Source organism: Dermacentor silvarum, chromosome 2, assembly GCF_013339745.2.
Source record: "Dermacentor silvarum isolate Dsil-2018 chromosome 2, BIME_Dsil_1.4, whole genome shotgun sequence".
NCBI classification, from domain to species: domain Eukaryota; kingdom Metazoa; phylum Arthropoda; class Arachnida; order Ixodida; family Ixodidae; genus Dermacentor; species Dermacentor silvarum.
Window position 1 is genome coordinate 245,594,343 of NC_051155.1, and position 237,270 is coordinate 245,831,612.

Here is a 237,270-nt window from a genome sequence, read left to right on the forward strand (position 1 = left end):
CCCGTTGAAAACCATGTTGGTTTGAAAATAGAATTTTGTTGTCGACCATATATTCCATAATTTGAGATGACAGAATATGTTCTAACAGCTTGCAAGTGACAGATGTCAAGGATATCGGACGATAATTTGTCATTTCATTCTTATCACCCGTTTTAAATATCGGCACCACGTGAGCAAGTTTCCATTCATCAGGGATTTGAGTCGTATCTAACGATTGTTGGAAAATAAGCGCAAGTGTAAGTGCCGAGTAATGCTTAGTAAGTTTTAGTAATTTTGTGCTAATACCATCGGGACCAGGACTCGAGTATGATGGCAAACGTTCTATAGCTTTTTCAACTCCATTCGATGTTATAGTTATACGAGGCATTGGAGAGGCATCACAATCAGGTGAACTATTATTTCTCATCCCTTCAATATTAAGGGGCTTTTCTTTCACAAAAACGCTGCAAAAATATGAATTAAAGGCATGCGACAAATCAGTTGCACTCAAGGGAGAACCATCCGATAAACATAGCTGAGGCAATTCCTTCGAAGGCTCAGGGGATATCACCTTCCAAAATTTCTTTGGGTTGTTTTTCAGGAAGTTTGGCATGTCCGTATCAAAGAACTTGTCTTTGGCATCCTTAATTTTCTGCTTGCAAGTATTCGCCATGTTAAAGTATCCAATCCAATCGTTTTCTGCTTTGGTGCGGTTTGCTTTTGCGTACAGACGTTTTTTCTTATTCAGGCAGCGTTTTACATCTCTGGTAAACCACTGTTTTTCTTTACTCTCGGTGATCACCCTTTTTGGAACGTATATTTCCTGCAGCCTTTTCACATGATTTCGAAACAATGCCCAATTTTCATGAACTGAATGATCTTCATATGTCAACAAAAACTCTGAATAGAACTTCTCCATTTCGTTTTCTACCTTATCAAGATCAGCTTTAGAAAAGTTGTGTATTTCCTTAGTATGGGACTGTTGTTTATTTATTTTCGTTTTAATCAGACAGTGAATAACTCTGTGGTCACTTATCTGTTCCAGGACGTTTGCAGTCGCTTGATCGGGATGCGTAGTGATCAATAAATCAAGGATCACGTCACCACGTGTTGGCGTATAGATCAATTGCGTCATTTCAAAGAATGATAACATGTCAATGAAATCGGTGCACTCCCGGTTTTTACCAGTATTACTTGGCGGTAGAGATAACCAATTGATCCCAGGGTAATTAAAATCTCCAGCCAATATAACCTGCGCATTAAATTTGCTTTGAACATAAGCAATGACATCGGTGAGCTCTTCAACAAAGTTTTCATGATAATTAGGGGGCCTGTAACAAGCATCTATTACAAGCGTTACATGCTGTAGATAGCACACGACCCATGAAGTTTCAAGAGGGCTATCAATAAAAACAGGCTTAGATCCAATGTGTTTTTTTACAGCGATCAGTACACCACCTCCCTTCCCGCAGAGTCTATCTTTGCGGAACACGGAAAACCTGTTAGATATAAGAAGTTCACCGGTATCAATGTCTGGAGTTAGCCACGTTTCTGTGCCGATAATGATATCAGCAGAACACGTATGAACAAAATCATCCAGATGGTCTTGCTTGTGTATAATACTGCGGAAATTGGCATAGATTATCGAGCAGTTTGGCGCCTGCGTAACTATTTCCGGACGAGTAAGTTGTCAGGGTGTTCGCTTTTCTGGAGGTATCGTGAAGACACTGTCAGTGACATCATCATATCGGTAACGCCTGTTGCCTAGAACAAGCGTATCGAAATTCATCCTCATTTTCTCGTTTGGGCCACGTTTCTCGCGCGCGTAGTCACGAAGCTTCTTTCAGGCTAACTGAACGCGCGGCGAAAAGTCTTCTTCAATCCAGACCAAGCTTGACTAAGTTTTTTAGTCTGAATGCATTGTCAAGGACTTGACTTTTTGTTTTATAACTAAGGAATTTAACAATGAGAGGACGACGGTTGTATCCTTCTCGACGGTGGCCAACACGATGAGCCCGCTCTATGTCACTGATTTCGACGCCCAGATGGTTCTTACAAAAATCAACAATTAATGACTCCGATACCTGGTAACTTTCTTTTTCTTTCTCAGGCAGGCCTTTGAATATCAAGTTCTTGCGGCGCATCCTATTATTCATGTCATCAACAAGTTGGACCAAATTTGCTTGAGTACCATTTTTACTCGAAAAAGTCGAAAGTTCATTTTTAATGGATCTGACAGATTCTGTGACATCAGGTATAGCAGTCGTGTTACTTCCAAATTCCCCAAGCGCTGTTTCCACCTTCGTAAGCCTTTTCTTGATGTCAGTGATACCAGTGTGTATGTCTTTAATCTTGGCAGACATTTCTTTCTGGAATTTATCTCGAGCTAAGTTAGCCTCCTTCAAAGCGTCAAGAACCTGGTCCACCTTATTGGGTCCTGGGTTCGTTTCCACGTCACCAGCACACACTACAAGTTGAGCGAGACAAAACAGCGCAACAACAATTCTACCGCGAGTACAGCACATAGACCCACCTGTACGTAAGTGGCACCCCCAGAGACGACAGCGATTTCGAGTCTATGCGGCAGGCAGTTTCTGTATGGGAGGCTGTGGCTTGGCATCGTGCCTGTCACCTTCGCTAGGCTTTATTCGCGAGTACGACCCGTTTTGTGGGCCTCGCTTTTTTTTTTTTTTTTTTTTTTTTTTTTTTGTGCGACGTGCTGCTGCATCGGGCGCAGTGCAACTCCGGCACTCCAGTGTTTCGTAGCCGTTGCGGCTGCGAAGTGTGATGGCGTGCTCAAAGCCTCGTCAGTACTAGACTATCAATACTTCCAAGTGTGTTTGAAATCGTGCACCTCGACAAAATCCCCCCCCCCCCCCCCCCCGCTCGCGAGTTTACGAATTTGAAAGTCTTGAGGCTGGCACGTAAGCTATACGTACAGCCTCCCGCATTTTTAGCTATATCGTGCGAGAACACTAGAATATGGTCGTCCTCAAGGGAACATCGCATTAGATGACTTTTGCGTCTCGTCACTTAAAGGAGCTAAATATGCGGGAGGCTGTACATTACGCTCTTAAGTTTTGTTGCAGTTGGCCTTCACTAAGTACAGTAGTCTGGCGTCATTTGTGCTGGAATATCCGAACGTTTGGCAGCCATGAGACAACTTTGCTTCTTTTTACAGTTTTATTCTCATGAACTCAGTTGCGCTGTCCACCGCGGAAAGGTCCCAGAGGCGTCGTCTGCAGGCCAGAGATGCCAGCCATGTCCTGCAAAGACAAAAACAGCACTGCATAAGTAGGCCTACATTTCTTTGGGGTGAGGGAAGCAAACTGCTTTGCCAATTATGGCAGTGTGAGAACATTGAAGGCACACAATATCAAAATGTTCAACTGACCCTGGTGGGTCACGAGAAAGTGAATTGTCAAACTGAAAAGTACTTATGTTCGGGCATGGCTGCCTTTTTGAGTCCGCATGAATTACCATTACCAGATGTCAAAGATTTAAAGGGACACTAAAAAATATATATATATTAAGTAGAGCTAGGTTGCAAGAAAAGAGCTTTTGTAAGTGAGAAAATGGGAAATCAGTTTCCCCATCTCTCATGTGATGTCAACATTGGCTATTTTAATTATTCGACTACATGTTAGAGGTGAAAAGTAAGTCACACAAAATGTGACAATAAGAGAGATATGCAGTAAAGCACAGCATCAAGTTCTAGTTTCGGACGGCCGTATTCGTATATTAAGCTTGGTGAACAGTAACAATTCCATTCCACAGCGTGCAGTGCTCTGCCACGAAAGCTGTAGTTAGTTGTCAGCAGCAAAGTGTTGCATACCTTTTAAAATGCACTAACTCTGATGCCTGCCGATTCACAGAAAGCAGCTAAGAGAGAGGTCACGTGGGAATTGCATTAACTCGTCCATTTTGGAGCGGGCAATTCAAATTGAGAAGCAGCAGCTGGAGCTTCGGTGGCAATTTTCTACACTACCAACGTTATCTAACTCTCATAGTATTTTCCTTTAGCCCTCAAAGAAGCCATTAATGGCTAGCTGGTTTTGGGTCATGGTGAACGTCTTTCCACCATGACTTCAAAGTTGAAACCCAGAAAAACATTTCTGCATGTCATAAAGTTTCACAACTCTCGTTATAAGATAGAGCAATAAGGTTGGTCGTATTCGATTTCCTGACTGATGCAGAAGTCACTGATGCAATTGTTTAGAGAAAGCCAAAAAACTCGCATAATTTTGCAGAAAGTTGAGCAAAAGCTTGTATAAAATCAAAATTCAATCAAACAAAATGGGAGCTCACATTTGAAATTTCACACAAATACCATTCCATATATGGCAGGCTCTCGGACTACTATTCCTTTCTGTATCTGCTAAAAGACTCCTTGGCTCCACAAACTCCACATTATAATGAATCCCTGTGTAACAAATACCTGTTCAATTAAATTTACAACAAAGTGTGCGAAAGGCACATTTCGTAGTGCAAGCCTGGATACTGCTACCTCCCAAATGAAGAAAAATTTATACTTGAGAGCCTCTCTTGCAAGTCCTGGTGCTAATAATAAAACGTTAAAAATCAAATAAAATGCAAACATCCACTGCCTCATAACACCTTCCAAAATGGTGTTGGCAACAGCCGACTGCCAGAGCCATCACAAGACGGTGACCCATAGTTAATGACAATGCCCCACTTTCATCACAAAAGCTCATTCAAGAGACGCATTTTAAATGCTAAGCTAGAAGCAACAGTGTTTACAATATTACCAAGACATTTCCACTTCATCATCTCACAATGAAGATGCCGCCACAAGGTATGTGCTCATTCCAGCAACACCTTAGGTAATGGACGCCGTTCCATTTGTTGGAGTGCATGCTGATGACGACGTGATGGTTCACGACTACAGAATGCAAAAGTCTCATCACATCACTGCTTGCCAACAAGTGCGAGCAAGCCGAAATTGGGCTTCTTGAATTAAATATTTTCTGTGCCACTAAAACACACGTTTCTTTATATATTTCAAGTCTATGAAGTAACACGACAACTAAATTTTCTCACAAGCCTGATCAACGATATTCAGTCCCTGCACTTCGTTACAGGTTAATCACCCTTGCTTTGCAATCTTCTAGCCTCCTCATTAGCTCAGGCGGTACAGCCTGAGCTAATTTTCCAGTCCCTTTCCAAGGTACTGCCCTGGAAAGGGCTGGTACCGGGTAAGATTCCCAAACCCAACCAGGACAAACTCCTCTTCAAATGTGTGAAGCTTTCTGAAATACTGAAAAAGTTTTCTTTGTGGCTTATGGCTACTCTGAGTAGGGTGGGGATTTTTAATCTGCCATGAAACTTACTTCATCTAGTGGATTTTTATAGAATTGATTTATGTAGTGTCCAAGGTGAGTGCCAAGCGACAACTCAAGTAGTTTCAACCAAGACATCATTCGGGGCACTTTCTATAATGGTAGTGGCATTATAGAATGTCTGTCACTATGCCACTTAAAAAAAGTTTTGTTCTCAATAAGAGTGGCCCATTCTGAAGCACTTGAAATATCAGTTGGGCTTTTATGTGTGCCTTGTTTCCTTAACACAATTTCTTGGGCATTGTCATTATTCAAACCTCAATATACCAAAGTTGTACTTGCCGCGAAAAATTTCGTTATATCGAGAATTTTGTTATAATGAGGTTTTGTTAATTCAATAGAACTGAGATGGGAAAATATAGTTTGTTACATCGCAAATTTCGATAAATCGAGGTTCATTATATCAAGGTTTGACTGTATTGGCTTTATACACTGTCCTTTATCAAGCTCTGCAAGTGCTGCTTGTGTTTCAATCTCCCATCGACGAACTTTCCTGAAGGTGTGATTTAGTCTGCAGTGGCAAACTTTTCAAGCAAACCTCACATTCCCAGTAAAGTGCCACTTCATGTGGCCCACCTAATAGTACTATTCCATTTATTGAGCTTTGAAAGGTGGACATGTTAAAATATTACCTTCATCTAAAGGTCATGCCATGTTACGTACTTAGTCGGTACAGGCTTCTTCAAAGTAAACCCATGCACTCACCAATGCCTTCATCATCTCCATGGTGTCACCATCCACCTCAATGACGTCTTGCTCCAGGGCAGAAATCTGCGTAAAATGAGAAGAGTATTATTGCTTACAAAGGCGTCTTGTGTAACAGATTTCACAGGCAATTGATTAATAGGAGTCACGGTCCTAAAGCAACACAGGAGTTTTGAGACACACTGTAGTCCTGGTAATTTTTCTTTTTTTTTTTAATGTGGACTGATAGCACAATAAATGACCATTCTTGCGTTGCAACAACGCTTTAATCAAAATGTGGCCACCGTGGCATGGCAGCCAGAGTGCTTGGAACATACTAGCCCATTTTTTTTAGAGTGCCGCACTGCAGCTCAAGGCGCTGAGAGGCATTTTCGCCATCACCCCGGAAGTGCAAATGCTTTCATTAGTGTCAGTTGCTGGTGCATTGTGCGTCTGCTATGTTTACAACAGAAGCAATGCTAAACATTTAGCTTGGGTGGACTTTCTCTGCCTGAAATTTCGTACGGGTTCTGCATTGTTGCATTCCCAAGTTGAACTGCAGTAGGAACCAGTCAAAAGCATACCAATGGTGTTGGCAATCCCAAGGTTTGTTCATTACAAATGAAAAAGCACTTCTATCTACGGCCCTACTAGTAGACTGGCCTTGACGCTAATTCGTGAAGTCTTACTGCCAATAATTTCAGACTTTGTTTGCCATAAAGAAAAACCACAAACAGTGGCAAGGAGCAGATCCACTCGGTCAATGATTAGATGGCAGCAGTTTCTCCATTTCTACAGTAGAAGCTCAGCAAGCACTGATGCAATACTAGGTTAGCCCCTGCATTCAGAAATGAGGCCCAACTTGAAGCCCATGATTGACCTAGGCCAAAACAACACCTGTCATGAACACGTCAAAATCAAGTAAAGCATGAGCTTCAAGTTAAAGCGCATTTGTGAATATGGGGGTAAAAATCTGTTCCAGCTTTTAAAAATCTGTTGCATTGCTACTGGGCTGCCAGGATAAATATGCAAGATTGTGTGTAGTGCAGTAATATTTAGACACTACAAGTGAGCTTTCTTCAGGCACAATGCATTGTCAATAATTACAGGAATCTTGTCAGACATTATAGCTACTAGTAACTGAAGCACTTCACCAAACCTTCAGTGCTGATACAGAGCCTGCATCTGCCAGCCTATAAAAGGCAGGTTAATCATGCTGTACATATAGAAACTGAGGCAGATTGAACGCTTTCATTCAGCCAGGTGACAGAGCCCACGAAGATGATGATGATGATATACAGATGAAAGTGAAATAATGCACTTAAAATATTGGCATCTGTTTGAAACAAGCATTCCTCACAGTCTATGGGGCTTTTGTGAACAATGTAAACCAGCTGCTGGGGTAGCAGATAATCCTGCTTAGAACATGTTTAAAAATGTGCGTGTTTCTTTTCAATGTGCTGACACCAGTTCCAGCTTCCGAGAATGTACAAACATGTTAATCAATTTGCAACACTTCATAGCCATAGCTATGATCCGCTCTCAGGCATGCTAATATCAAAAAAGACTGCACTAACAGAAGTCCACAGAGAGCACATAATTATGCAGTACCACATAATACATCAATATGGCAAGTTTTGACGACTGCCACAATGCAGTAATAACATTATAGTGTGGTGTACAAATAAATCACATGCACTTATCCTACAAGTAACACGCTCTGCTTCTATGGGCTTACGATGTGTCAACTTCTGCAAAACAGTGGAAGGTACAGACAGGATGCCATATTACAGAAAAGTTCACAGGGTGCACAAGACAGGCTGAAGTTAACTCGAAGCAAGCGGAATAAGGTACCACTTCTCACTGCACTGGCAGTACTCCACTCGTGTGCAACTTTGCTGAAATTAGCACAACCTATCCTTGGCAGTTCCACAACAGTTAAATGGACTGGAGACATATAGGCGCATCCACTTCGTACTTAGCATAGGCGAGTAGGAAAAGAGCTCTTTGGCATGCGAACAGTTGACTTAAGTAGTCGATTCCACATACAAGCAAAGCATGTTGACTTGCAGGGTAGCCATGGTGAAGAACGGTTTAAACAAACGCAACGAAGCAATAGACGTAACATACCTCGGGCACATAGTTGTCCCTCCGCTCCCTCTCTTCTTCCTGAAGCTTGATGGAGATGCCGCGCACAGGCCCACGCTGAATGCGCTTCATCAGGTGAGTCACAAACCTGTAGTGAGACCGGTATTACTGTTGCGAACGTTTACATGCACTGAATTTAGACGAGAAAGAAGCGCGCGCAGAAGCGAAACATAGATCTAACCATTATGATCATCTGAGGAAACCTGCAAAAAACAACCTTACCTATTAAAACTTACGGCAGACAAAACTGCTCAAGATCATCTGGGCGTCAGTATTTACGTCGCAACGATTCGTCGCCACCACTACCGAGACCGTGCACTACTGACACCGATATAACAGCAGTACCTCTTGCATTGTTCCCAGTACAAACACTGCCGAGTGCAAGTCCAAGCACAGCCGTTTCAACCGATCACAGTGTACTAGAGCATCAAGAGGAAATCACTTACCCAGCAATCTTGTTTTTTAACTTTTTGCTGGGAATCTGGGCGATCTCCTCGCAGATCCGCTTGTTGGTGTGGAAGTCGAGGGTGAGCTTTGTATAGTATTTCTCGATGATGAGGCGCGATGCCTTTTTCACGGTCTTCGTCCTAACGCGACCCTGTAAAGAAAGTCATTTGCGAGTCAATACAGGCTTGCAATACAACGGTGCAGGCAAAAACCAAACTGCTAGAGCGTCTGCCAAAGGCTCACCATGCTTTCAAAAATAAGCTAGCAATACCGAACGTGTTTCAAAACCAACAGCTTCGATGACTCAATATGTATGTCTAGAAGCTATTCGATCGTGTTAGCGCTATTTTCGCCTTTTGAACATTTAGATTAAACAGGATTACAACGAAGTGATCATGCAATACGAACCATTTTGCGAGGCTCCGAGGGAGGAAAGGCCCAACGTTGCTTGCAGCTTTAGCTTCTTTCGCCGACAACGGCCGTAGCCAGGAAACCAAGCCGACCAAGCCATCTGATGACCACTGACGGCAAAAAAAAAATTTATACTTAATTTGTTCTAATGAAAATTATATACCAGTAAAGTTACAAATTACTGAATTTTGCTGCTAATTTACAGCTGTTTTGTGACAATTATATATTATTTGTAATTTTGGCGCAAGCCGATGCGCCGCCATACGGCTACATTCAAGCTCAGTTGCCAGTTTCAAAATGGTGGCAATGTTTTCGTCGGGATTTGGGAGCGCGACAACAAGCTCGAACATTTTGTTTACCTACGGTTTGTGCGCAGAGTGAAACGAAATTTTGCTGAGCTACTCTGATTTGGACAGCGCGGACCATCTGCCGGTGTACTGAAGCTGCAGACAGAGCCAAGTGCCCACCGCTCTTAACGTACGATGTTCGAGTAGCGCTGGGGCCTCGCAGCCCCGCGATTGCGCTTAGGCTTAGCAGACGCTAAGTGGTCCGTGCACGGCTCACTTGAAAACATCGTCGCAGCAGCCCACGAACGAGACGACAACGAAGAAGCGAAAAGTTTCTGGCACGAAGTGTCAGCCACCGACCGTCGCGCCTTCGTTGGGACGGCTGTGCTCGCAACAGTGGCGTACTTCCCGCTTCCGAGGTGCGACTTGCTCAGAACATTGGTTCCCACCGTGAATCTGCCGAGTGTTGTGATGCCTTGATACCGTTCCTCTCCGCGGCTACGAGAACTGAAGATCAGTAGATTACAGCAAGCATCATGTCGATAAATGAGTCGAACCTTGTGAAGAAGTTGACCTCTGTGACCAACACGCAGGACAGTGTGCAGACACTTTCGCTATGGATCATCCATCACCGAGCGCATCACAGAAAGATTGTGGACATCTGGACGAAAGTTCTGAAGAAATGTAAGTTTTTGGATATTTCCGCATCATTTTGCATGTCTATTTGGTGTTATAGAAAGAGCGCTCGTTGATCATTTTTCGCGGGGCCAATATCTACTGGCCGGTGTTTCTCGGCGAACGGATGTGCATTGCAGTTTTAAGCCGAATTAAATTAAGGCGTATTTAAATGCGAGACTCTTCAAAGATAAAGATTGTTATTTTTTATTTGGGGTGGGTGGCTGTGTTGGAAGCTGTGCAAAGGCTTTGTAGAACCGGCGCAGAATCTATTGCACGCCGGTGGTTGTAAATGCTGACTGATCGTCGCTGCATCTTCGGCAAAACGGGATTGGGTTGCATGAACAGCTGGATGTCTGCAGCGAAGAAGGGCGGAGAATGAGTGGCCGTCTCCACTGACTAATTCGTTGTGAATACCAGCGCAGTTTATTTCCAGCAATTCATTGCACTGCCACGAAATATTTTATGCCATATTTGAACCTTCCTTGCGTTAGCATCGGTGTGAGCTTAGCGTAGCGACTGTACGTATTTTGTTCCGTTTTGCATAGTCTGCGCGTTATGTTACTTGCTCATGCCCCTACGATAAAGGTGTCGTGACTTAGTCTAGTATCACACGCAGCATCGGACTTTAGTGATACTATGGCATCGTCTGATCGGTGGTCCTATTGCAGCAGTGCAGCTTAGTTAGTACATTAAAATTGTAGAATAAAGATATGCGTAGTTCCCTCAGAGATTAGGTGCTGTGGTTTGCAGTTGGTAGAGCACCCTACCGGTGGGCCGTTGTGAGCTGCTGGTCGGCTTCCATGGGGCTAAGCACGGTGGCAAACAATGCGCCACGTGTCTTTCTCAACGAAACGCGGATTACCTTCCACGAAGACTTGCCACTCGTGGTATCGGCGTCGTGCTCGGCCACGCTGCCGTTTGGTTAGTACAGCAGCAGCGGCGAGCGATCGTTAAATTCCCGTAGCATGGTTCTGCGGGCGAGCTGGCACGCTCAACCGTTTGCTCAACTCTAATGTGTTGCGCCAGCGCACTGTAGCCATCGAGAAACATACTTACTTTGTAACAGCATGAGCATCATCTCGCTTTTGCCAATAAACTCCTGCTGAATACAGCATGTCTTGAGAGTCACAGCCTGATCTTACGCTCCGACTAACTGTAGCTAGCTGCATAGGAGAACGGTGTCGTGACTTGAGAACGCCGCTAAAACGGGACTGAGGGCAGCGTGCACCTACTTGATCTTAACTCCAAGAACGGCATAGCGCTATTTCTGAGCGGGTAGGTAAGGATTCACGGTGCTGAAAGGGCAGGGCGTGCAAACACGGGACACAAGCAGAACGAAGAGGGCAAGGTTTCCCTGTAAGCCTGAAAACGTGATTGTTGCAGTGGTGGCGGATGGCCGACAGATGCTGCAATTTCGAACGGTCATCGTTGTGGAGTGGCAAAGGATAAGCAACGAAGCATGATACTACGACTCAACTGGACAGTGTTACATCTCATTTCCATCGACCAGCTCTGTGCGACGGCTTTGGCGAAGGCCCTGTGCCTGTTGCGTGATAACATGCGAAACCACTCGGCGCCGTTCATTCGACGCTCTGGTTATGCGGTAGTGTTGGCGTGACCTACGAGTGTTGGAAAAGGACGCACCTGTCCGGACAGCTCATTGAAACAGTGAAACTGAAAATGCGAGTGATACACCGCTACTGAGCCAGCAACTTGGCACGTAGCTTTCTCTTTTTATATAGGGTTGTAGTGACCTGGAAGTGCCGCCCTTTAGCGCTTCGCCTTTCTTTTGCCAGAAGCGAATCGGAGCTTTTTTAGTAGCCTTCTTAATTCGCTGTCGGCTGCGTGTCATTCTAACAAAAAACAGCGCGCTGGTTTGGCCAGCATTGTAAGTTTTGCCTCGTGTACTCTCGGAGAGGACTTGTCACGAATGCCTCTCATGTGGAACTCCCAATTCCGAGGTAACACAAACGCCTCTGGAGTAAAGTTTCGAGCACCCAGTCTGCCACGGACAATTTACGGCTTTTTGTAGTCCCCGGCTGCACAAACGTGAATCGTAGTTCTCCGGCTCTCACTTGTAAGGGGGAGCAGCGTCTCTGTAGAACTCTGCAGAAGATGGCCGCCTTTTGGCGGAGCTGATAGCGTGCCCTACTGTCGACACACTCGCTCGGGACTACGTTGGATATTTACGCAAGGCGATCGTTTCTAGTGGCATCGAACGGTGCGGTGTAGCCAGGAAGTGTGAATCCCAATGCCCCGTGCGAGGATCAACCGTAGTGCTACTGAATTTTTTTTTTTTTAATGTCGCAGTTTCACCCTAAAGGCGAAGCATCAATTGCGATAGCACATTAGTAGAGAGCTATATGGAGTAAGGATAGTAGTTTTATCATCTGTGTTAACTTGGACATGCAGCAGCACCAGCAACGCGCAGAACTGTTGCCGGTGCCTCTGGGGGCGGCTCAAAGTTTTTGACGAGATCAGAATGGGACACTCGTCGAGCAGCGTTGGAAATCTTACCCACGTTTTCGCCTCGCAACGTGTTTATATAAATACGCATTTGGTGCCGCAGCTAAACGTCGCCTACCCTCCCTCCCTCCCGTCCCCCCACGGCCTTTCGCGCGACGGGAGAAATCGCGTTTGTGATTGTAGAGGAGGAAAGAGACGCTTAATTCTGCAGCCCTTCAGGGAGCACGGCGCAGAACGCGCGTTTGCTCTCCGACGTGCGTTCGCTCCCCGTGAAAGCGCAGTGTCCCTCGCGCCCTTTCACTCGTACATACAGCGTCCGGAGCGCGACGACTGACGCCGACGGCAGAAATCCGCTTTGGAGTGTCCATATAATTGCTATCGCAATAAAATTTAACGACTCTGGCATTAGGCGCGCTTTGCATGGAGTGTCCATATAATTGCAATCGCAATAATAACGTATTATTGCTAGAGTTTGAGATCCATACCCGCCCGCTACAAAGGGAATAGCACCATATCATCGTCGTAATCACGACGTTGAAGCAAGCATGTCATTGCATGCTCTTCAACACGTTTGCAGCTTTAGAGTGTATGTATGGTCCTCCAGGTCAGCTAAAAGGTTGTTCGGGGGCTGTGCTTTTTCAATTTATCCATCCTTATCGCCATTGGCTCGCGTGAAGCCGCGCCCTCGCTAATTAAGGAAGCCATTGTAGCGCAAGTAAAACAAATACCACGAGCGCTACACGCACAACTGATTTATTAGTCTCCTAGAAAACCACGAGAAAACGTACAAAATAATGTAGCGCCCTAGGTGTCGGGTCTTCTGTTTCTTTGTGTTTGTTCTAGTTGATCTACAATAGCTTCCTCTAATATCGGGATCTACCAGTCGACGGGACAGTCTATCAGAAACCAACAGAACAGGAGGAAGTGACTGTTGTAACGAAATGCGTATACCTTCCAAGTCTCCCGAATTTTGCGTAAAGTTTACGAATTATAGTTCGTTTTATGATCTTACGAATGTTAAGTTATACGAAAACCATATTCTCTTCGCGAAAGCGGTTTTGCACGCTGGTCCCCGAACCTTCCAATGGAAGTCGTCTGATGGGCAAAAGAAGCAAAAGGAATACTGTCTGCGAGCAAGTCAGTACAGACAAGTTCTTAAAGCTGTATAAAAGCGATGTGTTTCTTGTCACTATTTGCTGTGCCATATCTCACCATCGTTCTTGCCTCGACGTGCGTCGCACATCGGCTTCGTGGCATTGCAGCGTCGACGTCTCAGTGTGCATCCGCCTGATTTGGCGTTTGCATTTCGTCATAGCTTGTGAATGGTCTACTGCATTAACACTATAGTGTTCCTGAGGTTACACGTTGCATAGGACGAAAATAAACACAGTTGTGCACACCATTTGCTTGTGGACCATTTAATTAACCACTTCACTAACGCGTCGATTGCTTTACACACATTCTACCATGTATGTGCGTTCGATCTGCATGTTTCCTTTTAACTTATTTTAGGGGTGTGCAAATATTTGAAATTGTCAAATAATTGTTTCTGTTCGAATATAAGGAATAGCAACACTCGTTGGAGTCATGCCGACGCTGGCTAGAACTGCTCGTTTTAGCGTGTCCGGTAAAACGGCAAGCGTGGGTGGTTTGCCGGATGCGCGAGGGCGTGAGCTGTCTAGGGTGCCTCGATGCCCAGCGCCGCCGTTCAGGGTGGAGACAACCCCGCTGGCGCCGCCATATTGAATCACATGAGCTCAGACTCAGCTACGCTTGCGTTCATAATGTTACTCGCGGCGCACTTCCAAGTGCTTTGCCTTGATGGGGATTTTTTTATCGGTATCGTATCTGCACGTCTTTATAACCAATAGCCGTTAACTCGTCGAAGGTCCAAGACGTAAATGTATGGCGCTGGGAACATGCCCCAAGTTGCCTAATTCAATCACATTTAATATGCCGTGTGTATGTTTGAAATACGCACTATCTTTTTTTGCGCTTCGATGCTTGGTATATAAGGTTTGCGACCCCCTGTGTGTGTGGAAGTTTTTCTTTTTCGTTGTTGTATTTTGGTTTACACGTCACGCCTCCTTTGGTTACACGTCACGCGGTTAGTTTCCCGTGCGTTGCGCGTGCTCTTCGCGTTCATTGCAATTATTTGACGATATCTACGCGCAATTTTGCTTTTCTTTTTTGCCCACAAAACTGTGTGATGACAGGATTAAGCTGGTGTAAAAATAACTGCGATGTGAAAATAAGGTTTAGTTAGTGCTGTAGAGAAAAATGTAACGTAACTTGTCTGTGTCAATCTTGCGTAGTACACACAAGAAACCAAACGATGCAAAAAATACATTTACTTAGTAATGTCTAGTACAGTCAATCATGAAAGAGATATGTACATGAAAAATTATATGTACTGTGTAGCGCCTGAAGGTTATGTTGAAAGACGAGATAAAAAAAAAATTCGCAAGGTAGGCTCGACACACACAATTCGGGTTAGGGAGAGTTTTTTTTTTAATTTATTCATTACATGGGGGGGGGGGGGTTCAAATGAGTACATCAACCTTATTACACACAATATAAATCGAAAACAAGAAAACGCAACTGCGGGTAATATTAATCAAGATATCCAACCAGAATACATCAGCTACCATCGAATACGTTGCATCAGTCAAACACATCGGTGGCGAGTACAGAACATTTTATAAATAACCATTAGAACATCTGATAACTACATTGAAAATATAAACAACACTGCATACATATCGCGTACAAAAACCGTAAATAAAACTAGGACAGTCAAATACAGATTAGCAATGTTTTTCACTTCGAAAATATATAGTCCATGATGATGTAGGGCTGTTGACTTAAACAGACGGCGCCCATCCTGTCGATTTCCCTCGTACTGCATGGTCCTCTTCAAAGTGTTTCTAAGTACAAGTAAAACAACAAAAGTGATTATTGATATGAAAAGTTGTCTTGCAAATACAGAGAACCCATTACAGTGCTTAAAAATAAAATTTCGCAAAAGTAATGCTGTATTACCTCGCTTCACACGTTTCGAAGAAATGCGCAGGCTACAACAGACACCATGCCAGAAAGCGCCGAAACATTTTGGTCCCATGATGCCCCTTAACTGCTACTACACCTGGGCATACCGTGCACAGGCATTTAAAGACCGTCACAGTACCACCCACGACGATCGGGAATGAGCACGAATGACCATCGGCTTACGAGCACCACGCTTCAAATATATTCGTCTAAAAAATCAGCTATATAACGTTACAACCTCAGATCCGCAAGATATCTGCTGAGAAATCAGAGAAAATCACAATGCTTCGCTTGCCACGTACACAACAGCCGCTCTCCCCAGAAGAAGCACTGCGTTCTTTAGTTCCAAATAACCAGTAGCGAAAAAAGAAACTGAGGGGAAAAAAAAGAAACAAGAGACACACGATGTGTGCTTCCCGTGAAAAAGTAAAATAGGTGGATTACATGACGGTTTGTAGCTAATGTAAGGCTATTTCGCGGCGAAGCATTTTCGCCAGTCCTTAAAATAAGGGTACTACTCGCATAGACTGCGCCGATCAAAATGGCAAAAGCCTATGCGACGCGCGCTCGCAAACCATAGGCTACTCAGACAGCATCGGTTCAGTGCTTAGTTCGTGAGCGAACGTAGGTACGTGAGCGAGGATCAGAGAATACTTTCTTATTTAAATGAAAAACACGGTGCGATAGTCTAAACTTTCTTGACACTTACCTCGCAAATGTAGGATCTATCCGTTGCCTTCGAGTGATACCGCTTTACTTGTGCTTCCCATCTCTTCCTTCGCTCTGGGTCCCGGGGGAAGCGTAAACAACGAAGCCCTTTATGCGTCGATCCGGTGCACTTGGGAACACAACAGTCCGTCATGTCGACTCGATGCACTTGACAAGCTTGTCATTCATGCGGCTGAACACTGTCCAGCAAGTAGAAGCGTCAGCGAAGCATCCGCGAGCACTGTCTCGAACTAAGCACCGGCACCAAGCACTCGCAACCGCTCGCTGTGACTCAAGATGGCGTCGCAGCGAGAAAGCGGCGGCACGGGGGCAATCAAACGATGGCACCATCCTGAACGGCGGCGCTGGCATCGAGGCACCCTAGAGCTGTCGGAGTGGTGATGCCACCTGGTGGCGCAAAGCTCAACCAGACAAACACAGCGCCTAATATATTGAACTTTGCTGCTGGTGCAAATTTGCGACAGCGGCGTTCACGATTGCGCCTTCGCCGAACATTTGTACCAGCCGTGAAGTAGAATATATACTCAGTTACTGCTATAATAGCTGTGTCTGGTTGAGCTGTGCGCCACCAGGTGGCGTCACCGCGCAGGTTTACGTAATCTTTTAAAAGATATCTATAAAAGTAACAAGGTGCTTATAAAATGGGAAAACAAGGTATCCTGAGCCTATAGAGATACAGCAGGGGCTTAGGCATGGGTGCCCTCTGTCACCTTTGTTGTTCATGCTGTATTTACAAGGATTAGAGAAAAAATGAGAGAAGCGGACTTGGCTTCAACCTTTCCTTTTTCAAGCAAGGAGAATGGATTAAATAGTCATTACCAGGACTGATGTACGCGGATGACATTGTACTTATGGCTGACAGCAAGGAAGACTTGCAGGGATTAATGGACACCTGTGGTAAAGATCGAGATAGCTTAGGTTTGAAGTTTAGTAAAGAAAAATCGGGGGGGGGGGGGGGCAGTCATGACTTTTAACGATAATCAGGGCAGTGAGAATAGGATACAGGAGATAACACTGGAGGTAGTGGATAAGTACAAATATATTGGAGTGTGGATAAACAATAGGGCTGAGTACCTAACGGAACATGAAAAATATGTAACGACGAAAGGTAGCAGGAATGAAGCTGTGATGAAAAATAGGGCACTGTGGAATTACAATATGTGTACGAAGTGGTGAGAGAGTTTTGGAAAGGGGTGATGGTCCCTAGTTTGACTTTCGGTAATGCGGTCCTGTGCATGAGATCAGAGGTTCGAGCAAGGTTGGAAGTTAAGCAGCGAGGGATAGGTAGGCTTGCCTTGGGAGCACACGGAAATACACCAAATCAGGGGGTACAGGGTGACATGGGATGGACGTCATTCGAGGGCAGGGAAGCCAGCAGCAAGATAGAATTTGAGGAGCGATTGAGAGAAATGGCAGAAAAGCGGTGGGCAAGGAGAGTTTTCAGTTATTTGTGCATGAGGAATGTTGACACAAAATGAAGGAAGCTGACCAGAAAATTGTCAATCAAGTATTTGGACTGCAGGAGGGGTGCAAACCAGGAAACAGCGGTTTAAAAAAGGTTAAAGAAACAGAGAGGGGTCTGGAAAACAGCGATGCAGACGAAATCAGCACTGGGAACATACAGAACTTTTAAGCAAGAAATTGTCAAAGACAATATCTATGATAATTCTGGGGGAAGCTCTTTGTTGTTTGAAGCCAGGACGGGAGTATTGCGTACTAAGATGTACCGAGTCAAGTACCAAGGTATAGACACGTTGTGCGGTGCGTGTGGAGAGGTAGAGGAAACGGCTGAACACCTCATACTTTTCTGTAAAGGGCTTAACCCTACAGTGCAAAGCAACGGGGCTGATTTTTTCAAAGCATTGGGGTTTAGGGACAGTGGAGGCAAAATAGACTTTAAGCGGGTAGAAATAACCAAACGGAGGTTATCTGATTGGTGGCTAAAATCAAGGCAGGGGTGAAATTCCACCCTTCACAAAGTACAAAATATGTTTATAGTCACGGCTAGGTGGTGTGTGCCACCGCCCGATTTAAATAGTTCAGCCTCATCCATCCATCCAACGCCCCCGCTCATCCGGAATACCGGACACGCTAAACCTCTATATATGCTTCAGGAGAGCCGCGATTACGCGGAAGCTCCAGTTCCTGAGCGAACGCACAAGGTGGATAACTTTTGATAAATAATTTCCAGTCATCCAATAAAAATGTGTCGATTTAGACAAAGCAATTCACTCTTTGACTATTCGCACCCTGTTCGCATCCAATACGGACGTCGTCGATGGTCGTTCCGTGCATGTCCTTCTGCTGACGCTGCTGGGGCAGGCATGAATGAAAGCACGTACGGGCGCGCCGCTGACATAATTCATCGCGGCTGCCGCCTAGGTTGAAAGTGCATTCACTGAGACTGCGGGTAATGCGGCTGTACACAAAGCTAACGTGAATAGCTGGCCCAGCTTTTAGGCTGTCTTGTCCGCAGAAAAATATCGGAAACAGCTGTCCTTAAAACGGCCTCGCACCTCAGAGCGCGGATAACTCGTCAGATGCTCTCTTTCCGCCTCTGCCGACACCGCTGCTGACAAGGTTGATTCGTTTATATTGATTTATAGTCAGTTTGGAAGCTGTTGTCAAAATTGTGTTCCGCAAAGTCGCTTGCGCCATCTTCGTAGGACTGTCCTTAGCCCCGCTCCCTCCCACTCGCATTAGATTTTTAAGTTACGAGCGCTTCTCATCGTCTGGCGGAGCCATTTAGCGTAGGCACGCCTTTGCTCTGGTGTTGTCGGTTCCCGTTCCATAAGGTTCGTGTAGAACGCGAATGCAACGCTATCGATACATTGCTGTGGAGGCTTTAGGCGCAGGACCACCCGTGCCTGGTGATTGGCTGGTATCGCGCTGCGGCTCATCGCCATGCACCGGTCCCGTTTAATTTTTCTATCGTGGTGCACAGCCCGCGAGCGTTGGCGAGGCGGCGGCAGAATAGTGTTTTAAAATGACACTAAATAGAAAAATATTTCGGGCTGTATTAGTAATTTAAAAGCCACCGTTGACGTGGGAAGATGCTTGGTACGCGAGAAATGAAAGACGCGTGGCGACGCCGCCGTAAAGTTCACGCACCAGCTCGCCGCCGTGACCTCGTGGATTTTGATGGCGTCTGGCTGGGTTTAGCTTAATTCGTATCAGTAAGGATGGACTACATTCTGTTCTAAAATATCCAAATAATGAACTTAGCATGTTTCAAAAGTTTCTGCATAGCCTTAACGGCCCAGATACGAAACAAATACTTTGACATCTGTGACGTCACGCTGGCCTACCAGCGCTGAGATTTCAGCAGTTAAATTATAAAAATGAAACTGTGACATTCATTTTCTCTTCTAATAATCAATCCATTATGGCGAAATTACCGAAGATAAAGTTTTCTAATAATACTTTGTCAGTCTAAACTGATTTAGTGTTTCTCTTTAGTGTGTCTTTTAAGGGGCTTTTAGTTTATCGGTAAAGGGGGACTACGTAGCATTGTAAAGGAACTAGAGGCGCAGCCTAGCAAGTCTTTAGAACATTTCCTGTGCAAAAACGGCCCGAATACGAGAAAACGCTTTCAGATCGGTGACTTCACACTAATGAACGGATGCTGACAAGTTTGAGCACGAAATTCAAAGTATGGAACTTTGGCGTTCCATTTTCTCCAGTTGTAGACCTTCTTTCTGCAAAATATATGAAAAATGAAATTTGAAAGACTGCGTGTCTAAACTTCTTACGATTCACTTCGTTGTTATCAAATCACCAATGACTTTACCAGCTGGCTCGCACTTCTGCCATTCTCAAGTATGGTTCTAAGCGAGATATGTACTAACCGGTGCTTTGTAGGACAATGGAGGTCGAAGGACTTGTTTCACCAAAATAGGTTTTAGAGAGGGGGAAGAAACTGTAGCGGAGACAAAAATAAACGACAACCGAAAGTCTCGAAAGCGACAGCCGAAGTTTCGGTCCCAGCACCGAACACGTGATTCAATTTCGCTCTCTTTTTTTCCAAGTGTGAGCTGTCCGGCAAGACAGTAGCACCCAACCACTAGCCACGGTCAGAGAAGTCCCGGAGGGTTCGTAAAGAAGCTTTAATGAAGTGTCGGGCTAAGTAATTGGCTCACGACGTATAACTTGCATCGCATGACAACGGGACAGACATATGTCTGTGTGGGTCTCACTTTGCCCCGTTGATCGTGCACTGCAAGTTACCGCGGTTGATCGCGAAGCGCCACTCGGCGCTCATTCACGTGGAAGCGTACGGATAGGCGCGATAGACGAAGCCAGTCATGTAATTATATATATCGAACAGCAAAGGAATGAAAAGAACCAGCTTTAAAAGAAGCTGATCTTTAGGTTAATCAAAATGTTTTATTCCATGGCCTGAGAATAGATGCAGCAGAAAAGGTCCATTCACCGCCCCGTTTTTGTGGTGGGGCTCTTTACTCCACAGAGCACATCGTATAGATTTTCCTACGTTGAGTTTAATACCTCAAAATTCATATTTAGACCGGATAAGCTTAACGCAACACCCATAGTAGCGATTTCATACGCTGGAGCCAAGTTTTAGTTGCGAATAGTTCAGAAAATCAATTAATAATTAATTACTACACCAGTTAATCTTACTCAAGTAACATCTTATAGTTTGTTGGCACGAACTTGCGCTCGATGGCGCAAAATATACGTGGGCACGTGTTATAATTATCCTTGATGTGCAATGGCGTTTGGGCTAGTCAAAATCCACTCATTCATCGCGCGATGCGAAATTCAAGGCCACTGCGGAACCTTAATTTAAACGTGGCAACAATCCTTTGCTGGCGCCTCGCTTATGACCCTCCGTGGGGAGCAAAAAGCCAAAAACGTAGGTCGAGCAATTAGACTGCGCATTGCCGTGGGAGCTGAGATAAGATTTCGTGGCTGGCAGCGGTGTTACCGGGTGCTGCGAGATAGCGCCGTCTAACAGCGGCTAAGCAGTTGCCGAGGTTTACACCGGGCTCACCGCGCACTAGTCGGCGCGCTTGGAACCTGGTTGAAGGTACGGAAAGCTGAGCTAGTTGAAACTTCTACGTCTAGCTGAGACATCTCCAGCGGACAAATAAACACTAGAAGAAAAGTGAAAAAAATCCGCCGCGGTATCCTGTACCGTGCATTGGGTACACGTTAAAGAAACCCTAGTGGTCGAAATTAATTCGGAGTCTAACACTACCAACGTTACTAGACGTTGAACACTACGGCGTGCTTCATAATCAGATCGCTATTTTGGCTCGTAAAACCCCAGCATGTATCATTTAACAGCGAAAGGTCGACAGGGCAGAAAGCACGCCAGCATCCTTACTTTTTATGTCTCTCCCCCCCCCCCCCCCTTTTTTTTTTTTTTTTCCTAAGAGCTGAAAAGGTCTCGGATCTTGGAACGTGGCTTCTGTAAGCGCGGTTAAGGTGGTCACGTGAGCGCTGCCTGAAAAAGAAAATGTTTCTCGCAATTTTATCATAGTTTTCTTCCGTACGCATTATACGTCGACATGAGGGTCGTCGGTTGCTAGCCTTCTTTAGCGAGATAGCGTTATCTTGCGAGAACAGAGGAGCCATTAGTACTTTTTAATGCGGCATGTAAAGCACGTTGTTATGTATTTTCACATTTCGGTGCCTTTCGCGTGCATAAGCGAAGCTTCAGGGAAGCGGGTAAGTTAACGCTAATCAGCTAAGTGCAATGCTTACAATTGCGTTTATATTCATCCTGTGGAACGTGTAATCTGCCACGTATCGCATCGGTCACAACTTTCTCCTTATGCAATGTTTATGCGCCAAACCGTTCACAAGCTATGCCGAAATGCAAGCGCCAAATGTGGCGGATGCACAGCGTAAGTACGGCGTGTGCAGAGAAAAGTACGATGTATATGTAAATACATTTAAGCATTTTGTACACCTTTGTGTCCACGTACCCATTATGGGGGATTGACCAATAATGGTCACATACCCCGATCGTATAGCCGAAATGTAAGGAATTTAAGAAAAATTAATGAAACAGTTGGAACATCGTGCGATATTCTATGAAGAGGTCTGTGTGCGTTAGATACAGTTATATGAGTGGACATAATATGGTAAGGTTTCATGTCAGGATATATAGTTTGATTACGCACAACAGAGATGAGCTGACTGGCACTACTTTCTCGGGCAACATTCAGTGCTATATAAGTCGCACATACGACGAGAAACGGCGCCGACTGAACAGGTTTGAAAAAAAAAAAAAAAGCAAATGATCACCGGTCGTCAGTGCTGTGCCCATTTGTTTACCAAACAAATCGGCATGTTTAATAACCAACATGCCCGAGCCTGCTCACGTATACCGCGGATGTCATGTAGTCCGCGGTTTAGTGCTATGGACGAAGCAAGCAGTGGATGAGCGATGAACTTCGACGTCGTTCCCCCCGCGCGTGAGTTGTATGAGTCGCGCAAAAGTCAGCCTATAATATCGAGTCTGGCTGTATACCTTTTGCATGCCAGCTGTAATATAGCGTACGAGTGTCTGTAGAAGCGCGTTAAAAAAAGTCTGTTTTATGCGCCTTGCAAGTACACTGTGTTTGTATTGTGTGCGTGTGCGTGTGCGTGTGTGTGTGTGTGTGTGTGTGTGTGTGTGTGTGTGTGTGTGTGTGTGTGTGTGTGTGTGTGTGTGTGTGTGTTTTGTAATGCAGCTGCGTCCTTCCGTCACAAGCTTTTTTTTTCTCTCTCTCTCTCTCTCTGACCAAGTGTTGATTGTGTGTGCTACATCACGTAAAGATGTTTGTTCCTTTCCTAATGTATACCGTATACGTGGCGTTAGGTGATTCGTTCTCTGTTTCGTGCGCTTTGAAACGGGTGCGAGGAGGTGATAGACGTCCGGGACAGAATATAGTCAGAACTTTGCGCCTGACGTGCCGCAGGTCCAGCTGTGACGTCGTTTGTGGCACCTGCTCAGGTGCTGTCGACCGTATACTCGCTTGCGGCATAGGGCGAGCACCTGTGCTGTTGGCTACGGGATTCATAGCTTTCATTTGTCGTGGTTCACGTGGCCCTTGATTTGCTTTATTTTTAATGCTTTTTCCAGAAAATTTGCTTCTAAGCCTGTTGATGCAATTTGAAAACGTTTCGCTTCGAGAGGAGCACGCTGGGAAACTCGCTGTACCGAAACTTGTGATGACAGAGTAACCTTAGTTTCTTACAAAAGCTCTTGGTGGAAAGGGGGGGGGGGGGGGGCATTGTGCTTTCAGTTTTGACAACATGAAGTTCCCTTAGGGTCATAAATTTTATTGCGATATCAATTATATGGACATTCCTGGGGCATTTCCTTTGTCGTCGTCGTCTCCGTAATGTTCCGTATAAAGTCGCTTTAAGTCGATTTTGCCCTATCGCGCTACGCCGCCTTCTCATGGTGAAGACTTTGAAGAAGTTAGTTTCGGAGCTGACAAATGTAAGCCAGCTGCCCAATTCAGCGCCAGGTCCCGATGGCATTACTACGCAAATAAATACTTTAATAAATCGCCTCAGGCATTGCTTACCGTGGTAAATCATTGTATAAAAAATTCGTGGATTCCTCCGGAATGGAGTTGCAAAAGTAATCCCATTATTAAAAAAAAAGCAAGGAGCTGGCTACGTCTTAGATAACATTAGACGAATATTTCCTACATCGAACCTAGTAAAACTCATCGAAATAATCTTACACGACCGCATAGATAATTGGTCGATAGAGAACATGATTTTGAGCTTGTGCCAAATTGGCTTCAGACGTGAGTGCTCGATTTGGTGTGCCCATGTCGACCTAGAAAGTCGAATTCAACTAGCTCGATGTCAGAAAAAAAATGCTACCTTAGTCACTTTGGATACCGGTAAAGCGTATCACAGTGTAGAGCATGTAGGCCTAATAAACGCGCTTCAGAATGCGGGTCGGCCAAATTATTTTGTCGCGTGGGTTTATGAATTTTTAAACTACAGGGAATGTCTACACCAATGATCAGTCCTATCGCCATTGCTGTTTAATGTTTTACTGTGCATTGTTCCTTTGCAACAGGATGTGCGCGTGCATGTATACGCCGATGACATCGTATTTTTTACTGCATCGGTAAATGTACATGCATTGTACCAAACGCTACAGTCCTATATGAGTAGCGTTGAATGGTGGCTTGATGGCATTAATCTCTGTCTTAATATCAGAAGAAGCGCCATTCTAATTTTAGCTCAGCGCGTTCCTGTGCAAATTTCCATTCTTTATCGACAAGAGAGTATCCCGCAGGTGAATTCACTTAAATATTTGGGTGTCATACACCGAAAAGCTTAATTGGAGTCCGCATATAGAACACATTACCTCAAAGGGAGCATGCGCAGTAGGAATGCTGCGTATTCAGCAATCGATCAGGATTGCGTCGGCAAGCTCTCATTATGATCTATTGCATGTATGTTTGCCCGATAATAGAGCTCGGCTGCGTTTTGTTTTCATGTGGAGCTGCATACAAAATTCGGCCTCTGCATGGTTTCAAAATTCAGCCACAACGCTCCGCCTTCAAAATTTCACCCTGGCGCGCAGTTCAAATTTCATTTTGGATGTTAACGTAGACGCCACGACTTCATATTTGGGTGCCTACGGCGCGCTAAACGTTCGCCAAACGCGGTTGTCCTCCGTGAAGCGCACTCCGCTTAGTCAGTGGACTCGTAGCGGCACCTCGCGGCGGCCGCGGTGTAGCTGACTGCACCCGCGTATAGGAATGTGCTTTATTACGAAATAAAGCACCCAGAAAAGAGCGAGGATCATGGCTTCTGTTGAAACGGTAGTATTTGAGATAGAGGTGGGCGTGAACCACCCCTAGGGCTTGCTGAAATAACATAGTCCGCGGGTAGCATACGCTGCTGTGAATATATGTAAGTTATGCTGTCTTAGCGGTGCATGGAGCTCGCGAACGGAGTCACCTTTCTCTCAAGTGCTGTCGTTTCAACAGAAGCCATGATCCTCGCTTTTTTCTGGGTGCTTTATTTCGTAATAAAGCACATTCCTATACGCGAGTAATATTGGTCGTGCGGTCGGCCATATCGCGGCCGCCACAATCCACTAGCTAAGCGCACTGCGGCTCGCTGTGGACAACCGTGTTTGGCGTACGTTTAGCGCGTCGTAGGCACCAAAATAGGAAGTCATGGCGTCTACGTTAACATCGAAAATGAAATCTGAATTGCGCGCCGCGGTGACATTGAGAAGGCAGAGCGTTGTGGCCACCTCCACTCCACTCCGCCTTAACCTTCGCAGTGCAAGCCATTGACGAAGGAACTCCCGGGAGCACAGCGAGGCCCTGTTTAATCCGCCTTTTTCATTTTCCTGTGCTGCCCTCTGTTGCGCGCCGCTGGAAACGTTTTGGTAGGGTGCTGGGGCTTTCGCCGGTTGATTTGTGAACCTGCGCCCGTGTTAAGTGCTCATCGGTTGTGCGTTTCGTGGATCGCAAATAATTATAATGGCTTCTAGGGGGCAGCATGTCGTTCCTGGAAGCCATGTAGCACTCACCAACTATATATATGTAGGGTGAGCAGGCCTGAGTGAGCTGTTTTGTTTACAGTGCGGCCGATAAAGGCACGCTGAGTTCCCTCTGCCGTAGCGGCTGCTTTGGAGTTTGTTGGCGCTAACTCCTACACTTGCACCTCACTTTTTTGTAATTCTTTTTACACATTCTTTAGACGTTTCGCATAAATAAGATGTTTTCGAGTGCGCAGCCTTCTGCGTCGGATTTAGCAAAGCGATGCACTTGTTTAGATCGGCATCTACAGCCACAGATCGTTGTTAGCGTCAAAAAATGGAGGTAAGGTGCATATATGAAAAAGGCGCTGATATGAAACAATGTCGAAACGTAGAATAAAACACATATCTGCTCATATGAGCCGCGTTGTTCCATCGTGAGACGAGTCAGTATGAGCGGCTGAGCCACTTAAACAATGGCGGCTGTGATCCAGTTACAATTATTGGGCTGTTAATTTATTACTGATTCTCGCTTTTCTTTAACTTCGCGATAGTTTGCGCGTGTCATAAAGCACTATTACAGTAAACCGTGCTCGCATAAGCGCTTATTTAAAGGCCGTGTTGTTCTGCAAAAACGCGGATGCCATCGCTGACACCGTTGGTATATAACTGAGCGAAGCGGCTGTTAATGCTGCTGTACCGAATGCACCGTCTCTTGTTTCGGGTTTGACGCAGAGATAAAGAGTACATCTCAGGAATTAAGAAATGTGTCAGCATGACAACACGTAAAGACCCGCCCATCTACGTTGCGAATGCGACCGGCAGCTATATACGGGAACGGTGACGTACAGGTGTTGGCACAGGCGTTGGGCACAGCGCTGTGTCCCCGCTTGCAGCTTATTGTGTACGCGGCGATCGAAGCGAAGAGTTGTTTATTTCAAATCGCTAAGGCCATAACAGAACTATAAAAGCAGTTTCCGTCGTGCTAACTTGCTTACTTTTCACTTCAGGTCCGCCGGCATGCGGGTGCACGAACTCGACGGCGCCAGGCCTAACCTTCGCTGAACAGGATCAACATTGGCTCAAACTTATGTGCACGGATTAAGAGGGTCGAATCTTGTACATTTCAACTTCGTAGGCATGTCTGGACTGACTTTGAGCGCGATTATTTATATATACTAACGAAGCCGTTGCGGCTATCGCGTTAGCGGTTCGACGGCCGATCGCGCGCGCGGTTCGGTCGAACGATGGTCGGCACGCTGATTTTATCGGTGCCGTCGACAAGAAAGCCCGTCGCAGTACGACAACTCGCGCTCGTCGGTTACGTCTTGTAGGCCTGGTATGATAAAATGGTCTCAGCGACACAGTGCTGAATGGTCGGCCAATCGTAGGCGTGCGCGTCTTGTCGGTCTCGTATCGACCGAGTGTTACCGCGCCTTGAACGAGTACGTGAAGTCGGGCACACGCTGCCACTACTAGCAAGCGAGGACCGACGCTGCAAGAAGTCTTCGTCAGCAACGTGTTTTTAAGTGTCTCCAAGTGTGACGCAGGGGTTTATCGATAAATTTACTATTACAGCCATCAATGCAAGGCGGCAACTACGTCACGTTCCCTGTGCAGTATGGACGAAGCTCTCACCGCTTTCTGTTAAAAGTGGAGTTGCAGTCTTACGCTACGCATGTTTTCGGTACCGCACCGACGTCGAGCTACCAGTGAAGTTTCAACGAGGTACACAAAACGAGTTTGCACTTGCAGTAGCGCGCGTGCGAGCGCATTTTTTTTCTTTTTTTTTTTTTCGGGGGACGTTTCACCCAGACGGGGCCGCACGGCCGCGCGCGCGACCCTTCCAAAACGTTTCGCGACTAATCCGCCAGGGCAGGGCGCATGCGCCGTAGCGCCGTGAAAAAGGCGGATTGCTAATAACTCCGCTTCTGCTGAGCGCATTAAAGCACGAGTACTTCTTTCGGCAAAGTATTTCTGAAGTAGCCTATTTTCACTTCAGATGTCTTTATCCACTTCGATAAAAAGTGGTTCAGGGCCCCTTTAAATGAATATGCAGATGCACTCGCAGTAGCATCCCGTGATGGTCCTGTAATCCCCATTTTACATACGTCAGCTTTCACCACTGCGGTGCGATTCAGAAATTATAGTACTACAAATAACTTCGTTATATCATCGTTGTCAACATCGAATTTCCTTCATCTCAGTTTTCCTTGGAACAACAAATTGTGGTCCACTAGGAAAATTGAAGTAATGATTACGAGACTCCGGTGCCGAGTCCCCCCATTGAACTTTTACCACAGGTCGGGTCTGGCTATATCACCTTCGTGTCCTTTATGCAATTAGAGTGAATCTCTGCAACATTTATTTTTGAGATGTCGCCAGTTCATTATTTAAAGGGAAAGATTTTTAGAAGAACCCTTCCGAAACCTTGGCTTGAATCTGACTCTTCCGGTAAATCTTCAGGGATACCGTACTGGGTTACAGCCACATGAACGTTTGTGAAGCCCTCGGCAAATTTCTTAACGAGACAAAAAGAATTGCATGCTGAAATTGTTCGTTTTACTTCATATGCTCGAATAATTTTTACTGTAATAGATATTTGATAATACATATCTGTAACAGTAGGTATTTTAATTAATATTTACAAGATACTTATCTAATTTCACCTTCCTTTAAAAATAAAAGGGGAAAAGAAAATTTATAACAGTTTTTTTTTTTTTTTTTCACCGCCCGATTCATGGCCGATCACAGTATTCTAGTACACTGTACTGATCACCCAGAGTAGGTTGCGCCATTTCGCTAAGGAACAAGTCCAAGATTGCTGTAGGAGCGAGGGAGCGCCGAGAAGGATGGCGGCTTTGTGCGGCGGCCTCTTGTGCGCTCAGGTACCCTATTCTAGTACACTGTAGCTCAGGGAAGGGAGGGGGTAGGAGGCAATGTCGCGGCGGTGCGGGTACAAAGGCTACGCTCGTCGAGCCCTGGTGGCTTCTCCCGCGCCGACTTCGCGTAGAAGAGTGTTGGTCGAAGCGGGAGGCATCCCGAAGGGCTCGCCGCTGCCGCCGCTCTTCGTCGCGCCAGTGGTGTCACAGCGAGTGTTAGCGGTCATCGAGTGAGATCTGCTCATGTTTGTCCGTGCCGGCGTGGCACCATGCAACGTAGTTAGTGAGCGAATGTTCACTGAAATTTATACGACCGATGAAACTACGAGCGTTGCTTCGTGTTGTCTAAGACTTTGCTATCGCAATCAGTGCTTCGCTTTTCGTGCGAGACTGTGACGTTTTTGTTGATTCGACTCAATTTATTTTATTCCCGAGTTTAATTCGTGACAAGGCGCTTCTGGAGACGGCCTTACTTACTTTTATACTACCCAGCGCCGCCAACACTAATAATAGTTTTGCATAGTAAAACAGACTTGCAGTTCGTCTGATACTCGTCCTCAACACGTCGCTTTTCACGAAAGCATCGTTGCACGTACGGGGGGTGTTTTCAGCGATCCACTTGACATGCTAGAGTGGAGGGTCTTTGCATCCAGGATTAGCTTATTGCGCTCTGTTGCTGCTGTCTCTGCGTGGATTACTAGCGCTGAAAATCCCTTTCCGAAAGCATTGCCAGCGGCCGATCAAAAATACAAACACGACAAAGACGAAATCGATTTGAATGCGCACTGGACACGTAGGTTTGGGACATTGACCATTCCTGGCAAGGGCACACGGCGCGGGTAACGCATACTGCGTCAATATATTAAGGTGTGCGGGATCCGAGAGAAAAAAAAAAAAAAAGACTGCATAATTCCGCAACCTGAACACGCATTGCGTTCTGGCTGATCATATTTAAAGAAATTGCATATACTGCAATGCCGCCACTTGGGTTAGATTGATCAGCTGAGGCGGACATCACGTGTCTTGAAAAAGCCGGACATCCACTTAGCTGAGAAACCTTTTTGATGTTTTATGGCACGTGTGTAGCAAATACTCTTTGCACGAGGCACGCCCACCTGGTATAGGAGTCTCGGGAGTATCCGTTGCGGAAATTGTGGGGGAATGCATTGGCCTTCCAGTTTTTTTTTTTTTTCTTTTCTTTTTTTTTTTTTTTTTTTTCCTGAGAATCCTCACTTGCGCACTGCACGACAAAAGTTTGCGGAACTGGAGTGTGCCCGTTTTGAAGATCAACATCGAGAACGGTGCTGGTCTCAGGATTATCTCTAAATAATAGACCCGCCTCGAGGACTAGCTGACCTAGTCTAATTCCGCAACTTTGAGTAAGCGACTTATAGTAATTGACTAAATGTTTACTAGTGTAATTTGCTAATTAGCGACGTTGGAACTTATGTTTTGCTGTGGACGTAATAACCGCGTTTGCAAGTAGTTCGGGCGAAGTAGCGGAATTACGTCAGCCATACCACGGGAAAGCTTTAGAAAAAAATTGAAAGTTTGTACATTATATATATTCAAAATAGTGCAGTTGAGATAATAGAGTTGTGGCGATATACACTGTCGCCACCACTGCTGCATAGTTCTAACTCCGGCGAGGCACACCTTCCATGCCTGCGCACCGCACCGACCTCGATAGCAGCGACCGATAAATAACTTCCGGGCTTCTGCTCGCCGTATATGCATGTATTGTTGCGGGTCGGAGATTTATCCCGCCGCTGCTACCAGTTTGTTGCGGGTCGGAGATTTGCATTTATCCCGCCGCTGCTGCCAGGTGTGGAGACTCGGGTAGCGTATAGGCCGGTGATCCTTCAGCCAAAGGGATGAGTACGTCCGGGAGTAAGAGCGAGAGAAAAAAAGGTTTATTCTACATATTTACAGTGGCTCCAAAATGGAAGCCCACTCCATGGGAGAGCACTTTAAAAGTCTCAGGACACACCAATGCACGCAAGGTGTCTCCTTATAAAACATCGGTCTTCCCTAGTTTACCCGACTAGGGAATCAGATGACCTTGATGCGGCCAATCAGACGGGCCGTCTTGTTCGCTGAACTCCGCCTCTAATGTTGTACCTTCGAAGCAAGGACGAGGAAATCCGGAAACAGGGGGTTGACACTTCTTCCACAAAAGTCGGTGACTTGTTTCTTGCCCTCCGACGGTCATCTTGCCAGGGTCGGGAGAATGGCGTTCGCACTAATCCCCGCGTCTAACAAGGGGTGGCATCGTGGGAAGCACCCAAAGAGTGGGCACTGCCGAGTTGAGGCCCTTGTTTGCCCGTCTCGTCGGTGTCTGGCACTGTCGCCGTCTGGGCGACGCTCATGAAAGGGCCTGCCTCGATGGGAAACAATCAAAGAATGCGCCCGGCCGATTCGGGACGCAACAGTATACCCCAGGCGGGACCTCTGGACCAGACTTGACGCGTGGTTCGCGGATCGGTGAGCCGTAGCTGCAGCTTTCCTTAGACAATGTTGTAATGCGTTTAGCGCTTGCTATTTAACAAATGAATAAACCGGTATGTGTTGGGACCCGTCATTCGTAATCCCACAGAGTAAATGTTATTTTTCGGCAAGAAATCGTTCGCAGCCGTGAATACTGCGATTATCATCACCCACGCTTGTTAACTATTATTTAGGGGTCTGCGAATAATATAAATTTCTAATAGCCCTTGCTGTTCGGTTTATATTCGATTCGAGATTTTACTGTTCAATATTGTCGAATAGCAACGTTCTGATCTCGTGGAATCGGATGGAGGCAAGACTGTCACGAATAACTCCGCTGCAGACAAGCCACGGATCTTTCGCAGAGGCACCAGATCCTGAGCAGCTAACCCGTTTTAAGGCGAAAGCCGTAGGTGGCTATGTTGGCGGTGACTTTGCAGTGACCTTGGCGAAACCGCCGTGACGAAAAAGGGCCGACGCCGCAAAGAGTATGAACTCCTCTAAAAATACTCGGATTGCCGTCTGATTTCTCAGGGAGGTTCCTGTAAACAAAGTAAATCAGTGGCTTTGAAAAGAAAATTTGGTAAATGTCGGTCTGGGTGGGAATCAAACCTGGGCCTCCGCGGTGCGAGACGAGCACGCTTCCCTAAAGCTACGGCGGCTCCATGGTTGTGGTTTACCAAAGGTGTGCCTAGTGCGTGCCATCACGTGGACGCAGAGATGCGTTCGTGCCACTGCTTGCGCGTTCGTCGTCTTCTTCCTCAGCTGGCTGGCTTTCGCCTTCATGTTTTACAAACGTGTAACACTTGCTTACTTTTTTAGGCAACCCGTATGCAAATTTCTCATCTTGATTTAGGCCACGGATTAAAAAAAAACGCTGGCTCTCCTGTAACCGAGAGTAGATGTAAGCATGAAATGGCTACCGGCAAAGCATATTGGTGCCTCGACGCAGGCCTGAAAGCTTAGCGAGCTGAAATGAGCCTGTTTTGAACTGAACCTCTTTGCAAGTCCCGTCTCGGCCAAACAACCATCTCTCGAAAAAGGCGGCGCAAAACCGGGGCCGCGGAACTCACGGACAGCTGGCGTTGAAAAGAGCACAGGCAACCCTGTCTCAGTGCCGAAAGATGACAATCAAGTGTATGGTGCACTGTATCTGCCTTTTGAACTTCGCTATATTGCAAATGACAAACTTCGCGTACAATAAGCTGCAGCTTGAGTGATATTGTAAACAAGCCTTACGAAGAAATCGGAAGCAAATTTTTAAATGCGAAGCATTTCTTGGCGAACATTTGCTACTTTGACAGTATCTATCTATCTAGCCGCCTACGTCTTTGTGCTATCATGGTCGTTTCGTTAACTCAGTATGTACCAAAATTGGCATACTATGACAAGAGTGTATGATGAACATAAATGATATGTCGTGACATAAATGTCATGATATGCGTGTCATGTAGGTCATGACAATGACCCAGCGAGAAAGATTAACACACAAAAGCCACTGAAATGGGTTCTGACGTGGGTACTGAGTGAACGAAACACTAAAGGATGCTGGTAGAAGTCATAGTCATGACCATGACGGAGTAAAAATGACAATGACTCAGCCAGAAAAGGTTTGCACTCAAAAACCACTGGATTGGGTTCGGACGTTGGCACTAAGTGAAGGAAACATTAAAGGATGATGGTAGAAGTCATACTCATGACCATAACTCAGCAAAAATGAGAGTGACTCAGCGAAAAAAGATTAGCACTCAAAGCTAATGGAATGGGTTCGGATGTGGTACTAAGTGAAGGAAAAGGCTACAGGTTGATGGCCGGCGCCATAGTCATGAGCATGACTAAGGCATTCGCCTTAAAGTTTTATCTTAGGTGTCCCTAAAGGGACTCCTGATTACTCATGACATGCGTGTCATGTAGGTCATGAAAGAGCTGCCTACGTCTTGGTGCTCTCATGGTCGTTTCGTTAACTTGGTAGGCTCCCCGCACACTGCTTCGCATAACATCGATTCCGACAGGGCGTGGGATCTGCCGGCTTTTTCTTTCTTTTTTCTTTTTTTTTTTTTTTTTTTTGTAACTTGTTTGGGCAGTAACTAGCGTATGTAATGCGGTGCTGTAAAGGGGGGTTGGGGGCCAGAGACCGCATTTTCTTAAGTTCTGATTGGTTGCCCGGATAATATCGTTTTTCTCTCTCGACGATGCCCGGATGTTCTCGCAGGTTCTCGTTTCGTTCTCGCGGCCATTCTCGTCTTGAGGGTCGCCGACAACGGGAGCTAAACGACTCGCCTGATAAGGCGTTCGACGAAGTGTGCAGCGCGAGCGTGATTTCGTGACGAGGATCATAGGTGGCGCTGGATTTAATTGCCCTCATCTGGAGCGGTGTCGGCGGTGGCCAGCGGCAGCTTGTCTCGTGGTGAGGATAAGTCGGTTGTACTCGATCAACAGCTTGCAGATGAAACTGTGCGCGCGCCTGCCGCTGTGATACTCCCGGCGCTCTATGCGCTTAAAACCCCTCTATCTTTTGAAAAATAGAGGAGCCTTATATGGGGGGGGGGGGGCGCTTGTTCGCTGCCGCATCGCACATATGTCATCCGCCGCCATTAGAGCGCGCAGAACTACGAAAAACTCAGCAGAACACGTTGCCGGAAAACAATCTTGATCGCCTTTCCTTACAGCTCCTTCGTGAACGTAAGAAAGGCTCTACGATTACGCACTAGAATTTTACTAGTAAATGGTGCAAGGTTACTGGCAGTTTGTTCATCAGCTGCGATTGAAATTGGTTCTAGAAATTGAAAAACACGAAGCCTGTTTTCTCACAAAGGAGAATACCACCATCTTACTCTACTACCATCTGTCTTACTCCGTGCACGGAACTAAATACTTACCTAAAATCCAGAAAGAGAAGTTTTATTGCGCATTTGATGTCATGAGTCGCTATAACGCATCGTGTATGACTGTTTTCTTGTGACGGCAGCGTCGGTTCACCTCCAAAGGAGCATCCAAGCACTTCATTTTGATTTCAATGTATCGGCTTGCCACTGTCCGGTACCTTTTACGGCTAATGCTACTTCTCTACTCATATGGCAGGCTTTTTAAATGCGTAAGCATTTCTATGCCTACCCAACGAGAAAACTGTCCCGCACGTAAGACGAATTGCTATAAATAAATGAATGTAAAAACAATAATTTCGAAAGGAAAAAACGATGGTGGTGGTGAGTGGTGGTGACCCCACGCTCAGAAGCCGAGTGTCTTACCCACTGGGCTGAACACCCACGCTTGCAGAAGCTGAATATACCTGACTCATATGAATAAGTTGTACCGACGGTAGATAACAAATGTCAAAGGTGCTAGAGCAGTTTCTATAAAGGCTTTGCTAAAAGATTTGGTGATGGTGGAATAAAAGCCATCTCTAGAACCACATATGGAGCCGACTTGGAGCATTGTGGACATCAGGAAAATTCCGATTTTGCGAAAATGTAATGCCAAACACGCCACACCCCCTTGCGTTTCGGTGATCGCGGAATGCGCCTTTCGACGCGGCGTTCCTTCACCTGCCGAAATTCCACCGATCTCTGAGGACTCACGCGCTTCACGTCGCGCACGGAGGTCATCGTCATCAGCCTATATTTGTCCACTGCAGGGCGAAGGCCTCTCCCTGCGAACTCCCATTACCTCTGTCTTGCGCTAGCTGATTCCAACTTGGGCCTGCAGATTTCCTAGCTTCATCACCCCACCTAGTTTTCTGCTGTCAACGGCTGCACTTCTCTTGGCACCCATTCTGTAACTCTAATGGTCCACCGGTTATCTACCCTACGCATTATATGGCCTGCCCAGCTTCATTTCTTTCTCTTAATGTCAGCTATCCCCATTTTCTCTCTTATCCACACCGCTCTCTTCCTTTCTCTTAAACGTTAGGCCTAACATTTTTCGTTCCATCACTCTTTGTGCGGTCCTTAACTTGTTCTAGAGCTTCTTTGTTAACCGCCAAATTTCTTCCCCAAACGTTAGCACCACATATAACACCACAACACAGATATATAAGCAATCAATGAGTTGATAAGGAGTTATAAGAGGTTTTACCAGTCTCATCACGGTTGATAATGGTTAGACGCGGATGGATAAGGGGCTAAAGAACGATAGAGGTTTATACTGGTAGGAACAATTCTGATATGGTCAATAAGCACTGATTAGGGTCGCATCATGTCCGATAAAGTTGATAAGGACACACAAAGGTTGATAAGGATCGGATTAATTGCGATAAGGTTGATACCGACTGATAATGGTTGATGAAGGTTGGAACTAATCCGATAAAGTTGATAACAACCCATAATGATTGGTAAGGGTTTATGCCGGTCGGATAAAGTTTCATAACATCAATAGTGACACCGGGCTGCGTGGAGATGAGCAAGTGCCGCAATGCTTACGCATACTTAGACAACTCCCAGAAGAGTTTCTGCGTGAATTTTAACTTTTCACTCCCCTGCACGGCCCCTGCTATCATTTCTTTCTTAATTGTTCGCATTTCGTCCGTTTGTCGATAGCATCCGTGGTCGCGTATTTTCCAGTCTTTTCCGCCGCGATAACATCGCGTTTGACGGGGCGACACCGCGGCAGCAAAGCTCGGTGTGCCTGGCTCATTTTAACGCGATAGCGTTAAGGGCCCCGTGTCGCAGAAAATGCGGCGTTGGCGTCGGCGTGGATGTCGGCGTCCGTGGCGGCGAAAATCATCCCCAACCACCCCGACCGTGCTGGCCTTGCGTGTGGCGCAAGGTGTTAGTGAAGGAGAAAATCATCCCGAACCACCCCGACTGCGCAGGCCCTCCGCACGGCGCAAGGTTAGTTAGTGAACAAAAATTGAATTTATCACAGTGAAATCCGTCAGAAAAATGGTAAAGTACGACTTAACCACAACCTACAGACATGGTGGCGTCGGATTGTAATTTGAATGTACGAGAAAACATAATTTTGTTACGAGGAAACTCAAACACAAACGTCTTTTGCAGCATTTCTACCATACCAACAGCGACGCGCTCGGATAGGTTAGTTGCGAAATTCATATCCAGATGGCGCTCGCATCCTCGGCAGGTCAAATTGGGACTTCGCATGGCTAATGCGTTTTGGACACTCGCGCGCGTCGGGGCAATGGCAAGCAATTAATAAAATAAAAAAAGTGATAGGGCCTTCACATTTTAATATAAGACGACTTGTATTGCCCCTGGAAAAACGTCCTCCCAGCAATGTATTTCTGTTTAAAAGTGAAGCCGACGATAAGGGGATAGTTGTAAGCTTGGTCTTTGTAAGCTGGCTTGCCCGCGTTCTGTGTTGCAGTGAAGCCTACTGAAAGAAAAATGTGATGCGAACGGGGCCCGATAACGCTATCCCGTTCCACTCTTAAAGGTGAAGCTTAAAGGGATACGGACACAAAATCTGAAAATTTTACGAAAATGCTGAAAATGAATCCTCAGTGTGTGATTACACCGAAAAGAAGTAGACACTTAGCTAATTTTTGAGCCCGATGGCTTTATTTTTGGCGTTTTTGTGAATGCGCGCCTCGCCGCCCGACCCGCGGGAGTTGGAAGGCGTGGCGTCACGACACCCTCGTTGGATAGCCAGATGGCCGGCCGCGGTCATTCGAAGCGCGCCGACGCCGCCATCGCGAGCATGGATTCGAGTTCTGGTACCTCTACCAGCGATGAGTACACGTCTGAAGACGAGGACCATTCCAACTTGGCAAGAGATATTACCGCTTAACAGTTACGAGCCTTCCGCGCGGAAGTCAAGCGACGAAGAAGAGCAGGCGGCCGTGGAAGTGCCGGTCAGGTTTTCGCGAACCGTAGCGCGAAGATTTCGCTCTGCTCCAGACACTTGTGCAAGAATTATTTGTCATTTCCTCTGTAAACTTGCTTTGTCAAGAGCGCATGCAGCCAAAGCAGCTGCGGGGTACTTCAGCACTGCGTGGATGACTGAATAATAGTTTATGCCGTCGGCGTGAGCAACTGCTGTGAGGTATCAGTACCTCCGGGACTCTCACGTCTACTTCGCCAGCCGCCCGACTCAAGGCAGCACCTGTCTGGCGTTCTACCCAGTTTTCCCCGCTTTTAACCTGTGGAGAAGCAGAGCTGTGTGTGTGTCTGCCCTGCTGCCATGTAGGACTGATCTCGTGAGTCGCGCTTGCACTCACTAGCCTTGTATTATTTTACTATGCTTTGCGAACATTTTAAAGATATTACTGCCTTTGTGCCCAGCCTCGGGCATCACGTCCCAGCTTCGTCCTCACCTTTGCTCAAGAAGGCTGCAAGTGAATGAAAACAGTACCGACATCTTTTCGCCTACTCTTTTGAAACGCGCCACTGATCATTTCTGCCTTGTGTTTTCGTGAGAAGACCGATGGCACAGCGTCAGGCTTTAGGCGTTGCCTTTTGAGCGGCATGCCGAGGCTTTTCAGCACAGCCGGGCTGGTCACATAATCATCGTCGACAAAGTGGTCCGCACAAATGAAGTCATTTTTTAGAGGTCTCCAGGCTGGGCGTGATGGCTGACAGGCAGGTATCCAAAGTTTACGCACCTTCTCGTCTCTGGGAAACGTGTGCGACGGCGTGTCACAACCGACGATGCGGTTATAGCAGCAATGTCTGTGCATTTCCTTCCATTGCGACCAACGCGTCAATACCAAGCGATGACCGCGAGAAGGCGCATGTAAGACGCACCACCTGTGTGGAGCGCTGACAGGGATAATGTTTCAGACGGACCACGTGCGAAGATCGCCAAAAGGGGTTAAACAAACGCAGCTAGAGACCGACACCTCCGGAAACACTGCGACGACTGTGGGCGACCTTGGCCGCGCGCGCGCGGGTGGGTGTTATGACGTCAAATTTCAGCTTCTGCCGGCGGCCACTTGGAGGCAAGGTGCAACAGAAAACCCCAAAAAGAAAAGATGTTTCTCGTTCTTTTTTTCATAGCAGCTTGTTGTATTCGTCATTTTCAACAGTTCAACTTGTCCGATGCAAAAAACCACCTGCCAACTTTTGTGTCCATATCCCTTAAAGCGTCCTCCATTTTTTTGTTGCTGCTTATGAGGCTTTTGACGTGAGAAATTTGTGACTTAACCGCAAGGCGGCGTGATATTTTACTACCCACACCCAGGGAAAAGTGAAAAGGAAAAGCGTGCCTCGAAAATTAAAGGAAAAGAGAGAGTGCAAGCGGAGGCAGAGAGCACGGCAGAACGTTTGACGCATTTTATCACATATGCACTTCTTGCCCGCAGCAAATTTATTGCAAGATAGGCGAGCTGGCGCTCCTGTCTATCTTACTCCGGGATTTAGGCAAAGCAGTTCAGTATATAACACGTGTCACCATGCTTGCGTCCCTTTAAAACTGTGTGTGTGCTGCAGTAACACACTTTTCTCCTTCGATGCACACACACACTGCGTGCCTCTGGTGGCGAGCTGTTTCTTTGTTTTATTACTTGCACTGTCATGGTGCGGCACACAACTGAAAGCAGTTGCTTTTCATTGAGACGCTCCTTAGTCGACCGGACGTCCGGAGAATGGCGCTCCATGCATGTATCAAATAATGTAACAAGTCTCTTCTAACAACGGACTCCACACAAACTTCAATTTCACTTCATTTGTTTAGGAATCAGAAATTTTTTTAAAGCGAAAGCTTTACTAACCTAGTCGAGCCGAGTTTTGCCGTCGCAAGCAATTTGACCTTCATTTGACCGCAGCTGCGCCGTAGCCTTGGCAACACATCACGTGGTTCGCCGCGCCTCACTCCGCCGCCACCAGCCTGGCGTATTCGCTCTGCGCAGCTGGCTTGCCACCTGACCACCTGACTCGCCACGCGCCTGGCTAAGAGGTGCGCCGCGCTCGCCTAGTCAGTGCTAGCTTGACCATGGATGCAAGCGACGCCGGGCCGTCTTTTCTGAGCGTTGCGTGGGAGCGGGAGGCTTTGAGCCGTCATCAGCAAGTGGCGTCTGACCCCCCCCCGCGGATATTGCCCGGCGAGCTGATTCACTGGAGCGCGCGAAGCTAGCGTCAGAGACTGAAGAAGAGAACGGCTTGCAAAACGCTTGGATTTGTTGGCTTGTAATTTATACCTGGCTTATCAATGAGCGTATATCTAAGTACAATAATTACACCTAAATCAAATGTTAACCAAGTGAAACCAAGACTTAACCAGGCTAAACCATGCTTGGGCGCGAACTTTGAACTTGCATTGTTACGAGCGGCCGGAAGTGTGTGCTGCCGACGCGCGTCAAAACAAAGCCTACGAAACTTCTGTAGCAGCTTTAGTGAAGCAGACGCGCTCCTGTGTTTTTCCGTGGCACGTTGAAGACGACAACGAAGACCCGCGCCGTGATTGCTTGAGTGTATCTATTGCTGGCCGACACTCACACTCACAGACACAAAACACAACTTTCAACCTTACACACCATGCTCCAAAGTCAGCCTTTCTCGCGAACAAAATGTGCTGCGAGATAGACACCGGTGGAAAAATCTTATCTCACTTTTCAGAGACCGAGAGCAGCAACGAAAGCTTCAGGAGCGCGGTTGCTATGGCAACGTTGACGTTTGGGGTACCCGTCCCAGTGCTCCTTTGCGAAAAACAGCACGTGACTTCCGCCACACCTTCTCCAATACGTCTGTGCTGGCCAGGGGCCTCTCCTGGGTTTCCTTCCTCCATGTACGCTAAGCTAAGCCACAGCCATTTTTTTTTTTCCCGACATTCCTTTAGAATTGTGAAGTATTCTTTCAGGGTGCTTTTGTCGTTTATCTGGCAGAAGAGAGTTGATTAATAAGGGAGGGGGGGAAGCAAGGACCAAAGTGTCTCTTCTTGGATTTCGCCCGCAACACCGCGGCACCGCTGCGTCAGTTACGTCAAGAATTTCAAGCTTGTCATGTTTGTGGTATTTCCTTGCAGCAAAAGTTATCAAAACTCGCTACATTGAGCCTTCGGTTCCTTTAGATTGCAATGCAATTCTTGTTTATCGACAAAACTTTAATTACTCCGGAGCAGACGTCAAAATTCATGACGTCACAGGTAGTCGCAGTTAAGTCTTCGTTTCTTTTTTTTTTTTTTTTTTCGTCTTTCGTCTTTTTTGGCTTACTGACCATACGCTTGCGGCAAGATTGATGTTGTTGCTTTTCCTAAAGTGTCATCAATATACCTTGTCAAATGTCATGTGATGGCACTTTAAAAACTGGTCTTTGAAAATAATATGCACGGGGGTAGTTAGCGCTGGTTCTGTGTGTGTATTTCTTCTGTCTTCGTCCTGTCGCGCTGTTTATGTGCTATAATTTACGAACCTGCCCTGTAAACCAATTTACACCCTTAAGGGTGCAAACCAGTTTACAGTGTGGATTAACTTGTATTCGTTATCTAGCACGCTTTTAAAGCATCAATGGAATTGGAGCGCACAAGTTAGAATTATGGAAGCTGGTGATTTCGAAGGCCCATCGACATGAATGAACCAATAAATAAATGATTGAATGAATCAATTAATTCCACTCGTTACGTGCACATTACCTAAGAGGGCGTCAGATAAGAACTGAAGAAGAATTTGACCACCCGACTCCGTGGTCAAAATTAATCCGGAGTCCCCCACTACCGACGTGCCTCATAATCAGAAGTAGTTTTGGCACGTAAAACCCCAGAATTTAACCGCGGCAAGTGCTTTAACTACATTAACGGACTGGCAACTGATTTCGTGGACTCAGCGGCGCCACACCCTCCCTCTTTTCACATATGTTTTCACCAAGGCCAGATTGCGCGCTTTCATTGGATTATACCATACACTGGCTGTTTGTCCTGCAGTCTAGGCCGATGCATTTTCCAGTTGATTGCGCTGTCAATTAATTGTACAAATGAACCTTGAATATGCAATCAAAGCAAGTGAGATGGGCTCAGCTGTGACAACGGCAGGCGACACATGGTACGATTCTGCGTATATGTTTCGACACCAGCATCTTTGCTACTTGTCGCGCGTTGTATACGGCGTCCGCGTTGTACTGCATGCGTATAGTGAGTGAAAGGGGGCTGAAAGCGTGTTCTGCGTTTCTTGCATTTCACCACGGCTGACGTTGCTGATGTCCCCGAGAAAACCGCCAGCGCCAGGAAAATGTTATCAGCATCGATGAAATGCCACGTACTACATGTACTACGCATTCGTCCCCTCGCGTCATTCATTTACCACTCGGAGACAAACTGCCCGATACGGGAGCAGCCACGCGATTCTGCATGTTAAAAAAGTCATAGGTTATCTTTCCATGCGAAGCGGAATAAGCCAGTCGCCTGCAGTGGCGAATCGCAGGTTGGCCGACATGCCAAACGTGCGAAATGGAACTCTGACGGAATTCACTTGCTGAACGGCGAAGTTAGGTTAAAGGATGAAGCAAACCGTGGACGTGCTGTCAAGGAGACTGTTGTCGGTCCGCAAGCAAGGTCGTCTCGGTTTTGTGCTAGAAATGCTTCTCAACTTGTGCATCGCGAAGAAGGAACTGCAATGTATAGCCACTAAATTTCGACACAAGTAAGCGAAAAAATAAGTTATAATAGAGTGCAAAAAAAGAAACAAGCCCAGCCTGGGCAGCAGATAATGCTGTGCGCGTGACCTTTTGCTGTCGCCTTGAAACGCCGTTAGCGTTTACAAAGTGTGCGTCGTGACATTTATGTTTAGAAAATTAAACAAATGAACTCACCATTACACTATATGGATTGGATTGCGCAGCAAAGTCCATTACTTGAATGCTATATAGACGGGCCGACAGTACCGCAACAGCAGCAAGCAGACTCGCAGCGTCCTACAATGGCGGTGTGATTCTTCCTATTGCAATGATTTATATGTTGTTAAGCAGATTGTGTGACTACATGCAGAGATCTTCTGTCGCCTTTAACATTGCTGGTTGTTGGTCGTTCACTGAATTATGTTGACAGTGTTTGGGACATTGACAAAGGTTGCACACAATCTATAGTCATTGAAATTCTGCACTTTTGCTGCCTCTGGCTCCTAAGAATTGGCATGATTGCTACCCAATGAGAAACTTCGCTACTCATCTCGTGTCCTTGCAGTAGCACATATCGAAGCTTGGTCAGATTGGGTCTTCTGCTCATGCTTTTGCTCCAGGCAAGCCGCACTCATTGAGGGAGGAAATACCAAGGTTGTTTTGTTTTTCTCTATGCATCTCTTCTTTCTTCTGTTTTTTTTTTTTTCCTTTTTTTTTTCTTTTCTTCAATGTCGGGCTCGGGGACACGTGCAAGAATCACTCAATCAAGTGTGGGGGACAGAAGAATCAGGAACTTCCTCATACGCGGTCTCGCTGCTCCATCAATCCTTCATATGTGGCTCCTTCATATGTGGCTTCCTCACTCAGCACTCCAGATATGCAACAACTCCAAGACCTCTTGAAGTGCACTCACCAGTTCATACTTCCTGCACTCCATGTCCAATCTCACCACTTCTACCAAAATGTTATGGGGTACCACCCCAACTTAAGCATAAATCTACAAACAGTCACCATATTCTGGGTTCTCACTTCATCCTCCTGTACCCCTACCTGTTCATACATGCATCTTTCTCTATAAGTTACTGTTTTCAATTGTATTTGTACCAATGTAAGCCACCAGTGCAGTGAATGTTAGTAATAGTGAAAGACTGCTTGAAGTTCTCCTAGCTGTACTTTTGCACATTCCTCACCCAAAGAGGTTGTACAGGCAGCTGAGGAGGGCACAGGAAAAGACACTTGTCAACAACTAGTCTTGTGACAACTGCGTGTTATGAGAAGTGAGGCTCAGAATGAGGACCTGCCAAGGCTGCATTTCTTGTTGAGGGATGATTTGCAGTTGGGGGGGTGAGACTGGATCAGCATGCACATATGTTCAAGCTTTATTTTGGGTGAGGTTAGCATCATTTTTCGGTCTTCTCGAATGAGTGAGCACGATCATAGAAAATTTTGTATGGGAGGCATGTGCCTTGAGCTTTTGATTCTTCTCTGGCTCATCAGTGCCAGTGCATTGCTACAGGGTGACACATCTGATTTTAAGGTGTACTTCTTGCGGTCAATTAATTACTCTGCTAGTTGTGTTAAACTGCATTGGGAAGATGAAGAGGCCACATTCTGCTACTGGTTAAACATACCCCAGTTACCCTATTTTACTTCCTTCCTTGACTTCTTGTGGTGGCTGCTGATGGTCATGTGCAATAAGTGAAGGCTCCGTTAAGATGAAGCTGCAATAACAGATTGCTTAGCATAGTTAATAATAATTTGTTTTATTGCATGTTTTTGAATGAAAGTGAGATAACAAAATAATAAAAAAGATGTTACTTTGCGAATTTTTTTTAAAGTAAAGAATCCTTAAGAGGAAGCTTTAGCTCGGGCCCAATTCTATGCCACCTATTCAAATACATGTAAAACGCAGAAGTGCTTTTCTGGGATAACAAACCATAGATCTATTTTAATGAAATTTGTTGCATTTCATAGAGAAAGAGAAATTCTAGTGACTGTAGGAAGCGGAATTTTTATTTAGGGGCTGAATGTTTTATAAAAATTTCCTAAAATTATTAAGCTTGAAAAAAATAAAAGCATGAAGTTTACAAATTAGTAGCTCTGCACCAAAGGAGATATCACAGTTCTTTAAACTACATCAGTTAGAGCATCTGAAGTGAACAAACTTGGTACTATATTAATTTACAGCTTACGTGGATTTCTTACAATGTTTACAAGAGTTGTGCAAAAGTCGTATTCACAGATTAATAATATATTTCACCTAACTTCATTCAAACTATCACACAGTGCCCCCCTCCCATTCAGTTTCTTTTTCGCATGCTATCCACCCCCAAACATTTAGCATACATTTCACGAGAACTGAAAAGCCACCATTGAATACAATATTTATTATCTGTTAAATACTCACTTATCACACATCTACATTGTAACGTGCTAGGTTGTTCTACAATGTGTAGTTTATCCTCAGACTATTTTTAAATGACTTGAACCATGCTCCAGGTATTATAATACAAGCTGGTGCAAAAAAAGACGATACCAATTGCTTATTTTTTTTGTACAGTATAATCCACAAGATGTTGATTGTCACGCGGTCATAAATGTGTAAGTTTCTTTTAAAAGATCTCCTTAGCACAAGCAAGAACACCCAAAAAGTGGGAACACCAAGGAATGGAAAACAATTTTCACAAAAATCATGTGTTGTACTTTTCAAGGCAGCGGGCATTAAAAACTCGGCATGCCAACAGACATTGGTAATCTGGGGCGCGATCTTGTACGCGTTCCAAAATGGAACGGAGGCGTTCCGTTCCATCGAGCCGCACACGATTGGTCAATTTGAACGTCGCGGTTGAAATTGGCCAATCGTGTGCGGCTCGATGGAACGGAACGCCTCCGTTCCATTTTGGAACGCGTACAAGATCGCGTCCCTGATTAAAGGTTCTATAGCGTTTACACATCCTGCCTTCCGCTATTTAAAGGCCTGCATTCTTTTGACCACTGCTGTACAATCAAAGCATAGCTGGTAGACAGTCAAATGCCCTGCTCAGCAAAAGGTAAAATCTGCCACGGAAGGTACTCATAGCATGTGGAACTAATGACTGGGCACTCAATTTGCACCCCCCCCCCCCCTCTCCTCCACCCCACTGCCCCCTGCTTGCTCCAAAAAGGCCAAAGGGATCAGGGAAGGGGGGAGGAGAGGCATGGTCCTTCCCCTCTGTGCACCGCATAGATGCAAGTGACTTCCCCCTCTCTCTCTTTTTTTCATTTCTGCGATACAAAGTGGCTAATGTGGGCTAAATACACAGTTGGGACTGACACAAGTAAATATGTGTGTTTCTTTCACTTTGTTCATAAACATGCTATGATAGAGGTTTCTAATATTTTTATGCACATTCTCAATTTGCAGTGCTGTGCATAATTTGGGGAGTTCAGTGAATTGTAGATGCACTTGTATACATGCTCACAGGCTTACTAATTTAAACGCTTATTTTCTTGTTCATATGTGTTTTTTTTTATTATTTTATGGTGCAATTGTACTGCATAGCCTTTATTTACTTAGCTTAGACATCTTGCAGAAATTGGTGTAATGCGGTTGGAAACACCTCACATAAGCGTGCTCGCACTTTTGTATTACCTTGCTAGCTTTGCAGTTTCTGTGTTTGTTGCCTTGATTTCTTTTGCTGGGCAACACCTGCAGTCACACTCGATATAGTGATGTGTAGTTGGATGTTCCGAGGACGTGTACTGTAAAGTGTAATTTTATAATTGAATTTAGTGCCCAATTTTGTATGGCACAAAGAAGTCTTATTCAATGTGCTTATGACTCAGAAAAGTATTGGTGTCATTTAAAGCTAACTACTGGATTTATGTGCAGCTAAACCTGTTCATCGGCTGACCATGCTGTACTTGGCCAACGACGTGCTTCAAAATGGCAAGCGGAAAGGAGTCCAGCAGTTTGTTGAATCTTTTGGTGATGTCCTTCCGGAGCAAACACCCCTGTTTCGGGACGAACGCATTGCCAAGCAGGTGGACAGGGTGTTCAGCATTTGGGCTGAGCGCTCTGTCTTTTCTTCAGACTTCATAAAAGGCCTCAAGGAAATGTTACGTAAGTTGAAGAGACCTTTACTTTTGAGAGCTGCAAGTATAAATGAGAGATAAGTAATAAAATAGCCAAAGTATGTCTGTGAAGGATGAATGAATCGAGGGCTTATTTCCAGTACTTAGTATGTACCACTTCGTGATGTTTCCCTTGAGCTGTTATGTTACTGCATATTAGTTGCAGCAGCTTTTCTGTCTAGCCTCACAAGGCTAACTGGCCCTTGTGCCATAAAAACCCAATTAATCAATCAACCAATCAATCAGTCTATCAAAGGCTTTTTAGCATTGGCGTATATTCAGTATCCAAGGTGGGTATCAGCTTCTTTCATTTAGCCTGTTTGCATGATACTCAGCTACATCCAGTGGGGGTATTCTGTAAATGTCCACCTAGTGGGCATGTCCATTTGGGCTGTAGTTCTGATTGGCTGGGCTGGGATATGCGTCAGAAAGAGACAGGCAGCCCCAGCCAGTCAGCACTTCAAGGCCAGTGTAATGTAAAACTATTTCTATCTGTTTTTATTCCAGATCCGCCATTACAAACTCCATGATAGGTCAGAATGGTTCGAGTCCAGCCAATATGGGCGGGCGCCACGCCTAAATGGACAGAGCCTGAGCCATTTTGACCTATCACAGAGGGCTAATGGGCAGTTTGAAATAAAAACATATTGGAATAGTTTTATGTTATGCCAACCCAGGAGCAGACGAAATGGCCATGTCCACTAGGTTAAGCACTGCAGAAATGAGCAGTTTGTCATGTCTGCGTACTGTACAATATAACTTCATATGAGAATGTCCCTTTTCCCAAAGAATTTTTGGCCATAGGCCAGTGGTGGACAGCATTGCATTGTGTTAGCTTGCAGTGAATATTTCCAGCAATTTCCTCTGGCGGTGGATAAGGCTGAGGCACCCATTATGCAATGATGGACATTTTTGCTTCTTTACAGATGAATCAAAGCACTCAGGCTCCCACCACCGCTCTGGTTCAAAACGCGAGTTATCTACTGATGGTGAGCACAGCTTTCAGCATGTCAGTGGAATAAAATTGTGTCGCTCTCACAATTTCATGCACTTGTCAAATACAAATTTTAATAATAATGGAACATCTGGTGTACACAGTGCAGAGACATTTAGGTTTTTTTGCAATGATGGTATGGTCTCAGCTAATGCAAGAGCCTTTTAAAATGTATGCCTGATTTTGTATTTCTCTCAAGACATTCTCAAGACTCCTTCGCTGTCAAGACTTTACAGGTATGAGTGTAAGCGAAAACTTCAACAAGGCTGAAGGAGTCCTGGCATGAACTTTATTGGTGCTGTTATTATTGTTGTTTTTTAAATGTCTGTCTACTAATTCAGTATCAATGCCACAAATGATGAAGAATCTGGTGTTTTTGGTGCAAGGGCCAAGTATGGCCAAAGAGCGCCCGGCCTCAAAGTCTGTTCAGTGCAAAACCATTACAAGTAATTGTTTCTGCCTTTATTTGCAATGCAATGTTTGGTGTCTGCTCTTACTGCCAGGAAATCCACTAATGTGGATCCGCTAATTGAGATTTTGCATTGTAGACCCGACATTCCTGCTGACACAGCTTGGGAGGCACTTGCATACGAGAGCCATGTTTGTGCATGCAGTTGTGCATGCAGCATGGTGCATGGTTTTTCATCTTCTACATGTCGGTGTGACCAGTGGTACAGAAACATGCAAAGCTTTAGGGTACCATGTGTTATATCCTTGTCAGATCATAGGCAAATTTAGTATATCACTTCGAGCAAGTGCTGTGTTGAATATTCGTGGCCTTTCTTTCTGAGGGCTATGTCTTGAAACTTACGGTACGTTCTACTGGTTCCTGTCATGCTCCAACTCGGTTTGCAGCGATGCAGAGCAATCTCAAGATTGGAGCCAGAGAAAGCCTCCTCTAGCCGAACGGGCTAACTGCTTCCAGAGCGATTGGAGTAATCACGTGATCAAGTTTCTGATAGATCTCGATCGCGCTCCCAGCTCGAACGTGAGAGCACCTCTGAACACTGTGCAGGGACCAGGCAAATGTAAACTGCATTGTGAGGGTGCCCTAGAGCACTCAAAAGCAACCAGTCAAATCTACCATAAGAAATGAGGTCCTGTCAAGCACCCAAGAGAAGCCTTTAGTCCCATTTACTATGGCAGTGTCTGCACCGGAATATTTTCTCAACATACGGGCCCGTAACCAGGGGAAGGGTTAGGGAGTCCTGACAACCCCTTAAATTATCGCCCCGGTGATAGACTGCTCAGCACAACTAACATATGTCATTATATTATTGTACATATTATGAAGTATATGTATTATATGCATATACTGTCATATGGTCAGTGATATGCTTGGTTCACACACGAAAATAAGTGAATAGAAATCTTTGAGAATGACCATCGTTGTCCCCATGAAACTGCTACCCAGAAAATACCATACCCAGTGCCATACCCAAAAAATAATTTCAGGGTATGGCACTGACAACATAATTGTTCTGTAGGTTGTACGCGACTTATCTTCATTCTACCTCGTTGTGCATTAATACTCTATGTACGCCACTGCCAAAGCTATTGATAAATAAATTGCATGACAATTTGCAGATGGTACCAAATTGCCTAAGGAGCCCGAAAAAAAAGGTGAGGTTTTTTTCTTTGTACATTTCTTTAATTATTTTTAACTTGAAAATCAAAGGCATAAAGATGAAGTGATCTGTGTTCAGACCCACCCTTTGTATCTGAGAAGCATATTTGAAGATGTTCATACAGCCTAACATGATTATAGCAAGCGTGTTCACTCACTTGCTCACTCACTTTAAGGATAGGCACAATGATAAATGAATGGATTAATTAATTAATTAATCATTTAATGAATTCGCTGTAATGGGATCTGAATTATGTGCCTTTGCTAACATAACAAGCCACATATTATGATGGACTAGCTATGGCACATTAAAAACTTCGCCGAAACAGTATAATAAGAGTCCATATTTTATGGCACTAGATAGCACAACACCTAACTTGTATGGTGGCTTGCATTAACTCGCGTGAATCTGAGTGCCAAAAGAACTGGAGCAGGGTCTCAGTGGTTGTTGGCATGAGGGGCCTGTCACAGTGATCAAAAACGTAAAGTACACCTTCTTTCAAAGTGCAGTTGCCACTGCGCGCTCATTCTAATTACAGCTCTTGCCTGCGAGGAAAAATGATGGTAGATTATTCTATTATTGTGATCGTCCACATCATTGGCTACCAATGAAACACACACATTCGTGCATGTGTACTCAATGGTACTGCTTTTGTCAAAAGTGTTGAATCTGCTCTGTGAGGGACAAGATCTGTTGATCGGCCTAGTCAGGCTACTCTGTAGCACGCATGATTGCAGAAGAGTGCGAAAAGATGAATGCAGCAATGATAGAGCAAGACAACACACTCTTGTCTGCACCTGATACTCTCTGGAACTTAGAAGAGTAAAGAGCAGTGTCTCTGTGAACCTCTCAGGTTTTAGAGACGTGAGAGTTTGGCAGAGACCCAGTACGTGACTTAATGGTAGGCGCAGTCATGCACGCACTTAAAAATGAATGTGAAAGTGTGGTGCAGCCAGCAGTACATCATGTTGATGCTTCTTCAAGAAGATTATTCATGGTACAGCTGTTGTAATAGGAAGTATGTACAAACTAGGTTTACTATTACTGATTCGAATCTAAGACAAGACTGGGGGGTGTTGGCTTAGTGACTAGGATGCGGTGTGAGGATCTTGCAGGTAAGTTGCAGGAATTGCTGTTGCTTTTAATAATCCATTTATGAACCACGGCTACGTCACTTTACCGAAAACATATAATGATATTGTGCCCTGGCTATACTTTACCAATACTGTCACACCAACTGCACACCACTAAACATTGGTGGCACACCGAATAATGCGTGCATGGAGACATATTGCTGCTAACCTTAACTCATGACCTTCTTGCAAGTGGTGCATTTCAGTAGCAATAGACAGAACTGAGGACAGCATGTTATAGGAGAAACAAAGTGACAAGTGAACACCTGGTGTCGACGCAGGTGGCGAGTGAGCTTGTGTTACAAGAATAAGCTTTTGGTGTGCTGTGTACAATTGCATAAAACATTCGCAACTAGCGTGGTGTGGGTAAAAATAAATAGTGATTTGCTTTTTGCTGATACTGCGGTTGGATTGCATTCAAGATTTTTTTTTTAACTTTTGGGCCCTCTGTTTACTGGATGTAATTCTAGATTCATGTAAATATGGCATGCTGCCATTGTTGCACAAGTGCCAAAAATATTCAGTGGGCATTTTTTTATGGCAAACAATAGCATGCTCCCCATTGTTGTGTGCAGAAAGTGGCAAGCCCAAGAATCCTGAGGTGGAAAAGATTATTCTGGAGTTCAAGGTGTGTATGCTTTTTGTCAGCTTGTCTCCACTGCTAGACATGCTTATATGACCTGATAAGTGAGGTAGCACAGTGGATCTACTACACCAGTAATTCTTAAGTCCTTAACTATCACAGACCCCTTGACCCTCTGTCAGGCAGTTTAGTACCTCCTGGGGTAAACATGCTTATTTATTGAAAAAAAAAAAGCATACGGAATGAACAAAGTATCACATTTAAGACATAACAGTTAAAGATACGTTTTGCTGTGCAAGGGCCTGCTCTTTTAACATGATATGTTACTTGAAGTTCACAGTGAACAAGGATAGTGATGCTGCATGGCAGAAATGAGTGTTCTTACATCATGCTCTATTGACGCTTGAAACCCTTAGTTTGGTTGAACATCATCTGCACACACGGTTTGAATTGAGGGTGCAGCTTCACACAAGACATTATCATGAAAGCAAGGATGAAAAAGACAAAAAATAGAAACAACCCTCCTCATTCTTTGCTGTCAGAACTCTCCTTTTTGAACACTTTGACTTAGTTCACCCTAATACATGCATCCTCTTATTCTCCTCTCCCAGTGGATGTGGAAGGAAGGGGAGTTATCTGAGCGCTGACAATGAAAACATTTGTTGCCTTGACAGAGACAACTGCTCCTTTCGAAACATTGGCACCAGTGACATACCTTATTCAACCACTGTTGATCTTGTCGATTGATTTGTGTGAGCAGCATGTTATGGCACTGTGCTTGTATTGTAGTTGTGACAAAAGCTGATTCTTTCTGTGCATTTCCATTAAACATAATGTTTATCGAGTCTCACATTTAGCTGCACACTTGTGTTTTCAGCCAGAAAAAGCCATTGAGAAGATCAAGAAAATAAAAAAGATTGAGATCGAGACATCTACCAAGTTGACAAACCTGACCAGTCGCAATATGGATGTGTCAAGCTCGGAAGTTCTGAGGAAGTTTAAAGGTATTTACTGCAAATAAGTTCACAGACACCAAATTCTCAAGTGATGATTTTTTACTCTTGAGTAATACACAGCATCTAGGGGACCATAATAGCGGCCAGCACATACACGATCGTGCCCCCAGTAATTTAATATAGAACAATTTCCATCGCACAATTCCACATTTCAGAATTCCTGCCAGTAGGCGTGGATAACCTTTGAGTGATGTGAATTGTGAGTACTCGACGTCACACAGTTCACGCGAACCACTAAAGTGCTGATGACTGCGTACTCACTCGTCGTCTGCTCCATCTCACACATGTGCCCAAGTTCGCCGATGCCAGAGATAGGGGGGAGACGTGCACTTGCGTCTCCCAGCCGTGTTTCGGCAAACGCTCTGAAAATGCGTCGCCACCAGCATCTTTACCGTCACACTGTTTTGCTCTCAACAATGATGTTTTCATGGTTTCATTGCCTTTTAGGCGTCTGGTGTCAGTCATACTTCTGATGTCAGTCATACTTCCTGAAAGCGTTCCACGTAAGCATGCAAAGCTTATGATATAGTCAATTTAGCCTCTAAATTTGGTGTCTACCCGCCTTTAATGCATAACAAATAATGAAATAATGCTGGTGTTTGAGAACTGTCTACTATTTATTGTTTTTTGAATAATATGACTGCATATTTGGTGCTACATTACTGGGGTGCAGTTCTGTAAGTAAATTACAGGTACCTTGGGAAAAGCAACAAGGCTGAAATGAAACCATAACTATATCTTTTTTGGCTCATGATGAGTGATGGTTTTATTTGTATTCCTTCTTTTATTCTTTCACCATTGGCTTCTGTGGTGCGCAGCCTATGCTGTCAAGACTACTTGCAAATTGTATGGCGGATAACACAAAAGAAAGGAATTAATGTGCTATCAAAGTTTACATTTTCAGTGGAACTTTCAGCAAAACTAAAACGATGCTCCTCAAAACTATTTTTTTAAATTATTATTTGCAATAGGTTTGAAAAAAAGCCATACACATATGCAGATGTCAAGTATGTCATTAGTTTTTATGTAGCTGCTATATTCTATTAGTTATGACCTACACAACAGCAAAATAGTGATCTTTGCGGGCACTTTCTTGTGTATCAAATTTTTCTCAAAAGCATCTTGCTGTCGCTTATTTAGCTCGTTTTAGATCGCAGAGTGCCAATATATATCCAAACAGCATGCACAATTACTGGAACTATGCAAAAAAAAATTAAGATACTCTAAAAAACTTTTTTCACAATCCCATGAAATATAACCTAGTAATTTGGCAACTACTGCTGAGAGATATTGCAATTTCAAGTAGATATCAGCATTCTACAAATTTTGAAGAGTATGTATGCTGAATTTCGCTAGTATAGGAAAATTATAGGTGCAGAAGGTTATTGTCAGGGGATCATGAAAAAAAATATTGTTGTGGAAGGAACTACTTGCAGCCTTGTCGTGCGCAAAGCAAACGCTACGAATACGCACTACAGTTGCATGTAGCTGCGGTCTGCCACATAGTGTAGATAACGCGGCTGCCACAGGGTGCCACAATGAGCCCGCTGCTCACTGAGCGCACTGTGGTTTACTGAGGCCAAACGCATTTGATGTGTCGTAGATGCCAAAATCGCAAGTATTAGCATCTATATAAACATCCAATATTATATTTGAACTGCATACCATGGTGACTTTTATTAGGCAGAGCGTTTTGAGCACGCCCCACTCGCCCATGCATAGCCTTCGCAGTGTAAGGCATTGAATGAGCGGGAGCACCGCGAAGGGGATCAGAGGCGATCTTTGATTGCCAATAACTCTGCTTCTGCTGAACGCATTGAAGTACTTTTTTTTTTTTTGCTGCAAAGTATTTCTGAAATTATCTAGTTTAACTTCAAATGCATTTCTCGACTTCGATAAAAAGTGTGTAAGGGCCCCTTAAAGAAGTCAAGAATGCAGCAGAATCCCATGCCACAAAAGTGTATGGTGCTTTGTCCCCTTTCCTCTACATTTGAAGAAAAGTTCTACATGTCACTTACAGATATGTAAAGAAGGCTCTGCAGGAAGCAAATATGTCACGGTCAAATAGCCAGAAGGGGTAGCATTGACAGGCAATGAAGATAAGGCTGGGTTCTGTAGTTCTCCTTAAGAAAGCTTGAATATAAAAAAAAAAACATTTTTAAGGCATTGAAAATGCTTGTATTTATTAAATGCTTTAAAATAGATACTTAAATGTCATGTTCTATTAAAAGGACACTAAAGAGAAACAGGAAGTGTAGCTGGAATAAAAGAGGGACCTTCAGGAATGCATGCAGTTTTTGTTGGGTGCAAAAATATGAGTTATTAGCCGAGAAATTAGTAAACAAAGACCAAATATCTCTTTCTCAATTTTTTCTCACCCCAGATTTGGCGCTGAAGCAGTGTCGTCACAGATTTCATTGTTCTCAGCGAATCAGAATGCGCTATAATACATCACCGCTTGCGTAAATGGCCGAGGCGCTGACTGCATCATGGCTGCATGGCCGCTGCGTTTGCGTTCGCCGCGATGGATATCGTTGCTGCCACTGAACTTTGCAACGAAGAGCTCGCCAGGGAAGCAGGACTGCATTTCAGTGATATTCAGTGAAACAGAGCGCGAAATGATCCTCCGTGCTAGAGCGGTAGGTGTTTCCGCGTGCGATGGCGGTGAGCTGCCGGCCGCGCCGGCGGAATGCAGAGCTTCGTTTTCGTCGACGGAAGGCGAGGCGTCCGATCCGCCAGGCGACAATGTTCCCGACAGAACAAGCGTAGAAAGTTGCGCACGTACTCAGTATGGTTATTTCGTGGCTTTATTTAATGACATTCAGCACTCACCGAGCCGCCAGTTTGCTACTGCAGGGGCACCGGTAGGGGGTTTGACGAAAGCCGCATTAAGGGAACAGCTGCACGAGAAAGGACTGGCCTCTTGGGCATGCCAAGATACTTTCCGACGGCAGGATTATATACATAGTCCGAAGGCGAGAAATGCAGAGAGCGCACCATCAGTTTCTCTGGCTCTTTTTCCGTTTTATCATCGGTAGAGCACTGAGCCATTGCGAACACCGGGGAGCCGGGGCTCATCGCGCGGCACCACATGAACGGACACAATCGGGTCAACACTGCCGCTGCCCCTGAGCAAGCACCTACAGCCCTCAACACTACACACACGAGGCATTTTCTGGCTGTTTCCCGTGAAGTCAACTTTTTTTGAGCCACGCAACACGCAACCAAACACTGTAGAGCAGAACAGGCGCACGCGATGATGCATGGAGCAAAAACGAAACTACGGAACTATCACGACCGGATGTAGTGCCATGCCATTTGTTCTTATTTATTTAATTTTGTGCTAAACTTGTACTTCCTCGCTTGAAACGGGTTAAAAAGTTGACAAATGCTGTTTATGTACGTTTAAGGTGTATTTAATTTTGCGTTTTATTAACAGCGATAAATCACTCTCGACCAATCGCGACCGGCCTGCGTTTGTAATCTCCAACGTCACGAACGTGTAGTGTGGAAAATTCGAAGGGGCGTCAGCACCTATCCTTCAGTTTTTTGCTATTTTCTCGTTTATTAAACATCTGTTCGCCGTAAGAATGGTATGACTGTGATTGTGATAGGATAATCTACCATTAAAGCTCAACTTCCGGTTTCTCTTTAGTGTCCCTTTAAGCTTAGCAGATATTGGACATCCGGCCGCAAAGTTTGCTGCAATCCGAAAGTAAAGCTAATTCAACCTTGTTAGCAGGTCCATGCCAGCTGTTAGTCGTTTTCCCAATAAGCCTTTTTTGTGTATACTTATTTATTTATGCGCAGTGAAAGGGAGTTTCCACAGTGTTAAAATTGAGAGCAAGTGCCTGTTTTCAAGCTGTGATAAACGTCTTTCATCCCAAAAAATGCTTTGTTGGGCAACTCTTCAACTCTTCAAAACCCTTGAATATTTTCTACCAAAGCCTGCACCGAGAAAACTCTGTACAAATTCACCCATGCAGCATGTACGAATGGTGCAGCACTGACCATCAGGAGCGTGCTGGTGTTGAGAGTTGAGTAGGTTAGGCATGCCGTGGATACACATGCATGGCAATGACATATGGCAGGGAGAGTTCCTCAGTCATGCCAGCTCCATAACTCAGCTACACAAATACGGGCTTGCTGCACGTATCAATCTAGCAGAGTAAATTGGCTTATATACCAGAAATGAGCGCAGAAATGAAGATGGGCTTTAATGGGGGGGATAACTGACCAACTGTGTTATAAAATGTTTTCGAAATGCAAAGTGCCGATAAGGAATATTGCATACCTAGTCTCACAGTTCCTTGGGAAATCTACTTTTTTTGTGTGTCAGGGAAGTGGCCTCCTACTGATAGCTTTATTGCTTTTAGGTGATGTGATGAGCATCAGACCCTAACATTTCTCACCAATCACCCTGTCTGGGTTCTCAAACATGGGGCCTACGAGGGAGGTTTAACAAATGTTGGGATTGAAAGACTCTGATGGCAAAAGGGTGATATGTTTTAATTTATAGTGTACTCTTTGCCTAGCAGCATGGTGCAGCTGCATGTCAATATTGGGAAAGGTTTTCAAGTCAATGTGGCTATTATAAGGTAACACAACAGACACATTTGCTTGAAGATGGGAATTGAGTGAAACAGTAAATTTGGCTGGTTTGTGTTTGTGCATACAGGTTGCTTCAATAATGGTTGTCTACAGGAACGTGCAAACTTATTGAAGGGACTGCCTAGTGGCCATCTGACTGTCCATGTTTGCATGTGTGGATGCATTCCCAGCTGTGAGCAGTGCATGATCTTAAAAAGATATTGTGGACACCTGAGATGTGTCGTTCCTGAAACCTTCACTATCAGATGAAATGTGTTAGCGAGCCACTTGCCTAATTGCACAGAACTTTACTGCAATTCAACACTATTGTAGACAGCGACTGCTTGTGTTTGTCACATTTTCTACTGTCCACTTTCCTTTCAATTGCTTTAGAAAGAGTGCTTATTTGTATGCACAGTTTGGTTGCCTACAATGACACTTATCTGTTTCCAAGAGTTTTGTTTGAGTTTTGTTTGTTTCTTAAATTTTGGCACGCCTTTTGTCTCTGAGCGGCGCACCTGTCTTTGCTGCGGACAGATCGCAGTCACGGACAGCAGTTCCAGAAGGACTTTGACGAAGCAACCCGGTGCCTAGAGGAGTACATTAAAGCGTTGGAGAAGGAGGTGTCAGAGCGTACTGAGCTGATTAGCATGCTGGAAGACGCCAAGGTGTACTATGACAGCCAGAATGGAGAGGCTCGAATTGTGGCCTCGGTGAGTGCAGCCTACAGTTCTTTCAGGGGGATTTTTTTATGTATTTCACTGTGTGTCAAGCCACTGCAAGACCAAAGATTTCCACAGTCCATTATAGTGTGCTTCTAATTGCCAACTTTGATTCTCTCTGTGAAGTAAGCAAATTGTATTTTCTCTTACTTTTTTGGGGACCACATAGCATGCAGACACTCAGCTTTAACTTCAGTGACACTCATCCAGTGGGAAGCGATGTGCTGCATTCCGATCTGAGATGGGATAGTATGATATGCAGGGAGTTGCGTGACAGTCTCTGCAGAAGCCGTGTGCATTTATTTTTTGCATATATGTATGTCATGGTTTCTACTGCACAGTAAGAATAGAAGTTCTTAGTTATAATGGATATGACAGAGTGCTTAGAAGGCTTCAAGAGTATATTAAAATCCTACATATAATACATATGAAGTTTTGTTGCAGACTTTGGTGCATCAAGTTTGCTTCTCATATGATGCTTGAGTGTATCTTCTAGAAGTTAGCATTTTTTTAGTCATACGATATGTTGATAATTGTTTTTTTTTTTTTTTTGTCCCAACATTGCCTCTTGTATTATATATTTGAGATCGTGTCTAAATGTAGAATTCTAGGGTACTGATTTCTTTCATTTCCTTTACCACTTTCTGACGTTGCTACACCCCGTGCTAACAACTTGGCAATTCAACAAGCTCAGCTTTTCTTGCAAAACTTCTGTCATACAATGCCACTAGCTAAAGACCTCACACACACATATGCCTAGGTGCCACAGACTTGTACTAGTAGATGCGCACATTGAATCCGTCTACTTTCATAGTCCTCTGAAAATTATTATGTAGTGTGAGAACGTGCTTTCTCCCTATCCCAGCCACTTGTCCATAGCTATGTGTACCACATTGCTCTTGATCACTTCGCCATGTCACTAAATTTCATCTTAAGCAGTGCCAGCAGTGCCACTTTATGTTGACACCCCACACTTCTTTAAGACATAGTTGCAATTACACAGGCAGCATGGATTGCTTGTCGGCTTTACAACAAGTACAGTCGATACCGGATATATCAAACGATTGCTATATTGAATCGTAACATCTCCTTGGAAATCCTGTGTACGGTCAAGTGCCCCTAGCAAGAAATGACCTGTATAACGAAGGAATAATTATGTCCCGTTCTACTCTGAGTTGTACGGTGCGCAACCTTTACAACGAAATTAATTGTGTAACGAATTATTGCGGAAGCTCCAAGCACTCGTTATAAAAGCATTTGACTGTATAAAGTACTTCGCATATATCGAAATACCATTCACTGCCACATTCGATATATCGAGTGCTGCTCTGCGCCAAGGTGCGCTTCTCCAAGTGGGCTTCTCCTAACGGGACCGCAATCATTCTGTCTTCATCTGAAATATTAATGTCAACAAAACGGCATTGTTTTGGCAGATTCCAACAAACAAGACATTGCACTTGAAGGGCAAAAGTAAAAATGAGCAAGGTGTGTCTTCCCAAGATATGGATGGCTCGTGCAGGAGTCTTATTTGCGCTCCATTATGACAGATTTGAATGATAGGAAATTTGCAGGTGCAAGTTGGAATCAGCTAGCGCAAGACAGGAGTAATTGGAGATCGCAGGGAGAGGCCTTCGTCCTGCAGAGGACATAAATACAAGCTGATGATGATGATAACAGATTTGCTTTAGTAAGCTTCACCACAACGCAGCGGTGTAATGCCGTGAAGCATCCAAATAGCGGTAACACTACTGTGCAGTGAAGCATACTACCTGCAGCCGTTCGTTATCGGAAACAGGAACGCCATGCTGGCTCAAGAACGTAAAGGGTCACCCGGTCTGATACATGCATTCCACAAGAAAGCGTGGATGGAACTCGTATCTTTTCACTGAATGGCTCTGGACATTACAATGCTGAACTGCCAATGTCTGCACTGCCGCGTTGGTCTTCTAGACCTTCCGCAAATGGCTTTTTATGGTTTCAGGAGTGGCCAAAACGAATCCAGCCCTAACCCCCACTTGAACACATCTTTACATTGTAGTTCGTATTTAACAAAACCACTGCATGCCACTTCCACTGTACGCAAGAAGACTATTGTGGAGCGGCTCGCAAGACTTGTTGTGCAGTTTGCGGGCACTCAAGCCACGCTGAATGTCTTTCATTCATACTCACAGGGACACGTGCGAGTACAATGTGCAACAAGCACTTAGATGTGCATGAGGCCCACCCCTGTCTCGCAGCCAGGCGACACAGGCTTTTAGAGTTAGAGTTGCAATCAGTTTATTGCGCAGCACAAGTGGCTTGCAACATTTATTTGCAAAAAAACAAAAAATGAGTAAACATTTGTGCGCTTAATGCTGCTGCCTTGGATAAATTACCACTTTTCATGATATCTGGAGACTGTCCGAGACGTACAGTTTTTTCTGATAAGGTTCAGATAGGCACATTTTATATTTGGGATTATCAATATATCAAACAATTTCGCAATCCCGTTCGAGTTCGATATATCTGGGATCGACTGTACCACCTAAACCAAATACAAGTACTTTTGACTCCACAGTTCCCTTTCCTCGATTACCATCTTGTCACTGCTTTAGAAAATGCTCTGACAATGATATGGCACCATGCAGGCTGGACTCGTCACGCAGGATCCATCTAGCAGAAAAACAAATCACTATCGAAAAATGTGCTATTTTCCTGCCAATTTTAAATAAGCCCAGTAAAACTGGAAACATACTTACTTTATAAATTTTGCACTGGGCCTCAGTGTTTACACTGTTTTATCTGTTCATTTTGTTTTGTTCATTGTGTTGTGTTATGCCTAAGTTGCGGAGTGTATGTGTCATACTGCTAGTGCTGTTTTAATATTGGTGTGCAGTTTGGAAATGTTGCATCTTGTCTTGTCTTCATACTGTAGCCCTCAGTGAGTCTGAAAATAAAGAAAGAATTGCATAGTGTAATCTGCACACTGTCTTGATTTTGAGATTTTAACCTCAGTACAAGAGGCTTGGCAAGAGCAGCTGGTAGTTTACTTCGTAGTTTTGTTGCTGTAGCATATCACACTTATTGATTACACAGCTATGGCATACTGCAGAATACATTTCTAATGTATGTGCGACATTGAATGACTACAGGCCAAGAATGAGCGGGCATCCTTCTAATTTCTGGGCAGCCTTTATTATCTAGCTTTACGAAATAAGTGGTTTCTAAGAGCCTTGCTTGGAAAGCAGTGATGGAGTTTCATGTAATAGAGCATGCATCATTTGAGCATCTAGAGTGTGTATGTCGTGGCTACATCTAGTGTGTGTATGCAGGCATACAAGAACTTTGGCAACCGAGTGAAAGGACTGAAGAAGAAGCTAGAGGTTAAAACAAAGACGCTGCCAAGCCCAGTACCGTCACCTACTCCAGATGCGCCTTCTCCAACCAACTCTGATGATGGCTTGCAATTACCAGCAATACAGGAGACAGGTCTGTCTATCACAACTTTATATATGCAGTGCATATAGGTGCTACCTTCTCATTGCGAAGAAAGTTGCAATTTGGCCCAAAGTGCGAAGCAGTGACAGCAGTCGTTGGCATAACACCGCCAACCGTCAACATGCGATAATTTAAAAATATATAACTCAAAATGCTGGTCAGTTTGAACAAATCCCACATTCTTGTTGTCGCCCCGCTGTTTAGGTGCATTTGCAAACTGCTTAAATGTGACAAGGTTGGCGGTTGGTAAATAAAGCATTTTGAATCCCTATTGCAAAGTAAAGACGACTAAAACATCTGATGAGATTACATTCAAAAGGCATTAGCAGTGATAGCATGCCTGGGATTGATATTCCAACTGTTGTGCACATTGGCAGTTACCACAATCACCCAGTCATGTGCACGATGCATTCCAGAGTGGCTCAGCTATCAATATCAGAAGCAGCATGCCTATGAAAAGTGCGAAAGTGTCAGTTTTATTTGGAAGTATATTTATTTATAAGGCAAGCTTTAAATACACAATTATTTGAATGACTGAAACAAAACTAACACCATGCAAAGAAATAACCTCAATAGCTAACAGAGCTGTCTCTTTGCCACTGTGACAGTGTCACACGGTCCTGGGCATTTACTCGATGTGGTGCAGCTTATTATTTTTGTGTGCTGATGGTGTAAGGGTATTGAGGTGAATGGTAGATGTGAATGGAATCTTGTTCGAGTCAACTGTCCTGCATTATCATGCATTAAAATTGGCTACAGTAATAGATGCAGCTGCTGTGGGGTCTGAGGATCATGAGTTTCTTTTATTTACAGATTACCTGCGTCTCCTCGAAGGCATTATCGCAAGGGTGGACAGATAAAGATGTGTTAAATCATTCACAGAAATAAACAATAAATACACAAAGCAAAGTAACATCAAGGTGGAACATACAATGAGTTAACATTTTCAAGCATAATAGAAAATTTAAACAAAATTAAGACGGTAATGCATTATCACAAACACAGGCGGTAAAAAAATCGTGATTATCAGACCCTGAAACACATTCTTCTAGCAACAAATTCCAGTCTTTCACCGTTTGTGGAAAGAAGGATTTAACAAAACGGTTTGTATTACAGCTGTATTCACACACCTACTTTGAGTGGTCGAGTCGATTCGAGACATAAGTTGGCTCCGATAGGTAGTTACGGCTATCAATGCCTGTTTGATTATGGAAGATACGGTGGAAGAACTCGAGTCTCAATTTTTTTCATCTGTTGATTAACGTTTCCCAGTCCAGAAATGTTTTTATTTCAGTGCCACTTTCAAACGAGTTATAACTATTGGAGACGAAGCGTGCAGCCTGATTTTGAAGTTTTTCTATTACTTGAATTAAATAGTCCTGATATGGGTCCCAAATCATAGAGGCGTATTCGAGGATAGATCTTGCATGCAAAAAATAAAGTGTTTCTTTAACATCTTTGAATGCTGATTTGAAATTACTATGAATAAAACACAACATTTTACATTTTACTGAAGTTGTGTAAATTCAGATTATATACAGTCAACGAGCAATTTTTCGGACATGCCCGATAATTCGGACGCCTTCACAGCACTGCCATGTACCCCACAGAGTCAATGTATAAAAACGTCTGAAATTGCGGACGCAAAAAACCTTCGCCGTCCGATTTTCCAGACTTTTTGCCATGACCGCAGGTCCAAAACGGCATTAATCGAATCCACCACCGCCGCCATTTTGATTATCTCGCCTCCTCGAACCGGCGCTTTCGCATGCAGATCCGCTGGAAGCCATAGCCACTATCTTGGCAACGCTAGGCCTAGCTACTTAGACACATTAGCAAGCTTCTTTATGTTCGGTGCCGTGTTTTTCATTGAAACAATTTGCTGCTGTTAGCAATGGCGCGCTGCATAATGCCGGTTTCCGAAAGTGAGCTTTGCTACAAAACAGCAATGTTAGGCAGTGAAGCATACATGATGTATTGCAGTGTAGCATATTAATTCTTTCTTTCAAATGGGAAAATTGGCTATTTTTTGCATGTTTGAGTTAGGAATATTTTGTGCAACAGCCAAAAGTTGACAGTGTCATGCAGTATATAAAAGTGAAGGTAAATGAACGTGCTTTGAAGTAATATTTAGTTTTAAAAAATACAAAAAAAAATGTTATTTGAATAAAAAATTCTTAAACAAAAAAATGTCTGGGTAAACATTTTTAGAGAAATTCCAAAATATGCAAATTGTTGATATATCCCTTGGCAACATTTATTTAAAGAATTATACCCATAGATAAAGTACTCTTTGAGTTACGAAAAATCACATGACGCATAGTGAAACATTCAAGTTCTTGGTTGGTCCTATTTACAATTCTTTTTCTAGAAAAAGATTAATTTGCAGCATAATATTATATACAAAAACACGAGTACTAAACGCACATTTCAAAAGTACATTTCGGAAAATAAACAGTAATTACAAAATACTTAATAAAAATTACCAAACACAAATAATTAATGAAATTCACGGCAAACTTTCCTAATGATAGACATATCCTTTCCTAATGACACATCCTTTCCTAGAATTTCCTAATGATATCCTCGCCTATTTTCTTCAGAGAAAAAAAAAAGTAATCTACGTCGGTTTGTCAAGGATATGCGTCCGTGCATATTTGTTGGCGTTTATACCTATAGCATGACCGACCTCCGCCGTTAAGGACACACGAAAACAATCAAGAGCTCTCACCAGTTGCTTCGGACCCCTACGAAGCCTCATTACGAGGTCAATGCCCGGATCTCTCTGGGGCCGAAACTGGTGGCAGCACGTGTTGTCCAAATGAAGTGGGCACACCATAAATAAAGAAAATAATAGTTTGGACACCAACAGGGCAATTGAACCGGCTGCAGATATCAATTAACAAAACGGGAGGCAAAAATGAAACTTGCCGGCGGGTAACAGCTGATGTTCCCGGCTGATCTGCTGAAGTTTCCTCATCCGAACTAAACTCTGACGACGTGACATCGATGTCTGAGTCATCACTGCTTGAAAAGTCGAAAAGGACGCTTCTAGGATCGTCGGGATCAAGCAAAACTGCTTTCTTTTGAGCGCGCGTGGTAATGAATGTCAACGCTATCACGCCGCTCAAGTGCGCCTCCACCTTTGACCTCGCACACCCTTTAAAGATCCCCGCTGCACGGTAAAAATGTGAATTGCGTAGAAACAGAAACTCTACTTTGTAGTCAATCACCGAGATGGCGCTACAAGTCCAGGAGTGCAGAGTTTTCTTTTAAATAGGCGCTCAAAAACATCGGTCACCGGTGACCGATGCCTAGTGGCGTGGTAAGGAAAAAGAGTGGGAAGGGGCAATTGTTACGGGACACGGTGTGAATTCCTTAATTATACACACGTGCACCCGCCGCCTCCTAGCACAGTACAAGCTACGATACGCCTAATAAGTGTACTGGCAGGCCTTCATAGCTATTTTGGACGTGCCTGTGGCAGTTTGGGGGCAGTAAAAGACATGCATTTGTTTTTTTGGACCACCTGATTTTTCGGACGTTTTTGCAACCCCTAGGGAGTCCGAAAAATCAAACGTTGACTGTATTGGTACTTTTTGGTCATTCTCATGCATGGAGCAGGAGCTCTATTAATTCTTGATCGTTCACTGTCATGTGACAGTAGCATGATGGGTTTCTGTAGCAGTGAAAATCTATTGATGCACATTTAGTAACTACACAGCATGAAAACAGTGCTGACAGAAAGCCTGCCTGCACTAAGTTCTCATCGCTTCTGGCTGCACTGGCTCCAAAAGTCATATCTCCAGAAATCCCTAATGAAGAATACAGCTACGGCATGCTGAAGATAAGCTTATGATTGAAACGAAGTCTGCTGTCAGGGAAAAAATGATTCTTCTGGAAAGGTTGAGAAAGGAACTAGAATATTTGGCCTTGTCACTTTTAAACAGAGAAATAGGTGGTGCTCATATATGTCACATGCATGTTCAGAAATATCAACATGCTGGACATCCTTACCAATTTAAATGCCGTCTTTTGACACTGCAATGTCTATTTTGTTGAAGGTTCAGCACCTGCTACAGAGGAGGCTCCACTGACGGACAATGGTGCTGTCATTGATTCACCCTGCTCAGCGCCATCGCCCGGTTCAGCACCATCACCTGAGGGCTCACCTGTGGGACTGAGCCCCGTCGTCCCTGAAACTGGGGACTCTGGCACGACAAGCAATGCCACTGGCAATGCTGCAGCACTCAGCAGCTTCATGTCCCAAAGTGAGCAAATTCATTTGTCTTGCATGATACTGCTCACTTCGAATCTTCGCATAATATTTATGCAAAACCTGATCAACAGTAGTTGAGCAAAAGAATTCATGTCTTTGTCCTGATGAAGACAAGTCCCATTGGTGAAAAAGTTGACTCCAGCGCGTATTCCTTGTTCAACCATGGTTCATCACTTCATATTTCCATCCCCCACTGTACTTCGGTTCTGTGCAGACCTGATGTCACTTGCGTCCGTGGTACTCGATGAGTTTGGTGGCATTAGCTGACTTTGGAGTGCCATGCAAGTGCAAATATTAATTGTTGGACAGGTTCGATATTGAAGCTTCGCACAAGAAGTTCACAGGCACCTGACATATGAATAAAGATGGGATGTTTTGCTTTTCTTTTGCCTAAACATATACAGTATTTTTCCGCGTGTGACTCGCACCTATACTGTATTTACTCGCATAAAGAATGCACTTTTTTTTCCCGAAAAACATGTGCAAACCTATTTTTTTCCGCGGCCACCTCTAAATATGTCGCAGTTTCACCTGAAAGGCGAACCATCAATTGCAATGGCAAATGCCTAGACAGCTATACGAAGTAAGGGTAATAAACGCACCCTGAACTTGCTGCCGTGAAGTAGGAGAAACAGTACAATTCGGCGTCCGATATGGCGTCCGGCGAATACGATTGTATCGGACAGCGTATCGAACGCCGTGTAAACTTGCAAATTTAACCAGCATGGTGTCAGCGCGTACAGGCAAACATGAACCAATTACACTCGATGACTGCGGACACTCACTGTCAAAACGCTGGTGTGAGGAAGCGCGGTAGCAACAGCGAGCAAAGTGACCTTCATGCTGTGTATAGCTTTAACGCAAACTGAGTGGCGATAGCGGAGCACGCAGAGAGGTATAAGCCGCCGTTGCACCTAGACTCAGCCCCCGTGCAATGTGCAGTTGATGCGCAGCCATAAACGGTACGTTTCCTCCCCGCTTTCCTCCCTCAAACGCGGGTGACAGAGCCGCGATCGTCGGCACCGACGGCAAAAATGCACCTGGAGTGTCCATATGATTGCTATCGCAATAAAAGTAGGAGACACACAGTACAATTCGACGTCCGATACGGCGTCTGATACAATCGTACTTGCCGGACGCCATATCGGACGCCGAATCGTACTGTCTCTCCTACTTTACGGCAGCAATTTCAGGGTGCGTTTATTACGCGTGAGAAAAAAAAATCCATATTTTGACGACTGAAGTTAGGGGCGCGTTCATTATGGAAGTGCGTTCAATACGCAAGTAAATACGGTAATTGCAACAGCCTGGAAAGAAAAGAAACGTATATCCACACGGTAATGTATGGAAATAACTGTGTGCGTACAGCAATGCTCAAATCTTTGCGAAAACAGTCTCCATTCGTGGATTCACGACTTGTCCACGTCGTATCTTCAGCCAACAGCTCTGTTCCCCCATTCTTCAGCAATGTTGACAAGGCCGGATTCACACACTGGACGTTATCGGAGATGAACCTCTCACGTGATACATATCATAAGAAGCCAACAAACAATGACACCAAGGAAAACATAGGGGAAATTACTTGTACTTAATAATTGAATTAAAGAAATGATATAAATTAATGGAAATGAAAAGGATGAAAAAACAACTGGGTCCGCAGGTGGGGAACGAACCCACGTCTTCGCATTACGTGTGCGATGCTCTCACCATTGAGCTACCGCGGAGCCGTTTTGCCATCCACTTTCTGGGGTATTTATGTTTTACAACTAGAATTAACCCTGGGAGTGTTAGCCAGCGCCACCACTCACAAACCCAGGGGTGGATGTGGAACATCCTTTCTGCCGCAGGCGTCACGAGCACGTGATCTTTTTTTGGGTGATGGCAACTGGTCAATAAACCCACATATGCTACCTGAAGGCATCAATGTTGCCGGATTCGAGCCCTCGTTATGTTATGAATGACAAGTAAGGGAACTGAGGGGCCCGATTTTTATTATCATATCATAAGAAGCCAACAAACAATGACACCAAGGAAAGCATAGGGGAAATTACTTGTACTTAGTAATTGAATTAAAGAAATGATAAATTAATGGAAATGATAACGAATGAAAAAACAACTGTCCGCAGGTGGGGAACGAACCCACGTCTTCGCATTAAGCGTGCGATGCTTTTACCATTGAGCTACCGCAGAGCCGTTTTTCATTTCCATGTTGTCAAATGTTGTCAACTGGCCAGGTGTTTCACTACGACTGACCAGCAGCGCCAGGAACAGATCCGGGACGACCACTCTCCTGTCACTACTTTCCTTCCCGGAACACTTGTATGGTTCTACGTACCACTCCATGCTCCTCGTCTGTCTCCAAAACTGCTCCTTAAGTATTACGGGCACTACCGCGTGGTCGAGCGCACATCTCCTGTTAACGAAATCATTGAGCCTCTTACGCCACCTGCCTATCTCTGCCTCAGTGGGCGCAATATCGTTCACGTAGGCCGCCTCAAGTCCTACTACGGCCCTCCTGTGCCCACCCCTTAGATAGCCAGGATGGCTCATGCTTATTCCGTGGGGACAATCGTAATGAAGGATAGGAGGACAGCCCAAGCGCAAGCAGGATTGCCAACGCAGTGCGCGAGACAGTGCTCTACCTGAACCAGTGCTCTTTGCTGCGGACCTTTCTGGATTCACAGTATACGTCTAAAAACCTGCAACTAGAAACAATGCATAATGGCTACCGAAATTTTGTACGCAGTACCACATTATGCTCAATTTCTCAGACGTCACGTGACGTGTATGCAATGTTGCAACTTTACAACAGAAATGAAAGCCATGACCAATTAACCTCTTGTCGCCTGTCACCTTGCATTTGTGCAATTTTAAAACGAAGCTTTCTGTGCGGCTTCCGTCCTCATTTTCATGCTGTTTTTGTTGGACTGTGTGGAGAGCAGCCAGCAGATAGCATCTTCCCAGTGCGGGCGATACTATGAGCCGCAGCGGCGAAGTGTGCGCAAAAGCTTCGCAGGCTTCACTTCATACCGCCACAGATACAAAGATATTGTTGATGTGGCATGATACACTGTGTCTTTGGTCGCCAGCTCTCAAATTCAACAATTTTTTTTTATTTAAATTCATTTTTTTGCAACTGTCTAATAATAAAGAAAATTTTATGGCATGTAAGAAAAATTTGTCGACTGCATATTTGCATAAAAGGTTGAATTTCAAAATAACAAAATTTCGATATAACAAAGCAAACTGCCTATTTTACCAACTCCGTTATATTGAGGTTTAACTGTATTCATGCACTAGCCCTGTTTAAACTTTCGCTGTAATGTTGGTTAGTATTGCCGAGAACTTCACAAACCACATACTGTGGGCTATTCTTGTACTCAATAATTTGACTTGTAAACATTGACACTGAACTTGATACACTTATTTGACGTGGATTGGAGATAGCTAAGCAATGGTTATGGGCAGGATAGATGAAACTTCTATTAGTCGAACCTGTGCCATTTTGAGACATAGTTGTGTCACAATCCTTTTCTCTTTTCCTTTGAATTGTTTAAATAAAAATGTATTTTCTTTCCTAACAGGTCCAACGGTACTCTCATCGTGGCTAGATGCTTTCAACCAAGAATTCCAGGAGAACAAGGCTTCACCCACAGTAGTGAATACGTCGGCCCTTGCTGCTGCTATTCCAGCACAAAGCACACTTGAGAGCCGACTCTCAAATCTGATGCAAAGCATGGGTCACATACCTGGTGGGCTGTTCTCGTCTACAAGCTCTGCTAGCAACACACCCAAACAGGCCGACTCGCCTCCTTACTCATCAGCAGTCTTTCGGCCTGCAGCTGCAGTGTCCGAGGTCCACAGTGGCAACACACCCCTGAAGGATGAGAACAGTGGACAAGGGACGCCTGTGCTTGATGAGAATTCTGCGAGGAAGGCCGCATCGCTCATGGACTCTGACATGCGGGTTCATGCGATTAAGCCCACCACACCACAAGATTCTCCAGATGCAAGGATAAGCACTGCCTTTGGGTCCAGGATACCAAGTCTTGCAAGTCCAAATGCCTGGATGCAGGTGTCACCGAAAGCAGGCAGCAGCAACGCAGCAGCGTCACAGAGCACACCTGCACTAGCACCTCCGCCGATCCCACCTGCCCTGCAGGCCTACCTGGAGCCAATCAAAACTGTGACGGGGGCAGCTCACAGAAGTGTTGCAGCAGCTCCGAAGGGAAGGTCAGAGACACCACCATCGCCGTCTGCAGACTACCTTATTCCAGTCGCCGAAAACTTTGACGTGACAGACATGGAACTCGATGATGACGGCTCTGGTGACGATGAGCATGCAGAAGGCCTGCACCGCAAAAAACTGAGCAATCTCATCACCCTAGTCCAACCACAGGTGAGCCCTGCTGCCGAAACTACTTCACCTGGCCCCACACGCATTGAGAGAAATGAAGACTCTAGACCACAGCTGGATACATCTGCCCAGCCTGCAGTTATGACATCGTCCACATCAAAACTTACTCCCTCATTGGCTAGTCAAGGTGACACAAGGCATATGCGCAATCCTTCCCCCGATCTCATAAAGCAAGACCTTGTCCTGGATTTTCCTGCGCAAGATACGCCATCAGAGCCTCACCGGCGTGAATCAACTGACTTTACCACAAGGGAGTCATCCGAGTTTAGTCTTCTTGACTCGCTTGATTTTGACACCCGAAAATCTACAATTGATTTTGACACTCGAAAATCTACACTTGATTTTGACGCCCGAAAATCTACGGTTGATTTTGACACCCGAAAATCTACACTTGATTTTGACGCCCGAAAATCTACAGTTGATTTTGACACCCGAAAATCTACACTTGATTTTGACACCCGAAAATCTACACTTGATTTTGACTCCCGAAAATCTACACTTGATTTTGATGCCCGAAAATCTACAGTTGATTTTGACACCCGAAAATCTACAGTTGATTTTGACTCCCGAAAATCTACAGAGTTTCGCCTCCATGAGTCCTCTGATTACACAACAAGAGAACGCTCCGAATTTCGAGTGCGCGAGTCGTCATCATCGTCAGAATTTCGAGTGCGAGAGTCACCGTCATCAGAGTACAGGATAAATGAACCACCATCGTCAGAATTTCGCATCCAGGATTCGTCTTCCGAGTTCCGGATTCAAGATTCTCCATCTTCATCAGAATTTCAAGTGCATGACTCCTTTTCCTCAGACTTCCATGCAACACCTGCAAAGATTGAGACTGTCCAAATGCGCTCTTCGCTGGACCGGTCACCAACCGCGGGGCCCATGGAAGAGCGGGGCATGTGGGAGCGGGGTGATTACTACTCTCCTCGGACGCCACATCATCAGCCGCAGCAGCAGCAGCAACAAGCCATGAGCAATGGTGGCAACCGCATGCGTGGCAGAGGCAGTGGTTACTATGGCTATGAAATGCGTGGCAGACCGGTGGACCGTTTTCACGAAGGCTACGGTGCCTATGAGTCTGAGTGGCGTGGAGGCAGGCCCCCTAGCCCACGATATCGGCACTACGGTGGGCAGGCACGTGGTGCGCCCTATTTCCAGCCAAGATACTGAGCAGGACATGGCGTGTGACGCTCTGAACACTGTCGTTGTTTTTCTTTGGTTTGGTGTACATAGCACATAGAAAGTGAGCAGGTCAGTCCTGCAATCGTCGAGCCTGTGGCATCATTGTCTAGTCCCTCGAGTTTCACCGAGGGATGCGTTTGGAGCAAGCTGCAGAGACCATATGCGGCACACAGCTGTTTCATAGAGAAAGGGAAAGACTTTGGCATGAGTACACATTTGACACACGAAGTGCTTCATGCCCACATCGAAGTTTGCAGCATGTAAATGAAGATTGTCACGAGCTGATTCGTCTGGCACTGGGGTGTCTTCTTTTCATCAGCACACCTATGCTTATTTCACAGCACGATGTGTGAGTTACAAAGGATGCATTCATTTTCAGCAACACATTGTTGAGACGAGACGTAGCTTTTGGCTCACCATCTGCTGCCACATTCATCACCACCGTCATGTCATACTTGTGCAATTCAGTTGCATACAGAGTACAATTCTGAAAGGTAACCGAGGCATGCACTTTGTGTCCGGATGAGAATACAGTTTTCTTTCCAGTTTCTGTTGGTGGTCTTTCTTGAAAATATACTATGCACATCCACTGCTCATGTCATAGTGAATATGCACATCACTGCTCACATCACATGGCCCCTGGGTCCTTCCAAGCTGCTGCGCAGCTTTTAACCCAGGGGCCGTTCCCCATGTGGAAGAAATAAAAGCAATTCAATAAAATACACAGAAGGCTTCATTTACTGCTGAAACTTGATATGCACTCTAAAAAAATGTTTACACCCTTTAGAGCATATCTTGCCCCAACTCTGTAGTCTCTACTATCCTGTCAAGAATGCTCTATCACATGGATAATGCACATGCCATTCATGACCTGGAAGTACCAGGTGTGCAGTGTTTAAGAAAGAAAAGGCACGCAAATAAATTACGAGTATTGTTAGGCGATGAAATAAGCCCCAAAGGGTGGAAACAGGGGCGGATCCAGGTTTTTTCTGAAGGGGGGGGGGGGGGGGGGGAGTCAGCTTCTGTCACTGATGATGATGATAGTAGCCTTTCTTATTTACCGAAATTCACTGTTTCCGCTCACGACAAACCCGCGTTTTATACGGCTAGTGCAACACCTGTAGCCCGCCGTGGTGGCTCAGTCAGTTCAGGCGTGGCGCTGCTGAGCACGAGATCGCGGGATCGAATCCCGGCCGCGGCGGCCGCATTTCGATGGAGGCGAAATGCAAAAACGCCCGCGTGCTTGCGTTGTAGTGCACGTTAAAGAAACCCAGGTGGTCAAAATTAATCCGGAGCCTTCCACTATGGCGTGCCTCATAATCAGAACTGGTTTTGGCACGTGAAACCCCATAAAGAGGAAGAAGGCCTGTAGAGAAGCCAGGTATCGGTTTCTGCGAGCTTATAGGAAAAGGACGTTACCCAATACAGCCATGTGCATGGCGGCTGTGCCTGATAATACAGGGTGTTCAAAACTAAGCATATGGTTTCTTAAAATTAGGCACTGGGAGGCACGCGAAGACCACCGGTACAAATAAGTTATGTAGCCAGGGGGCAACAAAGTGAGACGATAATTATCGCTGTCAGCAGCCCAATTAACTAAAATTGAATAATTATTTTTGTCGACTGCAGTACGTGGGTATGTTTGTATTGAAAACTTCGTGGCAGTGGTGTCGCACAGTATCAGCCGGAAGAATTCTTCTAGCGTGTCCGTGCTCCGAGATATCCGACTCCAAATTTCAATTGTCGTACTGCACAGAGTTATCGAGTCGACGCGAGAGCGGTTTATGCTTTGTGTTGCTGTGGAAGGGAGGCATTTTGAACATTTTTAGGGCATTCACATCTTGATGGGTGAAGTGTTGTCATGAGATTTGTGCATGACAACACCAGTATGAAATATTCGTTAGCATAGCTAAAAAAAGTTTCTGCTGTTGATGGTGCCGTTGTTGCTCTTGATTTCAATAAAACTTACCATACTTGGAAATCAGCAGTCACTTTATTTGCGTAGCCCAGGCAAGGACCATGCCCGGTCGCCTAGTCACCATTACGCGCACGCACTGCCCTCCGGCTTCTCCGCTCGCGCCATTATCTCGGCATGGCAGCTGCCGCCATCTTTACAGGCTGCGCGGTCGCGTGTTACGAAGGCGGTTAGGGGTTCTTCAATTTTTTTTCATTTCGCCAGCCGTGAGGGGAAGGGGGACATTTGTTATTGTGGGGTTTAGAAAAAGAAAATAAAATATTTACCCCCGCCTGCACCACAAATATAACAGGCTTGGGGAATGGGGACAGTTATTATCTTTGCCAATGCCTCCACCCCTTTGTCAGACTAAACGCCTCACGCAACAGCCGCGCCACATCAGGGAGGAGCTTTGCGCCGATCCTCACTCTCTAGCATGCGTAATCGTGCGAACGACAATTAAAATGTGGAGTTGGATATCTCGAATTCTTCCAAGTGAAACTGTGTAGAGACACGACTGCCTCTAACTTTTGAATACAAACATACACACTTACTGCAGTCAATAAAAAGTTAATTATTCAATTTTAGTTAATTCGGCTGCTAACAGCAATAATTATCATCTCACTTTGTGCCCCCTGGCCACATAACTTATTTGCACGGATGGTCTCCACGTGCCTCCCAGTGCCTAATTTTAAAAAAACCATAAAGCTTAACTTTGAACACCCGGTATATCTATAGCCTGTATTGTTTCTTAAAATAAAATTTGGGATGATCTGTTGCAGGTTCGTTATAAATGCGTAAGCACGCGTCCTTTTTTGGAGTTCTATTAATAGGGACACCTTGATTTCCTTAAGAAGATTCTTGTGTCTGGCTGAGACACCTTCGTTTGCTTTGGAGGACTAACTCCCCTATTCCCAAACAGCCCTCGACTCGAAGCTCTTCCTCCACTCCGCATTGTTGAGCACAGCGCTGCCTCTCGACTGATAAAGACGCCACAATTCTAAAGAATTCCCGTGAATGATCATGAAGCTCAGTGACCACTTCTTTGAAGGGATGGCGGTGCTATCTTTCCTCTTAAGTCGAGGTGTTGTGTTGACTAGAGGAACGTTCTTGAATACGGGCGTAACGCCTCGCTCCAACGCGGCAACCACTACGCTGGGTGTTTACGATATGCGAATCACCGCGTATGAAGACTCACGACGCTACCTTCAAGAAGAACGATGTGGCGTATTAGCCGAGAGCGCGAGCCAGCGTCTTCATGTTTTGTTTCCCACTCGACGTCATCCTTTTACACAAGGCGCGCATCTGCTCCCGTTTCTCTAACCGCACGACGCCATCCCAGGCCCGCGTGCTGGCGTTGGCCGCTGACGTCACGCTCCCGCGAGAACGCTTCGCCCCGCTCCGCGAGAACGCCCACTCAGATAAAAGGATCCGGCGGGTTTGAGCCTCCTATGCTTAATGTACGACAATAAAACTGCGAAGTTACAATGAAAAACTTGTAGCATACGAACGGTACTGTGCTCGTGCTGGATATTGTCAACGTGTAACTGTGATCACAGTTAAAAAAAGTTGCCTATACGCAACTAGTTCTTAGTTTAGGTGTTAGTGGTTATTATTTATATATAAACACTTCAGCGAGAGATCTCTTTCATTAAGCAGGTTGGTCGCGGAACCGATGACACCCCGAGGGGGAACTAAGTTAATCAGGCGCGAAGGCGCTCGTGCGCACATCGGCGTGCTTGGCAAAAGGGACGTCCCCTCGTTCATTCGACGCTCCCTGCTCGGTCTTGCGGCGCCGACCGGCGGCGCATTGTTCTCCACGCCGGCCGGCGCCGACGCCGAAAATCCGTCGGAAATCCGTTCCTTGTGGTTGGGCCTTTAGGCACGGCCGGCGCCAGGAGGTCCAAGGTGTTCATGAGAAAAAATAACTATGGCAACTTCGCGACATCACACCCCTACGGAATATAACTAAGCTCGTGAGCGAGCTAGCTTTATTTCTACATGGCTGCTACCACTGGTACTCGCGAAAAAATACTTTTGAAGAATGCTGGTGGCCATATTTTTTTGCGACAGGGCCATCCCCCTGTGAGCGAGGGGGCGATGCACAAATCTGAGGGGGGGGGGGGGGGGGGGTCAGGACATCCGGACGTCCCCCCTGGATCCGCGCCTGGGTGGAAACTTTATTAAATGTGAACCCCCATTATAACGAAGTAATGTGAGGGTTTTGTTGTAAGTGGTGTTTTGTTAAGAGTAGAGAGGCCCTAAAGGAGCCTTAGTAATGCTGAAGGCTCACTACAACAGTGCTGTAATTTGTGCTACAACAGTGCTGTAAACAAAGGTAACCGAGGCATGCTAGATTGTGTCAGCATGACTGGCAGGATTCTGCTCACGCTCCTGAAGGAGTTGCCATGACACGGTGGAGTTTCCTTTGCAGCGCCCTTTGCGTCTCCATGTTGATACGGCAACAAATCAAATTATGGGCTCCCAAAACAGCACAAGGGCTATGAAGAGCGCTGTAGTGGAAAGCTCTGGATTAATTCCGACCACCTGCGGTTCTTCAATGTGCACCTATGTCTGTGTACACAAACTGTTTTTTTTTTTTTTTTTTTGCCTTTCTTGGAATGTGGCCACCACAGCTAGGAATCAAACCCGCTACCTTGTGCTTAGCAGCAGAATGCCATAGCCACTTATTCACCACAGCAGGGCAGCTTGATATGAAGAAAAGCAAAGTGTCGCCATGTGCGTTGCACTGAGCGTTCCTATTCAGAGTCTTGCTTTAAACTGCTATCAAGTGAAATCCAGCACAACTCCACTTTGAATAATATGAGCTAAAACGCATGCACTGCAGTCTGTATATCATGGAAAACTTCAAATGAAGTGAATTTTTTAATATATGGCAATTTTCTTAAAGTGAGGGTTTGCTGTATTTATATGCTTAGGCCAGTTTGCTTGTTTTATTGCAGTCACCGAAATCTGCCGTTTATGTACAGTGGAATCTCGATGATGCGAATCTCAAGGGGTCACGGAAAATATTCGTATTAGTCGAAATTCGTATCATCGAAACAATTAAAACTAGCTAAATTATGGGGGGATGAGATCATCAGATCGCGAAAATCGCGAGAAAAATTTATTTTTGAAAACAACGCGTTTCGGTATCTGCAACGCCTAATCTACGCTGTATCAAAATGGTTTGGCTGAAAACGCGCTAAAAGTGGCTGAAAAAGATGAATATATTCGTCAGTGCGCAGGGCGAGAAAACAGCTTTAAATCGCGCAAAATCACCGCAATTCACGGAGACATATCTCGTATTTCCCGCCACCGAGCGCCGCCATCTTGGTATCGTTCGAAAGCTCAAAGTTTCGCCGTTCCGCTTCTGAATTCGTCCGTCGTCGCCATCTTGTAACAAACGCGCAAACTCAAAAGAAGCACGGGTCTGCGATAGGTAGTCGCACGCACACTACGATGAAAGCGGCCTTCGATTGGCTGCCGTGCTGAAAGGCGTCTCTCCATTGGTTGCTGCTGTGGCAGGGGCAAGATGGCGACCGCAGATGTCTGCTTCGTAAACCACGCCGGCGTCTTCACTTGACACGCAGAATTCGCATTACTGAGAGCTCCCAGGTTAGTGATGGATCGTCGCTCGTTGGAGAAAAAATTTTGGACGAGGCACGCCTTCGGAATGCGGAAGCGTAAGCCTCCTATGGCAAGAAAAATACGGCGATAAGTGGGAGAAGCGGAGGAGCACCCGACTGAACGTGCCGCGCTACCTCGCACCGTGGATTACGTGCCGCGCTATCTTGCACCGTGCGACTCCGGCAGCGAAACCGACAATCGCCCTGTGCCATCGGCACCGATAACGCAGTCTACGGAAGACGCGCCAACGGAGGCTCCCGCGCCTCGGCGTACTGCCGCGCGAATCAGCCGAGATCGTATCTCGGTAGACATAGCTCGCTGCGACTAGGCAAAATGGCGCAAACACAAAGAACGCGGCCCGAAGCACAGCAGCCACTCCGTCCGATGGGCGGCCGCCGAAAAGCAGGAAAAGCACGAAAGCAAGAAAAGCGCCACCGCTTCAAATTCTTCGCGCCCAGTCGCGGCCTCCGCCCTGTCCGGCGCCGCGTCCGCGCCTCCGCACCAAAAGAGAAAGGGAGAAATCGGGTGACTGCGCGCTGTTCTCTTTCTCGGCCGTCGGTGGGGCGGCGTTTATTCGTATCAACCGACGCGGGTCGAAAATCGATTCGTAACAACCGTACTCTAGCACGTTGCAAAGTAATGGGGCTTGGCCGGGACCACGGAAAATTCGTATCATCCGGAAATTCGTATTAGGCGTGATCGTATCATCGAGATTCCACTGTAGTCATATGCATTGAAAAAAAATATATCATGGTCCCAAAATTACCCTTTTAATACTCAGGTCCATATTACGTGCCATGCTTTTTAATAATGTACATACAGACACTCTTAGGAACCAGATATTCTTGTTTAAATAATATGAAGTATAATAAAATGTGGTACAAAACAGAATTATGAATTATTCTACAAATGTATATATATCTACAGGGAACAACGTGTTTAGAATGACCAACCAACCACTGGTACCATAGAAAAGAGAAGAAAGAGTGTGACAGTATACACATATCCAGGACATCAAAGCTATGAACTAATTATGTCTACTTGCACCAGCACCTGCAAAAATGCAAAACAGCTAAATTCAAAACATTGGCATGTTTTGACTACTCAAGCTAATGAATGCCCTTCAGCAGTTTTTGGCTACATTGATCATCCCTGAGATCCCTGATAACCCCATATGTCAAAATTGTAACATGAACGAATTGGCAACACAAGACCACATTCTTTGGGGATGTAGGGGTTTTCCTCCCCCAAATACGCTCTTGCCAGCCCCCTCCAAACTTACCTGGGAGACCTTACTTAGGACTGCCGCCGATCTCAGGGAACAACTAAAAATCGTCACTTGGGCCGAGGGAGTCGCCCCCAACAGGGGCCACCCTGAGACCCCTCCATGATTTGCAATAAAGATGTTGTAACCACCACCACCACCTGATCATCCCAACAGTTTGAATAAAGTGATTCCCAGATGCATGAAAACGGCTCCAAACAAATATGTTAGATTTATTTCAATTTGCCAATGGCATAAATTATCAGTTTAAATTATATCCATTATTTCAAAGTAATAAAGCCTGAGAAAAAATTTCAAGATGAGCAGTGTTTTGAGATAAGCAAGAATTGCAGTGTAGTGACCTCGCACCAAAAATTACGGAACTTTAAGTAAACAATTGGGCAGCTGCTGTTTGCGGTTAAAAAGCCTATATATGTGCTGCACAGCATGCCATTATATTGAAAGATTTTCTGCGCTGTCTGGCAAGAACACTACTGGGGTGTTGCAAGTCCGGACTACACTCTGACATGCTTTATCAAGTATAAATGAATATACAATAGCCTGGCAAGGTAATGAGTTCGTTAGTGGTATAGTAGGCCTGTTGAAGCTGTATCTGGTGTCTTTATCTAGGCCAAGTAGTCGATGGGGACCTGGATCATGATAAAGTTTCGAGAAGAACATTAATGGGTTATAAGGGTTGAGTTCTGGCCTTGTTGGTACAACATATTTTCTTGTGCTTAATGCATAAATTTGAGATGAATCAGAAGTCTAGACACGCACAAGCTTTGGTAAGCTAGAAAAGACGCAACCAAAATACTGGTGGTGACTCTGCCTCGAGGTTCAACGAGCAGCTCGATGTGATGTCATAATACAATTTTGATGGAGTTCCCTCGGACCTTGTTATAAAAATTGACTACATTGTATTATTCTAATAGATCGAAAGACTGAACCTATTAAGTTTCAAAAGCTTTCATTGAGCCACAACAGTCCAAATATGAAAAAAATACTATGAAATCTGTGACTACACTGACATGCCGGCACTGGCGAAATTAATGTGCGAAATTAAGAAATGATACTTTGACCTTCTTTTCATCTCCTAATATTAACGAAAATAAAATTTAGAAACAATACTTTGTCAACCTATACTGATTTAATGTTTCTCTTTAGTGTTCCTTTAACATTAAATGTGTGTGCTGCCATACAAACATGGCAAAAGAAAAAAAAACTAAAAAATAACCATTCAGTAAATAAGAGGAGGGTGAGAGAAAAAGGGCTGCAGAAAGATTGTTTGAAAAACCCTTTCCCTTCCAGTAAACCTTTCCATCCTTTTGTGACGTTTATCGAAGGTCGAGTCCTTGCTGTTTGCCAGGCATATAACAAAATTCAGAGCGATAAGCAGAGCCTCATTTCCAGACATCAGTATTAGCGATAACCTTGGCCGCCGAGATTTCTCATGAAATGTATGGGAGACCTAAGCCACGGTCATTAAACTTCGCCGGATTTTAATAAAGTTTTTTCCAATGTATGCTAAAGCACTTGCCTGATGACATTTAAGGCAAATCTGGAGCTGGAAAAGTCAGTGGTCCGAATTTAAAAAACATAATTGCTCATCAATGCAACCGTGGTTTGTGCCATGATCGAATTGAAGCATTCCATGATTGCATGGTAGTTTTGCTGTCCTTTTAACATTCATTTTTGGTAAAGCTTGCCCTTCTTAGCACAGACTTTCAGTGGGATATCATCAGCCTATTTTATGTCCACTGCGGCATGAAGACCTCCCAGCGATCTTCAGTTATCCCTATTCTGTGCTAGCCGATTCCACGTTATGCCTGCAAACTTCCCAATTTCATCGCCCCATCTAATTTTCGACTTGGCTTACTTTACCTTGGCACCCATTCTGCAACACTAACAGACCACAGGTTATTTTCTTTATGCATTACATGGCCTGCTAAGCTCCATTCCCCCCCCCCCCCCCTTATGTCAACTAGGATATTGCCTGCCCTCATTTGCTCTCTAATGCACTTTATTATCGATTATTTACTTTTATACTGTTGAATCCAGATATATCGAACCCACATATAACAAATTATTGTCTATGTCGAACAAGAGCAAAATCCCCTTGAAAATGTTTGTATATAACTTTTACTTTATATGTCAAACTTTTTTTGTGATCCCCTTCAGATTCGATATATCTGGGTTTGACTGTATAGCTAACGTTGAACAGCAAGGATTAACAGGCAATTTATAAATTATGACTTTTTTAGTGACTTTGCCGTTGCAAATATTGACTGCTTCAGCAACTTGTCTGTATCTTCTTCTTTCTGCGGTTTTACGTGCCAAAACTAGTTCTGATTATGAGGCACGCCGTAGTGGAGGGCTCCGGAGTAATTTTGACCACCTGGGGTTCTTTAATGTGCACTGTTAAACTTGCTCGAAGCAAGTATCCCTTTGGCATCCCTTCATAATCGGGAAAACTTGCAGCAGGTTTGAAGACCGACAAGCGAAACATTTTTGCAAGCAGCATTATTCGTAAAAGTTTGCACATTTGTAAGATCATAAGCCCAAATTAAGTTTACGAAAAATTCATACTTGGCAGGTGTGCGTTTCACAAGCTCTTAAATGTAGTGCAATCAGCTTGTGAACCCAGTAGGCCTCACCAATTGTCAAAGCGAGAGATTGGCTGTGGAGCTCTTGGTAAGCTAAAGTACTACATGCACAGGTCTAGTGTGCTTCAATCCAAGTCAAATGTGCACAGGTTGGCGCGAGAACGGAGAAATGTGAAGGGTGGGTAAAGAGCGCCACTCGTGTTGCTATCAGATATGCTGCGTTTCACATAAATTTTATACTAATCCAAATTAAAAAAAAAAAAGAAAGCCTTCGTGCCTGCTCATCAAGGTTTGGCATTACTATCATGGCTAGCCAACTTCTGGTGGGGTGCAGACAGCCAAAGCAAGACCACAGTCAACTCTAAACGACATGCTTCGGGTACATTTATTGAACAGTAAACAATTCCAGGCAAATTTACAAGCTGAAATATACACACTACACGAATAGTATTTTTTCCCCCACACAACGAAGCGTCATGGCGTTGCCGCTGCAGTTGAGCTCGGCTGCGTTGTTTGGTCGCGTCTCAACGTAAGATTTTTCTCGTTCATGGGCAAGGCATTTCTATCGTGAGACAATCCAAAGAAACGGCGGAGTGCGTCTCGAGCCGCCATTTCTTTGGCTATGGTCAGCGTCTCGCCGACGCTACAGCCCAGAAACTGCTTGTCGGAGTAAAGCCCGACGCAGAAACTGGCTTCAAGAGTGTTCCTCCCGGACTCCCAGAGCAACCTCGGTTCCGCGGGAGCCCTACCGGAATTTTGTAGCACGGCGGCCAGCCTCTCGTGAGGGTCGGGAATTTCCCACAGCTCGCACACATCCTTGCCTATCAGCTGCGTGAGCACAAAGTCTCGCACAAATAGCTGCGCCCGTTCTACTCCGCAGTCTTCCAGCAATCCCCCAATTAAAGCCATGAACACATTGGCCAGCGTGCTTTCCTCCGGTGGAAAGTCCGCGCACATGATCAAGTCCGCAGTGCCGATGCTACTCGAAATGTGCGACAGTACGGTGTCCGATAACAAATAGCTTTGTAAGGCCTCGACGCCGTCCGGAGGAAGGCTGGGAAAAGTTTGCACAATGTAGTTTTGTGTGTAACTCTTGCAAAAGTCGTAACCAGCCGCAGATAGATCGGTGTTCGGCGTTAAGCCTATGTCGGCGCCGGCGTTCTCCGGTTGCATGCCTAGTTCCTCCCGCTGTTGCTTTTCCCGTTCCAGGTAAGATGCTTGCACAAAGGCAATCCGAAGCGTGCTGTCGGACCAGCTTTCGCCCAGGCGCCTGGCGAAGGCATACATTTCCGCGTCGTAGTTCCATTCCATACGAACGGAGCGATGCCGCAGGGGCTCCGGGCCTTCTCTTTTCCGACGAGCTTTCATCTCCATCAGCACAGCTGGGAGCGATCGCTTGTATCCGCATACCTGAGCAAACCTAGGCGCGGACTGCGATCGCAGAAGTGGCAGAGCGCAAGGTGCAGTCCTCAATACGAAACGTGCCATGCACTCCATTTTCGCGCAAACTTCGAAGACTTTGCTGCACACCAGCCAGTACACGACGCACACATTTAACACGAGCGCATTGCACGATTCCAATGCCTCCGAGCTTAACTTTGGCTCGTCTTGGCTCGTCCATAGAGAAAGGAATTCATTTCTTTCTCTATGGCTCGTCTTTGTACTGCCCTAGCGGATGGATGGATGGATGGATGAGGCTAAACCCTTTAAACCGGGCGGTGGCATATGCCACCTAGCCATGACTATTAACATATTTTGTACTTGGTGGTGGGTGAAATTTCACCCCTGCCTTGATTTTATCCACCAATCAGATAACCTCTGTTTGGTTATTTCTACCCGCTTAAAGTCTATTTTGCCTTCACTGTCCCTAAACCCCAATGCTTTGAAAAAATCAGCCCCGTTGCCTTGCACTGTAGGGTTAAGCACTTTACAGAGAGGTATAAGGTGTTCAGCCGTTTCCTCTTCTCCACACGCACAGCACAACGTGTCTATACCTTGGTACTTGACTCGGTACATCTTAGTCCGCAATACTCCCGTCCTGGCTTCAAACAACAAAGAGCTTCCCCTAGAATTATCGTAGATATTTTCCTTGGCAATTTCTTGCTTGAAAGTTCGGTATGTGCCCAGTGCTGATTTCGTCTGCATCCCTGTTTTCCACAGACCCCTCTCTGTTTCCTTAACCCTTTTCTTAACCGCTGTTTCCTGGATTGCACCCCTCCTGCAGTCCAAATATTTTATTGACAATTTTCTGGTCAGCTTCCTGCATTTTGTATCAACATTCCTCATGTACAAATAACTGAAAACTCTCCTTGCCCACCGCTTTTCTGCCATTTCTCTCAATCGCTCCTCAAATTCTATCTTGCTGCTGGCTTCCCTGCCCTCGAATGACGTCCATCCCATGTCATCCTGTACCCCCTGATTTGGTGTATTTCCATGTGCTCCCAGAGTTTGGCGCTGAGCCGTGCTCCCTCAAGGGCTGCAGAAGATAGCGTCAACCATAGAGTTTCTAAATAAAAAATATGAAACTCTATGGCGTCAACCTTTCCCTTTCCCTCAAGAACCACTTATCATCATCATCCCAGAGCCAGTCTACCTACCCCTCGCTGCTTAACTAGGGTGGCTTAACTAGCCACCCTAGCGTAACTTCCAACTAGAGTGTGCTACTCTACTTCCAACCTTGCTCGAACCTCTGATATCATGCACAGGACCGCATTGCCGAAAGTCAAACTAGGGACCATCACCCCTTTCCAAATCCCTCTCACCACTTCATACCTATCAAAAAAAAAAAAAAAAAAAATATGCCCTATTTTTCATCACAGCTGCATTTCTGTTACCTTTAGCCGTCACATCAGTTCTGCCAACGCCTATATTATAGGAGGCGTTGGTTCTGCCAATGCCTCCTAAAAAAAACATTTAGGAGGCATTGGTCAGGGACACATTATCCTTAACTGCAATCTACCATCAGGAAATATATAATTTTAACACACAGGCATTTTGACTCACTGACTATGAATGTAAAGAAATGTCATTGATGCTTGAACGAAGAGAGCAGTCGTCTGCGAATGGAGAAAGAAACTGTGCGAGTACAAGCGGGTGCGAGAGAGAAAATCTGGGGGCTTTTGCTCCACTGTACGATGGCGCTGAGCCGTGCTCCCTCAAGGGCTGCAGAAGATAGCGTCAACATTTCCCTTTCCACACGAACCACTTACTACTACACTGTACGTGTTGTATGTTTATCATATGTTTCTGCCTCGCACTCAACCAACACCGAGCCACCATGGTGGTTCAACTACGCTGCATGGGCCTGCCTTCAGCCTCCAGCACGGACCTGCTCTTCCCAGCCCGCAGTTCCGGCAGGGTATTCAAGGTCGTACACTGCTACCTTGCCGATTCGATGCTGGCTGACCGACTGTAAGGGCACCATGCCCGAGATGATGACGACTACCCTCTCCCTCCCCTTCTTCCACTTTTCCTTCCCCGCCCCTCAGATGCTGAGGCTGCAGAAACATACATCTTTTCTCTTTTCCTTAACCTTTATTTTTTTTTTTTTAATGGTAACTTTACCCTCCCGAGCATCGACGTGCAATGGTTGCAGCACACACGGGCGCGCTGTCACGCAACATGCTCAAATTTGGGCATATTTGGATTTAATTATTGTAATGTTTGTGATAGTGAGAATGTTTATGTGCACTTCAGCCAACATTTCAAAGTGTTTATTTACGAAAGAAGCAACTGCACCAAAACTCCAGTTCCCTTTTCGATTCTTTAACAAATAATTAACTGATGTTGCGCACGTTTCTTTCTTTGTTTTGTTGATCGTGCAAGTGAGAAATGGGCTTATTTTCAAGCACGAGCTTAGCGAACCTTATTATGCGCTCTTCAATAGAGCCCCCCCCCCCCCTTGTGTAAATACTATTTCCAGTGGTCGCTTGAGGGCAGTTGAAATGTGTTTTTTTTTTTGTTTTTTTTTTAGAGTATAAGCTTCAGCATCTACCACATGCACGTACTGTATAAAGAGAACTCCTGTCTCAGGTACGGCAGCCCCCTTTCCATGTCATAATGATCCCCACAGTCGCAGCTATAAACATAGAGCATGGGATCTATATATAGCTATATAGCTTTGCACGCACCACTGAAATATCGCTGTATCTTCTGCGGCTCTTACTAGAAAGCTGGCGCTGAATGTTTTCGTGTTGCAAGATTTTTTCGGGACCCTTTAACAAATATTTTGGGTCCCGGAGAGTAAGGTGCATTGTACTGTTCAAGAAAGTCTACAATCTGCAATAAAATTCCAAGGCCCAGTGTGCAAGTCTCCATGGGCACCATCAACTTCGCAATCTTATAAACTCTCATTGAAGATTAGTGGTGCATCTGTTTGTACCAATTCATGACTTGTCGTTATGTGACAGGCTTTGTGACACATGTAATGTTTACCGAGGACCGCTTATTTACTGCATAAAATTCGACTGTATACGTATACCATACATGATTGCACCTCGTTTCACTTCCTTTTTGCTGATTACATGCGGCTTGCTTTTCGTGCGGCACCTATAGGGTACAATGAATAGAAATATTGAAAGCGTTACGTCTTACCTTCAGTCTTTGTCATACTCTGGCCTTTGTTGAAAAAATATTTCGTGCAACGCTTGCCTCGCAATGCAAATTTGATACCGGTGGCGAAGGTATTTGGGAAATGCCACTAAGTGGCAATAAATCACAGCACACCTACGTATAACAATTTAAGGCATGCAGCTGCATTTTCGGCACGCCAAGTAACACTAGGGCAGCCTCACCTTTTCTATACATAACTCTATACATCTAGCTGTATATGAATGACAAGACGTGTGCATGACCTGACATGACATTAATGACAAGACATGCATGAGGTCATGTCATGCACGCATGTCTCACGTACCACACATAGTATCCCGATACATGTACAGTTAAAGAAATGACCACGACGCCATGACCTCATGTCATATCACAATCATGTCACGATATGCATGTCTTTCACCTGCTACATAAATGTCACGTTATTTTATTCATGTCATGGGTATCCTGGTATACATGTTAAAAAAAGGACCTGACATAAATGACACTCATGAGATGACTGTCATAAATAAGTTGACATTAATGGATTGAATGACATGACATGTAACTGGATATGCAGTTATCACATTCATGTCATGACATGAATATATGAATATATGCATGTCATGTCTGTATGTCGAGCCATGACACAATTCTAATGAATGTCATGACAAGAATGACAAATTCATGGCATGCATGCACGGCATGATAACATTACCATGACAAAAACTTGCGCCAGCCCAGTGGATCAAGTTGTCTAAGAACTTGGGCCGATGGATAATGTTCTCGTTTGTGGTGATCATTGCACTATCATCCCAGCTTAGTAATCCAACTCTCACCTCTGATTCATGCGTGCTACCTGCGGTCGAGCCAGGTGGCACGCGTAAGAAGATCCCGCCATCTCGGCAGCAGAACACCGGGTGGTGGTTTCATTCCTTCAAACAGAGATCGAAAAATAAGTTTCCCACGGGCATTGATTTCTGAACGCCGTACAGCTACGTGCCACTTCTTCGTTCCTCGCGAAGCTCATACCAGGCTTTCACGGCCCTTCTTGTCGTTACATGGCCACTTAATCAAACATCGAGGCCTGCTCTTTCTTGGTTCACATAGTGTCCGAGTATGACAACGCTACACCGAATTCCACTATGGCAGAGTCATCACGGCTCGGCCAAGGCAGGCAGTGCACCACGCCACTCATCCGAATGTCTATAAAAGGACACTGGCTTCAGGTTGTGCTACAGATTCACTGTCAAGTCACTTGTGTCCTCCAAGTGATACTATGTACTGCTGTCAGTGAGTATTGTTTCTGTGTTTCTTACCCATCTTGCACCTCCAATGCCACTTGTTGTGAATCTGATTGTTCTTAGAAATCATGCAATCATCATTACCGTCGTCATATTACAGCTGTCACACACACACTCTCATGTTCATTTTATTTCAATGTACTCGCGGCACACACATAAACTGGATTTGCAAGAACACATTGGTCAACCTGGTAACGCATTGCAGAATCCCAATCAATGCTGCATAGCCAGCTGCCTTGCAGTGTCGATTATACAGTGCGTGGGATCTGCGCAATTTTTGTTTAGCGCAGTTACTTGTCGTGTCATTGTTCAAAATATAGTGTAAAAGGTAGCGGAGGAGGCTCAGCTGGGTGGTGAATAAACCGACCGAAATAAACTTTACAGAAGTTTCTCTTCATGGCAAGGTGGCACATCCATTACGACCCCAGTACAAAGGGACTGCATTTAAATCCATCTAGCTGCCCACAGGTGGACGGAAAGCAGAGGCAACACAATTAAAAAAAGAAAAGGAACTTCTGCTGCGCCAGTATGTATACGATGAACCACCACTCGTGCACGACCGGCCGATCGTTATGATATCACAGGTGGAGTGCATCTCAGAATACTGATGAATTATCCGCAATGCACACTTGCCAGAGTGCCTCAATTGAGGCATCTTGCGCAGCTTTCCAGTAGTGTCAGAGAGCACATATACACATGGACATCACGGGTGACAGCAGTGCCAGAACAGAGCCTATCTAGCAAAGGAAGCAAAATTGGAGTAACACGATCAGATTTGCGATGACGCTTTGGAACGGTACTCATGGCAACATGAGCATTCCAAATCTTGGGCTTTGGACTGAGCAAACGCTCAAATAGGCTCTCTTGGCGTTTTGAAGGTCGTTTAAATTTCTCGCAGCCGTAACTGTCGACGTCACACCGACACTCTTAGGATATGGAATATCCATGGGCAAGATAAACGAGTCACAGCATCCTCTGGTTGGTTCATTCGGCAAATGTCACGAACTTTGCAAAACAAAATGCTCACATGCAGCATTATGTGGTGGCCTAGCGGTAGAACATCCGTCTCGTATGCGAGAGGTATGGAGTTCGAATCCCGGTGCCGCCGGAAACTCGCTGGTTTTTCCTAATTAGGTAGAGAGGTTCCCTGGTCTGGTGCTCGGCTTTGTGTGGGAGTTCACATCTCGAAAGGGGGGCCCAATAGAGATTCCCCGAGTTGTCTGTGGGCACCTCTTATCTAACTACAGACGGCCTTGTTGAAGAGCATCTGCTGTGGCTGCGGGAGGCAAGTGCTGTTGCTGGGTGCCTACCGGTAAAGTGGGTATAAGCGTGCTCTCGACCTGGTGCTCAGCCATTATGGGACCTTAAACACTTGGAAAAAGGTTTGTCCCCAACCCACAGGTGTACCCACCTCAATAGGTGCATTTGGGGCTCCACATGAGTGCAAACATTTTTTTTTTTTTTTTGTGCTCATGAGGGTTACGATCGGAACTTAGGGTGCAGGCTCCTTTCCCAAGCGCATCACCCCTGAAGAAAGCCGAATGTCAGGCTGGGGTACACTTGAGCCCAGTTGAACCCGTGGGTGCCCGGTGGAGGTGGCAAATCGAACCCACAACCGAGGCAGGCGGTCTACAACTAGGCCACGGCTGTTTAAATGCATGCTCTTTAACACATTCGCTACAATCTCCAATCTCCACGCCACATCTTCATAAAAAATTAGGTATAAATTAGTTCCACCAAATCTTCTTTATATGTCTTTGTATGTCTACGCAAATTAAAGAAAACTGGGCAGATTTTGAGTCTATCTTCAAACGACATTATGCAGTGCCAGGGAAAGAAAGAAAAAAAGGTTTACTGAACATCTGGATTGTTTTGTTTTTTTTAATGCTATTCTGAACACTGCCCTAAGGTATACTTGGCCGTTGCCTTTAGTCCTTACCTATGTACTGTTTATGTTCCTATTTCTCCCAAAATTTGTCATCTGTGTATTCATTTGCAGTTGCACTTTTTGGATGTTTTGACTGCAACATCGTTTTGTGTTGTGTCAATTATGTATTTATTGCCCTCACTGCTGTTGCCTATTTTTAGAGTTTACTATATGTCGTAAATAAGTAAAACATAATATCTGCAATGGTACCTGCATTTAATTTCACTTACAATGCACGCACCAGATATAAAAGCATGGACTGAACCGCCATTAAATGGCATTAATCTATACAAAGATATTTGCCCATCTATGAGGAAACAATTGCCAAACATGTATTCAAGACTGAGCACACTTTTTCTGAACCAATAGAAAGAACGGTACTGTCCTGAATGTGCGCACCACATATAAAAGCATGGCTTGAACCGCCATTCAAAGGCATTAATTTATACAAAGATATATGCCCATCTATGACACAAAGGAAAGAATCGCCAAACACATATGCAAGTCTGAGCACACTTTTTCTGAACCAACAGAACGAATGGTAGTGGCTTGAATGCATGACACAGCTCGGAAAGAAGGCAAGCTATTGTACCATTTCGTTTGTCATAGGCTGTGGTGTCACTGTGTCTGGTCTAATTTCTTGCATCAATTGTTACTGCACCATGAAAAAGAGGTTAGGTCACATCCTGTCGCTGTATGTATACAGAACGGTAATGACTGTGGGGTCCTTTTAAGAAACGAGTACTCAAAACATTGATAGCCATTAAAATTTAACTTCTAACATTATATTGCACGATACTGCACCACAATTTATACATCTTGGAATCGTAAAGCAGAATTTTCTAAAAAGTCCAGCACACACAATTACATGATGCCAAAAAAGAGGATTCGCAGGAAGGCCTTCTCACAGTAAAAAAAGTTCACAAGGGTCTGAATAAGGTGCAGGCTGTCTCTCAAGGTGAGGCTGGAGTCTTGCACAAGGTTCAATGCTTCTTGGATCTCCTGCTGCAGTGGCAGGTAGGCTTTGGTAGTCTGTAGGATTTGAAGTCGTGAGAGGGTTTGACTTGCAAGTACAGTGTTATCTGCCAGTCGTGCAGCCACAAAGGCAGCCACAGCACGGCAGCAGAATCTGAACCGCAAGGACACTGTCGACCGACGACCCATACCCAGAGCTCCAAGAAGGCCACCTGTGTCACGATCTTCACCCAAAACGCCCAGTGTTGAGCAGAGATTTGCCAGGAGATTATCTATTGCTTGCAGACTGCTGCCAAAGTCGAGCTGGCGAAAGCTCAAGGCCAGAAGCTTGGCCCACAACAGCAGCAGCTTAGGTTCAGACTCTCCACCAGCCCGGCCTTGAGAAACCCAATCGGCCAGCTGGTCCAACAGAATGCGCTCGTCCTCGGGGCAGCGGCACTGTGGCAAACAGTGCAGCACATAGCACAACTGGGTCAGATGTGCAGCCTGGCAAGCACACTCTTCCCTGAAGACAGCCACAGTCAACTCTGGCACCCGGAAAGCACCTGCTGCCTGCCCCCAGCCACCATCAGCGGCAGCATTTCCCTCAAAGAATGCTGAAAGACAAGCCTCAGTCACAAACACAAGGTGATGCACCGAGGCAAGGCTGGTGCAGGCTGCTGCTAGAATGGCCAACAGAACTGGATGTCCTGAGCGTGTGTCAAACCAGGGTAGCAAGCCTCCACGCAATGCTTGTTCTTGAGCACTGCCCTTGCTGGCACTGTCAAGGAGAGAGAGGGCCCGACCCAGAATTGCCACGGAGCTTTGCACTGACTGACACTGATCCAGGAGCTGTGGCAGCAGCAGTGCCACATCTTGGACATCAGCTACTGGCAAAGCGGGCCCATAAAGTTCTACAAGTAAGCTCACAAATGCAAGTTGCTTGTTTGGGTCTCTGCTGCTGCTGCCAGGTACCATGCATGACACGACCGCCATGAACTCTAGCATCGTCCTGCTAGTGCAGCTACTCTGTTTCACAAGTTGGTACACGTCACAGTTGCAGGCAAATGTCTTCTGGATGCGGTGAACCAGTTCTACAGGAAGGATGCCCCATTCATGCTCGTACAGGGAGCCAAGTGCGCTAGCTATGAATGTGGTCATATCTTCACGCCAAGCAAGAGTGGCTACAAGTTCAGCAAAACATGAGTAATACTCCACTACACATTCAGGCATTAATTGCTGAGCGTGATGAAGGCGCTCTTTCCAAGGCACTTCCACAAAAACTTTTACCAAGAAGGCTAAGTGGCGGGAGTATTTTTCTTCCAAGAGCTTGCAAGCCAGCCTCATGTCATCCACAGAGGGAGAAAACTGTGACCATGGCAGTGTGCCAAGAGCAGCTTGCAGTGTAACAATAACATATTCTGGAGGGTTGGTCCATACATACTTGACAAAATAGTGCTGCCAGACAAGTGACAGGACATTGACATTCCAAGTGTTGTGGCAGCAACGGTGGAAAAAGTTCAGTGCAGCAGCCAGAGAGTTGGCCATACTGGCAGCCTCTTTAGCATCTCCTGGTAGCCATGGTGCACAAATGCTCTTGCCCTCACTTAATTCCAGCCAGGGCCCATAGAGCAGCAGCACAGTCTTTGCAGCTTCTTGCAAGTTGTCATTCGGAGCCTTGACATTTTCCCAAATATAGCAGTATGTGGTGACAGCGAAGAAGCGAGGCAACACAGGCAGAAAAGGTTTCACTCGACTGTATAAGCCATTTTTAACTGTGGATGCATCGGATTTTCTCAGTGCCACAAAACTTTTAACTGTGGCATTTATAGTGTCTGTTGTTTCAGCCAAAGACAGGAAGTACTGATGTTTTGCATACTCCTCATCATATGCCATTGCTACTTCATCAGGCATGCAGTAGCCAAGTGCCTGCAGAAAGATACCCCAGGTAGTCACAGGAATGGAGCAGGACACTGTGCCTCTGAGAAGCATAGCAAGAACCACTGAATAGTGGTCAGGGAAGTGAAACTGTAGCAAGTTATGCAGATGCACATGGAACACTTCAACTAGTGGCAACAAAGCTTCTGGTGGATTAACGCCACATTTGCATAAAGCCACCTCCACAGACTCCAGCAACTGCTCCCGTACAGCTCTATTGGGTTGACAGCTAGTCAGCCAACATGGCAATTCAAACTTGGTCAACAGCACAAAGACGGCATTATACAGCCTTGGGACAATGCACGAACTCACAGACTGGTACATAAGGGCATACTGGTCTTCATTTGCTGCTGCTGGACTGAAAAAAGGCGCTACATGACCCACTGTGCTTGGGTCATTAAGGATTGCTAGCAGCACAGGTAGACATTGGTTAGCCCGGTTGGACACAAACTCTTCTCCTACCATGTCCAGGCACAATGTTATGAACTGTCTTGTGGGTGCATGCTCCACCATCTCATTGTGCAGTGATCCGACCAAATCGAAAAACAACTGACTGCCAAGAGCCTCTAGGGCTTCCTTGTTGGCTGAAGAGGCTTGCCGGTGCCGTTGAACCAACTGGGTAAGGCAAGCTTCTAGCTGCACGTGTGCACAGCAGCTGGCATGTGGTGGGGGACGCTGCAGCTCTGTCAGGGTGGCAATCCACTCAGTTCTGTTCTGTTCAATCTTGTGCAGAATTCCCATAGCCTGACGAGCTTCATAGTACTGCAATCTCAGGTGAAGGGGGCCTTTGCACTCTTCGTGATAGTCACAAGGCACAGCCAGGTGCACATAAGCAGAGACATTGTCATAGAGGGCAGGCAGCAGCTCCTCTCGGCAGACACGATCCAGCTTGGTTAGCTTGTCTAGCTGGCCAATAACTGTGCTCGCCTGGCCTTGTAGCACTCTCAGCTGAGTGGACACCATCTCCTGCACTTGTGGTGCAAGGCAAGGCGCAGCAGGAATAATGGGTCGCAAAGTTGGCACAGCGGGTGCTGGCATTGGCCCTTCATATGTCTTGAGCCGAGATATGATGCGCTCTTCAGGAGCATCCTCACAGGGCTGCCTGTTTCTGCAAGGGCGGCTGACATGTGGCTCCTCTGCCAGATGTAGGCTCTGGAGCTCATGTCGCCCTTGCTCCATGGAGACAAGCTGATGCCAAGGCTGGTTGTTTCCTTGAATGATAGCACACAGTGCTTCAGGGCAATATTGAGAGGGCAGGGCACTAAAGTCAATACTGGTGGCCTGAAGACGAGGCTCTTCCAGCCATAAGCCAAATGTTCGATACATCTTGAGCAGCATCTCACAGAGGTTTTTTGATGCTCCTTCTTCGATTGCACACTGTTGGAACCAATGGTCTGCTAACTCATTTAATCGCCGCTTGATCTTTTTCAGCAAAGGAAAGTACTTCGCACTCTCAAAAAAACGTGGGCCCACACTGTTGCCATTGGGGCATCTCTGCAGGTAGAGAAAGAAAAACTGTTGCCATATCAGAGGCAGAGCTTGGTGGTCTCCTTTGGTTTGTAAGGCCTGATGGGCCCACCGGTACAGCAAGAGAACATCCAGGGGTGCTTGCATTGTTTTTCTGACAACGATTTCAACTGAGAGCTGCGGCGACTGTGCCATGTTAGAGAGAACAGCTTTCCAAGCAGAGGCTACTTCGGGCACCTGGGCTTCTGCAAGCATTCCCGCCAAGGCAAACCAAGGAAACTGTGGCACAGAGTGTAGGGGTACTATGGCTGGCCAAGAGGCAATCTGGCTGCCTAGCACATAGGAGAACACTGTCCTCACCATTGACTGCGATGCTGCTGGCGCAGCAAGGTTGGCAAGCAGTTCTGTAAGCTGTGCTATTACACTCTCGAGACAGTCTGCCTCGAAATAAGCCAGCTGCACCAGAACATCTAGAAGGTACATGACATTTTCCCTGCCCTTGGTTTTGTACACTGCCCTGTGCATGGGGATGTCTGGGAGGTGAAAGAGCAGCAATATCCAAAGCTTGATGGGCAGTGACGGAAGGCCCCAGCGTTTTGCTTGGCAGACGTGACTGGTCATTGTAGCAGCAAGCTGCTTCAGCACGCAACCTGGCTGCTCTGATCCCACAAGGCTTTTAGCTGCTGCCACGTATGTGTTGTCAGCCAACACTAAGCGCTGTAAATCTTCTAAAAACTGCTGGCTGGCTGTGAGCATCTCTTGACGCAAGTAGAAGAGTGGCAGAATGTGGCGCATACACTTTACTGCTGCTGCAAATTGCTCACCAAGTGTGAGGGTTGATAGGAGCTTAAGGCCAGTGGTAAGCACTTGGTCCCTATAGTGGCCGACACTTCCCACAGAAATGGACAAAAAGATGGCCGGAGGGCAGAGGTCCTTGCTGGCCCTAAAAATTGGGTGTAGCCACTCACACTGTTCTAAGTCAGGTGCAATGTCTTGGGGAGGATTTTCATCCAAGATAAGACGAAGCTGGGCTTGATGGTCACTGTCAAAAGCATGCAGCTTTAATCGAAACATGATTGTCCAGATCCAGGAGACAAATCCCATGGGTGTAGAAGACTCGCCAGTGCCTGTGGCCAAGTAGGACAAGTAGCGGACCTGTTTGTAAACATACCCTGCTGCTTCAAATGGCACACAAATCTTTTCGTAGGCTTCGAGCAATAGCAATGCAAGTTGTTGGTGCAGGCTTTGATCAAGAAAAAGTTGGCCCTGTTCACCAAAGCCATAATTGAGGTTCTCAATCAGTAGTCGAGCCAGCTGGCTCTGCGGCGAGTCAAGCGGGTAATAGAGAAGAAAATGGGCAATTACATCCTGGTCTTGTTTGTCAGGCAGCCATAAGTGTAGTGGCATGGCTTGCATTAGGTAGCATGCCATTATGCCCAGTGCCATCATGTGGTCATCAATTGCATCTAGTAGCACTGACACAACACATGGTTGTTTCTGTGCAAGTGATGACAGTAGGTCTCGTCCCTCTTTAGCAAACTGCTGTCTTAGGTTCCGGTTCAGGTAAGTAATCTGAAAAATTTCTATAGCCACTATGTGTGTGAAGGCACGCCCTTCCTCCTCACGTGATGCAGCCATGTTAGCAAATGAAGTCATCAAGAAAAACACTTCTGACTGAAGCATATTGCACAGTTTTTCTTCAAAGCAGAGCTTATGGCCTTTGTCTTGCAGCTTTTCACAGATTTCACTTGGAGCTAAAAGTTTTTGCTGCACCTCCTCTTGGTAACTGTTGTGCAGGAGCCACAGCAACTGCCAGAGCATAACAGTGGACACTGAAGTATATGGAAGGACAGCCATAAACTGCCAGGCACCTGTGCTCTGCGAATAGAATATGCAGTTTACTGCACGCAGAAAGAACTGATCATACTCAACTTGAAGCCGCATCAGAAGGGCCGAGTCACTCGCACTTTGTGCTTGCATGAGCCGGAAGCTCCTCCAGTGGTCGGACACATACTGAACTGTGTGACGAATCAAGCGACTGATTCTTTTTGTTAACTGCCTGTATCTTGAGTGGTTGTATGTCTTTAGACCAGTATGGAAGATTGAGACCAGCTGCGATGCCACCGCGATCAGCTTAAGAACACTTTGCTCTGAACTTCTAGTCACATCATAGTCTTCGGGTATTACAAAGAGGAGGTGTTGAAAGATAGCGGCAAAAGGCACCTGATTCACCAGAGCCACCACATCATTTTCCCTCCAATGAACCACCGAAGGTGGCTCATCCTCTTCACCATCAGAGTCCAGCACTACCCAGGGATCTTGTCCGGCAGCAGCCTCCAAGGCACTCTGCAGCGGTTGCAGGTACTCTTCACGTTGCTCTATTGGTGACATAACTGTAGCCAGAGCCGCTAGGGCATAGTCCAGCTGCGGGCAGCCCAAGGTAGCTTGGTGCCAGTCAGTGTGCTCAGGCCATGGCAAGGGACTGGGCACTTGGACCAAGCTGATAGCCCACTTGTGTATTCCTGGAGGGCAACGCAACACATGGCTTAGCAAGAAGAAGTGGTCTGCTAATGAGGCTACACGTAACAAGAGGCTAGCCAGCATACGCAGCCACGACTGCACATCATTCACAAACACTTCGTCTTGAACAGCCTTTCTCAAAAACACAAAGAGCACACTAATGCATGTTCTCAGCTCAGCAACACCTTCTGTTAGTTGTGGCTGTGTCCCAGTGCTAATAGGCATGTTCTTTGGTATGTCCCGAAATGTAGCAATATCCAGGATCAGTTGAAAGTAGTAATCGATTTGGACCCGGAGAGTGCTAGCATTGTGCATGTACAAGACATGCTTCTCCCTGAGTAACTTGAGTAGCTCCTTAGACGATGACGCCATGAGAGATGCCACATCATCATTATACAGGGCACGCTGAAAGTAATGCTCTCCAGTAACTCGCTTGTTATCTGCACACCTCCCTTTCCCAGTGACAACATCTGGCACAATGTCCCACACGCATGTCTCGTGCTTCCCAACGTCTCCTTCGAGTTCGCGCACACTGCACACTGTCGCAGCTAAGAGTTCCCTGGACCGCAAGTAGCTCTCCAACAGCTTGTACAGTTCGTGGTGATTCAACCTTTTTTCTTGATTAAGGCTCACAAATTCCCCCACTATGGTTGTTCTTTCTTTTAGCCAGGCATTTTCGTACAAAGCCATTACTTGCTCTTCTGTGAATGGACGCATGCACGTTCGATTGTCGGGAATCTCTGAAAGCTCAGGGTACAGCCTGCCAACGCTTTTGTTTCTTCCAAGCGAATCATCACTAAGGGCCGTGACAGCAGCACTTTCTTCGATGCCTGAAACATGGAAGCGCACTGCGCTCTTCGCACTAGGGGAGCTGGGAAATGCGTAATGGCTGTCGAAAGTTTCAGCAGGGGCAGTTGGTACCTCAGGTTCAACTGTCGAGATCGGCGCCATCGCCAGCTGCGCAGTACTAAGCTCTTCAGTTGGCACCTCAGGTGGAACTGTCGTGGTCGGTGCCATCGCCAGCTGCGCAGTACTAAGCGCCTCATCGCTCTGTCGTAAGTCAGTATCATCACAGGCAGTCGGTTCCTCAGGCGAAACTTCCGATATCGTTTCCGTTACACGTCCGGCACTGGTTCTCAAGTGGCCAGCTTCGTTGTGTTGCTCATGGTCGGCTTCAGCATATAAATGCAAATCGGCGGTGCCCGGGTTCACAGATGGACACTCTTCACGCGCTGCGAAAGTTGCGTCGCAGTTATCGCCAGGGTGCTGAGAAGATGCGTCGACAGCCTCACCGTCACACAATGGTTTGTTTACGGCATCACTTCCTTTAACATTTGTTGTCACAGAAGCTGATCCTATGGAAGTTTCAGCAGGCAGGAGAGGTTGCTTCTTTCGAGATTTCTTCTTAGCTTTTACCTGCTCCATGTTGACATTTTTGTATAGAAGATAAGCTTAGGGGACGGGCGGGCACAGATAACGCGCACGGCACACCACAGCTGATTTGACGCTGGCTACTGGCTGCTGCTCGGCACGGCTAGCTATGGTTTACTGCGGTGACGTCACATTTTGTTGTTGTTATGGCAAGAGCAACTTTTGCCTGGCGCTACTGCCGCTCCGTGCCCCACCTCGGCCTCATGATTCGTACATACAGGAAACTCTATCCCACCACACGAGATTAACATTACCCACCACTTCTCGGCATTCATAACTTACATACAAGAGCACGACAGCGCCAGTTTTCCGAAATGGCATAACGAAACCAAAAAAAAAAAAAAAAAAACATGTCAAGCTGATGTGCTTTTTTTCGTAATTCTTTTCGCAAAGCAGTTAGATGCTAACGCGGCTAAAGCTCTTTGACCGATACGCTATCAAAAAACGTCATGAAGGAAATTTAGGCAAAGTGCTGCGCGATTACATCGCTACTTAACATAACAGCCAGCCTACACTCATCATTTTTATAGTATTTCAAATCCATAATATAATATACATTTTATACGAAATAACTATAGAGGTTTATAAAAATAGTCAACTGAATAAATACGGTATGCCTGAACGTTCTCAAATTTATTACTACACTAAACGTTATTAAATGGCGAATCAGCGGCCTCTTATTAAGCAACTGCTTTTTTTTTTTTTTTTTTTCCCTCTTTCCTTTTTTGCAGATGTTTATCAGTTGTGTGGTTGTGTGTGCGAGCGTTGCATGTAAACGGCAGTACGCTGTATTACGTTCTTTCACTCTTGTGGTTGTTTTGTATGATGCATGCGGTGCGATCTTCGTACAAGATGAATGATAAAACATCGGTAAGCAGCTAGTATAGTGCTACTAACCTACCTGCGCTGCCTTCTTTTAAGTTCCCAGATGAGTTTTTCCTCTGCCACTATGCAACCAAAAACGAGGCGTTGTCTACTGAGTGATCTAAGTGCCGGAATTTTATTTCGCTGGACTGTAGTCCCTTTGGAGTGCTTGTGATTTTCTAATTTTTAAGGTATATATAACTCCTCATGTCATAAGTGATTGCGGCTGCGGTACCGGGTCGATGTAGCTTTTCGCTTTAACTTTTTTTTTTTTTTTTTTTTTTTTGTATACTGTTCCGAGCGCAACCAAATGTTCGGCTTAATTGTCAGATCCGGCTGCTCGGAACCGTAGCGACACCCTTTTACCCTTTTCGTCTCGCACCATCCTTCAGGCGCCAGGCAGTCAGGCGAGAACTTGGTACCGGATCGTGAGCTTGTGCCCCTAATTCCCCTGGTTACATTTGTCAGTCGGGGCTTCAAGACGGGCTGTCATCGTAGTGCGCCAAGCGCAAAAATAATTATTTTAACGCGCAAATCGCTAATCAAAAATTTTTCCGGTCCTTTGTTTTTCCGGTAGCGACTTGTTTTATGTGTAATTTCAACAGCTGTGCATACGGATGGCAACGTAACCTTGAAAGAAAGATTGTCGTATGAAGAAGGAAAATGCACTATTCTCTATTGATGTCTTGGTTGTTTAACGAAGTTTATTTTCAAACAGAGTTAGAAGTTTAGTAGCTTTTGCGAAACGTAAAATTAGTGTATCAACTATGTTACAAGTCGTGATGATATAATTTTGACGTCGTCGTACTTTCGAGAAATGTGTGTTGATCATAGAGGCAGCAATCGGGCCAATGTTTCATCATGCATTACTCTGTAATAATGGCTCAGCAACCAAATTCTACCAGAAGCACCTTATTATTATTATTATTTTTTTTAGCTTTCGTTGCTGGCCAATACAGTTAAATACCGCAACCAGTGGTCATGTGAACCAGTAGCCTAGTACCATCGTCTGTGCGAGCTTTCAAATTTGTGCTGTCTCTCCGGGTGGTTTGCTTGTTTTGAATATGGCTTGGCCTAGTTCATGCTCATATATAAAACCACACAAATAAGGCTTTCTCAAAACGAAAAAAAAAAAAAATCCTTGGGTCTCGTAATATCTATTAATTATTTTCTTACGTATATTACAATCATTAAGTGAACAAACCAGTGAAATATGATTGAAACTGGCACATTGAGCGCTGATCTTCAAGTCTTTCCTCCAACTTTATGAATCCGATGTTTTGAATTAAAAAATCTATTTCATAATGCTAAATGAAAAACAGCATTTTACACTCTGTTTTAGAAGTTAGCTATTGTGACATACGAAACACTTTTTGCCCTTCACTTGGGGTGTCCTGGATCTCTTAATCTCAATTCCCCATTTCCTAGCATTCCCATGCATACAGCACTACTTCTCCCACTTGGTAGTTGTAAGGAACTGCGAGGCAGGGTGCAAAGTGGGTGCAGCTTAGTAGTCCTTGAGATGCAAACTCACAAAAACTAGCAACTGACACAGCTGACGGCATAGAATGGTTTGCAATTAATTTTGGGGAATGGTTTTATGGCAGTGGTTCAGTCAGCATAGAAATGTTGGGGAGCAAAGGCTGTCTTGATACAATGCCCAGTGAGCCATGACATTTTGAATATACGACTGACTGCCAGTTTTGCACGCGTCACACTGGTTTAGTCTACAGTGAAGGGCAGTAGGATACAAACGTAAGCTGGTTAAATGGTCATAGTGGTAAAACAGCACGAAAACAAGGCAAGGAAGCAGACACGATGTAGCGCTGCATCTGTGTCTGCTTCCTTGTCATGTTTTCACAGTTTTTTTTTCAGGGTAAAAAGTAAAAATGTAAGATGTTATCTTATTATTATTATATGTAGTTATAGCAAATGCTGATGTTGTCACCAATGAGTCACTTAATACAAGAAGTGAACTCTGTGTTGGTTAAAGGTTTGTTTCAGTTGTGGTTTATTGTTGTTTATTTACCCTTTTTATTTGAGTAGTGTCCATAGTAATGTTTATTGTGCCATTTTGTGGAGTATTAATTTCTACTTTGCATCATTTACACAGCTGCAGCTATTTTATTATGTTAAAGCCATGTCCAAGTCAAGTTTTCCAATATCTTGCGCTCTCAGACTGGACAGAGTGCACTTAAATCTTGTGTATCCAGTAATGTCACACCACTTCACGGATAATTTTTATGGACTCTTTGGGAATGAGCATCACTTGGGAGAGGGGGTAGCATTTATTGGTGGTTTTTGTTCCACTCTTGCAGCAAGACTCCAATAGGCATGAGTAATTGCCTTTAAATATATTTAAATCACAGTGACAAAATTGAATGGCTTTTACAACCACCATTTTTGAAAACCAACCCAAAGGCAGTTGGTCCAGACCTGTTTGCACAGCCAGAGTGACCCACTGGTTGGAATATGCTCCAGAGAAGCTATTTCTGCTCACAAATATTAGAGGCACATTGGAGAAGAAAGTTCTTCACATCAATGTTCTCTACCTGAATTTGCGGGAGGCAGATATCGGTGATATTGGTCGGAGTGTATATTAGCAAACACAAGTATTCCACAGTAATGCCTATATTGAATTACAATTAGTATTTATATTGAACAGCAGCAACATATTTCAAGTTATAATTTATCTTACTGCATCCATCAGGACATAGAATGCACTGAAATGTCAAATGTTGCACCACTGTATGGAGGTGAATTTGTGCACTGCACCTAGCACTAGCATGAGTGACACCATAATTGGTGGGACAGCTTTGATATACGAGATGAAGATTGATTCAGCATTAAATCTCATAGTGTTAAAACCACCTGCAACAAAATTTTGGGTCGCGTAAAATGCATGGTCTCAGATATTGGAGATATAGAGCAGCCTCTATGCAGGATGTTACGTTTGGAATATGAATGTATGCATTGCGAAAGGCCCGTACAAGTAGACGTTTTTGATACTGAAATAGAAAAAAACACTGCCATTTCCGCTCACTGAAAGTGATACATGACTTAGAATGCACAACTTTTTGGCATGACCTCCAAGATTAACCGTGACCCATGGCTTCTCACGGTGCACTGAAAAATCTTGGAGGTGATGTGCACACTTGCGTCATACCTGCCGACCACCAAGTGCCCTCATTCTCACCATCGTCAGGTGCAGGCACCATGACATGTTGCAAGCATTCCTGACAACTGTCACTAAAATTTGACAGCTGCTGACTGAGACCAGGCCACCATACAGTTTGGCATGCCAAAGGTCTGTGTCTAACTACGCCCTGACGTTAGTCATGGAGTTGTTAAATTACTTCATTTCTAATGAGATGTTGGCCTTGGAGAAGAAGCTGGTTGCAAAACATGAGGTAGTCATTTTCTGACCAATAAATCCAAGCAAAACTGGGAGCGGCATTCTTTTTGGCCAGCTGTTGTGGCAGTATCCTTGCAGGGCACAGCAAGTTGGATCCCCATTCAGTGCTTCTTGGACTTTCTTGAGCATTCCAGAGTGATGGCGAAGCATCTAGTCTTCTGTGAATCATGCGACTTTTATGATGGAAAGTTTGTCAATCAAAGGTGTAGTCAGTGAAACTTCAGTTGCGAGTAAGCGCCTGTGGTACCAGTTCTTTCTTCTACCTTGTGTGCCATGTTATCCTCATGAATGATTATGGATACTTGAACCACATCCTCAAGTTTAAGCAAATCCCCAGCTTTGTCTGCAACATCCGCAAAAGGTCATCAGCTTGGGTGCAGTGTAGTAAACATGCACAAGGTGCGAGCTGGGGCTGCGTCGTATAGCGCAATGCCATACCAGTCTCATCACTAGCCCATTAGTCTAGCATCAGACTAGCATGCCAGTTTCACCAGTCTATCCTTTTAAGCTGGTGCTGCTATGTGCAGGAGGTGCGCTGAGCAGATGGTGGCCAGGTGACAGTGGCAGCCCATGGCTGGGCGCCATTCCGAGGGGGGGTCTCCCAGCAGCCCCCCTAAGGAGGAGGACCTCCGGCCAGCGGTGGGGGCAGGCCGCAACCTGGCTGTCCAGGTGCACTTGCTCGATGACACAGTGAACACGTTCAATGTGCAGGTGAGTTGCTAAAAGTTGGTGCATCTTGGTGACACTGCAGTTGTCCAGCCACTGCAGCAATGAAGAAGAGAGCAGGTTTCAGCTTAATAATCTTTTGTACATTGAACTGCAGATTTAATTCTCAAGTTCCCTTAAATTTACTTTGTTTTTGCTTGTTAAGCTTCTGATCTTGTTGGCGTTGGTAACATTGTGCTGTTGCCATCCTGTGGCACAAAATTGTGTACATGTCAAAATCTGTTCATACCTTGGGATTGGAATGGTGCTGTGCTGGCAAACTGAAAGTGGCCAAACTTACTTGACTTGGTACTTGGTCTACACTGCAACTTGTTCCTATAATGTCAAGCAGCTGGCCCTCTGTGTCACATTTCAAGATGCAGGGAATTCTCATCAAGTATGTTGGGAGGAATATGAAAAAACCTCACCAATCTCACATGTGGCAAACACCCAGGCCTTATGTCTGTGCCAAATGAGTAATTTAACAGCGCACTCCACTTGTCTTGCTTATAATTCGGGATGTGGAAGTTAGAGGCAGACTTGTATATTCAAATTTTTTAGCCTTGTTTAAGCCAAATCGCAACTTTTGTGAGCTGCTGTTTGTTACAGTCAACGTCTGATTTTTCGGGCTCCCTATGGACCGCAAGGATGTCCAAAAAATCTGGCAGTCCGAAAAAACGAATGTATGCCTGGGGTAACTGCCCTCAAGGGCTCAAATTGCCACAGCCACGTCCAAAATGGCTTTAAAGGCCTGCCAGTACACTTTTAGGCGTCTCAGTGCTCGTACTGTGACAGGACACGGTGAGTGTGCGGTTGTAAATCCTATGACAGTGGCCCCTTTGTACTCTTGGAAAGTATTCTTGAAAAACTCTACTTTCATTGATTTTGCAGTAATAAGTTGATTATCGGAAGAGAAAATTACGGTCAAAGTGCCATTTAAAAATTTTGTGCCGAAACCACATGGCTGGTAGATCACTGTGACGTCACGCATTGCAAACTACCTTTTTGCATTTCGGCTGCTGTGGTTAAGTAAAAGTTCTTGAAACTTCATAACTTCAGTCTTAGGCTCTCTCAGAATGCAATGTAGTCCATTTCTACCGATGAAAATTTAACTAGGTCTAAGCATATGGCATTAAAATTCATGACTTCATGGTGAGCTGGTGAGGAAATGTCGAGTTATTGTCGCCACCCGTCTTTCGTTTTTGCATCTTTTCTTGCTTACCAAGCATCCTCTTGCACTAAGAGTGGCTTTTTTGGTATTGTGAAAACTTAATTAACACAGCTCAAACCATTTTTCTCTTTAGTGTCCCTTTAATTTGCTCCAGAACACAGTTTCTGTGCCGACAGCAGCATTCCACACCAGCAATTATAGGCATTAGATGCGAGGCAGAAGGCATGTGACATGTAGGTCTTATACTGTGCATTTTGATGATTGGTTGGGGTGGGTTAATGTTGTGCATGTAATGATTAATTTTTTTAGAAAAGTGCGTTTTACGCTTTTTAGAACTACAAAAAGGTCTCACTTGTGTGCAATATAAATTCAATATGTTTGCAACTGACAATAGATGTGCTATCCAGTGGCTTACAGAAAGCATGCTCTTCATCTTACGTCACATCAAGCTTGGTGGCAATTCAGGCTTTTCCACAGGTGTTTCATCGTATGGGATGACATATAGCTTCTCGTTTATATGAAGCATCCTGCATGCGAGTTCTATTATACGAGAGAAACTCATTAGAGTATGTTGGCCTGTCCATAAACATATTACAGTTTACAGAATGCCAACTCACCAGAGACATAGGTGTACACTGCAGAACTGGTGGTGCCTTCTTTTGGCACCAATGTCAACTAGAGCAAGCTATAATTGTGAGGAAGGTGTCAGCAGCGACACTCAATAGAGTATACTATATGTCTTTAAATTTTTTTCCCTTCTGTGAGGACAGTGACTCGACATAAAACATTTCTCAGGTGTTGTGGTTGAACAAAGTGTCGCAAGATCTAGCTTCTAGTGCTGCGCTAATGTGTCACACATGTAGCAGATGTAACCATAGTAACAACACCTGTCAGAAATTGGGCTGTGTTTTATGAACAGCGCAAGTCTTTGCTGGGTGAATGAAATGTGAAAGGGTATGCCTCTTTTTTTTTTGTATTGTGCACTTTTATTTTGAATTTGTAAGTCGAATAAATTTTGCTTGATGGTGTCAATTTTTATAATTCCTTTTGCATTCATCTCGGGACCATACAAGAAACCCATTGTGGGACAACACTTGGCAGGAAAAAGAATGCCGTAGGACCTTTTTAAAGCGGCCCTGAAACACTTTTTGAACATAGTAAGAAAACGTTGATGCTGGGAACATGTGAGCCAAATATTACTGCACTGCATGCAGCAGAAAATTTACGGTCTCGTGTCAAAAACATTGAAAAAATTAGCAGTGGCTTAGCTCGGCTATGCCAGGATATACGCAGCTGGCGGCGGCGACGGCTTCGGCGCACCAGCTCGCGCATGTGCAGCACAGCTCTCCAGGAGCCACGCGAAACTGCTCAACCTCGGCCAGTGTAGTTCACGCTACAAAATAGTTTTCTCTCGCTTCTGCAATGCCGTCATGCAGCATCATCGAAAGCGGCTGGCCCACCAACACTATTGCCTAATTTCGTGATCGCGAGAGCATTCTCAGTAATACATAACTGCTAACTTTGAAATAAATAATTGAAAAATATATGTCTCTGATCTCAAAAAGACAGAAAAATTATTTCATCTTTGCACTGTGCGTAGCTGTGTCAGCTGTGCGGGGCCTTCGAGATGGCAGTGGCGTGCTGCAACAACCCCTTTTGGCGTCGCAACGCTCAACTCCACTTATGGTTGAAGGAGTCAACAAAATTTTTCAGCACGAGATTTGTGAGAAGGCCATTCTATGATTAGTTAGAAAAGTGTTTTAGGGCCCCTTTAAGTAGAAGAGAAAAATGGGTGCTTGTCTGTCAAAATAAGCTGTCCAAGTCTGATAAAGCTAACATGTGTAGCAATGTTGTGACTACGACTATGTTGCTATACAGTGCGAGTGTTTAAACGCACTATTTTGTAATGCAAAACGTTGGACACTGAAAGTCATGCTCCTGCCAATATCTTGTTTCAAATTTTGTGTTCCAAAACTGTTCATTTGTACATTCATAATCTATGTAGCTGTTGTGTGATGAATAAACTGTCCTTTGATTTCAGTACAAGGCGGCTGGGCGTGTTCTGTTTGACCAAGTCTGCCGAGTCATCAACTTGCTTGAAGTGGACTACTTTGGCCTGGAGTACGCTGATAGCAATGGGACCAAGGTAAGCCATTTCTTCTGCTACATTCATCAACATAGCAAGTTGCCAGCATCTCCTGGCTTTGCATGCCCTGTGCCCATGTCTCGGTCATTAGATGTTATGATACAAAACAGGAAGTGTTTTAGAACACAGCAGTGCAGTTAGGGACTTTCACATTGTACTACAAACTTTGCGTAATACTGCATGCCTTTACCTCAAGTGAGAAGAAAAGTTGTGTTATGGGGGGGGAGTGAAATCTTTCTTTCCTTTTTTCACATACTTGCACATGTGCAGGTTTGTTATTTGGAACCAAGGGCACCACACAGGAATGCAGACATACAAATGATGTTTATTGCTCCTTGTGCACAATACTGCTGTCCCGGTGAAATGCAAGGCATAGTATCTCAAATTTACTACACTTAAAAATGACCAACACATTTTGTAGGGATACCAAGCTTATTGTGTGCTTATGTGAGTCCTTGAGCATTTGTCGGTGGGGTCCAGCAAACTGAAGTGTGCAAAAGTAATATTGTGTTTTTCCATGCCAGTGCTGTGTTTAGAAACCAATTAAAACGCTTCCTGTGAAACAGTCCCTTGAAGCTTGCTGATGAGCACTTTGTCGGTCTGCATGTACTGACATATTGAAGTCAAGCAGCCTTCTTCATGCCCCTCCCACCTCTCCCTGTAACCTGTGCTATTATGTGGTGCCAGCAGTGGAGTGCTCACAAGTAGTTCCTTTACGCCGATGATGCAACAATAGTAGCAACAGCCACAGCCAAAAACACCACTGAACTATATTAGGTAAGTTAAGGTAACTGTGCTGTACATCTGTTAAAAGAATAGTTATATGAACATGAACCCAGCTAAGTCGTAATGAGTAGTTCTCCAGTCTAGTCAAAGTGATGACCAATTTACAATTATTCGTAAATAGCATTGAAATTAAGCAAGCAAATCATGCAAAGTTCTTAGGAGCCATTGTAGATTCCAATCTAAAATTTGATGTGCATATAGCTTTACTCATTAGGAAAATTAGTTTTTGCATATGAGCCCTAATTAAAACCCATTCAATATCAGGCTTTACTAAACACTTCTGTAACTTGTGCACATTAATTCATGCGCACAATATTTATTGTACAGCTCTGAATACAATTTGTTTAGAATGGTCAATCGGCTTATTGAGTTACCGTCTTTCGCAAAAATAAGTACGGCTGACACCGCGGTGAGACCATGCAGAGTCAGGCCACATGCTAGTCTATGCGCTATAAAAAAAAATTAAAGTGGAACCTAGCAGCTACCGCGAGGTTTTTTTTTTTTTTTTTTTTTCAATTATTCAAGTACTCTAAAGGCCCATAGGGCATTACATAGGGGTGTTACAATAAATCAATAATAGTGACAGTAGACGTATTCAAACAGGTAATACATGTTAACATAAAAACAACACAAACAAAAAAAATTACGACAAACCGTCAAAGCATTAAAACGACACATCCTAAACCTTGAAGACACCTATAGTCATTAAAAGGGGTGTTACACAAAATGAAGGTTACCTAGAATGAGGAATTCAAAAGAAAAATGCTTGGTAAAATGGTATCAGCTGCGGATGCTGGTGCAGTCCGCAGCCGGCCATTTGACCACTCAAAGCAAGTATGATTCACTATACCACTGTTTCACCTATTAGGAATTACTTGCTTAGTAAGTATCCAAAAACATGCACTAAAGAACTTTTACATCACCTCTTTCATCATCTAAGCTCCTATCCTCTAAGTGGAAGTACTACCTGTTAATTGCTTATACAAATCTAGTTTGATGATTCTTCTGACTTTGCGGCCTTCAAGATTCCATTGATGCTTCTTAAGTTTTCAATTCAGAATTAGAAATACAATTAAACCTGGATATAATGAAATTGACAAATTCCAGAAAAACTTCGTTATAAAGAGGATTTCGTTATATGCAGGTTCGGCACAAAAATTCGAAAAACAAACGCTTACCGTATTTACTCAATTCTTATTGCTTACCGATGGCTTCGTATAAGGCCTGTTTATAGTCTGACGTTATCGGCGTGCGGGCCAGCGTCGTTTGCGGCCAGTCACGCTACGCCGGTTGCGCTGCGCCAGCCGAAACGCCATCCTCTATACTCCGACGCGCACGTCGTCGGCTGTTATCTTCAGAGCATGCGCAGAACGATCCCAAGCCCGTGCACCGCTTTGAACGGCTGTCTGCGACCATCGGCGAAGAGGTGTGGGCGCCTTTATTTCTTCGGGTGAAATGGCATTGCGGGTCGACGCGGTCGGCGCGACCAACGCGTGAATAGTTCAGGAGCCAATTCGGCGCCGAGCCCGTAGGGGCACGTTGGAAGCCACTGGTTACGTTGGCTGCACCGCTGCTGATGTAGCGTGCGCGTGCGCGCGCTTACGGCGGACTATAAACGGCCTTATTATAGAGCGTCAGGTTAGTGAAGTAAAGCGCAGAGACTTGTGCAGTAAGCAAAGAGTAGCGCTGCCAGCGCATTGAAAAAAAAAAAAAGAATGTTTCTTTTTTTTCGGCAACATCAACTGGAAAAGGAGAGTGCCGGCTTGGCGGGCTAGGCCAGCTGCAGCAAGTGGCGGGATCAGGTTTGAACGAAGGGAGGGGGAAAGGTCACGCCAGTGGCAGCAAGATCGCCGGGTCGAGGGATGCAGGCCGGCCTCGCGCACGCTCGCATGCACACACACGTGTGCTCGCTCTCACCTTGCAGTCGCCGTGAATTCGAGCGCGCCAAGTGCGCCGCCGCCGCTTCGCATTTCGTCGTGGCGGAGAAGGTGCTTCCGGTTGCTGCTCGCGCAAAAATGACAAAATTTGGGGCGAAATCTCTAGGTTGTCGGCGGGGAAAATTCGTTATTTCGAGGGGGTCTCCCGCTGCCACTTCGTTATGTAGAGGTCTCAAATACATGTGCTTCTATAGAGTAACGGCGGGGAATAGAAAAACTTCGTTATATCCAGGAATTCGTTATATGGAGGTTCGTTATAAGCAGGTTTAACTGTACTACCTTTGCTTTATCAAACAACTTTCTCCCCCTAAAAATCATTACAAATTTTTGAAAACAAATAGTTTGTTTGAGTGCCATCTCTATCTGGAGAGAGAGAGAGAAGTAACATTTATTTGCACCCGTCAAAAATGACGGGGGCGAAGGCTTAACTCTCAGCCCCCATTCATCCCCCTAACCGGCGGCCGGAATCCCTTGGGACTCGGTGGCGGTTGTGGGGATGCACGACTCACGCGTCCCCTGATGTTGTTTTCCCCGCATGTCTCCTGTAGTCCGGCTTCTCCGCGTGGCTAAGCCCGGCGGTGGTCGTGGTGGTTGCGGCGCATTGCGGGAGATGGCGCGAGTGTCGCGATGCTAACGCCGCCGAACGGCGGGGTGACTTGGGAGAGAAAGGTTGAGGGCGCTTCCTCTTTGGGTTGGGATCGGGGAGTGACGCGGACGTCCCGTGCGTGCGCCGGTCTACGCTTCGCAAGACGTCTCGCGTGGCTCGGAGCGGGGCACCGGTATGGACGAACACGGATCGTTCGAATGCGCCACCGTTCGCGTGACTGTACACGTCAACGACTAGGGCTAGGCGATGGTATCATAGCATGGGGTGAACATATTCATTCGCTATCCGGTCGCGGTGAGTCGGAGGAATTGATTTGTCGCGCGCCCATGTGAATGTTCTATTGGTAGTAATTCGGCTAGTGTGTATTAGTGTACGAAAGGCGCAATAAATGCCCTTGTGATTGTTTGCACTACTGTGTTGTCGTTCCTTTGTCTCAAGAGCACATGTGAGACCCCACATCTGGCACCCAACGTGGGGCCTCTTGGGACATTGGACGATAATTTTGAGTTTTGCTCGGTTCGAGACAACCTTTGTTTGAACCGAAGCGTATTCCTAGCGTGGATTTTGATTGCTAGCGTCGGCGGCGTGCTTTCTTGAGCAAGGCGACGGTTGCTGTAGCGTGTTTGAACTTTTCAACATGCTAAGCCTTTTCGCGAGTGTTTTGAAGTACACTCGTCGGTACGAGAGCCACGTGGTCTGCATCCTGGGAGAGCAAGGCCTAGCGCCCGCGGAGCATTGGCAAGCCTGAAGCGAGTGAGTGCGGAAGCCTCGTGGGTGGTCCGAATTTCTTATGTAAATAGCTTCTTCTATCTCTTCGACTTCGGAAGTCGCGGCTCAGGGAGCTGGGTGGCCGCGGGCCACTGGTGTCGCTACGGGCTGACTGGTATTGCGGCCTGGCACCGGGCTCTCTGACACCGTCTTGGACGGTGGGCGCCATCAACTCTGATGCTGTGTGCACCGAGCGGGGTAGGACCACCTCACAGAGCTAACGTCTCCTCGCGGCTGCCAGTTGTGCCCATTTTGGGTGATGTTTTTTTTTTTTGGATGCCGGTTGTTGTCAGGGTAGCGACGCATTAGGCCTAAGGCTTTACGAAGCCGCCTGTCGCACGTGGAGGGACACAACCTGGTGGACCGGGGTGTTGAGGTGTCGCACGTTGCTTCCCTCATTAGTTCGCCTCGCACGAATTGAAATTACGTGTTCGACTCATGAAAGCAAGCTTTGTTCACGTGAACTTAGCAACTAAAATGCCGTCCCATATTTCGCTAGCCGAATTGAACATCGTACCACGTGGGCGATGTATGCCGAATTCCTCTCCCTTGCACTACTTTAGTGTTTGTCGAGTGCGTTGAGTGCACGCAGCGTGAGCGGAGTCACCCCTGGTTTGCGGTCACCTGCACATCGTCAGCGCTGCTGCCGCGGACGCCAATTGAGCTACCCCAGGCGATGCAGATGCCTGTGGCCAGTTCGGCGCAGCGATTTCGGTGGCCGCCTGTGTCCTTCTCGCTACCCTTGGCGGCTGGGAAAAGAGCCGGCAGTCACCAACGGCTGCAGCTGCTCTCGCCGGCAGGGCGCGTCGGCGCGAGCGACGCTTGCTCGTGCCGACTTCTGCCGTCGCCGTTTCCGGAGTCCTGTGCTGGAGTCGTGCCATCGAATCTGCAAAGCTGGTGCTGTGACCAACGGACGCCAGCGGTGAACCCCAGAGACAATGTCGGCTCGCATGTTATGGAAAGCGCATGGACATTTTTCGCCGGAGTATGTTTAGTGATTTAAGGTTGGGGGGATGTGGGGATGCGCGACTCTCACGCGTCCCCTGATGTTGTTTTCCCCGCATGTCTCCTGTAGTCTGGCTTCGCCGCGTGGCTAAGCCCGGCGGCGGTCGTGGTGGTTGCGGCGCATTGCGGGAGATGGCGCGATTGTCGCCATGCTAACGCCGCCGAACGGCGGGGTGACTTGGGAGAGAAAGGTCAAGGGTGCTTCTTCTTTGGGTTGGGATCGGTGAGTGATGCAGATGTCCCGTGCGTGCACCGATCCACGCTTCGCAAGACGTCTCGCGTGGCTCGGAGCGGGGCACCGGTATGGACGAACACGGATCGTTCGAATGCGCCACCGTTCGCGTGACCGTACACGTGAACGACCAGGCGATGGTATTATAGCATGGGGTGAACATATTCGCTCGCTATCCGGTCGCGGTGAGTTGGACTTCCTTGATTTGTCGCGCGCCCTTGTGAATGTTCTATTGGTAGTAATTCGGCTAGTGTGTATTAGTGTATGAAAGGCGTAGTAAATGCCCTTGTGATTGTTTGCACTACTGTGTTGTCGTTCCTTTGTCCCAAGAGCACATGTGAGACCCCACACGGTCAGGGCGAGATTGATGACTTTGCGCTGCTATTTTCCTTTGCGATTGAGTAATAAGGTCCTCCAGGATTCTACATTTCTATTCGGGTCGTTATAGGAAGGGCAGGCCCAGACCATCTGGACTAGATCTGCAATGCTATTTCAGTGCTGACACTCTATCTGGAACAATCTACAGTTACATGTGAAAGTGTTTCTGTTAAACAGCAACAGCATTTCTGGTGTATTTTTGCATTTTTGTTTAAATAATTTAAGTTTACATGTGTTTTATGACCCCCCCTTATGTTATGCCTTCGGGCCCTTAAGGTGAAATAAATGAAACAGTTTTCGATTGTCTTTGAAGAAATGCTTGCATCACTATATCATGTGTAAATACTAGCTTCTTGCACCACTTATGTTGCTGTCAGTGGCGGGAATGCTGTTCCAATTGCGGCATTCTGCGCCGACTGGAATTTATTGCTTCGTACTGCTCCAAAAGTGTCTTTTTCACCTAAATTACGCTACTGCTGCGCCACAATGTAGTTTCGGGGGTGTGAAGATTGGGAAGCTACTACGCAATACAAAACAAACCGTGGCGTCCTTGCATTCATTGGCCACATTCGTTCAGGACATTACAGCCAACAAGACTGGTGCTGTGACAGGTGACAGAATCGAATTAATTCCTATTTTTATACACTAACCATGAGGTGTTCATGAGGCTACAATGAGTTGGGTGGCCATGCTAGCTTTGTGATGGTATGATCAACACAGTAATTTTACGCATCGAGGGCTGATGCGTGATGGTGCTTTGTTAGACATAAAGGTGATCAGTGTCCATTCTTATTCATTTGCGCATTCATATTGCTTGCTTGCAACTTTATTAGTTGCACTATATTCTTTTTTTTTTTCAAGAGAATTTGAGGTCATTGAATTTAGCATACAGCATTATAACAAAACGCACGGTGATCAGGTGCTAGACCGTGGTTTATGCTCTTTGTCAGCGATGTCTGTGGTAATACATGTGCCTTTGGTAAAGCTCGTGGTAAAAAAGTTGAACACGAACGAGCAAGTAGACTAGCCCTGTACGCCTTTCCTGCGAGTGCATATCAGTGGCAGAATAAAGAACATTACGCTTTCGCACCGCCGTGATATGGTTCATAGAACGAAATCGAAATGTGTGGAATATCAAGCCTACAAAGCGGTAAAATAGAATAAAAACTAATTTCAGCTGCACTAGTCAATTACTTATTTATATAAATAAAAAAAAGGCCCTCTTACTGTGAACACAGGCTTCGTAAGCCAGAAGAGATGCAAGAACGAAAGACAAGTGACGACCGCATCTTGGATTTCCCGCCCCAGCTCACCGTGACGTCATAGACTTTTATGGTGACTGCTCGGGCTCAGATAACTGTTCTTTGGTGGAGTTGTAGTACATTCCATCCTAGAAGAGTGGAAGGGTACTTAGCAAATTTCAAGAGCTTTTACAAGTCCACAGCAGCTCAAGTACGAAAATGTGCTTTGCAATTCGCGATGTCAAGCTAGCACTGGTATCGCGGTGCAAAATTTATTGAGGACCGTGGCCTTCATTTTCTGTTCTAATAATCTACTTAATACCACAAAATCGAAGACTGTTTCTCTTTACATGGTGTCCCTTTGATGTTTCTTGCGTGGTTTTGCACAGCGCTGCCGATAGCATGTTGCTGTTAATGTATGCTCGCCGCTGCTGTCGTAGCTTGCTACGGTGAATCACTTCTTATGCTCCTAGTTTTCATGAGTACAGTAAGCTTCTGATTTTTTGGACTCTCTAGGGGCGGCAAAAACGTCAGAAAAATCTGGCAGTTCGAAAAAATGAATGCATGCCTTTTACTGGGCTTCTTCGATTTTCGGAGTTCTGGCAGCCCGCTGGCAGCCAGGCGGCAGCCAGCTAGTTCCGGTTCTGATAGGAAGTCACATGGGCTGGGATCCCAAGACAACCCGGAGCTGCCCGAAGTTTGCAAAATCGAATGCTGGCACAGCGCTGGCCACGGGAGAAATGTAAACATGCTACCAGCATGGCAGCGACCGGCGTGGGCAGCGCGTGCGCAGCATAGTCTGCCCATTTCTACGTTGCCACCTCGGAAATATATAGTTGCATTCAGGAATACGATCACTTTTGCGAGATTTCGCGCGACTCGGCACAGGACGCGCACTGTGCAGCTCACTTTGCACAGCGCAACAAACGGTGTGCGACGCGTCGGAAGCTAAGATGCCAAATCACACCTAAGTGACCGCTTGATCACGTCAGCCACCGGCGACACTTCACATCATTTGACAAGACACGAAAAAGCAGGATATCGGGTACGTCTAGTTATATGCATAAAATTTAGTACATGCTTGAATTCGATTTCAGAAATTTTGTTTCGGCTGATGGTGCTCCTCTTGACTCAGAAGGGTTTGGGTGCGAGCTAGTTGGTACGGATCATTCATATTTAAAACAGTGCCAAAAAACACGGACAAGAGAGAGAACACAGGACGAGCGCTGACTGCCAACAACACCTTTATTGAAGCCTGCGCAAATATATAGAATTCGCAACGGGCAGAAAGAAAAAAAAAAAAGTGGGCAAAGGGAAGGCGAGTCATCGTCAGTCAACTCCTGCTGCGCATGCGTCAAAAACACTAAAAAATACAGATTTAACAATATACATGGTGGACACAGGCCAAACTGAATTAACTCCTGAGGAACTTTAGTTCCTTATCGCAAAGAGCTATAAGTAAGCTGTAAGTGCCCCATCTATATAGCTCTTAAAACACTCAGACTATTTGGCCAGCCTGAGTTCTGCTCACTGTGAATTTGTTTTAACTAATTCTGACAGGAAACCGTCTCACAGTTTTTACTTTTGGGCCTCCTGAAAATGCATCATGTTTGACCCATATATTCTATATTGACACGTGTATTTGTTTATCTTTCTCTGGTGACCGCTTTTCACCTGCTAATGAATGTTAAACGTAATCGCTTGGTGCAGGACATACCTGCATGTATAAGAAGTTTCTCGAATGTTGTCGATAGTTCTATCCGTTGTCTGTTTTCACTGAGCCTTGTGTAATCTGATTGCATGATTGCAATTGTGTAGTACTCTCTTGAAGGCATGCAGGCACCAGTGATTACGCTGGAACCTTCGATGAGTCATGTGCAAAAGCAGACGCGCTTGACCCTCCAATCAGATTTCGCCGATTGTGCTCGCCACTTTCGTTGTGCTTCGAGTGTCACTTGCTTTTGTGGGCACAGGTTCGCCCAATAAAAAGTTCTTTTGTGATTCACAGTTTTTCTACTGTGTTCTTCAGCATCACTACAATGTGACAATATGCATTTATGCTACTGAACTTGAAATCAGCTCCCTCTGTCATGTGTACGTCATGTGGGAATGGTAAATGTTGAGAAATCAATAATTCTTTGGGGAAGACAAATGTCAGGGGACGGGAGAGGAGTAAACGTCCCACTGGGCTTTACAAGTGTTGCACTGAGTTGACTGTTTTAGCACACCTGGAGTACATACGTATTGAAAAGGCTCAAAGGAAAGTAAATAGACGTGATTGTTGTAACCACTGTAAACGGCTGCTGTAACCACCTGAGCTTGTATGGAGTACATACGTATTGAAAAGGTTCAAAGGAAAGTAAATAGACGTGATTGTTGTAACCACTGTAAACGGCTGCTGTAACCACCTGAGCTAGATACGTGAGCATGATAGTGACACACTACTTGTTCTGCACAACGTAAAAGGCCCCTTAGTGATACATAGTGAATGACATGAGCAGCAAAACCACAGTGCTGGTACTGTTGGTTGTGCTGAAGCCATTCTGACACAGGTGTTACAGCTTTAAGGTTCCAGATCGCAGTAGATCACACATAGCAAAATGGTGGCACAGGTAGGAAATTTACCCTTTGGTATGTACCAACAGCACATTGCAGTGAGCATGATGTAGCGAATGCAAAAGTCATTATGAAGTGTCACAGAATTTCATTCAGCCACCATATACTTGCTCAATATGTCACCAGAATTTATGCATGTGTTGTGTATGTGCACAAGTGAACAGATGTGTAATATGGAGCGTGTTAGAGGACTGGCATAATTGCAAGCAAGAACTCATTGCTGGGGCAAAAGACAGATGTGGGCGACATTTGTGACACTGTGCAAAAAAACTAGTGAAAAGTGTAGCTTGTATAACCCTTCAGTACATGTAGCTCATTTGCCCAACATGTGCAGTTTATTTAAAGACATTGGTTGCCTACTTTGATGGGCTTGTTGCTAGGCATGGTTTTCCTTCTTAGATTTGATATTAGTGGTTTTGCTTATTGTGAAGAGCAAGCTGTGGTGAATAAAAAATGCACTGATAGTCAAGTTTATGCCATATAGAAAACATTTGTATTCGCTCAAAAAAGAAACGTTAGAGGGTCTGTATGGTGCCATAAAACGTCTAGTGCATGCTGAAAACTGCCTTCTGAATTTGGAACATAATCTTTTCCTGTTTGTCGTTGCAGTACTGGCTGGATAATGAGAAGCCCATGTGCCGCCAGATGGGCCTTTCTATGGTGTCACCTGTCATGTACTTTGCTGTCAAGTTTTATACACCTGATCCATGTCAACTTGAAGAGGAGTTTACAAGGTGAGGTTTCAGTGATTTTACCATTTTATTCTTTTTATGTATTGCAAACCCTAATACAGTCATATATTATAGAATAGTTAATTTTTGGGCTAGTTGGTTTTCCATAACTCAGCAAGCAACTCAACGCAATAAAAAACACACAAGAAAGGAAGACAAAGACAAGCGCTTGTCTTTGTCTCCTTTTCTTGTGTCTGTGTTTTTGATTACACTGAGTTGTTTGCTCAACAATACAGTCAAACCTCATTAATATGTACCCATTTAATCTGTAATTGCGGTTTAAACGTAGTCGCGAAGATTGCCCTCCCAGCCCCCATTGAACCCCATGTATTGGCTGACCGCTTAAGCCGTAGTTGTTCATTGCCCACCAAACGGTTAGGGAGTACTATTTTTCTTTCTTGTTCTACACGCACAGGCACAAAATCTCATGTGCGCAGATGTTCGATTCTCGAGTTTTGACGCCCGCACGACAGTTGCCAGTGATAGTGAACTTAAAACATGGCCACCATGACGTTTTTCCTGCTCATACAGCTGTTGCCCATTGCCACGGACAAAAGCATGGCCTTCAAGATTGGCTGCCAGTAACGCGAAGACGCTGCCTGTAGGGGGTGCGAATTTGCTCTCGCCGTCGAATTCAATTTAAGTAGCAACTGCGCAGAAGCACATTTTATTGCGAAGCGCATTTCTGCAGTCACCGTGGACGTCGATTTGAGGTTCTGTATAAAGTCCAAACATGGCAACATTGTTGCAGTGCACCGTACGCTGTATGTGCAAGTGAAAGCTTGTGAGGGTCAGCCGACTCAATCTCGCGTGCGTGAGGGAGAAAGGCGAGGCAGAAGTGCGTTTCTGTCGTGCGCGAGGCACAGCAGGGGAGGCGAGAAAGGGAGGAGTTTACTTCGGCGGCGGCTGCGCGGGAGCCGTATCTTGAAACGATTTGCAACATGGAAAAAGTGTGCTCCCACGTGGGCCTCATCTTCAAAGCGATCTGCAGACAAAGTGCAACTAGTGCCGGTAGCTTCGTATGCGCTGTGCTGTGCTGCTCGCTGCTCGCTGCTGCTGCCGTGCCTCCTCACTCCAGCGTTTTGACAGCGAATTTCCGCGGTGATCGAGCAAGATGTGTTCATGTTTACCTGTGCACGTGTTACACCGTGCTTGTTAATTTAGTTAGTAAGCGGGGCCTCATGGCACAAACGGCTCGTGGCCTTATCGAGTTTGAAGATGCCGTCGTCGCGGCAAGGCCACCACGGCGGCAAGTGAAGATCACCGATTTTTTGCTGCCTACCCGCAAATAAAGCCTGTCTGAGTGCGTGTGTTTGAGAGCGTCGTAACATAGTTTTTTTCCGGTCGGTAAGTAGCTGCTAAACTGGCATGGACAGTTTATTCGTACATCGTTTAGTGCGTACCTAAACGTCGTTCCCGGCCGACTACGTATTAACGAGGTTTGACTACAGCTTTTGGCTGAGTCATGCACTAATGATGTGCGAATACAATAAAATCTTGTTAATTTGGCCTGTCTGCTCACGTTAATGCTTTTAATTCAACCATCTGCTCACGCTTGGCTGCAGCCACCCGCATAGGACTTAAACTTTAGCCACCCTGCTTATCGGTGTTGTAAATTGCAATACCTTTGATTTTATCGACGCCGACGGAAGCAAACGCGTTAGCCAGGCGAGCTTGCGATCGCTGGGAGACTGTGTAGACCTAGCTCGCTGGTTGCCGGATCTGGGGCTGACATCCCTTGAATTTTGGTCCGTGACCGAGCCAGGCCCCCTCCCCTCCTTCAACTTTTGTAGGATTATCTTTCACCATAAGGGCAGGGCGCTTGCTTAGAATTTTACAGTATGTTTTTGTCGCAATATTGTGCATGTCCTCTCAGTGTGTTCATTCAGGCTAGTTTAAGGAGTGTTTTCTTTAATCATTAACAAAATTTTTAGAAATCACCCATGGCACGTAGCACGATTCTACTTCTTGAGCAGGATGGCTCTCGGAGGCAGACGTCATTTGCACGAAAAACCAAAATGAATGCTTGATTAATTAATGAAGATTTGCTAACTAACTTCTAGACTAAATAATTTATGACACATATTGCAGTTTAGGAATTCCAGCCAGTGAGTTTGAAAGCTGTATCCATTTGGAAAGAATTCTGAGGATGACATCAGTTCCACAAATGTTTTAGCTTCAGTGCATAAAAAGGTGTTTGTTTGAAAAAACTAGTGGAACAACAGTACATTTTTACTGTAAGTTTGGCAGCACTTATCCCAAAACTGGTGCTAGTTTCAAAATTCGTTTCAAGTGGATGCACCTTGTGAAATTACATACTTCAATTTTTATATCAGATTATGTGCATTACAGTAATTAGTTAAACAGTTGATTAGTGACATTTTGTTAATTACTCAATTGTGCATTTTAATTTCCTGCTTAAGTACCCTATTTATTCAGTTATAATGTGGTCACGATTATAAGGCAAGGGGGCCCCAGTAGGGTTACCCAAGAAAAACAACCCAAGTATGCACCCTAATATAAGGCCGATAGATTATTCAGACTCGGCGGGAATTGCCTGTAATACTGAATTACTAACACAGCCAAAACGCGGAATGGTGACCATGAAATAGGGGGAAAGGAGCTTTGAAACGTGAAGTTTGGTTTATATGCGCATTTTCGCCTTTAAGGTGTGGCTTCACAGCATCGCGGCACGCACTGCCGTAAAGCCACACATAAAGGTGAAATTTGTGTATAAGGAGGGGTTATTTAGAGGCTAAGGATTTTGGGGAAAAACCTCGCTTATATTCAAATAAATACAGTAATGTCCACCTCTTCGAGTAATCAAGCTCAGTGAGTAGATAGATTTGTGCTATATGCTACGGGTGATTTTTAATAATTCTGTTAACGTTAAAAAAAAAAACACCTAGTATATGTGCACATAAATACTCTTTACAGCCATTTGGTGTTAACTCAGCAAGCAGCATATTTTTTTCTGGCTAGGTACCTGTTCAGCCTGCAGATCAAGAGGGACCTTTCGCAGGGTCTGCTCCAGTGCAGCGACCCCACTGCTGCACTGCTGGCCTCCTACATTGTCCAGGGTGAGCACACCTTCTGTTCAGATAGTACAGCCTGCTGGCTCGAAGCATACTGTCAGCGAGGGGACTAAGGCTGCATCGTGGCTCGCATGTCACTTGAATTTTTGCAGAAGCAGTGGCTTTAACAAGGATAACTTTTGTTTCATTTCCACATTATATAGCATATAAAATAGTAGTGTGAATCTGCCTCTGGTCAAGGGGGGGCCTTGGGATAGCTTGTAGCTATGAAGGTTGGGGCAAACTCAGAACCAACACAGTGTCAGAGTAGCTGTCTTTCCACTTGCTTGGAATCCAGGACCTGTTTGTGAATGTTGACGTCTGCATACGAACAAAAGCTGCCATACAATTTCAGTTTAACAAACTTTTGTGTAGATAGGGCGGGCGACAAGGTGTTACATAGGCAGAGCACATAAAGGATTAAAGATCGTACAAGTGGCTGACCACAAATCGCAGTGCCTTGTGACTCTGTGATGTTAAGGACCATTGACGTCATCGATTGTGATGCCACAACGTGTCAAGCATGACGCGAGAAGATGCTGATTCTCTGTCAGGCTTTCCTGCCTATTTCTGGCTCCTTTCTTTCACCAGCGGTTGGCCGTGGGTTTTGATGTGATGTGTGGCATATCAACTTGGTGTTTGCTTCCGGTGGTAGCAACCACCAGGTTGCCAGCCTGCCACATTATGATCTGAGTTACTGATATTGGTCATTACAAAGTTATTGCAGATTTCTCCGCTCTCTCCTTTCCACTGAAATGTGAAAATTCAATACACCAATGTCATGGCCCACATAAGTATGCCAGTCTGCAGAACTCTTGTGGCCTATTTATTGGGGTTTGCCAGTACACTAACAATCTTGTTATTTCCAGAAAGATGTAGCCACATTGCACTGGATATTGATGTGTTTATGAAGGCTATCAAGCAGTGGGAATATAAGTCTGCTTTTGAACTTGCATAGGAAAATGAGTTTTCGGATAATAAACTGCGGCCTTGTGGCCTTGATAATGGTGCATGTCATTATGAAGCACTATTCTATGTGGGGAAGCTGTGTGATGGGCACCTTGTATGTTTAGGCCTCTTACAGTGAACTGGTTTAACTTTGTCTGCAGCTTCATGTGGGGATTACGTGGCAGAAGACTACCCTGATGCCTCATACCTGTCAAGCTACAAGTTTGTGCCCCACCAGGATGCAGAGCTCGAGGCACGCATCATGGAGTGCCATCAGCGGCATGTGGGCCAGAGTCCGGCCCAGGCGGACCTCAATCTGCTGGAGACAGCACGTCGCTGTGAGCTGTACGGGGTGCGGCTGAGCCCCGCCCATGACTCCGAGGGCCTCTCTCTCAACTTGGCAGTGGCCCACATGGGTGTCATAGTGTTCCAGGGCACCACACGCATCAATACCTTCTCCTGGGCCAAAATCCGCAAGCTGAGCTTCAAGCGCAAGCGCTTCCTCATCAAGCTCCACCCGGAGGGATACGTGAGTTAACCTTCTAGCGAAACCTCATCATCACTGCCGCTTGATGGCAGAGCAGCAAAAGCAGAACCTTTGGTTTTACTAGTCTATCAAAGCATGATTAATCATAGTCACTTTTAACAATTTTTATTGTGATAGCAATTATATGGACACTCCAGGCGCATAGCTGTCGTCGGTGGATAAGTCCACAGGCGATAAAATCGTTGCTGCACGTCGTATGCTCTATGTGCAAGAAAAAGCGTGTGAGGGTGAGATGGCAATCGTGGCTCAATCTCGCGGCGGGAAGGAAGCGCGCAGTCTTCCACTCGTGTGCAACACTCCGGAGGGGGGCTTTTTACTCCACCTGAGCGACCACGTCCACCCGTCGGGCCGCAAGCCTCCGAGGGGAGGATAGGAGGGGGGGAGGCCGCGTTCTGTGCCGGGCACGCCCACCTGAGCGTCTGTATCTTGAAAGCCATCTGCGGCAGGGGCACAGTCCTCCCTGCGTTGTGTTTTCGTGGCTTAGTTGGCGTTGCTGTGAGCAGTGGGACGAAGGTCAATTCGCTTGCTGCTGCTGCGCTTACTCACTACAGCGCTTTGAAAGCGCGTTTCCGCGGTCATCGAGTGAGATGCGTTCATATTTGCTTGTGCGCGCGTGACACCATGCTTGTTAATTTAGTTAGTATGCCTATGTTTACAAGTGTATACGATCGATGAAACTACTATCCTTGCTTCATATAGCTGTCCACCGGTTTGCTATTGCAATCAATGCTCTGCCTTTCGGGCAAAACTGTGACATTTCTTTTATTCATTTAAAGCAGAACCTTGTTAAACTGTACAAGATGGGGATGCGAAAAAAGTACAAGCTAAGCGGTACTACAGCTTACCCAAAAGTAAGAAATACGCACTTACTTGCCTGTGAGATAAGACGCGTTTCACCAGAAAACCAAGAAACCCTTTTATTTTGTGAAAAGAGGCCGCAAATGATCTGTCACTTTCGTTTGCCGCGTCAGTGGTTTTGCACCAACTGCAGTCTCGAAGCCATCCAACTAGAAGACCAATAAGTCCATTAATCCCCTCATTTTAGAGAACAGCCACATCACATCCAGTGCTCATATGGTTTCCGCAGCTGTCGGACATGGCATGTCTTTTGGCTCAGCGTTATCGTCTTTATCGTCGCTTGCACTGAGTAACTCAGCACTAACAGAGTTAACAATGTCACTATCGGGCAAATCTTTACAAGTTTCGATTTCTTTGTTTACATTGCAGAACACAGAAAATCGCAGCTCTCTATCGTCGCCACCTTGTCACTGCCAAAACTTTTGCAAGCAATGTCTCGCAGCACGCAACGCTTTACTATCCTGTTCGACATTGTGCGGTCCTGTCATAATCATGCTGTGTCCGTAGATCACTGTCGCGAAGTTCAGCACACATGCAATGTGCCGGTGAACAAATCAACTGAGCACATGTGCGCACTTTCGGGGCTCTCTTCACAGCTTTTGCTAGACCACCGTGCGCTAGACTCTCGCCAGCAAGGGCGGGAAGATCTTGTGCGAGAGCGCTCTCACCGGCAATGGGATCTCTCAAGGGGGCTCCGCCATGGCCTCCAAGATGTCTAGTTCGAGCTTGTGCGTAGCATAGCTCGGAGGCTATGGCTCAGCAACAAGCACAGAGATGCGTGCGCACAGTGTGCGTGTTTTGCATGCAATGCATAGCTCGCACTTGGTGCAATCCATGCAGAATTGGTTGACGTAGGAGCAGAAGACTGCAACTGAGCTGTATGATGGGCACCTTACAAGAAATGGATTGTACGCATTAACTGACAGGCACACGATGTACCACTACGGCTTAACTCTTTTCCTACCGTGGGGAAAATAGGTGTTTTTTGTTGGTTACGCCAGATCTTCTTTCTGATGAAACTACTCTGCTCAATATTTTATGTAATTCTTAAACAAAAAGGAGAATCAACACACTTGTCACTGCATAAAAGCTTTATTAATGAGATGATGAGCAACACGAGAACGAGGTGGAAGCAGGAGCCAAGGTTTCGACAAGTGGACTTGTTTTTTTCAAAGACTGATGTATGTCATAACGAGATATATCTCATAAAGAAGATATAAATTGCCAGAATCAAGATTGTGGGATAAAATGGAACAAAGTTTGTAAAGACACACTTGTATCTAGTACTAGGAAAAACATGTAACAAAAATGGTAATATATGGAAAATGTATTGCCATCTAATAGGCATTATCTCCCCCCCCCCCCCCAAAAAAAAATAAAAAGAAAACCTCAAAATTTTTCATTGAACAGGTATTCCACTACACTCGAACCCAGATATACCGAATCTGAAGGGGATCACAAAAAAGTCCAATATATAGATAGCTCTATATATAAAATAAAAGTTTCATACATAAATTTTTCAAGGGGATTTTACAGCTGTTTCATATAGACAATAATTCATTATATGTGGGTTCGATATATCCAGGTTCGACTGTACAAAAATTTAACTGCAAGCACAGTTAAGTATGCCAGGCTGCATTCACCTATGTTCCGGGCTAGTTTGTGTCATCGTCGCTCTCAGAGTCCGACGAAAAGGCAGCATCCTCAGACTCGCTGCTGCTCGATCCATCAATAAAATCAGCCGCAGACGCAGCGGAATCACGAGATCTGTGATCTTTCGAAGCGCGTGCACCGCTCCTGGAGGCGGCCGTTTTTGCTTTCTACTTTGACGATTGCGAAACTTCGGAGCGCGTTCAAAAATCACCGCCTGGCGGGAGAAAAGCGAACTGCTTAGAAAGCAAAAATATAGTTCTCCTTTATGTCCGATAGCACAGTGTGTCCGTGAGCGGCATGGAAGGTCTTGAAAGCGCCGTTTCAAACTATTTATAGCGGGCTAACGATGCCAAAAGGGTGTGGTAGGGAAAGAGTTAAGTGGGTAATAAACACATTAATTAAAGGGTAAGTTGTGGATTCATCTCCACTGCATTTAATAAGAAACTGCGGATTAAGTGGGTACAGTTTAACGAGATTCCACAGTATGGGATAAATGGCAAATGGTATGCATGGACAGTTACTCGGGAGCATGTATTCCCATTAGCATTTCTAAAATATATTGCTTTTTAAAGGGATAGGGGCCTGGAGCAGTTTTCTATGTTAATGGTAAGGGGACGCTAAAGAGCATCACTAAATCAATTTAGACAGCTGAAGCATTCTTTCAAAACTGTTTGCATTCATGTGGCAAAAAAAAGGGGTAATAATTAAAATTAAAGCAAAAGCTTCCTATTAACAACTTCGTGCTAAATCTTTATACCGAGTGACAACTTTCTGTGGCAGCACAGCTAAAGCTGTGTGCATGGGCTCATGTGTGGAGCATCTGTTCTTGTGTTCTACGCCAAGTAGTGCCAATGTTTTGATGATGGCTCTGATTTGTTTTACCAGTGCATTCACCATAGGAAAATAATTTTTTTAAGGTGTTTTCATGTGAGCTCGCTCAGTGTATCTTTACTATCCGTGAAATAGTGCCAAGGCAAATCAGACATGTAGGTGCTATATTGTTTTCTGAAAGGGAATATAAATATTGATATAACTTAATAATGCCACACTGAAGGGACAAATAACTGAGTTGAGCCCTTTTGCAAAACACATTACCTCGAGGCCGCTTCATATATTGCGCTAAGCCGTGCACCATTGAACTGCATCTCTAAACACGCCAAATGCACTGCAATAATGTTATGCGGCAAGCAATGCAATATTTGGCGTTCCAAATGAGTGTGGCAAGCTCTTTTATTGAAGCAAGCATTTTTATTGTGAAATACCACAAACCATTCAGGAACTGGGCAATCTGAAATCCTACGTAAAGAAAACAACCCATGTCACAAATTTCATGGTATACAGCATTGGTGTTCTTGGTTGTTCACTTTAGGAGATAAAATAACTTTCAGGAGATATCAGGCAGTGGGCAGAAAACGTGTTAGCGTCTATGGGCAGCAGCATTCCTTGTGCAGGCCAAGCATGCTGTTTTCACACAGTGGAAGTATAATAGACATTGACGCGTCTGTGGCTACAGGTGGAACTTTAGGAGGGTGACTATATCTACTATTCAGTACTTGCACACCCCTCCTGAACACTTATCAGCATTCCGTCGTACTGGAAGCCACGTACAGTGCTCACGGATTGAAACGAGACAATTTAGGCCTAACCAATGCGCATGCTTTGTTTCCACGGTCGGTAGTTCGTGTGACATCGGCGTAATCTCAACTCGTACGCTTAGATCAGAGTCCGCGTCACCTTTTGTGACCAGATTCGAAGCAACATGACATGGTACTCTCGAGTAATTGCACATAAGGAGTGATCTACCAGAAGTTTGCCTGTCCCGTTTCAATCCGTGAGTACTGTACATGCTCTGCTGTTCGTGTTTCATTCTGGTAGTATAGAACCCTTAACCACGACAACCTTATGTGAGAGTTGGCGGCATTGGTTGAGTGCAGACACGGCTGCTAACTTGGCAGTGCAGCTGGTTTGGCAGGTTGCCAGGTGGCTGATGGCTTGTGGGAGTTTTATAAAGCTGCATCAAATTATTAGCAGCATCATGCACTGCCAGATTTCAGCCTAATCAGCATGAAATGATCAGTAAATGTTTATTTACTTACAAAAAAGTTAGTTAAATCCAGGGCTCAGTGATTTTGGTGTAAACTAAAAAAAAATTAAGCCGATTTTTATTTCCGGAAATTGGTTTTAGCTGTCTAGGGTCAAAATCAAAGCAAATTTACCAGAGAGCTCAGACTGATCGGTGCGCAGCTGCGAGCATATGTTAACTCCAATGCAAGAAACCTCGCAAAGTCGAGGTCGCATGTCAGCCTGCCGCCCTAGAATTCTTTACTTTTTTATTATTTGCGTCCATTGTGCCTGCTGCTGCCAATGGTGTTTGGTACCTAATAGCAAAGGGAATAAGACATCCTGAATGTAAAAAACAATAGTGGAATCTCGATGATACGAATCTCACAGGGTCACGAAAAATATTCGTATTAGCCGAAATTCGTATCATCGAAACACAATTAAAACTAGCTAAATTAAAGGGGGACGCAGGGATCAGATCGCGAAAATCGCGAGAAAAATAGATTTTTGAAAACCACGCGTTTGGGTATCGGCAACGCATAATCTACGCTGCATCAAAATGGCTTGGCTGAAAACGCACTAAAGTGTCCGAAAAAGTTTAATTCGTCAGTGCGCAGGGTGAGAAAACAGGTTTAATTCGCGCAAAATCACCGCAGTTCACGGAGCCATATATTGTATTTCCCGCCACCGAGCGCCGACATCTTGGTATCGTTCGAAAGCTCAAAGTTTCGCCGTTCCGCTTCTCAGTTCGCCCGTCGTCGCCGTCTTGTAACAAACGCACAAAAACAAAAGAAGCGCGGGTCTGCGATAGGTAGTCACACGGGCCCTCCAATGAAAGCGGGCCTCCGATTGGCTGCCGTGCTGAAAGGCGTTTGTCTCTCCAGTGGTTGCTGCTCTGGCAGGGGCAAGATGGCAAGCGCAGTTGTCAGCTTCGTAAACCACGCCGGCGTCTTCACTTGACACACAGAATTCGGATTACTGAGAGCTCCCAGGTTAGTGATGGAGCAACGATGGTGAATAAACTTTGGACAAAGCACGCCTTCGGAATACGGAAGTGCTCCTACGGCAAGAAAAATACGGCGATTAGCGGGAGAAGCGGAGGAGCACCGGACTGAACGAGCGCAACCTTGCACCGTGGCAGTAGCGCACCCAGGATCTCTGCCAGGGGGGGGGGGGGGGAGGTTGACAGTTTGCCAATACCATCTAAACAGCACTAATGTCGATTTCTTTACGGCAAAAAAAAAAAAAAATTCACTTTTTGCGAGTGTGCAGATGATTGCGCGTCTTGCATCTTAGTTGCAGTACTCAAATGCGTAAAGAAAGAAAGGGGTTAAACAAAGGGGGGGGTTAAGTCGTCTTCAGGGGGGGTTACAACCCCCGAATCGTCCCCCGTTGGTGCGCCACTGCACCTTGGATTACGTGCCGCGCTATCTTGCACCGTGTGACTCCAGCAGCGAAACCGACAATCGCTCTGTGCCATTGGCACCGATAACGCAGCCAACGGAAGATGCACCAACGGAGGCTCCCACGCCTTGGCGTATGGCCGCGCGAATCAGCCGAGATCGTATCTCGGTAGACGTAGCTCGCTGCGACTAGGCAAAATGGCGCAAACTGAAAGAACACGGCCCGAAGCACGGCAGCCGCTCCGTCCGATGGCACGCGGAAAAGGAGGAAAAGCACAAAAGCAACGAAAGCGCCACCGCTTCGAACTCTTCGCGCCCAGTCGCGGCCTCCGTGCTGTCCGGCGTCGCGTCCGCGCCTCCGCACCAAAAGAGAAAGGGAGACAGCGCGTGACTGCGCGCTGTTCTCTTTCGCGGCCGTCGGTGGGGCGGCATTTATTCGTATCAACCGACGCGGGTCGAAAATCGATTCGTAACAACCGTTTTCTAACACGTTGCAAATTAATGGGGCTCGGCCGGTACCGCAGAAAAATTCGTATCATCCGGAAATTCGTATTAGCCGTGATCGTATCATCGAGATTCCACTGTATGTAAAATGTGGCTTGCACACCTAGCAAATAGTGTCAGTGGCACAATGCACGTGCAGGAATCAAGCCAGAATCCTTGTATTGATATTTTTTTGCATGGGACTAATAGGTTACAGACTTCATTGTGAAAATGAAAAATGGGATGCTGCAGTTTTGCTGCGAAATTCTTAGCTTCAGTAACTCTTGGTGGCAAAGTATTCCAATCCTCCATTGGGATTGGGGGAAGAAAACTGTCGTTATGGCTGTATGGTGTTGCAGAACTTGGGAGTTGAAAGGTGTCTGATGCTGCCACGAGTTCACACATTAACTCTTTCGTTACCGCATCTATATAAATCGATCAATTTGATCGACAGTTTTTCTGTGCGTTGTTAAATATTTCCGTTGAAATTCTTCACTAGCACCATTATGCACCACCTGGAATGACGACTGAACTTTAACTTTTTTAGCAGACTGAGGAGTCTGGAAAATAAAACTTTGACTAGAGGTATCGTCGAATCTAGCCTGTAGGGCTCTTAGCACTTCAGTAAAAATACGTAAAATTTGTGGTTTGGTTGACTCGGCAACAATTTTTAAACGACAGCAGCGGTGGAGACACAGAAGCTGCTGTTGGGTTGTCAATTTTCTAATCTGATGTATAGACGATTTTATAGTATTCGATTCATGGGGTGCCACCTTCTTGGGCTGTTACACAAAGAATTTCTTAGTTTTATGAGAAGTTAAGTCACGTAACATGGTCATGAAACGCTGAACACACTTATACCCCTGTCAAGCAGGCACGTTAAGTGCACTTACGGGGAGTGTACTTCGGGACCTTGAGTGACACTTTAGGCTACGCGGTTCTAAACGGGAAAACAGAGTGCACTCGCAGTAAAAAAAATGGCGACAGACTACGAACGCGTTTTGTGAAAACGTAGATTACAAAGAAAAGTACTTCTAAAAAGTGCTTGTCTTACGTTGTATTATTAATAAAGCAAACTTAATCAATGTTTTTTGAACAAAAAATGAAAATATTTTTTATTTAAGAGTGTGGAAAGTCAATGCCGGCCAAGATAAATGCCTAGCCAATCCAGAACGACATAGCGGCGTGCGGCAAGGCGGCATTTGATTCTGCTCGAGCAGAATATGAACGTGTTTTAGGCTATTATTTGTGCGCAAGAGCTGTTCAACCACTAAATTGAACTTCTGTGTCCTTTCTTTATGCATTACATGTTATAACATTGAAACCGCTGGCGACGAGGCTACGCACTCGGCCAGCAAAGTGCGTTCCGTGAACGCACTTCGACCGGAGTGCACTCTGCAGCGAGTGACACTCCACTTGCGACGTTTAGATTGGGCAAAGTGCACTTAAACCGAGTGACACTCTCCGTAAGTGCACTTAACTTGCCCGCTTGACAGGGGTATTATACATCTGTTTTCATGCTTGCGAATCGACTGTAGTACCGTAAACTTCGTTGTTAAAGACAGAAAACAGAAGCGTTATCAGCCCAATGGTCTGTATAGGCTGTTATGTCTCAAACAACCGTAGATGCTCATGAGTGCATGTTATTTTGATAATTGTATTCGACTAATATCAAGTGCAAGTTTATTTTCCCCACCAACCACGGGATCCATCAGCAATTCAACAGCGTACAGTCGAACCCACATATAACGATCCCAGATAATAACGTTCTATCGGTTATAACTGCCACATTTCAGTGCATTTACGGTTTTCTGAACCTGCGTATTGAAACTGTGTCCAGCTATAACGAAAGTTTTTTAAATCGCTGTATTGTTACAACGAACCCTTTGAATTCGGTCACGGTAAAAAGAGGGCACACACGAAGTACCAAAGCACGGTAGCGCAACGAAACGGTGCACGGCAGTACGTGCGCCCCACGCTCCAGTCCAACCGCGACAATGATGCAGCCTTCGAGATGAGTGAGCGACTGCTGTGCGCGGATTTCGGAAGCAGGGAAGACGGTCACATGCTTTCAAGGCACACCTCTAACGAGGAGACGTACAGCATAAATAGCATGGTTCAGGATGTGCACTGGTGCATGCGCCGGTGCGATATTGGATGCCACGATGGCGTCAATCTTGTTATTTCACAATTGTCCATACAGCACCTTGTGCATTACGCCTGTTTCAACGATTTGGAACGATCATCTATGTCCTTCCATCATGGGAACAACGGTTGCTCAAGCGTTCCTGTTGACGCGGCCCGAGTCGGCGAGAACGCTGCACCATTTGCTGCTGCCACGCAATGTCATAAAGGTTCGGCGGTTACTACACCGTTATCTGGAGGTCACGGTTTGGTGGTGCTTCGTTTGCGCATTGCCAATTGCTGATAACGGTTCGCGGTGACGTTTTAAATTTTGAACAATTCATGTTTTTTAGCACGTCAAATACTTGAAGGTCAAGTGCCTGAAAACAATGAACTTATTGAAGCTGCTGTCGCGTACAACATGGGGCAGCGACAGGAAATGCATTTTGAACTTGTATAGGTGCCTTGTCGGCTCATGACTTGACTACGGTGCGATAGTTAATCAGTCTGCTGCACCCAGTGCTTTAAAAATATTGGATCCTGTTCTCCATTTAGGAATCCGCCTCGCGACCGGGGCCTTCAGGACAAGCCCCGTAGAAAGCCTTTATGTAGAAGCAAACATGGGGTCGCTCCACCTTCAGAGGTCTTATGCCAGTTTTACATATTTCCTGAACACTAATTCAAACTGTACACATCCTACCTATTCTACCATAAACGATACCACATGTGCCACACTATTTAATAAACGGCCAACAGCGAAGCAGCCCTTCTCGTTACATGTGAGAAAGCTCAGTGAAGAAATGGGTGCTCCATTACTTGAACATTGCCTAATGCCTCCAGCGAAGCTGCTACCGCCGTGGCAGTGCCAGCTGGTAGAATGTGACAGATTGTTTATTGAAGTCACAAATCACACGCCAGACGCACACATTCAAATGCACTTTTTAGAATTAAAGTAGAAGCACTCTTGCCCTGAATTTAACACTGACGCATCAAAGTCACATTCTGGCGTTTCCTAGGCGGCAGTTGGTCCGTCCTTCTCGGAATCCGATGTACTTTATCCCCAAACAAGTGTCTTTACGGCAGAAGCCTATGCAGTACTATCAGCGGTGAAACACATTGATAGACTGAAACTTCAAAAGGCTGTAATATTTACTGACTCTTTAAGTGTTGTTAAAGTGTTAATGATGCCGCAACAACATAAACACTCTGTAATTATCAACCTCTATTCACTGATCTGCTCTGTTTATGCATCTAAACAACAAGTAATAATATGCTGGGTGCCTGGGCATAGAGGCATTGAAGGCAATGTTCTTGCGGACCGACGCGACATAGATAACGTAATTTTACGGCTCTTGTGTGGCTTGCGTGCAGTCGTAATGCCAAGACCACGATGTCCAAGACCTTCGCTGACTGGCAGAATGCCGCCGTGGTTTCCAAAGTCTACACTCTCACCCAACTAGAACGCTTCACACTATTCTGCTTGTCATGTCCCGCTGTTAGTAAAACATATCGCAAGCTCTCGAATAAAAAATGCCGGCTGTGCTTGCAGTTTCGAAATGACTAGGTGATCGGAAATGGGCGCCGTTTTGATACAGCTACATTTCGTTCTTTAAATGGGCGTTTCTGACGGAAGTTTACAGCTAGGTGTAGGAATGCACCGTGAACAAATATGGCACTGAACATCTGGTTTTCGAACCAATGTGCTGCCGAATTGCAACTGCTGATGCCAGCTTCAATGCAGTTAAAAATTTTAGTCTATAAGGGTGAGTTCATCTATAACGCACTACATAAATAACAACCGCTTCTCGCGGAACTATCGAGTTCATTATAGATGGATTCGGCTGTATGTACAAAATACTACGAGCAATACTTCACGTCGTGGGGGGGTTTTCACTCATACAAGAGCACGCAGTCGATTTCAGACCGACCTTCGACCGAAGTTTGACTACTGTATAATATTGTGCAACACTCCACATTACTATCCATCACTGTACAGGAACGGAACAAAGCATGTGGATGCTCCAGTGTCAGTTGAACGCACACTTGACCACCTTGTTTGCACAGAAAAGCTGATCGAATGCAATAATCAAGTATGAGAAGGCTTCTGTGTGCTCCCTGACCTGACAACCATTGCGTCGTGAGCCTAAAGAACAAAGTAAAAAACAATACAGGTGCCTGCTGCAATGAGTAAAAACAAATACAATTTTTCACATTTGCGAAGGTAGTGATTTTCTGCATATAGTGGGCATCACTATGGCGAGTATTGACACCAACTATTCTTCATAATGATTTTTTTGCTCAATCTGACTTACAAAAGTTGGGAAGTAGGATCCAGATGCATATTTTGCATATTTAAGATTTTTTAATAATTTACCATCAGTACTTATACTAATAATAGCAAATTATAACTTATATTCTTGTTCCTTGAGGTGCTTCTTTGAAGTTGTGCCTAAAAATTCTAAAAAGTTGTCTGAGCAATTATTACTGCTATACATCCCTTCAGAACACCAGTGATCAATCTATATTTTTATATGTTGGAGTATACGTTGTGACTACTACATCTTGAAATAAAATGTTAAAACATAAAAGCACCGAAAATGACCACATTTTTAGAGTTAAAATGAGGCTTGAATCCATGTTTTCAGCAATTCTTAGTTGGACGTTGCATAATGTTATTTCAAAAGAAACATAAAATGGCCGACTTTTCGTGTTTGTTCCCAGGGCTACTACAAGGACACTGTGGAGTACTTCTTTGAAAGCCGCAATGAGTGCAAGAACTTCTGGAAAAAGTGCATAGAGAACCATGCATTTTTTCGCTGCACTGAGGTCAAAAAGAGCCCCCGGCAGAAAGCACGGCTCTTCAGCCGAGGTTCATCCTTCAGGTGAGCTGCTCCAATGGCCTGTGTTAAATGCCTGGTTTGTGTTGCTTACATTCTCATCAGCAGGGCTTTACAAAGCTGAGCTGCCTGTCCTACAGGTCCGCATTGTGTGCTGCTGACTTGACACAGGCAAACAAAAATAATATGGTTGGCTTGAAAACTGTTCCTTACTAAATGCTGGCTGAGTGTTAAGGAAGTAGGCACTTCAAGTGATGTGCAAAGGGAAGGAAGCACCTCAGCTTTTTGCACTTGTCACCACAGCTGAAAAATCTCATTGGTATGCACATGCACTGAACTCCTATGGCTTGGTCACTCCCTGTAGGAAGGAAACAGATGCAGTCATTGCTTGACAGATTCATTGCATTGCTTAACACATTCATTGCACTTCGGAGTGGGGGGCTCTCATGACCCTGGTGCGCAAAACCATAAAAGTAGGCTAGCCGAGAATTTGTAAATGGCACACTATCTGGTTTTAGGGGCGAAGCTCTTTATAGCGGCACCCGTTCGTCCCCGTCGTAGTAGGTAGCCACGTGTAGTTTTATGAATTGCTCAATAGATGGCGTTGTGTGTCCATATATGTATGTATACCCATATATACATATATATGTATACGTATAGTATAACCGGAAGCCGACTTCCGCTTCCGGTTCCACTTCCACTTCCGTTTCCACTTCCGGTTCCGCTTCCGGTTCCGCTTCCGGTTCCGCTTCCGGTTCCGGACTTCCGGCTTCTGGAGAACGCTTCCGGCATTTTATGAAAAAAAAAAATTCCGAAAGTTGTGTCCGTAGCGCGGAATCGAACCAGGGACCCCTCGCTTCCGAACGCGCGGTGCTAACCACTACGCCATGAAGCGCACATAGACACACGCACCACGATGGCAATAAATACCCAACATTAACGAAAGGCCGCGTTTCTAGCGCGTTTCTAACGCGTTTGTGCTAGCGCGTTACGGCCCGTGTAAGAAGCTGGTGTAAGACGCTGTGGCCTCTCCGCCTTACCTTCAACGCGTTTCGAACGCGCTGCCCAAGGCGGTGGCAAGTCAAGTTCAAGTCGAGGAGCGTTTATGAATACGGGGGGTATACTCTCTCAGCAGTGATGTGATGGCGTCGGCAAACGCGGTGCACGTTCCGGCATGTGTAAATGGCTGCGTACGACGCTGTGGCCGCTCCCCCTTACTAGAGAGTACTGCACGTTTCTAACGCGTTTGTGCTAGCGTCCCCTTAAGCGGGAGATCCGATGATTCCCTCCGGAGCTTCGCCCACTCATCATCATTCACCCCGTGGATATGCTGTGATTTTTTTAATCCAAATTTTGATTGTAGCATTCAAACATGCAAATAAATTTAATTCCAACCATGTCTGCAGTCCAAATAGGTAGCTTGGTCTCTTCAAGCTCTGTTAATTCTTGGTTGATGCAAAAAGGGTTAAATCAGTGCCAAGAAAACACAAATGGAAGCAAATATTGTCGTTTCATGTTTGCACTATGATGCTCACTTGCGTTCCAGCCCAGGATGAGCTACCTGGGCATGATAGAAGGAAACTACATTGCAGCTGTTAGAGCTGATCTCTTATGACTAACAATACATTGGCTAATCAGTGTGCAGTTATCAATATTATCAAATATGAATTGGGTATAGAATGAGCAGAAACAAATTCAGAGGAACTTATTTACCCCTGATCTTAATTTATTGTCACAATCTTGCAACATACCAGTTCCGAGTTCCTATTTCGAAACAGGACACTTATGCCTGGGATTCTGATATCATGTTTAGTACTCCAAAAACATTTTGGTACGTATCATTTCTGACATGGCCAACAGTGCTCTCTACGAGGAGTTTCCATTCCATTCAAGTGCACAAATTGCAGACATGATTATTTTACAGGCTGCCATAAGATGCGACACAGTTTGCCTGTGAAGTCAGAGGACATGCAATAAACGAATTTGCTAATATAAAGGAGTTCTTTACCACTGGACACCCGCTTCAGTTTTTTTTGCAACTAGCCCACAGATTTCAACCTGGGGTAGCAAATGGTGTGAAACTAACCTCATATACAACTACTTGTAAGTGCATTTCACATTTTTTTTTTCTAAAGCATTGAAAGGGACACTAAAGGCTAATGAAAAGTCAAGCCAAAGTGGTAGAGTAATGCTCTAGAACATCTAAGGCGTCAATATAATCGCGAACAGAGCTTTAGTAATTGAGAAATTGAGGTAAATGCAGGACATAAGAGATTCCCCAGGGACATTCAGGTACTTGCCCGATGACGAAGGCACTCCTGAAAAAAATTCTGTCACTAGTACTCAACCACTCAGATTAAAAAGATCATTTCATTGGATTACAGTTAAACCTGGATATAACGAAATTGACAAATTCCCGAAAAACTTCGTTATGAAGAGGATTTCGTTATATGCAGGTTCGGCACGAAAATTGGAAAAAGAAACTCTTAGCGTATGTGCTATTGCTCAAGGTTTACTCCCAATACACTAAAGTTGCAATAAACAAAAAAGTCCCAGTTTCGCACGAAAGGCAAAGCATCGATTGCGACAGCAAAACAGCAGACAGCTATACGAAGTAAGGATAGTACAGTCAAACCTCGTTAATACGTACCCGCTCAATGCGTAATTGCGGTTTAAATGTAGTCGCAAAGATTCCCCCACTCAGCCCCCATTTAACCTCATGGGCTGACCGCTCAAGTGGTAGTCGCTCATTGCCCACCAAACGGTTAGTACGTACTATCTTTCTTGTTCTACACGCACAGGCACAAAATCGGCAAAATCTCATGTGCGCAGACGTTCGATTCTCGAGTTGCGATGCCTGGACGACAGTCGCCAGCGATAGTGAACTTAAAACATGACGTATTTCCTTCTCATACAGCTTTTGTCGATTGCTGCACACAAAAGCATGGCCTTCGAGATAAGTTCCCCGTAACGCGCAGAAGCTGCTGGTAGGGGGTGCGAATTCGCTGTTGCTGTCAGAGTAGTAACCGCGCAGAAGCACATTTTATTGCGAAGTGCATTTTGTACCGGTCACCGTGGACGTCGCTTTGAGGTTCCGTGTAAAGTCCAAACACAGCAACATCGTCGCTGTGCGCTGTACACTGTGTGTGCGAGTGAAAGCTTGCTGAGGTCAGCCGACTCAATCTCGCGCGCACGAGCGTCACGAGTCCACGCGCCCTTACAGTATGGCTGTGCGGCGAGATCGCGCCGCGGATGTCGTGCCACCTTCTGACTCCGACGGCTCTGACTCGAACCGCGTTTGGTGGCCTTAGCTACGCGCTCTTCTTGACAAATAGGGGGGTGCTTAGATTCACACGCAAACTTTTTTCCCAATTTTTTCGCGAAAATAGAGGGGGGGGGGGGGGGTGCTTAGAATCGCGATAATACGGTATAAAAATTGGGACATTTAGTATGCTTTTCTGGGATCATTTTTGGGGTTAAAGTACATGTTGCCAGGGTGTTAAGTTAGATAAAATGTGGACCACCTGTTTGTTTCTAAATTTTGTGGAAGAATGAGGTCTGTGGTATAATTGCTAGCATCAGTGTAAACACTAATGCAAGTTGTATTGCCGGAGAACTAGGAGCTCTTGTGAAGACTGATTTCAAGAAACCTTTATTTACACAGCCATGACCATGGTTCAGGTTAAGCCACATTGAATACAAGCCAGACCTTCCATATCGTAGTGTTCCAGTAGGCTGAAGCATGGCGTAGGGAGGGGTTAATTGGCCTAACATGACTTCACAATACAGCATGCAGCAAAACAGACACAAAGAAGTAACCTCGACACACAAAGTGCTGGCTTTCAACTACATTTATTCGCATATGTACAAGTAAATACTTTTATTAATTAGACTTTGGCTAATTAGATTTTTTATGAATTCTGTCTATACCGAAAGTCCTGGCCAGGGCCAATACATTTCTATGGGCCAAAGCTTTCATTATTTCAATTCTGAAATTGGCCCTCACTGAATAATTTAAACTTTACGAGTCAACACAATGTGGCTTATCCAAATAGTGACCCCAGTCATAAATTTATAGGCTGCAGTGTCTCTCTTGGCAGTGTTAGGGGACAGTGAATGGGTCGAAGGCACCTGTTGAAAAGGGCTATTTTGATGCCTGCTATACGAAGATTTTTAAGTTAAGAGATCAACTCACAATGAATGATTAACATGATTACCCATGGGCTGTATCACCCTGTTTACCCAGTCAACATATTTATTTCCGTTTTCTTTCGAAGAAACTTATTCTCAAAATTTTCTGTACGAGGATTTAATTGGATACGAAAACGCATTTGGCAGTGTTTGTAGAAGCCTATTGTCAGAGCCAGTGTCATCGCCATTTTTATCAGAAAGTGGCAACAGAACAAGGGGCCTGTTACAGTCAAGCAAATACAGTCAAACCTCATTACAGTTGAACCACGATATAATCAAGTTGTATTGCAGCGAAAAACTTCGTTATATCGCAAATTTCGTTAATTCAATGGAACTAAGATAGGGAAATAAAGATAGTTCATTGCATTGCGAATTTTGTTAAATTGAGGTTCGTTATATCGAGGTTTCACTGTATAATGACGTTGAATCTGCCTTGAAAATACTTTCATTTAGGGTTCCCATGTGTCCTGAATTTATCGAGACAGTCCTTAATTTTGCGTAAAAGTTAGGAGTCCCAACTTGACACAGTCGAACGGCCAAATGTCCCGACTTTTGCTTTTTTCTGCTCTATCACAACTAATAAACAAGATTTTCTTTTTAGAATGCCTGGCAGCTTGGTTGCAAATTCTTTTCTTTTTTTCTTCTGTTGCGTTGTTGTAAACATAAATGCGGTTTCGTTTTTGGTTGGGGTTAAATTTGTGTTGTAGGCCCTAACCATTCACAGTACCTCTATCTATATTGGTAGGCGTGTTAGCCAGGCAACTACTGCCCCTTGTTGTAAATCGCAGCATGGCACAACTAAAAATGTACAGATTGGCGGCTCTTGTCACTGATAGGTTCGGTCGTCGCCAGCCACCTCCTAAACCTCCTCCTTTCCTGCCCTGATTAGATCCACTTGAGAGTTAACAAACCTACCTTCGTTACAACCAATATTCGTTGAAGTGTACATGCTGATAGTTAAAAAAAAATGCTGATCAGGTCCACGTGAAAGAAGTGCAAGCGTGATATCTCAAGCACGCCAGCAAGAGGTATTCTGCGTTTTGTTGCTGGCCCCTGCTTTCAGGTGAAGTTTCTTAAGTATTTTAGACAGGGTGCTTTCATTTCCTTTGTAAATTTTCATGGCATCTTCAGCCAAAGCTTTGGACTGCCTCGCCCATATGGCCGGTAAAAGCTGCCTCAGGTACTGCCTTGTTCTTTGTGATAACTTTGCCACTTTTGTTGTGAAGGCCATGTTGCAAAAATGTTCGCTGTCACAAAAACATCATGTGGCACTTGTATCACATGCATGTGCCGCAAGAGTGCTTACAATAAAAGGGCTAACTCTGTGGTCAATAGTTCACATGTGGAATGCTTCTTGCAAAAGCCACATTGCTGAAATTCCTGCCTGCAAAAAGTAGTTTCTCAGCAAGGCCGCACTCTCACTCTTCATTGTCAAGAGTTACATTACCGCCTTACATTTTGCACTTCACACATAAAGTATTTACTGACTGTAAATTCGTTACATCTTCACCAGCCATACTGCAACGTCGTAAGCATGCTTAAACAAGCCTGGTTGGCACTTCACTACTGAAACTGTAGCGAGCCCTTTAATGTTTTCTACTTTGTCTATTTTTGAATTAATTCGGGCTGTGGCATCATAGCGTCCTGTCAAACACGGCTCTTGCCGGACCTGCAAGCATTGGCCGGTGAATTTGACAAGAGCAACAGCTAAGGTGCATTCTGTCTTGGTTGACATCACAAGTGGACAATCTGTGTTGCTCTCAACAGCTCTAAAATGACTTATGTTTTATGCTGAACTTGTGGTAATTTGCAAACATCTAAGCAGAATTTGACATTGCAACACACAGGTGATCTCTCAAAAACTAAGGACAAGATGGCGATGTGGCTTGCTATTTTGGGAGCTCATGCGACACAAAGCACGACGTGCAGGCTGGCTCCACAAATTGCAGAGCATCTTTCAGTCATGTGCACTCGCTCCACAAATGAGTATATGCGGTGGTGCTTTTCAGGAGAGGGGAAATTTTCTCTGTTATTTATGAGTTGGCCAAAGAGATACATAAAATCCCCTTGAAAATGCCATGCAAAAGTTTAGCAATGTACTACGTGTACATCGAACTCCGATTCACCAACACATTCAATATATCGAACACTGCGCCGCGCCGTGCCCCTGCAAGTGCATTTCTCCCAACAGACGCGGTCACTGCTCACATCGTCGGAAATATTTAATGCCGACAAATTTGATACGGCACTGTTTTGGCAGATTCTGTCAAACATGAGATTGAATCCAATGATCATTACATGCCATGTAGGAAAAATTAGAGGGTGCTCTCAGTTTCGGTCGCTGCACATGTGAATGGCTTGTGCGAACTGTGGCCGTTCATTATCGGCACTCTGCTTTAAGAACGCAAAAGGCTTCCCGGTCAGGTATGCATTCCACAAAAAAGCATGGATGATGTTTTGTCTTGAGTCTCAGTGGGCTTCAAGCATGGGATGCTGAACTGAGATGCTGCGCCACCGGGTTGGCCTTCTTGTAGACAAAGGCTTTCCGCAAACAGCATTTAAGAATTCTGTGAGCTGCCAAAATGAATCTGATGTCAACCTCCATTTGGAACTACCATTGCATTGCAGTTTGAATTTAATAAAACCACCGCATGCCACATCGGCACTTCGCGGTTGTGAAACGTGGAAAATTCAAACGTGAAAAATGGTGAAACTACTGCAATGCATAATTTTGTTTCCAGTTTTCCCTGCATTTGTAACAGTGGCTTTATTCAGACTCCAAAACCTACACTGGGTACTACTTTTTGCGTAGAAACTGGTTACTGAGCTATTAAACATTGCACTTCTATGTAATTACAGTGGAACCCACTTATAACAATACTGGTTTTAACAATATCTAGGATATAACAATGAGCAGCCAGTTCTTTGTGTGTGTTCTATAGTTAAGTAAACCGTTTACTGCAATGCTCGCACACCACATTATCAGTTGTAACAATTAAACCTGGCTACAGGGTGTGTGCTCTGAAAGAAATGCAAAATCATCTTAAAAAAAAAAAAAAAAACTAACAGCTAATCCCTTTGTCACACCCACCCTTGTGCCGCATGCACTCCCCTCCCCCCTGCACGTCTTCGTTGCATTGCCTCGAATAAATAAAAAAGAAAAAAACCAGCTGATTTGCCACATCCTCCTTTGAGGTGTGCACCCCTCACGCCATGCCTTCGTCAGCCTTCGTCATGCCCCTCTCCCGTCTCCCTTCCACCCTCTCATCGATATTGGAGGGGTGGAGAGGGGTGACTAAGGTGTGCTGTGTGAAGTGCACGCACCCCAGCATATATGTGGGGGTAGCATAGTGGCTCGCATTTTTTTCTTTTCCTGGATTTCAAATCCTTTCTCTTTTAGTGCAGATGCCCAGTAGCCAGATTTAATTGTTGTTGCCACTAATGCGGCATGGGAGCATTGTATTAATGGTTTATTTTATCATAGAATACACAAAGTTAAGGGTGGGGTAGCTGCTTATTGTTACCTTCGAGTATTGTTAAGATTGGTAATGCTATAAGTGGATTTGACTGCTTACTTCTGTCTAAATAAAATCTTTGAATGTTTGTCCCCTCTGATTTTTTTGTGTGCAATTCGGTTATAACAGTAGGATTTTCTTGGCACTTAAACATCGTTATAAGTTGGTTCGACTCGTAAAAAGTGTTTGTTGCTATTCGCATTTCAATTTATGAGTGTTGTACATTTCTGTTCTCGTGCACATTGGTCCTTTTGTGCTGTCCTCATTTTTCTGAATTCATCGGTTTGTAGTAGTGCATATGAGTCATAAGATAGAAGTGAGTTAATTTAAATACTAACAAAGTTTCTTTTTTAGTAAGGGTATATAGTATGCATCAAGAAAGGCCTCCAAACGACTCATTCCATGATGCCTGGAGAACCAACCCAGGCTAGACTAACATATTGAAAGTTTTACAGCGTAAGCTGTTATGGGCTCATTCCAATAGCTGCTTCGGGTCGCGATGATGTCGCCGCCCCATAGCCGCTATCATACGCGAAAAAAAGTACCCGCTCTCCGCCGGGATCGAACCTGGGCCCGCTGCATGGGAGGCGGATACTCCACCACTGAGCCACGCAAGCGCTTGCTATCCAAGAGCGGGAAAGGCGCTAGCCATTGGCGATGGAATGCATCGGCTTGCACGCGCGACGGCGTCCCAAGCAGGCCGCGTCGGGTGCATTGCAATGGGAGTGAATGTGACAGCCGTAGTTGCATTGTCGGCCGCTTGGCTGGGACCGAACGGCGCTAGCCATTGGCGATGGAACGCGTTGGCTTGCACGCGCGATGGCGTCCCAAGCGCATTCCTGACGCATTCACTCAAATTACTCGGTAGGTCTGTCAAAACGCTCGTCTAGCTTACGCTGTAACTGTGCTGCGTGTGCCACGCAGGCCTGGCATTTTTTTTTTTTTTTTTTTTTTTGCAGCAGTCTTCCATTTTCTGAAATCAGCCAAGTCAAATGCTGACATTTTTATAAAGTCATTCTGTTTTGGTTTCAGGTAAATCAAGTTTTTTGTACCTTGATTTGCTTGAAATAGGCTACAATTTCTGAGCAGTGCTGTATACAGTCAATGTACAGCACCACTGGTGGGAAATGCTTATAAAGATAAGGTTATGAATGTATCACGCACCCGTACCAGGTGCCACATGTGTGTTGTGCAGTGCTCTGTACATAATTGCAAAAAAAAGAAGAAAGAGAATGGTGTGCTAACCACACATATGCACTTTATTCAGGATTTACACAAGGTTGGAATTCTTGCACTGTGACGATTTGGAGGTGTCATTTTGCTGGCATGCCACTTGAGCAAAGAAATGTGAATGGACACCGTTCATGTGTGCCTTTGCAAATGCTGCAGAACAGATGCTGCAGAATGGGCCTTGCTGTTCATCTTGAATACCAAGGAAGGAAGTTCTTTTGATATGCACGTTGAACAGTGAACATGTCTGTCAGACCTTTTCCACAACACTCTTAGAGTACACCACATGCATGGTGACCAAGCTATCACAAACACAAAAAAGAAAATAATAAAAGGCAGTTGTCAACAGCAAAGATCATGACAGATGTGTGTAGACAGCGGCGCTGAGTGGAGCAATGTCATTTACATAGTGCAAGCCTTGATCGCAACGCCTTCACAGTCCCTAGGAGCACCTCAGGCCACCTTGCGAGGAGCAGTTTCAAAGTATATAAAGCATTGCTCATGATTCCTGTTGTTGAGTGACTGCAGCACCACCTCTGGTAACCCTAGTATGAAACTTGAGTTGCACCTCTTATGGAAAGAATAGGACTAACAGGCACTAAATTATTATTTATTCTTGGCCAAGGGCACTGTTTGCAGCATCACATCACATTATAATCACAGAGCCTTCTTTTTAATTGCAAGAGTCAGAATGTTCATGTCATTGTCATCGTGTTGTATCCATGCAAACTGTGCTGATAACTCAGGTTTGTTGCATTCTTGGATCATTTTCACGTAATGCAACATAGTTGATTTCTGCCCCCCCTATTCCCACCCCTAAGTGAGTGTGCTCTTGCTTTTCAGGTTTCCCAGACCAGTACTGTGTGCATGACAGTCTTCTTGAAAACAGTGATTTAGTGCTGTTGGCCAGATTGACTGGCTGTGCCAGCATGCACCTTGACGTTGCTTTAACCCTGCATGCTAGTTGTAGAAGCTGCATGGCCATTGTGATGAATGAGGTGTGTTACCTTTTGAGCAGGTGCAAGCGTGATGTGTCGTTGGGAACCCAGGATGTCCCGGCGGTTGTGCATGTGCCAAGAGCTGACCAGCTGCACAGTGGAGGCCTTGTTTGGCTCCAGCTCCTGTGCGGGCTGTGCCGACTGCGGTTGGCACCGAATGCCGTGAGAAGTGCAGAGATTTGTGGTAGTTGTCATTTAGTTTGTCTCCTGTGATGCCTTCCAGTCGTGCCCTGTAGGCACTGTTGCAACTGTGCAGCAGGGGGGTGGGTAGTGCATTGGGAAGAATGAGTGTGTTTGCATGCTTACCTTTGTAGACATGAGGATGGCTCTGAGAGCAGTCCCGCCCTCTACCCTGCCCTACCGTTTATTTTTGTTTACTCAGGACACACAAAAACTGTTACCCATTGTGAACATGCACACACGAGACAACTGTAGGAATCACTGCACTAGATCACCTCACCACCATTTGATGACCAACATGCAGCTGGAGGAGTCAAGTAGCAAAGGGATTGATAAAGCATGTACTTTTTCTTCTCTTTGCAGGTATAGTGGTAGAACGCAGAAGCAGATTGTTGAATATGTTAGGGAGAACTATGTCAAGAGGCAGCCCTTTCAAAGGTACATACTCGGTCCGCAATACTTTACCGTTTGACACTCGAATGCCTTAACCGGTATGTGGCAAACATCTCTTTGCTCTCTCTCTGTTTTCACTCTCACCCATCTTCCAGCCCCTGCACACTCTCTCTTGGTTTGCGTTGCCCTGTCCCTTGGTTTTGCACTTCCTGGTGTTGTCTGTGCTCGGGGACCGTGCTTGGCTCTCTTGTTGGGTATGGCATGCTTGGCATGCTGATCCTGGGGTGGCTGCTTCTGCCCATGCCTGACAAAGTAAACTGTGTTACTTTCATCTTTCTGTCGACTGATACTACTGCAACCTTTGTGGCCACACAGTACCGTGTGCATGCAATAGTTCCTACAACAGAAACCTACTAAAACTCTTTACATCGCATACTCAGAGCTGTTGCATTTGTGTTCAGTCAGGATAGTAAGTAATGCTTTCAAAATGGCCTTTTTGTCCTTCACTAATGGAATGAACAATGATGAACATTTCGCATGGCAAATATATGCCATGTGATGTTTTGGGGCCTAAGACACGGTCATAGGACTCTATCCTTCTGGGATAGTAACAGTCAAAATGTGTGCAACTGATGGCAGTGTCAGGTAATACCTGCACATATAGTCAACCAATTCACGGAGGGCTTAGACACTGATGCAAAATGCAAACACATACTCTGCAGCCTAATGATTGTGTCATTTGTTGCAGTAAATTACTAAAAATTTGGCCTGCAAGTGGTAAAATGAGAAGCAAGCCGTTTTTTACAAGCACACTCTCCTTATGACTGAAAATCGGACTACAGTGTGTACTTGCAATTTTCAAGTGTATAAACAGCACCCTCTGTTGTTGGATTTATTATTTTTCAAAATTGGATAGTTGAAATTGCATTCTGTATTTTAGTTGATAATTGGTGAGAAATATCAAAATTTGGGTTTTTGTGTGTGTCAGTATCTTTAATATTTTTTTACCAAGAAATAATAATTACCACTTCTGGAAACTTGTCTTTTGTCAGCATGATGCACCTCGTTTTCACAAATAGTTTGGAAAGTTTGCTCCAAGAAAGCATTTCCCAACTCTTGCACTACTTTTCTCATTCTCTTTTCACTAATCTTTGCTCATACATGTTGTGATTGTTTGCAAAAGATTTGCAATCATAAAACAATTATAGTGCAGTAGTGTGGCATTAAAGCAAGAGGAGCCAGCCAATCAGAAGCACAGTCGTGTTCCTGTGCCATTTGTCTGTGTCAGAATGTCATCTGCTCATTAACAACCATTAGAGCTTGTCACGCAGCTTACATTCGACTGCCACCTCATTGTTCAAGTGAGTGTATTAGTCGTCACTCGGGTGACCATTCTAAACTGGGTACTGCTTATTTTTATAAATGTGACAGCAGTTGGGATCTTGATGCAGGATTTGCTCCATCTGTCCATCCATACATACATCTGTCTATCCATCCATCATGCTACTGCCAGCATCCTGCCATATATTTAGACAATACTGAAGTAGAAATGGTACCGTAATTCAAATCACTTGGCATATATTTCTTTGAAACTGTGACATGAGACTGCCATGTAGATCACTTCGTAAGCTGTCTAGAGCTATAGGTGTTTTGTGTCACCAATGTAATTATCTCCCTACATCCATTAAAATGCTTTTATATAGTTCAGTGTTTTACTCTTTAGTTCAATACATAATTCTAGTCTGAGGAACAACTTCAGTGGAAAACAATGCATAAATTGGCAATGTTGCAAGAGAGAGCAATATGTCTAGTCTCCAAAGCACCATATCTCGGTCACACAGGTAATTTATTTTCAAACCTTAGGATTATGAAAATGCAGTATTTTTTTAGCTATGGGGTTTGTCGTTTATATAGAGTAGAAAGAATTGGAAGTGATGACACGTTAACAAAACTGTCATCTTTACAGTTGCATATCCCCGTTTACAAAGTACGTTAGCCAGAACCTTGTAATGTAAGGAGGTGCAGAACCAGCTGTAGCAACCAAATGTTAAGGTTTTGTTTATTAACATTGTTGAACCAAATGCAGAGAGAACATTATCTTATTGTATCTGTGCTACCTTCTAAAAAACTACATGAAATATTTGTATGATGGGCTCTGTTGTCTTGACAAGTTCACGTTCTCTTTTAGCAGGGAGTCTGTGTCGTCGTACCACTGCTCTAGTCCACATTAATAGTGAAAAAGCAGCCCTATCTAAATTTTCTGTAATGTTGGGAACTACTGAATAATTTTTCGCAGCTTAACTTTGTCAAAGGTGCTCAAAATGAGGCTGCAGGAGGACATCCTCCTCTGCATTTCAAAGGAACGCACGTGCGCATGCAAACACACATGCATACAAAATGGAGCAGGAAATCTGTTTAGAATAGTATTCTTTCAGAAGTTTATGTGCATTTGCTTGCTTGGTAATGCCTAATTCTTTGTGTAGAAAATTGGAGGAAACTTTTTTGAATTTTGTGCACGCATTCATGATGTTGTTATAGATATCATGGTGTATTTTTTATGCAGGGCTCGAAATTCTGCTTCTTGAACCCACACTTTCTTTGGAATACAGTGTAATCTCTTGATTTTGGGGAGGGGGGGGGGGGTATTTCGTAAATGTCATCTACCAGCCTAGCTTAAAATCTTTTTCTTAGTGTCCCTTTAAGAGTGGCTGGAGCTTACCCCAAAATCAAAGGCCCCGATTTTGTCACTGTGCCAGCTAATACCTAGGTTTCCTGTGATATTGCTTTCTTGGGAGAAATTGGGTGTAACCAAATTCTTATAAACTGGCTCAGGGAGCCGAAATTGGGTGAAATTGGGTTTTACCCAAAAGTGTGTTCTTGTGAAGTTCTTGCTTTCTAGTTGGTCAGTGCATGGTTACGTTGACTCAAGTGGGGAGGAATGATATTGTGTGTTTGTGAATTCGTGGCAAATCCAGCTGTGCATCATTATAGCTGCAGGCACTTTAATGCCATGCCTGCTTTATAATTCATGCATGTAATTACAATGGTGCCATTTCTATACTGTGGTTGCCAATGGATGCGCACACATTGATCTGCAGTTTAACTGTGATGACTCTTTCTCCTCCTCTTTCCCATATCACAGATCAACAAGCCTGCGCTTACCTTCTCGTGGTAGTGCTGGCACTTCAGACAATGAGGAGAACATTCAGTCAGCAGCTGCCGCAACCTCAGAACCAAGTTCTCCACGACGGGACACAAGCCGTGAAACACCTCGCCTTACTGAGGGTGCTGTGACACCTAGCCAGGACACAGACGACAACATCTCACATGATTCGTATCGACTGGAGGAAGGGGACTCGTCCATCGCTGCACCCACACCAAGTGCCGACAATTCAAGTAAGGAGCCAGGCTCAGTGGTGAATGGGGGTCCGGAAAGTGGCCGTCGACGATCGGGTGAGCTCTCGCGAGCTAGTCGCAGCTTTGATGAGGAGGACTCAGAGTTTGGGTATGTGCTGCACCGTAGGGGGTTCTTGCGGGACAGTAGAATGCGGCGCAGCGAGGGGCACCCCCGCCGCAGGCCACGAACAGATATGGGCCGGGGTTCACGTCAGTCGAGCCCACCTACTATCTTTGCGCGAGCACATGCCCTTGGGCCTCGAGTGGTCGGGTCTGTGGATTTCGTGCACCTGGCACAGCTGCCAAGGGCCGACAGCTTTTCCTCTCACGATGACTCACTAGAGGAAGACTCTCTGGAGAGGGAAATCATGGCAGTGCTTCGCAAAAAGAAATTGCTGGGGGACGAGCCCACACGGTCTAGTCCTGCCACTGAACATGTCCCTAGTGTCCAGCAAGTTCCTGTAGAACAGGCGGGGCAAAAAGTTTTCCCTCAAGAGAAGCCTGACCTGTCCTTGGAGCTGGCAAGCGTGCCACTTCCCGAAGAAAGTCTGATGGCCCAGCTCAGCCCCATTGCCATGTGCCCTGCCGAGGATGCCTTGCTGGGGGGCCTGGTGGGCATCCCACCACCCCCGGAGTACTGCTCCAGTGCTGTCAATGAGGTTCTGCGCAAGTACGAGGAGCTCGAGCGCAGCCTGGCACTCGAGCTGTCAAGGCTGGGCTGCCCTCCACCACCGGCACTGCCGCTCACTGTCACTCGCAGTGAGGCTTCACTGGCACGTCCTGAGGATATCAGCGACTCGTCAAATGGCCTTGCCGAGAGTGACGCAGGGGAAGACGCATTGAGGCTGGACACGGGTTCGGATGACACACTGGGCGAGAGCCCCGAGCGCACTTTTTCAGAGGAGGAAGAGACTGCCTTGGTTGGGGATGAACCCACACTATGCAGCAGCCCGTTCTCATCAAGTGTGCCCGAGACTCCCGAGGGGCAGTACCCCAGCTTTGTGGACCTGGATGTGATCGTTGGCAGTGGGCTGCTTGAGCCGAGCTCATCCAGTTCCTCCATGCTCTCCTCTTATAGCAAGAACGGCCACCCGCTTGACTGCAACCCCTTCCTGCAGTGATAGAGTGCACACATAGCCACACAACACATGCTTCATTACGACCATCTTCCCACAGTGCCACCAATGCTGGTTCTCGTTATGGCAGTGTAGGGTATTGCATGGATCGAACAAGATGCAAAATACTCTAGAGGTGCAGACAGTACACATAGCATAGCAGGTATGTGGAGTTCTCTAGCTCAATACAGTGCCACCAGATGACTTGCTGATCATATCACTGTCATGCGAGAGGCTGCAGTTGTATTCCATGCCAAGTGATTGCTACTTTGACGTCAATTCCTTCACGTTCATTCTGTGCAATACCTCAGATTCCTTTGTCTGTGTTCCTTTGTCAAAGAGTCAGCATCACTGCCCCGTTTGTGCACCAGTAATGGTATGGATCATATTTTAAGGGTGGTGCATTCGTTTCAAAGCAATCACAAAATACCTCTGGCAGAAACATGTCACCTTAAGTTCTCCTCACACTATGCATGCTGCAAAAGGCTGGCAAAATTTCTCAGGATGTTATTTAGATGATTCTGTGATCATTGCACTGTTTTGGAGCCATATGAGAAGACTTAATCTGAAAGCACGTGTCATAGTACCCTAAAAAATGTGAGGGTGTATGAAGAGAGCTAACTGAACTGAATTAGGCAGTTCTGTAATGAATCAAGAATGTTTCAGCATGATAGCATGGCACTCAAGACATGTGGATGTCGCAGGGGAAATTCTAACCACAGAATGATAACACACAGTGATTTTATGGCTTCATTTTATTATGGCTTCATTGTAGTATTTATCAGAACATCTTATGGTTCTTTAGCTGTATTTCTAATGGTAGCTGTGGCCTCTCAAGGTCAGTTCACTCAGTGGACAGGCAGTACAGATGAATGAAAGGAAATTCTCAAATCTCTGTGCTCGTCAACTCTTAACTCCTTTACAGTTCAGAACCTTCACCTGTCGACGCTGTTTCACGTACTTGAATGCAGTGGGTGGCATTAAGTAATGGTCTCTCATTAGTAGTTTCTCATTCACAGCCTCACTCTAGCTCCTGCTTTTTTCTGTTAATGCATCTACAATTAGGGGATGGAATATGTTGAGCTAGTTGCAGCAGTACCAGATGTGCTTTTGTACAAGGAATCTCAGGTGTGCACCTTGATTGTACTTTCTTGCCATGCTCTCCATGCACCCTAGTTTACACCCATTTAGGCATGTTCTGAATATCTTGATGTCTTTACTGCATCTATGCATTTGGTGCAATGCAGACATAATTTTTGGCCTTCTAGCTTGTTTCCTTTCATTCATTCATTCATTCAGGTATTTATTTGGGGAATTTTACTACTCGTGAGTTCAGTTCCTTTTTTATGTCATCTGACGTTCAGCACTGATTGCATGCTGATGACAATCAACATGCTGCATGCTGCATCAGCAAATTTTGCTTATCTGTGCATACCTCACCAGCCACATCTGGATGGTTGCTCCATTTTACACCTTGCACCTGCGCTGTCTTGAATATGGGAAATATATCTGGCTCGTGTATTGAGGGATGGTGTAAAATATGCTTGAGTTTTTCGGTCATTTTGATTTCAGTTCTGGTCTGTTGTTGGTGCAATTTTAATGAGATAAGTTACTCATCCATGTTCCAGTGGTGACGATAGACAGGACTCAAGGAAAGATTGCAAATTTTGCTGTGACGTAATTTAGGTCTTGTGAATTGAGAGGTTTATAGGCTCACAAATTTGTTTAATCAGGTGATGTTTTATAAATGTGTGAAACAAGGACATACATGATCTTTAGTGCTTTAAAGTCATGACACTTCAAGTTGTGAACACTGAGAACATTTAATGTCAAATGTGGGCATTTTAGCTCATTGTCCGTTTGTTGATTTTATAGTGTTAAGACTGCCCTAATCCTCGTAGCAATATCCGTGTGTTGACCTGCCAGGTAAAAGGTCACATTGTTGTAAAGGGTCTGACAAAAATTTTTGTGGTCAGGAAACATATTGAAGATGAATTTCCGTTCACTGGCCAAGTCATATATCATCTTTTGCTTGGTCAATGACCAGAACATCTTTAAAAGGTCACATTACAGCCACACATGTTGCTGTCTGTGCTGGCCAAAGTGTAGAAAACTACGTCACTGGCTGTGCACTTGAATGAACACGAGCTATGCAATATTTGAGCAAGTGGAGCCTTAGACAGTGTCTCTTTCACTGTTTTTCCCTAGACAGTTAATCTTTCGCATCATTAGAATGCTCTCAAGTATAAAGACCAAGAGCCTTGTAAAGACTGCGCCAGCAGTTGAAGCGTGCTTTCGGTCTCGTAATTTTGACATGGTATATGTATACGTTTGAGTCCTTCTTGCACATTTAAGCAATTTCTGGTTCACTGTTGAGTGTACATCATGTGCAAGTAACCTACGTATAACAATATTGTTTAAAAGAATATACAGTTAAACTTCTATATAACGAAGTCTGTAAAATCGGCAGTTTACTTCATGATATCGAAATTTCGTTACATTTAAATTTGACCTTTTATTCAAACAAGAACAGTCGCCGATAAATTTTTCTTACACAGAAAGGGCCTCAAAATTTTCTGAATTATCTGGCAGCCAGAAAAAGCAAGAAAGCAGGCTGCATATGTGCTCAGCCATGAGCAGCCGTGGCCGCACTAGAAAAGAAGATGCGCTCCAACCTACCCTCTCTCCCCCTTTTCCTCCTCCCTGCACACTTGATCACATTACAGCGAGCTTGCTCCGCTCCCTCCCTTTCCCCTTGCTCATGCGGGAAGACAGCACTCATCAAGCCACCATATTTCTCGGCTCGCCCTCACATGCTTTCACTTGCACCCTAAGCATACAGCGCGTGGGGCACAATAGGATCTTATTGCACTTGGACTTTATACAGCACCTGACGCTGCTCAGTTTCGGAGGTCATTCTTGGTTGCGCAGCGTGCGATTTCAGAGCAATTTGTGCGATTTGAGCCCTTGTAATTCAACCATTTGACCATCTGCATCCGCGGAAGTTTCCATTTATTGTCTTGGTACTCTTTCGCGGTGACAGTGAAATTTCGTTATATTGAAATTGTGTCTAAACACACTTCGTTATATTGAGCTTCTAAATGCATTGTGTTCTGTGTACAAGAACTTAAAAAAAGTTAAATAGTTTGTTATATCGAAAATTTCCTTATATATTGAAATTTGTTATATCCGGGTTTAACTGTATTGGGCTTACAGATGGATAATCATGGGAGCATCACCTTCATAATTTTTTGCTGTGCTAAAAAGAAAAGAGAGCATTGCACAGTTGAATCTGGCTGCTATGAGCCAGCTGTAATACATTCACTGTGTGGCAGTTCACTGGCAGTCCTCTGCTGTGTAACATAGTGTGCAGGTCTGTCCTGTTGTGCAAAAGCCGAGTTCTTGCAAGCATTTATAATGGATGATAAGGAAGGCTGGTGGAAAAGCTGATAGGGTGAAAGTTTTGACCAGCGACTCTACATTTATAATGATTAGGATGAAAATGGTGGTTTGAATAAGCCTCGACAGCAAAGTTTCTAATCCAAGCCATACTCACGCAGGAATTTGATAATAGCCTTTAGAACATCTCGCTTATAGCGAGGGTTTGGCCAATATCCCAAGAGAACCTTTTCGGATGAAGGTTGATTGTTAAAATTCAACTAATGCTGTGCCAGTGATTGCGTTAGTGCTGCGTATAATGGGCAGATGTACAACACATGTTTGTAGTCTCAAGTAGAACACATTCCTTGCACTTCAGACTGCCTGTGCTTGAGCAGTAATGTGTTGCTAGTGCCAAGTGAATGCCACAGCTAGTGGTGACCTGCGCAGCAACCTTGCGGAACTTCTCTTGATGGTAGGCAGCAACTTCAGTTACATGTCTGGGTCGAGTCCATTAAGACGACAGTGACTCGGCTGCACCAAATAAGGTTGCGATTGGAATGAAGGATATCTAATCATGCCTAAATATTATGGCCACTACTGATCCATTGCTGGGTCATGGCAATCAGGAATAGAGACTTCTTAAATGAAAGTCCACAGTGGATGTGTCACACAATGGTCTAATGCAGTGCTGGCAGACAATATATTAGAATTTATTCAGGGCTTGCTTGGTGAAAAAACATGAGCTGTTAGTAGAATAAGTTAACCACACTTCAATTTTCGTGCATAAACGGGGAAGCTATGGCACTGGCAGTGCTGACACCATGACAGCACACAACAGGTGGCATATGCTGTCAGTATCGGTGGAGACCTAAAACAAAAACACAAGAAAAGAATATTGAAAGTAACCAGCTACACCACAGCTATCAGCTCACCAGCAGAAGCTGCATTTCAAAATCACAGCATGAACTCCAACTGATGGGTGAGAAGTTCCATGGTTGTGTCATCACCACGAGCTGTGTGTGCAGCGAGCTTCATCCCTGCACATCAGTTGGCCTTATACAAGTATAATCATGCAATTTATGTTCTTTCTTTCTTTTGCATCGTAGGTGCATGTTTCTAGTCTACATAGACATTGTAACCTTTCAGTTTTTCACCTTGTTGAAACTAGTCGACAGACACAGTTTTTCTTTTACTTGTGAGGCAGCTAGTGTTGTGACCTGCTCTATATGCTACAATCTTGTCAGTCCAGTCAGATGGGCAGATTTAATGTCACTATGAATGACTGCACTTTGCTTAAGGAACACCATCAACAATAAACAGTGAGTGAACAAAGTTTCACTTGGGATAGATTGCAGAGGCGATTGTTGCTACAAAAAGCACTGAAAATTATTGCTAGTTTTCAGAAAGGTGTCACTAATGTTGCTTCTTATTATCAAAAAAATGCACCTTGAATGACATACAGTGAAACTTTTTGGACGGCAACACCGTTGCACACCCGAGTCATTTTCTAGTTTGCTTTGATACAGACAGGAAAAATGACGAACTACATCATGTCAGATGTGGTAGCGGCAGCCGTTAGAAGTGAGCATTGAAAGGGCTACATGTCAACTGGAACAATAATTGTGCAGAAAAACAAAACGCATTTTTTTGCTGCTTTTGTCTTTATTCTTGCAACTGCTGTTCCACTGCTTTTGTTTTTGTTTTTTGGAAGCTGGATATCCACTGAATGCATTTGCTGTCGAGTGCATGCTCCAGCAAGGATTACTGTACTTCCTCAGCCTGTGACAGCCTTCAAATGCCAGGTGCAATAAGAATGACATCAAATTTGCCAATTTGACCAGAGTATAATTGTTTTAAAATAAGAGCATCATGCATTTTTTCGGCATGACCTGGATACTACAGTTCATTACAGCAGCGACATTTTCTAGGCATTTCTGTATTATATGTCTGTATTGTACACATTCATTTTTGCTATCAGGCTTTCTTCCTGCAAATGATGTCAGTTTGGCATGCACAACTCTTTTTGTGCCATGTTGGTTCGCTAACTAGTTTTGCTGTGATCTTTCTTTTCTCTACCAGGCTTTTATGTGAAAAAGACAGTAGTCACTGATGGTACTAAAAGGATTGTCCATCATGATGCTTTCATTCATTTCTGTGCTTGTCATTTTTCTTGGGAAATGTACAGGCTGGTGCAGTTGTCATTTGATTTGCATCGCCTCAGCGCAATAAGTCAAACATTTCTGCTATGTCCTTTCTGTTAAGTCGCACTTCTGTTGCTGCAGCATGTCTGTAACATTTAAGCCTGCAGTTGTGACCTTCTTCACCTTCTCTGTATGCAATGACACTGCCATGGGTGTCTAGGCTCATGGTGCACCACCATGACACCAAGCACAACAGAGCGTTGACCACTGCCCCACACATCTAATAAATACTCTGTTAGAGGGGACATTGAGTCTTCTGCAGCCATCTGTTCTCTCTGGCATTGTTAATGACATTGCTTGTAGGGCTGGCATGTTTAGAATGTTGTACTACACTAATTGTATTCATTTGCAGCATGTCAAAGCAGTCGCTGCTAATAGGCAAATGGATACGAATTAGTGGTGCATTAGCATTAGTATATTCAACTGGCCATAGCACTTTGGTTTGCTGTTCTAGAGAAACGCCCCGCTAGGGGAGTTTCAGAGGATACTAGTCATTTGCATATTAGGCACTTCTTGGTTACCAGCCTCACCATTAAAGTTTTAATGGAGGACTTAAATTTCTGGTTTCCTATGGGCATGCCGTACATGAAAAAAATTAGCTGCATACTGTTGTGCCACTGACTTAGAACACATTTTATAATAAATTGTTTACCCTTGTCGTCTGTCTCTGCTTTCTTCCATCACGTTGGTTCTCCCCTTTTATTTGCTGAAACAATCTGTGCTGTCTCGCAAGGCCTTGTACTATGTTGAAAATATGTTTGTAAGGAGATATTGATTCCTCTTCTTTTTTTAAATACAGTTTTGAAGCAGCTGGGCCACACCTTAAATGTTTTGTAAGAGCATGTCTTTTCATAGGCGCTCTTGGTGCTGCAGTTTTGTGGTTCAGAAGTTATTCATTCTTGTATGTCACTCAAATTTGAGGCTGGTCTACTTCATTTTCCATCTCTCTACTTCACCGTGTTTGCATCAATATGATGCTTTACTTTTCCCATAATTGCCAGCTTGAAAAAGCACCTTGTACTATGCTCGGAACCATGCTCTGACCATAGTGTGGTAGGGTTTCTTTTTTACAAATTTTTCTTTTATTTTTTTCAAAATTTCTTTTCACCATTCCATTGCAGTGCAACTGAAATTTTTTTAGAGTACTTGCTACAGGCAAGGACAACTTCAAATTTACCATAACCAATACTGGTAAATAATGCCCGCAAACATGGTATTAAACTCAAGTTCATGCAAAATGGTACCTCTGTGTAAAATTCAAGCGGAGATCAGCCAGCTGTTGAGCAGGAAGAGTGGTGTGTATCTAGCACTCCTATTATTGCGACACTCGGTAGTTCTGCAACTTGATGTTGACAAACACAGCCACATCAAGGGGTCTGCCTTGGCAGAGGCCGCGTTCAGTGAAACACCTTTGACATGCTAATTGCAGTGCATTGCTGGGGACACATTTTGTCTCCAGTGAGGATTTGAAATGGTGGGGTCTTACTAGCTGCAATAATCAGGGTTCCTGTTCTCACCACATACCTGCTTTTCTAATTGGTTGTTTGAGTATTTATTTTTCCTTTTAGTTTTGTAATGCCAAAAGCCGTGCCCCCCCCTCCTCTTTTTTTTTTCTTTCTTGCCATTTTAGTTGCCCTTGATTTGAGTCCTCCCACCACATTGCCAGTGTGCTCGTCACCGAGCACAGCCTGCATGAGAGAAGAGCACAGCCCAGAGCAAGTGCCACCACCAAACAACAACAACAACTTGCATTGTGTTAGCAACGACGGAATGCTTTCAACATCCTGCTACAAACAGGACCTGGCTGGTGATGCCTGCAGAAAGGTCAGAGACATTTCTCAGCACCCTTGGTGGGAAAACAATAAGGGGGTTGTCACATGCGCATCATAATTCATCGCATCTTTCACTGGTCTCAGAATGCTTGACCAGCTGTACAGAAGTCATGCAAAGGTAACAATAAGCCTCATTACCGAAGTTAAAATGTACTCATTTCCATAAGAAAAGCTTACCTGCTGTTTTACTCAGCCTTTGTGGCACAGCACAAGCTTTCTGGAAAGCCATCATAGTTAGTCTTATTTGCCACCCAAAGCTGTGATTCAGGCTCTCGTGCATTTACATATGAAGTCGTTCGTAGTGTGTGTGTGAAACATTGAACAAGTGGCACACTCTGCTCTCATTTATTTCGTGGATTGTGAGTGCACTTCAACCGCTATAGGCAGCAGATGCTTGTATTGTTGACAGCATACTTTATTGATGAATAGCACAGCTACATGGAGCAAGGAGCATATCTCGTAGCGGCATGCCATTGCTGAGAAGGGTGCACTAATGTGTGAAAGATGCAATTTTGTTGCTTAAGTACTGCTATTTATGGTATCACGTTATCTAGCTTCCTGCATGAAAGAACTTCTGGATAGTGAAAGTAAAGCAAATTTTGCATATTTGGGCCAAAATGTCTGACATGTTTAACAAGCAGGCAAGCAGGTGCACAGTAGCTATAACTGTGGAAAAAATTCCTTGGTAATTCTTTATGAAATGAGTTTGATGGCAGCTTAGGGCACTACGCAGTAGAAGAAAGCAGAGGATCAGGCTTATCATGGTGCGCTTTGGTTTTATCCCAGTAGGTTGTGGAATGTCAAGTCATTGGGGCAGCTTCTTCCTCATGCGTAATCCAGCAATCGTTAATTTTATGCACTCGCATTGCTGTCTCCTCTTCTTCATGACTGCTGCGAATCATCACTCAATCAATGCATCCAGGATGAACACGGAGAGACAAGTCTGCAAACAGCGATACCACTAGCAGCAGAAAGGTGTTTACTACAAAGAACATGCACATTCTGCTACAACCATGGGACATTTATGCAAGCATACATAAGCAACCATTGACAAGCTTCAGTAGAAGTTGTAGTTGGGCTAGCTGATGCGTATTTTTACGTTAAATCTAGCATGGACCAAATAATCACAATATGCCACTGAGGCTTCACAAACACTATCATCAGCTTCCCAGATAATGAAACGAAATCCTTCCATCATCTCTCATGCTACTTTTTTGCATGAAGGTGTTGCCAGAACAAAACCTTCATGCAAAATGTAGTCACATGCCATTAAGAGCATGACATTTTTGCTGTGGTAAAACCTTTTTATGTTCTTAATTGCATGTGGGCACATTTTCACACTAGTCAGCTTGGTAGCTCCTGAATTACACAAAAGATAGCATAAGGGTGCTGCTTCACCTCTGTGGCCGAGATTGTCAAAAGACTCCGTAAGATTAAAGAAAATAAAATTTTGTGGCACCCACTTGATTTGAATTGAGGGCCTACGGCTTGGGAAGACTTAACTTTTCAGCTATGACACCAACATGATTTGCACTGCAAACAGTAGGTCTTTGTATGTCACACAGTGTGATGTGGCAGCATTTCCTTATGAATTTTAATGGTGGTTGCTATCAAGAATTGTTTGCAGACTACAACCAAACTGAATTCTTGTGAAATGATGTTAAAGGAGTATGCTAAATGGCACACTTCAAGAGGTAGAAGAAGAAAACACTGTAGTTATAGGCACTGATGCAAGTGGCAAGTACAGTGCCTCACATCGAAGGCGTTCATTATGGGTGCCACATGCTGATTGGTCATCATGGCAGAGACAAGACAACTGGTGTGTGAAAGTAGAAAGAGCACATAGACATTCCCAATTCTCGCTTTTTCATTTGATGCTTATGGCAATGAACCTTTGGACTTCACATCATTGACATGCTTCCATAGTTTCATGTTTACACTCCTAGGGTCATATTGTTGGGCAGTCACATTTAGAGTTATCACTTTCAGTATGCATTTATCGTTTGGATGCCTATTTTTTCCAATGAGAAGCCGTTGTGGCTGTTACGTCATCCCTGAAAGTAACCAATCAAGACTATGCCGAGCTGGTTCCTCCCACTTATCGCAAACTAAGTGAAAATGAAAGGGAGTACATAATAGATGACTTGCCAGTTATACGTGTACTTGAGTGTTTCTCATCACACTCACAAGCAACAAACCTCGAAAAGGATGCTCTTTTTTCTGTGCCCCTATAAATAGCCTTCACAAGTTTGATGCTGGAAGAACCAAGTAGATATTATACGTTGCCATGGTCTCAAGATGTAAGGCACTACATAGGAACTGGTTGCCCACGAGAAACACTTATTGACCCTTTTCGCGGAGCAGTTTGCTCTAGAGGAACGAGATGGCGCTTTCAGCGGCGCGCCATACGTTGCCTCAGCGGATGCGCACGAATACGAAACCATTACTGCTTCTGCCGCCTTGCTACTGCGCGATCAGCTGTCGGCAGTGCAACTGGGTGTTTGCTAATGCACTGTGCCCAATTCATGCTGCAAAATGTGCAACGATAAAGAGAAGATGTGTGCGGTAGTTAGCTGCAAAAATAGTGATTCGCTAATTAAGGAATGGAATCAACCTGTGTCGCCACTGCTACATAAGGACCTGCCGGTGTTGTCGGTCCTTCGCGATGCATGGCTTTCCTCGAGGATAAAAAAAGATAATTCATCTGCCTGCGCTGTATAGCTAACCTCCAAAGACAGGACTTCTCCGGAACGTCGGTACTTAATAGTGAGTACCACTTGTTACAAAAGGAAGTAGCACCACATATTTGAATAGTAAGTTTCTTGCACGTTATTTACACGCATCCACCCCTACTCGCACACAAACTTACGCCCACCCTATCGCCAACGTATCAATAATAAGTGAATGGGCGCACACTTGAATCAATGTGCTGAAGCAGGAGTGACGACAACTACACCGACAAGACATGAATGTTGGAAGCTGAACGTTTCGTGACGGTCCACAAAGTAAGCGAGGGACTAACATCAATACTTCTTTGCTACTAGCTACTACAAAGTACAGAACACTTACATTCCAAGCTTTTTGTGTAGCAAGAACAAATATATCGCAGCAGAGCACACCCGCGAGCGATTAGGCTGAAAATAAACAATCACATAGTGGCCGGACCGAGGAACTTTACTGAGCTGCAGAAACATGAAAAGCCGCTGCTTCAAAATGTTTGCCAAATAAAGAACGAAGCGCACACTAATCCTGATTTAATTCATAAGCGGAAAGTTTGAACAAGTTCGAATAAATTTCTAGCCCCGCTTTTAGTACAAGCACCATATACGCTGCTCGTGCCGTTTGGACAAGGCGTAATGAGCTCTGAAAGCACTCACTTACATGCCCTCTAAAGCTGTGGCCAAAGCATTGTGTCGTCCACGCAGTCACCGTCTGCGATATGCCTCGAAACGGAGGTTTGGTGCACCGCACCGGTGCTACGCGCTGGCATTGTAAGCATGGAGGCAACAGAGGTAGCTGAGGCAAGAAATGGACGCGTCACCACGTGATCAAACATGGCAGCGCCCACGGGAGCACCGGGAAAAGGGTCAATAGGGGCAATGAATGCACAACAAATACAAAGGAACATGCAGCAGAGAAATATGCATACAAGTCGGCTAACAAGAACAACTAAACATGCTGCTGGAAGTGTAGCATTTTCAGTCAGCTGGGAAAAGAAGAAAGAAATAGTTCTATGATATTTACCAAAGTTCCCTGAAGCCATAGTGCTGATTCAGCGTTGGCGGCTCTGATGCCCATGTGGCCCAGCCCAAAGGTGAACATGCTGTCCCAGGTCATAGCTAGCTGGGTTTCTTCTGCTACATGTTCTTGTGTCCTTTTCGCTGCATAGTTCCTTATGCATTTTTCATTCTTTATTTGAGCTGTTGTGGCTCACGCACAAACTTCACTTTGGTACACATGACCATTACTACATATTTTCTTGCACACTTTACAGAGCAAAAGCTCATTATGCTAAACAGGAAAAAGTACAAGAAAAAAAAAAAAACTAGCAAAATCTCCCAAACAAGAATTTTGAAATCTGACATTTTCTTTTTCCTTGAGGTGTTCCTATATTTTTGTAGTGCAAGGCTCCATCACATTACTCTGGCATTGGTCAGCTTAGCATTACTGAACTACTCGAAGTGGCTGGTGAAGTGGCTGGTTACATCACAGAATTGGCCATCTCAATGTTACATGGAATGAAATTCCTGTAATGTTGGGTCAAGCCTGGGAATGGTTCTAGTGGATTTGCGGCTTGTTATCTTCTCTACTGTGTCCTCTTTCACTATATGCACCATGCCCAATTCATGACTCAAAGGTGAAATAGATGGAAAACCACAAAAACTCGCGGTTTGTCAGCTTGATGCTGATTTGGCACCCTGTAAATGTAAAGATTTCATTAGGGCACTGTAACTTGAACCCATTTATTTATACATTCCTCTTCTCATTCTCCTGAAGAATATGAAGAGAGGAACATTTAAATAAACATGTACAAGTTATAGTGGCTTAGTGAAATCTTTATGTGTAAGTAATTATAACAATTCCGGGTGCTTTTTCAAGTGTCGATTGTGACCAGAATGTCATCAATGTACTGTACAGTCAGTCATTTTGGCTTACAATAAAGTGCTCTTCACATGAGTGTTGAGAATACCACTGCAGCCATCTTCAGACAAGAGCATGTACTTGAGCTGAAAAAGGGTATACAAGAAAACATTGTTTTATCATTAGCTGTTTTCTTCATAAGGATTTACTAAATTTTGCCAGGTCAAGTTTTGAAAAGCACTTTTTACCGGCAACTTTTGTGAAGATATCTACTCCTTGCATAATTTTAGAGTCTATAACCAATACATCATTTAGACATAAAATCTACAAAGAGTCTGTTGAATTCATCTGGCTTTTCCATAATGACAAGAAGTGCATTGTAAGCTGACATTGACGTTTTTGTGATTTCCGGGTGTAATATTTCAATGGATTTTTTCTCAGTAAACTCTTGTACCACATGCGGTAAAAAGTGTCACAAAATTCCCCTGCGGTCAACTTTAATCTCTGAAGCAGTGCTTTCTTAACTTAATCATAGTCTATTAATTCAGCTGCAAGCATTCATCCAAACACTCTTAAAGGGACACTAAAGAGAAACACGAAATCATTTTAGACTGATTAAGTCTTTCTTCAAAGCTGACTATTTGTTAATTTTGCATTAGAAGGTAATTTACCAGAGAGGAAAATAAAGGCCAATCATCTGTTTTTTCACTTTCGCGCCGGAACCAAAATGCCGGTACGTCACTGTGACATCATGGATTTTAAGATATTGTGACGGAGGCTAGAGATGGGAGAAAAGTATATTTACAAAATATTTACAAAGAAACGCAGAGCAAGATGACTGATGTGCCACACGCGCAAGCATCCCACATAATCGTCTTCATCGTTCTGTCAAGCCTTGTGATCATCTATATATGAATTACTCCATAACATCACCCTCCAGCTGCGGAAGTGCCATCGCAGGCTCTTGCTATGGCGGCGGGGAGCTAGCAGAGCAATAAAAATTTTAGTCTAGACACATGAACAGCATCAGTCGGCAGTAAGGAGGTCGAAGAAGCAATGCCCAGGGTGCGATTTCATAATTAACATCACTGAGTTGACGTAGTAGTTGACGCAGTGAGAAAAGCTTCTCTGGTAGGCTAACGCAGCGGCATGGTGATAAGAGTACCGGAGAACTGGGCACGAAGTGCACGGTTCTGTGCCGGCTGTCATAATGGGTTTTCAGGGCGATACTTGTGACACAGAGAGACACATGGACAAGTTGACGAGCTGCTTGATCAACGACGTCACTGGCATAGTCAATAGATAAGTGAGCTGTTGAGGAAAGAGTGTCTAATGACGATGCAGGACGTCGGCCAAACAGTAAATAAAACAGCAAATATCCGACTGTGCCATTCCATGAGGAATTATATGCAGAAGTAACAAATAGTAATGAGCTGTCCCAGTCACGGTGATCCGGTGAAACATATATGGACCACATCTCAGTTCGAGTTCAGTTCACGCACTCGGTCAGTCCGTTCGTCTGTGGATGATAAGTGGTGGTAAGCTTGTTTTCAGTGGAGCAGGCATGGAGAATGTCATCCATGAGGAATTATATGCAGAAGTAACAAATAGTAATGAGCTGTCCCAGTCACGGTGATCCGGTGAAACATATATGGACCACATCTCAGTTCGAGTTCAGTTCACGCACTCGGTCAGTCCGTTCGTCTGTGGATGATAAGTGGTGGTAAGCTTGTTTTCAGTGGAGCAGGCATGGAGAATGTCATCTCCCACTCTTGACAGGAAGTACCTGCTACAGAAGGTGAGGCTCGAGGACGGTGAGGCTCGAGGACGGTGAGGCTCGAGGACGGTGAGGCACGCCTCGTCGTAGAGCGGAAAATCACCGACATCTGTAGAACAGCTTGTCAGCAATGCTCTGGTGATAGCGAGGTGCATGGCATAGTCCGTCGTGACCGCAACCCATTCATCTCCCAAGCTGGATGTAAGGTCAAAGTCAAGGTCAAAGCGGAAGAATGGTTCTGCAGGGATATCAATAAGTTGTAGCTGGCCAGCAGGCAGCGCTAAAGGGTGCTTGCAGCATTGTTAGCGTTCGCAAGCACCAACGTAGCAGAGCACAGAACAGTACATACCAGGCCAGAAGAAACAATGCCGGGCATGGTCATACGTACGAGAGACACCTAAGTGACCAGCAGTCGGTACGTCATGAAGCTGGTACAGAGCACTGAAGCGTAGATGGTGAAGTAGGACAAGCAGAAGTTCTGGGCTATCTGGGTTGAGGTTACAATGCAGAACATTGTCATGTAGCTCAAACAGGTGAACAGAAAGTTCTGGTGATAGAGAGCTGAGACAGTTGATGAGTTGTAAAGGTGGGTCTCGTCACTGTTCAGTGGGAATATCATTCAAAGTACGGATGGACAGTATGCAGGCATCCTGTCAGTGTCAATGAGGTCGGGAGCCTCGACAGCGTGATGTGACAAGCTATCTGCATCCTGGTGCAATTGTCCAGACTTGTAGTGGACAACAAAGGAGTATCAGTATCCTTGGAGCCGTAGGGCCCATCGATTGAGACGGCCAGACGGGTCTGTGAGCGGAGAGAGCCAGCAGAGGGTGTGATGGTCAGTAACAACAGAAAAGTTTCGTCCATACATGTAAGGCCTGAATTTGGTGACAGCCACACTAAAGCCAGGCACTCGCGCTCTGTTAGGGAAAAGTCATGTTCTCATGATGAAAGAAGGCAACTGACATAGTTGATTATTGGTTCCTTGCTGTGCTCTTGTTGGTGGCCAAGAACAGCCCCAATTCCATGGCCACTGCCATTGGTGTGCAGTTCTGTAGGCGATGATGGGTCGAAGTGGGCCAGTATTGGCAGTGTAGTAAGAAGACGAATGAGGGCTGAAAAGGCAGCTGTTTGTTCAGGGCCCCACATGAAGGAAACATCCTTCTTCAAGAGTTTAATAAGAGGTTGAGTGATGTCCGCGAAGTTCCAGAAAAATCAATGCAAGTAGGGATACAATCCGGTAAAACTCCAGACGTCCTTGTGTGAGCATGCCACTCAAAATTGTTGCACTGTTAGAACATGTTCAGGGTCTGGTTGAACACCGGCAGCACTGACAGGGTGGCTGAGCATAGAAAACTGGTGTCACCTGAAACGGCACTTGGCAGAGTTCAGCTGAAGAGTGGCTCTACGGAAAAGGGCAAGAACAGCTGATAAACGGGTGAGGGGGTTGTCAAACATAGGCGAGTAGACGTTGACATCACCTAAATAACATAGACAGATGGATGACTTATCTCTGCAGCAGAGAGTCAATCATACATTTTAACGTTGCTGGGGTATTACGGATTTTGAATGGCAGGACCTTTATTTGGTATAGGCCATCTGGGTTTAATAGAGGCAGTTTTCACGCGGTCCTTGGGGTTGACTGAAATATGCCAATAGCCAGACCAAAGGCCGATGGATGAAAAATATTGGGCTCCACGAAGGCACTCTAAAGCATCATCGATGCGAGTCAGAGGGTAGTCATCTTTATGAGTGACTTTATTCAAATGCCAATAATCAATGCAGAAAAGCCATCTGCTATCCTTATTTTTTCACGAGAACGACAGCGGAAGCCCACGAGCTAGAGGGAAGTTCTATGACGTCTTTTGTGATCATTTGCCAACCATGTTCTGAATTACTTTACCTTCGGTGTGGGATATGCGATATGGATGCCGGCACATAATATTGGTGTCAACAGTGTAGATTTGATGAGTCGTGACATATCTTTGACCTAGCGGGTGGTTCTCAAAGTCAAAGATATCACGATAGGATGCCAGGACGTAGTAGAGATCCTTGGCTTGCACCTGGGTAAGATCAGGAGCCATCATCTTGTTCATGTCGTCGAGAGGTGAATGAGCGAAGTTGACAGTGCAAGGAGCCGTCAAAACATGAGCATCCAAAGCAGCAATCTTGCAGAGATCCAGCGCAGATATTAAGGCCAGCGACATGCCTTTAGGGATAACCTTATTCAACAGGCTGACGATGAGTAGAGGAACAACCACTGTATTGTCAGCACCAGAAATAATGGTTTGGGCAAGGCTAACTTTGCGGGCTAAGAGAATGTCAACATTCGGAGACAAGACATAGTCGCCATCAGGAATGTTGCGCGAAGACGTCAAAGTAACGTATGTAGCAGCTTGAGACGGCAAGCTGATGTGACGGCGAGAGCTTAAGCGTGGTGGTAAGTCAGCTGGAATATCAGTAAGATGTGGCAGCTCAAGCCGAATAGCACAGGCCACACAATCAATGAGGACAGAATGACTGGTCAAAAATCTAAACCAAGGATTAGGTCGTGGGGCACTTCTCAATGATTGCGAATTGAACAAAAGTGAGATGGCCTGCTATACAGACACAAACGGTGCACATCCCAAGAATGGGAGGAGTCCCTCCATCAGCGACACGCAGGATGCAGGAGGTGGCAGCCGTGAGCACCTTATAAAGGCGACGACGAAGAACTGCGCTCGTTATAGAGATGTTCGCCCCAGTGTCGATGAGCGCAGAAACAGTGACGCCATCAACATCAGCGTCTAACAGGCTTCGTCTCGTCGGCAGCGACGAAAGAGTATTTGTGGTGGAACTCGTCCGGGCGCTGCACACTTTAGTTTTCCTCATAGATATGTGCATGCCTAAAGGGGGATAAAACGGGTAGGGAGTCTCCGGCATGCGAGACAACGGGCGACAGCCTGGACGCAAGCTTGACTGGAGGCCACGCGGCGACGGGGAGCAACTGTTCATCCTTGCAGGAGCATCGGCAATGAGGAAAGGCAACTGGGATGAAGGTGGGAAGTGGCTGCTGTCCAGACGGCTGCAAAGTTCCGTTGCGAGGCGCGATTTACCCCGCACCTCCACCAAAGGGTGATGGAGGCGAGAGATAGGCGAAAGGCATATTTACAAAATATTTGCACAGAAATGCAGGACAAGATAGCTGAAGTGTTGCACGTGAAAGTGTTCCACATAATCGTCGTCTTCATTGTTCTGTCAAACCTCGCATTCATCTATGTACAGATCACTCCTTAACAATATTTTCTCACATTTGGACTGTTGTAGCTCAATAAATCTTCTTGAAACAAGGTTTGTCTCTGGTTCTTTCAGAATACAGTGTAGTCCAGCTTTCCCAGTAAAAGATAAATTAGGCCCGAGCAGACCCCATCAAAATTCATTACGCCACGGCTGGGTGGTGCAGGAATTTCAAGGTGGTGTTGCCACTGTTCTATTATTTTTGTGTCTTTTCTGACTTATCAATCCTCCTTTTATGGCAAGAGTGGCTTTTTCAGTATTCATGAAAGGCAATAATCTTTTTTCTCTTAAGTGTCCCTTTAAGCCTTCACCTACCAAACACAAGTAAAGAGCCTCCTGCTCACTACGCTCCCAACCTAGACCCAGAGCAATATTTTCCAAGTGATGCAAATAGGCATCCATGGATGTTTGTCTCTTGAGTGCATGAGAATAGGGGTACGCCCCATCACTTTTATGCAGATGTTCGCCTATTGGGCCCCTGGTGCCCTCCACTCAGTCGTCGCACTGCTCCAGAAGGTCCAGTAGATCAATTTACATATACCCTTTATATTAAATTAAATAATGAGGTTCAGCATTCAGAAACTGCACAATCGTTTATTAGGGATGATGTAGTTGAGGGCTCTGGATTAATTTTGACCATTGGAGTTCTTTAGTGTACAGATAAATACACGGGCTTTTTAAAATTTTGCCCCCATCGAAATGCTGCCGCTGCCCCAAGGAATCAAACCCACGACCTCGTGCTCAGCAGCTGAGCACTACAACTACTGAGCAACTGCGGCAGGTTCCATTGAGCATTTCTTGACAGGAATTACACTTTCGCTCTTCTGACCATGCACAGTGCAAAAGGTGTGACTGAAAGAGTAAGCACTGAGAAGATTTGGTATAGTGAAGATGTGTCCACACATTTTTTCTCATCCAGCGATCTCTTTGGGAACCGCACAAAATTGAGCTTGTCTACAATGCCTTGTGCCTGCATGCCTTTCATTGCTCCCCTCTGAAGGCAAAGCCGAAGAGCCCATGCATGGTCACACTATGCTGGACAACACTCATCAACACTCATGATGGAGGTTGCCCTACAATCTTGGACCAGGCCCTTTGTCACCATGAAAGTGCACAGCATAGCCACAGGGAGCCTTCCTCACTCATTCCATTCTAGTGACTCCCGTTCTGTAAATTCGCCCTTGGCATGAGGCCTTTGCTTCGTGTGCCACCCAGGACCAAGCATTTGTAGAGTTGGGTGTTGCCAGGGTCAAATAAACCTTTCCTTTGTTAACTTGGGCAGTACTGCATATTTTCGCAGCATGGGGCTAGGTGTCCTTTGGAGGATGAGCGTGCCCACGCTCTGGCATGCCAAATTATTTCTGGCAATGACTGATGCTGCCTTGTGGCTCTCTAAGTTCCGTGGTGGTCAGTACTTTTATGAATACTGCAGACCACCACAAACGGAACCATCAACATTTGTGCAAGAAACTCCAAAATTCTTGGCGGCTCCATTTCCAAAAAAAATGGCAATTTGTCAGCTCTCTCTGTTCCTATGGAAACCTCTGCCAAATTTATTTAAAGGGACACTAAAGCAGAGCATCAACTTGTGCTGTATCACTAAATTAATGTTTTGCAGTAGCAAAATGGCCACTCTTATCATGAAAGGCTTGGTAAGCCAGAGAAGATGCAAAAAAGACACAGGTGCATACTTGGGTGCTCTGTTGTATTTTTTCAATTATTAATAAAGAATGAGCATTCTAAATAAACCGAGGACTCAAAGTTTTAAGCTTTACTCTCTCTTCCTGCTCTTAAAGGCCTAAATACGAGGAAATACTTTTGTGACGTCACACTGACATATCAGCACTCAGATTTAGGTGTGAAATTCAGAAGGGAAAGCTCGGCATTAATTTTTTTCAGTAAGAGTCAACGTTTTACCTCTGAAGGAATAAAAATAGTAAATATCCGTATAAAGTGATTTATTGCTGCTCTTTATTGTCCAGCAGCACCTTCTCTGCTTTGTGGGCATATCTGTGCACATGCTCAAACTTATTCCTTTCTGCTTTGCCTCAGAGGGCTTGCTAGACTCCCAACTCAGGGTTCTTCCCACGGTGGGCGGAGGCGGTTTTGTCGCATACCACTCCGGCCGACTGTTCACCTCTTGGGCTTTAAGTTTTCTGTACTCGGGGACAACTTTCTGTGCCTATGCAGCAGAAGCTACGATCGCTAGGGGACGGGTTCCACAAGCGTGGTGTTACGCGCAAGCATGGACGCCAGCAGGAAGCAGCTACACACGCTCACGAGCCAAAAACACAGGCGGGGGAAGCTGGCTGTAAACGCGGACGATGCCGTTACTAGACCTTGGAAAGTGCGACCGTGTGGCATCCCCGAGAGCACAGATATTACATTTCTCAGCGCGCGTAGCGGGTACAGCCGCAGAAAGAATTGCGAAAAAAAGAAATGGCATGCACAGAAAGAAGGGCGAAAGAAGGAAGCGACACACCTCAATTTCTAGGCAACACTTGTCTGGGCGGAGCATGCGATCACAAAACCCGGTGCGTCGTTGCCTCTGCAATATAAAAAAAGAAAAGTCTGTGTTTTTTTTTCTTTTTTGTTTTTTTAATACATACATTGCAGCTGAGATTCATAAAAAGCATACAGCTGCAGAATAGATTAAGAATTTTCCATTCTTTAGTGACTTTTGTCAAGTTTACAGAACACAGACTCAATGCGAAAACTCACTACAGGGGCATTACGTCATCGTCAGCCTATATTTATGTCCACTGCAGAACAAAGGCCTCTCCCTGCGATCTCCAATTACCCCTGTCTTGCGCTAGCTGATTCCAACTTGCGCCTGCAAATTTCCGAACTTCATCACCCCACCTAGTTTTATGCCGTCCTCGACTGCGCTTCCCTTCTTTTGGTATCCATTCTGTAACTCTAATGGTCCACTGGTTATCCATTGTATGCATTACATGGCTTGACCAGCTCCATTTTTTCCTCTTAATGTCAACTAGAATATTGGCTATCCCTGTTTGCTCTCTGATTCACACCACTCTCTTCTTGTCTGTTAACATTAGGCCTAGCATTTTTCATTCTATTGCTCTTTGCGCAGTCCTTCACTTGTTCTCGAGATTCTTTGTTAACCTCCAAGTTTCTGTCCCATATGTTAGCACCACTAGAATGCGATGATTGTACACTTTTCTTTTCAACGACAGTGGTAAGCTCCCAGTCAGGATTTGGTAATGCGTGCCGTATGCATTAACGGCAGGAATTTCATGTCTAGCAGGCTTGAAAAGCACCCATCCAAGCACTTCAAAGTTATGCCTGATGGAACACACTGTGAAAAACAATGAAAGGAGTACATCCACTACATACAACGTACTCGCACCGAGCAAATACACACAACCGTCTACCTTCCCACTTGTTTTACTAAAACATTTTTAACCGTTATTCAAACTTGCAACACGATTACAATTGGAACAGTTTAAGGTGTGAGCCGAGTCAAAATTGAAAATTTTTTCAAAATGTCAATTTTTTGTTTTCCGCTTTGTTAGATGTGGAATTTATTTTCCACCATTTTGCTGAAAAATGTTTCTTCCTACGCAGTTTCTTTCAAAAGATACATAAAAAAGTGCAGACCCACCCAGCGTCTACGAAACCGAAACTGAAAGTGCTAGTTTTCTGTGGAACAGAAAAAATGCCATGGTTTGCAGTTCTTTGCTGGTGATTTAAGAATCGTATCACGTACAAATGTGTAAGAATGCCATACTAGCACTTTCAACACTTTATTTGTCAATTAAAATAATAAACGCCTCACCAGGTGGACGTGCAATGTTTTGCACGTGTTGTTTACGTTCTCGAGGCTGCTCGCGCGCTAAAGGAGCAGAGAATTGTTTGGTGGATGTGTTTACTTTCTGTCGATTACTTTTTCTTACTGGCAGCCGCTGAATGCGGAAGTTTAGAGCGCAAAGACGAACAAAATGAAAGTTTGCCGGTAATCAGTACACGGCGACGGACCTGGCGACATACTGCAAATACCTCTAATACTGCAAAGCAAGCTAGAAAAAAAAAAAAAAAAGAAAGTCGAGGTGCCACATGAGCAAAATCAGACAAGAGCAATACCCAAGACGGAACTGGCTACAAATGTTGGGGATTTTAGCTCTCCCGATAATCTTATGCATGCACTACGCTTTGAGATCTTTTTGTGGATTTTCTCAGAACCCATCTTCTTGCGATTTCTTCAAACGCGAACATTCTTAACGTTTTCCCTAATAAAGATTTTGTTGTGAAACTTGGCACAATTATTTCTCATATTATTGGGTGCGCAATTAACCTCAACAAGTAAAATTGTGCCACAAGTTTTGATATGAATGCCTTTTACCCCAAGGCACACCCAATGGAAGCACACATGTTTTTGCTTATTTCATCACTATGCTTCGAGAATTCATTTGATCTCAGTAATTTTGGTTCATTGCACAGATCAAAGCCTCCCGTATACCATTGCCAAAAATTGTATTTTTTTATCGAGTTAAATTAGAGTTATGACTGTTGGCGTGAGACCCACGTTTAATTAAGTTTTTCAAATAATTAAAATATTGAAAAAAATAATGCATATTTGAAAAGGTTCACATGGGCCTAAAAAAGTGTGCTTTATGATGTAGACCAATAATTTGTATTGTTTATTCTTTTTTAAACTTTTTTTCCCAGCACTTGGCCTCATACCTTAAAGATGTATGCGACACACTTTAAGCACCATTACTTTTATCAATGCTATTGCTGTTGACGCACTTTCTCGCCATACACAATTGTGTACACAGCATCCTAAAGGGTTAAACGACTTTGTAAATTCGTCATTTTCAACAAAGTACTGTGTAATAAATAATTAAACATATTTGAAATCATCCACCGCAGCAGGATTCGAACATAGGACCACTAGCACAGAATCCCGACATTGAAACCATTACGTCACAGAAGCATGCTTCGACAAGGGCCATAGAACACCCTTATGAATTTGTTGCGGGCTAGCGTCTTGTTACGTGCCAGCGTCTTGAGATGCTTGGCGTGTTTCAATTTGGGCACCTTGACAGGTTGGGCTGCTATTAGTAGCGATTGTGCGTGTTCGCATAGTTGTGTGTTGTCAATAAACGTTCAATTTCCTAGTTACTCACTCACTGAACTGTGTGTAGTTCTTTTACAGTTCCGCTGGTAGCCTACATTCACAGAGTGGAATGGCTGCAATTTTTTTTCCTCCGGCGCCGTCTCAGGTTTTCCGAACTCATGCGCCACGGCATCCACTTTCTGCGCCTTGTCGTCTGCTAGCCTACTGTACCAGCTGCCATAACGGATACATGGAAATCTAAGAATCCCCAGATTTGGGAATATTAGTTCGTAGTACTAAGGCATTGTTAACATGACACAGAAACTGAATTGCAATCGTTATTCTGAAAAGTTTGGTATTCTGAAGCTCGTAGTACTGAAATATTTTACATTGTAACTATAAGCAGTCAGCAGGGGATATTTTCGTTAATGTGGTGTTCGTAGCAACGAAGTTTCACTGTATTCTGTACACTTGTTGAAATCCGCCATGTTGTGTAAATCTCAAGGTTGCCTAATCTGATTGACTGAGAGCCTGCTCTCAAATCAGATGAGTCGACCTTAAGTTTTCAAAAATATGGTGGATTTCAACAAGTATCTTGAATAGCACCCCTGTAAGCTGCATTTGCAGAAATAAATTCTCTCGCATTGTTGCATGGTATGATTGTATTCGAATGTCTGTTGTGTTGTCATTATTCAGTGTGTGCCCCCCCCCCCACCTTAAATGTCCGCCTCTAACCTGTCCCAACTGCTTCTCATAATTCATGTTCCTGCAAAATCAGAAAACTATTACCAAGAATGGAATCGTGAGAGGTTCACCGCACTGCTAATAAATAGCTCCTTTTTTTATTTTAGAAGAACCAATTATATCTTGTATGTGCCAGTAACATTGTCGATACCATGCAACGGCTTTTGGACATGTGGCAGTACAAGCAGTTTTCTGGTAGTTATAGCTGTGCCGTGCACGCGACACATAAAGGGGCACAAGTATACTAATGAGTTAAACTAAAGCTGCGTCTTTGGCACAAAAGTACTCTTATCTTAAGCTTGAAGATGTCACACACGCACGCATGCACACATAGAGAGAGAGAGAGACGGACAGAGTTGAACCCAGATATATTGAACCCACAAATAACAAATTATTGTGTATATGGAACAGCTGTAAAATCCTCTTGAAAATTTCTGTATAAAATTTTTCTTTTATATTTCAAATTACCTATATATTGAACTTTTTTCATGATCCCCTTCAGATTCGATATATCTGGGTTCGACTATATTTATTTATTTATATGTAAATTTTAAAATAAGTAGCACATGTGCACAGCAGTGATGTTTTGCAAGAAAAACAAGTGCACGGTGTGGTGCAATACCTCTTTCAGATTGCACAAGTCACATTTTAATTTTGTCTGGCCATGCATTTAATTGAAAGGAGCTTTCAAAGCAGTGTAAAATATTGTCAGAAGTGTATTCAGTCAAGCTTTCAAAATACAAGCTAGCCCTTATCTGGCATCCTGAAAGTTATGCCTATGTGAAATGGTGAAAAATAACCATTTCACGTAGGCATTACCTGAAGAAACCACTAATTTTATTAATGCTATCTTAATTATGTCCCCTTCATAATTACTCTTTGTGCTTTACTCCTGTTTCTACTTGCATGTGCAATTTTCCACCCCGTTTTTCTTTTCATCCAAAATTTGCCTATTTCAATCAAAGCTGAATATTTATAAAGGAAATTCAGGGAAGCTATTTTGGTGTGTTACGAAAGCTGCTGAACCTTGGAAAAGTGCAAATAAGGTTGATGTCTTCATGCATGATACTCTGAAGGCAATATTTTTGCTATTCTGTACGAATGTGAGATTAGAAGACAAACTTTCTTTAATTTCTGGGGTTTAGGTTTCTACTGGCCACTCTAGATTCAGCCCTAGGAAATGGAGGAACCGCTTTTATTTAGATGTGGGGATAATGCACTAAGATATCTCACCATGGGAAAGTACAAGACAGGGCATTATTTCTTTAAATATAATAGGCAGTATTGTAAAGTGATCACAAGCACTGCTGCATTTCTATTTTGTTGGATTTAACTTTTACATCAACATTTAATCTTGACTTATCATTTATTAAATCTACTATAGTTGTGCCCACAAAAGACTGTAGTGGAGGTTTCTTGTTAGTGCCAGCCATCTTGGATTTAAATGTGCAATTCACATTGCTACCATGTGGTATTATTGTGATGTAAGCTAGCAGCAATGCAACATACATTTTCAAAGCTCCAAAACTCCTGCACCTACTAATGTAAGATAACATACCGTTTTGGGCAACAACACTACCACATAAGTATTGCATCTGCTAGATTTCTAATCTTCCATCTGTCCTACTCTTGAACTTTATGGTATGTTTACTATGCCACAGAAGAAAATGATATATGACATTTAAGCAAATCATTTAATAAAATGAACATTTGATATTGTGTGTTCTAAAGACATTTGTTAACTGCCTTTTAAACTGCCTTTTTTTGCTCTAGAAGCTGAAATTAATGCTATTTAAAATGCAACCTTACTGCTGTAAAACCTATTCCCATGAAGGATTTCACCCTTTCCACCTTCTTAGTGTAATTTACAACATCCCCCCAACAGCTGTCCATGGCAACAGTTTGGTTTTAATGCCTAGGTCATGTTTCACTCTTGAAAAGTTCAGCTATAGTATTTCATCAATCTGTTGCTTCAGTTTTTTTTTTTTTTAATTGCGATGGCAATTATATAGACACTCTAGGCAAATTTGTGCCCTCGGTGAGACCATAATGTTCCGTATAAAGTCCCAAGTGAGATAGCATCACGACAGCACACTATATGCTGTAGGTGCAAGGGAAAACTTGCGAGGTGATAGCATATTATGCGCTGTATTCTCCTGCACCTAGTCTGTGTTGAAGGGAGAGGCAGCACAAAAAGCAGTCGCCTTGCTGCTGATCACGCCAGTGTTATGACAGCGATGTCTGCAGTCATTGAGTGAGATGTATTCGTGTTCGCCTGTGCGCGCATGACAACATACTTATTAATTTAGTTAGGAAGTGAATGTTTACAGCAGTTTATGCAGCTGATAAAACTACTAACTTTAGTTCGTATAGCTGTCTAATAATTTGCTATCTCAATGAATGCTTTGCCTTTCGGGCAAAACTGCAACTCTTTATTGAATTCAGAACCACATTAAGTTCACCTTTTATGTATTGCAGCACTTCAAAAAAAATACCTCTTGAACTTGTGAGATGGTACCATCAAAATTTTTATTAGTTTTTGTTATGTTCACCGCTGTCTCGGGAAATGTTAGGTGTTGGAATTGGCCTTATTGGAAAGCCATCACACAGCTTAATTTTGCTTGTTGCGGGGCTCTCCTTCTGATTTCAGATGTTCCCGCTGGAGTACTTCATTAGTAAGGAGCTGCTGATGACAGAACGCAGCTACAAGAAGGACCTGGAAGTGGTAGTGGTGGTAGGTGATATGCTTCACCGTCTTTTGCATCCAGTCCCCATTCTCAGCATTTACAGCCATCGCAGCAACACTATGCACAAAAGTGGCAACGAAACATGTTATCAATCAGTCATCTGCCATCGTGATACTGATGTGGAGTGACTAGCTTATTGCCATATATGTTCGTGTTCTGAGCTATGATTGTGAAGCTAGCCTACAACAAAGTTTTTTTCTTATGATTTATGGTCATTTGCATGTTAATTTTTTTCGTCATACCTTTTGTTTACCTGACTTAGAGAAAACTGATAATATATTAATACTTAATTTATTCATTTTTAATTTTATTATTTATTAATATTTATTGGCTGATCTGAATTCAAGGGACAAGGAACCAAGTTTTATTTAGCATTAGCTCAAAGGTCATTTATGTGGAACAAGAAAGTTAGGGCGTTTTTAGAGCTGTCCTACGAGCTGTTCCTCTCTGGCAATAAAAGCCAAGTGTTGAATAATGGCAATTTAATATAACCACAACAATGTATTAGAACTACATTGTGTTTTCAATGTTTGTGAGGAACTTTTCTGTGGTGCTTTTGGAGATGCTTGGAAGCACTAAAAGAGGGGCCCTGTGCGGTAGACGTCAGTTAATAATGGTGATATTGGAGTACTATTTAGTATTTCAATGTCTTCCAGAAATCCAAATTCTGGACCAAGTGAAGTAGCTACACCAAAGAAACTTAACAACTGAAAGTGAATTTTCCATTTTGATCACGGAGATTCTTACAATGCTGCAACTTAAAGGAAAATGTGGCGCAACCGTTTATGTGAGTTTTTCTCAGTGGCACCATGGCTCTATTCGAATGCCAAGATAGGGATGGTTCGCCTTGTCTTGTGCACTGCTTGGCATAAAACATTGTCATGGCTGTGCAAATAAAGCATTCTTAGAATTATGCCTTCAGAAGTCCCAGTACATTCATTTATTACCTTGGCAATCACACTGTCCTTGAATTGGGTAATGTAGTAAATGTATTGGCATAATGTTGACCTAAGGTTATCATGGTCAGTGCCTATTTCAGATATTTGCACTTCTCATTTCAAAACATTTTTTGAAGGAATACTTGGGAAGGCTCCAGTGAGCAGTGAGATTTTAGCACATAACCCCTGGGTCAGAAGCAAATTGAAATACACATTGATCTTGTGGGACCCATGCACAAGATTGGATAGCTTGCAAATTTTTTGCTTCCAGAAGAAAGCTGTAAGGAGTTATTTTTGGAAAATATGAGAGTCCTTGTCACATTTCATGTGCCTGTATAATACTACTGTGTTGTAAAAGAAATCAATCAGAAAAATTAGTTTCTCAAAAAAATTTCATTAAATTTTTTGTATGTCTACAGAAACTAGCCTTGCTTTGCCTTTGATTTTGTGATGAATGTTCTGAGCTGAACACATATTGTTTTTGAGTGTGAGCTTTCATCATAGTTCATATCAGGGTGTTGGACTGAACAGTTTTCAGGTTTGGTTCTGGTTCTGGTTCAGGTTTAGACTTCTTCATATTTGCTGGTTTGCCTCAGATTCTGCTCCAGAGCAAAAATATAACTGTTAGAACCAGTTTGGACCGATAACGGCTCGAAATTAACAGGGTACTGACGTGATACTTTCAACTATTCATATTTTCTTTTCATTATATCAAGGTCCTAGACCTCTAAACCTTAGAAGAAATAGTGACAAGCCTCAGAGTGCCGTAAATAATGTATTATATTAGGTTGTCTAAATCCAGTTTCGGTTTCGTTTCTGCTGTGTTGTGACGTCACGACGGAGTATGTGGTCACGTGTCAGCAGGGGGGGGGGGGGGGGTATTCTGTAAGAGTCCACCTAGTGGACTGTCCACTTCGGCTTTCGCCATTGGCTCAGTTGGTGCTTTATTCTATAATTGGCTACCGCTTCACGAGCGCGAAGGTGCCAGCCAGTCTCCTTTGTGCTCGTGAAGCGGCAGCCTATGGCACCAGCCGAAGTGGACAGTCCACTAGGTGGACTCTTACAGAATACCCCTCTAGGACACTGCAACATTTTGATACTCGCTCCAATTCACTTGGTTGTCCGCTATGCTGCTACATTGGCCCTCACAACGAGTAGCTGCATACAAGGTGACTGCACTTTTTAAGAATGAAGTGCATTCTAAAAGTCGCTAAAGTGTCGCCATTTGTTCTGTGTCATTGGAGAAAAATGTATCCGGCCACCTAATAGAAGAAAGCGTCAAACAGAAAAGAAAGTTGCTAAATCTAGAGACAATATTACTATGGCAACACTGGTTTACAGAGCTTTATGAACCATTTGTCTAACCGGTTTGGAATGATTCCTTCAATAAGTTCTAGTTTGGGTTTAATTCTAATATAGTGAAAAAATAATTGTGTGGTTAAGTTCCACTTCAGCTAAAAATAATGGTTTGAGCTCTGGTTTTCAGTTCAGTTCTGGTTCCGTTCACCACTCTGATTCTTATTGTAACTTGGCCCCACATATAGAGCACTTAGAATTTCAGTAATTGACAGCAAGTTACCATAGCACCACAGAGCTTCTTGAAGGGGCACTAAAAGACTACCGTATTTATTCGGTTATAAGGCAGTCACGACTATAAGGCTAGGGTGCTAGTTGGAGGACCCAAGAAAAAAAGCTTAAGTATGCACACTAAAATATACGGTGATATAAAGTAGCTGACGGATGAATGAGACTCGGCTGGGATTGCCTGAAATACTGAATTAACACCGCCAAAACGCAAAATGGCGACCATGAAATATGGGGGAAGGGAGCTCTAACACATTGCGGGTTATATGTGAATTTTTGCCATAAGTGTTTCATTCACGGCAATGCAACTTTTGCCTAATAGTGTGGCTTCATGGCATTGCAGCACACGCTGCCTTAAAGCCACACTATAAGGCGAAAGTCGCGCTGCCGGGAAGCCACACTACACAGCGAAATTCACTCTGCCTTGAAGCCACACCTAAAGGCAAAATTCGTTTATAAAGTGGGGGGGGGGGGTGACTTCAAGGCTAAAGATTTTAGGGAAAATCCTTGCCTCATATTCTAATAAATATGGTATTTTATGCTTTGCCTGATTGTTTACGGAAATTTGATTCGGGTGTCTACAACACAATATGCTAGTCCAAGGAATACGTAATAATATTTTTTGCAATAATGCATGCTCAAAAAAGTTGTTTGTGTCTTCTACATTCCCAAAAATGTGTAATAACTGCTTGTATTTGTTACAGTATGTGCTAGTGGAGCCACATAAGCTTGGCTCAGCTATGTTACATGGCTAGCTAGTAGTGTCATCCAACAAAACACTGTACAAGACTCTTGCATGCACATCAAGTGTTGCATTCTCGCAATTTAATCTTACTGAACATCACCGACTGACATTGAAGATATCGACACATGTGAACATAGGCTCTTGCGTGCATTTATCTGTGCTGTAGGCTCTGCATTCTTGTTGCATGGTTTTTAATGTGCCTCGTGTCTGGTCAACTCATGGCGCCTTCTAGAGCACATATTGTGTACCATCGGAAACTATGCTGAAGCAAGCCAGGCCATGTTTCGCACAAAGCTGCTGATAGGGGGCTGCTTGAGAAAACTCGTGTTGTAGCTTGTTTATAGTATTTTTCAGCTATGAAACCTACAAGAATTGAATAGGAATGCTTCCTACAAGAATGAAAAAAGAAAATGCATTGAAACATGAATAATTTTTATAAAAGGAATGTTCTCATGCAACCATATGTGCTGTAAAACAATAAAATTTATTGAGATAGAAGGGAGTTATATTTGCATAGACAAAATTTATATAACAATTTGGGGAGTAAATATTCATTATTTTTTGTTAATAATTGTGGAGAAATCGGGAAGTATTATGCAATTTAGGCTTTGGTTCTGGCTGAAGGCACTTGTCTGATTGAAGGCCACTTTCTCTACTCTTCAGGTATCCCCCCACCCCCTTTTCTATTGCCAAGCACAACTCTCGGCTGAATTAGTTTCTACATTAAGTCAAGTCATTAGTTTACCTTGTTTTCGTTAAAGTGACTCTAGACAAGAATGAAACGGGCTCACCTTCCTTTGGGTCACATTTATTCCTTTACTGTCTAGAGCTTGTCTTATCTTTTCCAGTTAACAAATGACAATTTCTTGAAAATTATCCCACTGTGAAGATTCGAGTGCTCTGTCTTATCTTTTCCAGTTAACAAATGACAATTTCTTGAAAAGGGTCTCACTGTGAAGATTTAAGTGCTGCTCTTATCTAACTAAAATTTGGAAAGCATTGATTTTGAAGACTAGTTGTAGAAACTGCTCAAGGTGCAAAGCTTGAGAAAGTTGTATTTCACTTTAAAAAAAAAAAATCCATCAGTCTCCTAATTAAAGCAGCATGGGCTGTCTGCTATGGGCTGCTCGAGAAGATGAGTGGCAAAATGGAGACTTGATATTTGAGATTTGCCTGTAATCAGTATTTGGATCTGTGTGCTCTTTTTTTTTCGCAGGCCTTTCGGGAATGGTCTGAGAAACTTGGCTCATCTGAAACAGCCTCACTTTTCTCACTGCTCGCACCCATCTACAAGCTGCACTGTGGTCTGCTTCATGAACTTGAACAGCAAATGGCCTCTTGGTGATTTTAATTGCTTTCTTGCCTTCATTTATGTAAACTGCGGCCGTGGTATATCACTGCCGCATTAATTAGGTGAGGAAGCACAGTGCAGTAACGGTCGAGTCGCGAAGCTGTGCTACTGTGCTCCGCGAACCATATTGAAATGATACACTACCTAATTCTCTAATTGTGTCTGTCCCTTCTCAGCAGCTTCATCTTTCATTAGTACCATGGCATATGTGAGCATAATTACTTAAAACAAAAGCAAGACTGAATGAACACAAAATTGAACTGCTGCAGTTTTGGGCTGGTTCTCGAGCGTTCCACGATTTCGTTAACACATTAAAAAAAGAGTCACGCAAAAGAGAGCATGTCGCAAACAATTGAAATTGATGTTTTCGAACTTCTTATGGTGACATAACTGCCATAGAAGTAATAATTAATATGTTTGTGAAGAAGTGATTTCGAATTAATTCATTGGGAAAGACCCATTAAAAAATGAGACACTTCTTCAGATTGCTGCTAATGGCATGCCATTGGTTTCATCTGCATAGAAAGTTTTCATTTTTTTTATAAACTTAGTGCATAATAGCTGGGGCATCTGCGTACCTGCCAACTCTCTCGAATCTCTCGTAAAGTTTACGAATTTGGGCCCGTTTTACGAATGTCGTGTCAAGTTTTACGAAAATCAATTTTGTTCACGAAAATGTATCATGCTTCGGTCTCCATGCACACGAACCTTCCATTGCAAGTTTTTTTTGCGGCTGATCTTATCGATGCATCGAATAGCAGCAAGCCGAAGGACACTGACGTTTCGTCGGACTTAGAGTCTGAAAGTGGCGACGACACAAACCAGCCCAGAACATCGGTGGCTGCAGCCCGGCATGCCCAACTGTAGTGCTTGCATTTAACTTTTTCTAGCGGAATACCTGTTTAATGAAAAATTTTGATTTTTTCGGAGATAGTGCCTATTCGAGAGCAATACATTTTCTATATGTGATAATTTTCGTAAAAATTTTTTCTTAGTAGATACAAGCGTGTCTTTACAAATGTTGTTTAATTTTATCCCGTAATCTTGATTTTAGCAATTTATATCTTCTTTATGATATAAATCGCGTTAATAAAAACATTTATGCATGAAAAGTGCATTCATTCTGCTCTTTGTTAATGTATTACATAAAATATTGAGGGCAGTAGTTCCTTCAGAAGAAAAAAACACCTATTTTCCCCATGGTAGTGAAAGAGTTAAACATCCTAGTCGCTTCGTCAATGGTAAGTAACTAATGAATTGCTGAATTGAGTAAAGCTTTGGCATTTATGTAGCTAAGTGTAGGACTTATGCAATGAACTAAAAAAAATCATCATCATCATCCTATATTTATGTCCACTGCAGGACGAAGGCCTTTCTCTGCCATCTCCAATTACCCCCCCCTGTCTTGCGCTTAGCTCATTCCAACTTGCGCCTGCAAATTTCCTAACTTCATCACCCCACCTAGTTTTCTGCCATCCTCTATGGACCCCTTCTTTGGGGCGGCACTGCCATTTGGTAACATACTGTGTTCTACGCAGCCTCGGACACCCACAGGCTGGTATCTTTTTACCAACGCTCCGAGCAGCCGTTTGGTAACATACTTATTTTTCAGTGTTGCTAGTTCAGGCTTTCTCCTCCAGGGCCCAGTGCCTGTGAATTTTCCATCGAGGCGGTAGCATGCGCACTCATCGTATTCTTTTCAAGCTTTATTTTTTAAACTATTTTTATGCCTGTCCTAGCTACATGAACACTAAAATGACGTACAAAAGAAGCAATAAAAATCGGATGCATAATCATCCTTTGAACGCCTTGGCATTCCTTATGCATGTGAATCATTCCAATTCATGTTCGTGACCATATCGTAACATGGCGCGATAGTGCATAACATTCGGCCTTCTTTTGTCGGCGTTTGTAAGTTCCCTACTTTATTGCATTTCTGGCTGTCTCTGAGTTACAGGCATTCTGTAATGCTGTGTGAGATGGCAGCAATCAGAAATATAGGTGTGAACCTTTTAGAAGTGTAGCTTCTTGCACAAAAACTAGGCACTCGCATTTGTGTTTGTGATCGCTTGGTAACACGGGGCCTTAGTGGTTCGAACGTTCGGACTTTTCCTCAACTGTTTCAATTCGGCTCACTCCGTAGTCCAGTTTTGTTTTAGCATATGGCATTCTCTGTAAGCTTACCCCAGTTTTGCGTGACTGTCTAACCATTTTCGTGGGCTGACCCCGAAGGTAACGCAGAGTCTGACCAGACCCAAACGCGGAAGACAACCAGTACTACTTATAGCTCCACTTCCTCAAGGACCAATTCAGAACACTGTGCAGCACCGGCACACTAAATGAATGAGTGATCCACCCATCATGCCCACACACACACATGCGTGCGTGCACACATAACACAGTCACATTTATTCCATAAAAATACAAAGTAGTATTCGTGCCCACAGAAGCGTAAATCGCTTGTGGGCTGGACATGGCAGTCGCTGTACTGTCTACTCGGCACATTCACAAGTTCAGAGAGAGAAATGAGAAAAAAAGAAGTACAAAAAGAAAGAATAAATAAAAAAAACTATAAAACTGATAACATCACCCATGACACATAGTGGCACAAATAAACACTTCTGAAAGCATGCTAAATACATTCTTTGACAGCAATTGGAATTGGTTCTTCATAAATTTTTACAGTTGAATGCCAGAGTTTGCTACAAATGGCCATCAGTACGAGTTCAGCGCATACCTAGTGACAGTGACGAGCATAGATTTGCACTACATTATGATGCAATGTTACGAAGCATATAATACCAATTTCTCATTTATTTATGAAATAAAGAAGTTCATTCTTGTACAATGGTTTACAACTGGTTGAGTAAGTACAATGAGCCAGCAATAATTTTTTAATACAGTCGAACCCACTTATAACGATACCAGTTTTAACAATATATCGGTTATAACAATGAGAAGCTCCTGCACCGTCAACTTTTGTTTTCTATGGTGAAATAACCCTCTTACTACAATGCCCACATGCCGCATTATCGGTTATAACGATGAAGTCTGGCTACTGGGTGTCCGTGCGGAAAGGGAATGGAATGCAAACTCCTTGAAAAGGCACCACCGCGCGCGGTTTTCCATCCTTCTCCGCATCGCCAGCCTCGCGCGCCTCTCTCCCGTTGCCCTTCCACCCCTCCGAACACGAATGGACGGCGCCCTTAGCTCTATGCCGCGCCGCCCTCCGAAACAAGAAAGGAAAACAAGAAAGAAAGTGCTGGGCTGGCAGAGTGCCGCAAATTGGCGACGCAATAGAGCCAGAACGGTGTTAGCGTCCATCGAAACAAAGCGACGGAGTTTGCATCGCCATAGTCATCAGTGAAAATCGTACGTGACAGCAATGGCGGAACGCTTTGTGCCTGTTTGTGCCTTTAAAAGCTTCATTTTTGCGTTTACCGCCGCGCGTAGCACCGCATTGGCCGCATGCCTTCTTGACTGCGTAGACGCCATCCATGATTGCGTCGATAGCGACCACGGTTTCATCCGCAGCTGCAGCAGATGGTAGTTCCATTTTGACTAAGTACGTGCGTCGGCCGCGCGCCGTCCATGATCTCGTCGACAGTGGCCGCGGTTGCAGTACACAATAGTTTCGTTTTTACTCAGTGCAAAGCTGTCAAGGATGACGAGCGCCATCTACGTCGCGTCGCGATGGGCGGCGACTTGGCGACACTGGCGAAAAAATAATTGGGAAAAAATAATTGTGCCCGGTAGTTCAAAGCGCGTCTCAGATGAAGACGCGTGCTGCAGCCGCGCTGTGAAACAAGTAGCGAATTCTTCACCGCTGCCAGGGCTAATCAGTCAAGAGATGATGGGAATTGCAGTTTCCGCACTGCTTTGGTGCAAAATAGAAACAGTGTTTTGCTGATTCATTCAATAAATAAAAGCGTGTTGACATAGAAACCATTTGTTTATTCTTTCAAGTTTCAAGTTTATTTCTTCAAAGTTAATACAAATTGTGTGCAAACACTGTTTCCTTGATACCCTCGACAATTCGACATTCGGTTAATTCGGACATTTTTTCGGTCCCGTGAAATCCGAATTAACGAGGTTTTACTATAGCAGTGCCATTCTTGAACGCCAATAACCACAACTTGTGTAGCAAGATCTAGTTTTGAAGAAAAAAAAAACGTATACAAATGTTTCAAACCATGTGATGTCAAAAACAACACATAGAGGCCTAAAATGCACCAGGTTTATAGCTGGGACCCCCATGATATGCACTAAAGTCTTTAATTGGTGTGGCTGCCTGTATGCAACATGAAAAAAGTATTTTGATTAATATTTATATCAAAGAAATAGCACTGATTTTCGGAACCAATGCAATGTGGTTTCAGTTTTGCAATACGAGTATATGGGTTGGAAAACTCACTGTAACTCCCATACTAATGATGATAGGAAGATAATTTTATTTGCAACATGTTTCTGAATGTTTGGGCATACATAAAATGTAAAAAAAAAATCAATCTTGTGCTAGAAAATTGACTTTTGAATGTGGCCTCCCACCTTAAAGGAAACTACCTAATTCATTAATTCGACATTGTATTCTGCCTGGTTTAGCCGTACACTATAAAATAGTCACCATGAAAAAGTCTAACAAATATCACACATTATCTGCTAAAGATCCAAAGACACAGCTAGTGCTCACAACAACAAATTGAAACCTTTGCTTTCTCGCAAATGCTTGTCAAGCACTCACTGTGACTCTCAGTATTGTCACAATAAAATTTATTCCATTTTAATTGCACAGGTGATGCATAAGTTAGTCGAACTGCATCTTGTTGCAATACTATCATATCTAGTGCACTAACGTAGTACACCTTATGGATTTCTGCAGCACTGATTTGCGACATGGTGAGAATATGGCATCCTACCAACTACACATTGCTCTACAATTCTACTTTGCACTCTGCAGTGGGGCTACAGGTGATTTGGCAATGAACCACTTTAGTAGCCGTGACAAAGATTACAAGTATCTCTAAAGTTGTATCCACTTGTGTTCATATGATGCACACTCAGCCCCAAAAACATCTTTTTACCTACAGCATTCAGCTGCACTATCCTACTTTCGGCACACTGGCACCACTTTTGAGAAAAGACATCCTGGTATGTTCTCCAGGCCAGTGGCTATGTGGCAATGCTTTTTACCAACACCTCAGTGATATAAGGGTGCACTGTTCCACATGTGTATTGGTGTGAAGCTGGGAACACTTGCACTTGGGGTGCCATTTCATGAACATCCTATTGCATGGTATGGCTGTAATCTGCCTGTGTGAAGGTTTCTGCAGCAATGCAAACTTCCTGAGGCAGTATGGGTCATGTAAGAGGATAACCCAGTACATTTTGGTTTGGCATAACATTATCGCTACTGCTGCTGTTTTAACGTGATTCGCCTTCCTAATGCATTTTGGACACGTGCATGCGTCGGGGCAATAGCAAACAATTAATAAAATAATAAACAAAGGTGCTAGGGCCTTCACATTTTAATATAAGACGACTTATATTGCCCCTGGAAAAACATATTCCCAGCAATGCATTTCTGTTTAAAAGTGAAACCGGCTTTAAAGCCCGACCCTCATAGAACGAATTTCCGGCGTCCAAGCGGCGAACTTCGTCCGACGGCGGCCGCTCTTCGGTCGGCGTCAAAAATCGCGACCCGCGCCACCGATTTGGAGGGGATAGATATTTTCGCCCGCCGCCGGAAGCGTCCAGCGTGCGGCGACAAGCCCGATCCAATCAGGAGGCAGCACTTCCGGCCGTTGCATCATGGGATTGAGCTTATGTAAAACATGGCGGCGGTCCCGGTCGCCCGCTTCGAACTGAATTTGGCGTTGTTTTTGTAGAATTCACTTCGTTCGTAGCAACTGACTGCGCAACCGGCTTTTGCTTAGTCTCATGCCGCTTCGACGAGAGAGTGTTATGGCTAATCTTGAGGAATTTTCGAGATCGCTTCTCGTTTCGAACGCGCCTAAGCCTAGCGAGAGAAATTTTCATTGAGATGCGAGCGCCACCTGTCGGTAAAGTTGGGAGATAGGTGCGACGACGACATATGGCCTCTGAGATGGGAAGCTTTCGGGGGCTATGGTAGATAGCTTGTACTGCTTGTCTGTTTCGCTGCAGATCGGCGGACATGGGAAGTAAAAATACAATGCACTCCTGGCTTCCATTGCGCTGCCTCTGGCACTTTCCTGACGCACACACACATAGAATTACTTGGTTGCCCTATGTATGCGAAATTCAAAGCGTAATGGAACCGCGTATGTTGTAGAAGAAATAACTCAAGAAAAATTATAAAACACTAAGTTATGACGTTATTAAGTGTCGCAGCATGCTAAATCTTACTGTGGGTTACATTTAAAAAACAGTAATATCCTGCTGCACGGCTGGCCACATTGATAGCGGCTCGGCGGCGTTCGCCGCTGGATCGTCGCATGAGGGGCGGTGAGGCGAAAACACGGCGGCGCGTCTCGCTACACTTTTTGACGCGCGAACATCGTCGGGGAAGTTCGCTTCATGAGGGTCGGGCTTAAAGGGATCGGTGTAAGCTTGGTCCTTGTAAGCTGGCTTTCCCACGTTCTGTGTTGCGGTGACGCTCACAAACAAAAATGCGATGCGAACGGGGCCCGATAACGCTATCGCGTTCCACTCTAAAGGCGAAGCTTAAGCAAACTCCAATTTTTCACCTTAGCTTTGGCAGGGCTAGTGGATATCAAATGTTAATCTTACATTATCCGGCTTTTGTTTTTTAGTTGAGCCACTGTATAGTTGTGTTAGATTTATTTTTGAGTTTCTATTGTACTCAACAGCTCATTGTTACATTGCCCCCCTTACGCCCGACAGGGCCTGTAAGGTGTTTTCTAAATAAATAAATAAAAATAATACTTTATTTAATTACAGAGCACATAAGAACTTTTTCTTGAGAACCTTTACCTGCTGGACCACAATAGTCCACTTATTTCGAGCCTTGTTTATAGGGTAGCTTTGCTATACTGTTTGTGCAGTCTTCAGGACAATACAACCTCCACTATTTCAGCAACTGCAATAGCTGCATAGTAATATGAAGAATAAAATTTGCAGCAGTTTCTTTTTGTCAAGCACTTGCACCATTGTTTCACTTACATAGACCAGAAAAGTAACCCCACTGCTATTATCAAGTAGTGTAGCAAATGAGCTAATCAGGGGCATGGATTAGAAATACACATGCGAATATTTTACATTAATTTGTGGAAAAACTACACAACACTCTGTCATATGGTTTCTCACAGATGAGCAAAGTGCCTGGAACAACATGCCATACAAACTTCATTGTCATATGGTTTCTCACAGATGAACAAACTGCCCGGAACAACATGCCACACAAACTTCATTTTGAGATCAGCGTACCTTAATATTGCTCGAGTTGCCCCTTAAGGTTGTTCCACGCCTTAGGGTTGCATTACAGAATCATATTTATGATACATACCCAGGATAGCTGCAAACTATTGTGCAAAGTAGCCATTAATGCTTGATCATGCGGGTGACTTCCCTATGTCTATCACAATACACTTTGCATCAGCTTCTTTTGCTGGGTCCTCATAGGTCACGCAGAGTAGAAGTTGGAGTATCTACTTGTAACACACAGCTGTCACAGCTCTAAAAACTTTGTCACACCTGTAAAAACTTTCAGCTAGCTTTTATAATACGGTAGTCACATTCTCATTGCATTTCTCAAGTAGAGCATCCATTTTTGTGAACTCTAGCATATCGTTACCTGACAAGGCTTGACTACCGTTTGATGTGAAATTTCTTGGTTGCGCTTTCTTTTTTACATGTATATTCAGCTGCTGTATCTTGCAGGGACAGCAAGCCAGTTTCTTCCACTGCTCAAGGCATTGGTGCGCTCATGCTGGACTACTTGCACTTGTTGGAGGTGAGTTGGCCTTTGTGGGTCAAGCAGTGACTTGGTGCTTTTGATTTACTGTATAGCCTTACTGTAAAATTTTTACATGTAAGGTCACACCTTAAGGGCAGATCCGGGTCGAAAAACCGCAATTTAAAAAAACAAAAACAAATTTATTTTGTGCTTTGCTGTTTTGTATTCCTCCAAGCCTCCTCCTTTATGTATTGAAGAATCAAAGCTGAAAATCAACTCGAAGTTAGCAAAAAATGCAAAAAGCACTTGCCGTGGCTCGTGAAAGTGCAAATTTACCCAAATTTCGCTTGCGCAGCATTTCACTCCGCGGCATTGCTTGCTCTTGAATTTTCGTGGGGATGTTGGCCTGACCCTCTTCTTCCAAAGCCCACATCGGCAGCGCTGCATTTTTGCTGAAAATACGAAAAGAAAATCCTTTCCTTGCCGAAGTCTAGCGTCGCAACATGTTCTTTAAACTTTCAAACGTGTTTTTCCCAGTTCATCATTTTGTAGCATTTTTAGAGTTTGGGCACTAAAATTCTTGTACCTTATGTAGTCTGATCATAATGAAATTTGGCATGCTTATGCTTTAACATGTCCTGAATTCAAAGAAACAACTTTCAGAGCTTTCCACAAATATTTTCAGTAAGATAATTTCAAAAGATTCTTCATTGAGAATGGTGAAACTGAAACTCTGCGTTGGAATTTTTTCTAGACTAAAACACAAATGTTGCACAATATTTTTTTCCCTCTGTTGAATTCTACTATTTATAGGGGAAAATATGAGTAATTTTTTTTGTTTCTTGTGCTCACTGTTATCGCCTAAGCTTGCATAAAAATGCATTCTTTTTACAAATGCATGGTGTGCAAAATATTAACCAAATGAGCTATCAAAAAACTAAAAGCAGATTTGAAAAGAGGAGCTCAAACTCTGTAAATGGTGAAAGTTTCATTGAGCTTTCAAAAATATTTAAAGAAAAGTTCTTCCGAGTAGCATCTCCCCTTAATGATAATAAGATATTGAATTTACGAATTAATTGTTCTTTCAAATACCGCTGTTTTGGCAGGTTTGAGAAAACCAAGTACTACTGTTGGATGATGACAGCTTCTGCAATAGGGTTAAGGGCACTGAGGTTAAGGTGCAGGAGAATCCACACATCCTGAGCCATTTGTTCTTCCTGCCATGCAAGCACAGTGACCCAGCAGGAGAGGGTCAACAGCGATGTGATGGAGCTTTTTTTGGTCTAATCTGGTACTACGCTGTGTGCAGCTGGATGAGCGGTACCTGGAGATGCTGCCCCACATTCTGGAGCGCTTGTACACAGGACCACACTGTGAGCAGTTGTGCCGAGAGTTTGAGCTGCTGCGAGACTGCTACCTGCCCTTGTCGCTGTTCCTCCTGCGTCCAGTGCACCGAATATTCCACTACTGCGCCCTGTTTGAAAGTATGTTCACGCTATTTTGGACATTAGGACTTCTTTCTTCTTTCTTTCTTTTCATTCTGACTAAGATACCCCACTGCAAAGGCTGTATATGATGGCAACTAAGGGCTACTTCTAGTACATGTAGATGTCAGTGATGATGCAGTCAGATGATCGCTACTAGACCCGCTCATGCTGACATACACCTTGCATTATTATTAATCTGTGCCTTTAACTGGTGCTTTAAACGGCCAATATATGCAGAATAGTGTTCTTCAGTTGGAATATGTGTTTGGAATATGCCAATCCATTTATAATACCTGGGAAGGATTGTAAAATATGTAATGAATCGCACAGATTGAAACTCCCATTTTGGGGGGTAAATTTTAATGCATATGTACTACATACTTTACCACTATGTGAGCAGTGAGAAAGCATGCCTTTTTGTTTAGTCACTGCTATAGAATTACCATAATACTATTAATGTCATAACTTTATATCCCTTTGTTGGGTTTCTCAAACTGCATGATTATTTTCATATTCACACTCCTTTCCATGTTTTAAGAATGGGTTGGCGACTGCACTAAACTAGTATTCTGACTGAATGGCACTCGTCCCACGTACAAATATTGTTTATTTAAAGCAGAAGTCAAATTACTGCTCACAAAGCTTTGCATAAGAAAGCCCAGATTCGATTCCACAGGGTCGTAAAAGTTGATATACACTTATATAAATAATGAATTTTTAAGCAACATGCTATCCTCTTTTTTTTTTTTTTAACGAAATTATTTGCTTTTTTGAGCAAGATGTATTCATGCCTTGCACTCAAGGGGGCATAGGTGTTCCCTCAGCAGCAGCTTTTGCACCGCACCCCCAAAACCAGTTGTAGGAAAGTGTTGGAGAGTGGCATAAAGTGTTCTCTCCCTCATTCTCTTATGTGCACAGAATACAATATGTCTAGTTCAGCGCCGCTTGTGTATGTGTGGTTGTTTTATCGGTCGCTTTGCACTAATGTGTCATTGTTCTACACGACTTTGGGTAGGTTCACGTTACAATAGTGCTGTATAAGATCAGGTGCTTAGAGGTTATGCATCATTCTGCCTCTGGTGGCCCCTTAGTAAATCCTAACAGCGGAAAGGACGTACACACAAGCCAAGGCATTATTTATTTATTTATTTATTTATTTATTTATTTATTTATTTATTTATTTACAATACCCCTAAGGGCCCTCATGCGAGGGTATTACGGGGGGGGGGGAGACACAAACTCGTGCATGCAAAATGCAGCGCTAGCGCTTGAAATACTACTATTAATACATTGATTACAGTGGAAACATGAAGTACTATAACTCAAACATGAAATATATACAAGAAATAAAACTACATGAAATAAGCACACACAAGGTACATGAAATAAATAAATTTGCACACGGGTTATACATAATATGTTAAAACTTTATACACAATATGTTAATATGTACATACAACAATAAGTTATCACTAATTTGCTACCTTAAACCGTTTTCTTGCAGCAAGGTTTCATCACTTGTGTTTTGTGGGATCTGCATAATATTTTTTTCTGCAAGGGGAAACTTTCGATGGCTTGAACTTCAATGAATGAAAAATACATTTTTAGCTGGCATAGATGCGTAACTCTTCCCCTAAAATAAATTAAGTTCTGGTTCCATTTTGATAGTTGGCACATTATCGTTATATCATCGTCATCATCAGCCTATATTTATGTCCACTGCAGGACAAAGGCCTCTCCCTGTGATCTCCAATTACCCCTGTCTTGCGCTAGCGTATTCCAACTTGCGCCTGCGAATTTTTTAACTTCATCATCCCACCTGGTTTTCGGCCGTCCTTGACTGCACTTCCCTGCTCTTGGTATCCATTCTGTAACCCTAATGATCCACCTGTTATCCATCCTACGCATTACATGGCCTGCCCAGCTCCATTTCTTCCGCTTAATGTCAACTAGAATATCATTTATCCCCGTTTGTTCTCTGATCCACACCGCTCTCTTTCTGTCTCTTAAAGTTACTCCTAAGATTTTTCGTTCCATTGCTCTTTGTGCGGTTTTTAACTTGTTCTCGAGGTTCTTTGTTAACCTCCAAGTTTCTGCCCCATATGTTAGCACCGGTAGAATGCAATGATTGTATACTTTTCTTTTCAACGACAGTGGTAAGCTCCCAGTGAGGATTTGGCAATGCCTGCCGTATGCACTCCAACCCAATTTTATTCTTCTGTAAATTTCTTCCTCGTGATCAGGGTCCCCTGTGAGTAATTGATCTAGATAAACATACTCCTTTACAGACTCTAGAGGCTGACTGGTGATCCTGAATTCTTGTTCCCTTGCCGTTATATAGAGTGTTCTTTTGAATAGATTAAATACTGTCGAACCACGTTACAGTATAGACTACTTATAACGTAACCGCTTATAGTGCAGGACCGGATATAATACGGTCTTTTCAGACTCCCGTTAATTCTCCCATAGCACTCAATGTAAATGCGTATCACTTATAGTACAGTTGCAAGACACGCAAAACCGGTTACAGTGCGGCTGCCTGGAAGTTCGGCAGTCAACCTAGATGGCAAACGCTCCCCTCAAGCCACAAATACCATATTTACTCGAATCTAACGCGCACTTTTTTTCCGATAAAACAGGTCCAAAAATTGCGTGCGCGTTAGAATCGAGTACGACCCTAAATCTGCATTACCATATAGCCGTCGGCATTTCAAGATGGCCGCCTCGCACGCGCGTCGAGCTACCATGGAGCCTAGTTGCTCTCGAGCCTAGCTACCGTAGCTTCCTCCATGTGCTGCAGTACACGTGCTTAGGCAATAGTCTACCGTCTTCTTCACGTTCTCTGCGTCTGCTCTATCAGCATGAAGTACCGAGTCCATCATGATGCCGCATTTAAAAGGAAAGTGATCATGTGTGCGGAGACGGACGGAAATTGGGCCACATCACGGGCGTTCGGAGAATCCAAAACTTGCGTTCAGGACTGGCGCAAACAGAAGGAGAGGATTTTCGCCAGCAAAGCAATGCGGAACGGTTTCAATGGACCGAAGCAGGACGTAATCTGCGACGATCCACTTCGGCGATACGATCGCCTTGGCCCTATCTTGAAAGCAATCTGCGACAGAAAAAGTCCACCGCGCGCCGTGTTTTCGCCGCTTATAGGTCGCGTTGAAGCGAGAGGCATGATAGCACGAAGGTCAATTGCTCGCCGCGCTTCGTCACTCGAGCGTTCTGACAGTTCGTTTCCGCAGTCAGCGAGCGAGATGTGTTCATGTTTGCTTGTGTGTGTGTGACACCGTGCTTTTTAATTTATTTAGTAAGTGAATACGGAACCTAGAGCACGGTGACAGCAATGGAAGAAATGCGCCTCGAGTGTCCATTATCCCAATAAAATAGTTGTTTTAGTTATAGTGCGGATATTCGCGACTCCGGCGACTTACGTTATAAGCAGACTACACTGTATAGTGGAACAGGATTGAATGAAATAAGTAAAATTTTCCTTGAAATTTTTGTAGAGATACATATATTTAAAACCTCGTTTTAACTAAGTAAAATTTTGTTGCCAATGAATGTAACGAACCAGATTTGTTTCCTGAACCAAAGAATACCCGACCATTGCACGCCGAATATATAGCTATCTGCAGGGTTTGGCAAACGTTCAGTGCAGAACTTAAAAACTCCCACATACCTCGTTAAATATTCCCTCAAGCAACACTGGTCTTTCTCATCACAGTGTGTAGCATAAGCAGCAGCTCATTCTCGCCATCACACTTCTCTCTCTTACTGGCGCATCGCACAGGCTAGTGCAGGTAGGCGTTGTTTTCGAGAGTGCACCGGTGCTGGTGCATTCTCGGAGGCCATGAGTCGGCCAAGCTAAGCCGGCATGGTGAAGTTCGTTGGAATCCTTATTCACACAGCAGAGCAACGTGAGAGCAGCAGATCAGCCTGGATCAAGTGTGTCGTCAGCGCATTGTTTTGTGTGCCTTGTGCTGCTCGACCACGACAAACTTCGTTTGCATTGCTGTTTTCTTCGACTGCGTCACCATTTTGCTGGTTCCACGACGCTATAGATGAGCCAACTGGAAAGCAGAAATAAAAGAACATCACATTGGAACAGAACACAGCTATCGTGAAGGCACTCGCATCAGGTGCTAAAAAGTCGTGTGCTGCGCACGCCGAAGATTCTTTTGCCAGTTTATTAAAATTTCATCGCATGCGTGACCCTGTAGCGGTTCCGCAGGCCACAAGGCCGTCTTCTATGCACGTTTAAAGTTGTGGTCCCCATTGGTCATATATTGCAGTAAAAGTCAATAATAGATATACTGAAGTGATGGATATAATGAAGTAATTGCGGCTCCCCCTTTAACTTCATTATAACAAGGTTTTACTATAGATAATGTGCAAAATACTAGAAATAGATAGGACCACAAAGAATTTGGTATGAACGCTAGATTTAGAGCTGGGAGCTTAAACTCTGCCTGTAAACAAAGCTTATCGTCAATTCTATGTGTTTAATGGTGATTTTATTCGAACACTCATGCCAGAGTTACTCTGACATATTTGTCTACTATTTAGCAAACTACGGAGTGCTATGTGCTAGAAGATGTCTTACTGTAAGCCTGCTTTTCTTTAGGGTTGCACAGCTGTTATCCACAAAGCCATGCTGACATTGCTGCTAGCCAAGGTAAGCCATGTGCTTTTTTTCTGTGCGCATTGACATATGCCCGTTTGGCCCAAACAGAAATGCTGCAGCAGCTCAGGAGATTCACCACATGCCACAAGGAGGCCCTGCATAGACTGGTCAGTGCTCTTCACCTTTTACCATCTCTTTGTTTTAGCTGTGCTTGCTGATATGGATGCACTGAAAGTCATAGAGAAATGGTCACAGAAATGGTCACAAAGGTTTTGTTTTCATTGTGACACCCGAGATAACTCATGGACCCATCCTCGCGGCTTCTACTCTGCCAACAAATGCGTTTGCGCCTGTGCCAGCTATCGGTGTTGTCGCACGCACCGTATCTTGAAAGCCATCTCCACACGGCTCTGACCTTTGTATGCGTTGTGCTTACGCTGCTCAGTTTCCGTTGAAGCGATAGAGCTATAGACTGCATGCACCTTCGCTCGCTGCGGCCGCTGCGTTTCCCCACGCCCGCGTTTTGACAGTGGTTGTCTGCGGTCATAGTCGATTCATGTTTGCTTGTGCGCGTTGACACCACGCTTGTTAATTCAGGTAGTAAGCGAATGTGTCAAGTTTATGCAGCCGATAAAACTACTATCTCTACTTCTTATAGCTCTCTACCAATTTGCTATCGCAATTGCTTCGCCTTTCGGGCGAAACTGAGACATTTTTTTTAATATTACTTTGTCTGCTTAATGCGAAGATCATGGGTACTTGGACATTAACCTTTCAATGTTCGTAAACTTAAACGGATGCAAAACTCCCAGTCGCACGCTTCGATTCTTGGATACGCGTGGCTGCTTGGTCTACATGTTTTGCATAAGTGCAGGGCTTGAAAATCACTGTTTTGGTTATAGTGCAGTACCGCTTATAGTGCAGATATTCATGACTCCGGCAACTTATGTTATAAGCAGTGTACACTATATAAAGCATGGGAATGCACTTCCTTGCACACTTCAAATGTTTGGTAGTCAAGCCTAGTACTTTGGGGAGAAGAATGCTGGCGTTATATTTGATACATGGTTTCAAAGATATTGTGAGGCACACTCTTACATAGTAAATTGCATGGAAAAACAAGTCTGCTTTGTGTTGATGTACATTCATTAGTCTAGAAAAAATTAAATGTTCTTAACTATATTTTGAAGCTTACACATACACATAGTCTATTTATTTATTTATTTATTTATTTATTTATTTATTTATTATTTATTTATTTATTTATTTATTTATTGTTTTATTTATTTATTCAGAACACCTTACAGAGCCCAAGGGCATCGAGTTGGGCACGAGCAAGGACATTATTGTAAGAAAATGCAAGATATACATGACAAGAAAGGGAAAGTAATTGCATAGCACAGGGCTACATTAAAAAAAGTGGAAACAGACATAACTGCAAGGTACACAATATTATCATTCAAGGAGTAAATAAGTGCATTTAATATGCTGTCTTCAAGGTTTTCCTTCGGTAAAGTTTAGTCATAAACTTATTGTGGGATGATTTTTTGTTGTCACCGCAGCATTGCTAAGAGTGGCTGATTGGTAATTTTAATGGCTACATTGCACTAGAGCAGTAATTGATGAAAACTTATCATGTGCTCTTTACGAGTCAACTGATAAACAAACCAGTCTCCTTAGGCTGCCATAGGTGACTCTGCTTTTGTGTTATGTCAATGCCTGTTGCTCCACCTGTTTTCTCAACAGGAGAACCACATCAAGATGACTGAACTGGAGCGAGACCTCGTTGGTCTGGACAACCTCATTCAGCCTGGAAGGGTGTGTTTTTGTTTGTGCTCTGTTCTTGTCAGCACGTATATCCTCTTAAGACCCCTTGTACAATACAGTGCACATTGCCTTCAACATTTGTTTGAGATTCACTCAGAAGTGATTACGTAACATATTCATTCTGGGTATGAAGTACAGTGCATGTGTAACTGTAAAGAAGTGGTTTACTCATTTTCTTGTCATCAGCTTTCGAGAAGTTTGACACTAAATTGATCTAGACCTCTCTGTCGTCCCAGAGGGCCGAAAGCAACCTTGAGGTGTGTTTCGAAACAACTGAGATTGCGTGAAAATACCAGACGCAGCAGCAACATGGCAATGTACTACAGATAGTTCCATCTTCACCTCTGCGTTTAAGCAATGAAATGCAGTTTTTACCATAGCAAACATAAGAATGTTAAGGGGGTAACAGCACATAACAGACGGGGACAGAGTGAAGAAACAACAGGAGATGATGGACATACGGACATAAGGAGATGATGGAGATAGTTATTTTTTTCACATACATGGAGACGCAGCTTTTGGTATCTAAGTGCGGCATTTAAATTTAGAAAATAATTTTTCGATTTCTTAACATCATTGTAGACCAAAAAAAAACACCTTGAAGAGCAATTATATCCCATAGTTGTGTTCGGGTCTCTGTAGGATATAAAGTCTTTGGCAAATTACTTTATAGCTGCTTGAATTACTGGTGAACCTGAACATTTCAAGGACGAATGTTTTTGTATCCTGATCATTGGCACAAGGATTTGCGGAAGTGCAAAGCCAGTCCACTTGTCAGAACCTTCCTAGACTCTGCCTATGTGAGGATAGATGAGTCAAATGCCGACATGCGGCTGGGAAATTTATTTGCTGCAATATGCTGTTGCTTAAGGAAGGCAAGAAGGTGATATACTGCCATTGTGGCTTAGCGGCTATGGCGTTGCACTGCTAAGCATGAGGTCAAGTAATCAAATTTTGGCCACCACAGCCGCATTTCGATGGGGGCAAAATGCAAAACCGCCCATGTGCTGTGCGTTGGGTGCACTAAAGGAAAATAGTGTCTGTTGTAAGCAAACTACGGAGTTAGGCAAACTGATCAAGATACCGAAACCGAAACCAAGCTGAAGTGAAGCTTGAGAACGTGTAAGGAATCAATATTATCATGAACAGAGCTTTAGTAATAGAGAAATTGAGGTAAATCCAGGATACGATTTGAGATTCTCCTGCGGCATTCAGGTAATAGCTCGATGACGTAAGTACTCCTCATTATAATTCCGTAACTAGTACTCAACCACTCGTAATAAAAACATAATTGCATTGCATTATAAGATATAAGAAAATGCAACTTGTTCAGGTATATTCGATTTTTCGAAGAAAAGAACTCATTGGCATTACCCTAACGACGCAGGTGATCAAAAGGTTTCGTTTACGCTCGAATCAGTGCCACCCGCGCTTTCGCATTTCAGTAGTTTCATTATAGCGTAGTGCTGCGCCGGTTTTGCTGGCTCGCGAAACTCGCACAAACTGCAAGTAGCCGAGAATGCCACGACCATGTGATGTCGTGGGATGCTCAAAAGGTCCACGCCACTTGACCAAGAGCAGCTGCAGTGGCGAATCCAACGCTCTGTCTTGGATTGGTTTCTCCACAGTCAAGCATTTGCATTTTGCGCTAACAACTTTAGCGCTGTCTGTCGGGTGCTGTTTTACTCATCCACAGCAGTAAAGGGCAGTGATTGAACCACTCGGGGGCAGGGCGATTTGAATTGCGCTAAAGGTATGCGGGCCCTTCAGATGTGATTTTCTCTTAAACTAAGTCTTTTCTTGGCATGAAACATGCGCTACTAGTTTTCTGTAATGGTATTTTACCAGTCCACGTTGACCTAATATGTGCCTTTATTGTCCCTTTAAAGAATCCCAGGCGGTCAAAATTTTAATACGGAGTCCCCCCAACTACGGCGTGCCTCATAATCAGCTCATAGTTCTGGCACGTAAAACTTCAGAATTGAAGAAAGGTTACACACTGAAACAACATAATTACCTTACCTTCCAAATTTGTTGATACTTTCGTATAATGCGTATTGTCACATGGCATTGGCGAGAACAAGCAGGCACAAAGGGAGTAATTATTAATTTAAAGTACTTTTGATTTGGTGAACTTATGTTCAAGAAAGCAAAGATACAACTCGCTGATGATAGTGGATTGAATCACTCTCCTTTATGTATACTCCATCATACATAGCAGGCAGCGCTTTGAAGGCTTGAGAGACTTCTCTCACTGCTTGCATCCGCGACCATAAAAGAATGTGTCACATAAAAGAAGCATATAGGTGCACATCATATAATTCAACATAAAATAAGTCTCATACTTTTATATTGAAAAATATGACATATTTATTACATTAGAGGCGCATATGGTCTGAACCTATTTACCACCAAAGGAGTGGAGTGACATGGTTCTGCAACTGGCAGCCAGAATGCATGAGTTGCACTCGCGACCAAAACATAGTATGTTACCTGCTGGAAGCATAAATATGCACACGTAATATGTGATTCGATGCAAACTTGCGTCAAGTTGTAGTTGTAATAAATGAAGTTCCTATTTTGTAGAAAATGTTTCAGATCAAGAACAACTGCCCTGCAAAATGCATGGAGTGGGACTTCTAGGATAGCACTACTTGCATAGCTTTCACAGCATTTCCTGCTATGTATGACATGTATTATAGAGCCGTCATTGGACATTCCAGATCAGCCGCTGGTAATCAAATAATTTCTAGAAGAAACTACAGTATTGCAGACACTTTGACGAGGCATATTAGTTCAGTGTATTATAAAGCTAGTGATATTTAGGTTGGCTGCTTGTAGGGTTCTCCCCAGTGTGGGCAGGAGGAAAATGCTGCCCACTGCTCCGGTATACCGCTGCTGCTCCAGTATGGCGCCCCTCCTTCGGTTTATTGCCCGCTCCTTGAGACTCTGCAGTTGAAATAATCAATTTGGTCTCTTTTGAAATTGTCATGTGACCATTGACAGTGATTTCAAGGCCAGCAGTTGCTGGTGCTTTGGTGTTAGCATTATCTCAGCAGCACCTTTGCATCTTGCTTTCTTGTGATAGAAGCAATGAAGTTGACTAATTGACAATTGATAAACACAATTGTACTTGGAAGACAGACAACCACATATAATGTGTTTTCCGCAATAAACTACTGTCAGGTGGGGGTGAAAAGCGAAGAAAAATGATCGAGAAGTTGTATCTCTTTGTTCTATTCTAAAATTGACATTGATTCAGCTCTTCCCAGAGTACCAGCTTTCATTTGCCAGTATCCCTTTGCCAAACAAAAGAGGGCCTGAAGAGGGTTTACTCTCGTACTTGCCAACTCACCTGAACTTTTTATAAATTTTACAAATTTGGGCTCGTTCTACAGTTTACAAATGTTACATAAAGGTTCACAAAAACTTCAGTTCACAAAAAGTTTCACTGATCTGTCTACGACCGTATCATTAAAATCTTATGGTGAAAGGACACCAGAGGGGTACCTGCTTTGAGTAAGTTTATCCTGACAAGCTCCTGTAGCATGCAAAATCAGCAACAGCAAGATTGTTGAAAACTGGCACTGATCAAAAACGATGTTTTGCTTGTCAATCTCTGCCAATCAAAGTTTGCTGCTGGTTGTATGCTTCGTCTAAAGGTAAAACATTACTGATGAAGTGCTTTGTATGTTCCAAAAGGTATGTGCTCAAGACAAACATTTAAAAAATAATGCGTGCTCAAATATAATGCAAGCTTTTGACGATTTTGTGCCCTTTGGTGCTTTTAATGATTTCTATTGAGACATGGATATTGCTATCGTCTTTTTTAGGAGTTTGTGCGAGAAGGATGCCTACAGAAGCTTTCCAGGAAGGGCTACCAGCAGAGGATGTTTTTCCTGGTGCGTGTGCTGTCCAGCCATTCCCTATCTCACTGTGGCCATGAGTTGTTTGTCTTTGTGACTTTCCACAGCTATCAATTGGTTGTGAAGTGCAAGCTTCTCCACTTGATACAGCAGATCAGTGGCGTTGCTTTCTTTTCCTCTTTTGTTTTTGTGTGTGTGTGTGTGGGTGTGTGTGTGCTTATGAAGTACCATATAAACCGGAATATAAGTTGAGATTTTTTTCGTGAAAGACAAGCTAAAGTCACCCCTCGTCTTACATAGCGGTCTTTAGCTGAATGCGAGTCGTCTTCTGGCAAATTGTGGCAAGGTTGCCGAACTGAATGGCAACATGGCTGCTCAGCGCCACTTCAGTGTTCCGGAAAAAACAAAAAGAAAGCGTGTGGTATTGGAGAGCACAGAAAGAAAAGCTGCTAAAGTGCAACCCTTGCAAAACGTCATTTCGTGGGCGTAGTGTGGTTTATCTGCAGCTTGAGGACACACTCGCGGCCTTTGTGCGGGAACTTAGAGCGCACTCGCTGCCGGTGACCGTGCATACAATTCAGTGCAAAGCCATGGAGCTCGCGTGAGAAGTTGGACTCGAAGCGGCCAGTGACAAACAGTCATCTTCCGAGGACAGTGCTACGGCGCCGATGACTCCGGCTCTGATGGTGGGTGAGCGGTGCCACTTCGAAAGTAAATGCGTGTCAGTGATATTTTTTTTTTTTTTTTTATTCCATCAAAACTTGGAGGGTCGACCTACATTCCCATTAGACCTATAATTCTGTTTATACGGTAGTCTAAACCAGGGTTTCGAACCAAACCCAAACCGAAAACCGCATCCAAACTGCAATTTTGGCAGAACTTGAACCCGAACTGGTATTCTTGGAATGTGCCTGAACCCGAAAAGAATCTGAAGCAAGAAAATTCACCGACAATTATGATACTCTCTAATGCGAATTTTGAGCGCAGCTGTTTAGGTGTTTTGAATTTGCGATATATTGTGGCAAAGAATTTCATTCTGAGCAACAGGGTCCTCTCGGCGGCGGCGCTGAGCCTCTGCTCGGGCAGCTCGTTTAGCAGCAGCAGCAGACGAAGAATTTCTACCTGTTGCACCGCTCATTGTTCAGAAAGAAAGCGTGAACACGGGAACGCGTGGTTCGCACAAAGCGCATTCTCTAGCAGTCGTGGAGCAGGCACATCTGTGCCTGCACAGTGGGTCCAAAGGCCACGCCAGTGCTTTGTTTCCATATCTGGTGTTGGTGGACGCGCTCACCGCATGCCTAATTCGCCGCTGTGGAGCACGTCTCATGCGGCACTCCGCTTTCCTCCTCACCCTTTTTCCATAATCTCTTCCTCTGCTTTCCTCCCCGCGCTGTCCTCGCCTCACGTTGTCTTCGCTATTGCCATCTTTTATCCCCCGCTGCACTCCGCGTTCGCTCTTTCATTCCTCGCTGTGCTTATTCACTCGGTTACGTCGAGGGACGCCGACGCTCAATGCTGGAACAGGTGCCTAGGAGCTGCGTTTTAAAATATAGCAACGATTATGGGTTTGGCAAAAAACACTTCAAGTCTATGAGGGGACAGCAGTTGCTCAATAGCTTGCATGATTTTTCGAATAACTATGCTTCTTCAGTCGGCACACCCTACTAGAAGGTTATGACTCGTAAGTTGCGTTTTGTGCAAGAACAGGGTATCAGCGATGTGTGTGTGCTGGTAACTAGGGCCACCTCGGCAGAGGCGCTTGCACTTCTGAAGTCAGCCATGCCAGCTGTGTTTCGCAGTCAAAAAGTTGTTTCAGAAGCTCCGTGGAATTAGCATTTCTGGTGACGCTCCTAGTTTGGCTGTCATGTCTACTTGTTACTAAAACTAGATAAATTAGATAAACACAGAGAGCGGGAAAGACCATATTCAGCTGCATGACTTATAGTGCATTGAGCAGTAATTGTCTTTGTAAATTGCATGCTATATCAGCTTTTTTTACGTGCCATGGTTCAACACATGTTTGGTGTTTAGCCAAGCAGAGTAAAAGGCTATTCGAGTTGTAGAAATTATTTCATAGAAATTCGACCATAGGTCGGCAAACTCACTCGTGAGTCAACTCACTCAGACTCAAACCGATTGTGAGTCTGAGCGTTAGTGGGCCCGACTGAGTAGAGTATTAGTGAAGCTGAGTCCAAGTGAGCCCCACTGAGAGGGATTTTGGTGAATTAATCTGAGAGAGCTTGGCTGGAGTAGAATTTTGGTGAGGAGTCAGAGTGAGCCTTAAGCAAAAATATAATTTGTGAGCGAGTATGAGCGAATTGTTTATTTTGCTGAACTATGCTTTTGACTTTGTCCAACCATAGCCAGCAGAAGACTACACACACCGTGCAGATGCGCAAGAAAGATTGATGAATGTTTCAGCACAAACCGTCCTTGTTCATCATTCAGAAGCATCAGTGCCCTCACCTGCTTCTAAAAAAGCAGCAGACTGAGCAAAATGTTAGATGCTGGCTTTTTTCTTTATTACAGACTAGAAGTTTTAAGTTGTAATTTATGTGATACAATGTGAATTTGCACTGTCCTCAACACCCTACATCACATGCCATAGTTTGCTTACCACCAGTCCTATAGTAAAAACCAGAAGCAAAACAAAAATTAACTGACTCTGATGTTGTCAAACTAATGAGTGTACAAGCTACACAGACCTGACACTGATGCCGGGATTGTCACTAATTACCTCTGTCTTATATATATATATATATATATATATATGAAAATTCCTCTGTACTCGTGTAAAGTAATTCATAAATTGCTGCCTCCTCTTGATGAAACTTATGCATGCACCATGCAGACAAATCGATAGTACTATGCTGCATATCGCCATGGGGCAGGATAAAATCGATTACGCTGAACCAGTTTGCGAACCGTTATATATTTTTATTTAGCCAAACCATAACTCAACAGGAACGACATCAGAACACATGGAACCTGAACCCGAACTGAACCGGTATTTTTTTTGGCGGGGGGCAACACTCTGATCTAAACTGCAATACCATTGTGACACTTGCTGTGGCAGTAGGCTGCTGCATGGCCAGTGCCACGAATACAGTTTTAATTTTGTATCCGATTGTGACTTCCAGCAAGTTTTTGGGCTCACTTCCATGTGATAAAGGTGCCCATTAGAATCGAGTGAACATGGCAATCATTCACTGTGAGCTGTGTGTTCTTGCTTGTAACTCTACCAAGAGCAGGAGGGAAATCAGTTTTTTCAGCAAGAGGTGGAGTTTCGCAGACACATTCACTATTCTCTAGCCCTGCAGAGACTGACATTGCAGACATAGGGATCAAGACTGGGGTTATCATTTTGGTCTGGCACATGTGTGCTAACCACTTCAATTTTTATAACATGGAAAAGGCCAATTTTAGGATCGAAATGATGCATGTCTTGGCCTTTAAAAATGCCTGGGTGTTGGCTTAGCCCTTTAATTGGGATCGAACTAACTGTAGTTGAATTAATGGAGGTACTGTATTCTGGTATCCTGAGAAGACTCATAATGTGCACTCTGAATTTATCTACGTTGGTTTTAAAAATAATATAGCTCACTTTTCTTTTTTCTTTTTTTTTTTCGTCTTCGTACTGCCTGATGCACATTGATGAGTTGTTTCTAAGAGCAGATTCATGCTTTACTTAAAGCGGGAGGTACAGTATTGGCATGGCCATTGCACTGCCTTGTTTGTGATTTTACATTGACTATGGCATTGGTTGTAATTATGTGAACTCTCTGTTTCTGTGTGTATGCGTGCACAGTTCTCCGACATGCTGATATACGCAAGCCGTGTGTCTTCCTCTGGGCCGCGGCTTCAGTTTAAAGTGCACGGACAGCTGCCACTTCAGGGACTCATGGTCGAGGAAACAGAGCCAAAAGCTGAAGCTGCCTTTCGCTTTACCATTTATGCTGCCAATCGTGCCCTCATGGTTGCCGCTGGGTGAGTGGCCTGGCTACCTTTCAGAACATCATACAAATTACAGCCATTCAGTGAGAGCTGCAGGAGCTATTGAACTAGCATTCTTTGCGATGGGTTGCTTGTTAATTGTCCAGGTGATTCCATTCTTATGATGCCTCCGCCCCGAAAAAATAAAGAAGAAAAGAAAAAAAAGTATGGCTTAAAGATGTAGTATTGCCTGTTTTAAGTCTTATTTTCTGGCTATAATTCATGCAGGGATATTTTAAAACAAATAGCTCTCTTTGGCATTCGCCGTGGTGGCGTAGTGGCTTTGGTGTTGCGCTGCTAAGCTAGAGGGCAAGGATCAGATCCTGGCTGCAGCGGCTGCATTTCAGTGGGGCCAAATGCAAACACACCCATGTACCGTGCATTGGGTGCACAATAAAGAACCCCAAGTGGCCAAAATCAATCAAGAGTTCCCCACTATAGCGTGCCTCATAATCATATTGTGGGTTTAGCATGTAAGACCTCAGAATTTGATTTTCAATTGAGCTTTCTTTGTCTTTTTCACCAAAGAAAGATTTGTGGCCGGTGGTTGGACTTTTACCACAGATACAAAGGCGCCAATGCAAAGGGCGTGTGCTCTCACGCAACCGAGTTGCGGGGGCGTGTTTATTGCCAAACGCCAACTTACACAAATCATTACAGCCCTTGGAGATGCAAGTGCGGTCCACCGATTCTACCACTACACATATACGAGTTAACAGCTGTGTTCTTCATGAAATTATGCAATGAAATAACAAACGCTACTTAAGTATCCTCTTACTGCAACGAATACACGCTGTCAAGCCAGCACATCATTAATTTAATAAGGTGTCCAGCTTTCTAAAGGCGTTCAGTTATTCACTTACATTGTAATCGTCATCAATGATTTCTTCATTTTTTTTTTATGCGTTAGCATCAGGAGTGCAAGGTGGAAAAATGTGCATGTGCGTCAAGTGTGGGAAGCCGGTCACACATGCAAGCGTGCGCACACATGCACGCGCAGACAGAGAGAGAGTTGATCTCACAGCTTCGTTAGGAGACTCCATTCGTTATTGGCAAGAGCAGATGGCTACTGCTTCAAGAACAAGAAAGGTCTCCCAGCCCATTACACATTCCACAAAAAAAGTGTGGATGGCACTAGATCTTTTCACTGAGCGGCGCTGAACATGGGATGCCAAACTGGAGATGCTGTGCCACCTGGTCTGTCTTCTTTTAGGCTAGGGCTTTCAGCTAATGGCAATTGAGGATTCCACGAGGCGCTAAAACGAATCCAGCCCTAACCTCCCCTTGGATGTATCTTTACATAAGATCCCCTTCGTGTTCGATATATCCGGGTTCATCTATATATACAAAGAGGCAGGACGTGTCAAGTGAGCTCCTGAACAACACTTTGCAGTGTGGTGAACATGGTTTAAATCATGGATCCGGGGCTTAAAACAGGTGCGATGTAATGCAAACACATTTCTGTCATGTTTATCGTTATGTCACCACTCATACAGTTGAACCCACATATAACGATCCCAGATATGGCGATCTATCAGTTAAAATGACCACATTTCAGTGCACTTATGATTTTCCGACCTTCCCTATTTAAACTGCTTCCAGATATAATGAAAGTGTTTTAATCGCCATACTGCTACAATGAACGCTTCGAACCTGATCACGGTAAAAAGAGGGCACACGCAGAGTTCCAAAGCACGGAAGCATGACCAAACTGGGTGTACGGCAGCACGCGCCCCGCTCCAGTCCAACCGCGACGATGATTACGGCCTTCGAGATAAGCTAGCGACCTCCATTTGCGGATTTCGGAAGCCATGAAGGAGGTCATGCGTGGTCACACGTTTTCAAGGCATGCCTCCATGGCGGAGACGTGCCGCGTACAGCGTAAGCAGTATGGCACAAGGCGTGCGCTAGCGCGTGCACAGGTGTGATATCAGATGCCATGACGGTGTCACTCTTGTTTTTACGCAATTGACCATACGGCACCATGTGCCTTATGCCTGTATCAACGACTTTAAACTACCATCTATGTCTTTCCATCATGGGAACAACAGCCGCTCAAGCATTCCTGTCAACGAGGCCCGAGTCGGCGAGAACACTGCACCACGCGCTGCCGCCTCGCAATGTTGCAAAGGGTTGTCAGTTAGTACGCCGTTATCAGGAGATCACAGTTCAGTGGCACTTCAGTTTACACATTTGCCGATTGCTGATGACGGTTTGCGGCGAAGTTGTACCTTTCGAACATCACCTTTCCCCCCCGCCTGAAGCGACATAGATAATGTAATTTTATGGCTCTTGTGTGGCTGACGCGCAGTCATGATGCCAAGGCCACGATGTCTGAGACCTTCGCAGAATGGCGGCATGCTGCAATAGTTTCCTGTGGTTTACACTTCCGGCCTACTAGAACGCTTCGCTCTCATGTGCAGAATACAGTCATGTCCCGCTGGTAGTAAAATATATCACAAGCTCTTGAATAAAAAATGGCGGCTTTGCTTGCAGTTTTGAAATGACAGGTGATCAGAACTGGGCGCTCTCTTGAAAGAGCTACATGACGCCACATTTCGTTCTTTAGATATACGTTTCTAACGGAAATTGCAGCTAGGTGCAAGAACGCACCGGGAACAAAAATGACACTGAAAATCTGGCTTTCGAACCAAAGGGCTTTTGAATTGTAACTGCCGACGCCAGCTTCAGTGCTGTTAATTTTTGTGCATTTTTAAGGGCGAGTCCATATAGCGAACTACTGTATAATGACCACGTTTCGTGGAACTATCTAGTTCGTTATAAACGGGTTCAACTTTTTTCTGAGAGGCATTAGTCTGTTTATTGAACCTCATAATGTATGTCCAGTGGCATTTTTTTACAGATATTTCATGGATGTTGCATGGTGTGTCAATAACAAGCCACACTCATTTGCATTCTTCATGCATGTTCATGCATATACTTGTGTCGGTTGCAGTTATGTGATTGTGCTGTGCCAAGTGGGCCATCCTGCTATATCCTGCTATATTTAAGCAAAAATAGGGTAATTTGTACCCAGCTAGTGCCAAGTTGTCATTTCTGCAATCTTTCAAGGATAAAAAAAGAAAAGGACTGCATGGGCTTGAAGTCTATCATTTTCAGTGTCACATAGCACTCTAGTGTCACTTTTAGTGCGCGTGACAGCAGACAGGCAAGTGCTCTGTTGTAGGGGTGTGCAAATACTCGAATATTGCCGAATCGAATCGAATAGTGAACGTTCGAATAATTCAGTTTGCGAATTGAATGTCTACTATTCGATTTTTAAAATAGTCAGTATGTTTGGTTTGACCTGCATGGTGCCACATGTCGCATGTACCGTGGAGCACCTCATGCTTAATGCCTCTCAAGCAAGCGCCTCATTTCGTTATTTTCGGTGCAAAAGGAGCGCTGAGCGCACCACGGATGGGCTGCCGCAGCTGACACGGTCGCATAATTTGTGTCTGCGAGCACTTCGATCTGCCCTACTCCATGCACTCCCCAACATCAGCCCGATACAGGGATCGCACACAGTGGGCCCGAACACCGCAATTAGCAGAATGGCGCCACGTCTGCTGGGACCACCTCTGTCGGAGCAAGGTTCTTCCAGGTCGACAGGAACGTTCGAAACTATAATGCAACATGGATAAAGGGAACAACAAGAGCAGTACGTATTTTGGAAAGTGCGAAAGCATGTGCGAAGATTGGGCTGATTAGCTGCCGAAAGGCACGCTTATCATGTTGGATACATACGCTGCGACGAACTTAAAGGGACCCTGAAACGCTTTTGATGATTTTGTACAAACGTACTGAGTCTTTAGGGTAGATCTTCCTGATCTATAAGTGACACAATTAAGTGCTCCGAGTAAACTGTGTAATTTATTATAAGGTTTTCAAAATGTGCATCGCTACCGATCGCAGCGGCACCGCTCACCTGAGTTTTCAGCTGCCCCGTTACCATCTACATTGCGGGCGTGCATGACGTCAATCGGGTGAGCTATTCTAGCGTGAAATTGTCGCAACCCTCCTGATTTGAGTCTGTTGAACTTGACAATGAAAAGGTACCGGCTCCTTACCGTCTACGCCGATCGCGGTTGACCCGCACAGCACCAACAATAGAGAGCTCATTGGTATTTTCGGCAGTGGCGTAATCATGTTGGTGCCGAACGTTTACACCAGCACCAAAGTAGAATACACTTGGTTACTGAAATATCAGCTGTTTTTGTCTGTTTGAGCTCTGCGCCACCAGGTTGATACACCAGGTTGATACACCATGAAGGCCGCTCTCGTTTAAGTCTCCGCCCCAATGCCCAGTCCACCTGCGTTTACCCGAATACCAGACAAGCTAAGACTCTCTAATGGCTATGCGGCACTTGACGTGCGGTCTGCACTTTCTTCTGTTGCGCAGAATGGCCTTACAATAACTCGCCTTACAATGGCCTTACAAAGCCCTCCTGTATTTTGGAGAAAAACTGAAAATCAATGCTTTATATGCCATAAAAGTTTGCCATAAAACACAGGTTCACTATTAAACTCAGGACGTCATTGGTATTCAGTACAACATAAGATCACTAATTCTTTAGCTTCCGAGGGAAAAATGCACTTTATTCTATTCAAGAGACAACTTAATGATAAAAAAAATATCTTCCAGATCTTCATATTCTAGAACTGAGCTGTAATCAATGCTGTCATACTGCTTTAGAGTCTCCTTTAATAAGTGTCGACCATACTGTATATCTTGATTTCTATGTATCTAAGTTGCTGGTAGCTTGCTACATTCATGTTATGCAATGCTAGGAGACTCCCGAGCGTCATATTTTCTTGCCAAAATTTGTAAGCGATAACCTTTGTGATAAATTTTCTGATATTCAATATGCACTTTTTTTTTTCTTGACTCAATTGAATATTTAATTTGAAATCTACTATTCGGTATTCGCACACCCCTACTCTTTAGCTCACAGAAGATTGTGAAAATGTACCGTGACACCTCTGAAGGCCAGTGACTACATGCAGAAGAGAGAACAATGTTTGAAAATATAATGATAACTATTGCTTCCAGAGTGAACGCAGCATTTTTGATGCTTGGAAAAACGCTGCGCTGGGGTGAACGAGCAAATTGCACTTGCCACCACTTGAAGAATACAGCTTACTGTAGTTGTAAGTCTTAAAGGGGCCTGGGTGTAAACTTGGCCTGTGTGTATGTCTGCAGTTTATCACTATTTATGACACAGTTGTAAGATACCATTGCCCATCGCAACTTTTTGAATTGCTCTGGTAGCTTAGTCATGAAGACATGTACCTCTGCACTATTTCTTGTAAACAGCGACATAATCATCAAGGCACCTTGCAGTGAGATGCATCCCTGATGTGAATTGCCTCGCTGTGCACCTTACAAAGCGAGAGTGCTTCTGGAGTGTTTGCTCATGTGTCACCTGGTTACCAGTTGTCCTTTTGGTATGCACCTTTATAGGTGCAAGCTTTGCAATGCAGCTTTGCATTAGTGGTGCTCTGCATTTACGGGTATTGTCTTAACAGTTGTGCCACCAACTATCGGTGAATCAGTGGCTGTTTATCCCATACAATATTAAAAAAGGGAAAGTACGGCAAGTCTGAATGACTCTTTTACTGTATTATTTTTGTAGCTTATACACGCTGTTAATGTGCATATGGCATCTATGAATCTTGTTAAAGGAAAGAAAACAACTCTGGGAGATTCCGTTGCCAAATTTAGGATTAAAGCTAACATGCTGAGTCATAAACACTAGAAAAATCTTAAATATGATCTCTCGCAAAGTGGTAAACAACAAGACATAAGGGAGCATGCAGAATTAGTCTCGCTAATAAAACACGGAAACCTCAGTTGAACAAAATTTTCCGTGAATGGAGTTTCCAGGCTGTGTTAAAGCTGCTGTTTGGCAAGTATGACTTCCCACCAACTAGCTAAGGTTTCCCTACTATTTCAACTACAACTTCAAGAAATGTGTATGTTCCACTGTATAGCTAGCAAGTTGACACCTAGTGGCACTAATTCCGTACTGCGTGATTGTTCTGTGTTCAAGTGATTCAGTAATATCTGCATTATTTTTGTTCTAATTTTTATATAATACCCATGGCACATGGCTACAAAAAATGGCATTAACTGCTTAATGAATTAAACTTTAATGCTATTTGTGCGGTGTCACATGGCCATACTTGCGGCACAGTGTGTTCTCCAACCTTCTTTGGTCGTCAAATGCATACTTTTGCTCCCAATATTAGCAGTTACAGTAGCACATAAAAATTATATTTCTGAAGTAAACTGAAGTAATGCAACATAATGTCTTTATTGGCATTTCATGCACTTTCGTGTGCTAAGTAATATCTTTTTATGAAATTACGATTGGAAAACCAACTTAATGCATTCACTGCAGCTGTTATCCTTGCAACATTTAATGTCACGTGGCACGGGTATAACATACCATAAATGTACTGATTTGATTACTTCATTGAGTGCACATACAGGACCTGATAGGGAAAGGAAGGGTACCTAGGCACTTCAGAAGGCCGATAGAGTGTTGGTTCCCCAGGAACCTTAAGTTTAGGCTTGAAATTTTCTTATGTGCTTATTTTAATGCAAGAAAGAAAATCTTCACCCCTCTTATTATATTCATGACAGCTTGAGAAAAGGCAAAATAAGTGACGAGAGATTTTGGGGGTAAAGAAAAAGCAGAGGGACTGAGCTTGTTTATCTACCTTGCATTAGCACAAAATAGAATCCCCTCTTAGGTACACAAAACCAGGTTTATTCATTTATGCCGCATAATACTGATAATTGGAACCACCTTTACTAGCTCCATCCTAACACCTTTGCTATGAATATTCAATGTATCTGATGCTACCTCTTACTGTTAGTGTGCTTACTTTTCAATGAACCTCAGTAATATTCTAAAGCTGCTTAATATTCTACTAGAGCTGCAATTTAGGCTAGTTGGTTATTCATGATCATCAAGAACAGTGCCTAAGAAATACAAAGGACAAACATAGATGAGACATATGATCTCATAGTGCTACGGAACAGTATTTGCCTTGACGAAGAGGCGAGCAGTGTGAAGACGACGACGAAGATTAGAGGCTAGTGCGGGCTGTTGCCTCTTGGCCAAGTGCGGCGCATTTCCGTGTAAATATACTTGTATATAGCTTTTCGTCTGCGTCTTCCTACGTAACAATATTCTATATTGCTGTAATTTGTTTTTCCCTTATGTTAATTAAGGCCCACTTCTCGTTCCAATTTCTTGAAAATAACAAATAAGTCGTAGAGGAGAAAGATAGGAAGACAGAAGCACACTGGAGATGCAGCAATGCTTCATTGACAGAAATTAAAGCATGCATAAAAACCTGGTGACGGTACATCACTGCATGGCTTGACATACCAGTTAATTGAAAAATGTATAAACAGAAGGAAGGTGTTACAGGAGTGGCCTCACCTCATGCTACTGCAAAGTAAAGGTTGATAAGAAAAATTAGTCCAGTAACCACAGCTCAACCTAAGTCACTACTGCAGGTCAGAGGAGGAACGACAGCGATGGATACATGACCTGTGTGACTGCATTGAGATGGCCCGAGACCACAAAGGCCTCTACTACACAAGCCTCAAATCCTGCCGTAAGCATCATCGTTGTCATGAGCAGGAATAGTGGGGCAATAAATTCTTAAAGGAGTACTAACACAAAAATTTTGTGTCAGCTTTTTCGGCTGCTTCAGGTAGCTGTCTACTCCATAATGACAGTATGAAGCCTTAGTTCTTTCGGTGCACAACAAATAAATAATTACGTTTTCTTTTAATTAATGTTACCATTTTAAAACTTGCACCAAGTGCAAGCACGGCTTTGGATGTGAAAAAGCGAAGGTGTTTGTTTGTGAGACCACGTCACCAAAAACGGAGGTGGTGTGGTATCACAAACAACTCAAGATCATGCCAGTCAGCCCAATTCTGTAGTTGAATGCCAATAACCTTGTCACTGAAAGCTTTTGGTTTATCCAAGTGTACGCATTTCTTAGAACGCGGGGGGGGGGGGGGGGTACCCAGTCTCCCCTTTTGTCCCAGTGCTAGAAGGACTTTGCTTTTGGCAGCACAGTCTTTATGTTTGTGAGTGTGTATGTATCAGTGGTGTCTGATGCCACCAGACTGCCACATCAGATTTCAATGATACAAGTAGTCTCGTTTTTCACATCCGAAGTGTCACTGCACTTTGCATGCGTTTTGAACTGGTCGCATTAAAAAGTAATGTAATGTCTTGTCGAAGAATTGAGGCTTCGTACTGTAAATACTGGGTTGACAGCTATCTAATATGAATAAATAGAAACAAGACAAAGCTTTTTTGTCATTACTCCTTTAATTGAAAATTTGTTCCTGCAAACTTGGGTGCCCTCGATAATACAGGAGTTGGTAGTAAAATCGAAAGCTGTTCTGCACTTATTTACTTTCTTCTAATATATATATTTTTTCTTTAAAAAGTTTAATAATACTAAGGTGCGCATTAGGATCATTCACAAAAATAAGCTTTCACCAGCAACACCTTATTGTCATTGGCATTAATCCTTCCATGCATGCAGAAATGTATGCAACCTCCTCATTCATGGACTTCAGTCACAGTGTGATTCAATGAAAAAAGGTTGAGGCATGCATTGCCAATACAACTACCGCTGCTTGCTTAACATAAGTGGCATGTTGAAGAAAACTATGTAATGCACTTATATAAATATTTGCTTTTTGCACTAGTGCCTTGATTTCTTATGATTTGGGCTGTAGTTAGAAATGATAATCATTACTTACCGCATGACTCACCACCTGTCAGGGTAGCCTGACCATGGAAGACCTGCATCAAATTGACGACAGATTTATATGCAGTTAAAAAGCTGATAAGCAGGCAACTATTGATGTGTTCATGGGGTCTGCAGCTTTAAAACCTTTGTTTCAGTTTCCACGACTCGACAAAAAGGTGTCATCATTGTGTAGGTCCTGAATGGGTTTCACTGTACCTTTGAGCAAAACTAAGTATTTTATGGGTGGGTTGTCATTCCAGACTTTTGAACAGAGTGCCTTTGTTATACAGTTCATCTAGTTACCTGTAATCATCATGACATGATTTCTTGCAGACTCGTCAGATGAGCGGCTAGATAGGTCAGGGGCAGAAAGTGTGCGGCATTCCAATTCGGCACAGAGCCCAGTCCATGCCACCACTACATTGCACCTCTGCTGGCATCGCAACACCAGCATTGGCCGATGCCAGTACCAGCAGGCATTCCTGGTGAGCATGTCTTGTACATTGCTGCCACTGCTGCATCTTGCATTGTGCAAGGCATCACATTAAGCCAAGTGACACTTACACGAAAAGGGTTCATATTACTGTTCACGTGAAGGATGCAGATGTCATTGCTTAGATTGATACATGTACCATTGTGCAATTCGGCAGCAGTAGGACCTATGTTGGTGGTTACTACTTTTCTGCCGTATTATATATCCATATCTTGTTGCAGTAGAACCTTGCTGTTACGTTCCCCAGTACTGCATTTTCCCGGCTACTACGTCATTTTTGCCCAGTCCCGGCATGGCTTGCATAGAATCCCATGCATTAAAAACCCCACCATTGCATCGTAACTGTGTAAGCATGCCCGTTTGATACGTCTCAATCTGGCACCCCGAACCTGCTAGAGCAACGAGCGCCAACCGCCATTTTGATTTGACAAGCCTTGGCCTATCCTGACTATGGAACTGGCTGCAACGTTCTTGTAACATATGTCAGTTTCACAGCTCTCTATGCACACCCAATGGTCGGCATGGTCGCAGCAGCTGTCACTGGAACTACCGGCGCTGCAGCCGCGTCTTTCGTCACGTGCCGTGCGTCGTCTGCTCCTGCTGCTATGTGTCGTTTGCACCAGCTGGCCTGTACCATTTGTCTGTTGGTAAATGTAGTTTAGCTACACACTCCAAGTTTTGTTACAAACTTGCTACACTCAAGTAACAGAGACTTTACTTTGTCTGTGTCTTGCGGTCACGTCTCTCTTCATGCACGATGCTTCGTCTGCCATATGATTGCTGCGACGGGTCGTTTTTGCCCCCTGTCATGCGTACGTCAACGCCTGGTATGTTCGCTTGAGCAGGCAGAATGAACACGTCAACGCAAGGTGCAGCACACATACAACATTCATTCAATATGGAGTGTAAAGTGTAAACAGCAGTAACACACTAAAATTCAACACTTATTGCACACAGAATGTGTCCTCCCTAACTAGGTATTGCGGTCACACACGCCGCTTTAACCAACGTCTGTGGGGCAATCATTTATACAATAGCCTCGGGGCACTTCCAATACCGGCCATGTCCATCGCGGATGTCGTCACCACCTGGGCTGTGGTCCAGCGTCGCAACCCGGTCGTCATCAGTTATCGCTGGTGTCCGGTGTCACCGATGCCCTGGTTAACGTGACGAAGGCACAGTGGCTGAGGAGCTGTTGCGCTGCGGCAGAGCGGGACTCGTGGAGGCTGGCACACCTGGCGCGCACCGGCGCAGCTTAGTTCCCTAGGTGGGACGGTGACTGGCTGCAGCCAGCCTTCGCGCGCCCACGTTCAGCGGCCTGAACGCTGACATGTCCTGGCAGGTAGGTCCGGACCAGCTGTAGTTCCGGAGGCGGCGGTCAGCTGCTCGCTGAGCCTGGTAGTCGGGCGGAACGTCGCTGGATTGCCAAGGTGCTGGGGCAGGACCCAGAGTGGTGTTCTCCGGCCGTCTTCTCCCGGAACGCTGTGCCCTGGCCACCACGTCCTTCCATGCGCGCGCCCCTTCTCCAAGATGGCGTCTCCATGCACTCGCTTCACTTCTTCCTTTTCGAAATTGCCTCTTGTGTGCCTTCGTTCGTATTGTCTCTTTGTATTCCTCTTCCTTTCCTTGCGCTTGTCGCTCCTGACAATGGCCCCCTATTTTTCGAGTTTTCGCCCCGCGAAAACTTCACGCACTCTTCAGCGCCTCTTCGGTTTACAGTGGCACTTTACTTCACCGCATATCACTTCACTTCGCCATTTCTACATTCACAAATCACTGCACTTCACCGCACCAACGCGCACCACACCACTTCAATTCACCCTGTATCAATTCACGAATCACTCCACATTACCGCACTTAACTGCACATCACGTACATTTTTGACAAGTCAGAACAATGCATCAATGTCAACAACAGCACCAGTCACAAGGCATTGTTGAGTTCTGCGAGTACTCGCGGAAGATTCCTTTTTACAAGAGGCTTCAAGCATTCGCATAAGCAACATGCTATCCCCAAACATCTCTCAAGTGTTCTTAGCCAAAACGAACCTATTCACCATAGTCAATTGCTCAATGTCCTTCGTGGCACGTTCACTCACGTGGACCGCAATCACATACCTCTCACTTCTTCTCTAACGTGTATGTGGCTAGACGGGGAGCTTTGCGATTGTCCTGGCTCTCTACGCCGGTGCCTCACCAAAACATGACTTTGGGTGGAACAACTTGGGTGACGCCAAGAGCTGGGGCGGGACCCAGACCTGCACGCCAAGACCTAATCGAAGTCGTTGGACGCAGCGATGACACGTTCATTCTTCAACTCTCAAGCCTGTCTGTTCTCACGTGCGCTCCGTTCGGACACCGTGCTTGTCATCTTTATATTCTGAGGGATCGATATTTCTGCTTCAAAAAGCCTTTCAGCATCCGATCCTGTGATGACCATTCCTGCAACCTTTTCAAATGGTTGCTCAATAAAAGGCATAGTCCCTAGAGGTACCTTTGATACCAATCTTTTTAGCGTGGTTCTCTGACATGTGTCACAAGATCGCACAAATCGTTAAATGTCAACTTGCATGCACGGCTAAAAGAATTTTTCTGATACTCTGCTGGTCGTCTTCCTTCCTCCTTGATGGCCAGCCATAATAGTGTCGTGCACCATATCCAGGACTGCTCTTCGTAAACTTAATGACACTACTAACAGTCATGTTTCTCTTCCTTCGTGGGTTCTGACTATTCGGTACAGTAATTCTCCAATCTTCTCAAACTTATGCATGACCCGGCTCTTCTTACTCTGAACCCATTTTCCTAAAATTTCAAAACAACATCGCAGAGTACTATCCGCTTCTCGCCTTTTTCCCATTTCCGCCGCGGTTATGTACAAGGCAGTGCCTGAAGTGCTCTTTATAGGAACATCTTTCCTGCCCTTGTTCCTCGTGATTTTCTCCGCTAGAAATATAGTAGCTTCCCGGTATGCAAATCCGAACTTATCATTGTCTTTGCCAACAACATTGGTGGATTCGTGCTCCGTCATACTTGCGATTTTTGAAGTGGGGAAACTCCAAAGGGGATCTGCATCATCCACTTTTCTGACTCCTGGGACATTCCCAAGAATTACATCGTAAAGCGGTTTTTGACATACCGGGCTTCAATCCATCCGCAGTAATAAGGTGTCAAAAGCAATACACGAGCCATCGGCATTCGCCGTACTATCCCATCCACCAATCGGACTGGCGTTTCTGAACCGGTGAGGTCTGTTTCCGGCACCACGGCCAAAAACAATGTTGGACCCAGTGTCTCTTAGTACAGGCACTTTTCTTCCCTGAAGCACTCCCACTACCACTGGCATCGAGATTTCCGTAGCTTCCGACCTCAGAGATGTCAGGACAGCGCTTGCCTTGTCCCTGGACTCCTGTTCAATTTGCTTCGTACTGTCATCAATTTGACTTTCGCTGGAAACAATGCAAGCCATCTTATACTCTGACTTAGCTCAGCATGTTTCTATTGTATGTCCATGCCGTCCGCACCCGTCGCCCTTCAACGTCGAACTGCGAGTGCGACCCAAGGGACAATTCATAGCCCAATGCCCTATCCTGTCACACAGAAAACATTTGATTGTGCTCCGAGTCTGTTCTCTCTTCTCTGGTATCTTCTATTCTTCCTTCCCCTTTCTCAAGTTCTTTTGGCCTTGGGCTATAAATAGCAGTTGGCGTATTCGGATAGCTCAGCCACCATCTTCAAGTTGCACTCTTTCAGGAACACTGTGACTCCCTGGTAACATGGTGCTAGGAAATGTTCTGCAATCATGTTGTCCCTCAAGTCCTCAAGTGTTCTCCCTACGTTAGACATCTCTAACCAACGATCAAAATAGTTGGAGATTCAAGTGGCGAATTGCTGGCTCGTCTCATTTTCTTGTGGCTTGGAGCTTTGGAATTTATCCCTGAAACCTCTGGCAGTTGGTCTGAAGCGTTTTAGGAGAGCCTTCTTCACCTTGTCGTATTCTAGCGCGTCAGTCGCTGACATCTGGCTGTAAACGGCCAACGCTTCCCCCACAAGACACATGCTCAGTCCAGTCGCCCAGTCACTCTTCCGTCAGCGTTACCCAGTTGCGATTAACTCAAAATGCTGTATGTACACATCAAGGTCATCTCGCCTTTGTCAAATGGGGTGATTAGCTTCTGGGGACACACTTTCGCTATCCTCTAAGGTACAACATCTGAGCTCCTATCTTCTGCCTCTTCTCCACTGGTACTCGCGCGCAACTGCAATTTCTTTTCCGTCAACTCTTTTTTTATCATTAAGTTCCTATACGCATGTTCGTCCGCTGCTATCGCTCTCTTCTCAGCTGCCTTGGCTCTCTCCTCATCTTCCATCGCAGCCTCTCACAACTCTGCACGTTCTTCTCTTAATCACTTCTTTTCCTCGTGATACAGTGCTGTTGTAGCCTCGACCGACATGCCCACGTCACTCCCAGTTGTCGTTCAAGGTTCATTCTGCTACTCAAGGCACCCCGAGGCACATGACAAAGTTAGAGGGATCCTGGCAGGCTCGCCAATGTTGTCACACGTAGGTCAATGCCTTTTACGTTCGCTTGAGCAGGCCGAATGAACACATGAACACAAAGTGCAGCACACACACAACATTCAGTATGGAGTGTCAAGTGTAAACAGCAGTAACACACGCTAAAATCTAACACTTTTTTCACACGGAATGCGTCCTCCCTAATTAGGTATTGCGGTTATACACTCCGCCTTACCCAACGTATGTGGGGCAATTGTTTATATGATAGCGTCGAGGCGCTTACAGTACCGGTTTGTTGCGTCGCGGATGTCATCACCACCCGATCTGTAGTCCGTCGTTGCAACCCGTTCATCGTCAGTCGTTGCTGGTGTCTGGCGTCACTGATGCCCAGGCTGACGTGACGAAGGCACAGTGGCTGAGGAGCTGTCGCTCTCCGGCAGAGCAAGACTTGTGCTGGCACTCCTGGTGCGCACCAGCCCAGCTTAGTTCCCTAGGCGAGGCGATTACTGGCTGCAGCCGGCCTTCGCGCGCCCTTGTTCAGCGGCATGAACGCTGACCCGGACCTGGCGGGTAAGTCCGGGCCAGCGGTAGTTCCGGAGGCAGCGGTCAGCTGCTCGCCGAGCCTGGTACTCGGGCGGGATTTCGCTGGATCGCCAAGGTACTGGGGCAGGACCCAGAGTGGCATTCTCTGGCCGTCTTGTCCTGGAACGCTGCACCCCGGCCACCACGTCCATCCATGTGCGCGCCCCTTATCCAAGATGGCGTCTCCACGTGCTCGCTTCACTTCTTCCTTTTTGAAATCTCCTTTTGTGGACCTTCGTTCGTCATCGAGCGCCACATTGCCCTACTCAGTGTTTTCCTGTTTTTCTTGCAGCTTATTTTTCACATGTGTTAGAAAGACGACGAACACTTCTGTAGAAGCAGCGGTATTAAGCATAAAATGCTTTTATTTCCCATTATCGGCGACCTTCAAGTGACCTTGAGCCAAAAGCCAGAGCAGTTATCCGGGCACTCGAACGAGATCATCCTGACAATGAGTCAAAAGTTAAGAAAATGCGGTCTCTCGCCCCCAGCCCTTTGTACAGGATCGCATTACATACACTACAGTTAAACCTGCTTATAACGAACCTCCATATAACGAATTCCTGGATATAACGAAGTTTTTCTATTCCCCGCCGTTACTTTATAGAAGCACATGTATTTGAGACCTCTACGTAATGAAGTGGCAGCGGGAGACCCCCTCGAAATAACGAATTTTCCCCGCCGACAACCTAGAGATTTCGCCCCAGATTTTGTCATTTTTGCACGAGCAGCAACCAGAAGCACCTTCTCCGCCGCGACGGAATGCAAAGCGGCGGCAGCGTGCTTGGCGCGCTCGAATTGACAGCGACTGTGAGGCGAAAGCGAGCGCACGTGTGCGTACGTGCGAGTGTGCGCGAGGCGGGCCTGCATCCATCGGCCCGGTGATCTTGCCACTGCGGGTGTGACTTTTTCCCCTCTCTTCATTCAAAACTGATCCCGCCGCTTGCTGCAGCTGGCCTAGCCCACCAAGCCGGCACTCTCCTTTTCCAGTGGATGTTGCCGAAGGAAAAAAGTTGGATGTCGTATCGATCCCAGGTGGGAGCCTGGAGCGGCCTTGGGCCAGAAACTCGACTGGCCGCTACTCCCGCACCCTGGTCATCTTCTCCCCCCTCTTCTTCCACGTCTTCCACGATGGTTGTCGCTTTCTTGCTTCCTTGCTGTTGCTCACTTCTCGCACTTACCCACTACATATCACAGTGACGACAATATACCGATAGGCAATACAGCACCACCGAAATGACTACAGAAGTGAAAGCAGAAGCAAAACCAGAAGCAGCAGAAGTGAAAAAAGACGCGATCGCTAGTTCACCGGACCACCGTATTGGCCAGCTTCCGAGCGGAGCTGTGGAACTGAAGTATGTCTAAGAATGTTACGCGAGTGAGAGCGGCAGCCACTAGATAATCATCCATGGATGGCCATGCTGTGGCACCGCCGAATTTCGAACCGTTATCTTTGTCGTGCCTTCTTGATAGCGTCTCGAAAGTGAAAGGCGCTTTCCCTTGAGGAAAGGCTTGACGTACTCAACGCAGTCAGCAAGTAAGCATCGCGGAAAAGTCAACATTGCGAAGGGCCTCGGACTACCACCCTCGGCACTTAACAGCATTGTCTTGAAGCGGGCCAAGATAGAAGGAAATGCCACACTTTTAGGAGGAAAAGCTAAGCTGGCTCATGGCGCCAAGTACTGGAACCTCGATGAGGCACTTCTGACGTGGTTCAAGCAAGCTCACGCTGCTGGTGTAAACTTCGACGGCAGCATTTTATGTGAGCAGGCCATGGAAATAGCAGACATGCTGGGCATTGTAGACTTTGTGATGTCAAATGGTTGGATTGACCATTTCCGAAAGAGGCACAGCATTGCTTATAGGGCAGTCAGCAGAGAAACAGCAAGTGTCAACTTGGACACAGTAGATGATTATAAAGCCACAATTTCCTCTATAATTGAGGCGTATGAGCCTCGCAACATATGTAATGTCGACAAAACCAGCCTCTTCGTTCGGGTGCAGCTGTCAAAGTCACTAAGCCTGAAGGGCAAAACATGCCGTGGAGGCACATGCGGCAAATACCGGTTGACTGTGCTTCTTTGCCGCAATATAGATGGCTCGGATATGCTAAAGCCATGGGTGATTGGAAAGCATCAGAATCCACGGTACTTGAAGAACACTCGCCTACTGCCATGACACTACAAAAGCAACAGTCGTTTGAGCAACAATCGATTGAGCAACTCGTGGGGCTGTCCAGCGAGTGAAAGAAATGGCAAGCCTCCATTCTCGATTCTTTTAAGCCTTGAAAATCTGCTTTGTAGAAATAAATGGTTTCAAGTTGAAACTAGACTTCTTTCGTTCATTTTTTAGAGCTTTCCTCACTGCTGCATTATCCTGGCTGTTATGTTCTTTTTCCCCGGTCCGGTGAAAACGTATGAATGGGTTTTATTATACATGGCAAGTACATTGTAGACCGCATGAAATTGAGTGTATGGTGGAATCCCATCTTGTCATTCTGTTCATGATGAAGGCTAATCTTCAACGTTTTGAGGAAGAGCAGTTCTACTAAGGAGGTGCTATAAGCTTTTCTTTCTTACATGCATCAGTGTTATTTACACTAATTACAAGAGTGTTTGCACACATGCGCTGTCATTCACATTGGTTGATATTAATTTAACCATGTTTAGAAGCTTTCTCATTGATCATTGTACATATATGGAAATGTTGACGCTTTTATTTTTTCTGGATGAAATCTTGTGTGTAACTCTAAGGGTATATGTAACACGGTGTCCCATAATAAGGGTGACTGAAACTGGGATGTTAAACAGCTAAATTTGAGCACAGTAAGGGAGTTCGTGTACATTGCTCAGCTAAAGACGTTCACTGTTTTCTTGACTTTTGTGCCTGCTTCCGTCACTTAGTTGAAAATTTTGCGAACATCGCTCATCCCCTCACCGACCTTCTGAAGAAGGATGCTGTTTTCTCATGTGGCCCTGAACAAATTACTGCCTTTTCTACTCTAATAAATCTGCTTATGACATCCCCGATATTATTGGATTTTGACCCATCTGCTCCAACAGAAGTTTGCACGGACACCAGTGCCCGAGGCATGAACACTGTCCTTGCACAGCATCAATGTGATCAGGCCTGTGGCCTGTGTAATACAGTGAAAGCTCGTTAATTCGCACCTCATTAATTCGAACTTTCGGGTTAATTCGAACTGATGGTCATGGTCCGGCCACAATATATAGGCGTCTATGGGTTAACCAACTCGTTAGTTCACGCGCGCATCGGCTCCTCTATCGATAATTCGAACTGCGCGCCGCTGCGTGGTGGTATTTTATACTGCCGCCGCAAGCTTTCAAGGCTCAACCATAGAGAAAGAAATTTCTTTCTCTATGGCTCAACGATAGATGGCGCGAGCGCAGCGGCGTCACTGTCGTCATTGCGCTCGCTCTTCGCATCGTGTGGTGGTTCATGCCGGGCGTGTCTGCGTAGTCTCCGTGTCCTTTTTGTGCCGCACATTCAGTCGCTAGGCCTCGTGTACGTCAGAGCTACGAAGTCGTTCGGTGCCGTGTCGCTACGATGTGACGCTGCTCACGGCCTTGCATATGTTGGTGCGTTCCTGGGATCAGGTCACGGCAACAACTGTTGCCAATTGCTTCCGCCACAGTGGCTTTTGTGTGACCAATGAGGGCACAGCTTGCGAGCCCGACGAGCGCGAGGCCGTGGTCATTCCTGCCGGATTGCGGGATGCGCTGGAGGACGTGACCTTCGACGACTACGTCGATGCAGATTGCTGTGCAGCGGTCTGCGGCACAATCACCGATGATGATATCATCGCGCAGGTGACTGGTGGAGAAGCGCCCGTCGTCGATGTAGGTGCGGATGACGAAGAGGATGATGCACCCATGCGGCCCTCAGCTTTGGAACTAATGGAGGCTATGCGTGTCGCGCGTCTATTCTTCAGCTTCGAGGAAGACGCAGAGGATGCTTTCTGCCACGTTCGCGCGTTGGAAAACAAGGCTATAGCGATCGCATTCAAAGAAGAGAAACAGACAGTGATCACGGATTATTTTCGCAAGTAAATATTTTGATTGATTTTCCAACAACCCGGTCTCAATTCCTGCTGTTTTTTCAATGAATTTCGTTAGTTCGAACTTCGGTTTAATTCGAACTCATTTGGGCGTCCCCGCGAAATTCGAATTAACGAGCTTTTACTGTAGCTTATGCCGGCCGACTGCTCTCTTCACCAGAGTGCAATTACTTGATCACCAAGCACGAGTGTCTTGCACTTGTTCGTGCGGTAATGATTTTTCGCCCGTATATGTTCGGTGGACGTTTTCAGTGGTCACCGATCATCACGCTCTATGTTGGCTCACTTCACTGAAGGATCCCACTGTCAGCTTGGTCGTTGGGCATTGCACATGCAGGAGTACATGTTTTTGGTTACCAAAGCGTCTTTTTTTTTTTTTTTTTCATAATTGGACCTGCTTAACATTCACAAGGAACACCACCGTGACCCTGCGTTACGCTCTATCATCGACCATTTTAGCACTCGAAGCGCAGATGCATCACTTCAAATGTTCATACTTCACGATGGAACTTTATACTGCCACGTTTGCCTCGACGGCCCTGCTCGTTCCAGTCCCACTGCGTTACACAGTTCTCAGGCAGCTTCATGACAACGTACCTCTGGTCATCTCACTGTCACACGCATATATGACTACTACATGCAGCGTCATTTCTATTGGCCCTGTTTTTATTGCCCCATCCAACAATATTTTCCAGCTGCAAACTTTGTCAATGACGCAAGCGGCCAACAACAATTCCTTCTTGCCTTTTCCAGCACGCAATATAAACCACACACATCCCATCCTGCAATACCACAGTAATGGTCTGTTGAAAACATATACTTAAGAATTTGAACAATAAAGCACATACAATATACAAAAAGGCAGTTCTACTTCACAAGCGGTATCGGAGCTAATTATTGTATTCGTTCAACAAATCATGTTTATTGGTTGCAAAAATGTAATCATGAATGCTGCACGTATTTTTAAGCTTGACGCAGCTGTGTTCTTCACTTAAAGTTGTCACTAGAAGCATTTCAAAGCTGACATGAAATGCTAGTAAAACAGCCTGCTCATAAGCTTTTTATACCAATTAGTATGTTGTCTGCATCATTACAGTTTTTATTTCTTGTGGGTGCCTTTGGGTATAGGTATCAGATTAGCACTATTGTTTTGCCACTGTTATGAAAGATTGATGCCCCTCTGGATGTGTTCTTGTGCAGCACTACCTCAGTGGCTACCTGCTGCGCAAGTTCAAGAACAGCAGTGGATGGCAGAAACTGTGGGTGGTGTTCAGCAACTTCTGCCTCTTCTTCTACAAGTCCTTTCAGGTTCGAGCCTGTCATACAGAATTTGACAACTGTCAGAGGGAAAATGCCGAAAGTGTAGACTTTGTCATTACTGCATGTCGCTTTTAAATGTGGGACAGTGGCAAGCCCAAACATTTACCTAGGTAAATTTAGTTGAAAGCATTGCATTTGCATAGCTCTTGCCATGTTGCCTAACCAGGCACTAGGACATCTACACCCTTCCATATTTTTCTTTGTTGTGATTAACTCAATGACTGCCACTCCCGAGATAACTCGGGCACCCACTCTCGCACTGCCCCTTCCACTCTCGAATATACCCGTTTAGTGTTTTCAGTGCACTCCCTGTTTCTCCGTGGGAAAATCGTGGAAATAATACCATTGCGTACCTGTTGTTCTATCTCAGGAAAATTAATCTAAATGCACAAAAACCTTGTAAGTTTGCAGGTGGAGCAAGTGTCACGGCCCTGGCGAACCAGTGTGACAGGTTCATTCACACTTTGCAGGCAAAGATACTTGATGAATACTTGATGAATTATGAATTGGAAGAAACTGACAATGGAGAACCAGTTTCTATGTAGCATGAAATGTCTCCTGAGCCAACAAGAGAACAAAAAATGTCCGGCTTCATGTAGGAAGGCTTCATGTAGTAGGCATGAAGCCTTCCATAAACAGCGTGGCGTGTTCGTCTGTTCAGGCTATGACAGAAGAAGGAATTTGTGAAATGTTGACAAATACTGAAATTGGAGAAAAAAACAGCAACAAAAAACCAGCTTCTATGTAGCATAAAATCTCCACTGAACCAACGCATTAAAAAAGACCTAGCAGGGCGCTGCTACTGTAACTTAAGCACACTCATTGCTGTTCTTGATGTTTTGTTTTTTTTTTCCTCGGTATTTTCTTGCTGCATTGATATCCTTCTGCACAAGAGGCTCCATTGCTGTTGTGGCGGAGCTAGAAAAAAAACAAAAAAAACATTCGGTACAACTATCAGGGCAGAGCTGTAGAAATAGTGCTCTCTGTCTTACAAGCCTACCAAAGGTGCGAGTTGGTGCACTTTCCATGTGAAAATACATATGCTTCGAGGAAACAAGTATGTTATAGAACTTTTTGCACTTGACTCATGCCATTATTTTGTAACAAGCGCACTGGTTTCACAGCAAGGCAGTAAATGGCATGAAAGCAGATGGAAGTTTGAGATTTTTCCTGTGTGTATCGTGCTTCATCCGATATAAATTTGGCACCAGTAAATGATGTTTCACTGTACATGTGACCAACCACTCCAGCTTTCTTGTTTGATTAACAAGTGCAATTCAAGCATTTTACTTTAGCCAAGAAGTTCAGGTCAGAAGAGGTTAATGATGAAACTCGATGCTTCTGGCAGGAATCTGTGCCCCTGGCGAGCCTTCCACTGCTGGGCTACACAGTGGCACAGCCTGGTGACCAGATGGGTAAGCAGCATGTCTTCAAGCTGCAGTACCGCAGCCACGTCTACTTCTTTCGTGCTGAGAGCGAGTACGCTTATCAGAGGTGAGTTCCACGTGCCCTCTGTTGACAGTTTTCAGAACTAAAAATATTTCAGACAAGTTCTGCAAATGTCTCAATTCTAACTGTCATGGTGTAGACCAGTTGGTCCAAAGCTCTCTATTTCTCAGTAATATGCAGCCTATTTTCTTTGCGACATTTTTTAAAATTATTACTATTAACTTTCCTGTCCTCTTTCTCTATTCCTTTACCCTGTATTTCTTCCATGACAAAGGACAATTCAGATGTCCACTGGACAGTGAGAAAGTTACAATGCCCGTGGCTTTTTCTCTGCACCTTCCTTTTGTGGTCTCTGTAAATACAATAAATACTACTATACTTTCAGTGAACCTTTGGCCTATTCAGGGAATGCTTTGACAGTTCTCTTCATCTAGTTTTATGTGTAGGTGTGTGAAGGAAGGGCATCTAGCTATTTAATTACCAGAATTATATTAAAAGCTGCCAGAGCAACATATTAGGTTCTTTGTGCCCTGCTAAAGTTTAGATGAGGAGAGCTGCAAATCTGGTTTAGAATAAGCCTTGTGTTCATGGGAGATGTATCTTTGGATGAATAGGTTATCACAAATGCACTGCTGAAATTGTCTCGTGCGATTAAAAAAAGAAATTGTGTGGCATCACCTCTCAAAAGTCAATTGGGAGCACATGTATGGAGCATTTCATCTGTTTGTATTGCTCACTATTACTTGGACTGTTGCAAGCATGCAAAGAAAGCTTGCAGTGTCAATTTTCTCATGGTTGCAAGCATGCTTGTACAGTGGTGCACTATCCATTGCCACAAGTTCTTTCTGAAAGGTTCAATATTCTGATAATTACCTATTTTACTTTATTGCTGCATTATGGACACATCCAGAAATATACAACTTTGAAAAGCCTCTTGTGTTTATGAACATTGTTGGCGGCATAATCTCTTAGCTTATCTAAAAACTAACACTAGAAAAGGCATTCCACTATTTATGGTAGTGCCAGTGTGGTGACAACTTCACGCAGTTGAAGCTAGTTTTAAATCTTTTTGACATATTAGGACACCTCCACATAAACTGCATATTATATTTTCCCCATGTGGCATAATTTTTCCTTCAGCTTTGATGAACCAAGCAGTCATTGTCACAAGATCTGCATGACTGTTTGAAACCTGCAAAATAGAATGCAATGCACCAAACTTGAGCACCTGGCTTACTCCTTTCAGCTGCAGAGTAAATGGGAATTAGTCTTGAGACTTCAATGAACAGAGTCATCTTCATGCTTGAAATGCTTTGTTTTCATTAAACTTTCCTTAATTATCAGTGCCCAGCACAGCAGTCGCAGAATCACCATGAGCATGTATTCCCATGCTTAGTCATTTAAAAATATCTCGCCACGCTGTAAACATTGTAGGCCTCACACTTGCATTTCAGAGGCGCCTTCTCTTAATGTTTTGCTAAACACCACTTCACTACAAGTTAGCCAACAGAACTGTTGTTGTGCTGCTTAAGAAGTACGGATGCCTTGACCTGCATGAGTGAAGATGCTCTTTGCTCCTACATTTGCATTCTCACTGCCACGCTTATTTGTCCTCACGTGCACACCTGACCACTGCAGGCATTTGTGAAGATTTTACTCTGGGGTCCAATTCAGCACTCCCATGTCACATTTGCCTTTGCACCAGCTCATGATCTTCCTCCTCGCAAGCTATGACATCTTTTTTGACAGAGGTTTAAGCAGAGCGGGAGGGGCTTTGCTGCTGCTATCAGAGGGGAGAGAAACAGTGTGATTCTCCTCCCTGAGATGGATACCGTTTAGACATCTATGGCTACCATTTACCATGCATGCAACACCTGGACTTAAAAAAAAAAAAAAAAAGTTAGTCCACAAGTTTAGTCTTTGTTGAATAGTCACCCCATGCCTGGATTTTCTGAATTCAGGCTTGGGTTCTTATGGTGATGGCATGGATGACAAAGATTTAGCCAGTTCTGCATTTGCAGCATTCCAGTCCATTTGTTGCTTCTCAGATTATGCTCATCATACGCCACTCAAAGTTTGTTTCGGTCTTACACTCAGGGATGCCATATAAGTGTAATAATTTGAGTGTTTTAATATGAGGTTCATTTGTGTAATTAGTGTTTTGTGGGATACATTCCTTTGGGGCATTATTCTAACTGGGACTAGGTTGGGCTGTGACTTGATTGGGATGGCTGCACTGGCTAACTGTCATTTTGTATCTGCTTATAGGTGGATGCACGTTATCAGCAGTGCAGCCGTCAAGAAAGCCTGAATTTGCAAGCACCTGAAGAACAGTATATGTTAGCTGCTCAGGCATCCTGGGAACAACGCAAGACATTAATGCAAACATACTATGGTGTATACCTTAGTATGACTTGTTGTTGGGCTAGTTGGTACATGCTACTTAAAATTAATTAAACGCATAGCATCAGAGGAAGAAAAACCTCTGATCCTGTGCAACTAATTCACTTCAAATATACTATGGCGTGTTGCCTGGACATAGTGTTCCTGGCTTGAGCTCCAAAAAGCACTCTGAAGCCCAGACTTAAAATGTAGCATGACTCGGTTTAGTACAGAAAAACCTGTGCCCTGACATCATTGCTATGCTTCCTGCTTTTTGCAGCAGTATGTAGATGCGAGGAACTAATGTTGCCATCATTGCTTCACCATTTTGGCATTGAGGCAGTAGGCCAGCTCCACTCTGAGGCATGCTTGCATTTTAAACCGCATTGAGCGAGTTGGTTGTTAAAGAATGGTGGTTCAGTGCCTCTTGTTTTATGTGCATGGAGTTTTTTGATCCCTGATCAATCACTGAAAAGGTGCGTTCCAGTGTTTAACTGATGGTCAGTATGGTGCTAATGCAAGGTGTTCTCACAATGTCTCCAAAGTGACAACACTGCAGGGTACTGAAACATGGTGCTAGGTACTCTAGAAACTTCATCAATCATTCTACTGACATTGGCTATGCTCAGTGGCTGTCCTGCTTTCTTTATCCTTTAGAGCTTGTTTCTCGGTGTCATAAAATGAAAATAAGAACTAAAATTGTGTGCATGCATTGGATTTCATTTTACGTCAATCTTGGTAAGACCTTGCAAGGTTCAGAAACTGTTCTGACAAGTTTTTGACAAGCATTGGAGTGCTAAAGCACCTGAAAGATTGCATTGGGCACATATCTCTGGGCTGTTGGCCAATCCATCATGAATATATTCCAGCCCACAGTGTACAGCTGTTGTTGGTATGTAACTTTCTCATTCTCCTTAGTATGGAACATCCTCAAGAGGGAGGATGTTCCATACTAAGGCTCTTGGAAAGCATTCCAGCAGAGGCACATTAGCTCCCAGAGCATTTTTTTTTTTTTTTTGGCAAATGAGTGATGACATTCTCTTACCAATTTTATTTTTATAAAGCCTGTTCGAACAGTTTTGTTATCACCACTCGTGTTCGTTGCTGTCATTGTGGTTAAGAAAATCCTTAGCAGGAATTAAGGATGCTTTGCAGTAACATTATGTTTTTATACTCATATTTGTCACTTGTATATGAAAAACACAAATGCATCTTATTTAGCTGAAAGCTCAGGCAAGCATGTGATTTTAATTTGCCTCATTCTTGGCTGCTGTTTGGGGGAATTAATTCTTTTGCCTTGCTGTCGAATCTGTACTCCCTGGCTTTCTCTATTGTCTACAATTGTTTCTAACTTGTGTGGCCCTTCCCTGTATAAGTATATATCTTTCATTCTAAACAAAGTTGATCTGACCATTGTTTTTGATGTGCTGTTGTGCTCTTTGCAAAGTTTCTGCTGCTGCAATGTTTATTCTGCGTGTCAAACAGGCATTTTATTCAGTTTATGCAGTGCATAGTTTGTAAAAATGCAGTTGAGCCTTGATTAACAAATTATTGCATAATAACGAAGTAAATTGAAATTTTGGTTGATCATGTTTTAGTTCAATGGAGTATTCTCTTGCTATAATGAAACAGGAAATATGGAATTCAACATGGCATCAGTTATAGAAAAGCAAATTTTTGTTCGCACATGCCTTTTGGATGTCTGATTTTTCAAACCCGTGCAATTATTCGGGTTTCCTTGCCGCACCACCACCTAAAATCGCTACTTTGGTTTCAGACTCCTAATGATGAGGTGCTGGTTAAGCCTAGCAGCCTAAGCAATGTGGCTGTGCCAAAAATTTGCCAGCAGCTGGCAGAGTGGCTGGTGGCAAATCGCCACGGGAAGCTCACCATCAGTGTTTGTACTCATAGACTTGGCAATCAAGCGCGAGATCACACACTTAGGCTAGACTGACAGCCGTAGCAGCAGAGATTGGATCCATGTGCACAATGGCGCAGTCAGAAGTTTATTTCAAGGGGTCGTCTCTGCCAACAACTACCACCGCTCCTCCTCCTTCACCTCTCTCTCTTCTATATATATATCCTGTCCTTAGGGTATTTGTTAGCTTCCTATGATATGACTAATAAGCATCATGATGCCCCTCTATTTCTTTTCTTCTCATTAATATGAGGTGCGTTCAAAAAGAAACCGAACTTTTGTTATCACACCTTTACTGTTTATGGTGCAACATTTTAAGTGCTGTCCCCTTTAAAATATTCCCGTCTACTGGCAATGCACTCTTCCCATCTTTTCTTCAATTTTTGGAAAGCCTCCTGGAACGCACTTTCTGGAATGCCACGCAGGTCTCTTCTCGCATTGTCCTGGATCTCCTCTGCGGTTTGGAAACGACGTCCTTTCAAAGTAGTTTTCAACACTTTCATGTTTCGCCATGTAGCTGTGGACAAGGAGCGACGCGTGAACCGGGGCATTGTCATGATGCAACATCCAAGCCTGATTTTCCCACAATTCAGGCCTCTTACTACGCACAGAATTTCTCAAACGTGCTAGGATTCCCTGGTAAACTTCTTTGTTTACGGTCTGACCATGCGGCACAAATTCCTGATGGACAATGCCTTTGCACAACACAACCAACATCCGCTTCATTTTTGACCGACTCATGTGGGCTAGTTGGACGTTTTTTTGGACAAGGGGAACCTTTGGCCACCCGCTGCAATCACTGCACTTTCGTTTCAACATCATAGCCATAAACCCATGTCTCATTGCCTGTTATGATGTTCTTAAGAAAGTTTTCATCTGTCATTGGCAGCGGCGAGCAGTTCCTGGCTGATTTCAATACGGGTCTGCTTCTGTTCATCAGTCAACAAACGCGGCACGAATTTTACACTGGCACGACGCATCCCAAGTTTGTCACTCAAAATTTCATGACATGATCCTACGCTGATACCCACTTCGTCAGCGACTTCTCGAACAGTCGAATGACGATTTACACGAATCGCAGTTCGAACTCTCTTGACGTGGTCATCATCTGTGGATGTGGAAGGTCATCCAGGCTTGGGATCGTCACCGACCGACATTCTTCCATCTTCAAAACGCTTGAACCAATCATAGCACTGCGTGCGACTCATACAGTCCTCCCCATATGCTTTGCTAAGCAATAGTTTAGTGATAGTTTTCCCAAGTTTGTAGCAGAACTGCACACACGCTCTTCTTCCAATTTCTTCATTGTCGCCTTGACACCAATCCGAAGAACAGCTTGTTCATGTGCTCACTTCAGCGGCTGTAGATCGCCAACTAACAGTCAGAGCGAAATGCGGCAAATGGCAGTTTGTTGTTAAAACCTGCCGCTACATGCGCTCAGTAGCCGCAGCGCGCTCCCTCTGCCGGTTGGCGTGCTATTTCAAAAGTTCGGTTTCTCTTTGAACACACCTCATATATATATATTGTAAGTATACCTTTACGATATATATATATATATATATATATGGAGGTTGTACACACCACGCAAAAACAAACTCCTAGCACTCCCCGGACAAGAATACTTCAACAACGAGGATGCACGTTTAGCCTTGCCAAAACAACACTTTGCGTAACTTCTGGCAAAAGTTTTTCATTGCTAAGGCGTACAGCCACTTTGCATCAAATTATGCCATCATTCTTATGCTATTTTTTGAAATGATATTGAAAAAAAACTAAAATTTTGTTTACGAATTGATGCATTTATATAATGTATGTCGATGACCTAGCTGGTACATGACCTGGAAAAGCGAACAGCGCTTTCGGTGTTGTGGGCATGCTATATTGTTCTACATTTAAATATACAAGAACAAAGTTTTGCGCTAGAACTTTGATAGTATCATATGATGCAAGTTTCACTCACTTTCGGTGACCTGCTGTCGACTTGTTTGAAGAGGTGTTTGAAATTAACTTGCGATCACGGTATTGTATTCATCACGCGACGCATATTGTTATTTGATCACTCGGTAATTGACGAGGCAGACAGTCCGAAGAAGGGCTGCTTCCGGTTTGGAAGCCTTTGTGAAAATTACAGCATCCATAGTTCGGAGTAAAATAAGGGCCAGTACCTCTGACAGATTTGAAAGTGTTGTGTCTACTATTCTGAAAATTGCCGAGACGTTTAGTTAGGGTATGTGAGCCTCAGCCACGTGACTGGCCACGGCTGTCTGGTGTTGAGCAATCGGGCAGCGACGAGACGCTCTCTCTATGTCCATAAGTATCCGCCAACTTCGTCCTTGACGCCTTTTATGCCTGTCCCCCCTCCTCGTATCCATCACCCCACTCCCTTCTTAAAATTCTTGTCCGGTCTCTGTCGCACTTGGCGGCCTCTAACATTCCTATATTTCTGTTTCTGCATGGACTTCACAACCATTCACCTACCTGCCCTCCCACCTGTTTGTTGTGGCAGTTTCTTAGCATCCCTGGCCTCGCGCCCCCATCCTTCATATATTTTGCCGTGCGCAAGTCAGCCTCCTGTAGGTCTTTTCTTTCTTTCTTGTCTCATTTATTGCCCTGTTTTTATTCTTAACAGCGTGTGCAAACTAGCCTAACAGCAAGCTCTTCTCAAGTTTTTTAACCTAATGAAAGTCGGAGACAAGGGAATGAAAAAGAAGAAAAAAAAATGGGGCGGGGGGGGGGGGGGAGGGAGGGGAGAGGTACTTGTTATGTGTTTCCTAGACAAGCAAGTCACAATATTTTCGAATTGTTTTTACGCACAGCATGGTCGACCATTTGGTCAAGTACCAGAAATGAGAAGCTTTTTGATGACACGAAGGCCTAGTGGAGAGCAACAATGCCTCCAAGTTCTATATCTTTATCTTTTTGTGGATTTTTTTTTTTTTTTTTTTTTGCGCATAACCCCCCTCAGGAGTTATGGTTAACATGATCTGGAATGAGGTAGGGGATCGCCCCCATCACAGAGGCAGGTGCCTATTTTACTGTTGTTACCAATGTGTCACAAACTGTTTCCAGCAGGTGCTTGGCATTTTCATAGTTGTTTTGGCTAAATGCGCTGCTTTGCACCGGAACAACTTTGAAACAAGATGGAGCGCACTCTCTGCAGACCACGTCCCATTTCAATGTTGTTCCTGTGCAAACCAGCATGTTTATACAAAACAATGTATAACCCATTGGCCCCAATTGCAAGCCCTTCTTGCACTATTTTCATCGTTATTTTAAGCCTCTTTTTGCAATTAGGACGAAGCAGCCTAAGTATGCAGATTAGTGCAGCTGCCAAGTGAGCTGGCTTCAGTGGAAATACCTAACGAAATGTGCCGTCTGCGGGTGTGTACCTGGGTGCTAGCGAGATTGTTTAATTATGCAAAAATGAAAGATGTCTATGTATTTCGTACTGTTAGCTGAATGGTGATTCTAAGCAACTGCTAGACCCATTGTTGTGGCGTAGTGGCTTTGGCATTGTGCTGCTAAGCCTGAGAGCACAGGATCGAATTCCGGCTACGGCGGCTGCATTTCGGTGGGGGTAAAATGCACAAACGCCCATAGACCGTGCACTGGGTGCACGTTAAAGAATCTTGGGTAGTCAAAATGAATCCGAGTCCTCCAGTATGGCGTGCCTCATAACTGGTTTTAGCATGTAAAACCCCGGAATTTAGTTTTAATTTAAGTGATTGCTAAATAAGATTTTCAGTCCAAAGGCAGTTTTGGTGGCAGCATTTGCCTTGACATATTGCAGATGAAGTGAGGCAAGTAAATGAGCACCTCATGTAGTGAGGTGCCCTTGGCAAGAGCAATATCTGCACAATTCTGCATGTCTAATATAGAAGGGAAAGCTGTGGAGCTCTTATCTTTCATCACAAACTTTGCTGTCCTCTTCTGCAATGACAGTTGTTGTGGCTTAACACCCAGAGGCACATTGTGGCTTGGGAGGGAGAGACCTAATCAAATTTTGACCTCTTGTGGTACCTAACTCTCAGCACGTGCTTGCATTCTTCCATCGTTGGAATGTAGCTGCAAGGGTCAGGATTTGATACCACAAGCTTAGCGCTGCAGAATGCGATGCCCTTTTCTAGTGAGGTAACTTCATAGTGCAAAAACAGGACAAGACGGAAGGGAAACGACATACAAGCACTAAAGGGTCTTCTAGTGTTGCTATAAATATTGAGATACCGTATTTTTGCGCTTATAACCCGCACCCCTAACTTTGAACTCTACGAAAAAGAAAAAAATAACCTCGCGTATAAGCCGCACGCTTAGCCGACAAAATTAGGACTAGGAAGTTCCAACTATGCGCAGCCATCATTTCGTTTTCAAAACAAATTTATTTCAAAACGATCACCGCAACGTTGTCAACGCTGTCGTCCGATTCACTGCTGCCATCCGAGGCTTCGTCGCCGCTCTCGAAGACGTAATCGTCTTCGGAACCATTTTGCAGCAGCTCTGTTGCCGATTTCTTCAGCAGCAGCTATGATCTTCAGTTTCTCTTTCACAGTGAAAGACTGCCGCCGAGACACAAATATGATGCCTAAGGCTGGCCAACTGTGCAAACTGGGCGTACAAGAAACGGCACCTGACTCGTGCGAAAAGCGTGCGAAGAGCACAGAACACCCATACCGAAAAGCATTTTTCTTCCTCCATGCCGAAAAGCGTCTAACCAGACTATGAATGTGGATCAGGCAATAACCTGTGTTGCCCACTTATTGGCTTAACACACGTCGATGTTGATAGGCATGCGGACAATGCGTACTCTGCACGGCAGGCTGCGTGTTGCCCTGAAGCCGACCCCCACCCCCTCCCTCTGCGAATATTCGCAGATAACCCGCACCCCCACTTTTTAAGCACTTTTTTTTTTTTTCAATTTTTGGTGCGGGTTATATGCGAGAAAATACGTTATATGCTTGCATGCTAAGTTGACAGCCATGATGGACTTGGGAGGAAGCCAAGCTGCAGCCCTGCACCATACTGTATTCAGTGACTGGGAGAATGGATAGGAGCAAAGAAATGTGGAAATAATACACTTCCTGCAGGTCTATCTTGCTCTGTGCTTAGACTTAGCAATGGGAAAATAAAAATGTAGTACCGTACCTTGCGTGCAATGCTTGAGCATGAGCTGCAAACTGAACATCAGCCGGTCCTGTCTTTATGTTCTCCGTTCTCTGCAGTCGTGTTTTTTGGTGCTAAATTCATTATTATTACATGAGTTCATTAGTGCCAGGCAGCATAACTTTGTTACTGAAACTTGATTGTACTTTCACTGTCTTGAGATTAGGGTTGCCACCTGGCCAATTTTCCACTGGCACAGCCGGTTTTTCCCTCATGGTGCCGGCTGCCAGTTCGACCCTCACATTGTTAAGCAAGAGGGTGCGGGATCGAATCTCGCCACAGCGGCCGCATCTTGATGGGGGTGAAATGCAAAAACGCTTGTGTGCCGTGCATTGGGTTCACGTTAAAGAATCCTAGGTGGTCAAAATTGATCAGGAGTCCCCCAATACGGCGTGCCTCATAATCAAATCATGGTTTTGGTGCGTAAAGCCCCAGAATTTAATTTTAATTTTTAGCCTTCACATTGTTACACCATTTGCCAGTTTTACGGTTCTCCCTAAATTGGCAAAAAACTTGCATCACAAGCGCTCTGATGGGCGTTTATACAAGCAAACAACTGAATCATCTCAAGCGGCTTTATTCATAATTACCTAAACTGTTCACTGTTGTGAAACTGTCGCATTATTTTAAGTTGCGAGACTGAGCAGTCCTTCCTTTCAATTCTTCAATTTTGCTTCTGAGCTTTCTCTTACGAGTCCAAGCACAATTCCTGCTTTCTCCGATATGTCTTCTTGGTGGCTACCCTCTGCTGGTGCTTGGCTACATGAGCGAAATAGCATGCATATTGTTCATTTTTCTGCACCCACGCAATCCTGGGCTATGGAAACCATGCTCAGCGAACTATTCATTTTACACGCTGGTATTCTTTATAAAGCTTTAAGTGCATACAAAATTTTATATAAAGCCTGTTATATAACAAAATTTCCACTAAGCATATCACCTGTTTTGTTTTCGTTTTGTTTGAATTTTTGCAAAGAGTACTTAAATCAAAAAACACGCACACCCCTCCTCCTTCCTGGTGCTATTTTTTTTCTCGGCCAAGGTAGCAATATTACTTGAGAAATGTCATTACTGTGTTACCTTATATAGGCACACTTTACAGCCAAGTTGCTTTTTCACCTGTGTGATACATTTTCATTTAACATTCTCATAATTAGATATGCCCATAATAATGTGTGAGAAATTACACTATGTTGTTTTAGATGTAGTGTTTTCATTGCACATTAATTGGCAGATCTGCAGGATAATGTGGTCCGCATTGCTGATTTCCATGGAAACAATGTTGGCATTGTGTGTCCAGTGACATTCAGTTTGTTTGCACCTGCATGCTGCCTCAATACTTATAAAAATCTATGTTGGCAGCTAGAGTTGTCGTTCAAGGCTCTGTCATGGCATTTGATTTCTGCTCCCTTGTTTGGCTGCTTAATGTTGCATATTAAAGCTGTCGATGTTTGTTGACAATAAAACAGTTTTCGCTGTGTTTTGCCTACCTGCCAATCTCCTTGATTATACAGTGTATGGATTCTTGTGAATTTGTATTCTACATAAATTCTCATATGGGCAACATTCTCACATAACACAACATTTTGAAGAAGCATAGTATTGATCAAAAGAATGAAAATCTCGGTAAGTTGCTATTTGTTCATTCTGTAGTGCCAACGAATCTACATGAATTGCGTATAATGAGTGTCCCTGTAATTTCTCATAATCCAGGTTTAGTGTACACTTTTGTGTATGAAGGTTAGTGGAGGATGGGTGGGTGTGTGCGTGCCTGTAAGCACATGCTTGCTGATCACTTTTTGTGCTTTACAGATTTAAGATTCATTACATTCTTTGCAGGAGATAGCGTAAATTAGACCCATTCTGTGCTTCCAAGGAACTTGTATTCATAGTACAAGTGAACAACAGATTTAACCAAACATCTTTTGTTATGATTAATAAAAGACTGCTATCATTTGTTGTTCGGGTTAATGACAGCATCACCTATGCTGCTCTTGCAACCAAAAGTTATTCCCTACTGCCTGCCAAGATAGCTGCCCTCATGTTCCACTGACCTCACACCTAGTGCCGTGCTGTGTTCATTGTGGAACCTGCAGTGCTGCCATCTATAGACAATCTGCATAATTGCAGCTCGTTGATGCCGCTGCCCTCTCTCTCTTCCTTGAAACAGTAAAAGTCGGGTCCATATCGGCGGCAGCTCATGGTACAGTGCCAGCTGGTCTGCTCGGTCGCATCCTGTCGTGGAGTCGCGCACTATTGTCATTAGCTTCTAAACACTGTACCGCCCCCACATGGTCTGGAGCAGCGTGGTGCAAGTATGGCTGATACACTGTTAGCTGCATTGCTCAAGTTGTCTATCGGAAGGCATGAGGTCGCTTCTTTGATGGTTGCAGGCTGCCAGTGTTCCTTGTAATTTGACTTTGCACCTGCCGCATCCTCTGCCCAATGATTCATCATGAAATTCGGGGCCTTAGAGAGGCACTTTGAGATTTCTGCTGCAAAGGCATAGTATGCTGCTTGTTGAGGCTTCGTGTTTTCCTTGCTTCCAGCAGGCTCTCATGGGGTGTGCAACTCGCGACCATAGCACAGGAAGGCTGGCATGTATTGTTATTGCACTTCCTGCAGTGTGCATGGCATAGGCAGTCTTTGGCATACCTGGTTCCTCTGGGTGGAGCAAGCAAGCTTGTAGGCACTCATTGATTGTACCACTGCAGCTCTCCGCTATCTGCCTGACATTATGGCACAGTATGGTGTTCCTTGATGCCTCAGTGTTCGTGGATGATAGGCACAGGTGCGTTGCAATAGCAAAAAACTTGCACCAACCTGCATGAACTCTATCTTGCTTGTTTCCATTCGCAAAGGAAAGTGTTAGGGATATGATTTCCCTTACTTGTCAATCACCACACACACACGTGCGCGCAATATTTTCCAGTACAGTGGAGCAGCCACCAGTAATTTTTTTGTTACTGAGATTTAATCAGCTAATTGTAATTATCTAACTTGAGAAGTACTGTCCTAATTATGAAATTGTCAGTTAGAAAATTGTAGAGCAACATGAAAAACTCTCAATACAGCTCTGTTGCTCAATACATGCTACATGTGTTTTTCCGAGTGTGAAAGGAGCCCACGAAAACGAGCAGAATTACCGCACATATTGATTGCTTGATGCACTTTGCGTGTATTCGTGGGCTTCTTTCACGTTAAAAAAAAAAACACTTTTATGTAGCACGTACTGAGCAACAGAAAGGTGTATTGGGAGTTTTTCATGTTGCTCTACAATTTTCTTATTGACACTTTAACAAGGAGGACAATACTTCTCGTGCTAGATAATTACAATTAGCTAATTAAATCTCAGTAACGAAAAAATTACTGGCGGCTACTCCACTTTACTGGGAACAATGCTCACTAGGTTTGCTTCGCGTAACGCCGTTCCTCTTTTTTTTAAATCGTGCTGCGCGATAGCTGATACTGGCAAAGCTCTCATTTCCTCTGGCCGATCCTGGTGGGCCGATCCTGGTGATAGTTCAGAAAGGATCCAAGCTCCATGGCACATAGGCCTGTGGGCTCGCTGACCTGTAATGCGCCCTTGAACTACCCTTGTCACACGTGGGACCCAAAGAGACAAGAACAATGCGCCGGAGCGATGAACTCTGTTGCCCAAATGCTAGTCTATGATGATGCGTGTCGAAACGTCAATGATAAAACGTAATGGTCTACCAACCAATAGCTGTGTCCCGTTCTCTCTTGACATAGCCATTTCCCAAGCAACGTCATCAGTTGCCCCTTGGACTCGGCATGGGTAAGACCCGTGTCGCTCGCTCCGAAGAGGAGCGCACCTTCAAGGAGCTCCGGCGCGCTCAAAAGCGCGAATGGATGCTAAAGCGACGAGAAGCCAAACGCACAGCAGCCCAACGTGTTGCGGCCGATGGTACAAGCTGGTGGTGTTAATCTAGTCGCCTAAACTGCGGCTGCTGGATAACAAAAAAAAAAAGGTGTGGCCTGCCGCGTCAGGCGCGCTGCTATGGGAGTGAACGTGACGGCCGTAGTTGCATTGTCGGCCGCTTGGCTGGGCCGAGCGGCGCTAGCTGACGGGGATGGAACGCGTCGCCTTGCACGCACGACGGCGTTCCAAGCGCATTCCCGACGCATTCGCTATGCCGATGCCAAACAACAGCTCCCGGTGTGTGGCGCCGCGGCCGATCACACCGTTTTTGATGCACGCGGCAGGCCGCACCTTTTTTTTTATCCAGTGGCCGTGCCCAAACTCTCTCACTCGCACATATAGCATATGGCGCGCGGCAACGCAACAAAACCAACAGCTTTGCTGGGCTTCTATCTTCACATATTGGAAGGGCTCTGAATTTTTTAACCACTGCAATTTCTGCACCAGGATATTGATTTGCAATGAATGATTCCCTCACCTTCCAGCTTGTAACACCTTGCAATAGGAAAAATTCTAATAGCAATATTTTATTGGTTTCTGTAGGTTTCACCTTATTGGATCATGAAACGAGACCTGATACACTAATAGAACTGACAGCCTGTGACAGAACTGAAAGCATAAACCCTTTATCAAAGCGATGCCTTTTCTGCCTTCATTCTCAATGTTTGGCGCGTCTGCTTGGTCGACTTCTTGCCAAGCAATACTACAAATACAAGTTTATATCCTGATCACTTTATTGCATCTATTGAGACCCATAAAGCATTTTGTCTTACAGAACACTGTGTTGCCCTGATACAGGGCTCGCAAAAATCTTTTTGGGACCTGTTGGTTTTCTTATTGGACCTATATATTTGGTATAAGACCAACAGAGATTTCTATTGGAATTTTCCCTAGGGACAGGAATTTGTCTGGGAGTGCCAAGTTAGAATAGCACGTCAAGCTAGAGTCTGAAGCTGCATGCATCTTTTGGCCTGTTAAGCCTGTTGCATCTATTCTAATCACCTTCGCTTTTGCACATGTTGCAAAATTTGTGGACCAAAACAAAATTGCTGGAAGCTCAAATTCCTATCTCGGTTTTTTTTTCACTAAGCTGGCTCATTTCTTGCACTATGGGACTGACATTTCATATTAAAACTATAATGATCACACAGGACAATTGGAACACTTTATATTACCACAGAAACCAAGAAAAGTACAACATTCAAACAAATCGTCCATCATATGTTAGGCATTCTCTTAAGCATGTGTTCATGGAGATATTTGAGTAGATGCGTACTAAAAGTGTGTATCTGGATAGGCATGTATCACGACTTTTGTGGGCTTTTGCTGCTGTACAAAGGGAACCAGATTACTTCGAGTTTAGTGGAGTGAAAAATTAGAGTGCTATTTATTATCACTTTACTTTCAGGTGGAGATGAAGCAGTATCACCAACATTATTTGCTGAAATTTTTTTACCTGTTTTTGCCAATTGTTAGGCACCGAAAAGAAGCAGGTGCAGCAGCTTATGAATTACGGCCTGTTGTTCTATTGGAAAGGGAGGCTCCATACCTGCGCTTGAATTGCCAAAATTTGTTCATAGTGTGCTGCACCAGGAAGTACAGTTGCCCTCTCTGCTGTGCAGATTTCAAGTAATTACTGTTCAAAACATTCTTAAAGATGAATGAATTGCCAATAAGAAGATCGGAAACCATTTTTTGATTTCCCAGCCTGCATTACATACGTTTTGGAGTTCATTGGCTGCAAAATTATATACCTCAGGTGGTGTTCATACAGCACCTGCTTGGTCCCTCGAATGTAGGCATCTGTGAGATACCATCCATTGGCACTATGCGAGAAGATCCAGAGATAATCATCCTGATCTTTCTAGGGATTCAGCAAATAATTAGCAGATCACTCATCCTATAGCACCGAGAAAAAGTCTACATGAGGTACAACTGTATAAACCACTGACCTGATTTCACCCACAACAGATACAAGATACTGCACATCTGGACACATTTGTCCACTGCACCAAATGCAAGGTACATTGGAGTCTTCTGCCAAGCTTCAACTGCTTCAGGGCGTTTCACTAGTAGAGGAACCACAAGTGCCCAGTGTTGCCCAGGAGCAACACCTCATTGTCTCCTCCTAAATAAAAATTTTTTTCTCAGACCGGATTTTATATATTCTGCGTGCTCCAAAGCAATTGCACTGTTTTCATTTATATATCTTATTAATCGCACATTCGACTGGTTCCTATAGTGCACTCCAAGTCGATTTGCAGTGATGCAGAGCTTTCTTGAGATTGGAGCCAGAAAAAGCCTGGCACAGCCGAACATTCCGCTGATCTCCGAGTAATTGGATCAGCCACATGATTGGAGATAATGTCGGATGTCGGTCACACTCCCAGCTCAAGGTGAGAGCAACCTCGAGCACTCCAAGATGGAGTGCGGCACTCTGAATGAAGTGCACAGATGTGTTCAGAGCGTGCAATTTTTACCAGCCGAATCTAAACCACACTGCGAGAGCGCTCGAAAGCAACCACTCGAATGTTCCATTAGTGAAGTTTTGGGCATCCAAGTGTTAACCGTATCCATACGGACACCAAGACTATCAGTTGAAAGGGCTGCTATAATGTCAATACTCCTTTTGCTCTATTGTAATGCTTTATCATCCATCATTCAAGACCATCCAATGTCAGTGATACAGTAAATACCGCTTATAAGTCGTCGGAGTCGTGAATATCTGCACCATAAGTGGTACCGCACTATAACCAAAACAACGATTTTCAAGCCCTGCATATAAGCAAAACATGTAGACCTAGCAGCCGCGTGTATCCGATAATCGAAGCGTGTGACTGGGAGTTTTGCATCCGTTTAAATTTATGAAAGTTGAAAGGTTAATGCCCAAGTACCCCACGATCTTCGCATGAAGCAGACAAAGTCATAATTTTTTTTAATGTAGCAGTTTCGCCCGAAAGGCGAAGCATCAGTTGCGATAGCAAATTAGTAGAGAGCTATAAGGAGTAGGGATAGTAGATTTATCGGCTGCATAAACTTGACACATTCGCTTACTAACTGAATTAACAAGTGTGGGGTCAACGTGCACAAGCAAACATGAATAGACTCGATGACCAAAGACAACCACTGTCATGACGCGGGCGTCGAGAAGCGCTGCCGCCACAGCGAGCACAGGTTCGTGCGGTCTATCGCTTGAACGGATACAGCGGCATAAGCACAGTGCATACAAAGGTCAGAGCCGTGTGAAGATCGCTTTCGAGATACGGTGCGCGCGACAACACCAACAGCCAGAACAGGCGCGAAGTACAAGAACGCATTTGTTAGCAGAGTAGAAGCCGTGCCCCCCCCCCCCCTCCTTCCCTCCCTCCTGCACTGCCTTCCCGCTTTGCTCCTTTTGCGTGGGAGTTTCCTTTGCGCCCGATTGCAAAATACGCATTTGGTGCCGCAGCACAGCGTCGCCCCCCTCCCCTCCCTCCCTCGCTCCCATACCCCCACGGCCTTTCACGTGACGGAAGTCGCGTTTACTCTCCGCTGTGCGTTCGCTCTCCGTGAAGGTCCGCGCGGCGATGACTTTATCGCCCTCATTGATCTCCTCCCCCATCAGTGGGCACACCTCGTTGTCAAGCGTGCTCGCTACTGCCCTTGTCGGCGAGATTTTCCCGCGGAAGCCACATTATAACCGGTATTTTGTCTAATGCGGCTGCATTGTAAGCGGTATGCATGGACTTCTATCGGAGGGTAAACGGGAGTCGGAAAAGGCCGCGTTGTAGCCAGTTCTGCACTATAGA

At 44.5% G+C, this 237,270-nt stretch overlaps 5 protein-coding genes across 8 annotated transcripts; 2 read left to right on the plus strand and 3 right to left on the minus strand.

The window, feature by feature from the left end:
* Window positions 1–3,143: 3,143 nt before the first annotated feature.
* LOC119443031 (40S ribosomal protein S17) lies at window positions 3,144–9,130 on the minus strand. 2 transcript variants are annotated; one of them, XM_037708156.2, is made up of 5 exons: window positions 9,027–9,130; window positions 8,618–8,769; window positions 8,154–8,259; window positions 6,045–6,110; window positions 3,144–3,245 (listed from the first exon to the last, which is right to left on the minus strand). In XM_037708156.2, the coding sequence occupies exons 1-5, from the start codon at window positions 9,027–9,029 to the stop codon at window positions 3,177–3,179; spliced, it is 396 nt and encodes a 131-aa protein (XP_037564084.1). In that variant the 5' UTR covers window positions 9,030–9,130; the 3' UTR covers window positions 3,144–3,176. The 2 variants fall into 2 exon arrangements, with proteins under 2 accessions (XP_037564084.1, XP_037564085.1); XM_037708157.2 differs by lacking the exon at window positions 9,027–9,130 and adding an exon at window positions 8,862–8,990.
* A 172-nt stretch (window positions 9,131–9,302) lies between these two features.
* Window positions 9,303–70,276, plus strand: LOC119443030 (regulation of nuclear pre-mRNA domain-containing protein 2-like). 3 transcript variants are annotated; one of them, XM_049662550.1, is made up of 10 exons: window positions 9,303–10,000; window positions 45,458–45,688; window positions 46,626–46,688; window positions 48,281–48,316; window positions 50,030–50,082; window positions 50,915–51,041; window positions 56,154–56,356; window positions 59,677–59,833; window positions 63,907–64,113; window positions 67,706–70,276. In XM_049662550.1, exons 1-10 carry the CDS (start codon window positions 9,853–9,855, stop codon window positions 69,712–69,714), a joined length of 3,234 nt encoding a protein of 1,077 aa, XP_049518507.1. In that variant the 5' UTR covers window positions 9,303–9,852; the 3' UTR covers window positions 69,715–70,276. The 3 variants fall into 3 exon arrangements, with proteins under 3 accessions (XP_049518507.1, XP_049518508.1, XP_049518509.1); XM_049662551.1 differs by having other exon boundaries at window positions 9,304–10,000; window positions 56,181–56,356; XM_049662552.1 differs by lacking the exon at window positions 9,303–10,000 and having other exon boundaries at window positions 45,549–45,688; window positions 48,281–48,321; window positions 50,034–50,082.
* A 9,272-nt stretch (window positions 70,277–79,548) lies between these two features.
* Window positions 79,549–80,788, minus strand: LOC119443032 (39S ribosomal protein L44, mitochondrial). Its single transcript, XM_037708158.2, has one exon. The coding sequence runs from the start codon at window positions 80,675–80,677 to the stop codon at window positions 79,655–79,657; it is 1,023 nt and encodes a 340-aa protein (XP_037564086.1). The 5' UTR covers window positions 80,678–80,788; the 3' UTR covers window positions 79,549–79,654.
* A 6,423-nt stretch (window positions 80,789–87,211) lies between these two features.
* Window positions 87,212–95,524, minus strand: LOC119443033 (ectopic P granules protein 5 homolog). The gene has a single exon (XM_037708159.2). The coding sequence runs from the start codon at window positions 95,303–95,305 to the stop codon at window positions 87,866–87,868; it is 7,440 nt and encodes a 2,479-aa protein (XP_037564087.1). The 5' UTR covers window positions 95,306–95,524; the 3' UTR covers window positions 87,212–87,865.
* Window positions 95,525–96,050: 526 nt separating this feature from the next.
* On the plus strand, window positions 96,051–224,871 carry LOC119443034 (FERM, ARHGEF and pleckstrin domain-containing protein 2-like). The gene is made up of 24 exons (XM_037708160.2): window positions 96,051–96,181; window positions 100,118–100,301; window positions 103,508–103,612; window positions 113,792–113,916; window positions 116,896–116,993; window positions 118,097–118,464; window positions 129,786–129,946; window positions 140,379–140,453; window positions 143,551–143,804; window positions 152,132–152,325; window positions 170,439–170,522; window positions 175,019–175,143; window positions 183,032–183,104; window positions 184,357–184,531; window positions 189,165–189,215; window positions 189,273–189,331; window positions 190,911–190,982; window positions 194,825–194,893; window positions 198,666–198,844; window positions 206,385–206,485; window positions 207,980–208,131; window positions 218,514–218,621; window positions 219,982–220,127; window positions 222,351–224,871. Exons 2-24 carry the CDS (start codon window positions 100,161–100,163, stop codon window positions 222,391–222,393), a joined length of 2,958 nt encoding a protein of 985 aa, XP_037564088.1. The 5' UTR covers window positions 96,051–96,181; window positions 100,118–100,160; the 3' UTR covers window positions 222,394–224,871.
* Window positions 224,872–237,270: the final 12,399 nt, after the last annotated feature.

Excerpts from the sequence above, each read along its gene's own strand:
- LOC119443031 (XM_037708156.2), bottom strand. Across the intron at positions 6,111-8,153 it reads GGGACAACTATGTGCCCGAG|ATTTCTGCCCTGGAGCAAGA; the intron begins GTATGTTACGTC and ends CATTTTACGCAG. Across the intron at positions 3,246-6,044 it reads TGGAGATGATGAAGGCATTG|GACATGGCTGGCATCTCTGG; the intron begins GTGAGTGCATGG and ends TTGTCTTTGCAG.
- LOC119443030 (XM_049662550.1), top strand. The coding sequence starts at position 9,853 with ATGTCGATAAATGAGTCGAACCTTGTGAAGAAGTTGACCTCTGTGACC. Across the intron at positions 59,834-63,906 it reads ACCAGCAATACAGGAGACAG|GTTCAGCACCTGCTACAGAG; the intron begins GTCTGTCTATCA and ends ATTTTGTTGAAG. Across the intron at positions 64,114-67,705 it reads CAGCAGCTTCATGTCCCAAA|GTCCAACGGTACTCTCATCG; the intron begins GTGAGCAAATTC and ends CTTTCCTAACAG.
- LOC119443032 (XM_037708158.2), bottom strand. The coding sequence starts at position 80,677 with ATGGAGTGCATGGCACGTTTCGTATTGAGGACTGCACCTTGCGCTCTG.
- LOC119443033 (XM_037708159.2), bottom strand. The coding sequence starts at position 95,305 with ATGGAGCAGGTAAAAGCTAAGAAGAAATCTCGAAAGAAGCAACCTCTC.
- LOC119443034 (XM_037708160.2), top strand. The coding sequence starts at position 100,161 with ATGGCTGGGCGCCATTCCGAGGGGGGGTCTCCCAGCAGCCCCCCTAAG. Across the intron at positions 103,613-113,791 it reads CTGATAGCAATGGGACCAAG|TACTGGCTGGATAATGAGAA; the intron begins GTAAGCCATTTC and ends TTGTCGTTGCAG. Across the intron at positions 218,622-219,981 it reads TCTTCTACAAGTCCTTTCAG|GAATCTGTGCCCCTGGCGAG; the intron begins GTTCGAGCCTGT and ends TGCTTCTGGCAG.